This window comes from Lygodium microphyllum, chromosome 8 (genome assembly GCF_053477565.2).
Source record: "Lygodium microphyllum isolate KBCC chromosome 8, Lygodium_microphyllum_v1.1.10, whole genome shotgun sequence".
NCBI classification, from domain to species: Eukaryota; Viridiplantae; Streptophyta; class Polypodiopsida; order Schizaeales; family Lygodiaceae; genus Lygodium; species Lygodium microphyllum.
The window spans coordinates 59,692,245-59,980,602 of NC_141142.1; the positions used below are offsets into that span (position 1 = coordinate 59,692,245).

General features: G+C 41.1%; 2 protein-coding genes across 3 annotated transcripts; both read right to left on the minus strand.

Annotated features, from left to right (window-relative positions):
* Positions 1 to 53,529: 53,529 nt before the first annotated feature.
* On the minus strand, positions 53,530 to 172,313 carry LOC148032355 (shaggy-related protein kinase epsilon-like). The gene is made up of 5 exons (XM_087683921.1): positions 172,173 to 172,313; positions 118,462 to 118,492; positions 116,762 to 117,657; positions 53,824 to 53,913; positions 53,530 to 53,748 (listed from the first exon to the last, which is right to left on the minus strand). The coding sequence occupies exons 1-5, from the start codon at positions 172,311 to 172,313 to the stop codon at positions 53,530 to 53,532; spliced, it is 1,377 nt and encodes a 458-aa protein (XP_087540047.1).
* Positions 172,314 to 211,491: 39,178 nt separating this feature from the next.
* On the minus strand, positions 211,492 to 262,194 carry OTLD1 (OTU-like cysteine protease family protein). Of its 2 annotated transcripts, none has more exons than XM_087682993.1 (9): positions 261,585 to 262,194; positions 260,390 to 261,412; positions 231,345 to 231,509; positions 214,849 to 214,926; positions 214,456 to 214,534; positions 214,223 to 214,368; positions 213,510 to 213,575; positions 213,032 to 213,179; positions 211,492 to 212,219 (listed from the first exon to the last, which is right to left on the minus strand). In XM_087682993.1, exons 2-9 carry the CDS (start codon positions 261,356 to 261,358, stop codon positions 211,936 to 211,938), a joined length of 1,935 nt encoding a protein of 644 aa, XP_087539119.1. In that variant the 5' UTR covers positions 261,359 to 261,412; positions 261,585 to 262,194; the 3' UTR covers positions 211,492 to 211,935. The 2 variants fall into 2 exon arrangements, with proteins under 2 accessions (XP_087539119.1, XP_087539118.1); XM_087682992.1 differs by having other exon boundaries at positions 260,390 to 261,417.
* Between the last annotated feature and the right edge of the window lie 26,164 nt (positions 262,195 to 288,358).

Sequence of the window (288,358 nt, forward strand, 5' to 3'; positions counted from 1 at the left end):
CCAAAAATTCTGAAATGTGAGACAGATGGTTTCTTACCAGTGTAAGCCTCATGAGGTGTTTTTCCCTTGAGAGCCTTTGTATAGCTCCGATTTAGAATGTAGACTACAGTATTAATAGCTTCAGCCCAAAAATGGTTAGGCAATCCCTTCCCCTTTAGCATGCATCTTGCCATCTCCACAATGGTGCAATTCCTGCATTCCACAACACCGTTCTGGTGAGGTGTGTGAGGCATTGTCAATTGACGCTTGATCCCTTTGCTCTTGCAAAAGCCTTCAAACTCCTTTGAGTTGAACTCACCACCACCATCTGTTCTGAATTTCTTCACACTTTTCCTTGTTTCATTCTCAACAAGTTTTAGCCATTCTTTAAACTTACAAAAGCTTGAGCCTTATCACGAAGGAAGTACACCCACATCTTCCTACTGTAGTCGTCTACAATCAACATAAAATAAGAAGATCCCCCCAAGGCCTGTGTTGGCATCTTACCACACAAGTCAGCATGCACCAACTCTAGAGGAGCCTGTGCTCTATTATTGCTTTCTTGTAAAAATGCCTTTCTCTGTTGCTTGCCCATCATACAAGCTTCACATGGTTCCTTCAATTCAATTATTATAGGTAGGTGAGCAACCATACCTTGCTTTTGCATCTCCTTCAACACTACAAATCCGATGTGTCCAAACCTTTCATGCCAAAGCTTACTTGTGCCCACTCCAGTGGTGGCTGTAAGAGCACTTAGCTCATACAAGTTGTTCCTTCTTTCTCCTTTGCCAACAATTGTGCCAGCACTATCAAGAATTTCTGCACCTGTCTTCTTGAACCTCACTTCATGACCAAGATCAGTTATGGCAGCAAAACTGATAACGGATTTCTCCTGATTTCAGGAACATACAACATATTTGAAAGCTTTTTGACTTTACCATTTGCAGCAACAAAAGAAATAGTACCTATGCTCGCAGTAGGGCATTTAGCATCATTTCCAACCGTCACAGTGATGGATTCTTGTAGAGGCTGCATAGAATTGTATAGACCTTTCTTGTTGGTCATGTGATGGGAGGCCCCACTATCCAACACCCATGAGTCAGTGGTAGATTCTTCTTGCGCCAAGGAGCACACTTCCTCAATGGTCGCCATGAATAATTCCAGCTCTGCTTCAGTCGTATTGGCTGTCTCTTTCCCTTTACTTTTAAGGGTACCGTTCTTTTCATCTGCCTTTTTGACATGACAATCTGCAATTGCATGTCCTTTCTTCTTGCAGTAGAAGCACTCCCCTTGAAACTTCTTCTTTCCACCCTTTTTCTTTTTGTCACCATCATTTTTGGTGGAGGAACCACCTTTGCCTTTTGCATTGGCAGAGAATGCAGCATCTCCATTGTTGCTTCCTTCTCGGGCTTTCAGCCTCAACTCCTCCTCCATTAACAATGCACAAAAATCCTCAAAAGTCAAAGCTTGAGGTCTCACCTGAGTATTAAGGGCAGTTACTAGTCCATCAAACAAACTTTGTTGGACAAAATCGAAGACACCTCCGAGCTAGCTCTTCGCTAGTCTTTTGTATCCCAGCGCCAGCCATCTGGTCGCGCAGATTCTTAATTCGAGTTATGAATGCTTCAACCGTCTCTCCTTCAGCAAACTTATCCACTGCTAGTTGATTCTCCAAGTTTTGAATCCTTGTTTGGTTTCGTATTTCATACTGACTCCTTAGTACATTCCAAGCCTCTGATGCTTTGGTTGTATGCTGAATCAAAGTCAGAACACTGTCAGAACAGCTTGTAACTAAGGCACACAATGCATCTGCATTCCTTCATTTCCAAGCTCGTAGAAGATCTGCATTCGGAGGAATCATCACACTAGGATTTGATGGGTCGGGGGTAGGCTGTGGTTCTGGGTCAGTCCCCAGCACAGTCTCCAGAAGCTCATAAGAATCAAGGATAGTTGTAATTTTGAACTTCCACAAGGTGTAGTTTGTACCATCTAACTTGCCTTCGCTGAAGGTTGGTGGACGAATCCTCAGTGTTTGAATAGCCGGTACAGCAACACCACCTCCTGCACCGCTTCCTGATGTGCCCGAACCGCTTCTGGAAGTCGACATAGTTTCTCCTTGCTGTTGAAGCCTTTGCCTCTTGCACACTCTTCGATCTCTAGAGCCCCCTGGGCTCTGATACCATGTAAAATATTACACGGCGCAGTGAACAGAATCTGAGAAAGAGATAGAGAGTACACAACAGATAAGAGGAGAATCAGTAAATTCTTTAACTCCAAACAATTGATACAAAGATGGCTCTGTCCACCCGTGCGCTTCCACTGTGTGAAGCTTAGATGGCGATCTAGATAGAAGATAGGTGAAGAGGTTAAGGCTAGCTGGAACAACAACTCTGACTGGGTGAAAGATGAGTGATCGATGGCTGTGAAGGGGTTTACTTTTACAGCCTATGAAGGCCGTGAGGTAGCCTGACCAACCTACCATATAAGCCTCCGCTAGTCGGCCAGGGAATATTCTAGGGAATATTCCCTTTAAATGCGCCTCGAGTTGCTACCAGCTTAACCACTCTGTCTAACCCAAAGATTAGACCCACAACGGTCACCTTTTTGCCATCCGGTCACATAGACCTCATCTGATATACAAGTCAAGACTCAACCAATCCGGGCTCACATTTGGCTTCTCCTCATAATGGGGGCCTTACAACTTTGAGCACCATGGATCATTGGTAGCACCTAATGAGGGTCGGGGATTGATCATATCTAACACCTTACGCCCTCCTATGAACGAAAATCATTTCTAGCACTAGCCACTGACCTTGCCGAGGACACCGACGCGATGATGTGGTGGATTGCATCAAACTACTCGATGCCACCTTCGTGTCGCTCGCCCTCAACTATGACCGCTTGGACTTGGGTCTATTAATAGAACCCTTTGCAACGGAAGTGCACAATATGCCTTGCTCTTGGGAGACTTTTGAATTCGCCTTTGTAAAGGCTTCTCGCTCTACTGAGTTGCTCAGTAGCGAGGTCTCCAAAGAGCAAGCCATTAAGCAATGTCTCATCACATCATACGATCCACGGACCACTTCTGCCATCACTGACCAAGCGATCACAAGGTTATACCACCTTGCTGACACTGGATCACCTTTCTTGAGGAAGCGGTATGCTCTTAGGTTGCAATGGGAGGTTGACGGATGCCGCATAATGACCAACGTCGAGCCATCAAAACGGCAGAGTATGATCCACCTTACGTTGCGCCTACCTCGTATAGAGTGTTAACCACTCTTCGGGGCAGACCCATGGACGAGTATATCAAGGGGCATCCCTATCTTGACCACCTCTTAACAGAGGAAGAGCTCCACATCGCGAGTCAGGTCGACTCTGGTGACTTCCTCACAGATGTCCTCACATATGTCACACACGTAGGAATTCGACCTTATGATTTGGACCGTGGCGCTCAACTGGAAAACAATCCAAATTTCTACACTTGGCTCCTTCACAAGTAACTCCTACCCCAACAGGCCGGAAGCCCCTAACCTTTTGACCCCCAATCCTAGGAAGGATTCTTTTAAAGATGGAAGGGGAGGGGGTATGGTGAAGGTGAAAGGAAGGTATGGTGAAGGTGAAAGGAATCAGATGGGAAAGGAATCAAAAGGGACACAGTAAAGTAAAGGTAGTGAAAAGCATAAGCATATAGTATGAAAAAATGGCTTCCTAAGAAATTCATTCAAGAGTTTTTATTCTCACGCAACCAGCGAAGTGATATGTGGAAAATACTAATGAAAGTTACGAATTATGGCAGGAGCATAAAATGTCGCAGCAAGACCGCACCCACCGACTCCCGTTCACAGACGAGGAAAGGGAGCAGTATCGTATCCATTTAGAGAACCGCGCCTTCGGCCAGCTCAAGTTCCGAACCATCCACAACATAGAAGTCGTGGTGGCCAAGGAGGAAGCAGCCAGGAGGGTGGTGGAACAATGCAACCTCACAAAGTATATTGAAAAATTCTCGCAGGAGCCAGACCACCTAAAGTGTGTGGAATTCCTCAGAACATACAACCCAGACCAAGAAAGTGGTATTGTAACAGTGGGCAGAGGAGAAGGTGTAAAGCAGGTACAAGTCCAGTTGGATCCAGCCTTCGTGGAGAAGGCTTTGGGATTGGTACCAAAGACAGAAAGGAAACAAAAAAGGGATGTTTATGCCATGCTAAAAATGAGGAAGGAAGAGGTGCTCACAAATGACGGCATAAGCATCCAGGACATCCCTGACGCAGAAGCCAGGTTGCAGGCCAAGTTGGTACATGTGCTCTTCTCCAGCCAGCGTTACAATTCCTTGATGCATTGAATTAGTGTACTTGTGCTGGAGAATGTAGCAGCCCATACCCTAGACGAAGTAGATTGGAATGGGTACGTGCGAAAAACGATTGATCAAGGAGCCAAAGCGCTGGCCCTAGGAAGTGCACCAGCAGGAGGAGAATCTCCGGCTTCTAAAGTTACGGAAAGAAAGAAAGCCTCCTCTAAAGCCTCCTTCATTGGGTATGGAGGAGTCTTGACTGCACTCATCCAAGAGGCAGTAAAGGAAGCACATGAGGTGAAAGAGGGAGAAGGAGAAATGCCAGAGAGGTCGCCTCCTCACCAGGACAAAGATAGGTCCACCGATAGAACGGAAACAGAAGAAGAAGGGGAGGGACAAACTAGCAAAAAGACAATCAGGAAAACCAAGAAGAAGACGACGCAGAGGAAGAAGAAGGATGACGAAGGCAGAAAAAGGAGAGAGAAGACTTGGAAAGGGTGAATAAAGAATCCCTAAAAGAAGCAAAGGAGAGAGAGAGGACAAAGAGACAGGAGGAGAAGAAGGAAAAAGAGGAGTTACAGAAAGCAAAGGAGGCGTCGAAACAAGAAGCAGAAGAGAAGAAAAGGAGGGAAAAAGAACAAAAAGGAAAAAAGAAGGAATTGCAGAGAAAAGCGGATGAGGAAGAGGAAGAGCTAGAAGGAAGGAGGAAGAGGACCTAGCGGAAGCCACCTGCCGCGGTCCATTGAACAATAGAGCCGAGCAGATGAACTGTGGAGCCTAAGCCCGCGTAGAGAAGAGGGGCCAGGGTCTAGCACGCAGGTGCTAGAGTTTGTGCCACCGCTAGTCCCTGAGGGCAAGGGCAAGGCCCCACTCCATCCAATTCCTACCCTCCTAGTGCCTTCCACTGAACTCACCACCATCACCCCTAGCATCCCGACCAGTGCAGACGTGTCAAACTTCGTGGCGTGGATGCAGTATTTCATCAACAAAGAGATGGGCCAGGGACAGAGCACAGAGACCACAGCCACAGGACAGAAGAGGCCAGCTACGGATGCAGAGTCCAGGCAAGAGCCCAAAAGGCAGAAAGTCGAAGCCTCAACCTCGCCCATCCACACAACGATGATGCCATCGGCTAATTACGACGAATATGTCACCGAGCTGCTCTCCCAATTGGAGAAAGCTAAGGAGGAACGCAAGATAGTCGTGGCTGAGTTGGCAGCCGAGAAGGAATCAGTGGCCGCCTTCTAGCTGGATAAAACAAGAATGATAGCCTTGCAACAGAGGGAGATCACAGATATCAGACAAGAAATGAAGGCTAGGGATGAGAGGGAGGGGCACTGGAGGCAGCTGCTCAAAAACAAGACACAGGAGCTAGTAAAAATGCAAAGAGAGCACAAGCTCCTGATAGTGCAATACCAGGAGCTTGCTGCAAAATCTGCTCAGATTGATGCACTTGTGGCTGAGCTGAATGCCAGGGATGAAGAAAGAACACGAGGCATGGAGGAAGAGCAGGAGGAACTCGAGCGCCTGACAGACCAGCTGACCTCTGAAAGAGAAGAACAAGAGAGACTAATCAGGGAATCGGAAGACTCTGAGCAAAAACTTATGATGCTAACCCTAAAACAGGGAGAGGGCTTGGAAGTGATGAACAAAAGAGCAAAGGAGTGGGCTGCGCACAACGAAAAGAGAGTGAAGACACTGGCGTGGCGCCTTGCTCTGGCAGAAAAGGAGAAAATCATCGCAGAGAGCAAGGCAGAAGTAGCCCAAGTGGCCTTCAGCACTCAACAGAAGGCCTTCCTTGACACCATCCTAGACGCCACCCACGCAGCGCAGGGAGAGCCATTGGAGGTGATGCAAAGAAAGCTCGGCATGGCATGAAGAGCCCTACATGCTGGATTGCAGATGCCACCCTTACCTGCAGAGGTTAGGCTGAGCTTGGATGAGCAACGAAAATACCTAATGCTGGCCGGCCTAACCCCCCAGGAGATAGACGCCCTCGGATTCGAGGAAGAAGCAGCACACGCAGAATGGCAGGGGGAAGAAGCAAAACTGGAGATCGATATGAATCGATTCAGGGAGGATGTAGTCCCACAACCCCCCTCGTCACAGTCTCAAGAGCCGCCACAAGAGGACCCATCTGTGGAAAGAAAAGCCACCTCTAGGGAAAGACACAAAAAGTTGGTGGAGGAAGCTAGAAAAAAACTGAGAGCCAAGCACCTCTCCCACCGTGCCCTGATGATCTTCCCGCAGGATTCCACGCAGAACTGGTGTTGTGGGAGATACAGGAACTAGGAAAGGATTCATTACCCTTTAGTTTCCTCCTACCCAATAGTCTGCGGAGGGTCCTGCCGCTCAAGGTGATGGACGAGGTAATCATGGTCAGTGGCCGATTGGGGAAAAAATGACTGGAAGAGCGGGAAAAGACCCTGACCTCTTGGGGCACAAAAGCGGCCGACTACTGGCAAAATAAATTTTTTGAAGTCCCACATACTATATAGGGCTACAAAAGCCAACCCCTGTGGAGGAGGCGAGTATGTGACATCAGCATGCTCGCCTGGATGTCATTTTGTAACACCCTACCATTCGAGCGAAACAACCCTACCTACATGGCATACCCTCGAAGGGTAGGGGTAGATTTTGATGCCACCCTCCACGGGCGGTATGACTTCCCCATTATTTATAACTCGACTGTAGTATCCTTTGAGCATGCCATTCTTTTTACTGCCGAAAGCCTAGATGAGTCTATGATGCGCTTTTTGGCGGATTTCTCCTCATGTCTTGACCTCGCTTTTGTAACAACTTGTAATTATCTTAGGTTACTTAGGCTACTTCTTAAGCAGGACCTGACTCCACAAGAGCGCGGCCTACCTCCCCTATTCTTTGATCCTAATGCTATAGACAACTGCGCCATGGCTCGTCTCATGATGAGGGCTAGTCTCCTTCCCTCTTTTTGCCTAGCCCTCCTAGAAGATATGAACGACAGCCAATTCACTAGGTGCAATCAGCCATTCCTCTCCACCACTTCTCTTCATGTCCGCATGAATATGAAAGATTACATGCAAAGTCGACGGTTTTTGAGGAAATCTATCCGACCCCCTTCTCCTCCTCATTCTGATGAAGACAATTAGGCCTATTTATCATTTCCCAAAAAAAAAAGCACCACAGTCACCGCACCTAGGGTTTTCCCTAGCCCCCTCCCCACTTCACACTTAGGGCACATCAAGGGCAGGACTTTCAGACTTGTCACCCTAAGACTTGCACCGCACCTCCAACAACATGCGAACTCGGTCCTCAAGTGTGGGTGGGACATTACCAAGGGCTTGCCCAAGGTTAGACCCATCTCCCAGTTCCACTGCCACGGGCACCACACACTACACGGCGAGACAGACACACCCCTTAGGGAGTGCACAACTTTTCTTGCAGGTTATGTTCGAGTTCCAAGAAATGGCTACCCTGCAGAAGAGGATCACCCACGGCATCCTTTAATGACCTAAACTTCTTTCCATGTGCCGGCATCCAGCCATCTGCCTCTGCTGATGGCTACCATGATTGAACCAAGTCAAGATAGATCTGCCATTGGCATAGATCTTGGAACCTCACCTTCCAAAGATGCATGCCCAATGCCTCAAGATCTACGGATCGCTTATTGATTCCACCAGCCTGAAGAATTTCAATGCAGGGTTGAAGTTCTTCAATGCCGTATTGAAAACCTTCAACTCAAAGACAAAGACCTTCAACTCAAAGACAAAGACCTTCAAATCAACGTCACAGATTTTCAATATGAAGACAAACTATATCTTTGTCAAAACAGAGTTCGGGGGGGGGCTTCTCTAGAATAAATCCCTCCAATACCATCCTCCTAAGGGATTGCTTATTACTTCAAGAGTTTTTGATACTCAAGGGATGATCGGCTACATAACGGACGCCACAACTGTGTGAGAGATACTGAGCATCTTCATGGAGCCTAAAGCAAGTCGAAACCTCTCCTGGTCATCGTCACTATACTCCATCAACTCTCATTCACACAAGCACCTTGGAAGAGGTGTCATCCACCCACCAGTTCCGCCTCGCAGCAACCCTGACTAGCCACTACTTCCCATCGTAGTGCCATGGGACTGGTACTTGGCTAGGAGGGGGTAATGTTACCATGTTTCCCGCAGCACAGAGGAGCGGAAAATAAAGTTGGAAAGTGAATGAGAAGCTCATTCTTGGGTGTGTGGCAAAAAGAGTCTTCTTCTTCCTCTCTTCTTCTCTCCTTCTTGCTTGTGTGTGCTCTTGAGAGAGGGAGTGTGAGAGTGTGAGGGAGTGAGTGTGTGTGGGAGTGAGGGATCAAGAGGGTGAAGCTCTTCACCATCTCCTCTTCTCTTCTTCTCTTCTCTTCTCTTCTCTTCTCTTGCGCGGGCGGCTATGGAGGATGGAGCTTGGAGATGGAGGAGGCTTGAGGATGGTTGAGCTAGCATCAAGAATCGTGGAGCTACCAGAGTGCAAGAGAGAGGAGGGTACTCGATCAAGCATCAAGGTAAGCTCACTACACTCATAGGATCGATGGCGCATCGGCTAGGTGAGAGATAGCCATTAGAGCTTGCTTGGAACGCTTGAAACAATAAGCGGTCCGTGGGTCTTGGCGGCGAGCGTGAGCTCCCACAAGGTGAGCGATCACTTCATTGATGAAGTGTGTACCTTGATCACTATCCAGTTCAATAGGGTAGCTGAATCGTGAAATCACTTGCTCCCATAGGAACTTAACTATGGTTCTAGCATCATTTTTCCTCATAGATCATGCTTCCACCCATTTTGTGAGATAATCAGTGGCAACAATGATATACTTGGCCTGTGAGTACTGTGTTGTGGGACTAATAGACCCAATGAAGTCAATTCCCCACTTCTAGAATGGTTGTCTTGCAACAATTGGGGTTGACTCCATTTTGTCCTTGCTAATAAGTATCTTGTCTGTTGGCAATCATCAGAGTGCTTGACAAATCATGCTGCGTCTTGAAAAAGAGTAGGCTACCATAGTTGAGATTGTAGCACCTTGTGGGCTATCGTATCTCTGCATTAAAGTGTTCTTGTGCAAGTCCACCATGTGCCTCTACAAGTACATCATGTGTTTCATACTCACACAAGCATCTTTGTATCAACTCATCTTGCCCTAGCCTATAGAGTTGGCCTACTATTAATTGATAGGGTTGGATTTTAAGAATGAGTTGCGTAAGTCAGCCCTTTTCAATGGGTCATTCAGGTAGTCCATGTCCAAGCACTTGGACTATGTCATTTGACCAATATGGCGTCAAGTCAACTCTACACAAATCTCTCTCTCGTTAGACATGTTAAATAGATACACATTTGGCAATTTGTCTGTGATGCCCTGTCTAGGGGCTTCTCCAACATATGATCAACCACATAGTGTTGTTTTCCCTTACGCACAACAATGAAGAACTCAAATTCGAGAAGCTGAAGTAGCCATCGCACTATGCATCCTGTAGCACATGATTTGTTTACTAGATATAGCAAGGCTTGATGGTCAACGGAAAAAATAAAGGGCGTAGCCAGAAGATAATGCCAAAATGTTTTCACATCAAACACCATGGCTAAACCCTCTCTCTCTGTCATTGAGTAGTTAATTTTTGTATCTGTGAGTTGTCTACTAGCAAAGCTCACTGGATAGTCGAGATTGTATTCACCACGTTGGCACGACACAACTCCCACAACAAACTTCGAGGTGTCAATGTGAAAGTGGAAGGTTATGGTCTAGTTAGGGACTCATCGGATTGCTATTGTGGTTAGAGTCTTCTTCAATTTCTCATATGCGCATTGGCATTCCTTAGTCCATTCAAATATTGTTAGCAACTTGTATAGAGGTCTAGCAATCAATGTATAGTTTAGTACAAATCTCCAATAATACCCCATATGACCTAGGAAGCATTGAATTCTCTTGTAATGAGATAGTGGTGGCACATCAACAATATTTTTAGCAACTTGTATAGAGGTCTAGCAATCAATGCATAGTTTAATACAAATCTCCAATAATACCCCATATGACCTAGGAAGTATTGAATTCTCTTGTAATGAGAAAGTGGTGGCACATCAACAATAAACCTGACTTTCAAAAAGTCCATGGAAATGCTATTCTTTGATACTACATGCCCTAGGATGCATCCAAGTTTTACCTAGAACTAGCACTTCAAGGGGTTATACAATTGACATCGTTCAAAGACTGCTCAGATTTTGTCTAGGTGTTCCTTCTCATTAAAGCGAACATACAAATCATCAAAAAATACTTCTAATTATTTCCTAAGCATGTCTTTGAATATGGCACACATGAGGGTTTGAAATGTGGCTAGTGCATTTTTCAACCCAAAGGGCATGACTATGTAAGCAAAGACCCCCCCACACCTAGTGGCAAATGCGATCTTATGCCTATCGTCAGGATGCACTTCCACCTGATTGAACTTTGAGAAGCCATTTGGAGAACTGTAGGCCTCTTTACTAGCTACTCACTTGAGCATATGCTCAGTGTACAGAAATGGGCAATTCTCTCTCTTAATAGCGCCATTGACTTTCTTATAGTTGATGCACACTTTGGTCTTTCCATTTTTCTTCAATATGATCACTATGGGTGAGACCTAGTCTGTGTGCTCAATCTTGTAAATGAATTGTGCTCTTAACAATTTATCGATTTCTTCTTTAACAACGTGAGCATGCTTGGGATTCATAGGATATGGTCGCTACTTGACTGGCATTGCATCAGGAATCATGGGTATATCGTGAGTCACTACACTCAAATCTACCCCTTCTTACTCATCGAGGGACCAAGCAAAGACATCTATATACCCCTTCCGTAGCTAGATTAACCTCCTTGACTTTGGCTGGCCTTTCTATTTGTTCACTTACTTGCCCTTGTCATTTGGCTCCTAGCAAGATCACTACCCTATCACCTTTCTTAAACTTTGTGAATCATTTTGGTAGGTCTTGCAGCTTTCTTTGCTCCTCAACTTGCAGTTCCTTAGGCTGTTTCTTTCGTTCTTCCTTCAACCTTCGACATCTTAGGTGGACTGGTAAGTCTCCTTTGGTGCGTTTGCAGTCCCAAGGCATTTCAAGATCATTGTCTGAGCTTACTTCCAACTTAGAATCAAACTCTTCGCCTTCACTAGAAGAGGGAGTCTCTCCCTATGGTCGTAGATTAGATGGTGACTCTTTCTTGAATAATGAGACAACACTTGGTTGGGGCTAGGCCTGCTTGCTCATAGTCAATTGCACCTATGTGCTCCAACCATGTGCGATCCCAATCCATACGCATGACTCCTCTCTCTATTCTGAAGTTGTTCTTTTTTTGCAGTTTGGAGTATGCCCTTATTTGTTCACTCACATGTCCTTTCGTATCGTACTCTATCGTATCAATCTCTCCTTCACTCTTGTCACTAAAGGGAACATAAATCTTTGTATTTGTTGTCAGGATCTTCATCGTCTAATTGCTCATCCATCAGCTAGGTCTTGACATTGCGTTTCCTTTTCATTGGTGACTAAGGCCCAATTGTACATCAAGTTTAGGTTGTGAACCTCGATCCACTGCCACTTAGATTCATCCAAGAGATCCTTAAGCAGTTTGAGATTAGCAGCTAGGTTGCTAGCTAGCTTGTCCATCAAGTGCTCTAAGATTTCATGGAGCTCTTGTTTATTGCTCGAGATATGGAATGTAACAGGTTCCCTCTGCCATGTCTATGATCTCTTGCTCCACCCGGGTGTCGATGAGATTGATCAAGTCAGGTAGATTCACATCCCCAATGATGTCAGTCCTCGATGTATCTAACTCTTGTGTTGTGTCTTTTTGCTTGGTCCTACTCTTGGGGTTCTCGATCACCCAACTAAGTTTAAGGGTCTTCTCCTATTGGTGGGTTTGTTTGAATTGTTAAATGTGAGTGTATTCCTTATTATTTACAACTAGTTCTCAATTAACGTTCACTCAATGTGTGTGTGTGCTCTTTTCTGTGCACAGTGTTAAATCAGACTTCCAGCTTTTCTAGGTGCACTTCAAGTGTCAAAAACAATGTGGGTGCGAACATAGGATAATAAGTGCAGCTTTCGCACTCCCATCTGAGTTCTCGACCAAATAGGGCTTTACACTCAGTCACTGGTCTCTTTCTCTGGTCCCTAGCATTTGTGCTACATTGTTCAGCTCGTTCGTCGAAATGAGATAGGTTATGTTCGATTGGACAAGATGGGTTGGTCCTGTCAAGATTGTGGGAGAGAAGGAAGGAGTTTCACTTGAAGCTTTCTTGCTTGCACAATGGGGGAATACACACAGAGGTGGAGGCTGAAAACAGTTTTCCTCTTCTTAGTTGTGTAAGCCAAAAGAACTCAAGTACAAAGAAATAGAAGAACCCTATATATGGGTCTCAAACCAAACTCAACTAACTAAGGTGGCATACTAACTGAGCCACGAACTAGAGTAGATAAGGATAGCTATCATGTAGCTATTATTCATGGGCGGTGTACCAACCGCGTCTACTGACAAGTCGGTGACATAAATACACAACGGTCACCGTGGCGTATCACGAGTGGAGCTCAATATCTCAACACTCCCCCTCGAGCTCAATCCCAATTCCTGCACACCAAGCAGGTCTCTGAACTTGCGTAGCTTCTCTGCGCCCAATGCCTTCGTGAATATGTCAGCTACCTGATCCTCTGTGCTGACATAAACTAGATCAATAAGACCTAGTAAAACCCTCTCTCGCACATAGTGATAACGCACCTCAATGTGCTTTGTTCTAGCATGATAGACTGGGTTATTTGCCAAGTGTATACTACTCATGTTGTCACAATAAATGACAACTGGCCCATCTGTAGACTGACACATATCATAAAGTAGCTTATGCAACCAAGCTACCTCACATGCAGCCATTGCTGCACCCCTGTACTCAGCCTCTGTGCTCGACAAGGCAACTGTAGGCTGTTTCTTGCTGCTCCAAGTGACTGCAGCACTCCCAAAAGAGAACACATATCCACTGGTAGATCGTCTATCAGAAATACTACCAGCCCAATCAGCATCAGTGTATCCATGTAGCTGTATCTGAATCCCAGTCTCATAAAATAGTCCATACTGCAATGTGGACTTCACATACCTGAGTATGCGTCTAGCCGCATCCAAATGTGGTTTCCTTGGAGCCTGCATAAACTGACTTACTAGTCCAACAACATAGCTCAAATCTGGCATGGTAATAGTCATATAAATCAAACTTCCTACTATGCGTCTGTACATAGTAGGGTCTTTTAGAAGCTCACATGTATCTGTGCTCAGCTTCACATTCTGCTCCAAAGGAACTGAAATAGGCTTACAGCCTGTCATCCCATATTTGGACAGCATGTCCAATCCATACTGCCTCTGCAAGAGCTGTATCCCACTTGGTGATCTAATCACCTCAATGCCCAAGAAATAACGCAGCTCTCCCAAATCCTTCATCTCAAACTTCTGCTTCAATAGCATTTTCACATGAAGGATATCTTCATCACTGTCACCTGTCATAATCAAATCATCAACATAAATGACAAGTAGCATAATACCTTTCTCTATTTTTCTCACATAAAGTGAGAAATCTGCCTTGGAAATCTGAAAGCCAATAGTGACAAGATACTGTCCTATCTTGTCAGACCATGCTCTAGGTGCTTGCTTCAAACCATACAAGGCTTTCTTCAACCTGCAAACAAACTCAGGATGAACAACATGCACATAACCTGGTGGCTGCTCCATATAGACCTCTTCTTGCAAATCACCATGCAAGAAGGCATTCTTTACATCCATCTGATGTAAAGACCATCCCTTTGATGCAGCCATAGCAATGACTGCTCTTACGGTTGCCATCCTTGCAACCGGACTGAATGTTTCTTCATAGTCAATGCCATATGTTTGTGCATACCCCTTGACTACTAATCTTGCCTTGTATCTGTTCACAGAACCATCTGCATTGTGCTTCACCTTATAAACCCACTTACAGCCAATTGCATTCTTACCTTTAGGCAAAGGTACTAACTCCCATGTAGCATTTGCTTCCAAGGCATCCATTTCTTCATCCATGGCTTTCTCCCATTTTTCTTTCCCCATGGCTTCCTCAAAAGAAGTGGGTTCTGGTTCCTGTATCACTTTAACCATATATGCATAGTGAATGGCTGTAAATCCATCATATTTCAGCCTATCCACAGGATACCTAGCTCTGGTAGACCTGCGCAAAGTAGGTTCACTCCCAGGTGCTCTCAAAACATCCCTGGTCTTCCTTACTCCAGGTGTAACAATAGAAGGAATACCCAACTCATCATCAATGCTCTGTTCTGAGCCACTGGATTCACCATCCACATAAGAGTGACCTGCATTCACATCAAACATGGGCTGATCAACCTTCTCTTTTCCTTTTCGTGATACCTGCATACCACTATCTGTATTGCTTTGAGAAGATTCTCCTGATCTCAATCTGCCTGTCAGATTTTTGTAGGGAACTTGCCAATGTGTGAATCATAAAAGTAAGGACAAGATTACCTTCTTTGAATTCTTTCTATTTAATGAAGTTGTTATGGTAAATTTTGCATCGGGTCTGTGTGGCTTCCATCCATTGTAAGGCTATTCTATGAGTCTTGTCCAAACATTCCAAGTGTAGGAGATAGCATTGTAGGGAGTCTACATCTCCTAGTCTCTCTTTAATACCCACTTGCAAAGAGGGAAATTCTAGTTCTACTAGAAAGATGGATTTTATATCATAGACCAAGTGGAAAGGTTTCTAACCTGTTGTGTCCTTATGGGAGATTTTGTATGGCTAGACGGATTCTGTAAGTTTATCATCCTAATCATCGACAGTGTGCTGTAAGTATCCTTGTTGAGATCTAATAGAGGATACAATTGGTAAGTTCAACTTGGTTGTTGGCTTTGGGGTAATAAGGTGTGGACTTATGATGGTGGATCTTGTATATCTCTATTATTAGCTCTTCCTTGATCTTTATTTAGAAAGTGAGTTCCTTTGTCATTGATAAGCTCTAAGGGACTACCAAAGCGGGTGATAATGTTCACACATAGAAATAAAGCTATGCTATTACTATCATTGCGCTTGAGAGCTTTGGCTTCGCACTACTTTATCACTAATTAGTATATACCAGAATATATATTTTCTATTTCCTTTTGGTTTGAGGGTTGATGGGACCTAGATATTCATGCCCCACTTCTCAAATGACTTTAGGGAAAGGATGGGTTGTAGTGGCACGGCATTGGTTTTGGTAGGCTTTCCCATTGGTTGATAGGCATCACATTGTTTACAGTAAACATAGGCATCCTTGTGGAGATTTGGCCATCATTATCCTACAAGCGAGACTAAGCCGAAGATTCCTTGGCTCTCATGCAAAGCCTCAGAAGGTAGAGTCAATGTGGCTCCATGCCCACGAATCCACTGATATTCATTGAACTCCATCCGTGGACCTATTCTGTGCATGCCACGTTGTCAAGCTCGCTATGCCAGACGTATGAAACATGTGGTTTATGTGGGAGATGAGCGGAAAGTGTCTGAGAACTTTTTGAGGGATGGTTTGCCCTTGCAAGTCCTGTCGATACCTGTGAGCATCACACTTTGGACATGTCTTCAAAGTCTCGTATTCTCCTCGAAACAGACAGCAATCGTTGATACATGTATGGATGTTACTGTAGTTCATGCCAAGCTTCCGTAAAACATGTCGTGCATCATCACGAGACTCATGTATGGTATTTGCAGGTGGTAATATATGATATTTCAATAACCTGAAAAAAATCATAAAATACCTTGAAAAAGCACAAATGTTTGTAATAATAGTGTCAAAAAAAAAATCAATGAAGCCTATGTACAAGGTACCTCAATTTTGTGCATCTACATCATCAATCACATTTACTGGTTTATACCAGCTACTCATCTCATAAAAAACAACATCTCTGCTCATTGTAAACTTATGAGTAGAAGGGTTATAGCATCTATACCCTTTTTGCTGCAGAGAGTAACCAATAAAGATGCACTTCTCAGCTTTTGGATCCAGCTTGGATCTCAACTCATATGGCACATGTACATAGGCAATGCAACCAAAAATTTTCAAATGAGAAATATCTGGTTTCCTACCAGTATACCTCTCCTCTGGAGTCATTCTATGTATTGCTGCAGTGGGAGTCCTGTTCATTATGTAGACTGCGTAGCAACTGCTTCAGCCCAATAAAAATCTGGCAAGTCTTTTTCATTTAGCATGGCACGAGATACCTCTCCAATATGCCTGTTTTTCCTTTCTGCAATTCCATTTTGTTGTGGGGTATAACTGCATGAATATTGCTGCTTTATGCCATGCTCCTGCAGGAACCTTGCAAACTCATTTGAGAGGTACTCTCCCCCTCCATCTGACCTTAGGCATTTTATCTGCATGCTTGTTTCTTTTTCAACCATAGCTTTAAGAGTTTTGAAATGCCCAAAAACTTCACTTTTCTTTTTCATAAAATACACCCAAACTTTTCTACTATAGTCATCAATAAAAGTGACAAAATAATGACAGCCTCCAAGAGATGCAGCTTTAGTAGTCCACACATCACAGTGGATTAATTCCAATGGCTTCTCACTCTCTTAAACATGTCTAGGAAATGGTTTCCTTGCCTGTTTTCCAAATTGACAGGCTTCACATACCTTATGCATTTCTGCAACCTTGAATTTGGGCAATCCTGCAACAATGTTTTGGGCCTGCATTGATTTAAGTTGCTGTACATTAACATGACCAATGCGTTTATGCCAGATATCAATATCTGCAACTACACCGGTCCCATGTGCAAACATTGCTGCACTCAATTCAGACATGTCTGCATCCAACGTAATTATTCTGCCCTTCTTCTTTCCTTTTGCTATCAAGTGCCCTCTATTTTTCATATCCTCAACAAAGCATCCATGAGGATTAAATCTGACCTGCAAGCCCTGCTCAACCATTTGACCAACAGAAACCAGATTCTTGGTGATATTCGGGACATGAAATACATCGGATATGTATTTCTTTTTCCCATCCTGCATAGACAAATGAATTTTTCCAATCTGCACAATAGGATGTGCAGTATCATCATCAGTCTCCACAAATCCTGGTTTTTCCATTTTTCTTGCATCCTTCATCTATTCTGCATGACCTGTCATGTGGTTTGATGAACCTGAGTCAACATACCATACATCATTGCTTCCTTCTGCACTTGTCACAGAATTGTTCATGTGCTGTACCATAAACAAGTGCTCATTTTTGTCATCATCACCCTGTCTACTAGAAGATGCATAATTCCCTTGTTGCAGTTTTCCATTCATGATGTCATTCTGCTTTTTATAGCAGTCTTTAGCCATATGACCCATTTTACCACAGTAGTAGCATTCAACATTGTTGTTTGCATTTTGGCCTCTTTGCCATCCACCACGACCTATTTGGCTCCCCCTGCCTCTAGAGTTACCACGTCCTCCTCCATAGGACTGGTTTTCTTGAGTTTGCTGCATATTTTGATTTCTACCACGGCCTCCAGATCGGCCTCCTCTACCTCTGCCTCTACCTCTTCCAGCATTTGAGTAGAAGACAACTTATTTTGAAGTTCCTCCTGAAGAAGATGCACCACCATTTCTCTGCTCCTCAGAAATTAGAAGAGCAATCAACTCCTCAAAATCAGGAAATCTTTCACGAACGGAAATGGATGTTCGGAACTGTGCATAATCCTTTCCTAGACCATTCAAGGTCACAGAAACTAAATCATCATCTTCCACTGGTGACCCAATGGAAGCAAGTGCATCTGCAATCTTCTTCACCTTCATGTGGTAGTCGTTGATGCTCATATTTTCTCTTTGCACATTGTGCAACTCTTGCTTGAGCTGCATTTTCCTGGCTTGCGTATTTGTGCTATATATTTTTGACAAAGTATCCCATGCTTCCTTTGGCGTACTTGCATCTTGAATATGCACAATCATAGAGTCTGAAATGCTGATAGATAGCCAGTACATAACTTTCCTGGCTCTCTCATGCCATGCTTTAAATGCCTGTATTTGCTGTTGATTGGGAACATCAGGAAGAACTGGTTCTTCTTCATTTCCTGCAACAAATTCCCAATATCCTTTTCCCATAAGGAAATTCGTCATTCTAAACTTCCATGCTTGGAAGTTGTTCTTGTCAAGCTTTTCAGTGACAATCTGTGAGAGAGAATCAGACGCCATTACAGAACACTGCAAAAAATTATGTCACTGCAAAGAACACAGCTTCAGCCTCACAAAGGCAAATCTGCAAAACTGACGAAAGTGGTATTTGACCACACAGTCACTTCCTAGTGACGATTTTGCATCAACAGGCAATAGGGATGATTCTGTAACTCCCAATGTCTCTGCGCATAGGCATACAATGCAATTTCTACAGTAACTTTTCACCGACCTGTAGAATAGTGGTCGCACAGCATAAAACTGGGCCTTTTCCTGAGTGCGTGCAGAAAACTTCCGCCTCCAAAACAGGCCCCGAAATAGCCTCAAATAAAAAAAACAAGGTCGCGAAGGGCGTCTCAACCTGAGAAATGTACTCTTGCAATTTCCGGCTGTGCTACCTGCAGAGATCTGCTCCCAAAACAGAAAATGAAAGCAACACTGCTCCTCTTACCAGAACACCGCGAGCTTGGCTTGCTTTCTTGAGCTCCTTACCATGAACAAGGCTCTGATACCATGTCAAGATTGTGGGAGAGAAGGAAGGAGTCTCACTTGAAGCTTTCTTGCTTGCACAATGGGGGAATACACACAGAGGTGGAGGCTGAAAACAGTTTTCCTCTTCTTAGTTGTGTAAGCCAAAAGAACTCAAGTACAAAGAAATAGAAGAACCCTATATATGGGTCTCAAACCAAACTCAACTAACTAAGGTGGCATACTAACTGAGCCACGAACTAGAGTAGATAAGGATAGCTATCATGTAGCTATTATTCATGGGCGGTGTACCAACCACGTCTACTGACAAGTCGGTGACATAAATACACAACGGTCACCCTGGCGTATCACGAGTGGAGCTCGATATCTCAACAGGTCCGAGTGTCTGATTTTGGTTTGTCTGATTTTTGTGTGTCCAATTTTCGTGCGTTCGATTGGACAGGATGGCTTGGTCTAAGTGTCTAATTTTGGTTGGTTCGATTTTCGTACCTTCAATTCTCATGTAGTCTGATTATCAGAATCGGACATCCAATTTTGGGTTGGTTTGATCGAATGGTCTAAGATTGTTGAGTGGTTCGATTAAGGGTTGGTCCAATTCTAGTGGTCCGATTATGAGTTGGTCCAATTTTTGTGCATCCGAATTTCATGTGTCCGATTCCCAAGTAGTCTGATTTTGAGTGTTTGATTGTTTGATTAATTGAGCATTCAAATTGGACGGGTCTCATGTGTCCAATTAGATAGGTTTTTAGGGTATCCAAGTCCAAAAATCAGACCGTCCAATTCTGGGAATCGGACTGTTTGAGTCAAAATTTAGGAATTAGACCGTCTAGGAATTGAACTCTGGTAACAATGTATTTCTATGGATGAGTTTCCAGGGATGACAAAAGTCAACTTGATTCTAATGGTTTTGGTGATGAGGGGTCACACAGACTTCTAGAATGTAAGAATAGACCCTAATGAAGGATTGTATATACCTAGAATAGCAAATAAACTCCAAAATACAAATCGACAAACAAATCAAACCCTCTTGCCCTATTATGATAGCATAAACCCTAGTGCTTGTTTTTCTTTTTTTTTCTCTGTTTTTTCCTACCCTAGTGCATCCAAATCACAAAGCAAACACCTACACTACGCCAACTTGCTTTTCCAAATCCAAAAAACCAAAAACTTACTTGCTAAGGAGATCAAATATCTCTTCAAACTCCTCGCTTCCTACCTATCTACCTCAAGCATTCGTTCAGGGAAAACCCTACTTCAATGCTCAATTTGGAGCACACAAGCACTCAAGGCTTGAATCCATTGCTCCTAGCAATAGAACCAAAATGTAGAGGCGAGCTCATGCTCAAATACCAAGACCCATAGATCGCTTATTCTTTCAAGCATTTCAAGTCGAGTACTAATGGCTACCTCTCTCACATCACCGACGTGCTACCTCTCTCTACGGTGCTTACCTCCATGCCCGATCGAGTTGCCTCCTCTCATGAGCACTCCGGTAGCTCCATGATCCAAGTGCAAGCTTCAAGAGAGATTGATCCTCAAGCTCCACGCTCCAAGTTTCATTGACCTGAGCAAGAGAAGAGAAGTGACAAATGATTTTTGATGCCGAGAAGTGCTTAAAAATAGCAAAAAATTACGTATATCAGAGGAAAAATAGACTTCTTGAAGGCAGCGGTGGCAATCAGTAGGATTTTAAGCGGCAAGTTCCTAAATCACTAGTGCTTATTTTCATGGAAATCAAATGGTGGGGGATGGTCAAGCTGGAGTTTTCCTATATGCAAAATGACGTCAGGAATCCAATGCAAGTCTTAGATCTCCATTCCGAGGTCGTTTGATCCCCCATTTAATCCCCGCAAGGTTCGGGGTTGCAAAGCAGCTATTGGATTTGGAAGCCGGGAAGAGCGTGACAGGGCCTAGCTTTGTAGATTTCGATGCCATGAAACCACCCGTCCAGAACGGATCTCGAATCCGATGTTGTTTGCCCCTCCAAAAGCGAAAAAGCCACTTGCCGAAAGTGTGAAATAAAAATGCATGAACTAGATAACTTGATTAGGAGCTTAAAAGCTCTTAACAAAGAGCTTAGCAATCAAATAGCCATGAAATGAAATGATGGGGAGGGGGAGGGGGCGTCAGATTTTTCCACCCCATTTCCCCCCCCTTCATCATGATTTTCTGATCAGGAGAATAGAGAGGAGCCCTCTTGGCCCTGAGATGCTTCTATCCTTCGCCCTCCATCGCCACAAATGGATCAAGGAATGATGCACTGAGTCAAGAGATTAAAAACCAGTCATTCTCTCTCCTCCCTCCCTCTTCTCCATACAGGCCATTCATGTGCAAGAAATCAAGATGAAGAGGAGCTGAAGGATGCTTGTCTGGCTGTGATCGGATTGCTTCAAGATGAAGAGGAGGCTGAGGAAAGAGGTTCAGCATTGAAGAATGGTTGCTGGTCGGTCTGTGGGCTGCCCATAATAATTATTAAAAAACCTGCAACACGCAAGACATGCGGTATGCTCCAATTTTATGAAGAAATTTGCTTGTTTTTGTTGTTTCATGGTCCAAATGTTGTTCATATGCGATGAATTTTTGTTTGAACCTTGTTTGCATCATGTTTGAGGGCTATAACTACAAAAATGTAGAACCCGTAATGATTTAGAATCGTTATTAATTCTTTAAAACCCGTAAAATATCATTTTTAATGAAAATTAGTGGTTTTTGTGATTTTGAGTTGGGAAAAAGGAGTGAAAATGGAATAAACTCAAAGAAAATATTAAGTTTTAGTCAAAATAATAAGCCAATACAAATAAATCAGAAAATACCTATTTTCTATGAATAACAAATAGAAAAATAGTGAAAAATAAGAAAAATTGGGATTTTCACGCTCAAAAAATATGAAAAAATAAGATTTATGTGCATGAATGTTTGGCAAGGATAAAGTATGAGATCAAGCCTCAGTTTGGCCTTGTCCTTTGTGTTATAGTACGTGTTTATTACTTTTTACATACAAAAATGATATAAAACAACCATTTACACCTATGCACAGCAGCAACACCTAAACGGTGAGGGGGGAATGAAGTTTGTGTGACAATCTAATTGCTGAAAAGATATAAATTCTAATTTCCCTCTTTGTGCATAGCATTTAGGGATCGTTCCATAATTAAATATAGGTGACTAGTAGCACGGAAGTTCCGGTGCTAGTCCCTAAAGCAGCGCAGTACGTAACGCTTAGTTAAAATTCATAAAAGGGCTGTTTTTTGCACCTCACATGACTATTTTTTTAATCATAAAATGATTGTGCACAATTTTCATACACTTTGCATCAAGCATTGCCACGTGGTATCTCCTAGAATGCATTGCAATTGATTGATAAACATTGACCAACGCTGAGAGGACAGGAAACCTAAGCTGTAGGTTAGATGGGTGCTTCCATTGGGGAAAGTTTTGTGAGGAAAATTAAAATCTCCTGGAACGCTGAATTATGAAAGAGTGGAGTTTGTGGGAATGTTATATGTGTTAGTGATGCATCTTGGGGCTAATCCCTGAGATGTAGGAGAGTCGCAGTGGAGCCGCAGCAATCAGCCGAGAGGTGCTTCCCTATGTGTGTATTACAAGGCATTATGCCTGTATGTTATGGGATCTCCCTCTGAAGAGAAGGGAAGATGAATGTTGGACTACATCTTGGATATAAACACAAAATCGTCATAAGCATTTAGTGCAAAGTGAGTCTTAGATGCTCCTGGCCTGCGAGGCCGTGTGGTGGGATTGTTTGTCATATGCATGAGGTCCGGCTAGTGCCATAGCCAGTGCCGGCCCATTTTAGGTCCCATCAAGAAGAGAATAAGAGAGGAGAAGAAGGAGAGCTTCTCCACCATAGTCCCCCTCCCTCACACTCTTACACACTCTCTCTCAAGCACAAGCTCAAGCAAGTAAGCAAGAAGAAGAAGAAGAAGAAGAATAATAATAATAATAATAATAAGAGGAGGAGGAGAGCTACTTTTGGCCACACACAAGAATGAGCTCCTCATTCACTTTTCAACTTTATATACAAAACCCTAAATCCCTTTTGGGCGGTCATCCCCTTTCCCCTTTTTTACATGGCCTAGGCCCTTTTTCCCACTGTCCTCCTATCTTCCTAGCTTCCTTCCTACCACCCATCTACCTTTATAATTTGCACGGGTGAGAACTGAACGTTCTTTTACAAAATAAATCATGGTGCGCCTTGCACTCTTTAACAAAAGTATTGACTTGTGCTTTTTCTTATACGCCTCTCCCCTTGGTTTAGGATTTTTTTGCACTTCTTATGTTTTGAGATTTTTCTTGGCCCGCCTTCGTCTTCCATTCCACTTTTTCCTTGGCCTTATCTTCTACTTTATATTTTCTAGATTTTTCACCTTGTTTGTTTGAGAGTTAACATTGATGATGGTATCATCTTTATTTTTTTAATTACATACAACACATTTATTGAAACATATACAACCAACTTCCATAATTAGTCTATAAGTTTCTTTATGTAATTTATTTCATGGACATGCATACAATTCAAACAACCCTTGAAAAGAAAAATCCTTTATTATATTGGAAGTTTATTACAGTTTTCATCTTTCTGATCCTGCAAAAGATATATAGAATTCCACGAGGGTATTCTATCCACCAAGATTTCTCCCTTGTAACTAGTATTAGGGTTCCAGGATCCCATCCTGGGTCGTGAAGGGGCTTGTCAGATTCTAGGAGTAATGCAAAATTTATCACCATAGCCCCCCTTGGTAGCCACATTGTTGAGATATCGAGCTCCACTCGTGATATGCCAGGGTGACCGTTGTGCATTTATGTCACCGACTTGTCAGTTGTTGCAGATGCGGTTGGTACACCGCCCATGAATAATAGCTAGATGACAGCCATCCTTATCTACTCTAGTTCATGGCTCAATTAGTATGCCACCTTAGTTAGTTGAGTTTGGTTTGAGACCCATATATAGGGTTTTTCTATTTCTATGTAGGAGAGTTCTTTTTGGCTTACACAACTAAGAAGAGGAAAACTGTTTTCAGCCTCCACCTTTATGTGTATTCCCTCATTGTGTAAGCAAGAAAGCTACAAGTGAGACTCCTTCCTTCTCTCCCACAATCTTGACATGGTATCAGAGCCTTGTTCGTGGTAAGGAGCTCAAGAAAGCAAACCAAGTTCGCGGTGTTCTGGTAAGAGGACCAGTGTTGCTTTCATTTTTCTGTTTTGGGAGCAAGTCTCTGCAAGTAGCACAGCCGGGAAGTGCAAGAGTGCATTGTCTCAGATTGAGAGACCCTTCACGGTGTAGCAAGAGGGAAATATATGATGTGGGATAGGGCTTTAGCCCTTGGTTGCTCTATTTTTTTTATTTGAGGCCATTTTGGGGCCTGTTTTGGAGGCGGAAGTTTAGAAATTGCATCGTATGCCTGTGCGCAGAGACATTGGGAGTTACAGAATCATCCTTGTTGCATGTTGATGGAAAATTGTCACTAGGAAGTGACTGTGTGGTCAAATACCACTTTCGTCAGTTTTACAGATTTGCCCTTATGAGGCTGAAGCTGTGTTTTTTGCATTGACAGAAGTTTTTTGCAGTGTTCTGTAATGGCGTCTGATTCCCTTTCACAGATTGTCACTGAAAAGCTTGACAAGAACAACTTCCAAGCATCGAAGTTTAGAATGACGAATTTCCTTATGGGAAAATGATATTGGGAATTCGTTGTAGGAAATGAAGAAGAACCAGTTCTTCCTGATGTTCCCAATCAAGAGCAAATGCAAGCATTTAAAGGATGCCATGAGAGAGCCAGAAAAGTTATGTACTGGCTGTCTATCAATATTTCAGACTCTATGATTGTGCATATTCAGGATGCAAGTACGCCAAAGGAGGCATGGGATACTTTGTCAAAAATATATAGCACAAATACGCAAGCTAGGAAAATGCAGCTCAAGTAAGAGTTGCACAATGTGCAAAGAGAAAGTATGAGCATCAATGACTACCACATGAAGGTGAAGAAGATTGCAGATGCACTTGCTTCCATTGGGTCGCCAATGGAAGATGATGATTTAGTTTCCGTGACCTTGAATGGTCTAGGAAAGGATTATGCACAGTTTTGAACATCCATTTTCTTCCGTGAAAGATTTCTTGATTTTGAGGAGTTGATTGCTTTTCTAATTTCTGAGGAGCAGAGAAATGGTGGTGCATCTTCTTCAGGAGGAACTTCAAAAGAAGCTGTCTTCTACTCAAATGCTGGAAGAGGTAGAGGCAGAGGTAGAGGAGGCCGATCTGGAGGCCGTGGTAGAAATCAGAATGTGCAGCAAACTCAAGAAAACCAGTCTTATGGAGGAGGACGTGGTAACTCTAGAGGCAGGGGGAGCCAAAGAGGTCGTGGTGGATGGCAAAGAGGCCAAAATGCAAACAGCAATGTTGAATGCTACTACTGTGGTAAAATAGGTCATATGGCTAAAGACTGCTATAAAAAGCAGAATGACATCATGAATGGAAAATTGCAACAAGGGAATTATGCATCTTCTAGTAGACAGGGTGATGACAGAAATGAGCATTTGTTTATGGTGCAACACATGAACAATTCTGTGACAAGTGCAGAAGAAAGCAACGAAGTGTGGTATGTTGACTTAGGTGCGTCAAACCACATGACAGGTCATGCAGAATGGATGCAGGATGCAAGGAAAATGAAAAAACCAGGATTTGTGGAGACTGGTGATGATACTGCATATCCTATTGTGCAGATTGGAAAAATTCCTTTGTCTATGCAGGATGGGAAAAGAAAATACCTGTCGGATGTATTTCATGTCCCGAATATCACCACGAACCTGGTTTCTGTTGGTCAAATGGTTGAGCAGGGCTTGCAGGTCAGATTTAATTCTCATGGATGCTTTGTTGAGGATATGAAAAATAAAGGTCACTTGATAGCAAAAGGAAAGAAGAAGGGCAGAATGTTTACATTGGATGCAGACATGCCTGAATTGAGTGCATCAATGTTTGCACATGGGACCAGTGTAGTTGCATATATTGATATCTGGCATAAACGCATTGGTCATGTTAATGTACAACGACTTAAATCAATGCAGGCCCAAAATATTGTTGCAGGATTGCCTAAATTCAAGGTTGCAAAAATGCATAAGGTATGTGAAGCCTGTCAATTTGGAAAACAAGCAAGGAAACCATTTCCTAGACATGTTCAAGAGAGTAAGAAGCCATTGGAATTAATCCACTCTGATGTGTGGACTACTAAAGCTGCATCTATTGGAGGCTGTCATTATTTTATCACTTTTATTGATGACTATAGCAAAAAATTTTGGGTGCATTTTATGAAAAAGAAAAGTGAAGTTTTTGGGCATTTCAAAACTCTTAAAGCTATGGTTGAAAAAGAAATAGGCCTGCAAATAAAATGCCTAAGGTCAGATGGAGGGAGAGAGTACCTCTCAAATGAGTTTGCAAGGTTCCTACAAGAGCATGGCATAAAGCAGCAATATTCATGCAGTCATACCCCACAACAAAATGGAACTGCAGAAAGGAAAAATAGGCATATTGGAGAGGTATCTCGTGCCATGCTCAATGAAAAAGACTTGCCAGATTTTTACTGGACTGAGGCAGTTGCTACAGCAGTCTACATAATGAACAAGACTCCCACTACAGCAATACACGGCATGACTCCAGAGGAGAGGTATACTAGTAGGAAACTAGATATTTCTCATTTGAAAATTTTTGGTTGCATTGCCTATGTTCATGTGCAGATAGTGGTATGCAGGTATCACGAAAAGGAAAAGAGAAGGTAGATCAGCCCATGTTTGATGTGAATGCAGGTCACTCTTACGTGGATGGTGAATCCAGTGGCTCAGAACAGAGCATTGATGATGAGTTGGGTATTCCTTCTATTGTTACACCTGGAGTAAGGAAGACCAGGGATGGTTTGAGAGCACCTAGGAGTGAACCTACTTTGCGCAGGTCTACCAGAGCTAGGTATCCTATGGATAGGCTGAAATATGATGGATTTACAGCCATTCACTATGCATATATGGTCAAAGTGATAAAAGAACCAGAACCGACTTCTTTTGAGCAAGCCATGGGAAAAGAAAAATGGGAGAAAGCCATGGATGCCTTGGAAGCAAATGCTACATGGGAATTGGCACCTTTGCCTAAAGATAAGAATGCAATTGGTTGTAAGTGGGTTTATAAGGTGAAACACAATGCAAATGGTTCTGTGAATAGATACAAGGCAAGATTAGTAGTCAAGGGGTATGCACAAACATATGGCATTGATTATAAAGAAACATTCAATCCGGTTGCAAGGATGGAAACTGTAAGAGCAGTCATTGCTATGGCTGGATCAAAGGGATGGTCTTTACATTAGATGGATGTAAAGAATGCCTTCTTGCATGGTGATTTGCAAGAAGAGGTCTGTATGGAGCAGCCACCAGGTTATGTGCATGCTGTTCATACTGAGTTTGTTTGCAAGTTGAAGAAAGCCTTGTATGGCTTGAAGCAAGCACCTAGAGCATGGTCTGACAAGATAGGACAGTATCTTGTCACTATTGGCTTTCAGATTTCCAAGGCATATTTTTCACTTTATGTGAGAAAAACAGAGAAAGGTATAATGCTACTTGTCATTTATGTTGATGATTTGATTATGACAGGTGACAGTGATGAAGATATCCTTCATGTGAAAATGCTATTGAAGCAGAAGTTTGAGATGAAGGATTTGGGAGAGCTGCGTTATTTCTTGGGCATTGAGGTGATTAGATCACCAAGTGGGATACGGCTCTTGCAGAGGCAGTATGGATTGGACATGCTGTGCAAATATGGGATGACAGGCTGTAAGTCTATTTCAATTCCTTTGGAGCAGAATGTGAAGCTGAGTGCAGATGCAGGTGAGCTTCTGGAAGACCCTACTATGTACAGATGCATAGTAGGAAGTTTGATTTATATGACTATTACCAGGCCAGATTTGAGCTATGCTGTTGGATTGGTAAGTCAGTTTATGCAAGCTCCAAGGAAACCGCATTTGGATGCGGCTAGATGCATACTCAGGTATGTGAAGTCCACATTGCAGTATGGACTACTTTATGAGACTGGGGTTCAGATACAGTTGCATGGATACACTGATGATGCTGATTGGGCTGGTAGTATTTCTGATAGACGATCTACCAGTGGATATGTGTTCTCTTTTGGGAGTATTGCAGTCACTTGGAGCAGCAAGAAATAGCCTACAGTTGCCTTGTCGAGCACAGAGGCTGAGTACAGGGGCGCAGCAATGGCTGCATGTGAGGTAGCTTGGTTGCATAAGCTACTTTATGATATGCATCAGCCTACAGATGGGCCAATTGTCATTTATTGTGACAACATGAGTAGTATACACTTGGCAAATAACCCAGTCTATCATGCTAGAACAAAGCACATTGAGATGCATTATCACTATGTGCAGGAGAGGGTTTTACTAGGTCTTATTGATCTAGTTTATGTCAGCACAGAGGATCAGGTAGCTGACATATTTACGAAGGCATTGGGCGCAGAGAAGCTGCGCAAGTTTAGAGACCTGCTTGGTGTGCAGAAATTGGGATTGAGCTCGAGGGGGAGTGTTGAGATATCGAGCTCCACTCATGATATGCTAGGGTGACCGTTGTGCATTTATGTCACCGACTTGTCAGTTGTTGCAGATGCGGTTGGTACACCGCCCATGAATAATAGCTAGATGACAGCTATCCTTATCTACTCTAGTTCGTGGCTCAATAGTATGCCACCTTAGTTAGTTGAGTTTGGTTTGAGACCCATATATAGGGTTCTTCTATTTCTATGTACTAGAGTTTTTTTTGGCTTACACAACTAAGAAGAGGAAAACTGTTTTCAGCCTCCACCTTTGTGTGTTTTCCCCCATTGTGCAAGCAAGAAAGCTACAAGTGAGACTCCTTCCTTCTTTCCCACAATCTTGACACACATTTCCTACTCCTCGATACTATCCCTATGGACAAACCTTTCCGTTATGCAGTTGATCTAAGCTTCTCGAAGCGATAATCATGACCCCCTTGGAGTAGGGTCTCGCAGCTAGCTTGGGGGTATCCTAGCATGATCTTTCCTTTTATCTTGTTTGTCAATGTTTGTAATCACAGATCTAGATTCTAGCAAACACAAACAATCCTTTCAAAGAATGACAATCATACCATCATGCAGTTCACAACTTTACATGGCCAAGGTAGATCCTTAACCCAAGGTAACCTTACATTCTAACGAGGATTCTTCTTCCCATAAAGAAGTGTTGAGTACAAATCTTTCAACGCTGTTAAGCAAGACACAAATTTCCCATTTAGGGGTAACTTACCCAACATAAGCGAATTTCCTTTAGTTGATACTTAGAAAATATTGTGACAATAGTTTAACAAGAAGATTTACAAGATTCTTTAAATAGACTCTCACTTTTCAAGCATTAATGAACTTCTAACCATTATCATATTTGGCAATAATTATATCGAGTTATTTTACTAATCTCGAGTGCACATAACGTCCTTTACTCATTTTGTGCAATAACATCCTGTAACTATTTGCTTCATGATTCTATGAATTATAATATTGATTAATCTATCTACAAATCATAGGTAGCAGTTAACTGTTTGTGCGTCTATTAATACACTCTCTAGATGAAACTGACATCTCATGTAAGTGTAAATGCAAAAGCTAACATTTTATGCATTTAATTTTAGAAAAAACCTTATTATTCTATATGGTGATATGAAAACAATAGCCTATTTTTGAGTTGTGAACAATCTGGTGGTTTGGCACGACGTCATTGGGAATTTTGTCTTTGCTTGCACTTGCGTTTGCCACACTCGATGTTCTGTTTTGGTAGTAGTAATTCCAACAACCTCAGGCATTCTTGTATCTCTCACAATACTCATTCTTTGACCGGTTGTGGTGGATTTCATAGTCTTTCCACCTCGTTGCTTTATAGCCATCGTTCACGAAGAGCGGGTTCAAGAGATAGAGAAGGTGGAATGAATTTGGGATGGGAGAGCGTGAGAGCATCTTGCCAAGTTGAAGACCGAGATAGGGGGAGGTTGAGTTAATTCCTTTCCTCTCTAACCCCCTCTCTAATTCCCTCTCTCGGGACCTCTTGGGATCTTATTCCCTCTCTCTCTCTCTATCTTTCTAATTCTCCCCCTCTCTAGCTCCCTCTCGCAGCCTCTCAAGGGGGGGGGGGTATCCTTCTACCTCCCTCTCTTTTCCTCCCTCTTGCTCTATACTCTTGAGAAGGGCCTCTTCCCTCTTGCTCAAACCTCCCTCAACTGCTCCCCATGACTCTTATTTATAGCTAAATTAGAGAAGAAGGGATGTGGCTCTAAGAAGAAGAGCTCTTTATGAAGGGAATCTTGGAAGAATTAGCAATTTGAAGCTTCCAAAGATGCAATATGATGCTCAATTCACAAATTTGATGGTTCCATTACTTTGAAAGGGGGGTAAAGCCCTAAGATACCTACTCAAAAATCTTCCATGTCCCTCCTTCTTCTTCCCCCCATTCGGAGTGCTATTTGTTCTTGTAAACTGTGATCACGAGGTGCACAATTTTGCCAATCCTTCTTTTTGCATAAAATCTCTAAAAGTGGCTGAAAAAGTCACTTAATTTTTTTATGACACCCTATTTTTAGAAGTTTTCATAGTTTTTAAGGATATTTATAATAAATAATATCCAAAATATCAAAATATATGCTAGTTCTTAAAAAAAATCTAGTATTTACACTAACGCTAATGACTAATATGGCTCATAACTCTCGTCCACATGGTAACTTCCATGATAGGTGGCTACAATCCTTGTCAATTCGGAAAAAAATGTCAAGTTACGATCCTTGGGTTTTTGTTTTGCTCGAGATATTCTCTATTTAATGATTTAAGAGTTCTTCAAGTCCATTTTGCATGAAGTCAGGAAGATTTTAAATTAAAAGTCAGGATATCACATATTACCAATTTTTTTAGTTATGATCAAGACTAACTTTGCCCTCTTTGAGTGGAGTATAAAAATTCTATGTCAGAATCAAAATATTTAATTTTGAAATCATTTCTCTATGACTCTCCACACTATGACAATAACCCATTTGAACTTGTAATTGCCCTATTTTGTCAGATTTGATCATGGCTATGCATCATATATCTATGGCAACTAAAATACAACATGTGTACCCTGCAATACCATTTAGCCACTTGTATATGACTTATAAACCTATAAATCCCTAGAATTCTAAAGTATTCACTACCATGCTTCACCTTGTTTTAGTGCCCTATTTTCCCAAAACTTCAATCCTTTCCACTCTATCTCGAGTAGTCTTCCATGGTCCACCACTTGGGATGAGGGATAAAATGGCAAATGGGACATCTAAGTGGGCTCTAAAAGCCTAGAAGGTGTGCAAAGCTCCTTCTGGGCTAGGTTGTGCACCCCTACAAAGTCCTAAATAGAAAGGGAGAGTCACCTCTCTTTTGTCTTGCTATCTCATCTGACTTTGACCTCTTTCCTTAGTCGGTATGTATACATGGAAATGCTAGTGTGATAGACCAATGATATGCAAGAATTTGAAAGTTGAATGAATTGAAGAGGGCTAAGAAAGGTTTGCCTTTAATAATCAGTGACTCACTAATTTCCTAAACTCATCTTTTACAAATTTCTTAGGTATCTCAATGTATATGATCACAAGAAATCAAAATTTAGAGATTAGGAAATCACATAAGCAAGAATTCATTGAAATTTTAGATTGCAATGTACAATCATACATGTTTCAATCATAAAAGATATCAATGATGAAATCAAGCTAAAGGGCTAAATTATCAATCATACCATGATAGATATTCAATTAATAATGAGTGGAAAGTAGATTTTAGCATAAGTTAACTAAAATCTTCAATCAAACAAAGAGGACATACCCAATTCAACCTCTCCCTCAGCAATTGGCTATGCTTCAGCAATTTGAATTAGAGAGATTAGAAAAGAGTAGTTGATACCTTATTTAATGCTTGAGATTGTTGTAGTATGCTAAAATGGACCAAATACCTTCATAATAGTTGATGGAAACTCCCTATAAGCCTACATTGAATATGAATCCACTTAAAGTCCACAAATAGCTTCAAGAATTCCAATCTTGAACCAACATTGCTTGTAATGACTAAATAGTTAATCAAATCCCCATAAATCTAAACTAGTGCTTTCAATTAAGGTTGAAGATCAATCAAAACTTCAAGAGATACTTCAATCCTTGATTAGAAATAAGAATCCAAGAGATTTCAAATGTCCATAACTATCCAAGCATTCAAGAAGAAGAAGATGCTATGAACCATGGTCTATTGCTTCAATGTTGGATCAATCTTTACAGAATGGACTTGCCCTTACTTCTTTCGAGTAGAATACTTCATAATCCCCATGATTAGATGAGAGCAGGGTTTTGAAGTAGATTTCAAGCAAAAAAAGACCTCGAGAGACTTAAAAGAGCCAAATTTCATGGAAAATGAAACGGTTTTGGATCAAAGAGCTAGAGTTTTCCTAGATGCATTTCACTACCAAGAACCCAACACAAGTCTCCATTCATAAATTGGAGGTCGTTTGACCCCCCATTTAATCCTTGCAAGGTTTAGTGTTATGAAGTAGCTGTTATAAGCTCCAAGATACACGCTCGACCTTCTTATATACTTAAAAGATATATGGTGAATATTATGCTGGCGCAGAGAGAGAACAGATGAGAGAAGAGAAAGATGTAGAGAGAAAGAGAGAGAGATAGAGGGATTGACAACACACCAAGGACTGGAAGATGGGCCAGTCCCCCCCTTGTGGAGTTATATTATTGACAAGGAGCAAGCTTCTCCGTTACACACAAGCTAGTTCTTAGCTTGTAGATCTTGGGAACAAGATCATAGTTCCTTGCACAGTATACAACCGGCTAACACTTGCACAGCTTGGAAGTTGGCACCTTTTGATCCTTCTTGAGTTTCTCCTTCTCTCCTACACAATATGTGTAGGGATCTCCTCTTGGAGATTGATTTTAGTAGAACTTCCATAGCACTTGCACAACTTGAGGGTTGGCGAGCTTGAACTTACACATATCCTTGCACGGTATACAATCGATAAGCACTTGCACAACTCAAAAGTTGGCTTCTTTGATCTTCTTGATTTCTCTTCTTCTCTCCTACACAATATGTGTAGGGCTCTCTTCTTGGTGCTTGATTTTAGTAGAGCTTCCGTAGCAATTTGTGAGACTCAAACCACCTTCTCTCCTCCTCTTGCATGCATGCAGTGATGCTTTCTTCACCTCCTCCACACCCAAGGAGAGAGACTTGAGTGCCAAGATTGAAAAGGTTGATCTTCATGCAAGATGTGGATGTTCCAAGACATACTCTACAACACCAGCTTTAGAATATCTTACTGTGTGTTGCTTGGATATGAAAAAACGTCCAACAAGAAAGTTGTAGATCTCGCCGTTTCTAATACCTTCGCGGGCCATTTTTAGAGGTCGGCTTTCTATTGCGAGATATTTTAAAAATGGATTCACCATGTCTATGTTAAGAAAAATAGCTTTTTAAACTCTATTCTTAACTTATGGTCCATGCAACCACCCCGAGCCATAGATAAGGAGAGTTCACTAGATTGCTTTGGGTCTCAACCTTAAGATTGACTTCCGCACAAAATCTTGTGTCATCTTAGACCTTAGCAAGAGAAAATCACTTCTCTCCTCACTTCTAGAGGATCACGTCTCTAGTCTTTCTTAGTGAGAGAATTACATCTCTAGTCTTTCTGAGTGAGAGAATTACATCTCTAGTCTTTCTTAGTGAAATAATTACTTCTCTCCTTAATTCATTAAGAGAGAAAAGACCTTAAACCTTATCTTGTAAGGGAGAGGATGACCCCAAATGAATGCAATGCTCATTACACAAAAGTAAACGTTCCCATGCGTCCCTAGATGTACACGTAAATACATATACACAATGCTAATGTACTTCCTCTTCTTATAACTCAATCCATCTTCATTTATGTGTAACTCCTTGGTTCTTGTGTACAATCTTACACTTGGCAGACACTTCTTTCCCCCTTCATAACTTGTAAAACTTGTACCATATATCCCCGTTCAGTGCTCTGATCACCCCATTAAGTGATGGACTAGGAATATTGGTCTCTAAATGGTCTCATGGCCATGCTAGATCATCATCAACAGTTAAAGAAAAGTGAGTCATTAATTTATTGACATAAATTTACTAAATAGAGAATGCGTAATAAAGCAATCAATTTGGTAACAGTAGCTACCGGATCCAAGAGCAAAAAGTACATGATGGAGACCAAGTTGATAGATTTTGATGCCATGAAGCTAACTGTCCAATTTGTTTATGATTCCGAGCTCATTTGGCAATCCATCTAGGCTAGAACCACTTTTGAGAAGTGTGAACATGCAAAAATTGAACCGGTTGACTTCTAAAATTAATGATTAAGCTAGGGCTTAATTAAAAAACTTTTTTTTAACGTGAAGGGGGGAGGGGTGCAAATTTTTTTGCGCCTTCTTAAATCCATCGATTCATGGATTTTCTAACAAGGGGAGATGAGAGGAATGCTTCGAGGGTAGAGATAGATAATTTATTTGCTCTGCATCACCATAGACCATGTGAAAAACAATGGAATGAATCAAAATATATTATTTCAATATTTCTCTCTCCTCTTTGTCTCTCCTCTCTGCACCTTGTTTCCATGACTCAATCTATGTGAGAGAGGGGGATGCATTGAAGCGATAGATTTTGGATGTGTGATAATACTAAAGCATTATGGAGTGTAAATGGAAGGTTGAGGATGCATTAGCCACATCAAAGAGTGTTAGTGACTTTCTGACTTTAAAATACATGCAAATGCGTATTAACTTAAAGCGTAAGTGCTTGTTTTTTAACGTTTTATGATGAATCTTTCATGCATAATTTGGAAAATGGTTTCAAGTGATTGAATATAAATTCTAATGCTTGAAAATTTAGAATTCTTAGTTGATTCTTGATGTCGTATAATTGAAAATAAAAATCGAGAAAACCCACAATAACACAATATTAGTGAGTTTGGGAATCTCCCAATTTCCATTTTTTGAATACTAAAAAGGTGGCACCCATATAACATACCCATAAGTTTCTCAAAACCCTATGATGTGACCTATCATTGGAAAGAGCTTGAAAAATGGAATTTATTGAGCTATAGAGCGCTCAATTTGGAGTTATAGTGTTCAAGTTATGACAAATCCAAAAATTTGACCACGTGTCCCAAACTTATGGGAAATTCCTATATTCCCCAATATGGTGTTCAATGCGAGAATTATGAGATTTTGGAAAAATTGAGAGTATTATGAGGTTTCATAGTTCTTTTGGTGTTCATATGGGGTCATATGGAATAAAAAATTGTTTCTTGTTTCATGCAAGCTTTGAATGTCTGGAAATTAAAAAAACAATAATAAATAATAAGATAAATCATAAAAAATAGAAAAAATTAGGTTTTACGCATGTAAATATTACAAAAATTTATGAATGTGTTTGTGAATGTATATTGGGGCTAGGGCATGAGGTTTAGACTCGGCTTACCCATTCTTTATGTTAAAGTGTATATTTATTGCTTTTTATATATGAAAAACACATAAAAATACTCTTTACACCTACCAACAAATGCAAAACCATAAATGGTAGGGGGGATGCTCAATGCTTCAGGTGGAGCCAATTCCAAAGGTGTGATGGACAGTGTGCATGAGGCTCGGATACATATTCACTATGGCATGTTGATCCATGATTACTGGCAATTCCAACTTCATGTCCTTGAGTTGCAAAGAACAATCCGAACTTAGAAAATCTTTACAAATTCGCTCCACCTTCTTATAGCCTTGCTTCCCATTGTAATTACCATTGTAGCAGGTGTGTAGCCTAGCTCATAAGGGCCATGTAGACTTGATGTTATCCCCATCTTCCTCTAAAGTAAAACTACAGGCAGTTTTTCATGAGTGCAACACCAAAAAAAAAGAATAATGTCGATCTCAAGAAACCATTGAGTTGTACAAGTGCTAATGAAAGATGGCATGGATCCTTTGTAAACAACATGGGTTGTGGGAAGTTGAATATTAGTGAAATGCTGATTTTATGCATATCTTAATATATAGGATTCATTCATTTTAAGTCTTTAAGGAAAGGTAGTAGCACGAATTACTTCGGTGTTGCCTTCGTGAATGACGTATTGCATTAAGTTGAAGTCATGAAAAGAATTGTTTGTGTACAATCACACTGTCTAATTTATAAGTTTATCTATTTGGACACTCTATGGCATTCACTTTGCATCTGCATTTTATATGTGGTATCATGAGAATTATCTCTTAGATGCATGCCACTTGTTTGTGAATATTTGTCCTACATTGAATGTGAGGCTTCCCAAGCCGTAGGTCTAGATGATATTTTCATTTAGGACATGATTTGGTAAGGATTGAATTGTATCCTGGAACAAATATTAAAAGAGAGAATTATATTTTGCATGTGCTTTATGTTGAAATGGTGTATCCTAGGGATAATCCTTGGGATGTAGGAGACCCATAGTAGTGGAACCACAATAATCAGCTGGGGGGTGCGGTGCTCTCTATGTATGTGATACGAGGTGTATATCATAGTTATCTTTGGTCACTCCAATTGCTTGGGGTCGAGAAGGGCAACACGTTGGACTATGCTTTATAAACAATATCTACAAATGCATTCTTTGGTTCAATCATTTCATAATGTTTGTACACTCCTAACAACGAGGCCATGGGTGTATAGGTGCCCTAGAGCCAATGCTCGTCAAGCCAAGATCCAAAAATAAGAAAGAGTGGAAAGGACTAGATGGCAGGCTGAAATAATTAGAAGGTATTCCCTCAACCTAGCGAGGTCTTAGAGACCCTAGTAGCAAAAATAGTTCGTTAGGAGGAGGAGGAAGCTCTAGTGCTCCCCTTTTCCTAGTAAGTCATCCCACTTCAAGTGGAGTTATAGTCGCATCGTCACAAACCCCAATAACAAATTCGATCATTGTTATGGTACAACCTATTACCATTCCTACAAGAAATAGCGGATTTGCGAGCCTTAGGATTTCCCCTACCCATCTTCAGGTTACCAGAGGAGGATGCAAAGCTTCATATTAGTGAGTTTTAAAAACTCATGTTCAACTATCAAATTCAAGATGAGGGACATCTAATGATGTTCTTTAATATGACCCTGAAGGCTGAAGGGGAGGGCTGAAATGTGGTATCACAGCTTAGAAGTGGATACCATAACTATGATCAATCTATTCTTTACAACCTTTCATAGGGAATTCACCCCTAAGAGAGGTGGACAATATTGGTTACATGTTTTAAATGTGACACGTCAAGAGCCCCATGAAAATGCCCGAGCATATGCCAATAAGATGAAAGAGATCTTTTGCAAGTTGCAAACCTCTATTCCTATTACACCTCCTGCCACATTGCAATACTTTTTGCATGGATTGGACTTTAATATCCAAGTGTAGTTGAGTAGCATTCCTCTAGCAAAATAGATAATGCTATAACTCGAGCAGAGGAAGTAGAGTCCCCTTACAAGCGGCCTATGCATCAAGGGAAAATTTAAACTCAAATATTAGTCTTGAAAATAATTTGGGAGTAGTTGGTGGAGATCAAGGTGCGATGAGTACTTCTATGGCCAGCCCAAATGGTAGGGGAAGCGTGATGCAAAATGTGTCTTTGTTGCCAGCTCCTCTAAATGTCATTAAGCCATCAATGAACCAAAGAGCTCCTTTTGCAAACCAAGGGTCCATGCAGTTAGCAACTTCTTTACAAGTTGTGCAACCTAGTGAGAGGGTAACTACTAAAGCCACTGGTTATGAGTACTCTACATTGAATATTGTAGAGGAAGTAAAGGATATGATGAAACATTATATGGATATGATCACTAATGAGAAATAGCTCCAAATCGCCATAGAGGTTAATTTCTTAAAGCATCAACAGAACCTGATGGGTACTAGGAAGCCTAATGATGGGGGGCCATCATGATTTAGCTATAAGTGGTGTGGTGGGTAGCATTTTCCTCGTAATTTTCCTAGTTTCAAATGTGATATATGTGGGAAGTCTAGTCATTTAGCCATCACTTGTTGGATTAGGGTTTGTTCTCTCTAGCAAAGTAGCTAGCAACCTGGGCCTATGAACCATCGTGTGAATAACAAGAATACTAAAGGAGAGCGCCCTAAGTAAATTTTGCGAAGGGATAAAGCCAGACTTGAGGAGATTCCCATTAGGGTCAATTTAGTTGAAACCTTTCCAATTAATAAGAGCTTATCTCCTAACAATATTAGGGTAGTAACTAGGGGTTAAAAAACTAAAAGACGCTTAGAAAGATGACCCTAGCATAAGCAAAGTTAGGCCTAAACCTAATAAAGATGATAAGAATTTATTGGACGCCTAGGTGGGTCCCTTAAAAATAATGTTTTTTTAGAGGAGCATGTGGTCAAGAGAACACAAAAATTGAAAGAAAAGGAGGGTACTAAGACCATCAAGAAGCGAAAAGAGTGGTTTGGTGTGGAAAGAAAAGAGAGTAGTTGCAAATGTCCGTGAGTTTGACCTAGCAAACATGCTTTGTGAAGTTAAACTGGGTGTGAATCTACTACAATTGATTCAATTGTCACTGAACATTCATAAGGAGTTCAAGAAAGTCCTACGTATAGATTAATCAAAGAACCTTTTGGTGTCCATTGAGTGGGTAGTGAATGGTAGGATCTTGTAGAGAAGCACTACCCTAGGGTGCATACATATGTCGATGGAATCATGATAGACAATACAATGGGGGCTCATCCAAAAACATTATAATTATGGATTTATTGGAGAGGCTGGGTTTACCAATTCAAAAAGATGTCACTACAAATTTAAAAATGGCTAATGGCTAATGGCTAGTGACGATTGCTAATTTCAAGGGCATCCTTGACTTTCTTGTTATTTGATTTTCTGGAAGTCCAAGCTATCAGTTGTTGCTTGGACATCCATGGATACTACATTCCGATTGTTTGGTGGATATCTTAGCTGGTCAATTAATTTTTGGGTGTTGATTAAAGATAATATTTTTGGATACATACCCTGAGTGCCCATTAGATGAAAGGGCATTATCTCCCACAATAGAATGGGAGAAACCTGAGGAAACCTCAGTTATTGGAACCAAGAGTTCTAGAGATTTTGAAGAGGGTTCTACCACTAAGGAGGTTTTCAAGTGTGTCTAAATGAGCCAATAGGGGCAAAGGATAGAACTCACCATGCTGATGTGATAGAGCTAAATCTTGGGATTCCCAATGATCCTCACCCCATTAAACTCGCTACAATGTTATCTATTTATGAGTGTGTAGATTATGTAGCACTCCAATTGGAGTTTATGGATATATTTGCATGGATTTATTGTAAATTGAAGGGGATTCCCCTCTTTGTTATGCTATGTACATGATCCCATTGAAGGAAGGTAGTAATCCAGTGAGGCAGAATGTTAGATGTATGCCTTTTGAGACGAGAGAACCTCCTTTTGAGGAATTCATGCATTTAAGGAAGGTTGATCTGATCATTCCCATTGAACATACAGAATGGTGCTCATTGGTAGTAATAAGAAAGAATTTTTTTTTTCTTGTGTGTTGACATTAAGGAATTGAATAAGCAAATGGTGAAGGATTATTATCATATGCCCTTTATTGATCAAATTTTAGATTAGTTGGCAAGGTGAGAGATATACTCTTTCATGGATTATTTTGCAAGTTATAACCAGATGGCCATTGCTGAAGATGATAAGTTAAAAATGATGCTCATTACAATATTTGGTACTTTTGCATACCATGTGATGGCTTTTGACCTGTGTAATGCTCCTGGATCTTGACAAAGAATGATGGATGAGACCTTTGCCAATATATCCCCTGAGTGTTGTAAATCAGAGTTGAAAGCATGAGAGAGTGTGCATAAGAGGGAGAGAGAGAGCTCAAGTACAAGAACAAGATCTTGTTTAGTCAGTTAGGTTGTTTAAATAGCCTTTGGAGGAGTTAGGGTTAGGGTTCCCCCTATCCTCCAATCCATTTACACCTAGCTACCCTTATCCTCTACAATGTAAAGAGTGTTCCTATGCTTTATCTTTCAACACCCCCCTCAATGCCAAGTGGCATTGGATAAAACATAATAGAATGTCTCCCCTTAATTCTTAATGAGCTGCCTTTATAAATCTGGCTACAAGAAAAGGTTATAGGTAGAGAGTGTTACAAGACTCAAAAAAGTTGATTACCTATGGATTGGGAGGTAAAGTTGGCCTCTAGTTCCTTAGGTACTTTTGGAACACTGGGACACTTACTGGTGATATGCCTGATCTTTTTGCATTTATTTCACTTCATGTTGTCAGGATATTACTTCCAGTAGTTGCTCATAATATGCCCCTTTTTCTGACAAAAGGCGCACTTAGTAGAAGTTGTATGGACTAACACTTGCTCACGGGAAGTAAATGCTGAAGACCCTTTAGTATGATTTCTCTTCCCTTCATCCAGGCATGACTGGATGGTACTTGCTAAAGTTGGATTCGGGATATTAGTTAGGGTAGTCACAAGGGTTGGAAATACCTTCTTCATAGAATTTAGCAGGATGGCAATGGCATCTTCATCATGGATGGGTGCTTGAACGGAGGCAAGTTGTGCCACAGGCCCCTTCATATGTGAAATGAACTTGCTTAGATATTCTCCCTATTTGTATTCCAAGCTAAAAAACTCAATCTTGAGAAATATGTTGGAGTTCTTCCCTATAGCACCGTAGAGCCTTTGAAGCTCATCCCACTTTTCTTTTGCAGTTGAGAGTTGGTTAATGTGATGAATTAAAGATTCATCTAAATGAAGCATGATGATGGCCTGAGCCCGTTCATCATCTTCTACATCAAGGGGATTGGATGGGTCAATTACTTTGGTCCCTTTTATGAAGGGCTAGTATCCTCTTTCCATAATTTTGTATTTGACCAAGATGTGCCAAGGATGGAAATATTTTCCATTAAATTTCCAAATTTGAGGATGGACATCAGCATATGTTGTGGCCATTGGGAAGGTATTACCACTTGTTAGAACAAGGGCAGTGTCTAGTCCCTTACAACCTAGCCACTGAATGCAGAAGTAAATCAAGGACACCCTTACAAACAATTGATATCAAATTTGTAATGAGGAGAAAGGCTGAAAATCATACATATGTAATATTTCAAAAAATGACTTTGGTGGTCCTTTCTTATGTGTAATTTTCTTTTGAGGTTTAATGGTCTTTTTAGGCTTCAATGATGTGAGCCTAGACTGGACTTCGGGCTCCTCCTTGTGGTATGGCTTAGTAGATGAACCTTGTGTTGGACAAGGACGGTCTATGATTTCAATGCTCATTGCTGATGACTCTGAGGAGAGTACAATGACACTCATCCTTCTGATTTCATTGACCAAGGTACTTGAAAAAACTATACATGATATGCAATAAAAGTTTAGGATAGGATGGTCTATGTGTTTATAGTTGTATAAATAGCCTTACAAAATGAAGTGAAGCACTTAATTGTTTTAATTTTCTGATGAAAAAACTCAAATTGTGCAAGTACTAGCAGCAATAATGATTGAGAAATGTGCCTTAGTGCTTACAAGCACTCATCTCTAGTTTACGTTGCTAGAGATGGTCGATGTAGTTCTTGATGAGCTTGATGATGACCTTCCAAGTAAAAGAACCTTTGAAATGAAGTTCCCAGATCAGTAACTAAATTTGGAAGAGATGACTCGGTGATTAAAATCATTGTTAGTGACCAAACATTGAAAATTTTGAAGGTTGAAAAAGCTTGAAACTTCTTGGCTATGGCTACTAGAGACCCACAGTTAGGGTTTGGCTCATAGCAGCCAGTAGAGAGAAAGACTGTAGGAACAGAGTGATGAGGAGAGAAAAATACTAGAAAAGGAGAGAGAAAGACAGAAAGAGAGAGGAAGAAGCCATGAAAGCTTGGAGAGAGAGGTGAAGATGGAAGGAGACTTGTATTATAATCTGATGGTCAAAAATCAAGTTCCTAACACCTTATATACTAGCTAGTATAGCTAGTATTTCCCATTATTAAATCTCCCTCTCTTACATTCCATCCCCACCCGAAGGTTTTTTCCCTCAAAAACAATTTGGGCACTTATGATAACCAGGTAGGAGAAAATCAGAGTACTAATATGCTACATTATTACAGGGGTATACTAATGAATGAAAATGTATTATTGCGTATGATGGGTCATTGGGGTATGTAAGATACATGGACCTTATTGGGGAATTATAAAGATAAATTTTGACCCAAATATCTTGAGTAAATGCGAGCTGTAGATAGTGGACAGCAAGTTGTTTACTACAAGGCCCTGATGTAGTAAATATGTCATACCTTTCTGTAGGAGACTCCGATCGGGGTGTGCCATATGTCAAAATGGAGCTCTTGAGGAGTAATTTCAGCCCATGTTTGATGTCCATTGTTGTCCATAGTATAGAATAAAATCTACTTTGAAACAGAGAGCTGTCTGCAGTCAATCTGAGAGAAAACAAGGCCATAGTTAGCTAGATTTTAGCCAAATCTGCTTCTAGTAGGTATGGAAACTCTTCCAAAGCTGAAGCTGGCCTCCAAGAAGCTTCCTCAAGTGGTAAACCTCGCCATTAATCAAGTATTCCATGATGGAGCGAGAGCGAAGCTTCTTTTCCCTTTGTCCTATGACTTGCTCAAGTATGTATAGAATGATGCCTTCTTCATCTATCGGTGGTAGCTCCTCAACATAATCCACTGATGATCCAATGAAGGGCTTCAATTGACTCACATGGAAGACATTTTGAATCTTCATGGATGGGGACAATGCCAACTGATATGCAAAGTCTCCCACTCTTTTGACAATCCGATATGGCCCATAGAACCTGTGAGCTAACTTATTGCTAGACCCATCCTTAAGGGTGGCATGTTTGGACTTGGGCACCTTCAAAAGCACCAAATCCCCTTCTTGGAACTCAACATCCCTTCTTTTTTCATCAGCATAAAGCTTCATTTGATCCTGATCTTTCTTCAAGTTGACTTTACACTGCTGAAGTAAAGGGTTGCATTCTATCCATTGCTTTGTGGATTTATTTTATCATTGAAGATAACCATGGGGATGAGCACCTTATAGCCGTACAATGCCTCAAAAGGTGAAACTCCAATGCTAGAGTGTGTAGAGTTATTATAGGTAAACTTAGCCAAATGCAACCATGAGTCCCAAGCATGCTGCACATCATGACAAAAATTGCCTCAAGTAAGTTTCTAGCCACTTGTTAACCCTCTCTGTCTGGCAATCGCTGTGTGGATGGTAAGTAGTGGAAGGGGCTAACTGAGTGGCCATAGAGTTGAAAACTGCATGCCAAAAGTTACTTATGAACTTAGCATCCTGGTCATGCATAATGACCTGTGGTAAGCCATGTAATTTGAAAACATATTCCATGAATTGGTTGGCTACTTGAGAAGCATTATATTGAGTCTTTGTAGGAATGAAATGGGCTTCCTTGGTGAGTTTGTCCACAACTACATAGATGTTGTTCCATCCTTTTTTGGTCACCGGTAGGTCAGTAATGAAGTCCATATTAATGTGCACCCATTTTCCTTCGGGCATAAGCAATGGCTGAAGTAAACTAGTTGGTTTTAAGGTGTTGTCCTTGTTTTGCTGACATGGCATGTAGCTCAAGATGAAATATTTTACATCCTTCCATAGGCCCTCCCAGTGAAAGCTTTTAGTAATCTTGTCATAGGTTTTAAATACGTCCAAGTGACTAGTTGTAGGTGAGGAATGCATCTCTTGAATGATCTTTTGATTGAATGGAGAAGTGTATGGGATGGCAATCCTGCCTTGAAACCATAAGAGACAGTTCTTAAGTTGATATGGAGAGTTTTCTTCCACATGCCCTTGCTGTAATTTTTGGAAAATGTTCCTGAAATCAACATCTAACAAATAGGCCTCCTGAAGCTCTTCTATACAATCATTATGAAGTTCCATGATGACCGAAACTTTACATGCCCACATTCTAGATAATGAATCAGCAACTACATTGTCTTTTCCCCGGGTATGTGTAATGTTAAAGTCATAGTTCAACAATGTAGCTACCCATTGGTGTTGTTTGGGGTTAAGATTAGATTGAGAGAGGAAATACTTGAGGACCCTATGGTCACTCTTGACCCTAAATCTACTGCCATACAAGTAGTGGTGCCATTTCTTAATGACATGAAGGATGTTGTCATATACATTTATGGTCATCTCATTTTCAGCAAGTTTGCGGATCTCAAATGCTATAACCCCATGCTCCTGTAACAATACAACCCCCATGCCTCTGCCACTGGTATCACACTGAATGGTGAATTCTTTCAAAAAATCCAGGAAAACCAAGATGGGAGTTGAGTTAAGCAATTCCTTGAGCTGATTAAAGCCCTTATCAGTTCTGGCATCCCAGAAAAAGGTTTCTTTCTTAAGCCTATCAGTCAAGGGAGCTGCAATAGTGGCATAATGTTTAATGAATTTGCGATAGAATGATGAGAGACAAAGAAATCCTCTAAGTGAAGAGGTATTTGTAGGTGTGGGACAGTCTTTTATAGGTACACTGCGCTTTCTTAGGGTTAGCCCTAATTCCCATCTTCACTAACAATATGCCCCAAGTATTCCACTTCTGTCTGCATGAAAGAACATTTTGTCTCCTTGGCAAAGAGTCTATGCTGCCTCAATACATCAAACACATGCCTCATATGCCAAAGGTGATCCTTCAATAATCTACTATAGATGAGGACGTCATCAAAGAAAACCAACACAAATCTAAAAAGAAAGGACTGAAGTATTTTGTTCATTAAGCTGTGAAGGTGGCCTGTGCATTAGTTAACCCAAAAGGCATAACCAAGAAATGATAAAGCCCTCGATTAGTGTGAAATGCTGTTTTAACCTCATCCCCTTCCCTCATGTGGATCTAGTGACAGCTTGACCTCAAATCTATCTTTGTTAAGTACTTAGCCCCCTTGAGCTCATCTAGCAAGTCATTTATGTGTGGAATGGGGTATCTGTTCTTCACGGTGATCTTATTAAGATCCCTATAGTCTATGTGCATCTTGAAAGATCCACCCTTCTTTTTGACCAATAACACAGGGGAAGCATATGGTGAAGAACTAGGCTCAATAAATCCCATGTCTAGTAATTCTTTGACTTGTTTGGCAACTTCTTCTCTTTCACACCTAGACAATCTGTAAGGTGGCTTACTCACAAGCTTTGACTGAGGATCCAGATCTATGGGATGATCAACCGCCCTATTAGGGGGTAGTGCTGTAGGTACTTGGAAGAGGTCCTTGTGCTCTTCTAAAAGAGCTCTCAATGTTGAATTCTTTATTGTTTTAGTGGACTAAATTGAATTTTCTTTATTTAACTGCAATCCAAAGATTTGGGACCATCTCTTGAACTCTTCTTGAGTTGTTTGCTGGTAATGAGCTGAAATTAAATGTTATTTTGAATTCCCTGCAAAAGTGAATGAGCTGTCCCACACTAAAAAACTCCATATACAACAAGGTAAAATCCATGGTTATAGTGCCCAAAGTTTTCAGTCAATCACAACCCAAGACAACATCTATAGGCCCCATTTTCAATGCAATTAAATCCATTTGCTAATGGTATGCTACCACCACCATAACTTTCCCCAAAATGTCCCCACCTTACAACACCTCTTTGTTGCCCAAAATGTGACTGCATAGGTTCTCTTTGTTGCCCAAACATTGGCTGAGGTGCCCCTCTTTGTTGTCCATGCTAAAATGAAGCATCCCAGTGATACTTACGAGAGTACCTCTCAGCCAACTCAATAGCTTTGAAAAAATCCGATGAATTTTGAGCTAAAACATCAGCCAAGAGTTGGGGATCCAGCCCATTAACATATTTGTGTAACTTGGCATCATCACTAATCGACTCAACATACATGGTAAGGTTGAGGAACTTATTTGTGTATTCTCTAACAACAAGACCATGCTATTCAAGGCCATAGCATTGGTAGGCAAGCTTTTATTTCTCCACCGGCGAGACAAATACTTGCATCATGAGTGCCTTTAATGCTTCCCACGATTCTACTTGTTGATTTTCTCTTTTAATGTACCTCCATCATGTATGTGCAAATCCTTCCAAGTGGATGGTTGCAAAATGGATCTTTTGGTAATCACTATGAGGCAAGATGTCAAAATAATCCTCAAGCTTTGAAAGCCACTCTTCGAGTTCAGCTGGAGATGACGATTGATCATTGAATTTTGAGAAAATAATCTTGTCTCTTAGTTCTCTTTCATGATTAGGTGGTTGTCCCATATATCCAAACTGATCCATGTGGCTGCCCAAAAATGAACCATTGTTAGAGTAATTTTTTCCAAAAGATGGTTGAACTTGCATAGATGGCATGTGCCCTTGAGATGGCTGGAAATTACCCCTCATTTGCATTGTTCATGGGCTCCTCTTGCCTATGTGAAGGCTCTCGCTGTTCAAAAGTGCTGTTAGGGATGCCCATTCTCCCTAAATTGCCTTGGGAGTTCATATTTGTTGCATTCACTGATGAGCCAGTCACTCTTTCAGCATGCATACCCAATCTATCCTCATGTTCCTTCCCTTTCATTTGGAATTCCATCCACTTAGTGAGCTAAACAACAAGGGTATCCATAGTGGTCTTCATTTGACCAATGCCTTCCATCAATTCTCTATGCCTCTCACCATGCCTTGTCTCATGCAAATTGAGGGTGTTAGTCATGAGAGTAATATTCATCTTTGCATGCACCCCTTATTTGTTGTTGGAGGTCATCATTTGCCTTAGTTTTTCCCTTATTCCCTGCCATGGTTAGGTGCAGTCCCATTAGACCACCTGTCGCTATTTTGCCCGTAACTTGAGCTAGGAAGCTCTGATTGACCTAATTTTTTTGTTCAAGTTGGAGCCAAAGATTCCCTCTTTCAAGTAAGCATAAGCATGCTACAGGTTTAGTACAAAAATTTTTGTAGTAGCAAATCTGTAGTTGTTTTATGCAGTCTTGCACCCTGTTTGAGAGTAGTAGGGGACTGTTTTGGCCTGTAAGGGATGGGTAGTGCCCAAATAAAGGGCCAAACTGATAGGGGGGTTATTGAGGTCTTCAAACACTCTTTGGGGCCTGCTCTTTAGTGCTGGTACTCACTCTGTACCTCTGTAAACTGACTGAAAATCTCTATAGCACCATGTAGGAATTCAAGAGAGCTGAAATATGGTCCCCCGTCTATTGTATGTTTGCAACCACTTCTCCCATGGCACCATACATTGCTTCAGCATACATACACATGGTCTACACCATAACATCACTGTTGAGCATGAAAATGAGCATTACCATGACCGTGTCACTCACATATAAGCATCATACATGCACTGTTTGTTGCATTCACTGTCATAACTGCATACATGACTGCATGTGTATCTAAAGCTATATTCTGGCATTGGTTCTTAGTCATACATCATTGCAAGTACATCAATGGTACATAATATGCCATCATAATCAGTGACGACCAGTACATGTTGCCATTGCAATTCCTTGGATTTTTGTAGCTTAAGTCTTTGTTAAGATTTATTAAGCTTGTAAGATAAAACTTAATGAAACTTTCTTATCTGTTTCTCTGAGAAGAAAATGACTTGAAAAGGAGCTTGGGAAGTGGTCCTTTGCCACATGGGAGTAGTCCTTCACAATCTGATAGCACACAGTAGGGGGTTCTTCATCGCCAGGAATGCATTGGTATTGACGGTTGCCTGTAGAGCCCATTCGTTCTAGGAGCTTCGTCTTCACGCAAGATGGTAATCATTTGGAAGGCCTTGATCTTAACTTTGCTCTAATACCACTGGTGCGCAAATCAGATGTTGTATGTGCATGTAGTGAACTCCGGAGAGTCCCTAAGAACAAATAACTTTATAAAAGCTCATAAAGCAAGAAGAAGGTTTTGCACAACATGAGACAAAAAAACAAATTGGGTACAATCTCCCCCCATGCCTTGTGTGAGCACTCCATAAGGTATGTATTTATAAATTTATTAATCTCCAAGCTTAAAAATAGCCCAATTTACAATTAGCATGCTTTGGCTTTTGTGTTTGCTTTTGTCCAAATAAAGAATAAAGTAGTTGGGCATCCCAAAAATGAGGTTGTGTCCAAATACAATATCCAATAATGAAATACTTAAACTGAGTGTCTATGTGCATACAAAATAATAAATATTTATCAAGCGGTTCAATAAATAAGCATGCCTAAATAAATATTAGCACCACACCTTTAATAACAAGGCGCACACCCATAAAAAATGATAATTTCTTTTAGGTAATGTGAACATATGCCATCGCCTGGTGCTTTCCAACGCTACCACTTCCTGCTCTACACATCAACTAAAGCATTCACAATTGTTAGAAAATAATAAAATTAAACCGACAAAAGTGAATACCTAACAGTCTTCAGCTACAAAATAAATAAATAGGTTGGAACTCTGTCCTAACCTTAATTTAATATGAGTGCACTCTAAACTCATAAACGTTCATTAATTTAAATATGTATTTTGCAGAATCACCTGCTGTGGAATCACCCACATGCACATTAAATTAATCCGATGCTCGAAAAGGACAGGTGTCCCCGTCAACTTCTCGCACATGGAATCCACCTTGTGTATGAGCCCCGGAAAATACATATAGTTTTATGAAATCTATCGAAAAACCTCACGGAATCCACCGTGGAATAAAAACCTCACGGAATCCATCGTGGTCTCACAAAATCCATCGTGGTCTCACGGAATCCACTGTGAAAAATGCAACTTGGCATCAGTCTCAACCTCCCACCATCTAAGAGGGTGAATACTCTTCGCCACCATAGCTTGGGGGCCATACCATGCTGCAGCCTCTCATCATTTGATTCTCAGCCAACATTGGTAATATCATTTCATGCCTAGCCACCTTGGCTATGGTTTCTTGGTTAAATATTACTTGTATTTTCAGTTTAATGGATTCTTGTGGGAACTAGCTTCTTTACATTGGTATCAAAGCACATCTTTGATCCAATGGGAAGGTCATTTTCATGGTAAATCTAGTTATAGTTTAAAGAAGACATGTAGAGTTTGATAAAGGTGAATGGTGATAGGCAAGTGTGATAAACTTGCCTATCAACTTCATTTACCTTCAACTGCACACATCCACAATTTCTTTCATGTATCTCAGCTCAAGAAGTATGTTGACCCTGAAATCCAAGTTCTTGAAGAACTACCTCCCCTTGATGAATGGGAAAAAATGAAAGAAGAGACTTGACTTAAATATGAAACTTTTAAACTTATTATATTATAAATAAACTTTAAAATTACTTTAGTATAAATGAAATTTAAAAGTATTTTAATATAAATGAAGTTTCCAACTTACTGTAACATAAATGAACTTCTCTCTCTCTCTCTCTCTCTTTGTGTCTCTCCTTCTCCACCCCATCCCTTCCTCTCTCTATCTCCAGCCACCCCCCTCATGCCCCTCTCTCTTTAGGCTAGTGAAACTTATAAGGTTTGTAATTTTCAAATCTTTGTGTTAGGATTTCAAATTCGACTTTTCATAATTTAAATTCAATTTTTTGAAAGTTCCAACAATATCTTGTATTTATAGTCAAATAAAGGACTCAAGTAGAGATAACCTTAAACTTCACTCTCTAAGATAGGCATTTTCACATTGTTCCTTCTCCCAAAAGTATGGTTTAAGATTAATAGACCCAAAAGATAGAGCAATCGATATCAAAACTATGAAAAACATAGTTTAAACCTTTGAAATTTAAAAAAAAATCTACAAAATGATCTTTTAGCCAAATTCAAATAGAAAAACTATCTAAAGCTTAAGATAGGCGAGTGTTAAAGACATCTCATGTTTAAAATAGAAGTATTGATGAGTCATATCCTTAGTACATGGACTCTCTCTTTGACTCTAAATGCATCAAAACTGTACTCTTTATCCAAGTCTCCATTTCTTGCCATCTCTCTCTTGGTGGGTCGCCAACCATTCTACATGGTGTTGTCTAGTTGTGTCATTTTCATATCTTTCTTTCCTTACTTCATGTATTGCCCTACTTATAGATTTTTCTTGAGAGGTATTGGACTTCTTCTTTTTTTCCTCGTATCATACCTCTAATCTCCTATACAACCATTGGCATAATTGCCTCATAGAATTGGAATCATTGATGCCACCTCTATGATCCATTGCCTTTTGAAAAGCACAAGGAGCTTGCCAGTGAGATCGTTCCATACCTTGAGTTGACCATACTACTAAACTCCCTTGATCCGCAAAGTATAGACCATGTGCCTCAAGTATATGCTGCATAAGAAAGAGAGATTAGAAACACAAACTAATTTGCAATGATGATATATTTTTGTAATGGTGACAATACTCACCATGTAATGTGTTATGCTATTTGAAGTCAATGCCTCCACTATAGAGTTGTGAAATTTAGCAACTGTCTCTTTAAATCTATTGGCATTACCATCCCTAAACCTCAACCTTTATAAGAGAGCTACTAATCTATCTAGGTGTATCCACACTTCTACCTTTGCAATCCTCGTTCTTTCCCCATTGCTCCAATATGGAACAACAAGATGCAACTTTTTCAATGCTTCATACTTCTCTTGTTGTTTCACAAGTATATTTCCTTCATCATATCGAGGTGGAGATACAAGCTTCCTAGCCTTGGGTTTGCCAAAGCATGGTTCTACTCTTGCCCGATTTTTTCTCATCCTTTTTTATTTCTACATGGACCTCATGCAATCCAACTTCAAAGAGGACTTGTTCTACCTTTCTATATGTAGCATCATCTTCTAACACATGCTACATCTTGTATGCAAAGAATACATATTCATATACTAGCTTCTCAATTATTCTAACCAAACAATGCAATGTGCAAAAGTGAACCCTTGTTAGTGGTATTTCCAAAATAGGGCTACAATATTAGGTATATTAGTGAGGTCTAAAAGAACTTTAAGTACTTCACGATCCTCCTTTGGTACATCAAATGCTACAAGCCACCATATTTCATTCTCTGATTGCACAGTAAAGTATAAATGATGGTTTTATTGATGTCGAGATCCAATGCTCCATTGATAAGTATTATACTCACACGTTTAAGTTTTTACCCCTTGATAATCTCACTCTCATCACGTTTGAGGAAAAACTTAAGCTTGCCTCTACATTCTTCAAAAGACATATTATAGAACTTGACCATAGCTACCTACACCATACATATATCCAATACAAAGTTATTGAATGCATTCAATACAAAGGTAACTTCTTTGGAACCATACTTCAATATGTGTGTGTGTTCCAAATGTGTAGGCTCACCAATCAGTTCTAAAACTTTTTCATTTACTTGTGTTCGAGCCTTTTTCATGTGAAATGGTTTTGGTAGAGGCACTACTTGCTTAAATTTGAAGACATGCTTAAAACATGTATCCAATTGTTGATAGAGCATACTGTATGACTCAGAACTTAGTCCCACCTTGTCACATAATCTTGAGCATATGTAGTAGTAAACAAGTTGCTTACATCCCTAAGATGTTCACTTGCGATACCATCCACAATATCCTTGAATTTACAAATTTCCAATGCATTTTTAACCATATCATTGCTAAGGAATTTAGCAATAGTGTCATTCTCTACATGAGAAAACATATTTCTCATTGTAGCAGATTGAGCATATATCCATCTATGATATTGTCCACTTCCTTTGGTTAATTGGTAAATTGTTTTAACTAATTGGATGTGCAGATGTGTTTCTTTGGTTTTCAAAGTGGGCCCAATCTCCAAAGTTTTTATGAGCTTTCTCTTTAAGTTTCTATTCTCCTTCTCCAACTCCAAAATTTTAGATTGTAACTCATTATATCTATACATGTATAGCATGCATAGCATCTTTAATGGCAAACATTGCTTGTTGTAGATTCTGATTCTCCCTATCATTCTCAGCCAAAAGTCTATATTTTTCCATCTACACACACCCTTATAATCTTATCTACATATTTGTTAAGGCTAGATGAACCCTTGTTGATCCTTTATCTAATTGGATCTTGAATCTTTCACTTGATTTCAGTCATGATATCCTTCTTTGGTCGTGGATGCCCCTTCCAAAAGGTGTGTTTGATATGAAAGGTCACCAGAGCGACTACAATGACTCTTCATAGCTCATTACTATCACTTCACTCCAGTCTTCTCTTGAGTCTTCAGCAACTACTTCTTTCACTTTCTTGAACTCTTTTGAACTTACATTCACCTCTTTCCAAGGCTAGAAAATTTTCCCAAAGTCACACATACATCCCACAAAACACTTATAGAGCCATATAGAATAGAACAAAACAAAAATAGAGGCTCTATAGAAGCTCATCAGAAGGCCAATAGAAAGCATCATAACCACATATTTCATACTAAAACCATTCCAAACTAGAAAAAACCATTCAATGAGCTTTCAAACATTCTAAACGTCCATTGATCTTTGATCCATTTTTCATACAAAAGAAAAATAGAACACAACAAAAGCTAAATAGAAGCTATCAGAACCAATCAAAACCTCAACATAACCTATCAAAACATAACAAAGCCTCATATCTCTACTGAAAATCATCATGAGAAGTTATTGGGAATCAATGTTCACACTGACATTCATACATAACTTTGGAATGGCCTTTTGATCATTATGTGAATGCCTATGCATATATGCTAGGTACCAAGAAAAGTGGGTTGTCAATATCACTGAAGGATTTGGAGATTGTGGATATTGTTGAGAAAAATGGAGATAATTTTGGTACTCTTGACTAGCAATTGTCCACTCCCCTGGCATTAATAGCCAATAAATTTGTGGTCACATAAGAGAATCACTTGAGCTCCATTCTCTGCGTCTTGGAATCTACTGATCAAATCCTTTATACCCACTAACCAACTGATAGGGATGAGAAATAGAAATAGGAGATGGAAGAGGAACAAGTAAAAGAGGATGAAGAGATGGGTAGGAAAAATCATAAAATGAGGAATAAGCTAAAGAAGGATTATTTGACAATTTAGGCGAATTGATTAAGAAAGGTGTTAACTAATAAGCATGAAAAGTGAAAGGAATATGCATGGATGGGAAAGGACAAGACAGAGAAGGGGAAAGTACTTGATTTTCTATGAAAGAACAATAGGTAAAAATTGGAATTTGAGGAGCACCTTGAGGTTGGAAAAGGAGAGGTAAAATGATTGTTGAGTTGGATTGATTAAGGGAAAAATAAGCATCATATCGATGGGCCATTTTTTGATAATAGGATAAGCTAGGAACAGATGGACCTAAAGCAGGGACCTAAAGAATATCCTCGATGGTAAGCATCAAAGAAGGATGAATCAAATGGATGGTGCTTGGAGATATAAGCTAAAAGATCAACCCTTAGTTGATTAGTGTTCTGCACATGAGTAGAGGCTTTATTCTATCTTTGGTTAAGGACTACAGAATCAATCATTGTATGCCATAAAGTGTCAGGACAAGCGGCCACTTTGGAAGAATAGCATTGGAACATTTCATCGATCCTCAACTCCAAATGTTTGACATACAAGGCGGATGAGTGGCAATGATAGTGCAATGAACTTGGCTAAGCCTGCTTTGCCAATAAGTTCAAACTCTAGTAATAAAGAATAGTCGTGAGACACCAATGGGACGTACTGGACTAGAGAAGGAGCTTGAGGCACCATTTGATAGATTAGACACACACCACACACAAAGACATCCACAGTGAATGCCTGCAAAACAATAGGATAACCATAAATAAGATATCGACTAGAATAGACACACACAAATGTAGCTAACCGACTGACCATCCCAAGCATCTCACATTCTAGCATTGCCTCTACACATATGCGACCAAAAGCTTCATGTAATGCAAGACAAACAAACACCCTCAATACCTGTATCAAGCAAAAAAGAAAACTTCAGACATACCCATAATCGTGTCATAGCAACCAAACCATAATACAACAATCCACTCAAGACATGATCAAAACTTTTGCAATCAAATTGGACAATAGAAACAACCTGAAAGAATGCACGTGCCCATTCTACGAAATATATTTATTGAAAAGGGAAAAAAGTGCAATGAGGGGAATTAGTTTAATGAATGGTTCGTTTTAGGAAATTATTAAAAAATGGGTACAATTTCATTAGGTGTTAAACCTTAAATTAAAAACGACAGTTTCTTCTTAAAATGTTAAATACAAATTATTAGGGTGAAGCGGTGCATTAAATGAAACCCGTACTCCGTTTCCCAGACTGAGGTATCTAAATGCAGATTTATTCATTAGAAAATAATGGTGTGTATAGCACTTTTTTTTACCAATGCGTGCTTTTTGTGACAGTTGGTTTATTTTTAATTAAAATTACACGTGTCTGTAGCACACAAAATATATGCTATGTGAACAGTGGGTTTATTTTAATTTATTAGAAAAATATGTGTTTGGTGTGAGTGTGCGTGGAAAAGTGGGTGATTAAAGTTTATTTTAATAATTAACCATGGTTGTGGGATAACCAAAATAAATAAGGTAAGAAATATAAAAAGAAATACATGGCATGGGTGTGTATGCAAGAAACTGAATGTGTACGTATCAGTCCCAAGATGCAATGAGTTTAAAAAGGCAAAAGCCACTAACTGGAAAAAAATGTGACACCTCATTTAAAAAAAAGAGTAAATATCAAGGCAAGGTTAGTGTGGTCCTATTTGGTTTGTTTGGTTGTTATTAGTGCTTGTGTGTTTTTCTTGTTTGTTTTTTAAAAAATAATTAGTTTTATTATTATTATTATTATTATTGGTCAAATTGTGATTGAAACAGCTTCAAAGATGGAAATATTTAAAAAAATATTACTGAATTTTTTTTGGAATTCACCAACTATTTTCAAATACCAATGTTAGTATGACGTGGCATAATATCAATATTATTTACACTAAATCCTTATTCCTAGCTTCTTACAATCCATCCCTTCCCAAAAGTTTTTGTCCTAAAAAACAAACCTGGAAGACTAGAAAAGGATAGATAGAACAGAGAACTACTTTGTTTTTACAACTTTATAAATGGAAAAAAGGAATGAAGTATAACCAACTATATGGAATGAAATTGAAGAACGAGAGTAGGCCTTAGCTATATACATGATCTGGAGTACTTCAAAAGTATATGGAGCCATAAAGTCTTCAATAAATAATCTCAAAATAAAGTAGACAGCTTGCTGTGTAAAGAGACCCTACTGGACCAAATCTGCCATAACTTCTATTAGAAGTGTCCAAATGAGGCGTACCATATATCAAAACAAAGCTCTTGAAGAGTACTTTAAACCCATGTAGATAGCTTAATTCCAAAAATTAGGAACGATAAAAATTGTTCTAAAATAACATGCTGTCCTAATCTTGTCTACATCATCACTAGCTCCATAATCAATAGGCTTCAGCCCACCAATGTATCTCTTAAGAAAGGAAACTCATCCAATATAGAATTAGGCCTCCAAGAAGCTTCCTCAGGTGGCAAACCTCTCCATTTGATCAGATATTCCATGATAGAACGAGATCGAAGATTCTTCTCACGCTAACCTATAACAGCCTCTAGGATGTACTGAATGAGACCTTCTTCGTCAATAGGTGGCAGCTCATCAACTGTATCCACTGGATCACCATAAAAGGGCTTGAGCTGACTAACATGGAAGACATTATGAATCTTTGTAGAAGAGGGAAGCTCTAATCTGTAGGCCAAGTCTCCAATTCGCTTAAGGATCTGGTAAGGGCCATAAAACCTGTGGGCAAGCTTAGTACTAGATCCATCTTTTAATGTAGAGTACCTGGACTTGGGCACCTTCAGTAAGACCAACTCTCCTTCTTGGAATTCTAAAGGCTGCCTCTTCTCATCAGCATACATCTTCATTTGGTCTTGAGCTTTCCTAAGATTCATCTTGCATTGCTGAAGAAGGGTCTGCGTTCTTTCTAACTCTTCCTTCCCATGAGGATTGATCCTTTCATTAAAGATGACTGTGGGTAAGGGCACCTTGTAACCATACAAAATCTCAAAGGATGAAACTCCAATACTAGCATGGATAGAATTATTATAAGCAAACTCATCCAAGTGTAACCAAGAATCCCATGAAGTTTGGACATCATAGTAGAAATGGTGAAGATAAGTCTCCAACCATTTATTGACTTTTTCTATCTGTCCATCAGTTTGGGGATGATAGGCCGTAGATGGAGCCAATTTAGTGCCCATAGATGTAAATACCTATTCCTATAGGTAATGGACTCATATTACTATGGATTTCATTACTGGCTTACCTACTACCAAGAAGGGATGGAATAGTATATATGTGGTGGTAGACAGACTCACCAAGGCAGAACATTTTATTCCAACCAAGATTCAATTTACTGCTTCTCAAGTGGCTAGCTAGTTTGTGGAGCAGATTTTTTAGACTACATCGATTACCGCAGATGATTATTCATGATAGAGACTCAAAGTTTATGAGTAATTTTTGGCAGACGGTATTTACATCTATGGGCACTAAATTGGCTCCATCTATGGCCTATCATCCCCAAACTGATGGACAGACAAAAAGAGTCAATAAATGATTGGAGACTTATCTTTGCCATTTCTGCTATGATGTCCAAAGTTCATGGGATTCTTGGGTACACTTGGCTGAGATTGCTTATAACAATTCTATCCACGCTAGTATTGGAGTTTCATCCTTTGAGGTTTTGTATGGTTACAAAGTGCCCTTGCCCACAGTCATCTTTAATGAAAGGATAAATCCTCATGGGAAGCAAGAGTTAGAAAGAATGCAGACCCTTCTTCAGCAATGCAAGATGAATCTTAGGAAAGCTAAAGGCCAAATAAAGATGTATGTTGATGAGAAGAGGCGGCCTTTAGAATTCCAAGAAGGAGAGTTGGTCTTACTAAAGGTGCCCAAGTCCAGGTACTCTACATTAAAAGATGGATCTAGTACTAAGCTTGCCCATAGGTTTTATGGCCCTTACCAGATCCTTAAGCGAATTGGAGACTTGGCCTATAGATTAGAGCTTCCCTCTTCTACAAAGATTCATAATGTCTTCCATGTTAGTTAGCTCAAGCCCTTTTATGGTGATCTAGTGGATATAGTTGATGAGCTGCCACCTATTGATGAAGGTCTTATTCACTACATCCTAGAGGCTGTTATAGGTTAGCGTGAGAAGAAGCTTCGATCTCATTCTATCGTGGAATATATGATCAAATGGAGAGGTTTGCCACTTGAGGAAGCTTCTTGGAGGCCTAATTATATATTGGATGAGTTTCCTTTCTTAAGAGATACATTAGTGGCTGAAGCTTATTGATTATGAAGCTAGTGATGATGCAGACAGGGTCAAGACAGCACACTATTTTAGAATAGTTTTTATTGTGCCTAATTTTCAGAATTAAGCTATCTACATGGGTTTAAAGTACTCTTCAAGAGCTTCTTTTTGATATATGGTACGCCTCATTTGGACACTTCTATTAGAAGATATGGCAGATTTGGTCCAGTAGGGTCTGTTTACATAGCAAGCTGTCTACTTTATTTTGAGATTATTTTTTAAAGGCTTTATGGCTCCATATACTTTTGAAGTACTCCAAAACATGTATATAGCTGAGGCCTACTCTCGTTCTTCAATTTCAGTCCATATAGTTGGTCATAGTTCATTCACTTTTCCCATTTATAAAGCTGTAAAAATAGATTAGTACTCTGTTCTATCCATCCTTTTCTAGTCTTCTAGGTTTGTTTTTTAGGACAAAAAAATTTCGGAAGGGATGGATTGTAAGAAGCTGGGAATAAGGATTTAGTGTAAATAATATTGATATTATGCCATGTCACATTGACATTGGTATAAAAGGAGAGGACATGTAATTTTTTATATCTTTTTGACACATTAATACATTACTGTCCTTCTCTCCCATCTTGCTCATAGCTTCTATGGCTTCTCCCTCTTTCATGTATCTCTCTCTCCAAATCTAGTCTTTCTCTCTCCTCATCACTCTTCTCTCTCTTCCTACAGTCTTCTCTCTCCTCTTTCTCTCTCTCCCTAGTTCACTCTCTGACAAGAGGTATCAATTGTAAGAAGCTAGGAATAAGGATTTAGTGTAAATAATATTGAAATTATGCCATGTCACATTGACATTGGTATAAAAGGAGAGGACATGTAATTTTTCATATCTTTTTGACGCATTAATACAATTACTGTCCCTCTCTCCCATCTTGCTTATAGCTTCTATGGCTTCTCCCTCTTTCCTGTCTTTCTCTCTCCAAATCTAGTATTTATCTCTCCTCGTCACTCTTCTTCTCTCTCTTAGCAAAAAGCCTGTGATGTCTCAATATATCAAAAACCCTCCTCATATGTGCCAAGTGATCCTATAAAGTCTTGCTGTCGATCAAAATGTCATCAAAGAACACCAAGACAAACTGAAGGAGGAAAGGCGTAAAATCTTATTCATCAGGCTTTGGAAGGCTGAAAGCAGTCTTGACTTCATCACCCTCTCGCATGTGAATTTGATATTACCCTAATCTCAAATCAATCTTCATAAAGAATCGAGCCCCCTTAAGCTCATCAAGAAAATCATCAATCCTGGGTATCGAATACTTGTTCTTCACTGTGATCTTATTAAGATCCCTATAGTCAATGCACATTCTGAAAGATCCATATTTCTTTTTGACTAACAGGACTGGAGATGCATAAGGTGAAGAACTTGGTTCAATGAATCCCATCTCAAGAAGTTTCTTGATTTGCTTGGCTACTTCCTCTCGTTCACACTTTGATAATATGTAAGGTGGCTTATTGATTGTCTTTGAGTTGGGCTCCAAATCAATGGGGTGATCTACTGATCTCTTGGGAGGCAATAAGTAGGTACCTCAAACAAATCTCTATACTCCTCAAGAAGAGCTGTCAAGGCTGGATGGTTTGTTGAATTATTGGGCTGATCTTGCATCTCTTTATTCAAATTCAAAACAAATATTTGTGAGCTCCTCTTATACTCCCTTTTGAGTTGTTGAATGGTAATAAGTTGAAAATATGATCTACTAGAAATTTCCTATAAATGGATAAGCTGTCAATTGAAGATAAACTCCATATACAACTGTGAGAAATCCATAGTGATCCTACCTAATGTCATCAACCAATCACAACCGAGTACAATGTCTATAGGCCCCATTTCCAAAGTGATCAGGTTTACTTTTGCTTCAAAATTTTCAGCCAACTGTAAAGAAACCTGTGGGCATATTTGTGTGCCGATTTTCTCTTCACCATTGGCCACTTGAACTCTAATGGGTTGCTGTAAATCTGTGGGAATACAATTCAGCTTGTCTATGATGGACTTATTCACAAAACTATGAATACTGCCACTATCTATCAAAATGAACACTGGCTTTCCACAAATGTTTCCCTTCATACGGAGTGTATTAGGGCTCTTAGATCCTGTCCAAGCATCCATAGAAATAGAATAATTAGTAGCAGCATGTTGCTCATAACAAGTCCCACCTGGATCAAACGGAACACTTCCACCTAGATCAAAAGGAAAAGAGTCAGTTGGATCATAGAAATACTCTTGCCCAACTTCTTCCTCAAGATCTTCATTTTTAGCATTAAGTGTAATTGCATTAGCTTCATCCATGCCATCTTCAAAATCCTCAAAAACTAACATACTCTAAAGCTTAGGATTGACATTTTTGTATACACACTTTGAGGCATGATCAGGTGTATACTTTTGCCCACACTTGAAACATAAGCCTTTCTCTTTTCTTTCTTTGTAAAGATCCATAGGAATAGATTTAGGATTCATGTCGGCTGAAATGGATATAGGCTTCCTGTCCCCTTGTTTGAAGTCAACTCTTAGACTGTTTGTTGTCCTGAAATTACTTTGAGGTCTAGAAGCATTGAATGGAGGATAAGTTGGTACCCGTAAGCTCCCATTTGGCACATGATTGCTACCATAAGTGTTACCAACTTGCCCATGCTTAAAAACAATCCTTGGCTGTCCAAAACTGGGCTGAAATGAAGATTCTCTTCTATATTTTCTTCCATAGCGCTCTACAAGCTCAATAGCCTTAAAGAGGGAAGTAGGATTTTGTGTCATGACATTAGCTGATAAAGATGGCTCTAAACCATACATATACTTGTGGAGCTTAGCCTGATCACCAATGTTTTCCACATACATGGTTAGGTTGAGGAATTGGTTAGTGTACTCTCTTACACTTAGGCCTCTTTGTTCCAAACCATACCATTTCCGTGCCAATTTCTTTTTTTCAAGAGGGGAGACAAATACTTTAGCCATAAGTGCCTTGAAAGCTTTCCAATTCTCTACAAGTATATTTTCTTTTTTAATATACCTCTACCAAGTATGGGAAAATCCCTCCAAATGCAAGGAAGCAAAATGAATTTTCATATCATCATTTTTAGGGAATATGTCAAAGTAGGATTCCATCCTAGAGGTCCACTCCTCTAAATCAGATGGTGAAGATGACTGACTATTAAATTTAGCTAGAAAAATATTCTCTTTTAGCTCTCTTTCATGGAATGGTTACTATCCCAAAATAGGCTGATCATGAATACAATATATGGAAACCCCAAATTGAGACAAAAATCTCCCAACAGGTGGCTGAGAGCCCCCAAATTGAGACAAAAATTTCCCAACAGGTAGCTAAGAACCACTATGCAATCTTCCTGTTGGTAGAGAACCCCTAGGAATTTGAGTATTCAGCCCAAAGGCTTGAGAATTAGCTCCCTTCAAGCTGCCCAAATAGTCATCATGCCATTGTGAGGCCTCTTCTACTTCATACTGGCTATTTGGGATGCCTCTTCTTCCAATGATCCCATGTCCATGGCCATTTTGGTTAGATGGCTGAAGTGGGACTGAAGGCTCACTATTTGAATAAGCTTTCTCCTTAGCTTCTTTTGATCCCATTTGCATTTGCATCCATTGGGAGAATTGTGCCATAATTTGAGCATTAGATTTCACCAACTTATCAATAGAAGCCTTTTTTTGAGTTGTTGAATCCACTAACTTCTCAATGGGAGACTTTGTTTGATCAGTAGACAAAACCATTTGCTCCATTCTTGATAATATGGCCTTATGTCGTTCCCTATGTCTTTGTTCATGGACACACAAGGTATTATTGAGTATGCTAACTTTCCCTTGTTGTTGAGGCTCTTTAGGGCTCTCTTGAGGTGTATTATTCAACATGGAATCCCTGATTTGCTGAGCATAATCTTCCTGGACCTTATTTTTACCCTTATGTTCTGCCATAATAGTGCAATCCTGCAGTACCCCCTATCAGAGAAATGGCTATAACTTTTGCTAGGGAACTCCAATTTTAAATTTTTTTAGTTCAAATCGAAGCCAAGAACACCCTCTTTGAGATGAGCTATAGGACACTATAACAAATTTAGGACAGAAAATTCTGCAACTCGATTTTTGAGTCTAAATTGTCTAGGCCTACACCCTATCTAAACTTGTAAGTGCCCTGTTTTGACCCTGTAATGCAAGATAGTAACCCCAAATGGTTACCAAACCCTATAAAAGTCTGAATAGGACCTATGGGTACCCTGTAGTACCTGCACCTATCTTTCAGTAATGAAGGGTGTACCTGTAACCACCTGTAAATGCCATGTAGTGCCTTGTAAAATCCCTGTTTTGAACCTATAGATACTTGAGTCTTTGGAAAATCTTCAATCTTCAATTCTCCACTCGTTGTACCTGTGTGAGGGATAAAACGGCATGTCAAGCTCTCTACGTGGGCTCCGAATCACCGGGAGGTGGGCAAAGTTTCCCCCAGGTCAGTTGGTTGCACCCCTTCGGGATCTTTGATAGTGAGGGAGGGCCACCTCTCTTTTGTCCCACTATCTCCCCCGGCATCCACCTTTTTCCTCGGTGGGTATATCAACATGGCAGTAGCTTGTTAATCTAATCAATCAGCATGAGATGCATTTCTGAAATATTTATTCAGTCTTTCATGAGATGCAATTGAATGGAATCTTGAAAGTTTGGATAGGGGAAGGGTCTTACCAATGCAATTCAATGACTCACTGATTACAGGTACTTACCCTTTTACAATATTTCAGCTTGGGTAAAAGAATTCAACCAATCACATCACATGTGCCGCAAGGAGGGTTGCAATATCTTAAGTGTATCTCCCCCTTTCGCCAACTGCTTCTCTAACAATGAGGCTAGGGCACCATCATCATTGTACTATTCATTTTCGGAGCCTTCGAAGCTTGACATTTTCCAAACCATTGAAAGGCTGATAGCCTCAACATATTGTAATGGTTGTACTCAGGCAAAAAAGAAAAAGAAAAAGAAAAGAAACGAAAAGAAATGAAATGAAAAGGAAAAGAAATGAATGGAAAAATAAGAAGCACCCACGATCACATCACAGCACCTAGGGGTTCTCAAATTAGGTACGGCGGGTGACCTTGGTCGACCGGCTTCGTCCCTAGTCCCCTAGCCCCTTACACTCACCCACAATTGTTCAGGGCACATCAAGGGTAGGACATACCTGGGGAGCTTGTCTTGCCTAAGGTTAGACCTGTCCCCCTGACCCACTTGCACAATTTTCTTTTGCACTCTGCCTTCGTACCCTTGCAATCAGTGGTGATAAGCACCGCACGATTGGCCATGAAAAGTACACCGTACTCATCACGCAAGTCCAATAGTTTCCAGTGACTGAAAGTGCGGTGTCCTTGAATTCCATTATGCTACATCGTGCAGTCATAATGCAACGAATGTCTCATATGCCTTCACGCGTGCTCCTTCTCCACATGGACAACTTTGCTTCATCCACGAATTGTTATGAGAAACTAGCCCACGGTCTTCTAACTATGTAATATCTAAGTATGCACGAGCACTCACATAATATTTGCACCGAAGTATATCCACAGTTTGGGTCCTCAAGTGCAGGACAATACTCTTAGCTTGCTTAGAGTTCGACCTATCTCCCAAACTCATCAAATATGTCTTGTGCACGATAAGAAGACTAGCACTACCCCTTAGGGAGAGATCACACGAGAGGTTTTCAAATTGCAGGAAAAGAAACCTCCAACAAAATTCCAATCACTCCTTATCAACACTCAACTTTGAATGCTTGTCCCTTACCATCCGACAAGCCCCCAAAAAAATCGTCATGCACAGAATCCCCAACAAACCAACACTTGTGCTGGCCATCAATGCAATCCCCAACACAGCATAATCCTACCACCAACTCCAACAACCTTCCACTAGCCACCTTGGCCACCAAAAGGCCCCCAGGACCTTCTGCCACACCACCACCAACATTCCTCCATGAAAACCACAGGCGCCCTTGTTACCCACATCTTCGGTGCATGCTCCAGCCTGCTACCTACGACGGTGAGTGCCATGGGACTGGCACTCGTCTAGGAGGGGGGTAATGTTAACCCCAACACGAAGAAAGAAAAAGGAAGTGGAAAAGACGCAGGGCAAAGGCGGAAAAAAGGTAGCCCGATTGAAGAAAGAAAAGGAGAAAAGGCCAAAAGCGCAAGGGCAACCTTAAAAGTCCAAGGCAAAGGCAAAAGGGGAAAGGCGCATTTTAAAATAAAAAGGCGCACCCTGAAATCTTGTAAAAGAGCACCGGGCTCTCACCCGTGCAATTTGTAAATGAAGATGGGCGGTGGAAAGGAAGCTAGGAAGATAGAAGGACAATGGGAAAAAGGGCATGGGCTACGGCCGGCCATGTAAAAAGGGGAAAAGGAGATGACCGCCCAAAAGGGATTTAGGGTTTTGTATATAAAGTTAAAAAGTGAATGAGAAGCTCATTCTTGTGTGTGGCCAAAAGTAGCTCTCCTCTTCTTCTTCTTCTTCTTCTTCTTGTTTGCTTGAGCTTGTGCTTGAGAGAGGGAGTGTGAGAGTGTGAGGGAGTGAGTGTGTGAGGGTGAGGGACCGAGGAGGAGAAGCTCTCCATCTTCTCCTCTCTTCTTCTCTTCTCTTCTCTTCTCTTGTCTTGCTCGCGGCAATGGAGCTTGGAGCGTGGAGCTTGAGGATGGAGCTTGCTTGAAGCTTGCACTTGGATCGTGGAGCTACCGGAGTGTGCAGGAGAGGAGGTAACTCGAACGGCATCAACGTAAGCTCACTACACCCGTAGATATGGATGGCGCGTCGGCTATGTGAGAGGTAGCCATTAGTGCTCGGCTTGGAACGCTTGAATCAATAAGCGGTCCGTGGGTCTTGGTGGTTGAGTGAAAGCTCCCACAAGCACCTAGAGCATGGTCTGACAAGATCAGAGAGTATCTTGTCAATATTGGCTTTTATGTTTCTGATGCTGATCACTCACTTTATGTGAGAAAGGGAGATGCAGGTTCGGTCATCATAGTCATCTATGTGGATGACTTGATTATTATAGGTGATAGTGATAGTGGGATTGCTGAAGTCAAGGACTTCTTGAAGAAGAAGTTTGAGATGAAGGATTTATGTGAGCTAAGATACTTCCTTGGCATTGAAGTGATCAGATGTGATGATGGTATATGGCTCTCCCAAAGACAGTATGGCTTGGATATGTTGTCCAAGTATGGTATGATAGCATGCAAACCACTTTCAGTCCCGTTGGAGCAGAATGTAAAGTTGAGTGCTGATGTTGGGGATGAGATAGAAGACCCTATTATGTTCAGGAGGATAGTGGGGAGTTTGATCTACATGACCATTACAAGGCCAGACTTGAGCTACGCTGCTGGTCTTGTGAGTCAGTTTATGCAAGTACCTAGAAAGCCACATTTGGATGCAGTCAAACGCATATTGAGATATGTGAAGTTCACATTACATTATGGACTTTTCTATGAGGCAAGTATAGATGTACAGGTGTTTGGATACACAGATGCAGATTGGGCTGGTAGTATGTCTGATAGAAGATCTACCAGCGGATACATGTTCTCTCTTGGTAGTGCAGCAGTTGCTTGGAGCAGCAAAAAGCAATCTACAGTTGCTTTGTTGATGGGACCTAAAATGGGCCGGCACTGGCTCATGCACTAGCCGGACCTCTATCATACGCTCAAAAACCCCACGGCCTCGCGGCCAGGAGCGTGGATGACACATACATCATCTTCCTAAACATCTTGCGTTTGTATCACGTCTCGTAGTCCAACTCTAACCCAATTAACATTCCTCAGAGGGATTCCTTGGCACATTGCCAAATGGCATGAATCACAAACATAGGAGGTCCTCCCACGGCTGACTGCCGCTACCTCACTGCGACTCTCCTACATCTTGGGGATTGGCCCCTCGATGCGTGGCTAAACATAAAACACAATATCGCACATATTTCCACTCAAGGTACCAATTGATTGTATCCAGGAATGTACCATACCTCACTTTCTTTCCCCTTAGACCCAACGCCTAGCCTACCGCTTAGGATATCCTGTCTCTCACTCAACGTTGGACATGTTTCTCTAGAAAGCAATTGCTATGCATCCAGGAGGTATTGTCTGATACCTTTTATCATTTTATGCTTCATGCAAATTGTGAATGTCCATGTCCTCAAACAATTAGGAAAATCAGCATTTGTGCACATGTGGAAAATATTTATTTCAATGAATTTTTAATATCGCTCGTATGCAGCGTTGCATGAACCTAGCACCGAGAAACCCTCGTGCTACTAGATCCTTAATTTTTAATTAACGACCAACCTAAATGGTATGCATAAAAACCAACAAGCTTTTCATCATTTCATTCAGCATTTATACACCTTTTATACACTCTACCCCCTCACCCGTTTAGGTTGTGCATTATTGATCAGTTTAGGGTTCATTTTCCATGTTTTTATTGTATAAAAAGCAATAAAAACTCACTAAAACATAAAGGTAGGGCTGAACTGAGGTTAAACCTCATACTTCAGAACCCCCAAACATACACAAACATGGTTCTTATTTTTCCTTAATTTTCGGCACTCAAAATCTATTTTTCCCTTATTTTTTTCCATTTTTTCCTATTTTTCTTGTATTTTTTTTCCACAATATTAAATGACTGAAAATACAAAATGAGTTGTGGGCTGTGGCCCTTAGGTTCATTTGCAGCAAAAACACAAATTTAGTTGGTGTGTCTTATTATATTTTTCATTTATATATAAAAAATGCCCAATTTTTCCATATTTCGCGTGTTTTACGGGTTTTACACCATTAATTTCAATCACAACACTTATGATTTTCTGAGCATAAACTAATCAAACTCATAGCAAAAAACAAGATGATGCATAATCATCCCATGGGAACAAATACTCATGAAGCAAATTGCATAAAATATCAATTTCCTTTGTAAAAATGAAATTACCATTCTTTGAGGGTTGCGGGTTTTTATTTGCCATGTCTCGGGACTGATTTCGAGTAGCCATTAATGCTCATGACAGCCCACAATCAGCAATCTTCATTCCTCTTGAACCACGGAGCAATCTGGTTTTCATTGGACAAGCATTCGTCATCCATTCTTCTTCTTCTTCTTCACCACATGAATCTGCCCTTAGAAGAGAGAGAGGGAGGAGAGAGAAAGACTAAAATCAGAGATCTTCATAGAGACCACCATTGGAGGAGCGAAGCATGGCGATATGACCAGCAGGTAGAGGGGAATGAGGGGCAATGATCATTTGCAGGGGTTGTATTGAGGTTGCATGATGTATCTTCATGCATCAAGCGTGAAAATCGGCGCCTTCCTGCTCATGCCCTCCTCCACGTTTTTTGCTCATCTCCCTCATCAAAAGTTTCATGCTACATTTAAATTTTGGGCTCCCAAGGGTCACTTGCCCATTTTGGCCAAATTTTATCCACCCCTTCGTATCTTGCCCGGTTTCTTGGCCATTTTCCCGTCCGGACTCCAAATTGAGCTCTGAAAAATCATGGGCATCCGGATCGGCATCCCACATTGGCCGGTAACTCTTGAAAACCCGCATGAAAGTCTAAAAAATTATCAAAAATCAACAAGTGTTGCTCGGGAGCCTTTAAAGCACTTTGCCGCTTAAAATCGTCCTAGATCGAGCCGCCGCCTTCGACGTTGAATATTTTTCCCTTGATATTCGTCATTTTTAGCTATTTTTAAGCATTTTTCGGCATCAAAATTCCGCTCTCATTTGTCGAGTACAGAGGCTGAGTATAGAGGTGCTGCTGTTGCAGCATGTGAGGTAGTATGGCTACAAAAGTTAATGGCTGATTTGGATGTGCAGGTGGAAGGTCCAGTTGTCATTTATTGTGACAACATGAGCAGTATACAATTGGCTAGGAACCCTGTGTTCCATGCCACGACAAAACATATCGAGGTACACTACCACTTTGTGAGAGAGAAGGTACTAGTAGGTGAGATTGACTTGGTGTATGTTAGCACACATGATCAGATAGCTGACATCTTCACGAAGTCATTGGGTACAAAGAAACTTGAAAAGTTTCGAAGCTTACTTGGAGTTGTAGAGATGCAGTTGAGCTTGAGGGGGAGTGTTGAGATAACAAGCTCAACACATGTGGACATTGATGATGGATCGCCTGGTTAGATGGGTCCACATGTCTACACTTAGCACGTCGGTGGTCATTATGACTCTCACATGGCCACTGACTCATTACTTATTATATTCAGGTTGTTACACCTATTTACAGCTGGCATAGTTATAGCGCCAGTCGACTAGTGTAGTCGGTTATGCATTGTTTGACTTAGTAGGCCACTTTCCTTTATGTTGTATCTTATCTATACTTTGTGTACATTGTAAAGAGTGTGGAAGAAGAAGAAGAAATCAGCAAGAAAACGTTTTGGCCTCCATCTCTCTTCTTGTCTCTTGAGTGAGCTTCTCCTTGTGCATTCTGTGTGTGTTCGGCGGAGCATCTTGAGCAAGTCCCCCCACCACGTGATTCTTGACATGTAGTATATTCCTGAGTCTCCCGTCTATCTCCGCTCCTCATATAGGAGCAAAGGATTATAGATGCGGTCCAGAATATTCATCATGCCAAGCCTCTGACGATAATTTGAAGCATCCATTGCAGTCATGAACATGACCTGGAACACCAAGAACTTACTCCATGCTTCGTGACTCTGCAACCCAGCATCTATAAGTGAGTAAAGAAAAATTTTCAATAGAAAACACTGCTCTATTCCACTCACCCTCCCCTGTTTACCCCCTTATTCCCTTTATTTTCCTCCATTAAGTTTCCTTATAATCTTTAGATCTCGTTGGTTTGCTCTGATACCAACTGTAATGTGTCCACTTGTCCACTTCTGGGACACGTCTTAGCAGCCCATCGGGAGGGGAGTCTAGAAAGCGCCACCTGGCACTTGCAAGGAATGTCATAGGGTTTGCGATCTAGGTCTTCCCAAATCTGCCCCGAAGCGGAAGTATCCAGCCGTTCCCACTTAGGACCAACCTGAAGTCAGGGTTTCTTTCCTATTAGCCAAGTCTCTAGGAAGTAGCTAGCGTCGAGCTCTAGATGAGCCACTTTGAGTAGGAACAATAGAGTCGAAGTAGATTTATGCTGCACTTGGTTCATGGAGAATGGGAAACGAGAGGGATGCAAAGCTCAACCTCTCTGCCCATAAGGCATAGTCCCATTCCGCTCCCCTAAAACAACATAAATCGGGATTCTAACTCAACTGACTCTAGGTCTTCATAGTATCGTTATCACGTCTTTTGAGAAAAGTTCTCAGCTAACCGGGACCACCCTTCCGTAGGACGGACCCAAGTCACGTCCACCGCACTTTCCTCGGGTTGCTTAGTTATCTAATTACCTACCACATTATGTTTGACACACAAAAGCAGCTTTCTTAATTACCCAATTTAAACACAGGTTCCTTCATGCAACTTAGGCACTGACAAAAAAAACAATGTCAGGTAAGTTCCTTTTCCAAATATTTAACCTTTATTTATAATGGTCTTGAAATACATCAAGTATCATGCCCGAAGACTATCCCAGCAATCAACAGGATTACTGCTCTAAGTTTAACCCATAGACTAGTACACGGGCCTTGAGATCCCATCTCGAGTCACGTCAGTCTCTTGTGCGGGATCTAGAGGCAAGGAATTTATGGCCAGAGCCTCTCCTGGCACCCAAGCATCCTCTCGCTCCAAGCAGCACCCACGGAGAGACCTCTCACGACAGGTTCGGTCCATGTACTCGGCGCGGCTTACAACCCCCTTGGATAGGGCGAGGCAGGTAGTCGGAGGTAACTGAACTTGCCTCTCCCTCCAGGCTTTTAACTTGAATCATTAAGTGTTTTTCCTTGAATTAGTTTCTTGAGCAAAGAAGTTCAAACAATGTACTTAAGTGTATAATCACGATCATTTCAGTGGTCGTTTGTACGACCAACTACTAAGGTGTGATTCCTTCTTCCCGAATGCTCCCAGCATTCGATCCTGGATCGTTCACGAATTGGCCAGATTCCAAGGGCTTGGTGAGCTAGGTTGCTTGTTTCCCCTTTTTCGTTGGGTTAGGGTTTGTAACCTACCGACCCTAATTATCCTTACCTTAGGTCTCCTTGTAAAATAGAACTTGGACAACCCCGTCGCCCTCGGTTGGTCAATTTGCTTCTTGGCAATTCACAATTTCCCTAAGTTTGAAAAATCGGTCCCCAAGAGAGAGAGTTGTAGTAGGGTGACTACTCAACTTCTAACTTGTAATTAGATCTCACCTCCCTTGGCCTAAGATGTAGTAGTAGCATCTTATGGTTTAGTTGCAATAGCATCTGACCTTGCAACTAGTTGCTCGAGATAGGTAGTAGTGCCTATCTTGAGGAATTACATCCCTTTTGTCGATATTACTAGTATTTGTGTCCTAAGACCTAGTACCCTCTCATTACTTGCAACATAGAATGATCTAAGTTGGAGATCGTTGGATTAACTCTGCAAGAGCCTATCTTTTCATATTGATTGTAACTATCACTTCATGTGTATTGCATCCTATATGCTTTTTATCAAATGCAATATAACTCTTTTCCTTTTAATACATTTACTTATGCATGCAAGTTGCTTATGCATGCAGGTTATGCTATGTACAATTACAATGATATTGAAAATAAAACATAATATTTTCCTTTCCCATGCAAGTCTCGCACAATAGAATGCAGTTGCTTATGCAAAAATATAATCCTTTTATTCCCCTACCTATTCTTTAATTAAACATCCTTCTACGAATCAACCTATTTATGGTCATCACAAGGGATTTTTTTTAATTGCACAAATGCATTGTGTACAACATAACCCATTCTTGCCAACGTAAGTTACCCAATGCAAACCTTCCAATGCACATGAGCATTGCAATATAAATTTAACCTATGTGGGCGACGCAACTAGGACATTATTGCATAAGTGCATCTTTTAACACATGAACCATATATTCAAAAATGCGACAACCTTTCATCATGATGATGCAAGGAATATAAATACCTTGTCATGCAATTTAAAACTCTTCCAAACATTCCTATGATCTTTTCAAAACAAAGCATTCTAGTAATGTAATTAGGTTTTCCCTATGCGAATTTATACCTAATGCACCCATATCATGCGGAAACGAAAGGGTGAATTTGATGGAACCTGAACTTCCGCAGGAGGGATATTAATGGCTCTCGCGGGGGACTCCTACATGTGCCCCTCTTACTCCCATATGTGCTCCTCTCGTGTGGCGCTTTGGGGCTATCGCAATCCAGGCTAGGGCAGGTGGAGGGTGTGCTGAAATTCCTTACAACTGGCAATACTTCCCTCCTGCAAGGGAACTTGCTTCGCGGACGAATTGCGTCCTCTCGTGGTCTGCGGGGGTGAAACACCCCCTAGGAAGCTTTTTTTTTGGAAGCTTCTTAAAAAAAAAAATTCTGACAAGGGGGGCCTGACACGTCAAAATGATGATGATGGTGGTGGCGACGGTCTTGGCAGCCTAGCGGAGGTGTTGGCGGAGCAAGGGGGCATGGCACGTTGGCGGAGCAGGGGGCGGCGCCTGCTACCACGAGGGGGGGCTCCCCTTTTATAGTGGGGAGGGGGGTGGTTTATGGGTGGGGAGATGGCTGTTCAACGGCCGCCACCCCTCCACCTGGGGGGTGCATGCCCCCCTCTCCCTCTCTTAACTCCCTCTCTCTCTCTCTCTCTCCCCAACATGCTCTCGATAGGGAGAGAGAGAGGGAGGTTAAAAAAATTTGAATTAAATTTAATTTTTTTTAAAAGGGGGGGTGTTCTTATGCACAGGTGGGGGGGATGCTACATCTAAACTAAAATCAGAATAGAGGACCCTCTGTATCAACCCAACCAATCTATGTGATGATTATAAAGACTCCCCAGAATCCTATTCCAAGTGCTCCAAGAGAAGAAAATTTGAAGGACTAGTCCAATTCAATTGCAAATATAAAAAAAGAGCTAATGGATCACAGAGTAACTGTAGACACTAAAAGTAAATATTTCTAGCATATCCAACACTGCAAGAGCAAGGAGAGATGTGATTTGATTGAATAGATGCTATAAAAATTGCCACATCAACCAAGATATTTAGCCACTCAATGTACCCAAAAACCAACTATCCCTGGAGCTTTTTGTCCTTACTACCTAAGAAAGAACCATATAGAAGACATTGTTCTCTGAAGAAGATGCATGAGAGAAAGAAAAACAAGGAAGCAAGGTTAAACTTGCTAGAATATAAGATGACAACTTAGGACATTGTCTAAATCATAGAGAATCTAGCCCTAATTCTGGTCTAAGGTTGTTCCCCACCCAAAGTTATAGAGAAACACAATTTGGTGGTAGTCAAAGATCAAAGATGGAATGCTACAGATGTAAAAAAAGTGTTATATCTCCCAAATTGTCCAAACCCTAAAAAGTCCATGGACTACAAGCCCTTATGCATTCAATACAAAGGAGAAGTCCATTATGCTAAAGACTATTCCAGTCCAGATCTTGCAAAGACTTATATTGTTGATAGCTAGCATAAAACTTAGGAGCTAGTGTCCAACTTGGTGGAATTGGAGGTAGTTGCAGATATGCATGCCAAGAAAAGAGAACCAATAATTCCAAAAGATAATGGCTCACCTATAAAAGCTATTAATTTTAGCTTCCAATAGAGCCACAAAGTTGCATAGTATAGGATTGTACAGTACTAGTGAATAGTCAAGTGCCATAGAAGAATACAAAGACAATTTAGGATGATATGTCACACGGCGCAGATCTAGAGCATGGCAGATGCTATGGCGGGTGGAAGATGAAGACCAAACTCGTGATGACAAAGACAAGTAGAGACAAACTGTTACACAAGTGAATTAGGTTCCAAGATGGCAGCTTGGACTCATAAACACAATCTTGTGTACGATTGACGAAGATAATATGCTTAACTGAAAGTACAAAGCATCATGACATTGTATTCATTCCATATGAAAGTGATAGTCAAGTACAATGATTTATAGAAATTGGGTTACTTCACTCTCCTCACTGTGTGCATATGGGATTCAAGACAGCTCTTCCTAGAGCATACATCATTTGTCATTTCTCAACACCCCCCCCTCAAATGATGAGTCTCTACACTTGCTGGATTTTGCCCCCCCTATAGATAACATGGCTCGGGAAACTAGCTCATAGGCAACAGGCTAGTCAAGTTAAAGCTTGAGACTTTACATCTTTGGCAAGGGTTTTTACAAAGCAAATCCAGTATGGGAAAATTTTTCCTTAGGACAATCTGTGTTCTATGCTCAACTATGGGAAAATTTTTCCTTAGGACAATTTATGGAAGATCTCCCTTCTATGCTCAACTATGCAAGCTGTGAGCTATTGAGAGCTCAATCCTTCCATTCCAATTAAAGAACTTTGCTTTTTCAAGCTCAAAGATTCCTCTCTTGGTTGAGTATTGCAAACATGGAGTTTATTGGAGTATAATGGAGCATCTTGGAAAGCTCAAGAAGGGCTGAATCATTGCTTGATTGCCATCTTCATAAAGCATCATAAGGTACTTGGTTCTTGAACTCTTTTTCTCTCAAATTCATTCTCTTGCTGAGCCATAACCAATTGCTTGAGAGAATGCAAGAGCTCAAGTAGGAATTAGGAGATAGATTTCATGCTTGTCTGCTATCCAATTCTTCACAGTGATTTTGCTTTACTCTCATTGCATTGGAATGGGTAAACTCATGTTGAAACTCATTGATGATTATTTCTTTTGCTTACCTTAACCAATTGAGTTGTTGTCTCTTGGCTAAGCCACTTAAATCATGAAAAATTCATTGTATAAGGGTAAGTCAACAGTGAGTCACTGCTTGGTAAGCCCCTTCCCTTGATCCCAATTTTCCATTCCATGCATTTTATGAAAAAGTTCAACTCCTACTTCCAAATTTATCTCATGCTGGGTGTTTAATTAATAAATATTTTTCATGTGTATTATGGGTGAGGAAAATCCCGATGCCATGCAAGGTGGCAAGACAAAAGAGGGGTATTAATTGTCAGATGAACAAGGTGAAAAATCTGGAAAGGCTAAAGCAGAAGACAAAGGCCAACGCAAAGTGAAATGGAAGACGAAGGTGCGCCAAGAAAAATCTAGAAACACAAGAAGCGCAGAAAAGTCCTAAATAAGGGAAAAAGGCACACAAGGAAAAGCGCAGGTCAATACTTTTGTAAAAGAGCGCAAGCGCATCATGATTTAATTTAAGGAGAACCGGGCTCTCACCCATGCAATTTGTAAAGGTAGACGGGCGGTGGTAAGGAAGCTAGGAAGATAGAAGGACAATGGGAAAAAGAACCTAAGCCACGACCGGCCATGTAAAAAAGGGGATAAGGGGATGACCGCCCAAAAGGGATTTAGGGTTTTGTATATAAAGTTGAAAAGTGAATGAGAAGCTCATTCTTGTATGTGGCCAAAAGTGGCTCTCCTCTTCTTCTTCTTCTTCCTCTTCTTCTTGCTTGCTTGAGCTTGTGTTTGAGAGAGGGAGTGTGAGAGTGTGAGGAAGTGAGTGTGTGAGGGTGAGGGACCGAGGAGGAGAAGCTCCCCATCTTCTCTTCTCTTCTTTTTCTTCTCTTCTCTTCTCTTGTCTTGCTCGTGGCTATGGAGCTTGGAGTGTGGAGCTTGATGATGGAGCTCGCTTGAAGCTTGCACTTGGATTATGGAGCTACTGGAGTGTGCGGGAGAGGAGGGAACTCGATCTGCTTAGAGGTAAGCTCACTACACCCGTAGATATGGATGGTGTGTCGGCTATGTGAGAGGTAGCCATTAGTGCTCGGCTTGGAACGCTTGATACAATAAGTGGTCCGTGGGTCTTGGTGGTTGAGCAAAAGCTCCCACATTTTGGTTCCATTTCGGGACCAACAGATTCAATCCTTGAGCGCTTGCATGCTTTGAATCGAGCATTGAAGTAAGGGTTTTTCCCAAACCGGTGCTTGAGGTAGATAGGTAGGAATCGAGGGAGTTTGAAGAGGTATTCGATATCCTTAGCAAGTAGGTTTTTGGTTTTTTGGATTTGAAAAAGCATGTTAGAGTAGTGTAGTTATTTGCTTTGTGATTTGGGTAATGGGTAGGAAAAAACAAAGAAAAAGAAGAAAAACAAGCATTAGGGTTTATGCTGTCATAACAGGGCATGAGGGTTTGATTTGGTTGTCGATTTGCATTTTGGAGTTTATTGGCTATTCCAGGTATATACAACTCTTCCCCTCCATCCATAGCTTTGATATGGAGGTGCGTACGATAGGCCGTGACTTGAATCGTGTAATTCGAGCGATTTATCATTGCCTCGACAAAAATCGCGTTGCACTCAGCCCATCCGAGTGATGCTGATTTTGGGCCAAGTCCCTGAATCGGCCCTTAGCCCACTACCACTCGGACTACTGACTCGGCCCACCTGACTCGGCCATCGGCCCTCGGCCCACTCGGCCGCTCGGCCCTTTGACCATTCGGCCATTCCATCCTCTACACTTGAATGCCTTTCACTCGACCCGTCCGAGTAAAGCATTTGGACCAACTTTGAAATTTGACCCTCGGCCCTGCCGACTCGGCCCAACCCCACTCGGACAAGTTGACATTCGGCCCGGCCGAATTCACCACTCTACCACTCTACCACTCAGTCCTCGGACAACCACACTCGGTCCTCGGACTAGCTGAATTTGACATTCGGACCAGTTACATTCGGCCCTCGGAAGGGCCGAATAGAGCATTTGGCCCCTGCAATTCGAACTGACTGAGAGACCATATAGAGCCAAGACCATATCATAGGTCGATCACCACTAGGCTGAAATCTAGAGTAAGTAGTTCAAAATTTGGCTGAGAACCTCCCCCAAGTAGGTTGGAGAGAAAACACACGCCGTGACAGGTCCTCCAAATTGGACCCTAGTGTAGTAATGGCTCTACACGAGCATGGATTCTCACTTGCAAAAGAGCAACCAAAATCCCATACCCGAACAGAGACAAACATAGACCCTAGAACCTCAATGGGCCAATCTAGCTAACAAGGGAAAAAAGGCCACAGTGCAAAAACACATACAGGTTGCATTCGGACTGCATCTGGTCAAAGCTGAAAGAAACAACATCAAGCTACAACAGCGAGGATGACTAAATATGATAGTTGTAATAATAGATGCACCTTGAATAGCACTGCATAGGATATCCAAGACATCAGTGGAGAATCCACATTTGGTCGTGCACTTGGGGACTCAAGGGCATTTGTTAGAAGGCTTAAATTGATGAGCCAAGACCCGAAAGATGAAGACATAGTACCGCCTGCTTATCTTAGGGTCAAACTCACCGCGAAAAGAGAGTACACTATCGATGCTCTAATTGATGAAGGAGCAAATTTTAATATCTTGACCTCTGAAGCATGGACCCTACTAGGCTAACCAGATCTCACAGTGGCTAATGCAACTCTTAGCCCTTATAGGGTACACCCACAAGCACTCATAGGGAAGTCCAAAATCCTTGCGACAATTGAAATTGAAAGCTTGCCTATCCTATTTCATGTTCCTCCAAATAGTGCTAGTTTTGGGAAGGAAACCCTTCTAGGAAGACCCTTCAAAAGGGCGACCAAGTGTGAGGCCGACTATGTAGCACAGAGGATACACCTGACACTACCGGGTGTGAGGATAGTCACAACCTTTAGCAAGGGTGACCTCATCGATCCTCAAGGGAAAGGCAAGGAAGGTGCTGACATAACAATCAAGCCTACTAACAAGAGCAAGGACTTGTTGGAAGAGTTGATGCAAGCACAGGTTCAACAACGAGAACCAGTGAGTGAGGCCATGCCTGAAACAAGAAGCTCAAGAGCCAATGCCAAGGGTAGGCTTTGGACTTATAAATATTGTAGAAGACCCCAAAAGAAGCCCAAGCCTTATAGACGAATGCATCAATGGAGAGTGAGCACAACACCGCGATGGATATCCAAACCGTTACTATGTGCTCAAGGGTATTACACAGGTAACTAATGGATTTGGGTGCCAAAAACCCCTGCTAAACCTCCTCTGTCGACTGAAGGCTAGATTGTATTGATCCGGTTTTTTTACAAACTAGATTTCTACCACAAATTTTGGCCAAAACCCCTATCAAGAGCCTTGCCATATCACTTTGGGTTTACTCTTCAAGCAGTAGGTATGCTATAGTGCTTCTCGATTATGATAACTCTAGCAAATGGAAAGAACAAGTTCTTAGGAGGGATGCCAATGTAAAAAGTAAAAGGGATGGTTATCTTAGTAAAGATGGAAATGGATTACGCCTAGGAGTTGAGTGAGTGCATAGATTTTTCAAAGGACTAGCCTCCAACTACACGTGGGTTCTGCCTGCATCACTAAGATTTGAAATCTATCACCATCATTAGAGGATATCTCACCCTAGTACACAAGTCAATATCCACATCATGTTGTCATTTGGATCTTACACAAAAGCTTACAACCCCTTCTGTCACATGCTTATATGTATTTATATATATGGGGGACTAAAGTCAAAGCAGCTTTTGGAAGCTATTTTTTATAATCTCAATAACTCCCAAGGAAAAGCAAATTTCAAGAAAATTCTTGCATTGCCCAATGGGTTTTGACCTTGTCTACAAAGTTGGAGAAGAAACTTTTTCCAGATTCGTCACCGATTTGAAGCTACAAAGGCGCAGACTGCTGGCTACATGCAATTTTCTTCTCTATTTCACCACGTCAACTTTCCATTCTATCCTTCTTTTAATATATTATAATAATGTGCTTTGGGCACCCACCTCTTGTAATTTAGCTCCCTTTCTCTATTTTGTCTACCACCATCCTTGGCTTCTTGCATGATGACCAAGGTGGAGACTTGTCCCATCCACTATTCTCCATATTTTCAAAGATGCCATACATAATCTAGGATTATGTTAATCAAGAAGATTAGCTTAATCTAATCTCTCATGGAGGCTATATAAGGAGCCCATGGAGATGTAAAGATGGACAATGACAATGACAATGACAATGACAAGCACATGACAACACTCTAGAATACCCTCATACTAGTCCATCTCTTTGAGGTAAGCTATGAGTAAGTTATTTTATTATGTAGTATAATGGCAAGCTTCCTCTACCTCTTTTCCTCTTGTCTCCCTCTCTTCTCATCTTCTCATTCCATGAATACATAATGGCAAGCTTCCTCTACCTCTTCCCCTCTTGTCTCCCTCTCCTCTCATCTCTCTCTCTCATATTCTAATATGGTGTCTAGTACATATATTCTCTCTTGTAAATTTGTGTCTTGGTTCTTTTGTCCTAGCCCATCCTCCCTTTGGCTAGGTGGTGCCCCTCTTTATTTCTCTTAGTGAGGATTGAAGGTTGGATGGCTAAGAGGCAACCCATTCATCATTTCAGCCCTCAGTATCAAGAGCAAAGAAGCGTAGGAGATCTAAACGAAAAACCAAGTCTCGAGTCAAAAACATTGGAGTGACCGAGCCCCTCATGGTCAAAATCAAGAAACTAAATGGGACTAATCAGAGGGTAGATCCTTAGCCTAGCGTGCTTGGCAAGCAGATATCAGATGTAATCGTTGAGAATAAGCAAAAGCCACTAGTGCGCAAGGAGCCTTTGATTCCCCAAGAGGATAACATGCATCATAGGCACAACATTGCTCATGGCAAGGTTAAATACTCAACAAAGCAAATGGTAAAATCACCTAACAGCCAAGAGCAAATCTTCCAACTAGTGTCGGAGCCACTTAGGAGTCCCAAGTCTCCTACACCCTCTTTCCCTAATTGGATACAGGAAGCACAACAACACTCATCAAGTGCAGCTGCTCAATCCCAATATCTATCTCCATCTAAGCTTCCAAATGTCCAAGAAGTGGGACATGACACCATCCATAGCTCTCGGCCCAAGGATATGCATGTACAATCTATTGTGACTAGAAGAACTGAGGCTCAATCTATACAGGTGAATACTCAAAGGGCAACAAAAGACACGGCCACTTCCGATCGTCCTAGGGACTTGACACCGCAATCCACAAAGAATAGCTAGCCCACTGGACTAGCTACTACTACTTCCAATAAGGGATCACAACAATCATAGCCCTTGGCCGTGATAATGACCCTTGTGGAACGTGTCCTTAGCAATTCACATGTGGAGGAGGTGCCACAACTAGCATCCTTGACAACTCCAGCACTTCCAAAGCATCTAAAGCCTAGGCTTGAGGAGAAACCTCTCAAAGATGTGGCCGAGGAGATGGTGCATCTGACCAATCAACCTAGCAAAGCTGTCCATCAGGTCGCAGCTACATCCCATGAGGACACACTAGAGAAAGAGAATGTTGAGGCCCAGCCAAGGACATCGACACTGACCTAGTTCAAGGTCCTAAGTCTTCAAGGGATACACCTTGATTGCCTAAGAAAAAGAAGAGAAAAAAAACGAAAACAACAATAGTAGTTGCAAGTGGTTGTAGACCCCTAGAAGATTGAAACCAAGAGTGCCGAAGAGCTGAGGAATAAAGCATCGAGACCATCCACCAATGAACCCATTGATGTCTCTCCTAATAGCGGTGAAACCTCAGACACATCCATGTGGTGGATACAACACTATCACAACAGGGTGACAAATCTATACCAGTCACATCTGAGGAGAACCATGACAAAATAGCAGCAAAACCTTAGGAAAAATGCACAAACCCCGAGAGCATAAGAAATCCTAGCATTGACCAATCTTGCTCATCTAGGCCTGAGCCCCCAGCTATGCTAAAGCCTAGGAAAACTCCTAGAACCTTGCATGAGATAGCAACTGAGCAAGCCCTCGTTGAACATAGAAGTGTCACAGAATGCTTAACTGAGTTGGATGCTAAGCTCAAAGTGTTCGCACATGTCTACGTCCTTGCGGACATCGGTGCATTCACCAAGAAGCAGCTCGGGGAATACTTGCCATTTTCCCTATCCTAGGAAGAGCAAGAACATCTTGACAAGCACTATGATAGGCTCATGCATGAATGCATGAGACTCATCTCTGATGAGGAAGCCGATGAACTACGCTTAATTGTGACATTCAACAACGTGCTCTGCCAACCAAATCTCTTAGAGAAAGAGCAACTAAAGCGACAATTAGAGAGTCAAATTTACTTTGAAAAATGTTGGTTTGAAAACCGAGTTGCAATGGCCAAACTAGGAGCCCAAATTATGACAGTCTTAGAGGAGAGATTGGCCAAGTCTCAAATAGACCCAACCTATGTGGCACCAACTTCCTTTCGAGTGCTAACTGCCATTCGGGGTATGGACTTAGTTGAAACTAGGCAAGAGAACTCTCTGTCTGATAAGGTTCTCACTGAGGAGGAGTTACATGTTGCCAGTAGACTTGGATAAGGTTCCACGCTACTCGATGTTGCAAAATATCTATCGTTATTGAGTAAGCTGCCACGAGTACTAGATGCATGTGCCACACTCAAGTACAATCCAGAGTTCTACAATTGGCTTTTATCCTTGTAAAGTGACATGGATTTGTAAATATGTACATGAATAAACAATGAATTTTGTGACCCTGTATAGATAGTATCAACACACACAAGCAATGATAGTCAAGTGCAGGGAGAAGAGTTGGGTTTGACAGGCTAAGCTCCTTAGGTCCTCCTCTCAACACACATTTAGAAGTTGTGTGACCATTCCCACCTCCAGGTGGAGGGCATGCAACCCTCATTACCACCATAGGAAGCCATGACCAACATCTCTGATGGTGTAGATAGGGTACCATCCCTTTCTATAAACCCTTCCCCCTTTCCAGTCTATCCTTCCGAGGATGAGCCTTGCTCCACTCCATGACGAGTCCATGCAACTTAGCATAAGCCAATATCTGCTAATGGCTGGAGGCAAAATGAACATCATCGTGGGGGCCATCCCTCTACAATAAACACTGCATGCCTCACCTCTCCCCTCCTTGTCATATGCGCTTGATAATCCAGTATATAGTCCCTTCCATGCGAATAGTTTTATCCTGCCTCAGGGCCTAATCCTTAGTTTGCATTTTGCAGGTCCCCCTACGGTAGCAGTCATGGACCACATAGTGCAGCTGGCATGCAAGGAAGCTCTTTGCCATCGGAAAGAGCATAAGGCACTAGTGTCCCCACTAGAACACTACGTGCCTGCGTGCCTGTTCTAAAGAAGTACGCGCTGAAAAGAGGCTCCAAATGACACCACTTAGGATGCACGCTGAAAACCCCCCAAGCCAAGAGAACGAGGGCTCAAGGGAGTACATAGGGTGTGGCAACACTAGCCATGCAGACTCCCATCAGACACTCAAGCACCAGGTGCTCCAAAGAGGAGAGGGAAGCTCGAGACAAGCAAAAATTTGATGCATTCTTTAAAAGCATTCTGGAAACAATTTTGGCCAGGGACTACATCATCCGGGTCTCCCGACCGACATTTTCCCTACCCAGTCTCACAGGAGCCCCTCACCGGCACAGCCTCAGTCGCCTGATCACCCGGACTTGCCTCGCCTCGTACAAATAGAGTAGCCCCTATGATATATAAGCTACTTAACAAAGGCTATCCTGCCATAACTTTTTGTCTTTAAATGGTTAAAGGGGTAGGCTCCCCACCTTTGTATACTTTCCTTACCTACTGCTAATATATGTCACATCTTTAACAAGCACCAGAATATGCATCGCAGTCAGCATCATAGGATTTTGATAAAGTAATATCTTGATGTGATTGTATTTGTTCATTGTACTTGATGCATATGACTTGCATATACTCTCATGAAGTGACAATTGGATGCAGGACGACGTAGATCTTCATGCGAACGTGTTCAATGCCCAAGACACCATAAGACCGCCAACCCCACGAAGAGCCGTGACAAAGACACGTTGTCGAAAGAAAAAAATCACCCTGGCCGATCGCCCACGTTGCATGGCCCAAAGCATGATCTTAACCTCTTCCTCTTTCTTAGTTACACTCTATGCTAGGGCACTCACGATAGTTGTTACCTCAATTGTATCAACATCACACATTCCAAAGAGGGTTGCAATATCTCAAGTGTATCTCCCCATCTCAACAACTACTTCTCTAACAATGAGGCTAGGGTACAATCATCACTGTAATATCCATTTCCTAAGCCTTCAAAGCTTGACATTTCCCAACCCATTGAAAGGATGATAGCCTCAACATATTGCAATGGTTGTACTCAAGCAAGTCCAAAAAAAAAAAGAACAAGAAAAAGAAACGAAAAAGAAAACGGAAAAGGAAAAAAGAAAAGAAAAGAAAAGAAAAGAACGAAAAAATAAGAAACACCCACAATCACAGCACAGCGCCTAGGGGTCCTCAAATTAGGTACGTCTAGTGATCTTGGTTGACTGGCTCCGTCCCTAGTCCCCTAGCCCTTTAACATCACCCACAATTGTTCAGGGCACATCAAGGGCAAGACATACCTAGGGAGCTTGTCTCGCCTATGGTTAGACATGTCACCCTGACCCATTTGCACGATTCTCTCTTGCACTCTTCCTTAATACCATTGCAATCAATCATGGTAAGAACCGCACGAATGGCCATGAAAAGTATACTATCCTCATCACGCAGGTCCAATAGCTACCAGCTACCAAAAGTGTAGTGTCCCTAAGTTCAAATATGCTACGTCGTATAGTCACAACACAAAGAATGTCTCATACACCTTCACGTGTACTTCTTCTCAACATAGACAACTTTGCTTCACCCACACGTTGTTATGAGAAACCAGCCCGCAGTCTTCTAACTACGTAATATCTAAGTATGCACGAGCACTCACATAATATCTGCACCGAAATATATACACATTTTGGGTCCTCAAGTGTAGGACAATACTCTCAGCTTACTTAGAGTTTGATCTGTCTCCCAAACTAATTGAACTACATCTTGTGCAGGATAAAGAAGACTAGCACTACCCCTAGGGAGAGACCACATAGGAGAGGTTTTCAATTGCAGGTATTGAAGACTCCAACGAAAGTGTTGTTCGCTCTTCATCGACACTCACCTTTGAATTCTTATCCTTTATCATCCTGCAAGCCCACCAAGAATCATCATGTGTTGAATCCCCAACAAACCAACACTTGTGCTGGCCATTAGTGTAATCCCAAACAAAGAATAGCCCTACCACCAGCCACCAACATGCCCAAAATGACCTTCCTCCACACCACCACCAACACTTCTCCATGGCAACCACAGATGTTCCTTCCACCCACGTCTTCAGTGCATGCCAAAGCATGCTACCTACAATGGTGAGTGCCATGGGACTGGCATTTGTCTAGGAGGGGGGTAATGTTAACCGTCAAACGAATAAGGTGGAAATTTAGAAAAAGCTAAAGTAGAATAAAAAGGCCAAGGTAAAGTGAAACGGAAGACGAAGGCGTGCCAAGAAAAATCTAGAAACACAAGAAGTGCAGAAAAGTCCTAAATAAGAGAAAAAGGCGCACAAGGAAAAGTGCAAGTCAATACTTTTGTAAAAGAGCACAAGCACATCATGATTTAATTTAAGGAGCGTCGGGCTCTCACCCATGCAATTTGTAAAGGTAGACGGGCGGTGGAAAGGAAGATAGGAAGATAGAAGGACAATGGAAAAAAGGGCCTAGGCCACGGCCGGCCATGTAAAAAAGGGGATAAGGGGATGACTGCCCAAAAGGGATTTAGTGTTTTGTATATAAAGTTGAAAAGTGAATGAGAAGCTCATTCTTGTGTGTGGCCAAAAGTGACTCTCCTATGATTGCTTGAGCTTGTGCTTAAGAGAGGGAGTGTGAGAGTGTGAGGAAGTGAGTGTGTGAGGGTGAGGGACCGAGGAGGAGAAGCTCTTCATCTTCTCCTCCCTTTTTCTTCTTCTCTTCTCTTCTCTTGTCTTGCTCGTGGCTATGGAGCTTGAAGCGTGGAGCTTGAGAATGGAGCTTGCTTGAAGCTTGCACTTGGATCATGGATCTACCTGAGTGTGCGGGAGAGGAGGTAACTCGATCAGCATGGAAGTAAGCTCACTACACCCGTAGATATAGATGGTGTGTTGGCTATGTGAGAGGTAGCCATTAGTGCTCGGCTTGGAACACTTGAAACAATAAGCGGTCCATGGGTCTTGGTGGTTGAGAGAAAGCTCCCACAAGGGGTAACCCCCCCTTGCCATCAAAGACCCTAAAGAGGTACACAACCTGGCCTGGGGGGAACTTTGTCTGCCTTCCAATGATCTAGAGCCCGAAGTTTACTTCCAGGTGTAGGTACCCTCTTGAAGAACTAAGATATTGACTTGGCACTGATGTATGAGATGTATTTACTGATGTATGTATGTACTTACTAATGTGCACATGTATGGGATGTATTCACATGTATGGATGTATTCTTGGCAAAAAATGCATGGAAAATACTATTGAGGATGTATTTGCAGACATGATAAGGCATTTGCAATCAATGGCAATGAAAACAATGCTTGGAATGTATGAGAGATGCTTATGCATGGGGAATTATGCTAAGAGATGCTTATGACATGCTTAGTTCTAGAATAAGGCTAAAAACAGTGAACTCAAATGATTGGGCAATGTATTATGCCATGTGGGATGAGCCTTCAATCATGCATTGACAAGTTGATCCATTATGATCCCTTTCTTGATCCCCATAAGGTGTTGTAAGCAATTTGCTTGCATTTATAGAAGTATACCTACTCCCAATAACTAAGGTGCAGGTCTCAAAGAATGGCCACAAGTCTTACCAAGGGCCTTGATTAGTTTGGGAGCTCTATTTGGATTCTACAAGATACTTATAGGTCACAACAAGCCTCCTACAGGTGTAGACAAGGTGTTGGATTGCACAATACAACATTACTTTTCCTATTAGATAATTTTTTGTATAAAACTTGAGAGTGCATCCTTATTCTCACTTTGAAGAGGGCATCCATGGCTTCAATTTGAATAAAAAAGTAGGTCAACAAAAGCTTCCTAGCTTAAGTTATGACCAAAATAGTGACAGGTGGTCTAATGGGACTGCATCTAACCATGACAGGGAATAGGGAGAAAACCAAGGCCAATGAAGATGTTCAGCAATAAATCAAAGATGCATGAGAACCAAGGACTAATAACAACTTTGAAATAGATTACAATGAGTATCCTCATGACATTGGAAGCCTAACTACTCTTAATAACACTTTATGCAGGCATGAGACAAGGCATAATCAAAGAGATGAGGCTATACTTGTAGGCATAGTAGCAAACATAGAAAATCATGCTGAGATGATGAAGGAAATGTGTCAAATGAGAACCACCATGGACACACTTAATGCCAATTTCTCTAAGTGGTTGGAGATTCAATTTAAGGGAATGGAGCTAGAAGATCGATCACATCTACATGCTGAAAGAACCACCTTCCTATTAGTTAATGCAAATTCTCATGGCATTTTAGGAAGCATGGGCATTCCCCATAGTATCTTTGATCTTGGAAAGCCTTTTTAGAGGCAAGAGGAACCATTGGGGAATGCATCATGGGAAAATTCTCAACTTCTATTAGCCCCCATGCCTTTAGCAAGGTTTCAACAGTATTTTGGCAGGAATCGCTCTCATAATAATACCATTTTTGGCACTCAAAATGATCAATTTCAGTTGGGACAGTTTGGACAGGCCACTCCTCATGAACGAGAGCTGAGAGACAAGATTATCTTCTCCAAATTTAATGGCCAATCCTCTTTTCTAGCTGAATTGGAAGAATGGCTTTCAAAGCTTGAAGACTACTTTGATATTTTGCTAAGAAATGATGACCAAAAGATCCACTTTGCCATGATCCACTTGGAAGGATTTGTTCATACATGGTGGTGGTATATTAAGAGGGAAAATCAGCAAGTTGATACTTGGGATGTATTTAAAGCACTTATGGTTCAAGTTTTGTGTCTCCCATAGAGAACGAGAAGCTTGCCTAGTAGTGGTATAGCTTAGAACATTGTGGCTTGATAGTTCGAGCCTACAGTGTAATGTGTTGCCTATCACTTGTATAGGCATGTTTTTAGTGGTCCAAATCTAAGCGATGCTTCTCGACACTCCCATGGAATGTTACATGGTTTATCACCTAGGGTTTCTCGAGTTGCAACGGAACATTCGCGGCCAGACCCACTAGGATCGATCTGAATCCTTCTGGGTTTCTAACGGTCAAGTCATACTACAACCTTCTAGCACCAATCTTCAAATGATCTACTTTGCACAGATCATCCAAGCCAAGGTGAGCTCATATTGTACTTGGTTCAAGGAGAATGGAAAATGAGAGGGATGCATCACTTGACCTCTCTACCTGAAGGTAAAGTCCCATTCTGGTCCCCTAAAACGATATGAGCCACGGTTCTACCCTACATTAACTAAGGTCAATATGTCATTGCGATTTGAATGTTGAGAAGCTTTCCAATTCTCTAGGACCACCTTGAAGGACCCGGTGGGGGTTTTGCCCGCCCCTTCCCTTGATATCTTTAGTTTTCTACTTACCTAAGACACATTAGTGGTAACATATACAAGCAGCTTTCTTAATTAACCCGTTAGCCACATGTTCCTTTACGTAATTTTATGCACTAACATGAAAACAGTTTAGACAATTTCCTTGGAAGTAAAATTTATATTAACATTTTAGTTGAGATACAAGTCTCGTCCAAAAATGACGATTTCAATCCATGGGGATGCATCTTATTTCCTCCAAGTTTCAGCCTTGCACTAGTAACAGGGCCTCGAGAGTCCATCTCGAGTCATGTAGATAATTTGAGTAGGACCCGGGGTAGGGAATTTAGAGCCAGACCCCCCTAGCATCCAAGCGTCCTCCTACATTCAAACTAATCCATAGAGAGACCTCTTGTGGCGGGTTCAGTCCATATTCCCATCAAAGTTATTTAGAACCCCCTTGGATAGGGTTGGCAGCCAGCTGGAGGTGGTTTGGTGTGCCCTCCATGAATTTAGCCCATGTCATTATGTCAGTTTCTTATGGGAGTTGGTTCAATAAATCCTTTCACAGACAGTGCTCCTATAGCTACAAGAACAACCAATAATGTGGTGAGTGCTCAAGACACCTACTAAGGTGAGTTCTTTTTTTGAACGGTTAGCATTCAATCGTCGAATTTTTCTTGCCTTGGAGAGATTAGCCATGATGCATTTGCATTGAATCCTCGGTGTTATCATCCATATCTCTCATGAATCAGTGGTATTCTAAGTACAAGTCCTCCTACTCATGGATGATTACTCTATGCTTCATCCCTTGATTACCCTTGCAATAGGAATTGCAATTTTTCTTTAATAGGCTCTACCCTCCCATTATTATCCCCACAAAACCCTACCCCAATCCTCTAGGATTTAGAGTTTTTGCGTAAGTTGAGTTTTGTCAACCTAGATTACTCTAGGCTCTATTTAGGGTTCCACCTATCCTCATTATCCTACTCCTTTGATTTTCCTTTTCAGAAATCATTATCAACTACCTTATGTGTGATAAAATAACCCTACCATGGTTTGATGACCACCATTTTCCTGGGGTTTTATTTCTCCATGATAGCAACCCTAGTTTGCTATCAATATTTGCATGTTTGTGGGAAACTATGCTCCCGCCAACGAGTGTGGAAAGAGAACTCAATAGACAATGTTTCCACCACTTTAATGGTTGGGACCCAAATATCACTCTAAGGTTTATCTATTGATTGGGGATCCTAGGGAATAACCTAAGTGATTTTCCCTTCTTACCTCGATAATTCTAAATATTCGTATCTTTACCTCAAGCATATTGGACTTGCTTGAATGTCCTCCAAGTATTCTCTAATGTAGATACATTTAAATGCCTCAATGGATGCAATTATTCTAATTTATGCACATTGCAATCATGGGGTAAAGCGCAGTTTTATGGAAATAGAGAAACCTTTTATCCCCTTCAATTCCTTTTACCTCTCAACATGCCAATGGTAGTGCATAAATTTAACGTTCTACGAATAAAAGTAAAAAAATCCTTAATTTCTATGCGCACTAATGCAAAATCTATTATGCAAATTGTTCATTCTATAACATGCCTTAGTGCAATAAAACACAATTTCCAACATGATTCTAATGCAACATAATTTGGTGGTTTGCTACCATAATTTTTTTGCATGAATACTTCTTCCTACCTAATGTAGTTGCTCTATCTTTATTGTCCCTTCAGATGTTTCCTACTAGAGTAAAATTTATGGAGTGTACCTAGTTACTAAGTGCCATGGTTCCTTGACTCGTAGCTCCATCAGTTGACATGGGATTCATGTTCGATTGGACCTTACTTTGCTTTGGAGGCATTGCCAAGCTCAGGCTTCCTTCATAGATATACGCTTGGATTACTAAGGAAGATGGCTCCTTGCGAGAGAACGGCATGGGCTTGCAAGTGTTGGCCCCTTGTGAGAACATCCATGGGAACCCCTTTCAAAGGGAGGAAAAATTGGGAGTTCCTTGGAAGATTCCTCCTCTCTCTCTCTCTCTCACCCTCTCTCTCCTTCTCTCTCTCATTCACACACACACACACACACACACACACTCTCTCTCTCTCTCTCTCTCTCTCTCTCTCTCTCTCTCTCTCTCTCTCTCTCTCTCTCTCTCTCTCTCTCTCTCTCTCTCTCTCTCTCTCTCTCTCTCTCTCTCTCTCTCTCTCTCTCTCGCAGTAGTAGGGGGTGGAAAAGGAGGTGCCATATACTCGCTTAGGGGGGATATTTATAGGAAGGAGGGTAGTATTGGGGGGGTGTGATAGGGCCCCAATCATCCATTTGGGTGGCCAAAGTTGAGGGCCACCACCATGCAGTTTTTGTGTGGGAAAAGAGATAGTGGGGGGGGGGGGGGGGAGGGGGGGGGGAGGGGGGGAGAGGTGGCACACATGTGCCCCTCCCCCCATCGATTTCGTCGTCAACTTTGTGATGATCATTGTCATCTTCTGTCATCCCGCCGTCGTCTTGTAATTCAGCTCCATGATCCCCCAATGCCATTTCCAGCTTGTCGTTGACATCACGTTGTCTCCCACTCATCCATGGACTACTAGCCATCGTCACTCCTACTCCCCCTCCTGCCGCCCCTGCTCCCTTTGCTAGCTAGCGGCATCGACATGGGGGGGAGAGTATTTTTTTTTTGATTACTTTTAGTAATTTAAAAGGGGGGATCCTATGGGCTATGGGAATATTACATACACAAATCAATTTCTTAATCTCACGATGCATGTTGAGTCCATAAGTGATGATGCAAAGCTGCCTAAGTATATACATGGCTTGGATCCTAAGTTATTAGCTGATTTTTTTGGCACAGCCACCTTTAGATTTGTTTAAGGCTATTGAATTGGCTTAAAGATACTCTCGTAAGTATCATAGGGATCCTTCAGTTAAGTCATGGTATGGACAACAAAGAGACTTGTCTCAACTATCTTTTAGGCAACCTAGAGGGCCTACACAATCCAATTTTGGATAGCAAAGAGCTGCTTTAAAGTAGCTCTAGATTGGGGGTAGTTATGGTGGTGGAAATATTCCATTTAGCACCCCTAGAGTTGCCATGTATCCCACCTTCAATGCCTCAAGGAAAATTAGTAATTTCAGGGAAGTAAACAATGGCACGGTTGAGAATAAATAATGGGACAGCAAGAAAAGAATGTCTCAGCCTTTGGTGGTCAATGATCCATTCCCATGGATTTGTACAAAGTAAGGAAAGAAAAATGACTTTGTTTCAAGTGTGGGGAAAAGTACATAGCTAAACATGCTTCCAAATGTGCTTATACAAATGCAAGGCAAGAGTCCAAAATATGTTGGTCTTTGAAGACTTAACAGATGACCATGAGGATGCAAATGCCTTTGTAATCATTGCTGAAAATGATGAGGTTGATGAAAAAATTGGGCATGAAGAGTTCTTTGACTCTGCAGACACGTTTCCTTTTGTCCCCAGTGGTCATGTACATGTAGATACGGGTGGCAAGAATGACTCACATGTTGCTGCTACTATTTGTACTATCTCCTTGGATTCTTGGATAGGAATAAAGAGTCCTAATACTCTTCGTCTTCAAGGCAAGTTTCATGGAAAAGATGTGTTTATCTTGCTAGATAGTGGTAGCACACACAATTTCATAAATAGAACAGTCATGGATAGGTTGAAATGTTTTGCCACACTGATTTACAACAACCATTGAGGGTGCAAGTTACCAATGGGAGTGAAGAAATTATTACTCAAATATCCCCAGTTGTACATATTCAGCTTGTTGAAAATTGTGGGCAGAATGTAGACTTAAATGCACTTGAGATGGGGCCAATAGACATTGTGTTGGGTTGTGATTGGCTAAAGACTTTGGGGGACCATTTCTATAGATTTCTCTTTGATGTATATGCAAATTTTCAATGTTGGAGAGCTTGTTCATTTGCAAAGAATCCAAAATAGTAATGAATTTCAGCTCATTACAAGTCAAACAACTTAAGAAAGAGTTCAAGAAATGCTCTCAAATTTCTGTATTGCAGTTAAATAAGGATAATATAGATTAATTCAGTAATGTGCAAGATAATTCATCTTTAAAGGCTCTTCTTGACAAGTACAGTGATTTTTTTAAGCTACCTATAGCACTACCTCCCAAGAGAGCAGTTGACCCATCCCACTGATGTGGAACCACATTCAAAGCGGTGAATAAGCCTCCTTACAGGTTGTCCAAATGTGAAAGAGAAGAATTGGCCAAGAAGGTCAAGGATTTATTGGATATGGGTTTCATAGAGCCCAACTCATCTCCCTATGCACCACCTATCTTGCTAATAAAAAAGATAGATGGCTCATTTAGAATGTTCACAGACTATAGAGATTTGAATAAGATCACAGTGAAGAACAAACACCCTATCCCTAGGGTGGATGACTTGTTAAATGAGTTGAAAGGGGCTAAATATCTCACAAATATTGATTTGGGTTCTAGCTACCGTCAGATACACATGCATGAAGGGGATGAGATTAAGACAGCATTCACAACTGATTGTGGGCTTTATGACTTCTTGGTTATGCCCTTTGGTTTGACAAATGCACCCGCCATTTTTCATAGCCTAATGAATAAAATACTTTCGCCATTTTTATTTAGATTTGTGTTGGTATTTTTATGACATTATCATCTATAGTTGTTTGTTGGAAGCTCATCTATTGCACATGAGGCAGGTATTTGATGTACTTAAACAGCATAGACTCTTTACTAAGGAGTCAAAAATTTCCTTCATTAGAATGAGGTAGAGTATTTGGGCCACATTGTTAGTGGGGCATGCATTAGACCTGAACCAAAGAAAGTGCAGTATGTTAAAGATTGGCATACACTTGCAAATACCGCCTCTTTGATAGGATTCTTGGGTCTCTCTTCATTCTACTGTAGATTTATTCGACATTACACTACTATTGCAGCTCCTCTCACTGATAGGTTGAAGAAAGAAGCATTTTTATGGGATGCCATTGCAAATAGAAGCTTTAATCAGCTCAAAGGTTTGCTTACTTCAGCCCCAATCGGCCTGATTTCTCTAAGGCATTTACCATTCAGTGTGATGCTAGTGGGAAAGATATTGGTACAATATTGCTATAAGAACATGGGGTAATAGCTTTTGAAAGTTGAAAACTTGCTGAAAATGAGATGGTAATGAATGTTTATTATTAGGAAATGCTGGTTATTCTTCATGCCATAAAGAAATGGTACCATTACTTGTATGGTAGCATGTTTAGAGTCAAGAGTGACCATAGGGTCCTCAATGTAATATTCCCATGCTTTCCTCCCCCCCCCCCCCCCCCCCCCGTGCCTTGCCCCATAGGAACTCCCCCCCCCCTTAATGAAAAAAATTTATAATTAGTGCAAATTTTTTTAACTCCCTCTCTCTCTCCCCGCCAACAAGACGTCGGGGAAGAGAGAGAGGGAGTGAAGTGGAGGATAGGGGGGCATGCAGCCCCCAGGTGGGAGGGGTGGCGGCCATGCCACCCTCCTCCCCCTCCTATAAAGCGTAGCCCTTCCCCCCTCCCTGGTACACACAGACCCCCCCCCCCCCCCCTCGGTGCTTTGTTACCTTCCCCCCTCCTTTCCATCAGTAATTTTTCCCCCTATCTGTGATGGCAGCGGCCCGCTGGGCTCCGTCAGAAGACTCCCCCACCCTCATGATCTGTGTAAAGGAGAGAAGGAGAAAGGAGGAGAAAAAGAAGAGGGAGAAGAGAAGGAGAAGAATAAGGAGAAGAAGAGGGAGAGAGAGAAGGAGAAAGAAGCAGAAGAAGAGGGAGAGAGAAAAGAAGAAGAAGGAGAAGAAGAGGGAGAGAGAAGGAGAAGGAGAAGAAGAAGAAGAATAAGAATAAGAAGAAGAAGAGGAAGGGAGAGAAATAAGGAGAAAAGAGAGGGAGAGGGAGAGAAGAGAGAGAGGGAGAAGAAGAGAAGAAGAAGAAGGAGAAGAAGAGAGAGAGAGAGAGAGAAGAGGGAGAGAGAAGAGGAGAAGGAGAAGAAGAGGGAGAGAGAGGAGAAGAAGAAGGAGAAGAAGAGGGGGAGAGAGGAGAAGAAGAAGGAGAAGAAGAAGAAGAAGAAGAAGAAGAAGAAGAGGGAGAGAGAGGAGAGAGAAAGAAGAGAACTCGAAGAGAAATCAGAAGGCCAAACATGAAGACTTGTTCGCAGCCATCAAGAAATCCCCTCAAAAATGGTGTCCTCTAACCCTCCCGCTATTCTTATTGCTTATTGTTCATGGTTTCCTTCCATACTTAAAGTTCATGGTTATGAAAAGTCAAGTGCATGAGTTGGATGAAATATTGACTAGCCTAGAACATGAAATATTGTTGCACGAAATATTGCAAATACGAGATGATTGCATGGGAGTCAAGTGGACAAATAGAATGGATTCTGCATGGATTGACATACATGAAATGATACAGTTTTCATAAATTTTTACATAAAATGACAGACCTTTGCATAGAGCAATGCTTAAATTAACCAATAAAAATCACAATTTCATCCATGATTAAACTAAACACATGAAATGATAGTTTCTATTCATAGGATGCATTTGCATTGATGCAGGGAAACTTAGACCATACAAGTACCTGCACATTAGGGTTAATTAATCATTGACTAAATGTGAAAAGAGTTAAAGATTGCGGATTGTATTGATGCATTAAGAATCCCAAGTGTGAGTAAGATGAGTTTGATCGGAAAATTCTGCATAGTACAGCTTTAAGAGAGATGGAAGGAACGCATGCATCTAGACTATATCCTGAAGGACTAGATGAAAAGTCTTGCGTTGCCAAGTGTGTTAACTAAACTTGGTTAGAGGGAGATGATGTAAAGAACTAGAAGAATAAAAGACCCTTGGTTGGGTTGCGAATAAGGCTTGTCCGTTGCCTTGGTTGACTAGTTAATGCTTTGAGTTAGGGTTAAGATACCATAAGGTAAAACCCAAGGGAAAGAGCAAGTTAAAATAAGTTAACCTACCAAGAAAATTTTCTTGCATGATCTTGTTTGAGATTATTGGGACCTTGCCAAGTTGCGAACAATCTAGGATTGAATGCTGGGAGCATTCGAGAAAAGGGAACCACACCTTAGTAGTTGGTTATACAAACGACCTTTGAGATGATCGTGATTGTACACTTAGGTATATTGTTTGAACTTCTTTGCTCAAGGAACTAATTCAAGGCAAAACACTTAATGCTTCAGGTTAAAATCTTGGAGGGAGAGGCAGGATCAGTTACCTTCGACTGTCTGCCTGGCCCTATCCAAGGGGGTTGTTAGCCGCGCCGGGTATATGGACCTAACCCACCGTGAGAGGTCTCTCAGTGGGTGCTGCTTGGAGCGGGAGAACGCTTGGGTGCCAGGGGAGGCTCTGGCTATAAATTCCTTGCCTTTGGATCCCGCACAAGAGGCCGACGTGACTCGAGATGGGATCTCCAGGCCCATGTACTAGTCTACGGGAGGGAGGCTCTGGCCGTAAATTCCTTGCCTTCGAATCCCGCACAAGAGGCCGATGTGACTCGAGATGGGATCTCAAGGCCCATGTACTAGTCTACGGGAGGAACTTGGAGCAGCAATCCTGTAGATTGCTGGGACAACCTTCGGGCATGATACTTGATGTATTCCGGGATACAGAAGGATTATTTCTGAGGAGGAAGAAAGAGACACTTAATGCTCTTGTATGGGTGGGAGACAAACATTAATCTGAAGATAAGTTAAGATCTTGTTATCTTGTCTTCGTGTCTGTGCCCTAAGTTACGTAAAGGAACCTGTGATTAACGGGTTAATTAAGGAAGTTGCTTTTATGTGTCAAACATAATGTGTTAGGTAATTAGATAACTAAAACAATCCCCGAGGGAAGCATGGTGGATGTGACCAATGGGTCTATCCTACGGAAGGGTGGTCTCGGTTAGCCGAGAGCTTTCCTCAAAGGAAGTGTTAACGAGGAATGTTAGGAAAAGTCGGACGATGACCTTAGACAATGTTGGTTAGAACCATGGTTCATACCATTTTAGGGGGCCAAAATGGGACTATGCCCTACGAGCAGATAGGTCAAGCGATGCATCCCTCTTGTTTCCCATTCTCTTTGAAGCTAGTGCGGTATGAGTCTGCTTTGGTCCAGTTATATCTACGTAAAGGGGAGCAGTTTTGCAGACCGATGCTAGAAGGCTGTTAGGAAGACCCGATTACAAGGAACCCAGACTTCAAGTCGATCCTAGTGGGAATGGCCAGATAAGTTCCGTTGCGGGGCAGACTCGAGAGACCCTAGTTGGAAAACCCCCTGTCATTCCTTGGGAGTGCCAGGCGGCATCTTCTAGATATATCTGTTGATGGACTGCTAAGACGTGTCCTGCGATTTGAGGAGCGGGCACGTTACACTCAAATATTTCTTATCTCAGTCTAACCTTACTCCTAAGCAACATAGATGGGTGGCCACCTTGCAAAATCATGACTTTGATATTACCCATACTCGTGGGAAAGACAATGTAGTGGTTGATTCCTTGTCTAGAATGTGGGCATGTAAAGTCTTTGCCATCATGGAATTGCATAATGATTGGATACATGAGATTTAGGAGGCTTACCTATTGGATGCTAATTTCAGCAATATATTTCAGAAATTACAAGGTCAATGTGTAGAAAACTCTCCATTTCAGCTGAAAAATGGGCTTTTATGGCTTAATGGCAAGATTGCTATCCCTCACACTTCCCCATTCAAGCAGAAGATCATGCAGGAAATGCATTCAACACCTACAGCTGGTCAATTGGGAGTGTTCAAAACCTATGACAAAATTTCCAATAGTTTTTATTGGAAGGGCCTTTGGAGAGATGTTAAATAATTTGTCTTGAGCTACGTGCCTTGTTAGCAAGACAAGGATAGCACATTAAAGTTGGGTGGGTTGCTACAGCCATTGCCTATTCTCAAGGGCAAGTGGACTCATATAACCATGTATTTTATTAGACGCCAGTCTCACACTAAGAAAGGGTGGAATAGCATCTATGTGGTGGTGGATAGGCTCACAAACTAGCTCATTTTATCCCCACTAAAGCCCAATTTACTGCATCATAGGTAGCCAACCAGTTCATGGAACAAGTGTTCAAATTGCATGGTTTATCGCAGGTCATTGTGCATGATCCGGATACAAAATTTATGAGAAATTTTTGGCAAGCAGTATTCAGTTCTATGGGCATTAAGTTGGCTCCCTCTACAACTTATCACCCCCAAATTGATGGTCAAATAGAAAGGTCAACAAATGGTTGGAAATTTATTTGAGACACTTTTGTCATGATATTTAGCATGCTTGGAATGCATGGTTACATTTGATTGAGTTTACCTATAATAACTCCGTCCATGCTAGCATTGGAGTTTCACCTTTCAAGGCTTTATATAGGTATAAGGTCCCTTTCCCCATGATCATCTTCAACAACAAGATCAATCCTCAAAGCAAGGAAGAATTGGATAGGATGTAGGCCCTACTTTAGCAATGTAAGTTGAACTTAGAGAGATATCAAGATCAAAAGAAGCTTTTATGAGAAAAGACGTGACATTGAGTTCCAAGAAGGGGATTTGGTTTTGTTAAAAGTGCCTAAGTCTAGGTATGCCATTCTTAAGGATGGTGCCAACAACAAGTTAGCTCACAGGTTCTATGGGCCCTATCAGATTATCAAGCGAGTGGGTAACTTGGCTTATCAATTGGAATTTCCCCCTTCCACCAAGATTCACAAATTTTTTCATGTGAGTCAACTCAAACCTTTCATTGGATCATCCGTGAATTATTTAGAAGAGCTGCCTCCTATGGATGAAGAGGGTGTCATCCAATACATTCTAGAGGCACTCATAGGTCAAAGGAAGAAGAAGTTGTGCTCAATATCAATAATGGAATACTTGATCAAATGGCAAAGATTGCCCCTTGAAGAGCCTCTTGGTGATAAGCTTCAATCATAGAAGAGTTCCCTTATCTTATGGATGCTAACTTGGTTGAAATGCAGTCAGCAGGTAGCCTATCCCAGTTCAGACAGCTTTTGTAGACAGCTCTCTTTTTTCAACCAGATTTGATTTTGAATTATTGACATCATTTAATGCCATACATGGGTTGAAAGTACTCAAAGTAAGCTCCGTTTCTATGTGTCAAATAACCCAATCGGAGTTACCTGTCAAAAGTTATTGCTAATTTACTATAGCAGGGTCCTTTAGTAGACACATGTTGTCCATGATCTGCAACACTTAATTCTTCATTGAATATTGTATCCATACATCAGCACATGATTTATTGAATAACCCCTTGTAATCATGTAGCAGAGTAGTACTCTAGACCACCTTGCCCTGTTTTGTAATAAGTGCCCATTTTGTTTTTGAGAGCAAAAACCATTGGGTGGGGTTGGAATGTAAGAGACAAGGAATACAAGAATAAAATAATGGATAAAAATACATGCTACACTATCAGGTATATAAGTTGTCATGAACTTGATATTTTTTATCATCAAATTATAATAACAAGTCTCCTTCATATTCTCTCTCTCTCTAGCTGTCATGGCTTCCTTCCTTCCTTTTCTATCTATCTCTCTCTTCTTCTAGTCTTTCTATCTCCTCATTCTATTTCTCTCTCTTCCGCTTCTCTTCTCTACATTCTTCTCTCTCCCATGTCCTCTCCTCAACATTATACTTCAAGACCTTTTTTATAAAGAGAATTAGTGTTCGTGTTTATCCATCAAAGGTTCCTTTAATTTAATACAAATTAGAATTTTTAAGTCTTTTTAGGAAACACAGTATCTTCCTTGTACTTCTCCTTGGTATATCTCATATAAACCCAAATTATGCATTGGAATTTGCAGTTATGAATCTCTCTAAAATAATTTATGTATGAGATTTTTTTAAAAAAACTCATATTTACGAATGCAGCTTTTTGTTACTAACTCATAGAATGATGATCTGCTAGCTATCTTTAATATCAAAATATCGTGTCCGAGGATCTAGGAAGACGAGTGCTTGGTTTATGGTATTCGCAACTTCATTTGTAATCCCAGTACTCACCATTCTATTTGTAGTGGTCGCGCCCGCAGTGTTATTGGTAGCTCCTGCCTCCGCGACCTCCATCATTTTCTTCTTCGGGGCCATGGTCTTTAATCAGAGATTGTAGAGGTGATTTTTGGCAATAGAGCTTGGGGTTGTCACAATTGGATTGATGGGGATGGCGATCACTAGAAATTGAGAAAAATCAAGTAGAGTCTTGATTCTATAGGGAAGTGAAGGTAGAAGGGATGGGAGATTCGATTCCAAGAGCCAACGGAGTATCCTTCTTGTCTTCATGAAAAAAATTACCATCCTTGCTCTCCTATTGCTCTATACTCTTGGTTTGAGAAGAGCCTCTTCTCTTCAGTCAGGCTGCCCCCCCCCCCCCCCCCCCCCAAATGGCTCCTCATGCTCCATATTTATAGTTAAATGAAGAAGAAGGGGTTTATGGGTTATGGCCAAGAAGAGGAGATCTTTGTGGAGGGTATCTTGGCAATCCAACAAGATGCAATTTGATGATGGCGATCTAATCTTTGAGGTCCAAAGAGGCTGCTAGAGATGCCATGACTAATTTTTCTAGCTCTTGGATAATCTTGCTCCAATCTAGGTCTTTTGTTAAACTGAGAAAAGGGGGATCAACAATGAGTTTTGCAAAAAACAGTAAAATATTCCATTGTGATTCTTACACATTGATGTTTTTGGCCAATATGTATGAGTTATCAATTAAGACTTTCAATATGTGTTAAACTAGCTAAAGTATAGTGCATTCAATCTTTCAATAAAACATTTAAGACTTTAACTTTATTCAATTAGAAAATTTCCAAGAAAGATATAGATAATGAGCACATGGGAAGTGCAAGGAGTAATGTTTCAAGGACTCAAATCGTGATTCATCAAGTTGTTGTTGATATGGGTCTAGCTTGGGTATCTTCCAAAAAAATGACCTACTAGAGCTCTCACTCAAGTTGACTATTGAGAAGGTGATGTGTATCTTGATAGAGGCTATGTGGACTTTTAAAGGAGAAGGGCCATGTCTCCAAAATTAGGGTATGTACCTCGATAAAGGTCATATCTAGCATGACTCGATAAAACTCCCGATAGAGGTCATACTTACATGACTCAATAGAGATCATATCTAATATGACTTGATAGAACTCTCAATACAACATTTACATGGCCATATCAATTGCTCAATGATGTGTCAAAGAACCTTGACATACATCACAAAATCTAATGTATGGCACCACATTTCATGCATACCTTGATTAATGTTCAGTTTGACATAGAACTGAACCTCAATTGAGGTCATTTAGCTATAATGGATAGTCTTATATGGTATAATATCTTGAAAAGGTCATAATAATCCAATGAATGGTGCCCACTCAAACCTCACCTTGATAGATGTCATGACCATCCAATGTATAGCAAAAGCATGGAAGCTCATCTCAATAAAGGTCATGACCATCTAATATATGGCATACACATGGCATGTCACCTCAATTAAGGTCATGATAGTCCGTGTTCACATGGGGCCACATGGCGGTATACCTCAATTGAGATCAACATATGTGTACCTTGACATGAGACCTCTATGCATGATATGTAGGATAATATCTCAATTGAGGTCAATGCATGCATGAACATAGACCTTTATTGAGGTCAAGGCATGTACAACCATAGAGATCAACCAAGGTTGATACATTCATGACCACGGACCTTAATCTAGGTCTTTGAAGCATGATGATGATGGCTCAATTAGATGCATATATGTGGCAATTGTGGCTAGACTTTTACACATCACCTATGTGATGTGGCATATGTGGCCAGTCTTTAAACATAATCTATTTGATGTAGTAGTCAAAATAACTTGATCAAGGTATCTAAGGTGGCACTTGAAAGTTTTGGCATGTGTGGCACTTGCGAGTTTTGACATGCCCTCCATGTACTCGTTAAGAAGGGAACTAGAGTGGAAAGAGAGGAGACAAAGATTGCATCAGGAAGAGGGAGAGAGAGAGAATAGAAGAAGAAAGAGGGAGATAGAAGAGAGAATGTGAGAGTAGCCATGGAAGTTGAGCAAAAAGGTTAAGATGAAAAAGATTTTGATAATTTCATAATGATGAAAAAAATAAGTCTCTTGTACCTTATTTCTTCCCAAAATTACTATTGTTTCTCCACCTCATTACATTCCATTCCCACCCAAAGGTTTTTTCCCCTCAAAAACAAAAGAAGGGACTTATTATAAATGGCTTGAATTGTGGAGATGGCAAAGTACTACTTTGAGGGGCACATGCATGCCACCTCGCTCCCCCCCTCTACCTCATTCCCCCCCAATAATAACCATCTTCCACCCCTATAACCCCCCCATCGCAAGGGGATAGGGGGCCTTGAAGGGGCTCGACATGTTGAGCAGCATGCTTGAGAGAGAGAGAGAGAGAGAGAGAGAGAGAGAGAGAGAGAGAGAGAGAGAGAGAGAGAGAGAGAGAGAGAGAGAGAGAGAGAGAGAGAGAGAGAGAGAGAGAGAGAGAGAGAGAAGAAGAAGAAGAAGAAGAAGAAGAGAGAGGGAGAGGGAGAGTGTGTGTGTGTGAGTGAGAGAGAGAAAGAGAGTGAGAGGGTGAAGGACTCCTTGAAGGTTCTCCCCTTCTCCTCCTAAGAGCATGGCCACATGCATCTTTCTTCCCCTTTGCTCGTGAATCTACTCCCCATACCTCTCGCGAGATTTTCCTCCATCCCGCAAGCTTAACTTTCCCCAATCGGCCCTCTTCTCGAGTAAGTGGCTGAAGTATTGTGCGAGTTGTGTCTAAAAGAGGAGAAGACCAAGGATGGCCCCCAAGTGGAAAGTGTCACGCATAGATGGCAACCCCACAATGAGCAACGAAGCTTCGAGCAAGGGCATCATTGCCTATCCAACTCTGGCACCGGTCATAAGTAATGTATTCCCAATTTGATAGATGCTTGCTTAATTTTTTGCATGTGATATGCTAGGTTCCAAACTTTATCACGTGTGAGAATAGTTTGTTGAAAAATGTAAACTTCATCTCGACTATTCGAAGGATCAATTTTCCCAAATTCTTGTTTCAAGAGAAGTTAATTGCATTTACATGCTATGGGATAAATTCATAAGCCCTTATGATCGCTATTTTAGCCCTTATGATTCAAAGGCAACTACTACCTTCATCAACCCAACTCAGGGATTGGGCTAGGTACAAACTACAATTCCAAGATTCAAAGGCAAGTGGAGAGCTCTAGGAATTAGGAAACCCTAAGTCAGAGGAAAGACTGATGCTTTTGTACTTGTTGGGAAGAAGGCTAGGTTATCTATCAATGTAAGTGATTAATATAACGTATGTCTTGTACAGTGTTTGAAACCTTCACATATGCCTTAGCAGAAATAAGGGTGTGTTAAGTAAAATCTAAATAGAACCACTCCTGATCCCAAGGGGGAGAGAAAATATGCGATGGGAATGTTATCACTACTATTCTTGCAATGTTGGAAAAGGATATATTTGTTTTGTTGATTGATCTAACATCATGCTTTTTACATTAAATTGATTGTTGGGATGTGATTTAGATGATTATTCCAAGGGCTTGTGTTTGATGGTAAATGCATGGCAGGGGTCTGTGATGATAGGTTGCTATGGGAATAAAGGAATGTTTTCTTAGACAATGATATTAGGGTTAAATGCCTTGTTGTGCTTGATTCCTAAATGGATTAATTAAGGAAAGGATATTTTGCATTGACCATCTTCAAGTTCGCACCGCAAATTAACCCGAGAGGGCACTGCTTGCAAGACTCATGGGCTGAAGGTCGAGTGGTGAAAAGGTCAATCACAGAAATGGTGGTTCACTCCTAGGCCTCTTGGGGTCAGGTGGAGCTTTGGACACCCCTTGCATAGTCTAGAACGAAGTTGAAGATTGCCGTGAGCCCAACGTCTATGGCATTGGAAGATCCTATTCTAGATAATGGATGGAAATTATGGTGCCATGTGATTTGGACTAGGTACTTCTGTTGGATAGAAGGGATACATAATTTATATTGTATGGGTAGGAGTCAAAGATTAACGTGAAAGTAAGTTAAGGAATTTGTTTGAACTTGTTTGTCAAAGGATTGCTTGCTCTGTATTCGTGTTTGTGCCGTAAATTACACAAACAAACCACGTTCCGTAAAAAGGCTTAGTTAAGAAAGATGATTTTAAAAGTTACACATAAATGTGGTAGGACCTAATTAAATAACAAAAGAACACCCATTGAGGAAAGTGGGTGAGTGGAATCCTTGATGGGTCTGTCCTATGATAGGGTGGTCCCAGAGAAGTGGGAGGCTTCTCACAAGGTTCTACAGTCGTACGACCTTTAGATATTGTTAGATTAGAACCCGAGTCATGCCATTTTAGGGGACCAAAATGGGACTATACCCTACGAGTAGAGAGGTTGAGTAGCGCATCCCTCTCATTTCCCATTCTCTTTGAAGCAAGTGTGGCATGGATCAGCTTTGGCTTGGGTATCGCTGTGTAAAGTAGGATATCCAAGACTCAATGCTAGAATATTGTCAGGAGACCTTGACCACCAGGGACCCAAGTTTTAGGTTGATCCTAGTGGGTTCAGTTGCAAACGTTCCGTTGCGAGGTGGACTTGAGAAACCCTAGGCAACAAACCCCATAACATTCCATGGGAGTGTCGAGTGTCGTCATTTAGATTTGTCTCTTGAGGACCACTAAAAATGTGCCTGGATAGGCATGTTACATCTTTGCTCGACAAAGATTCACAATATCTTTCATATGACCTAGCTTAAGTCTTTTATTGGGACTCAAGTAGATTATGTGGAAGAGCTATCATCCATGGATGAAGAGGGTATTATTCAGTATACTTATAAGATAGTCATAGGATAATGTGAAAATAATCTTATATCCCAATCAATCTTGGAGTATTTTTATCAAATGGTTTCTTGAAGAAGCTTATTGAAGGCTAGCATACATTGTGAAGGAGTTCCTTATCTTTGAGATGTTATTTTGGTTAAAGATTACTCAAATTCAATCCAATTTTGCTGCAGACAGCCCACATACATCACTGTATTTTATAATAAATGTTAACTTGTACTAATGATAATAAAGGAATGTTATATGAGTTGAAAGTATGAACCAAGATTTTTTTTAATATATCCCATGCTTAATTTAGACTATTTGTAAGAGTATTTTCATGAAGATTTGGTGGCCAAGCTTCAAAGTTAAGGATTTCTAGATTATGTATTTGTGAGAGTCTTACTCTTAGGCTTTGAATCCAATCAAATACTTTTAGATTCCCTTATAATTCTTATACCCTTGTAATATTGATAGGTTCCTTGGAAGTAAACTTTATATTAGTATTTTAACTAAAATAAAGTCTTGTCCAAAAAGTACGATTTCCACAATCCGTGAGGATGCATCTTATTTCCTCCAAGCTTCACCCTTGCACTAGTAATAGAGCCTCAAGAATCCATCTCGAGTCGCGTAGATCATTTGAGTAGGACCCGAAGGAAGGGAATTTACAACCAGAGCCCCCCTTGGCATCCAAGCATCCTCCTACGTTCAAACTAACCCACTGAGAGACCTCTCGTGGCAAGTTCGGTCCACGTTCCCATCACGGTTATTTAGAACCCCCTTGGATAGGGTTAGTGGCTAGCTAGGGGTGGTTTGGTGCGCCCTCCGTGAATTCAACCTTATTCATTATTCCCATTTCTTTTGTGAGTTTAGGGTCATACAATCCTTTCACATAGACAAACCTGGCATAGCACATCAGAGGGCATCATAAGGCGTCATGGAGGGCAGCATTGCACAAATCGCGAAAACGGTGCAAATCTACAATAAACATCTCCTAGAGCTCAACGCGGCCTATAGATGGAGCAATCCTCCCAGCCACCATAGGGCTTTCATAGCCCCCTTAGTGGGCCATCTCCCTCTAAGAGGGTTTGAACAAATTCTCCCTCTATTGTTTGCTATGAGCCAAACCCTAACTGTGGGTTTCTGGTAACCATAGCCGAAAATCTTCAAGCTTTTCCATTTTTAAAATTTTTCAATTTCTAAGCACTAATAGTGATTTTGATCACTAAAGCATATGCTCTGAAGTGTATTTCTAGTTTGTGAGTAGCTTCAACACTTGGGGGGCATCATAAGTTCCGTGAGAAGCGTAACTTCAATACTAGAAATAAGTCAAGTGTCTCACCAAGCTTAACAAGGTAATACCTAAATATCTCAATCTTGTGATGAGTGCATCTAAGCACTAAAAAGGCATTTAATAACATCAGTACTATTGCCCTATGAATATTGATGTGATGGAAATCTCCTTGGACTCTTCATCAAGTGTCGAGGTCATTAATCAACCCTACTCAACCAAATGCTTGTATACTAAACCCCAAGGAAGGGAAGAGCCTGAAGTCGAGTCAAAGCTCACCTCATTGAAACCTAGGAAAATAGTAAAGCTGAAATCAAGGGTTTCTCGAAGAAAAGGACCTCCTAAATCCTATCTTGAGATATTGCATATGTATGATTTCCAACCGCTTTCAACTCTACAACTTTTAAAGTTGGTTATAATTTGTAAGGCTATCAATTCTGCTATTTGGTTTGTACTTGGCCACCTGTAAAGGACCAGACACTGCCATTGCTTAAGGCAATAGGTAAGACCTTCCTATAATGGCCATGGCCTATGCAGATGTAATGCCTCAAATTCGCAAGTTTAATGGAAAAGATTTCCATCCTTGGCAAGTCCTAGTAAAATACAAAATGATGGAAAGAGGCTACTTGCCCTTCATAAAAGGGACCAAATTTATTGACCCATCCAATCCCCTTGATGTAGAACATGATGAAAGGGCTCATGCCATCATCATGCTTCATTTAGATGAATCTTTAATTCATTATATTGACCAACTCTCCACTGCCAAGGAGAAGTGGGATGAGCTTGAAAGGCTCTACGGTGCTACAGGGAAAAACTCCAAGATATTTCTCAAGATTGAGTTTTTTAGCCTAGGGTACAAACATGGAGAAGATCTAACCAAGTTTATTTCACATATGAAGGGGCTTATGGCACAGCTTGCCTCCGTTCAAGCACCCATTCATGATGAAGGTGCCATTGCCATCCTTCTGAAGTCTGTGAATAAGGTTTTTCCAACCCTTATAACTACCCTGATTAATATCCCAAACCCAACCTTGGAAAGTACCATCCAGTCCTACCTGGATGAAGAGAAGAGAAACCATATTGAAGGGACTTCAACTTTTACTTCCTGTGAGCAAGTGTTAGTGCATACTGCTTCTACTAAGTGCTCCTTCTGTCACAAAAAAGGGCATATTCTAAGCAATTGCTGCAAGAAATATCTTGACAAAATGAAGTGTAATAAATGCAAAAAGACCGGGCATATCACTAGTAAGGGACCTAGTGTTCCAGAAAAGTAACAAAGGAGTTGGAGGGCAACTTTGCCCCCCAATCCACAGATGACCGACTCTTTTGAGTCTTGTAACATCCTCTACCTATGAATATCCTTGTAGCCTGATTTATAAAGGCATCCCATTTGATTGAGGGGGTAACTTTAACATGTCTTGTGATGCAATCCCACCCTGGCATTGAGGGGGGGTATTAGAATATAGGCATGGGAATCCACACTAAGCAAGGGTCTATGAGGATAGATGTATTTGAATGACCTTAAGGGGTAGGGAAAACCCTAACCCTAGCTTGGCAAAGGCTGTATAAATAGCCTATGGATCACTATCAAGGGTGTGAGAGAGTGTATCCAAGTTGTAGTCTAAGCAACTTAGTAAGTAAGATTTTGGTCTTGCACTTTGAGCTCTCTTCTCACTCTTGTGCACATTTTTCATGCTGCAAACTCTGATTTCTCATAGAGTTGATATTAGGAGGAAATTGTAAGAGCAGCCTAGGACCACAATTGAAAAAGATATCCTCAACAAAAGTGTAATTGGCTAGGGAATCCGCAAAGTGATTCCACTATCATGGAATAAGCTGGCAAGTCACTTCCTCAAAAAGATACATCATATCCAAGGCTCTGCAGCATAGTGGTACATCTCTGCAGAATAAGATCCCTCACACTATAGGTTCCATTCAATTTATTGATCACTAGTTGTGAATCACCTTTTACCAATAACAGATGGATACCACCATGTCGATTAGTCCCATGATTAAGGCCATGTATTTTTCCATGTTATTTGTAAAAGTAGTGCCAAGATATGCTCCCATTTTTAGAACAACTCTATGCCAAGGATCTTTAATTACCACATCAACACTCGCATGCTTAGTAGGTCCTCTCTAGAAGCTCCATCAAAATACAAAGTATAGACCTAGTCTTCATTGATAGGACACACCATACTAATCAACTCACTCGTACTTATGATAATCAAAGTCGAGCCAAAAGAAAGGATGTATAATAGGTACAATCCCTCCTCCCTTACTAAACTCAATGGAAATACTCGTAAGAATCCTTTGACAATGGTGGGAGTAGACTTTAATATCCCATGTGAAATATCCATCTTTCCACTCAATAACTTGATAACCTTTATTCTACCAGATTACTTGACCTTGGTGGTAACATTGCTCTAAATACGGATAGCTAAGAGAAGGAATAATTCTTCTCATCCGATTGTCGTGGTACCTACTGCAAGGTAAAGTTGAATCCTGAAGGACCCCCACAAGCACCAAGCCCAACATCAGCCCTTACACATAACAAGGCTTCAACTTATTATACATAGTAAGTCTACTAAAAGCGTTGTAGAGCCATTCTTTCCTATATTAATAATTTTATATGGCCCATCCCATTTGGGTTCTAGTTTACCGGGAAATAGCTCATGATGAGCATCATAATACAACACCAACTGACCCTTTATAAATTTATATTTCTTAGCCTAAAGGTGGTGAAGCACTTTCATTTCTTCTTCCCTACCTCTTGATGTAATAGAGCCTGCAAACAAATTTCATCAAGATGTGTAAGAGAAACAAATCTTTCCTACAATTCTTCTACCTCACCCAATGAATGATTGAGATTAAATCGCATAGTGGGCAGCTCTATTTCCAATGGTAAGACACACTCTTCCCCATATATACCAACTTGAACGTGGTGTGGCCCCTGTAGCTCTCTTAAATGTCATATTGTAAGCCCAAACTTCCATATACAATTTCTTATCCCAATCTTGCTTACTTTCAAACACTGTCTTGAATAAAATCCCTACAAGCTATTTATTCATACTCTCAACTTGACCATTTACTTGTGGATTATATGGGGTGGTTTTATTTTGTTTAATCTTCAAAGCTTCTATTAAGGCTACTATAACCTTGTTCAAAAAGTATGTCCCTTAATCAAACACTATCTCCTTAAGTGGACAAAAATAACAAAAAATTTGCTGCATAATAAAATTGGTCATCTCCTAGCATTATCCTTCATTGTTGCTTGAGCTTCAGACCACTTTGAAAAGTAGCCCGTTGCTGTAATGATATAATTCTTCTGTGTAGTCGATGAAGGGTATATTGGTCCAAAAAAATCAATATCCCATTTTTCAAAGGGTTGATGTAACTAAAATAGGATTCAGCAGTTGCTTACGATTCTCCTTGGCATCATGTCTTTGACAGACATCACAACACTTAATGTAATTGAAAGCATTCTAGAAAATCGATGGCTACCAATATCTAGCACATAGAGCTTTTTGGGCCGTAACCCATCCAAAAAAATGTCCCCTACATGCTGAATCATGGCATTCCTTAAGAATAAATGGTATCTCATTAGATACTATGCATCGATGATAAATCTCATCCATACCTTTCTGATACAATACACCTGCTATAATCAAAAAGTGTAGTGCTTATTGTTTAATCTTTCTCTTCTCCAACTTTGATAGAGCAGCCCCAATCTCTCCTATAGATAGATAGTTTGTTATAGTTGCTATCACTAGGAAGGGATGGTAGCTATATCAATTTTGAATAAACCTTCAATGTCACTTCCTTTGGCCAAAATTTCCTTTGGCTCCTCGAAATTCATAAGACATTCCATTATGCCCCTGTAGCTTTGGTAGCTTACTCCTAATCTCATAATCAAACTCGTGCAAAGTGATTAAGCACTTTGCTAAATGGTCACGTAGTTGCAACTTGTCATCAACAGTCTAAGTCCTTCCGCCTTCGTAAAAAATATCACCTTCTCATAGAGTATATTGCCTAAATTTCTTTGTCGCGAAAACCATTCCAAGGCACAATTTCTCCATATAAGTATAATTAATTTCAAATATCCCCAGTTTACGGCTAGGAAGGCAATTGGATAATACCATTTCTCTTCCCAAATTTGGGCTAAACAATAGATGATACTATGCATTGTTGTTGCGAAAAATATATAGAAGATTTCACCTCTTTTCGATGCTTTTAGGATTGGTGCTTTTTTTCAATAGTTCCTACTTCACATCCTCAAAAGATACATGACATGCTTTACTCCATTTTAATAGACAATTAAAAGATAATAGGTTCATCAATGGCAATGTTCTTTCTACCAATGCATTGATAAATCTCTAGTAGTATCCCATTGACAGAAAGCTGTGTATCTCTTTTGGAGTGTGTGGCAGGCTCATAGCGATTATGACATTTATCTTTTTAGGGTCACTCCCAATCCTTGCTGAGGTAACCACATGGCCTAGTAACAACCCATAGGGCACCCCAAAGATACACTTTCCTAGATTAAGAGCAATGCAAAACTATTTGCAATGCTTAAAACATTTCCTTAAAATTACCAAGTGTCTATCCCTTATGGTGACTACCCCTAGATCATCGATGAAAACTTTTAACTCCTTTGGGAAGATGCCACCAAAAGTCTTATCAGCAGTTTGTTGCCAAGAACCAACCACATTGCATAACTCAAAGGCCATAACATGATATGCAAATGTACCAAAGATACTGATAAATGTCTTTTTCAACTTATCTTCCTCTACAATAGCCATTTGGTTGTATCTGGTAAAGCAATCCATAAATGAAAAGATTTCCCTACTAGCTAATTGATCTAAAATGTGATCAATAAATTATAACAATTAGTAATCCTTAACCATAATATTAAGCTCTTTGAAATCTATGCAAATTTGAGTTTGATTATTGTTATTCTTCTCCTAATAATGATTAGTGAACACCACTTCATGTATTGTACCGAAAATATCAGGCCAACTTTCTGTAATTTTGTCAATTCCTTGAACATTGCATCTCTTAGTTCATAATTTTGTCAATTCCCTGAATATTGCATCTCTTATTTTGAAAGGCATATGTCTTACTTTTTTATGCACAAGGCGGCTACCTTTATTTAGGAGAATAGTATGAACAACTAGGCTAGGAGGAATACCTCTCAACTCATCATAACTCCAAATAAAAATGTCATAGAATTCTTGAATCAAGGGCACATAGTCCTCCCTTTCTTCCAAATTGAGAATGGACCCTAATTTAATTGGCCATGAATCATTCATCGTCCTAAGGTCCAACTCAATTATGTCAATGTCTCTTATCTTTTACTGAGCCTCTATCAGTTCATTCAAAGTTACCTTATAGATATCCTCTATAGTGGACCCCTCTTTGGATTCGTCACTTGATGATGTCTCACTAGCAATTGGATCATCTAATGTATCTAACTCAAAAAAAGATCAAGGAACTCTCTCACTTTGAAAAGATTAATGCATTGGGAGAAATATAGACTCTCTTTTTTCCCCCTTAAGGGGTTTCTCTCACCTCTCTCTCTCTCTCTAAAAAGAGATTCCAAAATAATGTTATAATAAGATATCTACAGCCAAGAAAATCTCGTATTTGTATTTTTAGTAGAATTCACCTATTATTTTATCCCCAAATTGTAGGATAAGCTCACTTTTTCTAAAAATCTTCACAACTAAAAAAATACAATTCCATTTTTTCCAAAAACAAATCAAATCATTGACAAATGACTCTTTAATACCCTCATGACTTTTCAAAATTAAAATATATTAGAATCATTATCATTCCCGCTTCTTAAAAGGAAAAAATTTAAAAAATGTATAAGTTGACATACACATCATATTTTAAGATTATTGACCAAGGACAACTTTTTGGCTTGAGAGTTTCCTTGTAAATTTTTTTCTCTTTTGGACAAGTATATGCCCATTTCTGGGCATTTTTTCCTTCCCTCTAAAAGCTCTAGATTTATCCCAAATTTTGTGTACTCTTCTCTTTCCCTCCAGAATATGGTTTTTTGCGTACAAAATCTTCTGAAGCAGAATTGAGGAGTGGTTTTGATGCCATTTGCTAAAATCAAATAATCTCTATATACAACACTCTTTACACTACTACAAGCAATCTCCCTCTTCAACACTATACTATAAGAATTATCCCTCTTCAACAATCTATAATATAAGTAATCAAGTGATAATGGAGGTATCTTTATTTTTAAATCTCTGTGATGTTATTATTCTTCAAAATTGTTGTTTAATCCTTAAGCAACAATTTATGTAGATAGAGAGAGAGAGAGAGAGAGAGAGAGAGAGAGAGAGAGAGAGAGAGAGAGAGAGAGAGAGAGAGAGAGAGAGTATCTAACTATGTGAGATGAACTAAGAAAATAAGTGATAGAGTGATAAAGAGTACCTTTGGGCAGAAGATAAGATGATGTTATTATTCTGCACTATCCAAGCCTTTGTATAAATGTATTTAATAATCTTTGAACAATTCTTATTGAGAGAGAGAGAGAGAGAGTATATTTTGGATAGAACAATGAAAGGTGAGAAGGATCGAAGCTTGCTTCGAGGAGCTATGGTGGGAGAGCAAGAGCAAGAAAGTGAGAGAGACCAAATGGGAACTCAAACAGTCACAATGTGTGATCGAGCCTTCCTTTACTCAAACTGTCACTAAAAGAATAAAGAAAAAAGTGATGGTGATGGGCGCTCACCACTTGCAATGTGTAGTGGCGGGTAGTGTCAGTGTAGTAATATAGGGGTGGCTAGGAAGAGGTGCCTTTATCCCCAACAACCTCCCACTTAAAGGAAAATCTGCCATGGTGCCGAGTGAAAAGAAAAAGAAAAGATAGTACAATGTACACATGCAACAGGATGAGAAAAAACATCATCTCATCCAATGCCCATCAATCTCCTTAAGAAGGCAAAGCACTCAGTAGTGAGGCTTTTCGTGAGCAGATCTACAGGATTTTCGTCACTGGAGATCTTGACAAGGTCAACAAACTTGTCCTTCATGACCCCACGTATGAAGTGATACCTCACCTCAATGTGTTTCATCTTCGCATGGAAGACTGGATTCTTGGCTAGTTGAATAGCACTCATAGAATCCGAATGTAGCGTAGGTATAGAATCAATCCCAAGGTCATGAACCAAATAGCCCAACCATATGCCTCCTTGCAAGCCTCACTAGCTACAACATACTTGGCCTCGCTGGTAGAGAGAGCTGTACACTTCTGAACCCTAGATATCCAAGAGACAGCACCTCCAGCATAGGTGAATATAGAGCCAAAATTGGACTTCCTACTATCTACATGTCCTGCATAATCAGAGTCTGTGTACCCCACGACTCTTGTATCCTGGATGCCATAGAAAATACACATATCTGATGCACCCTTTGGGTATCTCATGATACCCTTCACGGCATCCCAATTTTTCTTGCTAGGTGTAGCCATATAGCATGCCACAACACCAACTGCAAAGGCAATATCTGGACGAGTGGCTATCATGGCATACATCAAACTGCCCATGGCTGATGGATAAGGGATCTTGGCCATCTTAGCCCTATGCTCATTTGTCTGCTGACATGCAAACAATCAGCTTGTGAAACCTTCACATAAGAAGGTAATGGACAGCCAATAGGCTTGACGTTCCGCATGTGGAAACACTCAAGGACTTTATGAATGTACTCCCTTTGTGAGAGGTAGAGTAGTCCCTCATACATGTCGCACTTAATGAACATACCAAGAATATGAGAGGCCTATCATCCCAAATCCTTCATCTCAAAGATCTTCTTGAGCTGAGATTTAAGAGCATCTAGCTCATCATGAGCTTTCCTTGCTATCAGCATATCATCCATATATGCAATTAGCCATCACGCGCTGTCTTTATGTAAAGACAAGGATCCATAGCACTCCTTGCAATGCAACCAAATCCCAAGTCATATTCTTATGCAAGGAGTCCATCTTAGATTGCATAGCCCTCTCCCAAGAGTGACTGTCACCCCTACGCATAGCCGCATCATAGGTGAGCGGCTCTCCAACATCTGTAACCAAGTCAATGCATTGAGGGCTCAAATTGATTAGGTGGATGTCTAGCTCTAGTATTTCATCTCACTGCACACTTTTTTCCATATCTAGTATCATGTCCAACACCCTGGCCATGTGTACCAAACTGTTATTGCAGGCTGACCATTTGGCTATGCAGGCTATAGTTGAGCATGTGGCTCTTCCTAAAATATAACCCTACGTATCTCGACTACCTTCTCAGGTTGCATATGCATCTTGTCTTCATGGAAGACTACATCATGGCTGCAAATGACTTTGCATGCCTACGGATCCCAGAGGCAATAACCCATTTCACCTGCATCTCCATAGCCAAGGAAAATGCATTTGACACTCTTAGGATCCAACTTACTACGCTTGTCCCCCTCGGGCACATGGCAGAATGCCTCACATCCAAAGACATGTAGATGCACATAAGACGAAGGTTTCCCAGTTCATATCTCCTCTACAACCTAAAAATCCAAACTACTAAAAGGTGATCTATTTATAATATGCACAGCTTTACTGACTGCCTTAGCCCAAAAGGTGCTATGTAGTAGGCCTGCATGGCTAAGCATACTGCGGACAAGCTCTTTGATGGTTCTATTCATCCACTCAACCAAACCATTCTGGGGTGGGGTATATGGGGCAGTCAACTGACGCTTAATACCTCTCTCCTCACATAGCTGCTGAAAGGCATGTGACACATATTCTCCACCATTGTTAGTCCTAAGGTATTTCAGCCTATGCCTAGTCTGGTTCTCAACCAATGCAAGCCAACTCTGAAACACAGCCAAGACATCTTACTTAAGCTTAATGAGGTAAGCCCAGACTTTACACAACAAATTGTCAATGAATGTCACAAAATACTTTGCACCACCCATAGACTAACAGGGCATGGGCCCATAGAGATCCAAATGTACCAATGCCAGGGGCTCACTCATGTGTGTCCTACCAGACTTCTTATGCATATTCCTAGTTTACCTGCCATAAAGACAATGCTCACATGAATCAAAACATGCATAGTCAAGGGTGTCGAAATGAGCGGGATCTAGAGCATGGCTATGGCATCTTGTAGGCATAAAGTGAACTCATGATGATAGAAACAAAGACATTGTTTGTTACACAAGTGAATTAGGTTCCAAGATGGAAGCTTGGACTCATAAACACAATCTTGTGTATGACTGTAACGTGTCCCTCTGTCCACTTGTAGGACACGTCTTAGCAGCCCATCGGGAAGAGAGTCTAGAAAGCGTCGCATGGCACTCACAAGGAATGTCATGGGGTTTGCGATCTAGGTCTCCCCGATTCTGCCATAAAGAGGAAGCACCTAGTCGTTCCCACTTAGGACGGACCTGAATCAGGGTTTTCCTAATAGTCAAGTTCCTAGGAGGTAGCTAGCATCAAGCCCTAGATGAACTACACTGTAACGTGTCCCCTTGTCCACTTGTAGGACACGTCTTAGCAGCCCATCGAGAAGAGAGTCTAGAAAGCACCGCCCGGCACTCACAAGGAATGTCATGGGGTTTGCAATCTAGGTCTCCCCGACCGACCTGAATCAGGGTTTTCCTAATAGTCAAGTTCCTAGGAGGTAGCTAGTGTCGATCCCCAGACGAACTACTTTGCGTAGAAACATCAGGGTCGAAGCGAGTTTATACTGCACTTGGTTCAAGGAGAATGGGAAATGAGAGGGATGTGAAGCTCGACCTCTCTGCCCGTAAGGCATAGTCCCATTCAGTTCCCCTAAAACAGCATAAATCGGGACTCTAGCTCTATAGTTTCTAGGTCATTGTTACCTCGTTGTCAATTTCCTTTGAGAAAAATTTTCGGCCAACCGGGACTACCCTTCCGTAGGACAGACCCAGAGTCATGTCCACCGCACTTTCCTCGGGTTGCTTTAGTTATCTAATTACCTACCACATTTAGTTTGACAAGCAAAAAACAGCTTCCTTAATTAACCAAATTAATCACTGGTTCCTTCACGTAACTTAAGCACTAACATAGAAAAACAATGTCAAGCAAGTTCCTTTTTCCAACATTTGATCTTTATTTATCAGTCTTTGGAATACATCAAATAAACCTGCCCGAAGGCTATCCTAGCAATCCTCAAGGATTGCTATTCCAAGTTCCACCCCGTTGACTAGTATGCGGGCCTCGAGATCCCATCTCGAGTCACGTCAACCTCTTGTGCAGGATCCAGAGGCAAGGAATTTATGGCCAGAGCCTCCCCTGGCACCCAAGCGTCCTCCTGCTCCAAGTAGCACCCACGGAGAGACCTCTCACGGCGGGTTTGGTCCACGTACCCAGCACGGCTAACAACCCCCTTGGATAGGGTCAAGCAAACAATCGGAGGTAACTGATACTACCTCTCCCTCCAAGCTTTTAACCTGAAGCATTAGTTGTTTTTCCTGAATTAGTTCCTTGAGCAAAGAGTATAAACAGTGCACCTAAGTGTACAATCACGAGCATTCCAGTGGTCGTTTGTACGGCCAACTGCCAAGGTATAATTCCTTCTCCACAAATACTTCCAGCATTCGATCCTGGATTATTTGTGACTTGGCAAGATCCCAAGGGTTTCGTAAGTTGAGTTGCTTGTTTACCCTTTTTCCTTGGGTTAGGGTTTATACTCTATTGACCCAAGTTGGGTTAGGGTTTATACCCTGTTGTTTACCCTTTTTCCTTGGGTTAGGGTTTATACCCTATTGACCCAAGTTAGGTTAGGGTTTATACCCTGTTGTTTACCCTTTTTCCTTGGGTTAGGGTTTATACCCTGTTGACCTAAGTTGTCTTGTGGTCAATAAATCCTGGACAACCTCATCACCCTAACTTGGTTGGTCAATTGCTTTCTTCGCAATTTGTAACTACCCTAGCTTGTCAAATCAATCCCAAGGAAGAGTGTTGTAGCAGGATGTCTACTCAACTTCTAGAAAATCGGACTTGTAATTAGAACTCGCCAAACTTGGTCTAAAGTGTAGTAGTACTATTTTGTGATTTAGACACAAGAGCATATGACGAGATAGGTGTCGGTATCTAACTTGTGGGATTATGTTTCTCATCGTGTGGTATTTCTTGATCAAGATAAGGGCTTGGGAGTCCTATTGACCCAATCCAAACACTAAACCTACTAGGCCGATAAATGTTTTGGCCCTAGGGTCCCTAAATTCTTGCGCAGGTCTAGTATTTGGTCAACTGATCCTTAGGGTGAAAACCCTAGATCATTCTTGCACAGGTGATTAGATAGTCCTAACATTTCGAGATTGTGGGTAGGACCTTTGAGATCGAAAATATTAGATCGGCATCCTAAGTGCGATACTAGGCAAAATTTTAACATAACTTAACCTAACCCAGCACATCGAGGTGTTTGGCGTATGCCAACTATTCACGCCTTTATTAATCCCATGTGAGTTACTTAATTACATGTGATTTACCTAGTTGATCTAATTGTCTTACGATTAAAGGTGATCTTTCCTTTAGAGATGCAAATACTTTCCCTAAAAGATGTAAGTAACTGCAAGATGTATGAGATATATCATTCCATACGAATATGCAATTTCAAGACCATAGACCTTTTTACCTTTATGCAACTATAGGATCTATAGTGATCTTTCTTTTCCTTGCCTTATGCGACGTTGATTGACATTCAGAGCTATTCTTATAAACCCTATGTTTTATGCATCAAATTCAAGCTTTTAGTATTTTAATGAAGATGCATCCCTTCGCAATTTCGAACTTTAATAAAAGAACTCTATGCATGGATGCACCATTTTCATGATCAGATGCCAATGAATACATCATTGATTTAATCCTTCTTTTATTGCTTATCTCAACCTAAAATGAAGCTATCATTGCATGCGAATTGCATAATATATATGTTTTATTGTCAAAGTTCATAAATCTTTTTCCTTTCAATGCAACTATTTAGACATCATTTAATGTTCATCTATGATTATCTTCTACATGAGTCACAACCAGGAATTTATTTCATAAGTGCAATATGTGTCATAAGCCCTATCCTTTGCGAGATGCAAGAAGGACGCCTTCGCACAATTTCATCTTTTAACTTATGCAACATTTGTTCAAAAATGTGACTACCCTCGACCATGGAAATGCAAGCAAATGCAAGTACTCGTCATGCAACTAAACTTGTAAATCGAGCAAGTATATAAACTTTCCAATGCACTTATGTTTCCCTACATGAATTAAAACATGCTTTATGCATCTTTTGCATGCGAAACTATTTTCGAAACATGGGCATTCATTATCAGGGCGTTGTCCACTCTCATACTTTGGGTGGAAGCTCCCGCGTGCGCTCCTCTCGATTTTTGCTTAGGAGCCATTGACGCAGTAGATTTCGACTCAACGAACTCCCCCTTGGCACCCCTTACAAGTTTCGGAGTTGCTATTTCCCGAGACCTCCTTCTCTGCGTAGGAACATGCCTTGCAAGACACGGTTTTAAAAAAATCGGGAGGCACTGGTGAACTTGGCCTAGAGAAGCTTCAATAGAAGCTTCTCAAGCTTCTGGAAACACAGGGAGATGACGTGGAGTGATGAGGATGATGAGGATGACGATGATGATGATGATGATGATGATGATGATGATGATGATGATGATGATGGTGGTGGTGGTGGTGGTGGTGGTGGTGGTGATGATGGGGGCGGCAACAGCCAGGCGGCGTGGCGTAGATGACAGCGGCAGGCAGATAGGTGGCAGGCAGCTCCACGATGCCCCTCGCAAGCTTGGGAGGGGGTTTATATGGGGTGAAGGTATGGGGGGGGGGGGGGGGGAAGGGGGGGGGGGGTTGGCCACACAAGTGGCAGGTTGCATGCCCTCCTCCCCATGCCCCTCTACACTCCAACACCTACTCCCCCTCCCCGCCATGCAACGGGTGAAGGGGAGGGAGTTATTAAAAAAAATTTGCAAATAATTCATTATCCTTTATCCGGTGAAGGGGTGTTCCTGTGGTGGACTACGGTTTCAAGCCACAGTTTCCTATGCACAATGCGGGGGTGGGTGTTTGTTAGTACACGAGGATGGAGCACTTAGCACAATGTTTTTCTATTGCGGGAGGTTACTTTGAATCATTTTTGTGCGAGATCTAGGGTCTTTAATATTTCGTAGTAGAAATATTACAATGACTGACAATGACAAGACACTTAACTAAAAGTACAAAGCATCATGACATTGTATTCATTCTGTATGAAAAGTGACAGTCAAGTACAATGCTTTATAGTTGTTGGATGGGTAGCAATCTTCCATCTCTATGCATATGGGATTACTATAGCATGCATGTCCTAAGCCCAGACTACCTAATACAAAGAGGCTACATTAGGTGTGATTGCAAATATCTCAACACCCCTCCTCAATCACAACCAGAAAGTACAAAGTGTGTAGAGGCTTTTAGTGAAAGTAACACCTGCAAAGTGTGGGCACACCATAAACATGGCAAAACACCAGAGGCTGTCGCAGAAAAGGCTAAGTGTGGGTACCACAAACATGATGGTCATCCAGAGGCTGTAACAGGGGCCTTACAAAGGCTGTAGTACAAGGCTACATGAGGAGTTTTACAAGCTTATGATAAAGATATTTGGGCTAGACATTACAAGGCTAAAGAAGTCAGTAAAAAATTGGGTCAAGGACTGGCAGGCCCTTGCAGTTTTCAACATTACTTTTGACATAGATATTCAATTCATTGTAGGTCTTCTTGTTGTAGTCCAACTTGCCCTTTTTGATCATGTACTTGCTATTCACTTTGCTTGCCGCTTCAGAGTCTTCATGATTTTTCTGCTTCTTCTTCTTATTCTTATTCTCTTTGATCTTTCCTTCATGGTAATCATTTGGAAACTTGAAATTTGTGTAGTTTGGATTCATGCATTTAATTTCCTCACGTGTTGGAGTGCCTAAAACCTTGATTATCTCTACTAGCTGATCAACACCACTCTCCACAGGAAAAAGAGGCTGTCCCAACATAAGTTCTGCCATGACACACCCAGTAGACCAAATATCAATTGCAATCGTATATTCAACTGCACCAAAGATAAGTTCAGGAGCTCGGTAGTAGCAAGAGCATATGTAGGCAATATTTGTTTCCCCTTTCACCATAACTTTGGCACTCCCAAAATCACACAGCTTCAACTGATGGGTGTGTGGATTCACCAATAGATTTTGTGGTTTGATATCTCGATGGCAGATACCAACAACCCCATGGATGTAAACCAAGGCCCTACATATCTGATAAGTATATAATTTCACAAACAAGAGAGGCATCCTTTGGCTCATCCAGTTGTAATGTTTTGTGATGCAATAAACAGTCTCTGTCACATACTCAAGGAACAAATTAAGATACACTTCATCCCTACCAGTTGATGAATAAAAGCAATGCTTCAAGGAGACAATGTTGGTGTGATTGAGAATGCGCATTATTTGCAACTCCCTGTTTTTATATCTTTTTTCTTGAAGAACCTTTTTTATGGCAACAATCTCTTCAGACTCCAAACATTTAGCCTGAAAAACCACACCAAATAAACCAGTGCCAACAATACATTCAGCCACGTAAGTGATGGTTTGCTTGGGATGGCCATTTTTACCACCAATGGTAGTCACAATTATATGGCCTATTTCAGCCCCATTTCCATTGACAACAACAGCTTCTATGTGTCGTATGATGAATCGTATGTTTTTGAAGTATCAACATTGTGTAATTGTTTTCTTTGATGATATATTGGTTTTCAGTAAGAATGAGAATGAGCATTATGAACATCTATCTTTGGTGTTCAAATTGTTGAAAGAGAATCGATTATATGCTAACCCTAACAAGAGTGAATTTTTCCAAACCCAAATTGAATACTTAGGTCATATTGTTTCTTCTTATGGTGTTCAAGTTAATACCAAAAAGATAGAAGTAATTTTGAATCGGTCAATCCCTAAAAATGTGCATGAGTTACATTCTTTCTTAGGTCTTGCTAGCTTTTATAAAAAATTTGTGAGAAATTTTTCATTGCTTGCATTACCTTTAACGAAATTATTAAAGAAATGTGTTGTATATAATTGGTCTAATAACCAACAAAAGTCTTTTGATTTATTGAAACATGCTTTAACACATGCATGTGTTTTGCAATTATTTGAGTTTAATTGACAATCCTTTCTAGTAGTCACCGATGCTAGCGGATCAAGTATAGGAGCTGAACTGAAGTATTCAACCTATGATAAAGAATTGTTAGATGTAGTACAAGCCTTATGTAAATGGAAAGACTATCTAATGGGATCCGAATTTATGATCAAAATTGACCAACAAAATATCAAACATCTTCTTAGTCAGCCACAAATCTCTGACCGTTATATCAAATGGGCTGCTTTCATTCAAAGTTTCCATCCACTTATCCAATATCAACCTGGAAGAGAGAACGTTGTTGCCAATGCATTGAGTAGAAAACCAAGTATCCATAATATTTCCATTTTATCTTTTGACTCCCTTATTCTTATGAAGGATAACTATGACTATGACCCCAGTTTTCAAGCTGATTTGGAACAAGTTAGTTGCTAATACCTAGATTCCAATTGATTCTTTTTCTTATTTTGATGGATTTATGTTTTATGAGAAAAGATTGTGTATCACTATTCCATTTAGATCATTTGTGTTTCACAAAATTCATTGTCCCCCATACCAAGGCCATAGAGGTATTATTTCTACTTTAAGAACATTGGTTGAAGATTTTTACTGGCCACAAATGGAATCCGATGTTTCTAACTTTATTTATGAGTGTTTAATTTATCAAAGATTCAAGTGACACCATGGTAAGCAATATTATTTGTTAATGCCTTTACCAATTCTTGAATGTCCATGGGAACATATTTCAATGGATTTTATAACTGGTTTGTCTAACACACAAGATAATCATGATATGATTTGGACTATAGTAGATCGATTTAGCAAAGAAGCATATTTTCTACACTACAAGAAAACATTAACTGTATCTCAGACCTGTTTCACTAACCATGGTTTGCCAAAAGTTATTCTTTCTTATCGTGATTCTAGATTCTGTAACAAATTTTGGACTAATTTGTTTGCTAATTTAGGTATTAAGATTGATTTCTCATCTACATTCCATCCTGAAACCAATGGGCAAACAAAAGCTACTAATAGTACAATTCTAGATCTTTTGCATACATACATAATTTCAAAACCACAAACATGAGATGTACACTTGCATCTACTTCAATTTGCATACAATAATACACCACACAGAGCTACACATAAAGCATCTTTTGAAATCATTTATGGACATAGATTTCCTACACCGGTACAACATTCTCGACCAAAGTTAAAGCTGCTGATGATATTACCAATATGCATGCTACTATTTTTGCTGAAGTTAAAGATATGATTGCAAAAGCCCAATAATCATACACTAAACAAGCTAATAAGAAAAGAAAACCCATGAGTTTCAATGTTGATGACTATGTTTGGTTACACATTGAAAAGAGAAGATTGCAAAGTGTTTAGAAACACCCTGTTGTTAAATTAGCACCTAGATTTTATGGACCCTTCAAAATAATTCACAAGATCAATAACAATGCATTTAAATTGGAACTACCTCCACATTGGAAAATCCACAATACTTTTCATATTAGTTTATTACGACCTTTTAGAGGCCAATTACCTATCTACCCTGTCTATAAAAACCCTCCGTTGTTAGAAGAAGAAACTCAAATACTTGAACCTGAAACTATTCTAGAAAGTTGACTTTATGACCACTAGAACTGGCTGTAGATATTCTAGATATTTGGTTAAGTTTAAAAATTATCATATTGAAGAGGCCCCAATGGATGCATGTCCGCGACTTAACTACTTACCCCTCACTGCTCGCTCCACATTGAGCTAATAGCGATTGAGGACAATTGATATCCCACCCCCGGGATATGATGCCAGGAGGCATATTCCACGGTGGATTCTGTGAGGTTTTTATTCCAGGGTGGATTTTGTGAGGTTTTTTTGTGGATTTTGTAAAACTATATGCATTTTTCGGGACTCGTACACAAGGTGGATTCCTTGACGAGAAGTTGACAGGGACACATTTCCTTTTTGGGCATCAGATTAATTTAATGTTCACGTGGGTGATTCCACAAAGGGTGATTCCGCAAAATACATATTTAAAATAATGGACGTTTATGAGTTTAGAGTGTACTCGTATTAAATTAAGGTTAGGACAGAGTTCCAACCTATTTATTTATTTTGTAGCTGAAGACTGCTATGTATTCACTTTTGTCAATTTAATTTTATTAGTTTCTAACAATTGTGAATACTTATGTTGATGTGTAGAGCAGGAAGTGGTGGCGTTGGGAAGCACCGTCCAATGGCGTGTATTTACATTACCTAGAAGATTTTATCGTTTTTTATATGGGCGCGCGCCTTATCATTAAAGGCATGGCACTAATATTTATTTAGACATGCTTATTTATTGAAGTGCTTGACAAACATGTATTATTTTGTATGCGCATAGGTACTCGGTTTAAATATTTCATTATTGGACATTGTATTTGGGCACAACCCGATTTCTGGGATGCCCAATTGCTTTATTCTTTATTTGGAAAAAAGCAAACACAAAAGCCAAAGCATGCTAATTGTAAATTGGACTATTTTTTAGCTTTGAAATTAATAAATTTATAAATACATGCCTTGTGGAGCACTCACACAAGGCATGGGGGGAGATTGTATCCAATTTGTCTTTTTATTTCATGACGTGCAAAACCTTCTTCTTGCTTTATGAGCTTTTGTAGAGTTCTTTGTTCTTGGGGTCCTTCAGGAGTTCATTACGTGTGCATACAGCATCCGATTTGCACATGAGTAGTATCAGAGCGAAGCTGAGATCAAGGGCTTCTAATTGATTACCATCTCGTGCGAAGGCAAAGCTCATGGAACAAATAGGCTCTACAGGCACGAACCGTCAATACCAACGCGTTCCTAGCGGTGAAGAACCCCCTACTATGTTATCAGATTGCGAAGGACCACTCCCAGGCAGCAAAGAACCACTTCCCAATCTCCTTTTCAAGTCCTTTTCTTCTCAGAGAAACAAATAAGAAAGTTTCATTAAGTTTTATCTTACAAGATCAATAAATCTTAACAAAGGCTTAAGCTACAATAATCCAACGAATTGTGACGGCAACATGTACTGGTCACATCACCGATTATGATGACAATATGCCACTGTCCTGGTCGATTAGCTAAAACCCATTAAGCTTTCATAAAGCTTAACGAAAGACATATTCGCTTGGAAGAAGACCGTCATCAACTACCATGCCCGCAAAAGAAGCAAGATAGCCGTTTTTTTTTTTAAGCAAGCCTTGTAAACCCAAATTTGAGCTATGCTCATCCCTCTAACAAGATTTTGGTGTGTGAGGTTGTTTCAGATATTGCAAGATGTCTTATTAAAACATGGAAGATTTTATGGCCGAAGATGATTTATAGGAACCAATCATGGAGCAAAAATTGGACCTAATTATGATGCAACTTCAAGAAGAGTGAAGAGCACATCAAAATTTGCAAGTACAATTGGCTACTCTTCAACAATCCACCATTGATCAAGATGGAGCGCAACCCGAAGATGTTATTCAACGTACGATTAATGCGACACTCGTAGCACAGTCTCTCAGGAAAGAAGCCAAGATAAGTAAAAGAAATTTCAAATTTCATACATTTAATGGGCAACCTGACAAAAAATTGTTCTCGCTTTTATCAGTTGATCTAATTATTTTTTCCATGAAGAGTAGTATGCTGAGAAAGATAAACTCAAATGCGTCACTAACCACCTAGTGGACAGAGCATCGTTATGGTGGACTGTTGTCCGCAAAAGTGTTGATTGTCCCTCTACTTGGGAGGCCTTTCAAAAGAAACTTTTGCAGAATTTTCTTCCACCTCAATTCCATGAAAATGTAATCAAACAATGGAATCTTCTGCAACAAATAGATCGTGAACCTATCCCACAATACACTGAGCATTTTTGGAGTGTCTTACTGCAACTTAGAATGCTTGAAGATGTTTCTAAGGCGATCCATAAGCGCAAGTATATGTCTGGTTTACTTGGTCACTTTTGGAGCCCCAAGAGAGACACGAAGGAAAAAGGGTTTCTATTGCAAAAAAATCTATCTTGTAACATCAACAAGCTTTCTTTTCATTCTTTTGAGAATCACAACAAGGAAAAGAACAAATCTTCACGCAGCATCATAGTAGATATCTCCCACGGATTTGTTAGAATTAACCATAATCTTCAACATCTTCATAAAATCCATCAATATAACAAGAAACACAAAAGAATACACCATTTTTTAATGAAAATAATCACATAGTATTCATCTTCATTGTCTTCATAGTTCTCTCTCTCAATCTCTCATAAATAGATACATTGTTTTGATAGAATTGGCAATCTTTAACTCTCTCTTTCTCTCTCTATCAATAGTACATCATCTCCTCACTACAATACTCAATAATCACTCACAATAATCCTTCTTAGGTCGTGGATGCACCTCCCAAGAGGCATGGGAGGTATAAAAGGACACTAGAGCCACTACAATGTCTCTTCATAGCTCATCACTATTACTTCGCTTCAGTCTTCTCTTCAGTCTTCAACAGCTACTTCTTCCATTTGTTTTAGCTCTTTTGAACTTAGATTCATTCTTTTCAAAGTTAGAAAATTTTTCCAAAGTCTCACCCTCATATCACATAACACACAGAATATCTATAGAACAAAACAGAACAAGAACAAAGCAGGAATAGAATCTCTACAGAAGGTCTATAGAGGGTTAACAGAAGGTCATCAGAGAACATTAAAACCTTATAACCCATACTAAAACCATCCCAAAATATAAAAAACTATTCAATAAGCTTTCAAAAGATTTCAACCTTCATCAATCATCAATCCATGCTTCATGCAGAACAAAACAGAACCTAAACAGAAGGGAGCAAAACCAATCAGAATCTTAATAGAACCTATTAAAACATCACAGAACCTCATATTTCTACCAATGATCATCATGAGATTCCAAAAAATAATCACTCAAAATTCAAAAAAAAACCATTCAAGCCTCAAAAATAACAAAAATCAACCAAAAAATCTAATCATTTTAGAATTCAACATATCCCCGCACTTAGAAAGGAAGCATCCTCGCAACCTAAGGAAAAGAAGAATATAAGTTCAATAAAGAGCTCAATTTGATATTCTTTAGCATCTTCAATAATCACTCAGCCAACGACTCCAACATATTACCTGTGTCTAAGAAAGAATACAACTAAAGGAAAATACCATTATCCAGTAACACATCTTCAATAGAAAGTCATGACAAATTTGTAAATGATATAAGAGGTTCTTTAGCTTTGCATCGTAGGCTTTCCGTCCACCATCACCATCAGTGTCAATTGTCGAAAATAGAGCTCTTGAACAAATCCAATATTCAATCATCACGAACTCATCACATAAAAATTAATACATCACAAACACAAAACAACCATCTAAATGGCACCCCCAAAAGAGAGATATATCATTAAGAATCATAAAAGATACATCCAAGGGTATCAGTGAAGATGATCCCTCTTGAAAGCTTGATGATTAGGAAAACAATCCATGGATAAGAATTTATCTACAAAAAATTTTGGAGGATTCTGAAAGAATTGAAGGCAGCACATCCTTTCTAGCAAAACAAGGTATCTGCTAGGTAGATAAAGGGCATGAAAATATAGGACATCCAGTTGTTGGGAATCAATGTTCACATTGATATTCATACATAACTTTGGAATGGCCTTTTGATCATTATGGGAATGCCTATGCATATATGCTAGGTACCAAGCAAAATGGGTTGTTAATCCCACCGAAGGATTTGGAGATTGTGAATATTGTTGGGCAAAATGGAGATAAATTTGGTACGCTTGACTAGTAGTTGTCTTGTCCCCTGGAATTAATGGCCAATTAATATGTGGTCTTGTAAGAGAATCAATTGAGCTCCATCATCTTCTTCTTGAAATATACTAATCAAATCCTTCATACCCACTAACCGACTGAGGGGGTTGAGAAATAGAAGTGGTAGGAGATGGAAGAGGAATGGGAAAAAGAGGATGAAGATATGGGTAGGAAAAATCATAAAATGAAAAATAAGCTAAAGAAGGATTAGCTAAAACTTTAAGTGAATCAGTTAAGAAAGGTGTTAATTGATAAGCATGAAAAGTGGAAGGAATATGGATAGATGGGAAAGGACAAGGCGGAGAAGGGGAAAAGACTCGATCTTCTATGAAAGAACAATAGGTAAAGATTGGAATTTGAGGAGCACCCTGAGGTTGGAAAAGGAGACGTAAGATGACTACCAAAGGGAAAAATAAGCATCATAGCAATGGGCCATTTGTTGATAATAAAATAAGCTAGGAATGGAGGGACATACAATAGATCATCGATGGTAGGCATCAAAGAAGAATGAATCAAATGGATGGTTCTTGGAAAGATAAGCTAAAAGATCCACCCTCAGTTGGTTAGTGTTTTGCACATGAGTAGAGGCTTTATTTGGTCGTTGTTTCAGGACTACAGAATCAATCACTGAATGCCATAAAGTGTCAAAGCAAGTAGCCACTTTAGAAGAATAGCACTGGAACATTTCATCTATCCTCAACTCGAAATGGTTGACATATATTAGGCAGCTTGTAAGACCACATCTCCTACATACCAAGCCAGAACTACATCATTTGGAATTAACAAATCACCTTGTAGATACATATAAGACATCAACATTGTATCCAAAGTCACAGAATCTTCAAAGACCATACGGACAACTTCTGTCAGCAAATCAAAAGACCACGCTCCACTCCAACCATCATCTCTGGGAGAGGTAGATCCATCATTGAGAGCTTAATATAGAAGGCCAACTTTTGCACTGATAGTGGACAAAAAAGGAATGGTCAGGAGGAACATAATCCTGAAATTGCTCAAATGTAGACCATAATAAATCCATCCTAGACTGCAATCTTTCCACTTTAGCTTGAAACAACAGACATAATGTGGCCTGCTATCTTTGGAAAACTGCCAAGTTCGCAAGGGTCAAATAAAGAATTGGATGTACAATAGGGCTATGTGAAGAAGAACATGACTGGACCAGTTGCTCCTTAAGCTGCAAGGGTCAATGGATGTACAATAGGGCTATGTGAAGAAGAACATGACTGGACCAGTTGCTCCTTAAGCTGTTGAATTTGGACTCGGCTCTAGTCTAAGGTGGTATGGCTATCTTAAGCTCCTTTGTTACGGCGGCTAGCAAAGCCTAAAGCTCATGAGATTCCTTCAACAATCTATCTCATTCCTCAATTACATTAACCACTTGGGCGTTAGTGTCAACCAACTGAGTGTGCAAACTAGAAATTTTCATTTTTTGAGCATCAATGATCTTAGTCTATTGCTCCATTTGGGTATAAAGATTAGAAAAGTGTTCATGAGCAAAAGATAGCTTTGCAATTGCTTTTGTAAGCTCTTCTTTGGTCTGTTGGACTTCATCATTGCAAGAGGAATAAAGCTGCTGGATACATGCAATCACTAAGAGCTCAATAGAATGCTGAACATCTTAACATATGAAGGGAATCGCATCTCTAGCTACCAAGTGTTGTACTGAAGGGATGGAAATCTCTAGAGCACCCTCATGATGTGCTCTAAAAAGATTTGGCATTGTGAGGAAAGCTGGTAGGTGAGTGCTAGACTGATCAAGAACAAAGACTGGAGGAGGAGCTGGGATTGATTTAGTCACTCGTTTTAAGCGTTTCCACTGAACTACCACATGAGGGATATGATCAAGATACTCAATGACAACATCATAGTGCTGAGTAGGGGGAGGAGCATTTGGTGGATCAACTATCAAGGTAGGAACTTCCTTCGAAGGGGTGGCATATGCCAAAAAGACAGAAAGGTAGGAACCAAAGGTAACATTAGTTACATTATCTCTAGTGGCTCTGATAAAGTGTTGATCCATTTTGGACAGAAGGTAGGAACTCCAATCAATTGTTATGCCTGTCAACACCATTCTGAAAACTGTAAACAACTCCTTTGAAAGGTAATTAGAGGGTGTCTTGGCAGGCATAAACTTGTCTTGAAGGAATTTGAACTTGGGATCCAACACATCTTGGGTCTACTTCTGCAACAATTTAAGGATATCCTCATTTGAGAACAGTTGTCTAGCAATAGGAAAAGAGTCACATCGATAGGGTAAAGACAGAGCCTTGCCCAAACTTTTAGGCGTCAATTGGACAACTTTTCCTCTAGAAGGATCAAACCTCTTACTATAAGAGGCTAGAAACTGATCACAAGTATTAGTATCCTCTGGGATGAGTGGTAATGAGAGTGCGATGAACTTGGCTAAGCCAACTTTGGCAATAAGTTTGGAATCCAGCAATAAAGAATAATCGTGAGATACCAATGGGAACGTACTGGACTGGAGGAGGAGCTGAAGGCGCCATTTAGATAGATTACACACACCACACACACAGACAATCACAGTGAATGCCTACTAAACAACAAAATATCCATAAAAAAGAGATCGATCAGAATAAGCACACACAGATGTGATTGACCGACTAACCACCCCAAACAATCCACATCCTAGAAAAAATTTGGCATGACCTCTACACATATGTGACTGAAAGCTTCATGCTATGCAAGACATACAAATACCCTGAATCCCTGTATCAGGAAAAAAAGAAAACTACAGGCCGCACCCATAATCTTATCATACAATCGAACCATAATACATCAATAACCCACTCAAGACATAGCCAGAATTTTTGTAAGCAATGACAACTCGAAAGACTACACGTACCCATCCCACGAAGTGCATTTATTGAAAAGGGAAAAAAGTGTAGTGAGAAAAATTAGGTTAATATATGGTTTGTTTTAAGAAATTATTTAAAAATGGGTGAATTTTTATTAGGTTGTAAACCTTAATAAGAAAACGGTGGTTCCTTCTTAAAATGTTAATTACAAATTATTAGGGAGAAACGGTGCTTTAAATGAAACTTGGACTTCGATACCCAGACTCATGTCTCTAAATGCATATTCATTGATTAAAAATTAAGTGTGTGTTTAGCACTTTTTATGTATTGTATGCACTTGTGACAATGGGTTCATTTTATTTAAAATTAAGGTGCCTCTGAAATGCACATAGGGCATGTAAAGTGAACGATTGCTTCATTTTATTTGTTTAGAAAAATGTGTGTTTGGCGGCGTAAGTGCGCATGGAAAAGTGGGTGATTAAAGTTTATTTGAACAATTAATCATGGTTAAGGGGTGACCAAAATAAATAAAGCAGAAAATATAAATACTGACAGGGATGTGTACTGAGGACGCACAAATGGGTCCCAAGATGTAATGAATCCAACAAAAAAAACAAAAGTCATTACTGAAAAAAATAAAACACTTATTAAAAAAAGAAATATCAAGGTGAGATAAGTGGGGTCATATTTGGTTTAATTAATTTTGATTAGTGTTGGGATATTGTTATTATTTTTTTGTTATTTATGTATTTTTTTTGTTATTTGTTTGTTTTTTTAATGGATTTAATAATAATAATAATAATAACTAGCTTTCTGCAATCAACCCTGAGAGAGAATTGAACCAACAGGCTTGAACAATTAATTTAAAATGAAATTTCTATGAATTTAAGTAAAAGTTTAACATTTTGGCCTTAAAATAATAGGGTGATCATGCGTCAAGAATTTTTCAGCTTATAAAATATTCAAAAATTAGTAAAATACATTGATTGAATTTTTTGTGATTTTTTTGAATTTAATTCTGATTTTTAGGGAATTTTTCTCAATTTTCAATAAATTTTGAAGGATTTTAAAGGTTGTTAATTTTTTACAATTAATTATCTGCATGGTAATCCAAAAAATAAACAAGAAAAATTTCCAATTTAGCAAGGAAAATTTCAGCTATTTTTTGTTTTGTAATTAATTTCTTATGAAATTTTTAATGAGTTTTCAAGGTTTTAGGTGTTTTTCTAGGTTTTAATAGGTTTCTAATAAATAAAAAGAAGGTACCCTAGCTATGTGTGAATAAAGATCTGTGGATTACAAGCCCATATGGAGTTGATGCAAAGGAGAAGGCCATACTGCAAAAGATTGTCCAAGTCCAGCCCCTGTGAAATCTACTTCTGATACCCAACAGAAGACCCAAGAACCTACTTTCAATTTAGTGGAATTGGAAGTGGGCGCAATAATGTGAGCAAAAAAAGGAGAACCTGTATTTACAAAAGAGAACGTTCATTTTGCCAAGACTGTGAAGTTCAACCTCCCTCGGGAAAAACAAAACAATGCAATCCAAAATAAGGAAGTACAGAGCACTACAGATCCACAAAGAGCTACAAAGTCAGTTGTGCAGAGACTGGACTAGAGGTCTAGGAAATAGATGATGAGGAAGTATCTCCTCATGAAGAAGAAGCACATGTGTTGCCACTCCTAGAAGAAAAAGGGAAGATAAAAGTGGGCATGGCCCCATTTCCCAAACGATTGCAAAAATCTATGGATCCTATCAAAGAGTATGATCTGGTCAAAGACCTAAACACCTTTAAACCAAACCTAACATTTTGATAATTGTTGATGTTGTCTTCCAGTTGTCGAAAAAGATTCAAAAGCATCTTGACAAGAAGACGCGGCCTAAGAATTGTGACCCCAACAACAACAAAGTCCAACAAAGCCTCAGAACCTATGAAGGAAGTGGATGTGGCTAACACCTTCCTAGATCCTGGAACCCCAGAGATTAGTGTATGGATAGAAGGATGCTTTATTTCAGATGCATTGATTGATGGAGGCTCATCAGTAAACATAATGACGGATGTGGCAATGAAGGATCTAGGTTTGCAAGGAATTCAACCTACACAATGGCTTATTAGATTGGCAGACCAAAGCAAAATCAAACCTTTGGGCATCCTCCCATACGTAAAAGCAATCCTTGTAGGAAGAGACTATTGGTTGACATATTTGGTGGTCAAACCAAATTCTTACAAGACCTCATACCCTCTGCTCTTGGGAAGACCTTGGCTTTTTGAAGCAAGAGCCAAGACGGACTGGTTCAAAGGAACCCTAACCCTAGGCAGAGGACCCAATAAAGTGGTATTGAAATTGTATGGGTCGCAAAAAGGCAATGGATCTACGCCCATCGAAGTCATAACAAACTCCTCCAATAAAGTAACAGATGGTACATCAAGAGACAAAGAGGCTGTCAAACAGATCTTTCCCAAGAAAACAGAGGCACAGTCCCTAACAGTGGGCACTGTAAGCCAACTACCGAAGGAAGCAAAGTCTTTGTCCATGGGAGAATACCTCCTGCCTCAACCCGAATTGACTTTTGAAATCACCTTTGATAGCGAAATAGAAGCATGGATGTAATGTTATCCCTATTACATGGCAGTCGTAGAGAGAGAATCAGAGTCAAGAGCAGAGATAGAGCCAAAGACAAAGGTAGAAGTAGAAGCAGACACAGAGACGAAGGACATGTTCTTCTCCTACAGAGCCTCCAGAGGAAGAGGATGAAAATGATGAGGAAGAAAAAGAAGTAGGTTATAAAAGTGTAGTTGAAGAAGTTTCTCTGATAGTGGAGGATCTTGTTGATATGTCCCTACAGAGACCTTAGAGGCTGAGGATCTCGGGGTGTTGGATGGAATGACCACGGTTCCATTTGGGTTGACTAATGGATCACAAAGCATGCGGAATTTGCATAAGAAATGGATCAAAAGTATAAAAATTAAGTTCACCAGTGGGTCCTGTCGCCCTGAACATTCATTCTAGAAAAAAAGATGATGATGATGCCCCTTGTAAACAGAAGCCAGAGCCATCAAAGCCACGACTTATAGAAGGTCCATGCTATGTGACATTCCTGGACGCATCCTCTGAAGATGAATCCCTAAGTCTAGAAGAAATCACCACTCACAAAGAAGCAAACAAAGCTCTGATATCCTTCCAACAATCCCAACAAACAAATGAGTCCTTTGTTCAAAAGGAGGACACTGGTTCTAGTGGAACATCAGAAAAGATGAGACCACTCCCTTGGAGTAGTCGAATCTTTACCCATAAGCAATCAGTGGGACTTTTATTCGTGAAGTGGAAGGTGAAAGGCAATTAACGTTTCTGGATGCTGATGGTACTGAACGTCACCTAAAAGTGGGTCTAAATCTTCCAGAAGAAGAACTAATGGTCATGATCGACCTACTAAAGGAGAACTTAGACGTGTTTTCTTGGTCATATAAAGATCTAAAGGGGATTCATCCCACAGCATGCCAATACCACATCGATCTAGAACCTAATGCCAAACTTGTGAGGCAAAGACTGAGGCGTATGAATCCCAATTATTCTACTCTAGTAAAGGTTGAATTATTGAAGCTTCTTGCAGCTGAGTTCATTTATCCCGTGGCTAACAGTGAATGGGTTTCACCCATTTTGATTGTACCCAAGAAGAACGAGCAACTTTGAATATGTGTGGACTTTCGAAAACTGAACTCCAAGACAAAGAATGATCATTTCCCTATCTCATTCACAGACCAATTGTTGGACACAATGGCATGCCATGAGCTCTATTCTCTCTTGGATGGATTGAGTGGATACAACCAAGTCCAAATCACAGAAGAGGACCAATCCAAAACCAGCTTCACAACAGAATGGGGAACCTATGCTTACAGAGTAATGCCATTTGGTCTTTTGTTGAATGCTGAAATGACTAGATTTTTTGATTGATTTTTGTTGTTTTTTAGGTCTGAATGGTTGATTCTGATGGATTTTAGTGATGAATAGTTGTTTTGGAAATGTTTGAGAGTGTTTTTAGATGATATTGATCATGTTTTGGAATCTCATGATGATTTTTAGTAGAAATATGACGCTTTGTGATGTTCTGATAGGTTTTGATTGGTTCTGATACCTTCAGTTTAGCTTCTATTTTGTTCTAATTTTCTTCTGTATGAAGTATGGATTGATTATTGATGAAGTTTTAGGTCTTTTGAAAGCTTATTGAATAGTTTTTGATAGTTTGGAATGGTTTTAGTATGAGTTATGAGGATATACTGTTCTTTGTTGACCTTCTGTAACCCTCTGATGAATTTTTGTAGAGCCTCTGTCTCTGTTTTGTTCCTGTTCTCTTCTGTTCTGTAGATCTTCTGTAAGCATTCTGTGGAATGTATGTGTGACTTTGGAAAAGTTTTCTAACTTTTGGAAAGGATGAATCTAAGTTCAAAATAGCTAAAACAAATGGAAGAAATAGATGTTGAAGACTCAAGAGCAAACTAAAGTGAAGTAATAGTAGTGAGCTATGAAGAGACACTATAGTGGCTCTGGTGCCCTTTCATACCTCCCATACATCTTGGGAGGTGCATCCACAATCTAAGAAGGATTATTTGAGAGTCAGTATTGAGTATTGTAGTGAAGAGATGATGTACTATTGATAGAGAGAGAGAGAGTTAGAGATAGCCAATTCTATCAAAACAATGTGTCTGTCTATGAGAGATTGAGAGAGAGAACTATGAAGACAATGAAGATGAATACTATGTGATTATTTCCATTAGAAAATGGTGTTTTTTTTTTTTAATTCTATTGATGGATTCTATGAAGATATTGAAGATTATGGTCGATTCTATCAAATCTGTGAGAAATATCTACCATAATGATGCGTGAATATTTGTTCTTTTTCTTGTTGTGTTCTCTAAAGAATAAAACAAAAGCTTGTTGATGTTACAAGATAGATTTTCTTACAGTAGAGACCCCTTTTCCTTGGTGTCTTTCTTGGGGCTCCATGTTTTTGGTGCGCAGCCAGGGAAACTTGCCATCAACAAGCATTAGAAGAGGGTGAAAATGAAGAAAATGGCATTGCCAAGAAGAGGAGAATTCAATGGATGTTTTTAAAGTTCCTTCTTCCACTGAAGAGTTGGAGGTTCTCATTACCAAAGCCACTTTTCGCAAGAATTTCATCCCACAATGGCGGAAACATATTACCATCATGATGCAAGCTCTGTGTGATGGATTATTTCCTCTTGCAGTTGAAGCAACAGATACGTGCATCTTGGTGGCAAATTGTTTGGGAACAAACTGAAGAGTAGAAACAGAGAGAATGACCATCCATGGAAGATTTGGCATTCATTGAGAAGTTTCCAAACATCATCAAGTGGGAGATTGTGAAGAAAATTCAGGAGTCATAGTCTGTGGAGGTTCATAAAAACAAAAAAGAAAAGAGTTGGAATTTGTTCGTGGACACTCAACAGCAAGACACGGGATGCTTGGTGTTCTAACAATGTCCAATTAGCAACTCACTGAAAGTTGGTAGATAGAGTGTTTTTCACAACATACACTGTTGAAACCCTCAGAAGCTGGCATTATTATGATGATGGCATGGATCAACCCAATCAATGTATGTAGTAATAACAGAAGCTTCTCAAAACCCTACTACAAGTACTCTAGGAGGTGAAAATTTGAAGGACTACTTATCCAACTCAATTGTAAGTATCAAGAAAGAGCTTATGGATGTGATTATTACAGAGCAGCTACAGACGTTGAAGGTGAATACCACCAATATATCCACTCCTGCGAGAGGTGGGAGAGATGTGATGCGTTCTAATACGTGGTGCAAAAAGTTCCATCAAGCGAGACATTTAGCCACTAAATGTACCTGAAAACCAACCATTCATGGAGCCTTTTGTTCATACTGTTTGAGGAAGAACCATACAGAGGATATCTCCTCTTTGAAAGAGATGCACGAACGAAGAAAAAAAGATGAAAATATAAGATTCAACTTATTAGAATCCAAAATGACAACGCAAGAAATTGGACCAAAGTATAGGGAGTTTGGTCCTAATTTTGGTTCAATGAGGTTTCCCTCTCAAAGTTACAGAGGACAATAGTCTGGCGGTGGTCAAAGATCCGAGGTGGAATGTTACAAATGTGGAGAAAAGGGTCATATCTCCCCGAATCGTCCAAACCCTAGAAGATCTATGGATTATAACCCCTTATGCAGTCGATGCAAAGGAGAAGGCCACATTGCAAAAGATTGTCCAAGTCCAGTCCCTATCAAATGTGCTTCTGATACCCAATAGAAGAACCAAGAATTTTCTTCCAATTTGGTGGAATTGGAAGTGGCCGCAATAACGTGAGCAAAGAAGGGAGAACCCATAGTTCCAAAAGAGAACGTTCCTTCTGCCAAGGCGGTGAAGTTCACGGGAAAAACAGAACAATGCAATCCAAAATAAGGAAGTATAGAGCATCACAGACCCAAGAGAGCTAGAGAGACAGTTGTAGAGGTAGGATACCGAGTCAAAGAAGCAGAGACACGGCAATCGTAGAGTCAGACACCAAGTTATAGAAGCAAAGATAGAGCCAGAGACAGAGGAAGAAGCAGAAGCACACACAGAGGCGGAGGACATTTTCTTCTCCTACAGAGCCTCTATAAAAGCAAAGACAGAGCCTCCAGAGGAAGAGGATGAAAATGATGAGGAAGAAAACGAAGCAGGTTATGAAAGTGTAGATGAAGAAGTTCCTCTAATAGCGAACGATCTTGTTGATGTTCCTACAAAGACCTTAGAGGCCAAAGTTCTCGGGGTGTTGGATGGAATGACCATGGTTCCATGTGGGTTGACCAATAGACCACAAAGTATGCAGAATCTACATAAGCAATGGATCAAATGTATAAAAATTAGGTTCACCAGTGGCTCCTGTCACCCTGACCATTCATTCTAGAGAAAAGATGATGATGATGCTCCTTGTCAACAGAAGCCAGAGCCATCAGAGCCACGGCTTATAGAAGTCCATGCTATGTAACATTAATAGACGCATCCTCCGAAGATGAATCCCTAAGTCCAGAAGAAATCACCACTAACACAGAAACAAACAATTCTCTGATACCCTTCAAGCAATCTCACCAGATAAATGAGGTAATTGTTCAGAAGGAGAACACTGATTCTAGTGGAACATCAGACGATAACACTATTCTCTTGAAGGAGTTAGACCTCTATCTAGAAGCAATTCATGGGACATTTATCTGTGAAGTGGAAGGTGAAAGGAAAGTGACGTTCTTGGATACTAATAGTACTGAACATCACCTAAAAGTGAGTCTCAATCTTCCAGAAGAAGAACTAGTGGTTCTATGAGACCTACTAAAGGAAAACACCGACGTGTTTTCTTGGTCATATAAAGATCTAAAGGGGATTGATCCCAAGTATGCCAACATCACATTGACCTAAAGCCTATTGCCAAACCTGTAAGACAAAGAAGACAACGTATGAATTCTAATTATTCTGCTCTGGTGAAGGCTGAATTATTGAAGCTCCTTGAAGCCGAGTTCATTTATCCCATGGCTAATAGTGAATGGGTTTCGCCCATTGTGGTTGTACCCAAGAAAAACGGGAAACTTTGAATATGTGTGGACTTTCGAAAGCTGAACTCCAAGATGAACAAGGATCATTTCCCTATCCCTTTCACAGACCAACTGTTGGACACAATGGCAGGCCATGAGCTCTATTCCCTCTTGGCTGGATTCAATGGATATAACCAAGTCCATATCGCATAAGAGGACCAATCCAAAACAACCTTCACAATAGAATGGGGAATCCATGCTTACAGAGTGATGTCGTTTGGGCTCTGTAATGCTTCTGTCACCTTCCAACGAGTAATGATGGCTGCCTTCCACCATCTGCATGATTTCATTGAGGTGTATCTTGATGACTTCTGTGTCTATAGCTTAATCCATGAGCATTGGGGACACCTAGAGCAATGTTTTGACAAATGCCGAGAGTATAGGATTTCTCTCAACCCTGACAAATGTGTCTTTGGCATCTCATTAGGAGTTCTTTTGGGCCATATTGTCTCTGCACAAGGGATTGCAACAGACCCACAATGAATATTGAGAAGATTGCCGCCTTGACAGCACCAAGAAACCTCAAGCAATTAAGAGGATTTCTTGGCAATGTGGACTACTACAGAAGATTTATTACACATTTTGCAACCAAGGCAGCCCCTCTGCATAAGATCCTAAGGAAAGATGCAGATTTCCTTCAGACTGATGATTGCGAAGAAGCCTTTAATACCCTAAAACAATGCCTCATCAGAGTACCCATCCTGTAGCCTCTTGATTGGATAAACGAGTTCCATGTGCACACAGATGCATCTGTTGAAGGGCTAGGTGATGTCTTATGTCAAAAGTGCCCCTCTAAATTAGATCAACCAATCTATTATGCAAGTCAGAAAGTAACTAATTGAGAGTGGAACTACACAATGATAGAGCTTGAGTGCTTAGCAATGGTGCTTGCACTTGAGAAGTTTTGACACTATCTACTGTCAACGCATTTCAAGTTCTACATGGTTCATGAAGCCCTGTCCTTCCTAGTGAACAAAAAAGATGTCAAAGGATGACTGATGAGATGGTTGCTCCTATTCCAAGAGTTTGATTTTGAAGTGGTCACTAAGCCCCAGCCTTTCCCATGTCCTAGCCGATCATCTATCACAGATCTCTCAAACTGCAAAAGAGGAATAGGATGATCGAGACCTTTTTGATGCTTCCTTGCTTCTAGTTGAAACAATTACTCCCTAGTATTCAAACATAGCCAACCTCCTGGCAATTCAATAGTATCCTCTTGGCATCTCAAGCTGTGAGAAGAAGAAGTTTCTATTAGAATCAGCCCCCTACAGCTTGTTGGGTGGTGCACTGTACAAGAAAGGCAAAGATGAAGTGTTGCAAGAGACGAGATCGGGATTATTTTTAAGGCTTGTCATGACAAACCATGTGGTGGACACTTTGCAGGAGAAGCGACAGCCAGAAAGGCTCTGCTCTCGCAGGATACTGGTAACTGACCCTCCACAAGGATGCCTATGACCCCCTGTGACCCCCGTGCTCCCCATGGGCCTCCCCCATGAGAACCCCTCCCCCTTTTAAAAATTTTTCAAAATTTTTTGAAACTTTTTTCCTCTCTCTCTCTCCCCCTGCCGTCTGCATGGCGGGGAGAGAGAGAGAGAGAGGGTGAGTAATGGGGAAAAGGGGCCATGCAGCCCCAGGTAGGTGGCGGCGGACAGCCATCCCCCCAACCTTACAAAGGGGAGCCTTCCTCCCCCTCCCTCGACTATAGGCAGCCCCCCTCCATCATTGTCCCATCACCTACATCGGCGCCACCTCCCCCTCTCCGTTGCATCCCTCCCCGCATCGAACGGAGAAACCCCCCCCATCGCATCTTGATCGATAGCTGCCAAACGCCCCCCCTGTGGATCATCGTGAAGGAGAAGAAGAGGGAGAGGAGTTAGAGAAGGAGAAGAAGAAGAGAAGCAGAAGAAGAAGCGGAAGAAGAAGGGAGAGAGGGAAGGAGAAGAAGAGAGAGAGAGAGAAGAGGAGAAGAAGGGAGAGAAAGAAGAAGAGGAAGAGGGAGAGGAAGAGGAGAGAGAGAGAGAAGAAGGAGAGGAGGAAGAGGAAGAGGAGAGAGAGAGAAGAAGAGAAGGAGAGGGAGAGAGAGTAGGAGAAGAAGAAGAAGACAAGAAGAAGAAGAAGAGGGAGAGAGAGTAGGAGAAGGAGAGAAGAAAGGAAGAAGAAGAGGGAGAGAGAGAAGGAGAAGAGAGAAGAAGAAGAGGAAGTAAAGAAGAAGAAGAGGGAGAGAAAGAAGGAGAAGAGACAAGAAGATGGATAGAAACCTAGACCTTCATGAGATCCGGTGCATTAGGAAATAAGTATAATTTCCTGCGAATTGTTTTATCGATCTTGATGTAGACTATCGCAAATGGATATGCTCCTAGCTTAATTGAAGCTGGTGACCTATCCCTAAATGGATTGTTGACCCAAGTTATGCTTGGTCATTTGAAAAGGTTGTAAATCCCTTGAGCAAGTGTTTTGATACATCCAAGTTAAATTTTGGTTGTGCATGCAATGGGATTGCGATGCCTTGAAGCAAGAGGTTCTGCATTCAACTGTTTGTTAATGTGGTTTTGGATGTTAACCCAAGTGGGGTGTGGTAGATGATTTCATGGCCGGGTCTGTGATGATTGATTGCCATGGGGACAAAAGGATGTTTTTCCTAGTTAAAGGATGTTAGGCTGGTTGTTTCAGCTTCATTGTTCCTTAAAGGATACTTAAGGATTGGTTGTGGTTTGTACCAAGTGATTATATTTTCATGGCAGAAACTGTAAAGATAAATTGCCATGGGAACAAAAGGGATGTTTTCCCTAGTAAATGTTATTAGGCTAGTTGCTTCAGCTCTGGTTGATTTCCTAAAGGGTTAATTTAATGAAGGATGGCGCTAGCTACCCCCCGCGAACCGCCAAACCCTAACCAAGGGGGTTATGAATCCGCGTCATGAATGTGGACCGAATGCGCCGCGAGAGGTCTCCTTGTGGAAATCTACTTGGCGTAGGAGGACGCTTGGGTGCCATTGGGGGCTCTGGCTCTGTAAATCCCAATGCCTCCGGACCCTAAACAAGTGTTCTACATGACTCAAGATGGGATCTTGAGGCCTTGATACTAGTTACAAGGCGGAATCTTGGTAGGATAAACCTTCGGGTTTTGTTGCCGAGAGACGGAAGGATTTTTCTATGGAGGCAGAAAGGAACACTTAATTCTCCTGTATGGGCGGGAGACAAACATTAATCTGAAGATAAGTTAAGGAAGTGTTTGATCTTCTTTTATCTTGTCTTCGTGTGAGTGCCCTAAATCACGTAAAGGAACCTGTGATTAACTGGTTAATTAAGGAAGTTGCTTTTATGTGTCAAACATAATGTGATAGGTGATTAGATAACTAAAACAACCCCCGAGGGAAGCATGGTGGATGTGACCAATGGGTCTATCAAACGAAATGGGTATCTCGGTTAGCCGAGAGCTTTCCTCAAAGGAAATGTTAACAAGAAACGTTAGGAAAAGTTGGACGATGACCTTAGACAATGTTGGCTAGAATCCTGATTCATACCATTTTAGGGGACCGGAATGGAAATATGCTCTACGGGCGGAGAGGTCGAGCAATGCATCCCTCTCATTTCCAATTCTCTTTGAACCAAGTGTGGTGTGAGCGTGCTTGGGTCCAGTTGTATCTACGCAAAGTAGAGCAGCTATAGACCAATGCTAGAAGGCTCCTAGAAAGACCAGATTACAAGGAACCCGGACTTTAGGTCGATCCTAGTGGGAACAGTTGGATAAGTTCCATTGCGGGGAAAACTCAAGAGACCCTAGTTGGCAAACCCTGTGTCATTCCTTGGGAGTTCCGGGCGGCGTCTTCTAGATATATCTCTCGATGGACTGCTAAGACATGTCCCGCAATTTGAGGAGCAGGCACGATACAATTGGTATCAGAGGGAAAACGTTAAAGGACTGAGTGCTGCATGATTAGAGTTGTGCAGCGGATGCATGGTGGGTCCTAACCCATAGGTCATAAGCCCCACTAGTGCTTGTCTCCCCCACTTTCTTCTCGAGATAAGGACATCTCGATTCCTCTAAGGGGGAGAGGATGTAATGTCCTCCCCCCCCCCCCCCCCCCCCGTGACCCCCATGCTCCCCCCTGGGCCTCCCCCATGAGAAACCTCCCCTTTTAAAAGTTTTTTCAGAGTTTTTTAAAATTTTGTTTTCTCCCTCTCTCTCCCCCTGTCATCTACATGGCGGGGAGAGAGAGAGAGAGAGAGAGAGAGAGGGTGAGTAATGGGGAAAAGGGGCCATGCAACCCAAAGTGGGTGGTAGAGGACAGCCCTCCCCTCCCCCCCAACCTTATAAAGGGGAGGCTTCCTCCCCCTCCCTCGACTATAGGCGCCCCCCCCTCGATCACCGTCCCGTCACCTGCATCAGCGCCCCCTCCCCCCTCCATTGCAAACACAACGCCCCTCCCCGCATCAAACGGAGATACCCCCTAGCATCCTGATCGACACCCCCCCTCCCCCCCATGGATCATCGTGAAGGAGAAGAAGAGGGAAGAGAGAGAAGAGGGAGAGGAGAGAGGGAAGGAGAAGAAGAAGATAAGAAGAAGAAGAAGGGAAAGAAGAAGGGAGAGAGGGAAGGAGAAGAAGAGAGAGAGAGAGAGAGAGAAGAAGAGAAGAAGGGAGAGAAAGAAGAAGAGGGAGAGGGAGAGGAAGAGAGAGAGAGAGAAGGAGAGGAGGAAGAGGAAGAGGAGAGAGAGAGAAAAGAAGAGAAGGAGAGGGAGAGAGAGTAAGAGAAGAAGAAGACAAGAAGAAGAAGAAGAAAAGGAAGAGAGAGAGTAGGAGGAGGAGAAAAGAAAAGAAGAAGAAGAGGGAGAGAGAGAGAAGGAGAAGAGAGAAGAAGAAGAGGAAGAAAAGAAGAAGAAGAGGGAGAGAGAGAAGGAGAAGAGAAGAAGAAGAGGAGGAGAGAAATAGAAGGAGAAGAAGGGTAGAAGAAGAAGAAGAAGAAGAAGAAGAGGAAGGGAGAGAGAGAAGGAGAAGAAGAAGGAGAAGAAGAGGGAGAGGGAGGAGGAGAAGAGAAGGTGAGAAAGAAGAGAACTTGAAGGGAAATCAGAAGATGACATTGACCACCCCCCATCGAAAATGGTGTCCTCTAACCCTCCCACTATTCTTGTTGCTTATTGTTCATAGTTTCTCTTCTATACTTAAAGTGCATGATTATGAAAACTCAAGTGCGTGAGTTGCATGAAATATTGACTAGCCTAGTACATGAAATATTGTTACACAAAATCTTACAAATACGGGATGATTGCATGGGAGTCAAGGGGACAAATAGAATGGGATCTGCATGGATTGATGCACATGAAATGATAAGGTTTTCATAAATTTTTGCATAAAATGATAGACCTTCATGTAGAGCAATGCCTAAATTAACCAATAAAAATCACGATTTGCATCTGCATAAAAATTAAACACACGGAATGTTAGTTTCCATCCATAGGATGCAATTGCACCGATGGATAGAAACCTAGACCTTCATGAGATCCGGTGCATTAGGAAATAAGTATAATTACCTGCGAATTGTTTTATAGATCTTGTTGTAGACTATCGCAAATGGATACGCTCCTAGCTTAATTGAAGCTGGTGACCTAACCATAAATGGATTGTTGACCCAAGTTATGCTTGGTCATTTGGAAAGGTTATAAATCCCTTGAGCAAGTGTTTTTATACATCCAAGTTAAATTATGGTTGTGTATGCAATGGCATTGCAATGTCTTGAAGCAAGAGGTTGTGCATTCAACTATTTGTTAATGTGGTTTTGGATGCTAACCCAAGTGGGGTGTGGTAGATGATTTCATGGCCAGGTCTATGATGATTGATTGCCATGCGAACAAAAGGATGTTTTCCTAGTTAAAGGATGTTAGGCTGGTTGTTTCAGCTTCATTGTTCCCGAAAGGATACTTAAGGATTGGTTGTGGTTTTGGATGAATATCCAAGTGATTATATTTTCATGGCGGGAACTGTAAGGATAAATTGCCATGGGAACAAAAGGGATGTTTTTCCTAGTAAATGTTATTAGGCTGGTTGCTTCAGTTGTGGTTGATTTCCTGAAGGGTCAATTTAGGAAAGGATAGTGCTAGCTACCCCCCGCGAACCGCCAAACCCTAACCAAGGCAGTTATGAATCCACGCCGGGAATGTGGACCAAAGCCGCCGCAAGAGGTCTCTTCGTGGAAATTACTTAGCGTAGGACGACGCTTGGGTGCCAGTGGGGGCTCTGGCCATAAATCCCAATGCCTCGAGACCCTACACAAGTGTTCTACTTGACTCGAGATGGGATCTCAAGGCCTTGATACTAGTTACAAGGTGGAATCTTGGTAGGATAAACCTTCGTGTTTTGTTGTTGGGAGACTGAAGGATTTTTCTACGGAGGCAGAAAGGAACACTTAATTCTCCTGTATGGGCGGGAGACAAACATTAATCTGAAGATAAGTTAAGGAAGTGTTTGATCTTGTTTTATCTTATCTTCATGTTAGTGCCCTAAATTATGTAAAAGAACTTGTGATTAACGAGTTAATTAAGGAAGCTGCTTTTATGTGTCAAACATAATGTGGTAGGTAATTAGATAACTAAAACAACCCCTTGAGGGAAGCATGGTGGATGTGACCAATGGGTCTATCCTACGGAAGGGTGGTCTCGGTTAGTGGAGATCTTTCCTCAAAGGAAATGTTAACGAGAAACGTTAGGAAAAGTCGGACGATGACCTTAGACAATGTTGGCTAGAACCCTGATTCATACCATTTTAGGGGACCGAAATGGGACTATGCCCTATGGGCAGAGAAGTCGAGCAATGCATCCCTCTCGTTTTCCATTCTCTTTGAACCAAGTGCGGCATGAGTCTGCTTGGGTCTAGTTGTATCTATGCAAAGTGGAGTGGGTGTAGACCGATGCTAGAAGGCTGCTAGGAAGACCTGATTACAAGAAACTCGGACTTCAAGTCGATCCTAGTGGGAACAACCAGATAAGTTCCATTGCAGGGAAGACTCGAGAAACCCTAGTTGGCAAACCCTGTGTCTTTCCTTAGGAGTGCCGGGTGACATCTTCTAGATATATCTCTCGATGGAATGCTAAGACGTATCCCGCAATTTGAGGAGAGGGCACGTTACAATTGGTATCAGAGCAAAAACATTAAAGGACTGAGTGTTGCATGATTAGAGTTGTGCAACGAATGCATGGTGGGTCCTAACCCATAGGTCATAAGCCCCACTAGTGCTTGTCTTCCCCAGTTTCTTCTCGAGATGAGGATATCTCAATTCCTCTAAGGGGGAAAGGATGTAATGTCCTCCCCCTCGGTGACCCGCGTGCTCCCCCCGAGCCTCCCCCATGAGAACCCCCCCTTTTAAAAAAATTTCAAAATTTTTTGAAATTTTTTTTCCTCCCTCTCTCTCCCCCTGCCGTCTGCATGGCGGGGAGAGAGAGAGAGGGTGAGTAATGGGGAAAAGGGGCCATGTAGCCCTAGGTGGGTGGCAGCGGATAGCCGTCCCCTCCCCCCCAACCTTATAAAGGGGAGCCTTCCTCCCACTCCCTCGACTACATGCGGCCCCCCCTCCATCACCGTCCCGTCACCTGCATCAGCGCCCCCTCCCCCCCTCCGTTGCAGACACAGTGCCCCTCCCCGCATCAAACAAAGATCCCCCCTAGCATCTTGATCGACACCCCCCTCCCCCCCCCCCCCTCCCCCCCCCGTGGATCATTGTGAAGGAGAAGAAGAGGGAAGAGAGAGAAGAGGGAGAGGAGAGAGGGAAGGAGAAGAAGAAGAGAAGAAGAAGAAGAAGAAGAAGAAGAAGGGGAAGAAGAAGGGAGAGAGGGAAGGAGAAGAAGAGAGAGAGAGAAGAAGAGAAGAAGGGAGAGAAAGAAGAAGAGGAAGAGGGAGAGGAAGAGGAGAGAGAGAGAAGGAGAGGAGGAAGAGAAAGAGGAGAGAGAGAGAAGAAAAGAAGAAGAGGGAGAGAGAGTAGGAGAAGGAGAGAAGAAAAGAACAAGAAGAGGGAGAGAGAGAAGGAGAAGAGAGAAGAAGAAGAAGAAAAAAAGAAGAAGAAGAGGGAGAGAGAGAGAAGGAGAAGAGAGAAGAAGAAGAGGAAGAAGAAGAAGAGGAGGAGAGAAAGAGAAGGAGAAGAAGGGTAGAAGAAGAAGAAGAAGAGGTAGGGAGAGAGATAAGGAGAAGAAGAAGGAGAAGAAGAGGGAGAGGGAGGAGAAGAAGAGAAGGTGAGAAAGAAGAAAACTTGAAGGAAAATCAAAAGACAACATTGACCACCCCCCTCGAAAATGGTGTCCTCTAACCCTCCCGTTATTCTTGTTGCTTATTGTTCATGGTTTCTCTTCTATACTTAAAGTGCATGATTATGAAAACTCAAGTGCGTGAGTTACATGAAATATTGACTAGCCTAGTACATGAAATATTATTACACGAAATCTTGCAAATATGGGATGATTGCATGGGAGTCAAGGGGACAAATAGAATGGAATCTGCATGGATTGACGCACATAAAATGATAAGGTTTTCATAATTATTTACATAACATGATAGACCTTCGCATAGATCAATGCCTTAATTAACCAATAAAAATCACGATTTGCATCTGCATAAAAATTAAACACACGGAATGTTAGTTTCCGTTCATAGGATACAATTGCACTGATGGATAGAGACCTAGACCTTCATGAGATCCGGTGCATTAGGAATAAGTATAATTGCATGCGAATTGTTTTATTCATCTTGATATGGAATATCGCAAATGGATAGGCTCCTAGCTTAATTGAAGCTGGTGACCTAACCCTAAATGGATTGTTGACCCAAGTTATGCTTGGTCGTTTGAAAAGGTTGTGAATCCCTTGAGCAAGTGTTTTGATATATCCAAGTTTAACTCTGGTTGTGCATGCAATGGGATTGCGATGCTTTGAAGCAAGAGGTTCTGCATTCAACTATTTGTTAATGTGGTTTTGGATGTTAACCCAAGTGGGGTGTGGTAGATGATTTCATGACCGGGTCTGTGATGATTGATTGCCATGGGAACAAAAGGATGTTTTCCTAGTTAAAGGATGTTAGGCTAGTTGTTTCAGCTTGATTGTTCCCGAAAGGATACTTAAGGATTGGTTGTGGTTTTGGATGAATATCCAAGTGATTATATATTCATGGCGGGAACTCTAAGGATAAATTGCCATGGGAACAAAAGGGATGTTTTCCCTAGTAAATATTATTAGGCTGGTTGGTTCAGCTGTGGTTGATTTTCTAAAGGGTTAATTTAAGGAAGAATAGCACTAGCTACCCCCCACGAACTGCCAAACCCTAACCAAGGGGGTTATGAATCCGCGCCAGGAATGTGGACCGAAGCCGCCCGCGAGAGGTCTCTTCGTGGAAATTACCTGGCGTTAGAGGACGCTTGGGTGCCAGTGGGGGCTCTGGCCGTAAATCCCAATGCCTCCGAACCCTACACAAGTGTTCTACGTGACTCGAGATGGGATCTCGAGGCCTTGATACTAGTTACAAGGTGAAATCTTGGTGGGATAAACCTTCACATTTTGTTACGGGGAGACGGAAGGATTTTTTTGTGGAGGTAGAAAGGAACACTTAATTCTCCTGTATGGGCTGGAGACAAACATTAATCTGAAGATAAGTTAAGGAAGTGCTTGATCTTGTTTTATCTTGTCTTCGTGTTAGTGCCCTAAATTACATAAAGGAACCTATGATTAACGGGTTAATTAAGGAAGCTGCTTTTATGTGTCAAACATAATGTGGTAGGTAATTAAATAACTAAAACAACCCCTGGGGGAAGCGTGGTGGATGTGACCAATGGGTCTATCCTACGGAAGGGTGTCTCGGTTAGCCGAGAGCTTTCCTCAAAGGAAATGTTAACGAGAAACATTAGGAAAAGGTAGACGATGACCTTAGACAATGTTGGCTAGAACCTTGATTCATACCATTTTAGGGGACCGAAATGGGACTATGCCCTACGGGCAGAGAGGTCGAGCGATGCATCCCTCTCATTTTCCATTCTCTTTGAACCAAGTGCAGTGTGAGTCAGCTTGGGTCCAGTTGTATCTATGCAAAGTGGAGCGTTGTAGACAGATGCTAGAGGGCTGCTAGGAAGACCCGATTACAAGGAACTTGGACTTCAGGTCGATCATAGTGGGAACGGCTGGATAAGTTCCATTGCGGGGCAAACTCGAGAGACCCTAGTTGGAAAACCCCGTGTCATTCCTTGGCAGTGTCAGGTGGCGTCTTCTAGATATATCTCTCAATGGACTACTAAGATGTGTCCCGCAATTTGAGGAGCGGGCACGTTACAGGATTATGTCACCAAGTGGTGTGAAGCTAAATCTCTAACGAGGGACGATGGTAACAACATAGCCATGTTTATGTATGAAAACATCATCACCCATTTTGGCAGTCCCCTAGAGCTCTCAAGTGACTGAGGTACTCATTTTCTTAATAAGATCATGGAAGAGTTGACAAAACTGTATAAGATCCTCCATCGCAAGTCCACCCCCTATTACCCTATAGCCAATGGCCAAGTTGAAGTCACTAATCGCATCCTTTGCTCAATCCTAACAAGGACGATTTTTGCACATCCTCACAATTGGGATGATCAACTTACAGACACCCTCTGGGAATAAGAACCTCTTATAAGGCAGCTACAAGACAAACTCATTTCCAGTTGGTGTATAGCACAAAAGCCATCTTCCCTGTTGAGCTGGAGTTGCCCCCTTTGTCAGTGGCAGTTAAAGAATGCCTCAGAGATGATGAGTCTCTCCAGCACCACTTGTTACATTTGGAATGTTAGGATGAGATTCGGCGGATGGCCCTACAGTGCATGGAAACCACTCAAGTGCGACGCAAGGCCTATCATGGCAGCTTCATCAAGCATAAGGAGTTCAAAGAAGGTTATCTTGTCTTGGCCTATGATTCACGATTTGGAAAGTTTCCTGGAAAGCATTAAACAAAGTTGGATGGGTCCCTATAAGGTACTTGTTGTCAATCCTAATGGCTCTGTCCAAGTGCAAGCCGTTGACGCCTCTGATGATCCTAATGGCTCTGTCCAAGTTTCCTGGAAAGCATTAAACAAAGTTGGATGGGTCCCTATAAGGTACTTGTTGTCAATCCTAATGGCTTTGTCCAAGTGCAAGCCGTTGACGCCTCTGATGATCCCTTTCTGATCAATGGCTATCGCCTGAAGAAGTACTTCCCTCCCTGGGGATCCTAACAATCACAATCGATGCACCCTTTCCCTTGTGGGCATCGCACTATCCTTCTCCTTGTGCTTTTGATAGCCCTTGTGATCTTCCTCATGAGGTGGTCTTGTTCTGCTAGCCCCTCCCAGACACCTCCCATCCTTTCTATGTTCTCCTCTCGTCTAATCTAGTAGTGGTAATGTGGATGGTCCTGCCACATGGTATTTCTACCATACTCTTTATTAAAAGATAAAAAAACAAACAAACAAACTATTATGGGAGAAAAGGAAGTGATTCCCTATCATAGTAGGCCTCGTTCGAAGCAAAGGTGGTAAACACCCTTGGGCGGGAAGCTGGCTGTGGAAAAGGTGGTAACACCCAGCAGTCCAGAAAGTTTATCCATCAATTGACATCTCTAGGACCCAGTTCCAAAGTCACCTCCCTTGGTATGTTGTGTCATGTGCCTCTCTGTAGAGTGTCTAATGGTCTTCTAGCAGACGACATGTTCTATATCCGATACACAGTTCCGATCTATTGGCTACCTCCCTGGGTCTTGGGGGGGGTTCACTCATGAATATATGTATATATAACGTGAGTTCAAAATAAGGGGTTTTTAAAACACCAATTTTATATATTTTTTACATACAGAAGGGTGTCATATAAAGGGGTTACTTATAGATTGAATAGAAAAGGGTTGTGTTTTATTCAAGAAAAATTCACAGATTAGGATATTTATAAATAGTCTATGAACGCACGTTATATAGAGAATATATATATAGTGAACCCCCCGAGCCCGGGGTATGCCCCTTCATTAATAGACGAAGAGATGTTCATCGACAACCCCCTGAGTGATGAGTTTTCATCCTAACTGGATGGGGATATGAGTATGGTCTGCCCTTTGTATCTATCAGTGAGTGTGAGATAGAGGGTGGGGTGAGTGACCAATCCTTTCCCTTCAATTCAATTGAGAGGTGCAATGTGTGAATGGAGTGTTGCATGCACGGGTTGGGCCTCTCAATGCACAAATCACGATTCGTTCATGTGCACTGCATTATAAGGCTCCCTGGACTTCCTTCTCGCACCGTTTGCCGGCACAGGTTGGGATGCACAATTGCACCATCAAATGCGCACGAGGCATACAACCTTTGCACAAGTGAATGTGAGGATTACATCAATGGGTGTAAGGAATGGGCTTCCCTCTGTATCTTTCAACAGAGTGTGAGACAAAGGGTGGGCTAAGTATGACTGGTGTTTCTCCTCAATCAATTTCGAGAGGTGAGGTTGAGGGACGCTATGACAATTGGAGTCAGGTACATTTCCCTTTCCCTATGCACACATGGGACGGGTCTCTGCCATCCTCACAAGACATATCACCATGTTCTGTGCATTGCACTACAAGGCTCCCTAGCCTTCCTCCTTGCACCTATGACAGACGGAAGGGATTCACAACTACACCAGTAATTGTGAACACTGGCGTACTTTCCCCTACACCATTCCCCTTACGGATTTCTAAATCGGGTGTGAGATCTGGGTTTCTATAAATATTACCCCGAGTGATATAAGTCATGGGGTGAGCGATTGTTCTATCATCCTCTTGAGTGCCCGTGAGCTGAGAGTTCTATTCTTTATCATCGACACTTGAATCGACAAAGCTACCTCCCTAGGTGTTGTTGCATGGTCCTTGCCATACTAGACGTGTTCTGTGGTGCGCCCTAGTCCCTCTTGTCGCTGGACAATGGCTTTGATCTTTCTGCATCAACAACGACGGTTCCCTTCAATCATCTACGAAATGGGCCAAGTGTTTCTAACACTACCTTTCTGTTGCAAGTGCATGTTATGTCTTAAGTGTGGGGATATCAGCATCCAGTCGGTGGAAAGGTCCGCAGCCGTGTCGATCAATCTATCCTAACCGGTAAGGTCTTAAGTGTGGGAACGCATCCCTACACGTTTAATGTGCATACCCCTGTATATGTCATTACCTAATCATACATGTCTACCACGTACTAGTTCTACCATGATGGGGTCCGTTCCTCACCCACCTACCCTCGTACCCCCTGTCGTCGAGGCTGTTTCCCTTGTGGTTGCTTTTTTCGTGCAATTTTTTCCTTTTCTATGTGAATATACCCTAAGTTCACCAAACTTCTGATCCAACCTTATAGCCATATTCATCTATTTTAATGACATACTTTTCCTTTTTACATCCCCCTATTCTGGCTTATCGTTTTTGTGTCATTAATTTTTGAAGTTTTCCCTCCCAATTGGATGTATTTCCATGCAAACTTACCCTTATCGCTTCAAAACAGTGATCTAACATACTAGCCCTCTCGTAAACCTTCAAGCCCTGGACATTTTTCTTCTACCCATTCGAGATGTCCTCATCTCAAAATGAATTGGGGGTATTATTGGTTGAGAGTACTCTCGTCAATCCATGTGGCATCTTCTTTTGGAAAGTCCTTCCACTGGATGAGGTACTCCTTGAGGATTCTACTCAATCTCTTATCTCCAATGTCTAGGATTCTAGTTGGCCAGATCTCAAGGACTCCTTGGCTTGGCATTACAACTTGTTAATCATTGAATACATGGCTAGGATTGGATACATATTTCTTTAGTAGGCTAACATGAAATACGTTGTGAACTTTTACATTCTCAGGGAGTTGGAGTTTGTAGGCATTGGGCCCTAGGCATTTGAGGATCCTATATGGTCCACAATACCTTGGACTCATATTTTTAAATTCTCCCAATGATAGGGAAATCCTCTTAGACCATACACGAATAAAAACCATGTCTCCCTCATTGAAGAGTCGCTCTTGTCTATTTAGATTTGCATAGGCTTTCTGCCTATCCTTGGCAGCTCTAATGTCTTGTTTGATGGCCTTAGCCTGCTCATCCATTTCCTCGGGCATTTCCTTAGAAGCTTATACCTAATTTGAAAATTTCAATGGAGTACGACAATCATACCCACACAATGCTTGAAAAGGTGTCATTTGAATGCTTTCTTTGTAGGAAGCATTGTAGGCAAACTCAACTAATTGTAGATATTGGATCCATTTCTTGGGTTCGCGACAACAATAAGCTCTAAGGATATCTTCAATGACTTGGTTGACCATCTCTTTTTGGCCATTAGTTTGAGGGTGATAGCCTGTATTGAAGCAGAGTTGAGTCCCAATGGCCCCAAATATCCCTCTCCATAAGTGAGATGTAAAGAGGGAGTCACAGTCACTAATGATCCTTCTAGGCAACCCATGGAATCTGAATATCTCCTTGATGAACAGTCTGGAAATATTTGAAGCCTTGTAGTTTGTCTTCACTGGAATGAGATGTGCAACCTTGGTGAGAATGTCTACTATAACCATAATTGCATTGTAGCCTCCTTGCGTTGAAGGTAACCCAACAACAAAGTCCATGCTCATGAATTCCCACTTCATTTGGGGGATGTCGAGAGGTTGCAATTTCCCAGGCATTATGACATGTTCTGCCTTAATGCGTTGGCAAGACAAACATTCCGTGATGTATTTGAGCACTTCTCCCTTAAGCCTTCCCCAATGGTAGCTCTTTCTAACTGTGTTGAGATTCTTGACATATCCGGGATGGCCTGAAAAGGGGGAGTCATGTGCTTCCCAAAGTATTCTCTGTTTGAGTTTCTTGCTTGAGGGTATGCACAATCTCGTCCTAAAATAGATAATTCCCTCATTGATGGAGAATTCTTGATATTTGACCTTAAGTCTGGGGTTTTGTTTTTTTTCCAAAATTTCCTTTATCATCTCCAGATATTCTGAGTCATGGCTAGCTTCTTCCTTAGCTAGTTCAAGGATAGGGTTGCTAGGTATTAACACCATAGTTGCCAATGATTTGGCCATTGAGGGTTCCTCCATGATAAGAGAGTTGAGGAACGCCTTGCAACTTAGGGCATTAGCAACCACATTCTCTTTGCCGAGTCGATACTTGATCTTAAAATCACACTCCTGTAGAACTTCTATCCAATGACGTTGCCTCATGTTGAGGTCGGTTTGGGTGAAGATCCATTTAAGGCTCTTATGGTCCATGACCAAAGAAAACTTGTTACCAAGCAAGTAATGTTGCCAAAGTTTGAGGGCATGAATCACTGCTAGCATTTCCAAGTCATGGGTGGCATAATTCCTTTCATGGGTTTTTAGCTTTTGCAAGGAATAGCTATGGGATGACCTTTTTGCATTAGTACACAGCCCAGTGCAAGTGAGCTAGCATCTGTGACAACTTCAAATTCCTTGCTTAAGTTAGGGAGTTTTAGAATTGGTGTTGTCACCAAGCTATGCTTGAGTTGATCAAAACTTGCTTGTTAAGAGGGAATCCATACTATGGCAACTTGCTTTTTCAACAAATTTGTGAGGGGTGCTGCGATTAAACCATAGTCCTTAATGAATATCATGTACCAACCTATTAGTCCAAGAAAGCTACGCGCTTCTTTAATAGTAGCCGGTGGAGACCCTACAAGGAGAAGCAGATAAATTCAAGATATTCAATCTGCCCTTTGAGAAAGGCACACTTTTTCTTCTTAGCATAGAGCTTATGAGTCCTCATGGTCTCAAGGACGATGCAAACTTGGGATTCACGATCCCCCTCTTCCTTAGAATAAACCAAGGTGTCATCGAAGAATATGAGTATGAAATCATCAAGGTATGGTCTAAAAATGTCCTGCATTAGCCTGTTAAAGGTGGCAAGGGCATTAGTCAATCCAAAACACATTACTATGAATTCAAAATGACCATATTTGGTATTGAATGCTGTCTTCAAAATATCCTCATCCTTGACACGGATCTGATAATACCCTGACCTCAAATCAATCTTCGAGAATATTTTTGCTCCTTGCAGTCGATCGAGTAACTCATCTATCCTTGGAATGGGATATTTATTTTTTATGGTTACTTGGTTCAGGCCTCTATAATCTAGGCAAAGGCGAAGTGTATCATCCTTCTTCTTTTGGAACAAGACTGGAGCTCCCCAAGGAGAACTGCTAGGGTGTATGTACCCTTGGTCCAGTAGCTATTTGAGTTGTTCCTTTAACTCAATGGCTTCACGAATGGACATCTTGTAGGGCCTTTTCACAATTGATGCAGCTCCTGGCATTAGCTTAATCTCATGATCCACTTCCCTAAGCAGTGGTAATTCAATAAATTCTTCTGGGAACACATCCACATATTCCTTTAACCATGATGGTTCTTCATTGATGTCCTCTACCCGATCTAGCTTATTTAGCTTGATCAGGTAGACGAGTAACCCCTTTCTTATTCCTTGAGCTATTTGCATTGCCTTAGGTAGCTGGATCTTTGGTTTATCTACTTCTCCTTGTGTTGTAACTAGCTCACCCTTAGGATTCTAAAAGAAGACTTGACCCTTTCCACAATGAATGTGAGCATCATTGGGGATTAGCCAGTCCATCCCGAGTACGCATTCATGGACTCCTAGATTCATTACCCTGAACTTAACAGTTGTGGGCTCGTTTTCGAGTAGGAATTCCACCTTAGCAATTTATCTAGTGCAAGTGATTTCTCGCCCATTTGCTAGTTCGACAAGCAAAGTGGGTGCAGCTACAATGTTTATCCCTAACCTTCTTGCATAGGTTGGTGAAATGAAAGAATGAGTACTGCCACAGGTCAATCAGGGTTTTGAATTTCTTACCTTAGTGATCTGATGGTGTTTGAATCACCGAGAATTAGCAGTTCGGCCCCTTTTTATGGAGAGCGGCATGAATGGTTGCCCTCTCAATCTCGGCTTCCATGCACGAATCTTCTTCTTCCTCTAATCCCTTAATGATAATATTGGAAGTTTTTGCCCTTCCCAATGCTGCATGATCACGGCCATGGGTAGCCCTGGCTTGGCCTCCAAATTTCCCTTGACGACGGTCCCCGCCAAGCTTGGGACATTCCCTTTTGAAGTGCCCAGTTTCATTGCAGTGGAAACAACAAAAGCTTTGATCACTTCTTTGAGTGGGGACAAAGTCACTGATTGCATTTTTTATCGGCTTCTTCCACTGCCCTTGACTATGTCCTTGTGCCCTTTTAATTTGAACTTTCGACATCCCTAGATTCTGGTCTCTGTAAGCCCAAGGTCTGGACTTCGACTGTAATTCTTGGGCAATAGGTCCTGCTCTTATCAATGCATCTTGCAAATCCGAAGGATGCATTGATTCCAGCCAAGTGTTTATTGGTGGGTTAAGCCCATCACAAAACTTTGAGACTTGTTGGGGGATGCTCATTATCGGGGCGTATTTCAGCAAGGAAACAAATTTCAAATAGTATGCCTCCAGAGACAGACCCAACTGTCTCAACTTAAAGAACTCATTCATCTTCTGAGTTCTATATGCAAGTGGCATATACCTTCCTTGCACTGCTTCCTTCAATTTTTCCCAAGTTAATGTGATGTGAGTAACTACTTGGTCTTTACACCATTGCTTCCACCACAGCCTAGCTTCGTCGGTGAGCTTGAGCTTGGCAATCATGGCTTGGTTCACCAGTGATGTTCTAACCGCACTGAAATAATCCTCCATGGATTCAATCCATATTTTGGCATCAACTTCAATAGTCTTTCCTTTTCCATCAAATTTTGGTTGCTTAATTTGTTTGAGAAGAAACTTCTTCTCTTGGGCCTCTTCCGGGCTTAGTGTGGAAACAGGATTCTGGATCTATGCTTGGGGTTGTCTCTAGTTACCAATTTAAATGTCCCATATTAGGATTGCATTAACACTTCCTTATACAACTCAAATCAATGCGCACATATTTTCCATCTCTACTATGCAACAATTCGAATGAACGTAAAAAATTTAACCATAGGGAAGCGTAAGCCTCAAGTATAATTATTCGGGAATAGATAGGGATTTGCTGAGATTGTTTTCTTTTCAAGGGTTACATCAATGCCAGGTCTATAATTCCCTATTGGATTCAACTACAAGGACATCATAGTAGTATGGATTGGGGGAATGGATTCTCAGGAAGTGATAAGTCATGGGCAATTCAGGAAACCCCTATTTTTGATAGCCATGATGTTCATTTTGCCCCATTACTTTAATTATGTCTGTTGGTAATATTTTAACCACCTCTTTATAGATGTAGCTGTTTTGATCTACTTGCCGGCATCCGATGTGTAGGATCAAGTTCACATGAGCCTCGTGGAAAATGAATAACTTGATAATCTTCAAGTTCTCCAACCACTTTAGCCTCTTCATGTTGTTTTGAAGATAGGCAAGTCAGTTGGCATCTACGTAGCAGTACCCTGCACTCCAAGTCTAATGCCTTTCCACATACAGGGGTGAGGGGTTGTAGAGCCAATCTAGGATCCCCATCATGTCAGACTGTCTGCGATAGCTTGAAGAGTTCATAGCTGTCCTGAACATGATATGAAATACAAGGAACCTGCTATATGCCTCATAAGTCCTGAAGCGGCATCAATCCACAAGTGAGTAAAAAGAAAAACATTTTCTAATGAAAACATCACTTCACACTTCCTGATCTACCCTAATTGTTTTAGTCGTTGGTTGGCTCTGATACCAACTGTGACGTGTCTGCCTATTGGCTGTCCAACATGAGTTAGCAGTCCATCTAGAAACGAATCTAAGTGTCAGCGTCGGCACTCCCTTGGAATGTCACGAGATTTGTCACCTAGGGTTTTCTGAGTCCACTTCATAATGGAACGTCCACGAACGAACCCACTAGGATCGACCTGAAACTTGAGTCCCTATTGGTCAAGGTCTCCTAATAGCATTCTTGCGTCGGGACTTGGGCAGAGAGCTACCCAATCCGAAGCAGATCCATATACTGCACTTAGTTCAAGGAAAATGAGAGACGAGAGGGATGCGTTGTACAACCACTCTGCCCATAGCGTGTAGTCCCATTCTAGTCCCCTAAAACTGTATATAAAAGTGCTAACCCGCACTACCTAAAGGTCGAACGATGATAAATCTTTTGAGAAGGTTCCCAATGAAGTCGATCCATGTTTTTAAGAGTTCCCATCAAAGTAGGATTTATGGGCGCACCTGGTTACCAAGTGACACGGTTCCTTGACCCGCAGCTCCATCGATTGAATCGGGATTTGCACTTGATTGGACCTTGCTTTCTTGGGAGGCATTGTATAATTTTCACTTTTTCTTCATGGCTATGCACCTAGGCTACAGGAGAGTTGATTCCTTGTGGAAGAAAATTGTCCGTGGCGTTCCTCCTAGATGGGGGAAAAAAGGGAGGGTAAGCTTGGAAACCTTCAAAGGGGAAAAATCTCTCTCTCTCTCTCTCTCTCTCTCTCTCTCTCTCTCTCTCTCTCTCTCTCTCTCTCTCTCTCTCTCTCTCTCTCTCTCTCTCTCTCTCTCTCCCTCTCTCCCTCTCTCCCTCTCTCTCTCTCTCTCTCTCTCTCTCTCTCTCTCTCTCTCTCTCTCTCTCTCTCTCTCTCTCTCTCTCTCTCTCTCTCTCTCTCTCTCTCTCTCTCTCTCTCTCTCTCTCTCTCTCTCTCTCTCTCTCTATAGTTAGAAAGCATGGAGAAATCACGATCATGATCCCCCTCCTTTTGTTAGTCCTAAGGGCCTTTTTATAGTGTATTGTTCAGGGGGGAGGGGGGGGGGGGGGGGGGGGAATTGGTAAGGTATGGAGCCCCTCCCCTTATTCCCATCAGGGCGGCGACTAGGTGGATGGCCACCGCAATGCAGAGTATGCACAAGGGGAAGTGGAGTAATCGTTACCCCCTGCCCATGTTGTCCTGTCCTCCACTAGCTAGAGCTCCCCCCATGCCTGCTCGTCATCCACGGCAGCCCCCCCTCCATCAACACACGATAGCAGCCCCCCCCCCTCGATTCTTTTTTTTTTTAAATTGTTAATTAAGGGGGGTCATACGGCAAAAGGGAGGGAAATATTGCATCGATATCCCTCTCTCTGGCTCTCTTGTTAGCTAAAACATCTACATTTTTCCCATCATCATACATGCAGGTTTTGATTAGATTCATACTCGATGTGCCTTTATGAGGTCCTCTTTTTAGTTGTTGCCTAGTGGGTTCAAGTGACCTTTGTTCCTGTTGAGGTCTAGCATCTTTCCTAGCGTTCCGTTGTGGCATGGGATACATCTCCCCTCCTATTCTTCTTGGATAAGGACAATCAAGAGCAATATGACCTCTCTCCCTGCAATTAAAGCATTCAAAGTTTTCCCATCTATTTCTATCCATTTTGCTTCAGATCTAGCAATAAATTTAGACACTTCCTCATTTTCCCCCTGAAACATCCTTTCCAGATATTTCCATAAACTCTCGGGAGTTTTCTTAGCTACAAACATTGTAAGGAATTCATTTTTCACTTCATTCGAATTTGCCCTTGTCACTTCATTCAGTGAGTTCCACCACAATCTTGCAGAACCTTCAAGTAGCATGCTGATCATTCGAAGCTTATCTATATCAGTGTCCCTTCGATCTTGGTAAACCATCCACTCCAATCTCTTGAAAATTTGATTAGCATCCTCATTTTCAGTGCCAAAGAAGGGTTCATATCCAAAAGCTGCCATGCTTGGGTTTGTGTATGTTTGTTTCCAAACCTTACACTTCCCAATTGATGAGATTAGCAAGAGATCTTCAACACGGGAGATCCTTAGTGGGGGCATGAATCTATGATAGGTGAATTGGGTAGTCGGCCTCTAACAACCCCCAAGACAACACCATAGGATAAAGACCGAGGATCTTCCCTCAACAAAACCCATGAGATAGCACCACTGAACACATGATCAAATATTTATGATCACTCACTTCTCATTGAGACTTCAACTTAGCAATTAAGTAGTTTAAACCTTCAAGCTTAAAATTTACCATTTTTAGAGAGAATCTGATGTGGAAACAACCATGGCTGAGACTCTAACAACACAAGCTTTCAGATTCACGTAACTCCTATTTTTTAGGGTTAGCAACCCCATGCAGTAACTGTCCCACAAAGCATGATTGCCTCAAGCATTGCAAAATTAGTTGTAGAACCTTTCTGTTCTTCTTTTCTCATAGCACACATAAATACAGACGAAAAACACGAGTAACCAAAGCTTTATACGGTGAATTTTCATGCCAATTCAGTTGCTACAAGCATTTCATTGCTATAGGCATTCCATTAATGCATCAAAATAGAGTTTACATTGATATAGCAATGGATAATCATGATGAATTTCATGGGAAACCAAGTTGGTGGTGTAGATGCTATTGAATTCACTTGTTGCCTCATACAGCATAGAGATTGCCTCATAGAGCACTACACAGAACATATCATAACTTTCTAACCAAGTCATCTCGGATTGCCAAGCTTTAAAAAGAAAATTTGTAGCTCTGTTTCCAATCTAGAACTCTTTAGAACAACTCAGAGCCAAATTCTTTGAACTGCTCTCTCTCTCTCTCTCTCTCTCTCTCTCTCTCTCTCTCTCTCTCTCTCTCTCTCTCTCTCTCTCTCTCTCTCTCTCTCTCTCTCTCTCTCTCTCTCTCTCTCTCTCTCTCTCTAACATGATGATTGTCTTGTCTAGAATCCCTCTCCCTCTCTCTTCTTTAAAAACAACTCCTCACGTTTTTGTGTTTTCCCCTATTTTACTAAGCTTCCCCTTAGTTGCTAGATGGCAAACATGCCCCTTGCCACATAAAATTCCACTTGGGGACTTGAAATCAAAAGAAAGATCACATTTTCTGTATGAGGATATCTCTTCCTACATGAGGTGTGTGTCACAAAACTGAAATATCACAACCACAAGTCGAACATGCAGTGGTACCACTTGGGATTTCCATCTTTCAACCCGACTCCTGCTACAAGTGTTAAAATACAAAAAAAATGATATTTGCATGTGTTACCCCACTTAATCCCATGCAATATCATGTCCCCAGTTACTCATTTGCACCCACCAATGTGCTCGCCCGAGCCGATTCCTCAGTGGCATGTTCTTAGTAGCCCATTTAGAGATATCCTAAAAAATGCCATTTGGGATTGCATGAAATACCTCCAAGTTTGTTATCTAGGCTTGTTGGATTCTACTTACATTGGAAGTTCCAACCATCCACGAGGATTGATCTGAGTTTTAAGTTCTTATCATGGATCAAATCACCTACTAATGGTTGGTTAATGTAAGCAATTCAGGTTTCCACTTCTTATAGAATTACTTGAATTGAAGTGGACTTGCATTGCACTTGGTTCAAAGAGAACAGGAGACGAAGGGGAGTGTAGCACCTCGACCCTTCTTCCCACGAGGCAAAATCCCATTCTAGTCCCCTAAGACAATGCAAGTTGGGTTTCCTAATATCTAGTGGTCATATGTTTACCTATTTATAAATGCAAATTTTTCCTTTTAAGAAAAACTCTCAGCTTACCGAGTCCATCCAACCGTAGGTCTAGACCCGTCGAGGATCCATCATCCCACTTCTCTCAATATAGTATTTTCAATTACCTAATAATTACCTACCTCTTTAGGTTCGATATATAAAAACAACTTTTTTTGTTATCTCCTAGCACAAATTCGTTACGCCTTTATTTCACGACACAAAAACAGTGTAAAGTAGTTTCTTGTCATTCAATAGTTCCTTTAAGAAAAATATATTTTTATAATGCTTTTTGTCTTGGTTGGATATGATGTCAACCTGAAGGTATTATTCTCACCAGGTTCAGTTCCTAGTATTGAAACTTCCAAAATACTATCTGGATTTGAAGGGTAATTGATAGTTCGTAAGAGTCTAAGGAGTTTGTGACCAGAGCCCCTTGGTATCCTCACCTCCTCCTGCCAACTAGAGTTCCCTATGATAAGATCTTTCACGCCATGATTGGTTTATACTCACTAATTCAAAAACAAAAACCCCTTGGAGTAGGTTTTATCCACGTTGGCCTTGGGGAGATCTAGCATCATTAGAGAACATTGCCTCAACCAACGTGTCCTATGCTCATCGGAATACTACCTCAATCGACAATATGTACCCGATTATCTATCTTTTAGCTTGATGATTTTAGGAAAGATTAGTACCTAACTTACAATCACAAACATCTTACTTATAATGCATTATACACAAACTTTTAACAAATTTATTTCCAAGATAAACTTTTTTTTCTAAAATAACAATACTAGGGAACAATTTAGCATAAATGGCAATATGTTTCAATAATCCTCTTGGATTACCCTCCCCTTGGGATCTAGCCTGGGTTAAATCTAAACAGGATAATTCAAAAATTCTTGGTTAGTTTTATTATGAAAAGTATTTTTTAACAATTTCATCTCATGACTTTTTTTCCAGAGAATTAGCATCTGTGTTTATCAATCAGAGTTTCCATTAGTTCAATACAAATCAAAATTTTAACTCTTTTAAGAAGCGCAGTACCTTCCTTGCACTTATTCCTGGTACATCTCGTACAAACCCAAATTATTCCTTGGAATTTGCGGCTAGGAGTTTTCTAGGATTGCTTTCTTTTTATTTTATACAGGAGATTTAAAAAAGTTCTATTCTATGAATGTAGCTTTTTGTTACCAACCCATAGGATGATGATTTATTTGTTGCCTTTAATATTTTAATTAATAGTAAAATATGGTACCTAGGGATTTATCATGAGTGCTTAGTTAATGGTGTTCACAGCTTCATTTGTAATCCCAATACTTGCCATTCCATTTGTAGTGGTTGCACCCACAACACTACTGGCAACTCCTGCCTTTGCAACCTTCATAATTTTCTTCTTTAAGGCCATGGTATTTAATCATGAGTTTGTAGAGGAGATTTTGGCAATAGAGATTTGGGTTGTTACAATTGGATTGATGGGGTGGTGATTACTAGAAATTGAGAGAAAATCGAGTAGAGTCTCGATTCTACACAGAAGTGAAGGTAGAAGAGATGGGATTCGATTCCAAGAGCAAGGTATCATCCTTGTCTTTGCGCGTGACAATAATTTCCTTCCTCGTGCTCCTCTTACCTCACTCCCTCTTGCTCTTCTCTCTTGGTTTGAGAAGAGTCTCTTCTCTTAGTTTAGGCTACTTCTCCAACGGCTCCTCATGCTCCATATTTATTGTTAAATTAAAGAAAAGAGGTTTTATGGGTTGTGGCCAAGAAGAGGAGTTCTTTGTGGGTGGCATCTTAGCAATCTAGTAATCTAGAAGCTTTCAAGATGCAATCTAATACTAGTGATTTGATCTTTGAGGTCTAGAGAGGCTACCAGAGACGCCATGACTAATTCGCCTTGCTCTCAGATGATCATGCTCCAATCTAGGTCTCTTATCAAACTGCGAAAAGGGGGAGATTGTTGGAGTCTTATACTGAGATTGAGGAGGAGAATTCGGGATTTTTTTCTTATTTTTAGCATCATGCAATTTTAGAAAGGGAGAGAGAGAGAGATATGCGCCGTTTTTTTTCCACGAAAAAAGGGGGGTGGCACATAGTTGAGCCCTTGAGTCTTGTTCATTTAGATGTTTGTGGTCCAATGCCCTATTAGGCTTTGGGTGGTGTTGAGTATTTTTCCATGTTCATTGATGACTTTTCCCATAAATTCTTGGCCTATCTTATAAACTAGAAGTTAGAGGTTTTAGCCACTTTTGAATGGTTTATTGCTTTGGTTGAAAACCAATCTAGGCATAGGATGAGATACCTACAATTAGATAATGTGACTAACTACATTTTGCATGCTTTTGAGCAGTTTTATGATTATTAGGGCATTAAGCATCAAATCATCACCCCCTATACCCCACCCTAGGATGGTTTTGTAGAGCGCATGAATAGGATCATTCAAAAGATGGTCCATAGTATGCTTAGTCATGTAGGTGTATCTTATATATTTTGGGTTGAGCTAATTACTACTATAGTTGAATTAATTAATACATATGCTACTCTTGGTGGTAGAGTTGCAAAGGAGGTATGGTCTAGTAAACCTCCATCATATGCCACTTGAGATTCTTCGAATGTGAGGCATTGTGCCATATTCCCAAAGACAAGTGCAACAAGTTGGATCCAAAGTTTTTTAAATGCATCTTTCTTAGATATGGTGATGTAGGTGAGATGAGCTATCATCTTTGGGATCCATAGGCTAGGAAAGTTATCAGCAGCCATGTTGTTATATATCATGAGGATAAGATGCATAAGAAACCTAAGCATATGATTGAGGTGTGTAGGATGATCTTTTAAGAGGATTATCATGTTACTATATAACCAGTCCTAGCTAGATAGGCTATAGTTCGTATTGATGCTCTATAGTCAAGGATCTACCTATTGTGCAAGATCATACTGATGATGGATAGAGAGAATAGGATCTACCAACTCCACATTTAGTTTTGGGATGCTCTACTAGAGTCTCATGTCCCTTTATGCATTATTTCATGGTGATAGATTTTGATGAGCCCCTTACTTATGTGGAGGCCATGCATAGATGTAACAATTCCTCTTGGGAGAGACCTATACATTTTGAGTTTGACTCAATGCAGAAAAACCATTTCATTTCCTTGCCTAATGGAAAATATACATTTTCATGTAAATGGGTGTATAAGCTAAAGAGGACCCCTGGTTTCCTTAAGCCAATATATAAGGTTTGATTTATTTGTACAGGATTGTAAACTAGAAAAGGGAGTTGACTTTGTGTAGAGACCTAAAATAGGCCCAACACTAGCTATAGGCACTAGTCAAGCCTCTATAGCACTCACAAGGCAACCCCACACATCCTCGTAGCCAGGAGCGTTTGAGGGTACACTACCCTAATTGCTACTAGAGATATTGCATTTGTAATGGAATGCAGTCCAACAATTTCCCTTCCTCACTCAAAGGGAGATCCCATACATCTTGGTATAATATACTACATAACACAAACATAAAGGAGGCACCCCCTCCGGCTGAATGTCGTGGCCCCACTGCAGCTCTCCTACACTGAGAGGATTGGCCCCTCGATGCATTGCTCTAGCATAAAGGACATACGAACAATCTCCATTCCTTGATTTTGAATGATCCATGAGACTTCAATATTTCCTCACCAAGCACTTTCCCCAAGAAATGATGGTCTAGCCCATAGCAAGGGTATCCTTACACACTCCACGTTGGTCATTTATTAGGCAATCAAGTGTTATGCATCCAGGTTTTATACCATGTGGCATGCAAAATTAAAAAGTGTACGACCATTGTGCAAAAGCATTTTATGATTAGAAATCAGTCACATGGTGTGCAAAACAATCCTTTAATGATTTTCAACCTACGCATTATTGCAACGTTGCTAGAGACTAGCACCGAGTTCTCTCGTGCTACTAGTCTCCTTAAAATCAAATTATTATTGCAGCGTTGCTAGAGACTAGCACCGAGTTTTCTCATGCTACTAGTCTCCTTAAAATCAAATTATTATCAGCCTATATACTATGCATAAACCAAAGGAATCAGATTTTTATGTATTTCCAGCAACCTCTCACTTTTACAATCCCTCTTTCACCTAATCGTTTGGGTTTTGCAATGTTGTATAGGTGTAGGATTCATTTTTATGTCATTTTTCATGTAAAAAGCAATAAAAATGTACTCTAACATAAAAATAAGGCTGAACTAAGGCTTAATCCTCATGCTTTAGTCATGTTACACATTCACAAACATGAATCATATTTTTTCCTAATTATTGAGTGAAAACCCCCTATTTTTTCTCCCATTTTCTCTATTTGTCATTTATTTATTTACCCAAAAATTGTGATATTTCCGATTTATTTATTTTCCCTAATGAATTATTCTCAACATTATTTCCCTATCAATTTTCATCTTTTATGATCCCAAAGAACTTAATAAAACCCCCAATCTCCATCATTTTCATAAAAATTGCAACTTGTGAGTTTTGCATGTTTATCATTAAATTTTCTAGTTTCTTCTACATTTCAGAGAGAATGCAACATAGGAAATCAAGAACAATCATTATCAAACACTTTCTTCAAACATTTTTTCATAAAACAAAAAGAAGGATCACTTACACATAAGAACCGCAGGTTTCGAGGCATGTATCTCGAAATCGAGAGACTAATGATGCACTCTCCTACCCAATCTATGTCCTCTACCACTTCAACATCATCATTTGAACCAAATTCATCATCACAACCCACCCCCTTCTCTCTTGAATTGATCCATATGAATGGGCAGCATGAGGAGAGAGGAGAGAGAAAGATTAAAAATCAAAATTCCATTCCCTTTATCATATTACACATGGTTACCATCAAAATCTTGCTGTGTGTACATAGATAAGGGATCTCCCTCTCTCTCTACATCATTGAGCATCCAAGAGGCACACAAATCCCAAAAAAATGGGTTAATTGGAGGGGAGAATACCTCTCTAATGAGTTCAGCGACTTCTTGAGATCTTGAGAGCAGAGTTTTGAGCCCGAGATGTGCCTAAAATTTGCCAAAAAATCTAGAATTTAGGGAAAAAATCTTCAACATCAAAGGCAGCGGCTGTAGCTAGGACGATTTTAGGCACCAAGTGAAAGATGGCTTTTAAAAGGTGCCCAAGCGACACTTGCAGATTTTTGATAATTTTTTCGACTGCCGTGCGGGATGCCGGGAGTTGCTAGTCAATGTGGGATGTCGAGACGAACGCGCAGGATTTTTCATCATTCTTGGTGTGTGGCAAAAGTGGCTCTTCTTCTTCTTTTTGCTTGCTTATGCTTGTGCATGCTTGAGAGAGGAAGTGTGAAAGCGTGAGAGGGAGTGAGTGTGTGAGGGTGAGGGACCATGGTGGAAAAGCTCTCCATCTTCTCCTCTCTTCTTCTCTTTCCTTGTTTCGTGCACACAGCTATGGAGCACGAATCTTGGAGGTAAAGGATTGAGCTTGCCTGAGCTTGCATCTTGGATCATGGAGCTATTGGTGTGCTTGAGAGAGGAGGGTACTTGATCGGGCATTGAGGTAAGCTCGCTACACTCATAGGCTTGAGAGCGTGTATGGCTATGTGAGAGGTAGCCATTAGTATTTAGCTTGAAACTCTTGAGCAATAAATGGTAAGTGGGTCTTGGAAATCAAGCAAAAGCTCCCATCTTGATGTGATCTCTATATTGTATTCAGTCTATGAGTGTTATTCAAATAAAGTGACAATGATGGATGTCCACCACCTGTAGTATACAGATATGTAGGTATTGTCAATGTAGTGAGTTCACAAATAGTATAGACACAGATGCATTTACCCCCAATAGCCTCCCACTTAAAGGTGAATGTGCTCCTACAGTGAGGAGAGAACAAGAAAAAAAGTGACAAAGTATAAATACACATAAAGTACAATAGAATGAGGAAAAACATCATCTCATCCAATACCCATCTTCCTAAGAAAGGGAAAATGCTTTGCTAAGAGATTTCTCATGAGAAAATTTGCAAGTTTTTGATTAGTTGGGATGCTCAATGGACTTATTCTCAACAACGTCTTTGATAAAGTGGTGATACACCTCAATGTGCTTTGTCTTCACATGGAATATCATATTTATTATTTTGGTAACTAATATAATAAATGAGACTAGTCACACATTGTGATTGTTGGAGTTCTGACATCTTGAGTCTCTCCCTCTTTCTCTCTTACTCTATTCACCATAGCTCACACCTCCAAGGTGCTTCTACTTGCTTGTGCTCTTACTCGGGCTTATTCGTTCAAGGATAAATGCAATAAGATGGATACTAAGTCGATGAAATGCATCTTTCTTGGTTATGGAAATGTAGGTGAGATGGAGCTGTCATGTATGAGGTCAACAACCTCAAAAGCTGGAAAGCATTCTTCTCTTTGCGGGATGTGAGCTTTTGGGATGGCTAGTGGTCGTGCCCTAGTCTTCCTCGTGCTTGCTCCAACAACCTCTTCCTTCTTTTCTTGGCCTCCTCTTTTCTTTTAGCCCTTCCATCCTCCTCAAGTGCCACTTCGTGCTAGGCTTCCGATTGAGATGGTGGTCGGGTATCAACCCCGATGCGAGATTAAAAAAATATAAAAATAAAAAATGAATAATGTGGTAAAAGGCAGCCTGGCAAATGAATAAGAGAGGAAAGGTCAAAAGTGCAAAAGGTCAAGTTGAAGGTGAAGGCGTATTTTAAAATGGAAGGGCGTCACCAAAATTTTGTAAAAGAGCACTAGGCTCCCTCCTGTGCAAATTGTAAAATCTAGACGGGCATAGGTGAAGGGATAAGGTAACTAGAAGGGAATAGGGAAAGAGGACCTTGGCAAGATGACCGGTAATGTAAAAAAGAGATGGGTGCCCAAAAGATTTAGAGCTTGTATATAAACTCAAAAAGTAAATGAGAAGCTCATTCTTTAGTGTGGAGAAAAACTGGCTTCTTCTTCCTCTCTTATTCTCTCCTTGCTATCAAGAATCGCGTGGTGGGGGACTTGCTCAAGATGATGTGCCGAACACACACAGAATGCACAAGGAGAAGCTCACTCAAGAGACAAGAAGAGAGATGGAGGCCAAAACGTTTTCTTGATGGTTTCTTCTTCTTCTTCCACACACTTTACAATGTACACAAAGAATAGATAAGATACAACATAAAGGAAAGTGGCCTACTAAGTCAAACAATGCATAACCAACTACACTAGTCGACTGACACTATAACTATGCCAGCTGTAAATAGGTGTAACAACATGAATATAATAAGTAATGAGTCAGTGGCCATGTGAGAGTCATAATGACCACTGATGTGCTAAGTGTAGACCTGTGGACCCATCTAACCAGGCAGTCCATCATTAATGTCTGCATGTGTTGAGCTTGTCATCTCAACACTCCCTCTCAAGCTCAACTGCATCTCTGCAACTCCAAGTAAGCTTCGAAACTTTTGAAGCTTCTCTGTACCCAATGCCTTCATGAAGATGTCAACTATCTGATTCTGTGTGCTAACATACACCAAGTCAATCTCACCTACTAGTACCTTCTCTCTCACAAAGTGGTAGTGTACCTCAATATGTTTTGTCCTGGCATGGAACACAAGGTTCCTAGCCAACTGTATACTGCTCATATTGTCACAATAAATGACAACTAGACCTTCCACCTGCATATCTAAATCAACCAATAACTTTTTTAGCCATGCTACCTCACATGCTGCAACAGCAGCACCTCTATACTCAGCCTCTGTACTCGACAAAGCAACTGTAGATTGCTTTTTGCTGCTCCAAGCAACTGTTGCACTACCAAGAGAGAACATGTATCCACTGGTAGATCTTCTATCAAACATACTACCAGCCCAATTTGCATCTGTGTATCCAAACACCTGTACATCTGTGCCTGCCTCATAGAAAAGTCCATAATATAATGTGGACTTCACATATCTCAATATGCGTCTGATTGCATCCAAATGTGGCTTTCTAGGTACTTGCATAAACTCACTCACAAGACCAACAGCGTAGCTCAAGTCTGGCCTTGTAATGATCATGCAGATCAAACTCCCCACTATCCTCCTAAACATAGTAGGTTCTTCTATCTCATCCCCAACATCAGCATTCAGCTTTACATTCTGCTCCAACGGGACTGAAAGTGGTTTGCATGCTGTCATACCATACCTGGACAACATATCCAAGCCATAGTGTCTTTGGGACAGCCATATACCATCATCACATCTTATCACCTCAATGCCAAGGAAGTACCTTAGCTCACCTAAATCCTTCATCTCAAACTTCTTCTTCAAAAAGTCATTGACTTCAGCAATCCCACTATCACTATCACCTGTAATAATCAAGTCATCCACATAGATGACTATGATGACCAAACTTGCATCTCCCTTTCTCACATAAAGTGAGTGATCAGCATCAGAAACATAAAAGCCAATATTGACAAGATACTCTCTTATCTTGGCAGACCATGCTTTAGGTGCTTGCTTGAGCCCATAGAGTGCCTTCTTCAACCTGCACACATACGTGGGATGCTCTAAATCTTCATAACCTGCTAGCTGATCCATATACACTTCTTCCTGCAAATCACCATGCAAGAAGGCATTCTTCAAATCCATTTGCTGCAACCTCCAACCTTTGGTTGCTGCCAAAGCAATCACACATCTGACAATTGCCATCCTAGCAATTGGACTAAAGGTTTCATCATAATCTATGCCATATGTCTGGGCATAGCCTTTTGCAACCAGCCTAGCTTTGTACCTACTAATAGAACCATCTGCATTGTGCTTTATCTTATAAACCCACTTACATCTAATAGCTTTCTTGCCCTTCAACAATGATACTAGATCCCAAGTCTTATTGGCCTCTAATGCAGCCATCTCCTCATCCATTGCTACATCCCAATGAGTATGACCAACAGCATCCTCAAAACAAGTGGGCTCAACATCCTCAACTAGTTTCACCATATAAGCATAATGGTGAGCTGCATAACCTTCAAATCAAATCTTTTAACAAGGTATTTGACCCTGCTAGATCTGCGTACCACCGGATCACTCAATGGAGCCTTTACATTACTATGAACTCTCTGTACACCTGGTGTCCTGACAGAAGGAATACCAAGCTCATCATCCAAGCTCTCTGAGCCACTGGAGTCTCCATCAAGAACTACATCAATGCCATCTGACACTTTATTCTTTCCTTTGTCTTTACCTGTAGTGCTACTAGATGCACCTAAAGATATAGAGCTACTCCTTAGTCTCCCAGACCAAGGACTACCAGATGATATCTCTGGTCCACTAAGAGTTCGTGATTCTTGCTTTTCAGCCTGCACATGAGTGTCATGATCATCATCATCATCCAATGCATCACCATTAAATGCATACCAACTGCTCATTTCATCAAAGGTCACATCCTTACTCACTCTAAACTTACATGTGACAAGGTTATAACAGCGATATCCTTTCTGCTTTAAAGAGTATCCAATAAAAACACATTTTTATGCCTTTGGATCAAGCTTCTTCCGTAGCTCATCTGGCACATGAACGTATGCAACACAGCCAAATACTTTCAAGTGTGATACATCAGGCTTCTTGCCAGTAAAAAATTCTTCAAGAGTCATACCATGAACTGCAGCTGTGGGAGTTCTGTTCATAATATAAACAGCAGTATGAACAGCGTCAGACCAAAAATGCTTAGGCATATTCTTTTCAGCCACCATCAAGGCGCGTGCCACTTCTGCAATATGCATGTTTTTCCTTTCTGCAACCCCATTTTGCTATGGGGTATATTTGCATGTGAACTGTCTCTTTATCCCATGAGACCTTAGAAAATCACTGAACTCATTCGAGAGGTACTCTCCCCCTCCATCTGACCTCAAGCACTTTACTTTCAAGCCCGTTTCTCTTTAAACTGTAGCCTTGAAAGTTCTAAAGTGCTCAAACACTTCACTCTTTTCCTTCATAAAATATACCTACATCTTTCTAGAATAATCATCAATGAATGTGACAAAGTATGAACTGCCTCCAAGAGATACATTTTATGTAGGGCCCCAAATTTCTGTATGCACAACATCAAGGATATTTCTGCTTACATCTCTGTCATGTGAAAAGGGTTGTCTTGCCTGCTTACCAAACTGACATGCTTCGCATACCTTATGAAATTCTGCAACTCTAAATGTAGGCAAACCTGTAACCAACCCTTTGGACTACATTAATTTCAGCCTTTGTACATTTTCATGTCCAATGCGTTTGTGCCAAAATTCAATATCTGCAACAACACCTTTTCCTTTAGCATGCATAGCAGTATTCATAGTAGGAATTCCAGCATCTAGAGTAAACATACGTCCAACTCTACTTCCCTTTGCTACCAACCTGCATTTGTCATTGAAGTCTTCTACAAAGCATCCCTTTGCATTAAATCTGACTTGCAGCTTTTGCTCTACCATTTGACCGACTGACACCAAGTTCTTTGTAATAGATGGCACATGTAATACATCTGAAAGACTCTTTGTCTTACCATCATGCAAGGACAAGGGAACTTTTCCAAAGTGTGAAATTGGGTGGCATGAATCATCACCCGTCTGCACATAACCTGCATTTTGTAAAACCTGCATCTCTCCAAACCATTCTGCATGGCTGGTCATATGATTGGATGCACCTGAATCAACATACCAAACATCATCATGTGTTTCCTTTCCTATAACAGCATTCAGCATATGCTGCATAACAAACAAACGTTCATTTTTGTCTTCATTCTGTCGTGAAGACGATGCATAGCTTCCTTGTTGCAACTTACCACTGCAAATATCAACTTTCTTAGCATAACATTGGGCTGCAATATGACCTGTTTTGCCATGGTAGTAGCACACAATACCAGAGTTGTTAGAGCCTCTGTTCTGCCATCCACCTCTTCCTCTAAAGCTCCCTCTGCCTCTAAAGTTACCACGACCTCCTGAAACCTGCATATCGCCAAATTGTTGATTCAATCTGTTTTGCTGGTTGTCACTATCACGTCCTGTACCACGGCCTCTTGAAGAGAACCTGCCACATCCCCTTCTTGAATTGGAGTAGAAAGCTTGGACCTGTTCACCACTTCTTTCAGATGTCTCACTCTGCATGTTGATCTCTTCAATGATCATAAGGGAGACCAACTCATCGAAATCTGAAAATGGCTTTCTGACATATACGGAAGTTACAAAAGACTTCCAAGCCTTTTCATTGTTAAGTCCACCCAAGGTAGACGACACCAAATCATCATCATCGGGCATTGCATCAATCACTGCCAATGCATCTGTAATGCTCCTTACCTTCAGTGCATACACATTGATAGACATCTTCCCTTTCTTCAATGTATTCAACTCTTGTTTGAGTTGAATCTTTTGTGCCTTTGTATTTATAGAAAACATACTTTCAAGTATGGTCCAAGCTGCATATGAATTCTCTGCATTTCTAATATGTCCCAGCATATTATTCTCATTTTTTAGCAAACAGCCAATACATGACCTTCTTGTCTTTTGCATTCCATTCCTTCTGTGCCTTTGTCTCTTCTGCAGTTGGAGGATCACTCACCTCCGGCTCCTTTTCTTCACCGAAAACAAACTCGTAGAGGCCTTTTCCAATAAGGAAGTTCGTGACACGGAACTTCCATGAAGGGTAGTTTTTCTTATCAAGCTTCTCAATGATGGGGCTTCTAGTATTCTCTACCATTATCACAAAACTAATACCAAATAGCAAGCAAATCTTCTGCAACCCTCGACCTGTAGTACACAGCAATACACCAGACAGTCTTTTTCACTGTCTGCTCAATAATACATGCAATCTGCAACCTGTTTGCAGATAAACCTTATGTTTACTTCCTGCAAACACCTCAAGAATTACAGATTCGCAATCTGTAACCTATACACCCACTTTTGGTCAAAACAGCCGAAATCATAGTGTACCCCTGAAACTGTTGTCTGCAACCTTGTGGCTCTAAAACAGGGCCTGAAACGGCCTCAAATGCCCAAAATAACTGCGAGAAAGCCCTAAAGGGCCAATTTGCAAAATACACAGCGCTCTTCACGCACACCAAATCTCACTGCAATATGAGATTTTTGCTCTGCCCTGCTTCTAGTGCCTTCACAGGCACTGTCCAAGAGAAAGAGTGGAAGAATGGGAGAGCTTCTTACCCGTGGCTTGCTTGCTCGAACCTTGCTTCTTCTCCTTCACTTCAACCTTTGAAATCAGCCTTCCTCAGTGGCGCGGCTTTAATACCATGTCAAGAATCGCATGGTGGGGGGACTTGCTCAAGATGCTGCCCCGAACACACACAGAATGCACAAGGAGAAGCTCACTCAAGAGACAAGAAGAGAGATGGAGGTCAAAACGTTTTCTTGTTGGTTTCTTCTTCTTCTTCCACACACTTTACAATGTACACAAATTATAGATAAGATACAACATAAAGAAAAGTGACCTACTAAGTCAAACAATGCATAACCAACTACACTAATCGACTGGCGCTATAACTATGCCAGTTGTAAATAGGTGTAACAACCTGAAAATAATAAGTAATGAGTCAGTGGCCATGTGAGAGTCATAATGACCACCGACGTGCTAAGTGTAGATGTGTAGACCCATCTAACCAGGCGGTCCATCATTAATGTCCACATGTGTTGAGCTTGTCATCTCAACACTTGCTTGTGTGTGCTTGTGCTTGAGAGAGGAAGTGTGAGAGTGTGAGGAAGTGACTATATGAGGATAAGGGACTGTGGTGGAGAAGCTCTCCATCTTCTCCTCTCTTCTCTTCTCTTGAACTGTGCACGACTATGAAGGATGGAGCTCAAAGGAGGAGGCATGAGGTTGCTTGAGCTTGCAAAACTAGGATCATGGAGCTACTGAAGTGCTTGTGAGAGGAGGCCACTCATTTGGGCATCAAGGTAAGCTCACTACACTCATGGGATCAGTGGCACGTTGGCTAGGTGAGAGATAGCCATTAGAGCTTGCTTGAAATGCTTGAACAATAAGCGGTCCGTGGGTCTTTGTAATGTCCCCATTACTTAGTTTATTTTAATATGCATATACATTCCAAAGAAAAGTGATTTGTGTTACATATTTTTAAAACTAACTCTAATTATGAAACTAGCTCTAATTATGAAGATAATTGTTATTATTAATCAGGTATTATATTCCAGTTCATGGAAGAAAGACTTGGGAAATCCTCCCAAGATTAGCTTATTAAGCCTATGTTTATAGTATAGAACAACAAAAAGAACTAGCCTAGTAGATAGTCACTTGGTAGTTAAGTGCACTTGGTTGATGAGAGTGCCAGGATGGGTGACCTCCTAGGAAGATTTTCCTACAAGCTAGTGGGAGCTTCTCAGGTGCAGCCAATGGCCCCAATGAAGCCTTCATATTCTATTGCCAAGTATGCCAAGGCCAAGATGCCAAGGTCTATGCCTTGATCACTGCCTTTGTCGTGAGCCTTGGAGTGACGCACCCGACGATAAGACATGCACTGCTCACCCATATATTTGTTAAATTGGTATCCTCGTGCTACAAAAATGGAGCCCCTCCTTGACGTCACCAATGATGTCATCAAAAAATGCTAAAAGAAAGTTCTCTCTTTATCAGCAATGATGTCATCAAAAATGATAAAAAGCAAACATCATCTTTTTACCCCTGGTTACTATATAAATAGGGGTAGAGCATCACGTCAAGAACACACACAGACACACAACAATCAATGCAGAAGTCTCTCTGTTGTTATTGATGCGATGAATCTCTACTGCAATCAGCTGAACCTCTCTTTCTCTCTCTCTCTCCACCTCTATGCAGAAGCACTGCATGAACCCATCAAGCTTCTTCTATGGATCCCAAGAGACATCGAGATGCTGAGCGAGGTCATGCTCAAAGAGCTCCCCAACATGAGGAAATGGTCACCGGTGCTGTTGAGGGAACTCAACACGATGCTGAAGCACAAGCAAAATTTAACCTCGAACCCATTCAAACTGAAGAATTAGCCATCCCACAACAAATTGAGGTTGCAGCTGTAACCCCTAATCATGATGGATGGCCAAACAGAGATAATCAAGTTAGTACATAAGAAAAGGATCACGATTAGTTAGAACTTAGACTTGTAAAAGCATGTTAGTATTATCAAATGTTTTTTAGGAAGGAACACAGAAATTGATGAAGGGGATAGATTCTATGCATTGCATTGACAACTATGTTAAAATGTCTTATGGTTATGATTGTTTTTGGATTTGTGAATGATGAGTTATGGCTCTTATGATTCCGGGCTTGCACAACTGGATGAGTTGTGGATTGTGGTGGTTTGGGACATTGGGGTCCCCAACCTAATGCTCCCTTACACTCTATGAAGTGTGGAAAATCTCACCTGCTAGTGGGGGCTCTATGCTCCCGAGGGAGGTAGGTGTTTTTTGGTTTTTGATCACTCAAGCACCTGAGAGGGCAAAGGGCTGAGTGATAAGTGCCCCTGTTATGTAGGACGGCTCTTGAGGCTCATGCAAGCTTAGAGAGGCTCTGAGCCAGTAGATTCCCTATTGACCGTGAATGGAGTCACATACAGCAAAATTTTGAGGGATTGGAAGGTCCTTGACGGTGTCTTTTTACTGAAAGATGGCTTTGTATCACTCTGCAGAGTGACTGTCAAATAAAGTGTCTAATTTCCAAATTACTTGTTATGTGCTAAAGATCGAGTTTAACAAACTCAGTTTAACAAAGCAATAAAAGGAAGTTGATTTTATATGTCCAAACAGTGTGATAGTATGCTTTGCTAATTAGAAAACTAAGCAAACCCCATCAAGGAAAGTGGAAGGCTTCGATCCTGACGATTGGACCCCTATGGCTGGGTGGACCCAATGAGTTGGGTAGCTTTCCAACATTAGATAGAGCTGATTAAATCGTGACCCTTCCAAATATCGATAAGATTAGTTACCAAGTTTAACACCGTTTTAGGGGGACCAGAGCGGAGATTTAATCTTATGGGTGTTGAGATTCAAGCTCGTAGTCTTTTGTTAGTGTTCTACCTTAGTTGAATAAGGTTAAGTCATACTAACTTAACCATGGTCAGTACTACATTACTTACTTTGTGTATGTTTGTTGTTGTACATATGGTTGACTTTAGACAGTGTTGAAGAAAATGGAATGACAGGGAGCATGTTTGCTACCCTTTCTGCATGTGCCTTTGTCCATCTTTTTCTCTTAGAACTCTAATATGGTATTAGAACGATTGAGTTTGGGTCAGTCCAAGAAGCTCCCATTACAGCCACCGCTATGTGTGCCAATGGCATGTCATCATCCCTGATACGCACCTCTGAGCCTGTGAAAATAGCTGCGTCTTTTTCAATCAAATGTGTAGTTGTAGTAGGGTTAGTAGGAAGATCCTTGAACATCTTGGAGGCAAGCTCCACCACATCCTTGTGCTCAACTCCACCGACAGCAGCTAGAACCATCCGAGGTGTTGTATAATGGGTAGATATGTATTGGGCCAAGTGATCCTTTGTAATTGATTTTATATTGTTTGGAGGGCCAATGATTTTTTGTCCCAAAGGATTGTGCTGGAAGGATGTGGCATATAAATGATCAAAGATCATTTCTTTCAAGGCTGACCTTCCACATCTTCCATTTCATGGAGGATGACACTTTGCTTACACTCAATCTGCAACAAAGGGGACATCTGCTATCACATCTGCAGCAAAGGGGACATTGTTCCTATTAGAAAATCAAAACACAAGCTTGTTATCAACTGTTGTAGCAGTAATAGGATTGATGCTTGCATAATCGACATCACAAGCATCAACAAAATATTTCATTGGCTGTAACAACTTAAATGACAGCATCATCAACAATAATAGCATCAACAGTACATGGCGAATTTCTAGTTGACTGCGTGGAGGCTCTGATTAATGTCACTTATTAGCTACTATCGAGTAGCGTTTTTGCATGACACCAAATTTACAGGTTGAGTTAGCGTTGTTGCCAAGCCAAGTTGATATGCTTTGTCAACAGCTACAGCTATGTATGCCGATATCCTTCTGATGTTTTGGAAGGGTGGATATAATCATGCGTACGAATTGATCTAGAAATAATGACTCCATGTTCCACTCTAGGAAATATGTGACAATTATTTCCTTGGTTAGGAATAAAAGTTCGTCCCTCGTAGTTCACTTGATCAAAGGGGCTCCCACTGGCAAAAATGGCTTTACCCTGGCTCCATGTATAAGCTTCCTCCGTTGTACATTCAAACGTGATGTTGGATTGGAGAGAGTAAAAAAACAGGATTCTCATTGAGGGCTACTGGAGCATCTAAATTACCAGTTGCATTTCAAGGTTAAGGTTGTCTAGTGCACAATAATCTACTGATCAGCAAAAGTTGCATGCTTTATAGCTATTTGAGCATGTATAATCGTGTACTTTGGAGAATAACCATCAGTATTCAATATGGATAACAAGAAAGAAATGCACTAGTTTTTCTGTGGACTATGAAAACAATTCAACAAGTCATGTTTACCTTGTACAACAGATCCTGAGCAGTAAATTCAAGGGTACAATTGGTATAAGTGAACACTATTTGAATCTTGTGTTTGGCTCATGTTTGCAGCAGCATTGAATGTATCAAGAAAACTTGAAGCTCACTTAGTCTAGCTTGAAATGTACTTGATTCTTTCTTATGCACTGGCAGTGATTAATGACAGCCCATTGCTGATGAATGGCATACTTGTGGAGAGTATGACGATTGAGTAAAGCTCTCATGAATAGGTCAAAAATGCTATGACAAATGTATCTAAGCAGTTAGTTGAAGGAATACTGAGTATCTATTTCCTACATACATTGGATCTTATGCAGTCATCATATCAGATTGGAATGCAAAGTTGTTGATGCATTGTAACTGCAGTTGAATGGAAACAGTAGCACATGTACTATCTGAAAATGCAATAGTGGTTATTGCTGAAGTTTTACAGTAAAAACTGGTTGCACTACACAGGTCACTGAATTATATTGCCTATTAGCATTTTGAGAAATTGACTGGTTTTGCAAAGCTTAAGACTTTGAAATGGCAAACACAGGAGAGAAGGATACTATCACTCAGATAGTTGGACTACATCAATTTTGTTCTATGGAAATTCAAGATGTCTACTTTCTTAATTGGAAGATGCTATTGGGACCTTATCATAGGTCTTGAAGATGAGCCCAAACTACTAGAGGATAGACCTCCAACACAGGATCAATTAAAGGCACACAAGACTTGGTTGGAAAAGGCCAGCAAGGTTTTGCATTGGATGTCATTATGTGTGTCAGACACAAAGGCTATGCAAATTGCAAACTGTACTTTCCCAAAAGCTGCTTGGGACTTATTGATGAAGAATTATGGGCATGTCACTCATGTGAGAAAGACACAACTGAAGAAAAAATTCAACCACATATCCAGGAATGGATGGTCTATTGAAGACTATGTCAATGAGATTAGATCCATTACAGAACAACTAGGCTCAATTGGAGCTGAAGTTGAGGATGATGATTTGGTGGCTACTACCCTCCATGGACTTGGACAGGAATATAAGAAGTTTGACACTTCCATTTTAGTGTGTCAGAAGTAGCCTGACTTTGATGAACTTGTGGCACTTCTATTGCATGAAGAAGTGAAACTTGGACTCAATACAAGTTCCAGTGGGTCTAAAAACAACAGGGACAATGTTTTCTACTTCAATCAAAGGGGTAGATTTGGAAGAGGAAGATCAAACTTTAGAGGAAGAGGTGTTGGAAATGCATATGCAGCCCAAGGACAGTAAGCTACTAGATGGAAAAATAGGTAGCCTTGAGCAAATAGAGGCGCCTCAAATGCTCATGGAAGAGGGGGTTATTCACTTAGAGGAAGAGGCACTTGGTAGCAGCCTCCAATGAGAATGGATAGCAATCAAATGCAAATAAGGATTGTCATTATTATGGCAAATACGGGCATGTAGCTAAGGATTGCTACAAGAAGCAGAATGATCAAAGAGCAAGAGGGAAGCAACATGGTAATTGTGCTTCTTCTAGTGGTATGCAGGAGGATGACAAGTTGTTTGCTATGCAACATGCGACGAAAGGGTTGCCTACACAAGGCAAAGCAGATGATGTATGGTATATAGACTCAGGGGCATCTAACCACATGACTCCTTATGGAGAGTGGTTTGACACATTGGTAGAAGGTGCTCATGGATATGTTTTCATAGGGGATGATACGCAGCATGACATTATGCATACAAGTATTGTTCCCTTGAAGATGCATGGTGACAGGAAAAAGAGTCTCTATGATGTGTTACATGTACCCTCCATAACCAAAAGCTTACTTTCTATGGGACAAATGGTTGAATAGAATCTACAAGTTAGATTCAATAGAGATGGATGCTACATTGAAGAGTATGGTCAAGGATGCAAATTCATTGGTAAAGGCAAAAGAAATGGCAGGATGTTTACATTGGATACAAAAATTCCAGCATTGAATGATCCCATGTACTCACATGACAATGCTGCAATAAGGGACATTGAGATATGGCATAAAAGGATTGGTCATGTAAATGTTCAAAAGTTGAGGAATATGCAGCATAAGCAAGTTGTACTTGGACTCCCTAAGTTCAAGCATGTGGAATTGGGACATGTATGTCAGTCGTGTCAATTTGGGAAGCAATCAAGGCTCCCATTTATAAGGCATGTAAGAAGCACTACTACTAGACCATTACATCTTGTACATTCTGATATATGGGGACCCTCACAGAATGCATCTCTTGGGGGATCACGGTGCTATATGTCATTCATAGATGACTATAGTAGGTACACATGGTTGTATGTGTTGAAGCACAAGAGTGATGCCATGGATACTTTTCAAGACTTCAAGAGACATGTGGAGAAAGAATTGGCTTGCTACATCTTATGCTTGAGATCTGATAGTGGTAGAGAATATGTTTCTAAAGACTTTGATCACTTCTTGGTATCTCATGGGATTAAAAGGAAATTGACATGCAGGTACACATCACAACAAAATGGTGTGGCAAAAAGGAAAAACAAGGTGATCATGGAATCGGCAAGAGCCATGTTGAATGAGAAAAGCCTACCAAATGCATATTGGGTAGAGGTTGTAAATGACTACAGTGTATGTCATGAATTGTACACCAACAGCAAGGATACATCACGTGACTCCTCATGAGAGGCTTTATGGGATAAAGTTGAACATTAGCCATCTTAAGGTTTTTGGATGCTTGGCATATGTACATGTTCTAGATGAAAAACAGGAAGAAGCTTGATCCAAAGGCAGAAAAGGCCACCTTTATTGGGTATGCACAAGATAGGAAAGCGTACAAATGCTACAATCCTTCTACTCATGAGACATTGGTCTCAAGAGATGTGGTATTTGGTGAGTTGAAATCATGGCATGAGAAGAATATCACCTTACTGAATGATGATGATGTTTGTTAGGAGACTTATGTGCATGCAGGTAAAAATAAAAGTGCAAAAATTTCTAGGCCTTCTAAAGATACTACTACATCAGTTAATCCTTGGACAGGTAGATTGAGGACTTCAGCATCTTTTTCCACTGACACGGGTATGTCCATGAGGGGGAGAAATGTGGATAAAGGCAAAGGAAAACTTGATGATGTTACGAGGCCACTCACTTGTGGTTATGATTCACATGGCACTGAAAGCTTGGATAGTGAGTTTGGTATTCCATCAGTTGTGACTCTTGGTGTGAGACATAGATACGTACCACCTCATGAGAGAGGAGAGTCTCATATTGCACCTCAATTGATGAGATTAGAAAGAGTCGAGAAGCCTGTGGATAGGCTTACAGATACTAGTTATACAATGAGGCACTATGCATATATGGAAAAAGTCACTAGCTTCAAGGAACCCACAAAGTTTTCTGAAGCTATCTTGAATGATCATTGGTGAAAGGCAATGGATGAGGAATATTCAGCATTGGTTGAAAATGACACTTGGTATTTGGTTGATTTGCCTAAAGGAAAAATGGCTAGGTTTCAAATGGGTATACAAAGTGAATTGCAAATTAGATGGCACATTGGAAAGATACAAGGCAAGACTTGTGGCAAAAGGGTATGCACAACAATATGGTCTTGATTACGAGGAGACATTCAACCTTGTTGCTAAAACGGCAACCGTAAGAACAATGATTGCATTGGGAGCATCTAAAGGATGGATTATGTATCACATGGATGTGAAGTGGTGATTTGGTTGAGGAAGTATAGATGGATCAGCCTGATGGCTATGTACATCCAAATTTTCCTACATATGTGTATAGATTGAAGAAAGCATTATATGGGCTGAAGCAAGCACCTAGATCTTGGAATGCTAAGATAAGTGCATGCTTACAGAAACTTAGTTTCACTATGGGCAAGGCGGATCATAGCCTATTTATTACAAAGAAGACAAGGACTGGTTATGTGATATTAGTCATCTATGTGGATGACTTGATCATTAGAGGTGATGATGTCACATGAATTGGAGAGATTAAGGAAATGTTGCATGCTGAATTTCAGGTCAAAGATTTGGGAGAACTAAAATATTTCATTGGGATTGAGGTTGTCTCTACACCTCATGGTACTCGATTGTTGCAAAAGCAATATGCACAAGACATGTTGAGCAAGTATGGTATGTTGGATTGCAAAACATTGAGCATGCCATTGGAGCAAAATGTTAAGCTACTTGCAAATGTTGGACATGAGATTGAGAATGTCACTATGCATAGACAAATGGTGGGTAGCTTGAGTAGTATTACCACTACTAGACCGGATCTTAGCGATTTAGTTGGACTGATTAGTCGATTCATGCATAATCCTATGAAGCCGCACTTGGATGCATTGAGGAGGATCTTGAGATATGTGAAGGCTACATCAAATTATAGTCTATTTTATGAGCATGGTAAGCCTTTGGAGCTTATAGGATATACAGATGATGATTGGGTAGGAAGTGCCTATGATAGGAGATCTACCAGTGGGTATGCATTTTCCCTTGGTAGAAGTATGATCAGCTAGAGAAATAAGAAGCAACCTACAGTTTCACTCTCTAGTACTGAGGTAGAGTATAGAGGTGCTACATTAGCTGCATGGGAGGTAGCATGGCTCATGAAGCTTCTTGATGATTTGGGCATGCAGGAAGTCAATCTTGTCACACTCTATTTTGACATGAGTAGTGTACTCCTAGCCAGTAATCCTAACTATCATTCTAGGACTAAGCACATTGAGATACACTATCACTTTATACAAAGAAAAAGTGATTGCAGGTGACATTGATTTGGTCCATGTGAGGACAGAAGACCAAGTTGCAAATATCTTTACCAAGCCATCTGGTAAAGATAAGTTTGTGCATTTCAAAGAGCTACTTGGAGCGAAGTACCATGCTTGAGCTTGAGGGGGAGTGTTGAGATTCAAGCTCGTAGTCTTCTGTTAGTGTTCTACCTTAGTTGAATAAGGTTAAGTCATACTGACTTAACCATGGCCAGTACTAGGTTTCTTGCTTTGTATATGTGTGTTGTACATACAGTTGACTTTAGACAGTGTTGAAGAAAATGGAATGACAGGGAGCATGTCTGCTACCCTTTCTCCCTATGCCTTTGTCCATCTCTTTCTCTCAGAACTCTAATAATGGGTAGGGGGATCGAGTTACACTCTTGCCCATCTCTTACTCTCTTTAAACCAAGTGTGGTGTTAACCTCACTACTACCTTTAATTGATTACAAAGTGGTCTTTCTTAGGTGGGCATTAGATTGCTGTTAGGGGTGACTTGTCCATGCTTCCCCTATGAAGTAGAGCTGAGATTCCCATGCTCAACTAAGTCCAAGATTTCCCATGGGGAGATGGGATTGTCAACAATCACGTGGTGGGGGGACTTGCTCAAGATGCTGCACCAAACACACATAGAATGCACAAGGAGAAGCTCACTCAAGAGACAAGAAGAGAGATGGAGGCCAAAACGTTTTCTTGCTGGTTTCGTCTTCTTCTTCCACACACTTTACAATATGCACAAAGTATAGATAAGATACAACATAAAGGAAAGTGGCCTACTAAGTCAAACAATGCATAACCGACTACACTAGTCGACTGACGCTATAACTATGCCAGCTGTAAATAGGTGTAACAACCTGAAAATAATAAGTAATGAGTCAGTGGCCATGTGAGAGTCATAATGACCACCGACGTGCTAAGTGTAGACATGTGGACCCATCTAACCAAGCAGTCCATCATCAATGTCCGCATGTGTTGAGCTTGTCATCTCAACAGGGATGGTGATGTCCATGGATATGAATTTTAGTCGACTACTAGAGGACTCCTCCGGGTTTGTTGGAGGAGGCATCTCACACGTGGTATTAGAGCCTAGGTTTCAAATAAGCTTTTAGTGTAAGGCTAAGTAGTCAACGTATAAAAGGAATTAATAAAATGATCACACGTTTACATGATATTTTTCCCATTATGTATCAATTAGCCTTACAGTCGAATAAATTCTCATAACGCAAGGCTATATTTGAGATAATGTAGATTATCTTTTACCTCCAATTGTATTGCAACCTTATCATAACACATGGTACATGAGAGATTTATGGCCAAGGAATGGGTCTCGTATGGAGATATATTGCGAGCATAACATTTTTCTTCATTATGAACTATAGAGGATTTGATGGGCTCTAAACAACTAAGGATAGTTAAGATATACCTTTTGTTGAGTGCCTTTGTTGAATGGTTACTAGAAATTGGGGATGAGCCTATATCTGAAACCTTGTGGGTATATCAGAAAGTTCTACAAATAATACCACCCGAGAGAGTTGTTGTAGTGCCAAGACGGCCTTATTTTGGTACGGGATGTTTTGGTTATCCCCAAGAGCCACCACATTATGTTGTTTGCCATGTACATGAGAATCCCCCAAGATATGAGAATATAGACCCTGATAGTTTTCATGAGGAAAGAATCCATGAGATGGTGTATTGGTAGATCATAGTATAATTAATACATCTTTGTAAATATTTTTCATAAATACAAAGTCTCATTATTATTTTTGAAGAGTGTGAGTTATGAGCTTATGAGATGATAGTTGAGCTACTTTGACAAGTTAATGATGAAGTACACTTTATGTGAGTGATTTTTGAGATCATGTACTCCGCTACTTGCCAATCAAACATGTTGGAATTAAGAGAAAGTGTAATGGTTATCTTAGATAAGACTCGTCTATGGAGTTGTTTAAGCTTATGAAGGGGCTAAAACTGGAGCCCAAAACCTAGGGAAGGGACAACCCTTACTTTTACTTAGACTCAACTCTGTACAAAGATGTGAAAGTCCATCTCAAGTTGTTGAAATGGCTTGAGGACCTCAACTTGATAAGACTTTATAAAAGTATGATACTCTTTGAAATGATAAGGCAAAATATATGGATGGAAAAATTGTAATGAAAAATAAATGGGTGTATGACCAATATACAAAGGTTATTTCTCCTGATAGGTCCCTTACTGGGAGTGTAAAGTCTATGAGCTTCCAAAGTATCCCAATCTCCCAAAATCTTATCGATTCATAGAAATGAAGGCCAAACCACCTCGTTTTTATGAAAAAGAAGTTACAGAGAATCAAAATCACCAATTGGTGCAAATTGTTGAAACATACAAGGAATTCCAAGAGAATAAGTTTCTTCTCAAGCTGACACCAACACCTAGGTTTAGTGGTGAAGGACCCAAGGTGGAGCAAGATGCAGAAGAGTGGATTGAGGCTTTGAACAACTATTTACTAGTTGCCTGAAACTACTGGTGCAATGACTATGCTCGTCTTTGTCTTAATGGCAAAGCTAAGCTTTGGTGAAAATAGTTTTGCCGAGATAAAGGGGTAAAAAAATCTTCCCAAACTTGGGAGCAAATCAAAGAAGCTGTGAAAGGACGTTATCTTACCCCATCTTTTGAATCAATCAAGATGGATGAATTCTACAACTTACAACAATTAAGCCTAACCTTGGAAGGATACTATTCCAAGTTTGTGAGCTTGTGCAAATATGCACCCCAAATGACATCTCAATAGATTGTAAGGTTCTGCCAATGACTAAATCCACCTTTGGACACTCGCCTTGAATCAATTAGACCAACGACTCTCCAAGATACTCTTATGCGAGCAAAACCTATGGCCAAGGAAATCGCTCAAAATGGTCAAAGGAACCATCCAATAAACAACTATGGAAGGAGCTACCCAAACCGTAGTATCAACATGACCAATGCAAGAGGAAATGGTAGAGCTAATGCAATCACCCAAGAAGCAAATGCGATAGGAATCAGGCAATGCTACGAATGCGGAAGGACTGGACACCTAAGGGCAAATTGTCCTAACTGTCCTCAAAATCCTAGCCCAAACCCAGTTGGTGGAAGCGGCTGAGGGAATGGCAACAACAACCCAAGCCGTCGTGGACGTGGAAGAATAGCTTATGCTCAAGTAAATACTATGATTGGATAGCCCAAGGAATGCACAATAGGTGAAGAATTTGAAAGAGGATCCATTCATGCTACCATAGAAAAGAAAGGAGCGGACCACCAATGTTTAGTAATTCAATCTCCAACTACTTACAAGGGTACATCATTTATGATCTTAATTTATTGTGGTAGCACGCATTCCTTTCTTGCACCCAAGACAGTTAAAATATTGCATCTAGGATCCAGGGGGATAAGGAAAATGATAGTAGAATCGGCTAGTGGGAAGGAAGTCACCTAAACCGAAACTGGAGGGAAACTTCAATTTGAGTTAGACTGCCATATAACTAAAACAGAATTTTGAATCCTACCACTAGGATGCTACAATTGCATTCTAGGAATGGATTAGATCAAGAAAAACAAAGCCCAAATTCTATGTGTTGAAGAGGAAATAATATTGCAAGACTTGGAAGGAGAAACCGTAAAGGCATATGGGAAAGCTCGAAGAACTGGAGTCCAACTAGCCAAGGCAAGTCAACTCAGGAAGGGATTGAAGAAAGGTCAACCAATCTACATGATCCAGTTGAATAAGGTCAAAAAGACTAATGAAGGCACTCTACATTCCTGGATCAACGACTTCAAGCATGTCTTCCTAGAAGAATTGACTCAACTGCCTCCAAAGCGTGAGGTTGATCATGAAATAAAATTGATTCCTGGAGCTGAGCCACTATCAAAACGGCCGTACAAACTGTCTATTCCTGAAGCTATTGAGCTTAAGGAACAACTAAGGCAACTAATAGAGCAAGGATTTATTCGCCCAAGTAATTCACCTTGGGGAGTGCCTGTCCTCTTCCAGAAAAAGAAGGACGGAATGCTTAGACTCTGCATTGACTTCAAAGGACTAAATCACGTTACAATAAAAAACAAATACCCCATACCCAGGATAGATGAACTTTTAGATTGCCTACATGGAGTCAATGTTTTTTCCAAGATTGATCTAAGGTCCGGATACTATCAAATTCGAATCAAGGAACAAGATATCCCAAAGACTACCTTCAGCACTAGGTATGGTCATTATGAATTTTTAGTCATGCCATTTGGATTTACTAATGCCCCAGCTACATCCAATCGTCTAATGCAAGACATCTTTTGACCATATCTAGATGATTTTGTGCTAGTATTCTTTGATGATATACTAGTATACTCCAAATCAATAGAAGAACATGAAGGTCACTTAAAGATCACCCTAGTAACACTCCGTGAAAATTAGCTCTATGCCAAGATGAGTAAATGTGTATTTCTCACTAATAGGATTGGATATCTTAGATACATTGTTTCTGCTAATGGAATTTCTGTTGATCCTACCAAAGTGAAAGATATCCTAGAATGGCCAATACCTAAGAAAGTAAAAGAAATTTGAGGATTTTTGGGACTGACAAGATGGTACCAAATCTTCATCAAGGATTGTTTCCTCATTGCTGCACCCTTGACAAATCTTTTGAAGAAAAATACAGTAATCATTTGGACCAATGAGTATCAAGAAAGCTTTTATAAGGTTAAAGAAGTTGTAACCACTACACATGTATTAAAACTCCCTGACTTCAGTCAACCATTTGAGGTGATCACTGATGGAAATGGACTTGCGATCGATGGGGTGCTAGTATAAGAAGAAAGACAGTGGCCTATACTTCCAGAAAATTGAAACCCTATGAGTCCAACTATGCCACTCATGACCTTGAGTTACTCACAGTAATTCATGCCTTGAAGCTATGGAGACACTATTTATTGGGAGGGGAATTCACTTTAGTGATAGATCATAAAAGTCTTAAGTGGATTTTCACCCAAGTTGACCTAAACATGAGGCAAAGAATATGGATAGAGATACTACAAGAATTTGATTTTAAAATCAAATATCGTTCAGGGAAGGACAATGTTGTTGTAGATGCCTTAAGCCAAAAGGCCTTTCTTAATAGCGTTGTAGAAGTTCAAAGTTTAAGAACCGTATCCATACTTGATAACCCTACACTTGAGCTTGTACGCCAAGCTATTTCTAGGGATAAGGAATATGAAAGACTCTACTTCAAGGAGAAAGCTCTGAAAAAGAAAGGTCTAAGATTAAGGATTATCATGCTAGCAATGGTTGTCTATATTACCATGATTGCCTTTGTGTCCCAAAAGGACTAGAAGTGAAGACCGAGATCTTATGGGAAGCACATGAAAGCCCCATTACAGGACATTCGGGGTATGCCAAGACAATCAATGTAGTTCATAAGAGCTATCATTGGCCAGGATTAAAAAGGGATGTATTAAAGTACATAACTCAATGCTTGACTTGTCAAAGAGTCAAGGCAGAAAGGATCAAGATGCCTGGAGAGTTACAATCCTTGGACATTCCACAAATGAAATGGGAGTCAATAAGTATGGACTTTGTTGTTGGATTACCTACTGTTGCTGGTGGATATGATTCCATCATGGTAGTGGCTGATAGATAAACAAAAGTCGCATACTTGATCCTAGTAAAAACAACCTATGAGTCATCTGACATTGCTCGAGTCTTTATCAAATAAGTATTTAGGTTACATGGATTACCAAAGAGCATAATCAGTGACCAGACTCCAGATTCACCTCTAAGTTTTGGACTTGCCTATTCCAAGAAATTGGAACGAAGCTATGCTTCAATACTGCTTATCATCCTCAAACTAATGGCCAAACTGAGAGGGTGAACCAGACCATTGAAGATATTCTAAGGTCTTATTGTGGCAAAGAATCGAAACGGTGGATTGAACATTTACCTTTGGTGGAGTTTTCTTATAACATTGCCTTTCAACAAGCAATCAAGATGTCACCATTTCAAGCCTTGTATGGGCAAGAATGTCGTACACCTCTAAACTTCTCAAATCCCACTCTTAAAGTAGAGGCTTCTAAGGCTATGCTTGAAGAGATGGACCAACAAATCCAATTGATCCGGCATGACATCCAAGCTGCTCAAGATTGGCAAAAATCCTATGCAGATCTTAAAATATCCATAAGAACATTCAAGGAAGGTGACATGGTGTTTCTAAGGGTAAGACCCAAAAAGAGCTAATTATCCTTGGGGAAATACAAAAATCTTAGTCCAAGGTATTGTGGACCATATGAAGTAATCAAAGTAATGGGAGGGCAAGCCTACAAGCTTACATTGCCACCCCATCTCAAGATTCACAATGTATTTCATGTAAGCCTACTGAAACCTTATATACCAAAACCCGATCATGTGCTTAATGACGAACAAATAGTCATGCCTGCCCAAGGAATTTTGGAAATGCAACCCAAGAAGATTCTTGATACAAGGGAGAAACCTCTAAGAAGTTGAATTCTAAGAGAGCACCCAGTACAATGGAAGGATTTTCCAAAAGAAGATGCCACTTGGATCGATGAGGTAACCCTTATAAAAGAATACCCCCAGTTTCTCTTGAGATGAGGACATCTCAATTTCTCTAAGGAGGGAATAATGTAATGTCCCCATTACTTAGTTTATTTTAATGTGCGTATATATTCCAAAGAAAAGTGATTTATGTTGCACATTTTTAAAACTAGCTCTAAGTATGAAACTAGCTATAATTATGAAGATAATTGTTATTATTAATGAGATATTATATGCTAGTTCATGGAAGAAAGACTTGGGAAACCGTCCCAAGACTAGCTTATTAAGACTATGTTTGTAGTATAGAACAACAAAAAGAACTAGCCTAGTGGATAGTCACGTCACAGTTAAGTGCACTTGGGTCATGACACTGCTAAGATGGGTGACCTCTCAGTAAGATTTTCCTACAAGCTATTGGGAGCTTCTCATGCCCAGCCAACGGTGCCAACGAAGCCTTCATAGCCCGTTGCCAAGTATGCCAAGGCCAAGATGCCAAGGTCTATGCCTTGGTCACCGCCTTAGTCGTGAGCATTGGAGTGACGCTGCCCACGATGAGACGTGCAGTGCTCGCCCATATATTTGTTAAATTGGTATCTTCGCACTATGAAAATGGATCCCCTCTCCCTGACGTCACCAGTGACATCGTAAAAAAACACTAGAAGAAAGCATTCTCTCTTTATTAGTATTGACGTCATCAAAAATTCTAAAAAGAAAACGTCCTCACCCCCCGGTTACTATATAAACAGGGGTAAAGCGTCATGTCAAGAACACATACATACACACAACGATCCATGCAAAAGTTTCTCTATTGCTATTGACACAAAGAAGGTCTACTACAATCAGTCGAGCCTCTCTTTCTCTCTCTCTCTCTCCACCCCTACGTGGAAGCACTGCTCGAACCTATCAAGCTTCTTCCATGGCTCCCAAGAGAAGTCAAGATACTGAGCTAGGTCACACTCAGAGAGCTCCCCAACACGAGGAAATGGTCGCCACCCACTGCTACTGAGGAGGGAACTCAACACGATGCTAAAGCACAAGCAAAAGTTAACCTTGAGCCCATTCAAACCAAAGAACTAGCCATCCCACAACAAATCGAGGTTGCAGCTATAACCCGTAATCATGATGGATGGCCAAACAGAGATAATTAGGCTGGTACATAAGAAAAGGATCATGATTAGTTAGAACTTACTTAGACTTGTAAAAGCATGCTAGTATTATCAAATGCTTTTTAGGAAGGAACACGGAAATTGATGAAGGGGATAGATTCTATGTATCACATTGACAACTGTGTTAAAATGCCTTATGGTTATGACTTCTTTTGGGTTTGTGAATGATGAGTTATGGCTCTTATGATTCCAGAATTGCATAACCGGACAAGTTGTGGATTGTGGTGGTTCGGGACGTTGGGGTCCCCAACCAATGCTCCTTTACACTCTGTGGAGTGTGGAAAAACTCACCTGTGGGTGGGGATCCTACGCTCCTGAGGGAGGTAGGTGTTTTTTGGTTTTTGATCACTCGAGCACCTGAGAGGGCAAAGGGCCGAGTGGTAAGTGCCCCTATTATGTAGGAAAGCTCCTGAGGCTCAAGGAAGCTTAGAGGGGCTTTAAGCTAGTAAATTCCCTATTGACTACAGATGGAGTGCAATCACATACAGCCCAATCCCGAGGGATTGGAAGGTCCTATCCTAGGCTAGACGATGTCTTTCTGCGGAAAGACAATTTTGTATCACTCTGTAGAGTGACGGTCAAATAAAGCATCTGATTTTTGAATTGTTTGTTATGTGCTAAAGATCGTGTTTAACGAACCCAATTTAACATAATAATAAAAGGAAGATGATTTTATATGTCCAAACAGTGTGGTAGCATGCTTTGCTAATTAGAAAACTAAGCAAACCCCATCGAGGAAAGTGGGAGGCTTCGATCTTGATGATTGGACGCCTATGGTTGGGTGGACATGATGAGTTAGGTAGCTTTCCAACATTAGATAGAGCTTATTAAAGCGTGACTCTTCCAAATATCGATAGGATTAGTTACCAGATTTAACACTATTTTAGCAGGCTGGAGCTGAGATCTTACCTTATGGATAGGGGGATCAGTTATACTCTCCCCCGTCTCTCACTCTCTTTGAACCAAGTGTGGTGTTAACCTCACTCTTGCCTTTGATTGATTACAAAGTAGTCTTTCTTAGGTGGGCATTAGATTGTTGTTAGGGGTGGCTTGTCCATGCTTCCCCTACGAAGTAGAACTGAGATTCCCATGCTGAACTAAGTCCAAGGTTTCCCATGGGGAGACGGGATGGTGATGTCCATGGATATGAATTTCAGTCGACTACTACAGGACTCCTCTAGGTTTGTTGGAGGAGGCACCTCACAATGTGGGTGGCAATTGAGTGTGAGCTCCCACTACATTTTGGTTCTGTTGGCCGGGACCAACGAATTCAAGCTTGAGCACTTGCGCGCTTCAAATTGAGTGTCAAAGTAGGGCTTCATCCCCAAATCAGTCCTTGATGTAGGCAAGAGATTTCAAATTTTAATCTTCAATGCAAGCAAGTATTATGGGGTTTTGTTGATAAGGCAAGTAGGATAAATCATTTTCATACTTGAGTTGTGATTTTTGTTGCATTTAGAGTAGGATAGGATCGAGAGATCGAAGTCAAATTCTTTAGGATTGTTGATGTAAATAGGTCCAAAGCAAGGCAAAAACAAGGAAAATTTTGGGTTCAAATCCATTGACAAGGCATGACCACTAATGGGGCAATGATCAGGAATTAGAACAAAGGTCTAAGACCCAATGAAGGAGGGTTGAAGGCTCATTTTTAGCTTCTACAGTGAGAGAGAGAGAGAGAGAGAGAGAGAGAGAGAGAGAGAAGAGAGTCTAGGGCTAAAGCACAAATCAATCATCATGTGCGGGTGTTTTCTAGCCGCACCAAGTATATACAAACCTTGCCCCTTGTCTATTCTTGCATTCTAGAAGTTTGTGTGGCCTGGCATGCCTAAAATTGTTGCTATCGATTCGATTTCCACCTCGAATATAACCATGGCCATCGGAATTGGATGCGGCTGACAGAGTCCAATTCCCAGAATCAAATTCGAACGTCCGATTTCAGATAATCAGATAGTCTAATTTTGGAAACTGAACCACTCAGACACCACCCAACCCATCCAATCAAACATGTGGCTCGTTTGATTCAGACAATTAGACAATTGGACTCACGAAAATCTTACACCCAAAAGCGACATCCTGAAAATTGAACATGTCATAATTGGACAAACAAAAAATTGAACCATTTGTGCGTGAACGTCCAATTCTGGGAATTGGACACTAAGAATCGAACAAATGAGACCAAAGGTTGATGGTAAAAATTGACTAGTGTATCCTGGGCAAAGAAAAGCACATTCCATAGCAAGAAAACTTTCCGATAGCCTTCCAAATGCATTGGATGGCTTGTGGAGTCTCCAAACTGCATGCAATGAGACCTACAGACCTAGAAGCAGTGCTAACCAACTCGCTAAGCTATCTAACCTACTTAGAGCCACAAATTGACCCGTAGACCTTGATTAAAATTTGATCGAGTTGAAAGATGCAATATAGACTCTAGAGACCCTTGAGAGTGGCCAACACAATTGAGCCTAGAAGCATACCTAGAACATACAAGGGAGGGAGAGACCTGCATCTGTCATCCTGCTTTTGCACCCAACAACCATTTTTGACACTTCAAGTGCACTTAGCAAAACTGAAAGTTTGATTTTGAGCTTCTTACAAAGCAACTCATTGATAATACATCAGCAGAGCAGAGCATGAAAACCTTAGCAAGCTCATTGCTTTACAGGATTAGGAGTCACCTAGGGCTCCGAGTGCCAATCAAAGATTCCTACAATTGCAAAGTAGCTAGACAAATATCAATCAAGGAATGACCAGTATAGTTTTGTAGAGCAGTTCGAGTAGGTCTATGAGGCTGACAGCCTCACCAATCTTGCTTAGCACTTGCAAGCTTTCGGCCTATGCCTAGGCGATAAGGGTAGGACATGGTACATGAGCTTGAATGTGGCAGATGTCAAGATTGTGGGAGAGAAGGAAGGAGTCTCGCTTGAAGCTTTCTTGCTTGCACAATGGGGGAAGACACACAAGGGTGGAGGCTGAAAACAGTTTTCCTCTTCTTAGTTGTGTAAGCCAAAAGAACTCTAGTACAAAGAAATAGAAGAACCCTATATATGGGTCTCAAACCAAACTCAACTAACTAAGGTGGCATACTAACTGAGCCACGAACTAGAGTAGATAAGGATAGCTATCATGTAGCTATTATTCATAGGCGGTGTACCAACCGCGTCTGCAACTGACAAGTCGGTGACATAAATACACAACGGTCACCCTGGCATATCACGAGTGGAGCTCGATATCTCAAGACTCCCCCTCGAGCTCAATCCCAATTCCTGCACACCAAGCAGGTCTCTGAACTTACACAGCTTCTCTGCGCCCAATGCCTTCGTGAATATGTCAGCTACCTGATCCTCTGTGCTGACATAAACTAGATCAATAAGACCTAGTAAAACCCTCTCTCGCACATAGTGATAATGCACCTCAATGTGCTTTGTTCTAGCATGATAGACTGGGTTATTTGCCAAGTGTATACTACTCATGTTGTCACAATAAATGACAACTGGTCCATCTGTAGACTGATGCATATCATAAAGTAGCTTATGCAACCAAGCTACCTCACATGCAGCCATTGCTGCACCCCTGTACTCAACCTCTGTGCTCGACAAGGCAACTGTAGGCTGTTTCTTGCTGCTCCAAGTGACTGCAGCACTCCCAAAAGAGAACACATATCCACTGGTAGATCGTCTATCAGAAATACTACCAGCCCAATCAGCATCAGTGTATCCATGCAACTGTATCTGAACCCCAGTCTCATAAAATAGTCCATACTGCAATGTGGACTTCACATACCTGAGTATGCGTCTAGCCACATCCAAATGTGGTTTCCTTGGAGCCTGCATAAACTGACTTACCAATCCAACAGCATAGCTCAAATCTGGCCTGGTAATAGTCATATAAATCAAACTTCCTACTATGCGTCTGTACATAGTAGGGTCTTCTAGAAGCTCACCTGCATCTGTGCTCAGTTTCGCATTCTGCTCCAAAGGAGCTGAAATAGGCTTACAGCCTGTCATCCCATATTTGGACAGCATGTCCAATCCATACTGTCTCTGCAAGAGCTGTATCCCACTTGGTGATCTAATCACCTCAATGCCCAAGAAATAACGCAGCTCTCCCAAATCCTTCATCTCAAACTTCTGCTTCAATAGCATTTTCACATGACGGATATCTTCATCACTGTCACCAGTCATAATCAAATCATCAACATAAATGACAAGTAGCATAATACCTTTCTCTGTTTTTCTCACATAAAGTGAGAAATCTGCCTTGGAAATCTGAAAGCCAATAGTGACAAGATACTGTCCTATCTTGTCAGACCATGCTCTAGGTGCTTGCTTCAAGCCATACAAGGCTTTCTTCAACCTGCAAACAAACTCAAGATGAACAGCATGCACATAACCTGGTGGCTGCTCCATATAGACCTCTTCTTGCAAATCACCATGCAAGAAGGCATTCTTTACATCCATCTGATGTAAAGACCATCCCTTTGATGCAACCATAGCAATGACTGCTCTTACGGTTGCCATCCTTGCAACCGGACTGAATGTTTCTTCATAGTCAATGCCATATGTTTGTGCATACCCCTTGACTACTAATCTTGCCTTGTATCTATTCACAGAACCATCTGCATTGTGCTTCACCTTATAAACCCACTTACAGCTAATTGAATTTTTACCTTTAGGCAAAGGTACCAATTCCCATGTAGCATTTGCTGCCAAGGCATCCATTTCTTCATCCATGGCTTTCTCCCATTTTTCTTTTCCCATGGCTTCCTCAAAAGACGTGGGTTCTTGTTCCTGTATCACTTTAACCATATATGCATAATGAATGGCTGTAAATCCATCATATTTCAGCCTATCCACAGGATACCTAGCTCTCGTAGACCTGCGCAAAGTAGGTTCACTCCCAGGTGCTCTCAAAACATCCCTGGTCTTCCTTACTCCAGGTGTAACAATAGAAGGAATACCCAACTCATCATCAATGCTCTGTTCTGAGCCACTGGATTCACCATCCACATAAGAGTGACCTGCATTCACATCAAACATGGGCTGATCAACCTTCTCTTTTCCTTTTCGTGATACCTGCATACCACTATCTGCATTACTTTGAGAAGATTCTCCTGATCTCAATCTGCCTGTCCGTGGCGAAGAATGTGAACCACTACTAGAGGACGCTCTAGGTCCACTAATATTTTGTGACTGCTGTTGTGAATTTTGTGCAGCATTACCATTTTGTGCATCTACATCATCAATCACATTTACTGGTTTATACCAGCTACTCATCTCATCAAAAACAACATCTCTGCTCACTGTAAACTTACGAGTAGAAGGGTTATAGCATCTATACCCTTTTTGCTGCAGAGAGTAACCAATAAAGATGCACTTCTCAGCTTTTGGATCCAACTTGGATCTCAACTCATCTGGCACATGTACATAGGCAATGCAACCAAAAATTTTCAAATGAGAAATATCTGGTTTCCTACCAGTATACCTCTCCTCTAGAGTCATTCCATGTATTGCTGCAGTGGGAGTCCTGTTCATTATGTAGACTGCTGTAGCAACTGCTTCAGCCCAATAAAAATCTGGCAAGTCTTTTTCATTGAGCATGGCACGAGATACCTCTCCAATATGCCTGTTTTTTCTTTCTGCAATTCCATTTTGTTGTGGGGTATGACTGCATGAATATTGCTGCTTTATGCCATGCTCCTGCAGGAACCTTGCAAACTCATTTGAGAGGTACTCTCCCCCTCCATCTGACCTTAGGCATTTTATCTGCAGGCGTGTTTCTTTTTCAACCATAGCTTTAAGAGTTTTGAAATGCCCAAAAACTTCACTTTTCTTTTTCATAAAATAGACCCAAACTTTTCTGCTATAGTCATCAATAAAACTGACAAAATAATGACAGCCTCCAAGAGATGCAGCTTTAGTTGTCCACACATCAGAGTGGATTAATTCCAATGGCTTCTTACTCTCTTGAACATGTCTAGGAAATGGTTTCCTTGCCTGTTTTCCAAACTGACATGCTTCACATACCTTATGCATTTCTGCAACCTTGAATTTCGGCAAACCTGCAACAATATTTTGGGCCTGCATTGATTTAAGTCGCTGTACATTAACATGACCAATGCGTTTATGCCAGATATCAATATCTGCAACTACACCGGTCCCATGTGCAAACATTGCTACACTCAATTCAGACATGTCTGCATCCAATGTAAACATTCTGCCCTTCTTCTTTCCTTTTGCTATCAAGCGACCTTTATTTTTCATATCCTCAACAAAGCATCCATGAGGATTAAATCTGACCTGCAAGCCCTGCTCAACCATTTGACCAACAGAAACCAGATTCTTGGTGATATTCGGGACATGAAATACATGGGACAGATATTTCTTTTTCCCATCCTGCATAGACAAAGGAATTTTTCCAATCTGCACAATAGGATGTGCAGTATCATCACCAGTCTCCACAAATCCTGGTTTTTCCATTTTCCTTGCATCCTCCATCCATTCTGCATGACCTGTCATATGGTTTGATGCACCTGAGTCAACATACCATACATCGTTGCTTTCTTCTGCACTTGTCACAGAATTGTTCATGTGCTGCACCATAAACAAATGCTCATTTCTGTCATCACCCTGTCTACTAGAGGATGCATAATTTCCTTGTTGCAGTTTTCCATTCATGATGTCATTCTGCTTTTTATAGCAGTCTTTAGCCATATGACCCATTTTACCACAATAGTAGCATTCAACATTACTGTTTGCATTTTGGCCTCTTTGCCATCCACCACGACCTCTTTGGCTCCCCCTACCTCTAGAGTTACCACGTCCTCCTCCATAGGACTGGTTTTCTTGAGTTTGCTGCATATTCTGATTTCTACCACGGCCTCCATATCGGCCTCCTCTACCTCTGCCTCTACCTCTTCCAGCATTTGAGTAGAAGACAGCTTCTTTTGAAGTTCCTCCTGAAGAAGATGCACCACCATTTCTTTGCTCCTCAGAAATTAGAAGAGCAATCAGCTCCTCAAAATCAAGAAATCTTTCACGAACTGAAATGGATGTCCGAAACTGTGCATAATCCTTTCCTAGACCATTCAAGGTCACAGAAACTAAATCATCATCTTCCACTGGTGACCCAATGGAAGCAAGTGCATCTGCAATCTTCTTCACCTTCATGTGGTAGTCGTTGATGCTCATATTTTCTCTTTGCACATTGTGCAACTCTTGCTTGAGCTGCATTTTCCTGGCTTGCGTATTTGTGCTATACATTTTTGACAAAGTATCCCATGCCTCCTTTGGCGTACTTGCATCCTGAATATGCACAATCATAGAGTCTGAAATGCTGATAGACAGCCAATACATAACTTTCCTGTCTCTCTCATGCCATGCTTTAAATGCCTGCATTTGCTGTTGATTGGGAACATCAGAAAGAACTGGTTCTTCTTCATTTCCTGCAACAAATTCCCAATATCCTTTTCCCATAAGGAAATTCGTCATTCTAAACTTCCATGCTTGGAAGTTGTTCTTGTCAAGCTTTTCAGTGACAATCTGTGAAAGAGAATCAGATGCCATTACAGAAGACTGCAAAAATTTCTGTCACTGCAAAAACCACAGCTTCACCCCCACAAGGAAAAATCTGCAAAACTGGCGAAAGTGGTATTTGACCACACAGTCACTTCCTAGTGACGATTTTGCATCAACAGGCAACAGGGATGATTCTGTACCTCCCAATGTCTCTGCGCACAAGCATACAATGCAATTTTTACAGTAACTATTCACCGACTTGTAGAACAGTGGCTGCACAGCATAAAACTGGGCCTTTTCCTGAGTGCGTGCAGAAAACTTCTGCCTCAAAACAGGCCCCGAAATGGCCTCAAATCAAAAAAACAAGGTCCCCAAGAGCTAAAGCCCTCTCCCGCAGCATATACTGCCCTCTTGCTTCACCGCGAAGGGCGTCTCAACCTGAGACAATGCACTCTTGCAATTTTTGGCTGTGCTACCTGCAGAGATCTGCTCCCAAAACAGAAAATGAAAGCAACACTGCTCCTCTTACCAGAACACCGCGAGCTTGGCTTGCTTTCTTGAGCTCCTTACCACAAACAAGGCGCTGATACCATGTCAAGATTGTGGGAGAGAAGGAAGGAGTCTCGCTTGAAGCTTTCTTGCTTGCACAATGGGGGAAGACACACAAGGGTGGAGGCCGAAAACAGTTTTCCTCTTCTTAGTTGTGTAAGCCAAAAGAACTCTAGTACAAAGAAATAGAAGAACCCTATATATGGGTCTCAAACCAAACTCAACTAACTAAGGTGGCATACTAACTAAGCCACGAACTAGAGTAGATAAGGATAGCTATCATGTAGCTATTATTCATAGGCGGTGTACCAACCGCGTCTGCAACTGACAAGTCGGTGACATAAATACACAACGGTCACCCTGTCGTATCACGAGTGGAGCTCGATATCTCAACAGCAGAATGCAACAACTTCAACAACATCAAGAATCTCTTCATTAAGAGATTCTCTAAGGCTAGGCACTCTAATAATCTCATAGTTTGTCGTCTAATGAATGCCAAGAAGAAGGGCAAAGAGGACATTAGGGACTACATGGTACTCATGCACAGTCTCTATAAGAGAATCCCAACTCACAAACGACCCACCAAGAGTAGTCTCCATAATATTTATTAGCAGAATATGCAATTGAGGAACTCTACAAGGCCTTGGCAGGGATCTCAAGCTTGCAGAGAGATGCACTAGCTAGGGTCTTTGAAGAGGCCATACAAGTGAACGACCAACTCAAGGATAGAAGCTCCTGGAGCTCTAATCAAGACAAAGCTAATTATAGATCCTCAGAAAGGGTCACAACATCTAGTAAAAAATCAGCTCCAAGTGCCCAAGATAAAGGAAAAAGCATCGAATAGAGTCAAGAGCTAGTATAATGAAGGTGGAGCTAGCTCGACTACAAGAGATGGTAGGGAGACCCACATGCCCACATTACGGACTATGCTTTAATCACAGCACCCCTCACATTTGCTGAAAAAGCAAGTTGCCATAGTGTGGACGCCCTCTGAATAAGCAAGTTTTGATCAACTCAAGCATAGCTTGGTGACAGCACCAATTCTGAAGCTCCCTAACTTAAGCAAGGAATGTGAAGTTGTCACGGATGCTAGCACATTTGCACTGGGCTGTGTACTAATGCAAGAAGGACATCCCGTAGTTTATTCCTCGCGGAAGCTAAAAACCCATGAGAGGAATTATGCAACCCATGACCTGGAACTGCTAGCAGTGATCCACGCCCTCAAATTTTGGCAACATTACTTGCTTGGTAACAAGTTTTCTTTGATCACGAACCATAAGAGCCTTAAATGGATCTTCACCCAGACCGACCTCAACATCAGGCAACATCGTTGGGGATAGAATTTCTATAGGAGTATGACTTTGAGATAAGGTATCGACCCAACAAAGAGAATGTGGTCGTTGATGCTCTAAGTTGCAAGGCATTCCTCAACACTCTTATCATGGAAGAACCCTCAATAGCCGAATCTTTGGCAACTATGGTGTCAATGCCTACCTCATCCACAGTAGAGGGATTTCCCAGAAGAAGATGCCACATGGATGGACGAGAGTACTCTCAACCAACAATACCCCCAATTCCTTTCGAGACAAGGACATCTCGATTCAACACCATATTGGGGAATATGGGAATTTCCCATAAGTTTGGGACACGTGGTCAAATCTTTGGATTTTTCATAACTTGAACACTATAACTCCAAATCGAGTGCTCTATAGCTCAATAAATTCCATTTTTCAAACACTTTCAAATGATAGATCACACCATATGGTTTTGAGAAACTTATGGGTATGTTATCTGGGTGCCACCTTTTTAGTATTCAAAAAATGGAAATTGGTAGATTCCCAAACTCACTAATATTGTGTTATTCCTTAAGGGGGAAAGAATGTAACATTTTTCCCTCCCTCCTGCTGTATGACCTCCCCCCCTTTTAATGTTTTTTTTTTTGAAAAAAAAAGTATTAACCCCCCCTACTTACACCGCCAACTGCCCCGGCGGGGGGGAGGCCAGGGGGCTGCCGTGGTCGACGGGGCAGGGGGTGTTGCGTGCCCTAGAGGGGCAAGGGGAGGTGTTCCATGTGCCGTGGAGGAGGCCAAGGGGCTGCCACGTACCGAGAGAGGGAGGCAAGGGGACTACCGTGTGCCGTGGCAGGAGGGGGAGGGGGAGGACCCCCATACCTTACTAAATCCCCCCCCCCCCCCCAAGACCCTATAAAAATGACTTTAGCGTGGAGAAGAAAAAGAAAAAAAGGGGGAGATTGTGACCCTTCATGCTAGTAAAAACTAGAGAGAGAGAGAGAGAGAGGAAGGGAGAGTAAGAGAAAAGAGAGAGAGAGAGAGAGAGAGAGAGAGAGAGAGAGAGAGAGAGAGAGAGAAGAGAGGGAAAGGGAGAGTAAGAGAAGAGGTAGAGAGACACAGAGAGAGAGAAGGAAAAAAAAATTCCTCTTTGAAGAACTCCGAGTTTGCCATCTTTCTTTCTCCCCCCTCTTGGAGAGGGTCCTCTTGGACGAGTCCCTTCCACGAGGAGTCATCTCTCTCATAACCTGGGTGCGTAGCCACAAAGCAAAAGCCAAATCATACGATGCCTCCCAAGCGAAGTAAGGTCCAATCGAACACGAATCGTACTTCAACCAATGGAGCTATGGGTCAAGGAAGTGCATCACTTGGTAATCAGGTGCATCCCATAAATCCTACCCTGATTGGAGGCCTTAAGGACATAAGCCGACTTCATTGGGAAGGGAAAGGTATTCGGCAAAAGTCTATGATAACTAACCACCATTTATTTTACATCATTTTATCATATTGGAAATTGTGTTTACTGGCACTTTGACATGTTTTGAATGAGTAAATTGCACGAAAGATTTTGCATCCATGCATGCAAAAAAACAAATCAATGACCTTATTGATTGTGCTCGTAATGCTTTAGATTATGCACTAACATTAGCATGCTTGAAGGTACTGAAAAATGGGTTGTTAGGAAACTTATGCATATTCGTCATTAAGCGAAAATCGTACTTTTTGCATCACGAAATTGGTTAAACTGAAAAGGTAGGGGTAAAAGTTTGAATCAAGTCCATAAGAGTCGTGAATGCTACAATAATTGGGTTAAGTATGTTTAGGTCATTGCAACAATGGGCCGGGTTTTGGGCTCTTATAATCCTTTAGAGAGATGTAGCTTGCACATGCATTAGCCCGATGACTTTGTGTTCCTGGCACAATAGAAAAACGCAAGCCTCTGTTTATAATTTGCGTAAGTGCATTGGAAGGAAATTCCCAATAGTAGAACTCCATATTACATCATCGTCCTAGGAAAGATCCACATTTAGATTACATGGTACTACGGACGGGTTCAATGGTACTACTAGCGAGCCATCTTAAAGACAATTATAAGACACGCATTTGAAGCATTAACCTTAATTTCTCAGGTAGTTCAATGGAATAAATCCTATATGGGGCTTAACTCGACTTATTTAGGATCAAAGGTAATTGAGCCAATCTATTGTTACTTCATAAGTGGACCATGAGACAAGTAAAACACTCATTGGTCTCTATTCCAAATCGGGCCTTGATAAAGTTGAAACAACCTTGAAGATATCACCTTCAACCATGACACAATCTATTGTTAATAGAAGAGGTTTGAGTGTCATTTCTCCCAATGACAAGAAACCTGGATTAAAGACTAGCAAGCTAGGATAGCTTCCATCCCGAGAACTATCGGATATAGATCCAATTGTATAATTGCTCACTCCTATCATGCGGGAGTGGGGTCAGGAAGAAAGTATTCCCTAACCCTCTAAGGATATTGAAATTGCCACCAAGGCTAGAAGGTCAAATGCTAAGTGTCAAGTTAAGGGACCCCCACCTTAGCAGATGTCTCAAGCACTCACCTGCACCTTTTTTTGTGCTTGTAAATTTAGGAACATTGCTTCTATTAAAAAAAAATTTAAGAGAGAGAGATTGTGTAACCCCAAACTCATAAATGAGCATAGTAAATCAGGTTGAACTTTTGGAGGGCGTACCAAACCACCCCCAGCTGGCCGCCAACCCTTGCCAAGGGGGTTCTAAATAGCCGTGATGGGAACGTGGACCAAACCCGCCACGAGAGGTCTCTCTACAGATTGGTTTGAATGTAAGAGTGCACTTGGATGCCAAGGGGGCTCTAGCTATAAGTTCCTTGCCTCCGGGTCCTACTCAAATGATCAGCATGACTCGGGATAGATTCTCGAGGGGCCCTTGTTACTAGTGCAAGGTGAAAACTTGGTGGAAATAAAGTGCATCCTTACAAATTGCAAATATTGTCCCTTTTGAATAAGATTTGTATCTCTGATAAATTGCTAATAATAAGTATTTCCAGGAAACCTGTTTGAATCTATTTTCATGTCAATGCCATAAGATTACGTGAACGAACCCTTCCTCTAAAAAGGCTAATTAAGGAAGTTATTTTTACATGTCACACTTAAAAGTGATAAGGCTAATTAGACAACTAAAGTACATCAAGTGAGGGAAGGGGGAGGGCGGAACCCGCGACGGGTCTGTCCTACGGCAAGGTGGTCCCAGAGAACTAGGAGGCTTATCACAAGGTTTTACTCACAACCGATGCTTAGAAATCGTTAGGTTATAACCCCGACTCATGCCGTTCTAGGGGACCGGAATGGGACTATGCCCTATGGGCAGAGAGGTGGAGCATTGGATCCCTCTCGTTTCCCATTCTCTTTGAACCAAGTGCGGCATGGGTCTCCTTCGGCTTGGTTATCTCTGTGTAAAGTAGGATGTCCAAAACCGACGCTAGAATGTTGTCAAGAGACCTTGACTACTAAGGACTCAAGTTTCAGGTTGATCCTAGTGGGTTTGGCCGCCAACATTCCGTTGCGAGGCGGACTCAAGAAACCCTAGGCAACAAACCCCGTGACATTCCATGGGAGTGCCGGGTGGCATTGCTTAGACTCGTTTCTCGATGAACAGCTAAAAATGTACTTGGATAGCTAATAAGCAGGCATGTTACATTTGCCTTGGCCTTCTCTTTAGCTTCAGATGTTTCAAATTGTCCACCTTGTTCGTCTGAGGGTTAACAAAATGTAGAGGTGGGAGCTCAAGCTCAACCACCAAGACCCACAAACCACTTATTGTTTCAATTGTTTCAAGTTGAGCAATAATGGCTACCTCTCACATACCTGATGTGCTATCTATGTCTACGGGTGTAGTGAGCTTACCTCCATGCCCGATCGAGTTACCTCCTCTCCCAAGTACTTCGGTAGTATAACGTGATGCCTGTCTATCGGCTGTCTCGGGATGCTTTTGGCAATCCATCGTGAGACGAATCTAAGCATCCCTCGCAATGGAACATTCGAGGTCGGAACCCACTAGCATCACCGCCCAGCACTCCCATGAAATGTTCCCTAGGTTTGTTGCCTAGGGTTTCCCGAGTCCGCCTCGCAACGGGACATTCGAGGTCGGAACCCACTAGGATCGACTTGAAATCTGGGTTCCTAGTTGTCAAGGTCTCCTTATAGCATTCTAGCATTGGGTTTTGGGCATCCTACTTTATGCAGAGATACCCAATCCGAAGCAGATCAATACCACACTTTGTTCAAAGAGAATGGGAAACAAGAGGGATGCACACTCAACCTCTCTGCCTGTAGAGCATAGTCCTATTCTGGTCCCCTAAAATGGAATGAATCCGATTCTAACTTAACAACACCTAAAGTTGAATGGTGATAAATCCTTGTGAGAAGCCTCCCAGTTCTCTGGGACCACCCTGGTGTAGGACGGACCCGTTGAGGATTCCGTCCACCTGCTTCCCTTGATAGCTTTAGTTTATTAATTAGGTCCTACCACATTTATGTGCGACATTTAAAATCAGCTTCATTAATTAAGCCTTTTAGGAAACATGGTTCGTTCGCGTAATTTACAGCACAAACACGAAAACAAAACAAGCAGTATCTTCAAGTTGGTCTTTGTCTCCTACCCATACATGAGAATTATGTATCCCTTCTATCCAACAGAAATACTACAATTGTTAGCTTGATGTATGCCATAGTTTCTACACATCATGAGGTACTTGAATGACACTAGTGTTTACTTCAAAGTGCGAAAAAGATTACTTGCATATTTGTCACACTATATTCTACTCGAGCAAGCCTCTCATGGCCAAAAATGTAGTCAAGAGAAATCCCAATAACTTTTATATTGACAAGATTTTACCCCAAAATAGCAAAATGCTTCAATAGTTGGTTGACAGTTGATAATCAAACAATATTGATTTTGAATTATAAATCCATGAAGTAAGATTTCACATGTTTGGATAACAAATCACACATATGACTAATAATCCATCATAAATCTTTGAAAGTTGTTGTGTAGTTTAAGGGGATGCTCGGTTGTTTGTAAGATCCCAAACATAATTTCATTGCTAAGATGCTTAATGTCTTTCTAATCTATCAATATAAAAATTTGAGCTACCACTAGGATGGAAACATATATCCTAACATATGAAACACAAACTGGGCACTATGCATGAGAGAGAGCTATTCCGTTTTTTCATTTCATACATCAAAAATTTTCAAAGAAAAATCGAACATTTTAGATAAAAATTTAGAGAAAATTTATTAACAATTTCAAAATTTTCATCACTATTGAGCATCTATGTGATGAAATCTTACCTTGTATGCTAGGTGCTCAAAATTTTCAAAGAAAATAAGAGGCCCAAGACTTTAGCATCTATGTGATGAAATCTTGAGCTATAGTGAAGTTGCATTGTGCTGAAAATTTTTGAGATGAGGTGAAGTTGTTTGCGCGGGTGAATCGGAGCAAGAAAAGAGCTTAGTGTTCAAAATTTTGCTTTTTTGGTTCAAAAATTCATTTTAAAAGGACCTTTCCTCGAAGTATGATGCGTAATTTACTTCACATGTGTGGCAAGTATACCGTTGTTGCCTTGAAACTTGTGGCACATGTCACTAACATTTTGAACGTTATGGGATTATTTTCGAGTGAAAGGAAAGATTTCTAGCCCTTTCTTTTTTAATTTAAATATAGCCTTTTTGAATTAGTGTTGGTGACCATTGATAAATAAATACATGAACTCATGTTGGTGTTTACGTAAACTTTTCTTCTATGCATTTTTTTCTCTTCCACAACCACATCCTTTGTGCATTGCAAGCCGAGAGGGCATGTACTACTGACAAAACATGTTCATTCTTAGAAAGCAATACATTTCTTAGGTAACAAACTTCTATGTGTCTTTTTCTTGTGCAAGTATTGAAAAATGATTGAATGAGCTATTTCAAGGCATTGAGAATGATTAAATTAGTTATTTTCATTATGAAATGATTCAATCAATCAATTTTTTTGGAAGATACACAATAAAAACAATCCACAACAAAGCCCCTCTTTCCTCCATTATTGTGTTTCATAAGTTTGGTTTGTTGACTAATTCACTGGTTCGTTGCCCAATTAAATACAAAATGTGATGCCTAGTTCGCTACCTAAAAACTCAACTCGCATTTCATAAGGCAATCCTCTTTTGATTTCACCCTTAGCATAGGTAAGGTTATCCTATTACAAGTTAAAACTAAGTTTTTTTTTAACATGTATGATATGTTATGCAAGCATTTGCAAAATTGATGATATATGAATTTAGACAGAAGAAATAAGTAGAATGAAGTTTTATTTTGGCCCATAGTTTCATGTTTGTAGTCCAAGAGGAGGAAGAGGACATTGAAGCTTTGCTCAAGTTCCCTTGATGAGCATGCTTCACATCAAAGTTCCCTTTGATTTGCAAGAGCTCTTCAAGGAACTTGAAGACAAACTAAAGGATTATAGGAAGTGTTATGATAGACATGTGCAGGGCCTAAAGATTGAGGGATTTGTCCATTACAGTGATGTGTAGTGAAAGCTACCAATCCTGCTAGAACAACTTTGCAAACAATATTTAGCCTCATTGATGAGGAATTCAATAAGTGGAAAGCAAATTGCCTTTTTCATCAAAATCAACATCAATGTCTTCTTGTCCACAAGGATGTTGGACTTCTCAGTATATCTACAGTATATATGGATAGTTGTTCTTTCAATACAATACAATACAAGAGAAGAAGACATAGGATATTGCAAGTAAAGATAAAGAGGTTGAAGAGAAGGGGAAAATGTTTCAGGAGGATGTTGAGAACCAACTAGTGCAAGGATTTTATGTTGCTTTGTTTAAAAGTGAGAACATTACAAAAGTGGAAAAAAAGGAGATAGAGTTGAGTGCAAAGATTGAAGGATGCCCTCTTGATTGTGTCCTAGCATTTTCCACTTAACTCATCAACAAAAAGAGATATGTATTGCTAAATGATATCCAACACCTTTTTTATCTCAAAGAATATTATTGCTTAGCAATCCTTGCAGGATGGGGCCAAAATGATAACAATTTTATAGGTTATGAACAGGAATTGCTAGCAAGTCTTGATGTTGAGGGAGAGAATTTTCAAGATAGCTCTGTAGCCTTGCATTCATATATTAATCAAATCATGGAATATGAAAAGGAGGAGCTACCTCTAGAGAAAGACTTCTCACAAATTCAGTAGAGACTTGGTATTGATGACATGGGGTATGAAGAGAAATTAAAGTCTCCAAAAATTTCAATAAATCTTTGTGGATAGTCTTCTTGAAGAATATCAAAATCCTAAAGTATGAAAGATAATTTTAAGATATCCATTGTGGTTTATATTATAGTTTGTTATGCATTATAAATAAATATTATTGGATATGTATATATTGGCATCTTACACTATTGTGATTTATTGTGTAGATAGAAATTGAAGATCCAAACAACTTTCTTGGAAGAGCCAAGGGATCAAGGCCATTGAAGCTTGTCAAAAATCAACAATGCCTTGGTCATTATATTGGAAGCTTAAATAATAAAACATTTGCAATTTATCATAGCAAGTTGTCAAGCTCTCCAAGCATGTCAATGATGGCTTTAAAAGCTATCTATTGGATACCAAGTTTCCAATAGAGAATCAAATGAAATAATTTTTGTAGAGAAGGAAGAAGCTATAAGATTTTTTGGCTTCATGCCTAGATATAGTGGATTTCGAGCAGGAACTTTGGAGTTCTTAGCTCTTATTTGCTCTCCCATGAAAGTTGCCAAGAATTTGAAGCTCCCTCCAAGCTATAAGAAATAAGAATTCTTGAAATGTAGAGGCCTTATTGAGTAGGATGAAACAAAAGATTCCTCTAGAGGCACTATGAGTTGCTTGAAACTAGAGACTCTTCTATAATAAACTCAAACTGAAAATATATCAAGGGTTTCTTGAAACCCATCTTTTTCCATCTCTTTGTCCAATTTGTAACCATTCTGAAAATCTTTGTTGTGCACAAGTTTAAATATCCCTCTTTTCTTCTTTGGGTGACAATTTGTATAGTCCTTTGGCAAAAATAATGTATTATATGATGTGATTGTATCTTTGAGCTTGAATTTGTGCCAAATTTGTCTATAGAACCATTGGAAGACCTTTAATAAAAAAATTTATTTGTATCTTCCACATCCATGTCTTGTGTGTCTAAAGTATTTTGTTATTGCTTAATAATGTGTTTTTTCCATACCCTGGGTTGATCAAATAGATAGAGATCCATATTTCTTGATAAAATATAGAGCATGGTTGTATAAAATATAGTACATAGTTAAAAAATAAAGAAAGTTAATTTAAAAAATATTATATGAGTCAAACAATCAAGAGACATACATATGCAAACTTCTCACTATATAGTGAGTGAAGTATTGATCGCCCTAAGCTTCTCTCGCATTGTCTTTTTAAAAAGATTCAATTGGTTTTTGAAGCCTTTGAGATCATCATCATTCCATTCAGTTTTATCACAATAAAACAATACTTTGTCTAGTATTTCCCAAACATTGGCTTTTCTATTCCGAGCTTGTCCATTATCAGCATGATCCTTAACTGCATTATGTAGGGACTTCCACTGATTGTATCTACTAATAGTTGAGCCATCATTTCTAGAGTTTATCTTACCAAGTCTCCCATAAAAGACTAGGAACCTTCTAGCCTTCACTCCACCAATAGATGGCTTTTTGGAGACACAATTTCTATCCTTAAACTTTGGAAGATCTGGTTCAATAACAACATTACCACCATGTAAACCAATTGTAGATAAGACTCTTTCAATATTTGTTACAACATCTGTTCTAGCTGATAATGGCTTTAACTTCCATCCAAACCCTATATAAAGATGAACAAGCTTTTCAATTATCCTGCAAAGTGCATGAAGTGTATAGATATGGGCATCTCTCTCTCTATCTCTCTCTCTCTCATGTTTCTATATCTCAACATTATATTAGAGATATCATGATTGACTACAAGAAATATCTAGGATTGGCTTAAACTACTGTGGATCCTTGTTCTTGTTGTGCTTAGAGGGAGCTCTATTCCAATTGCTTGAGTTTAACTCTATGGCTAGGGACATACAATATAGGCAAGGAGATTTGGAATTGGCTTCCTTTGACACATTCTACATATATTTGAGTGTCTTTAAGTCACTAACTATGTGCCACTCAATCTTATGGTTCCCAAATCCTTCAACAAATATCTCTTCTCCTAATAACATCAACTATTGGTGTTTAATAAAAAACCCAATACAATATATCAAAATCCTCTATATCTACTTCAAGTGCTCTTAGCCACTAGATATCGTGTTCTAATTGAACACTAAATGATATTGAGTGATTGCAATGACCTGATGAAAGTGCTCTATTCATCAAGGTTATAAAGACCCTCTCTAATTTTGTGCATTTCAAAATCTCACTTTCATCAATTTTAACCATAAATCTAGCCACTCCTTATACCTCTTCTAGTGATAAGTCATAAAATCTGATCATTATACATTGTAGGGTAGGCAAGTCAAGGAAAATATTGTTAAATTCATTGAATATAACTTTCTTTTCTTGCCCTTGAAGCTAGCCTTGATATGGAAAGGCTCACCCAAAATCTCCATCACTTTGTTATTCACTCTCTGTCTAATAGTTCTAACCACAAATGGCCTTGGAAGTGTGCAATTGCATACTTATCCTTGCTTCATATTTGATTGTAAAAGCTAGAAAAGTTGCATATAGGCATCTCAACTAATACCAACACTATCTAGTGTCTTCTGCACTAACTCGATATCCTAAGAATGATCCTTTATAAATTACTCCAAGCATTGTTTCTTTGCCTTTTTAAATTTCTTCTTCTCCAAAATATCTTTTGAAACTACTGAAGGAAGAAGATGATAATAAAGCTAAGATTCTTTTAAAAATCACTTTCGCTTGCATTTGGTTAAAGAAGAGACCTAAAAAATATCAATATCATAAATTAATACAACTAATTATTAATAAAATCATATTTAATATTTTTAAAGTGAAAAAAATGTATTTTACAGCTTGGATTCTTTTAGTACAATCACTTCCTCCTCGTTTGAGACTCTCAATATTTTTAAGGGCCCTTTGTCAATTTCGAAGGCCTAAAATAGTTTGCTTTCATTGACAAGATTTGATGCATTTCTCCAACAAATGAATCCTATGTTGTGATAGCCCTCTAACTTCTACAATAACTCATTGTCGTGTTTGATAAAGGATGATTCTCCAATCAAAGCACATCCTTTTCTACAACCAAGATAAGTGTATGACCTAGAAACCCATTATAACCATTACTAATGAACCTCATTAATGAAGAGCTATTATAGAAAGGTGGAGTGCTATTTTTACTAGGAACTTTAGGATATAGCCTACCATCTAACCAAAGGTCAAGATTCTTCTTTCCTTCAAACTTGAGTATATGTTTTATAGACTCTGTGATAGTTATGGGTTTTCTTCTCTTCCTTATTGGTTTTCATACTCACTATCCAACTCAATATGAAGATGATAGAGAGGTCTTTTACTAGAGCTACAGAAATAATTGGATGGCTGATCCATAGGTAAGGATGTAATTAGAAGATTGGATTGAAAAATTATGTGAATTAGAAACAATAAGAATAACGAAAAAGAAACTAGTAAGAAGGGGAAAGAACGAAGAGAGTGAGAATGGAGGGAAGTAATCAGACATCGAACAAAATTCAAATTAAATATTATTTTTCAATTTAATGAGGACTTTGTATATGTCAGCATACGGGATAAAATAGCTGACATTTTCACAAAGGCAATGGATGTAGAGTAACTTTGAAAATTTCAAAGCTTACTTGGAGTTGAAAGGATGCGGTTGAGCTTGAGGGGGAGCTCAACATACGCAAATATTGATTGATTGGCGGCCTAGATAGATAGGTATACACATCTACACTTAGCATGTGGGTGGTCATTATGATCCTCTTATGGCCTTTGACTTATCACTTATTATATTTGGTTAGTTACACCTACCTACAACTAGCATAGATATACCACCATTCAATCAATGTAGTCAGTTATGTATTGTTTGACTTAGTATGCCACTTTTCTTTATGTTGTATCTTATCTATACTTTGTGTATAGTGTATTGTGAGAATGAGGAAGAAAAACCAACAAGAAAATGTTTTGGCCCCATCTCTCTTCTTGTATTCTTAAGTGAGCTTCCTCTTGTGTGTATTGTGTGTGTTTGGCCTAGTAGCTTAAGCAAGTTCCCCCACCACACAATTCATGATAGCACCTCAATCTCCCCCTCCTAATTGAGGATAGGAAAGAAATTGCTATTCACAAAGTGGCTTCTTGGCCAATTTTTTGAGTGATATCTTCTTCTTTCCCTTCATAGTCTTGCTTCCATGTGGTCACATATTCTCTTTGTTCAAACCTTTGGCTTTAGGTACATTCTTATTGGCATAATCAAATTGCCTCCATCTTGCTTTTCTCTTACATTGGAGCTTGATCCTTCATTGCATCCTTCTTTTTCAAATTATCTACTTTTGGCATGCTATTTTTTCTCCTTCAACCTTCTTAGGGCAATCTTTTGCATTGTGGTCATAGTCTTTACACATAAAGAATGAATCTAGAAATATAGAAAAGTGAAATTAATAAATAGATTGATTCTCGATCCTTCATTGACATCCTTCTTCGGACTATCTACTTTTGGCATGCTATTTTTCTCTCCTTCAACCTTCTTGTGGCAATCTTTTACATAGTTGCCATGCTCTTTATACATAAAGAATGTATCTCGAAATATAGAAAATTGAAATTAATAAATAGATCAATGCCATTGGGTTCAAATAACTCTAGCATGCCACGGATCTTCCCCTATCTTACTTTGAATCAATTTAAGCACCCCAATGCGACTGCAGTGTAGTGTAGATGGAACATAGATTACCTTTCCAAAAGCCTCTAGGAGAATTGATACCTCCTCATCAATCCAGGTAAGAAGCCTAGGGAGGCTAACCCGAGTATTGTGCATGTGGGATTGGGATATGTGGAGGTAGAGTAGTGGGAGAGGGTGTAGTGTGAGAGTACAAAGTTCTATCTATTAAAACTAAGATTGTAGCTTGTAGGTCAAAAAAGAGGACCATGATACACTTCATTAGAGTTCTTACAAAAACATACATACCACATATGATTAGAGATTTGATTCTAAGGGGAGCATATCTTAAATTTTGGGGAAGAGCTGAGAGAACATAAGAAAATGTGAAAATTGAAGGTCCCCATGTCTATATTGTTAGGAGGAAGCACATGTCTTCTAAGTGAGGTGGTGGAAGCACATGTCTTATAACTAAGGTGGTGGAAGAGAGCAAACACACACAAGGTGGAGAAAGAGTTCAAAGCAATGCTTGATATACCATTATGCACTGTCACATATGTACATCCATATATTAAGTAGAATTATTGAGAATTTGATATTTCTATACATCACATTTGGCTAGAAGCTTGACGAGATGAAAATAGAAGGCATGCTATTTATCAATCACAGAAAGTGTTTTCTAGCATTACACTTCCTAAAGGGCCTTAGTACATAACCAAGGATAATAAGAAATCTTTGAATCGAAAGGAGGGAGGAAGAAAGCCCATATTAAGCCATCAATTGGTGGAATGTAGGTGAGAAGGTTCTTATATCAAGGCCACAAAGAATGTTAATAGGTAGATAATTAGGATATGTTTCTACAATGCAATATGTTTTCCAAAGGCTACTTCACAATGCAATTAAAGACCATGAAGCAAAAAGTTTCACAAGAAATGTGAAGGTGTAGCATGTGAGTCTTTGGATAAATTGTTTATGTTTTATGACAAGCACATTTGGGTAAAGGATGACCACTGGGAATTTGAGGAAGAGCGAAGGAAATTTTAAATTTCTATGAAACAATCATGGATAGATTATAACATTACACATTATATGGTAATAACTTCACTCCAAGTAGCTATTATTTTAATTAAGTTACATGAAGGTGCTACATTAAGAGAATTCAAAACTCATAATGGGGCTTGTAAGAAATTCTCATTTTCTATATTTTTCTCATCTTTAAACATAAATAAAATACAACTAAAATATTCAAATATATAGTGTGATTACAATAAAAATTTTGGGAGGAGAATAATAGAATCTCAATGCAATAAAGAAAGGAACTATCTAGCTTCCCATTCAATATCCCCTGTCCTAGCACAAATTCTACAATTCATTTTTATAATCCAACACAAATATTAAAATTCATAAGTATTTGATTGCAAACATGATGTTCTTGGATTTATTTATTTATTTATATTTATATCCAATGAGTTTGCAAGTTCTCACATCTACAAGCATCTTTACCAATGTGAGGCAAAAGAGAAAGTAAAGAAGATCAATGAGATCACACAACTCAAAGAACAACTTCAAGAAAAGAGTGAAGAGCATAACAAGATACAATAAAAGTTGAAGAAAACGAGTAAGGTATCCCATTGGAAGAAAGTTAAAGAAAGAAGAAGATTCAAAACTTAGTTGGATTTACATAAAGTAGCATAGGGTGCAAATATAGAGTATAATAAGCAAAGTAAGATTATTTATCATTCATAAAGAAATTGAAGTACCAACAAGGTAATATGATTTATTGATTCATATAAAAATTCAACTATGACCCGGTTGACAAAATCATTCTTATTTCATAACTTCTCCAGAGCCTAACAAGGAGAATATTTCACCTACTATCCTTTGGATTAAACAAATCAAAGGTTTGTTTTCAAGGACTATTGTGGAAAACATGATGAAACAAAGAATGTATTAGAAGGTTCAATGATAAGTGATCCAAGACTATTTATACTCAAATAACTTTGACAAAAATTGTATACAAAAAAGTGTGGACACATTGCATATTATTTGCCTTGACACATATTTTGGTGACTATAATACATGTGGCATTGCTTGCATAAGTGCACCTTGATTTTGGAAAGGAAGAAAGCCTAATTTTCCACAACAATCTTACTTTGGTAATAATCTCTCACCTTATCTTCTCAACACTCCACTCTAACTAACCATGCATCCTTCTTTCCAACCTAAGAAAGCAAGAACACAAGTCTAACTTTAAGATGCATTGAACTCACCTTACCTTCCCACGGTGTAATCCAAAATCTTAAAGGCTTAAAGATGGTTCCATAACCTAAGCAGCATAATCTGATGTCGTCGCTCCATATCCACCACTAAGCATGCCAACAAGAGAAGAAGATGGAGAATAAGAAGGAGAGGAAGAAGATAGAGAAGAGTTTCACCTCATCGGATCCCTCACTCTCTCGCAATCTCACAACCCCACACACGACCACAAACTCAACCCTCCTACCATGAATGTAAAGAAGAAGAAGAAGAAAAACAAGAAAAACATGTGGAGCTTTACCCTCCCTCAATCCCTCACACAACACACCTCTCACTCTAACAAAGCTTCTGCAACATGGATGCACCAAAAGAGTAAATATAACTAAGGCCTCCCACACTTATATAGACCAAGATTAGGGTTAGGGATATGTCACTTCTCTAGGATAGTGTCCTGTTCGCATTTTAATGTTTGCACCCCACTTTGCATTTGAGGATTGTTACCTCTTTTGCATTTTAGGGTTTCCACAATTGTGGATCAAGTTTGTAACACTCACACCATCACTTGTTGTACTACCACAGGCTGTCACTGTAGATCTTCTATTGTTGCAAGAAGCCATTCAACTTGCATATATGTTATTAATCAAAGCATTGCATGCTCTAAGACCATGAAAGGAAACACATCACCACAGAAGATAACAACAAATGGCAAGATGGAAGAGAACAGAGCAAGAATTATGGCGCTTTTGACCCTACAAACCTTTTGACCTCACACACCTAAAGATAGATGCTTTATGTCAATGCATGGTATTGCATGCATAGGTAATGCATGTTGCACATATAATCACTTTTCCTACTACATGGATAGTGATTTATACTATGACATAAATACATTTTCAATTGCACTTCTCAATATGGGTGTTTGCCGTTGATGTTTAATAGTGCATATGTGAGTATGTTTCCAACATCACATTAGACATGAATTGAAATATATATATATATATAAATATATATATATATATATATATATATATATATATATATATATATATATTAGATGGATTGGTCATATAGTAACAACTAAGATGATCTCATGTTTAGACCTAAATTGGGAAAAAAACTTATTAGATGGACTAGTCAAATAGTAACATCTAAATTGGGAAAAAAAAATTATTAGATGGATTGGTCATACAGTAACATCTAAAATGATCTCATGTTTAGATCCAAATTAGAAAAAGAAAATATTCGATGGATTGGTTGTATAGTAACATCTAAATTGGAGAAAAAAATTTATTAGATGGATTGGTCATATAGTAACATCTAAATTGGAAAAAAAAATTATTAGATGGATTGGTCATATAGTAACATCTAAGATGATCTCATGTTTAGCATTTATCCTTTGCTAACTTGGAAAAAGGCTTCATTACAGCCTCCTGAACACTTCTGCAGCTAATTGCCTTCTTTAATTCTCCTAAACAGACTTGCATTTAATAGCCTTCTTTCCAAGTGGACGTGACTTGCCTTTCCAAGTGGATGTACAAGTCACATTTTATCACCCACAACAGCTTTGCCCTTTGACTGATTTTTTAATCAATTTCTTCATTGGAAGCAAAGTTCTTGATATATTGATTTGAACGTGTAAATTATGTATTTGAAAGTTACTTAAAAGTGGACATGATATGGTGCTGCTACCTAACAACTGCGTGGCCCTACTAAAGTAAAATTTAAAATGCACACAAGTTTTGTGGATGTCTCTCTCTCTCTCTGCATGGAGAGAACCCCAAAACCCAAAGGGAAGGCATAATATTTTTGCTTGGGAAACTCTGGGCACCCTCTAAGATTGTATGTCTGAGCTGCCTTCATAAGGATAAGACCCAACAACAAAGATCCATTTAGCCATTGGTAAAGAAATGGAAGTCTAGAACGTAATTACTTTTGACTCCAGGAATTTATGCAAGTGCAAAACACTGAACAAAGCCTAACATGTAGGAATAGAACTTGATATTAGAGTGAAGATTGAAAACCTGCAATACTTACAGGGATGTATGCTCTTAAAAAAAAGTTACCTGAAAACACGTGATACTATGACCATTCAGATAACACAAGAGACTTCAGCCATTGGTCCAAAATTCCCTCAACATGCTGAAGAACTGTAGATTATGGACAGCAAACCCTTCCTTATGACTAAAGAACTTGATCTAACAAGAGATTTTGACATTATGCCAACAGTTACATGATCAGTTATCCATGCTGTACAGTATGTCCAGGGTTTGGGAGTCTACCCAAAGAAGGCCATGGCAAGTGGACTGACCCAAGCATATATTAGCCTACCTGGGCCTTCCCCTGTTCTTGTCAACGAGAAGCATTGTATAGCATACATGAAATTTAAGATGAGTAAAGAGTCTTCCTCTCCACCACCTGAAGCATATACAAGCTCAGAGCATTGCCCAATTTCATGATGCCTACTTCGAAACTAGCTACCAGTTTTGATAGAGGTGCTGAACCTTGCAATGCCTTAAAAGAGCCCTTGCAGCCCATGCTTTATATCATATTACCGTTCAGCAGCTTTCCCTTTCATTCTGTACAGCGATTCTTCAAATAAACCACCAGTTTCAGCTTCTAACAGGTAACAAAGCATATCATTTATGTCATCACCAAATATACTGCATGCCTCAACCACCCTGAAATAGCTGAAACCCATAGATAACAGTGTACGCATATTGCTCGTCAGTGTGGTATTAGCAGGAGAAGGGGCATAAATACTTGTAGTAGAATTTCCTTGTCTGTCTGACAGTAACCGATCAGGGACGTCACCATGACTGTTTGACGTGCCAGCTGAACACAGAGCATGTCAGAGGAAAAGAGGTTCAGTACTTAGTGATTCATACTGGAGGATGCATTCACTTGAAGCCTTCTAGGCAAAAAAGAATTACGAGTATGTGCATGCACATGTATGCACCCATCCACACAAACACATTACCAGGTGCACATAAACACCATTGCACAGACATGTTAATGTTGTGAAGGCAAGACTATGGTCCGCTGCTGAAGCATTACACAAACTGTGATAAGCCAATGCTAAGGCTATACTTTCAACTTCTGTGGGCATTTCATAGTTCCAACTATCCAGATGGCAGGTCCATCCAAGAACTCACTACAGCACATGCCAGCTATTGGGTGACTGTCTACGTAAGTGTGACTTCTTGCAAATGAAACTTGAAGCTCTAGGGCCATGAAATGAAAAATGAACTGAATCTTTTGAAGCAACTGATTTTTGCATGTTTCCAATGTTTCTTGCCTTATCCAGATGAACTGCTCAAATTTTGTGGGTCTTCCAATTTGGTCACAATTTAAGAATTTTGGTCAATACTCTGGCGTGGATCCAAGTCTTGGGGATAATTCTAATCTCACCAGTATCCCTGATTCCATATTTTAGAGACATCAGGGTAGGAGCCCCAGATCATATCTAGTAGGTGTAATCCAAAAGTAGCTCTTCAGTTACATTTAGACTCAAAGATTTGGGGAATACACAAAAGACAAATTTGTCATGAAGTTCCGAAGGGCAAAAAAAATCAAACACTATGGATAGATAAGAACAAGCACTCCAATTCATGAAAGTATTTTCACCATTTGTAATCCATTATTACCTGCTGATGTGGATGACTCTATACACCCAATTTGCTGTCCATATTCCTCTGCAAGGAATTCAGCCCTTGACGCTTCAATAACCATCCGTTCCATCTCTTGCTCAGTTAGCTCCAAGTCAGAGTAGTAACGCCCCTCTGCAAGTAGTGCCTAAGAGGGCATGCCATGGCAATTCAACAGTTTTATTTAAACAAACCATGACCACCCATAAAAAATTATAAACTAGAAGTGTCTGTAACAAATAGTAAAGCCCATGGAAAGAGCCAAGATCAAGGTGAATCTTTTCACTTCCTTGCAAGTTTAAGCAATAATCCCCAGAATATTTACAAAAACCCTTGAAATCATAACATAACCCAGATAATTCCATGTGAGAATGTTAAAGCAAGTCAAGATCCCAAGAAGCCATGAGGACACCAAATGAGACTTCAGGAGAGAAGAAGGGAGATAACAAATCACAAATAATCACATAAAGGGACCAACCTTATCTATTTGGGAATCTTGCTGAGCTTTGATCGCTGCCTTCACCTGGTCTCTGTCAATATTAGCCTGCAGAGAAAATCAACACACTCAAAGCTTATTTTGGCTTCAAACACATTTTATTACATGATTTATTTCAAAATAATGCAAGCAGCTTTCTTCACATGTTGGGACCTTAGGCCTTAAAAATCCATACCAGTTACATGTCATACTTGAAATTACTTATCAATGTACATTCACATGTTAAAATCTCATCAATGAACTATCAAACCTCAGGAGAACAATGGGAATGGTCAACAAACAGACACGAGTGAAGACATCTCCACCCCCACTTCATCAATCAGGAAAAACATTGTCATTGAACTAACCATTATCATTCACCATCTCTTTGACAAGACATGATCTATTTTGACAGCCAAAGCCTTTTCCACATTATTTTGTTGAACATTTCTTTGAGCAATACTTAATTCTGTATAAACTTGTAGATGGCCATTCAACTGAAGGAAAAGTGCTTCTTTTCCATGTTTCACAAGAGCAGCATTATAAAAAGGATACTAGAATCCAGTTCAGAAGATGTCTATAAAAACCACAAAAGGAACTGCTTAGGGACCAAATGACTGAGACAACAGAAACTTGGAAGTCTTCAACTCTGCTATGCCTTGGACAAAATCTGTATAACACAATAAAACAAGAATAAAGCCAGCTTGTAGACTCACCCCATGCAGGCTCCCAAAACCAAGACCTGCGCCAACAGTGGACCTGTTAGGATCCACCAAGGAGTTGTAATGATTATCTCTATGGTAACTGAGACGAATAGGTGGCAAATCTGTCTGATAGCTCCCTTGAAAAATATTTTTTGGCTCTGTTTAGAAAGAAAAAGTTCATTCAGCACACCAAGCCCTTTGCTAAACGGCCATGTGCAGAGCATGTCCACCAGTAAGCTCAGTACCTATACTGTAGCAGAAGATATGAATAGGACGGTTGTACATTTCTGCCATTGCTTGAATTTCCAGGTTGTTACCATAAACCTATATCAATAACATATATACAAATAATAAGTCACCAAAAGCACTGTGACTTAGCGGTAGAAACAACCGAGTGCCAAAACATAGAGGTTTATGTTTTTGTGCACACGTGCATTTGGAATACTGAAACCAATCAGCTTCAGATTCTTTTAGTATATGTCACAGTTGAGTTGAAAAGCATGCCATGTGTTCAGTCAAAAAATAAAAGCCATTTTCCATACGAAAAACATCCTCAGTTGTTTTCAAAGGCTCATTACAACAGCAGCAGCAACAACAAGAACAACCACACACACAGAGGCAACAGGAATAAGACCTACTTTATCTCTCCGCTTCCTTTTACAGTATGCTGAAAAGCTCTCCGTCACAAATTGGGAAAAATGATCCCTTTCCTTCTCCTGTTTGAAGAAAAAATGAAATAACTGATTGGAAATTCAAGCACCCATATAACCTTGCTCCCTTACATCAAAGTTCAAAATAAACACAGATAACATAACCACACTTCAATACTCCAGCACACTAACACTTGTCAATTCAGTGTTACTGCTGCTTAGCGATAAATGTGTAGGCAGCTCTTAATTCTCGATTCAGCAGAGCCATTGAAACTTTTTGAAAGAGATTAAACAGTATATTGTGCACCCTACTGTAACTTATAGCTTTCAAAATAGCATCTGTGTAAAACTGAAAACTGTCTTCAGCCTTTTTGCTGTTTCTTTAGATTATAGTTTTTATAATATGCAAAGCAACTGCAAACACATGAGATATGAATTATGTTTCAAGTATGTTTGAACTCCTTGAGCTGAAACAAGTATGACCCTAAATCCTAATCAAGATATATAAAACATGTATGACACATAAGCAAAAACGTGCTTTTCTTAATGGATCAAGCAACTTGTTTAAATGAGCCAAAAGCATTCATCAAACTGGCTTCCAAGCTTACAATTACAAATTTACAAGTTACAACAAATGGAAACCAAATTGTGTGCACGCACGTGAGAATTCGTGCATGTGTGTTTCTTGGGATCTTGGGCACCCTGGACCATCTGGAAGACAAGAAATCATATAGTCTTTGGTGACTTTGCAGTTGATCCTTTTACTTCTTTCATAAGCTCTCTTCGGCAATCATTGTATGATAATTGATTGGTTACACCTTCATGATATTGGACCTGACCAGTACTCTCTTCTTGCATAGTGATCTGATATGGTTTATGTTCTTCCAGATATACTCCCATAGTACATTGTGTGTTTTTCCTAATGTTTCTAGTGCATTCTTCCTGATGCTTAACTTCTTCGTAGCATCACATCTTGTAAATTAGATTAATCAGAACATTTGTTTCACAAAAATGTGCACCTGTGCACGCATGTGTGCATGTGTACGCATGTGCATGCAGTTTCAAGAGATAATGGTGAAGTGATGGAGATAATGGTGAAGTGATGGCTGCAGACAACCTCAAAGCTTGGAACACATAACAAAATGAAAAACTGAATTTTTTAAATGGATCAAACAACTTGTTTTAAAGAGTCAAAACGACAAGTATATTTGATTTGAATATTCTTCACACAGCCAAAATCATGTTTTTCAAGGCCCAACAAGTTTTTAATAAAACGAATCAAGAATGTTTTGACCAAATATACATCCAAAATCACATGGGTTCGCAAACATTTTGCATACTCAAGCAAATGCATAATAAAATAACTATGTTTTAAACAAGATGCCTTTATAACAACCATTTCTACTTTGTCACCTGTTTGAGGCCATAGCTACTCACCAGCCCAATACTAGAAACTACTTAATTTCAATAAAGCACACTGACTGTACTTGAAAACTTTTGAAATGTTCCATATACACGCTTCATCAACTTATTTTCTAGTCAAGTGCAGACTCTATTTGATTGACTCTCTTCAGCCTATTTAACATTTGTATCAAGCCTTTTGTTTGTTTGGTAATTCTAACGTGGGCTCTCATATGTTCATATTTGTGAAGTGAAGCAACATTGATTGGAAAGCCCACATAGGGGATCGAAGAGTATCACGAAGGATAGCAGCCATGATAGTGAATCAAGATTATGATCTCCCCTCTCTTATTAAAACCTTGTTGTCCGCTACCTTGCCGCTCTAAATAGCTTCCATTTGGACCCACATTATTAGAGAAACCATGATCTAGAGCAAGGCCTCAATCACACATGCCAATGGACACAAGGAGTTGGAACCCTCATCTATTGTGACCAAGGCCTTGTTGAAGACTCTATGCTTTATACAGAGGACACCCCTAGGGACAATATTCTAGACTCACCTTTGAGTCCTCATAAACAGCTAGCAGCAAACACAAACTTAAGGTGCTGGTATTCACACATTGCTGTCTAGTTTGGGCTACACAAGCTTAGACCCCATGAGCTGCCACCTTTCCAACATAGATTGGAGGCACACATGTAAGCCACTACCAACAGAATTGGGTAGTCAAGCAGGACACAGCCAAGCAACTATACTCCAGTGCCATCGGTCAGAGTTCTCCACATCTAGAGGCCCACACTCATCCTAAAGAGATATCTAGGATAGAGCCACAGCCCGATGCCCACATCCTGCAAGGCAAGATGGAGGCCACTACCATGGACGGCGGATCCAGGCCAGCACTATCATGAATGACAACATTGAAAAGGACATGTTCACCAGCTTCAATGCTGAAGATGAAGGTGACACAAACTTGGACTGATGATGAACAAAGTTGGTGTGAGGGAAGCCCCTGCATGTGCTATAGTGCATACCCTTAGTGGCATGGCTGAAAATGTTGCAAAATACGTGGCATCAGCTCTCCATCTCTGTTGCAATGTATGGCTCAGATACCATCTTCAAGCTTGATGCCATGGCTATAATTCCATGCCAGAAGAAGGGAACACTATCATAGGGACATGAAATTTTGAAATGCTTTAATCTTGCTAGAAACATTTAAGTTAATAATCAAATGTGCAAGGTTATTAAGCACGTGTTGCACATGCAGTTATTTCATAGTAACAGGCCAAGGACCTCGAGGATGCAATGGGTGTCAAAGGCAAAAGTTGCCGACTAGGTTTTGGTTGTCAATAGGTATTAGTTTTGACCCTAGGATAGTCGTTTGGCCATTAAGTGTTGGTGGTGACACTAGGAACTATGCATCAATTAATTAATTAATGCCAATCTAAGGGTCAATAGAGGTTGGGGACTACTCTAGGTTGCAAATGGCCTAGTCAATTTAATTATGGATAGGCACATTTAATTTTGGGAAGGGTCAGAAGGGCTGAAATTAATTTTTAGAATTAATCAATTCTAAAAATTAATTTAATAGTAAGATAATGCTGAAAAATGAATGCAAAAGGCTACCACTTGGTACAAATACCCATGCAAACTTAGGAAAACGTTTTTTGGGCTATCGGAGGCTATTTTTCATTCATCCAGCTTGTGAGAGAGAGAGAGAGAGAGAGAGAGAGAGAAGAGACTATTGGTCAGAATTTGCTGCTGTGGAGACATTCAAGAGGCTGCCAACTGCTATAGACAGCAAGAAAAATTCTGCTATAAACCATAATCTACAGCACTAATCAGGGTTTAGCAGAGACACCTCAGGACCCATGTCATCAGTCAAAGGCATCGTACACTGAAATCAGCATCTGCTAGTTGGGGTCCCATTGGAACAACTCTTGGGTGAAATTCAAGGGGCGATTGGCCCACAAACAACATCCCTTTTAGGAAGGCATTTTCTGTGACCAGAACAGCACTAAATCAGAGCTGAAAAACCCTATTCCTGTGTGGCATGGTCATTACTTCCTTTAGTTCCTGCATTGGAGAAGCCAACAGCTGCTCCTGAACCCGGACAATGAGGCTCTTGCCTCAGCAGAAGTGCAAAGAAAACACAGAACTGTACCTTCAATGGAATCAACCCATCATGCAAAGCATTTCCTTTGAGAATAGAGAGAGAGTTGATTAGAGGGAGCAAGCTCTACCTCCGTATACGAGTCAGAGATGAAGAGGTACTCTCCATGGCTGATGAAACTGCAGCAATCTGCCCTCGTCTCCTCCAAAACTTCAGTCTGAGCTCTGCTCCTTATGCCTATTACGTTTTTTTTTAATGCTCACTCTCTCTCTTTTGGGAATTTGTGCCACATGGCATACATGAAACAATTTTCCCGTTTAAACCTTCCGGTCTAAAATTCTCCATCATCAGTGCAAATTTTGACCTTGGCACAGGCCAAAGAATTAATCCTCGTGCAAAAACGAAAATAATGACACGAACAGATTTTAGGGTCCAAAAATAGTAACTTCCTAAATTTTAGGGATGCAACTTTTATCATTGCAATCACATCAAAAAGTGTAATGTGGCTCAATTACAGTGACTTTCATTCCGTGATCATTCTTACATGTGCATCTTCTATCTTGGCCATGCTCATTGTCCTACACCATCTCCAGTGGCTAAGCACACAGCCCCAAACCACTGGCATTCTATTCTTCAGTGCCTATTCAATATGGAACCAGTCCTAAGGCTCAGACAAACCATTAGTCCAATTTGTCCCAATGGATGCCTCTTCTGGCCATGCACAGATCCCAGCTTATTCCAAGAAAACTTTGGGGGTAAAAAGCAACAGCAACTAAAGAAAAGAAAAATAAAATATTTATATAAGTAAATAAGAAAAGCAACTGCAAAAAGTATCACCACCTAGTGACACAATTTCAGCCATTTCTTGCATGAAAAATCAAGAATTTCTCTCTTCTACATTTTCTCACCTTCTCCATCCCATTCTTAGGTTATCTCAACAATTCCCAACCATTTGGAGAAGATCACAGCCAGATTTTGTGGATAGCAAGAAAAATTCTGTTGTAAACCCTTATCTACAACAATAATTAGGATTTAGCAACCACCTCGGGACTTGTGCTATCCGTCAAAGGCATCATACACTAAAATCAGCACCTAAAATTCGTGGAATTTGTCAAGAATTTCAAATGCCAACCCATCCATTATGAATTTGGGGCAGCATTTGGCCAATTGCAATCCCATTAGAGCAAGTCCTTGGTGAAATTCAAGGGGCAATTGGCTTGAATTGCATATTTATTGGTTAGCCAAGGAAATTGTGGAATCTCAACTTGTACTCAATCCATTGGCAAATAAAGTTAAATAAATAACGAAAGGGGCGTTAGTTTTGGGGCCAACTGGGTGTCTACTATCCAAGATTATTAAGGTAGGATGACATGGCCGTATAAAGCTCGTGCATATAATGATAAAGTAAGCTCATGGTACATCCCTCATGATCAAAGAGCCCCAATTTTGGTCCCAAACTAAGCTTAAAAAGGTTAGCTGAGTAAAAACAAGGGCTTGCTGGAAAGTAAGAGAATGACATTTTTATTAAAAACAACTTTATTTTGATGTCACGCCTGAGACAGCAAGATGCCACATTCACATGGCTATCAGCTGATGTTCGTGACATGGATGTGATATGATGCACTACGAACTATGTCGGCTGATCATTGGAAGGGACAAGCAATGCTTCAAGCATGTGGCAATAGGTCCACAACATGTGAGGAATTCAGCATGTTGACATGACTAACGTAGCAGGGTTTAACATGACAAAAGCAACTGCACATCCATTGGCGTGGCAGTCTGGCATGATGAACAAGGTGAACGAAACAAACAGGTCACCACTTGAGTCGGCTGATTGGCAACCAGCAAGGCAATGTCACGCAGCAACTGGAAGATGATGGGTGTGACACGACGAACTTCAAGTCACAAACAGGGGCTATCAATAATGCTGCAGGTCATCTTTGGTACAATGTTTACATAGGAGATGCAGGGCAAAGCCTCAAGCAACGATCGGAGGAGAAAACGTGAAGATGGCCACATAGAGTGCAATAGCCAATGAGAGAATTAGAGTTGGCGTGACGGCAATGACTCAAGCACTCAAACGGGCGGAAGAAGCTCAATGGCAATGGCTAGTAGCAAATGATTGTGAGTGATGGCAAGGTGATAAAAGAAAGTTGCTCTAAAACCATTGTTGGCCAAGCGTGTGGCAATCGTGCAATTAATTTAATGGAAAATGAATGAGAATGAAAGAATTAATCAATGCACAACAATACTCAATTACAAATGAAAAGAAGTGTATTAATGAGTGAGAGAGAGTACAGCACTCACGGCAGTCACACTAAATAATGCCACACTTTCATGTTAATAAGGAAAAATGTGTCTTTTTATAATAAATAAAAACCCTATCGACTTAATCATCATAGGAAACCCTAAAATAAACCTAGCTCTAATGTTACTTAATGCCCAGGACACTAGGGGCAACAACTACATTTAATGACCATTTGAATGCCTAGCAAGCCCGAATCATGGATCGAAGGGCATCAATACCTAGCCCATGAGATGACCTACAAGACCAACATTAATAATTAATTAAATAATTAATGCCTAGTCTCTAATGTCACCAATAACATTAGTGGCCAATAAATTGGTCTAAGCCAAAATCTAATACTAGGTGCTACCCAATACCTATCAGAATAACTTATTACAACTTTTGCCTTTCGCATCAATTGATATTTCGGGGTCCTAGGTCCCACACTATAAAATAATTAACTTATATCTCACATGTGCAAGTATCATTTGCATATTTGATTAACTTTAAATCAAATGCTAAGCAAAGCAATAAAATTTCATGTCCTCATGATAAGTCAAAAAGTCAACTACCGCAATAGCAACTCATCAATCGTCTTCGAAGTTGCATAAGAAGAAAGACAGTAAGCGCACAGTCACTCACAACAAGGATTACTTGAAGGGCGATTGCTTCGCTTGCCATCAAATGGATCATCAGATAAGTCACTCTTGCAATGATCGTGAGTATCCCCAAAACAAGAAGCGAAGTCTACTTCTAAGACTTCAATAAATACTCTTGAGACTCCACATAAATCTTTCAAAATTTTATTTAAAGATGGTTTTGTTAATGCTAGCAATAGCAATAGTAGTTTCATTCATGAAACCATTTATTATCCATATAACCTTTTAAAGATCACTTATTATATAAATGGCGAAGAAATTACAATTTTGTTCAATAATGATTCTACTCGTACTTTTAAACTCTAGGACACCTATGGTTCCCACTCGCTATTTCACTTACTCGTATTGCTTTTTTATATATAAAATTTTAAATTACAAGTTGCACAAGAGTGAGCTTGACGCTTGAAATTGTTTGAACAATAAATGTTGAGAGGTCCTAAACATTAGATTTAGTTCCTTATACAATCCTGAGGTGCCTAATGCCTTAAAGCTACTTTTAGCTTTTTCAATTTAGAGTGCATTTTTGCTTTGGAATTCTTGGTTGCATCCTTCTATTGTGCTAAGAATTGCTCTTAGCCAATTAAACAACCCCAAAATAGGCTTATTTTAGCCAAAACCCTAAAACGGGGAGAAAATCGAGAGAGTTAAGTGGGAGAGGATCTAGAACCCTAATTTTCTATAAATTGGCAACTAGCCCTCCACTCTTCCTCTAATCTCGTTTTTGCAAGCTTCAGGTGTTATCAGCTTGCTGCCCACACCCCGTTCGCGGAGGACATCTCAGCCCTTGCTGTCCATCATTGTTCCCTACAGTCTAGCGCTTGTTTCTAGCCCTCCACACGCTGATTGCTGCTATTTCTGCCTAGCGACTGACTGCTGATCATCTGCACTGCTGTCGTACAGCCTGCCACGTCAGCAAACTACTGCGTTTGTAGGCCCCAGCTGCCGCCCTAATAGTTTTCTCTCTCCTACTTTCTACAGTCGCTGCAGTTTTTCTCTCCTACAAGCTATCCTGCCTACATTTTTAGTCTTTCTCTCTCCTACAGGCTGTCCTGCCTGCGTTTTTAGTCTTTCTCTCTTCTCACTGCTGTCCGCATCAGATCCAACTTCTCACTGCTGCGTTTGCTAGTGTTCGACATCTGGAGGCTACCTTGCTGCGATTAGGGATCCGTTCGGAGTACGACACACTCTCTAGCTCATTACCCCTGCCCTGATCCTTGAGATACACGAGTTTGAGATTCAGTATTCATTCACTGCATAGTGTGTTTGCTGCATGAGCATTGTATTATTAGTAGTCATATCATTTCATTTATTCACTGTGTTCATTGTCTCTAAATTATCCTAACCCTAACCCTAACTGTGTTCTTTTATCAGTCTGTGCTTTGTCGTACGGTTTTTGTTTATGCTTCTGTGTTAGGGTATTTTCTTTACATGGTATCAGAGCCTGGTACTCTCTGGCAAACTTAGGCCTTTGATATGAGAGCTCTTCGCAAGAAGCAAAAACAACAGTAGGTTCAAATGACTTCGAACACATCAACACCGATTCTGTCTCTAGAACACCCTATGCCGAGAACCGAGCAAGAGTGGGCCGATCAACTTAATCCACAAAGTTCCGATGTGGTGGAAGACACATCTGAGTACATGGAAGAAAAGATAGGTAAGCTAACCTCTAAAAAATATAAACTGATCATAGCCTATCGACGAAATAAGATTGAGGAGCTTGACCGAAGGATTGCCCTTTAAGAAAAGCTTTTGAATGAAGGTATGTATGATTTTCGCTCTTCAGATGTTGCACATAAGTCTGATGATGTTGCAGGGCTGTCGAGACCTCCATCAAGGATGGGCCCTCCTCTTGGAGAGTAAGATCCGGAGTATTTTCCATTTTTTCATACTCTTCCGTTCTCTCCGGTGCAAGGTACTTTTGATTCGTTTTTTGTGCCTTCTTCTTTTACCTCTTCTGTTTTGCAATATACTGGTAGAGATCATGTGGAAGAAAGAGTCAAGTCTCTTGACTACGGAAATTTTTCTCTTGAGGACCAATTCTTGTATATTAACACACATCGAGGGGATTATAAGAAAAAGCCAGGTAACTCTTCTTTTGCCCTTCCTTCTTTTCCGTCTACTTCACATAATCAGAATGAATTTGGTGTTCCTTTCACTTCATTACATCGTGGATTATCATCTTCACAGTTTCATTTTCAGTCTTTAAATGATAAAAATAAACAAAAAGAATCTGCACCTCATACACCTCACTTTCAAAACCTACCCATCCCACCACATTCTTTCGTTGCTTCACCACTTCCATTTACACCATTTACATTTCCATTTAAGACACCTAATGTTACACCGCACATCACACCGGGGGTTTATGAAAACATAGACACATCCTTTAGCACCTCATCCTTCCCTCAACCGAGTGGTGTTCCACCTATCTTATACACACTTTTGGGATCATTGCAACCTAGATATCCCACTCAGTCTCTCCCGAGTGTGGATCACTTGCCTCCACAGTTTGCCTCCATGGCATTGCCTAGTGGACCTTCTGGTCATACTGCTATGTCCCAGCCTCACTTTGGACAAGGCTACCGTGTCCCAATGCCTCCACCTACACCGGCACCTTATGGAAACATTCATGTTCCAGTGCCTCCGCATCAATCAGCACTCATTGGACACTCACAGCCTACTTCTGCCTACCCACCTCTTCCCCCTCCCTCTTTCTCTTATCAGACACCCCCCCTCCATCATCTTTCTCACCATCATCTTACACCACCTACCCGACGCCTCATGGTTCTAGCTCATCTTCTGCCAAGAATACATTTAATGATAAGACTCGTTTTAACGGGTCAAATTTTACTACTTGGTCGAATTTGATGAGACATGTGCTTGACTCACAGAACCTATGGGATCTTGTGCAGGGGTTGGAACCCCAACTTGATCCTACATTTGTTCCATACAAGGGTGTTCGCTCATGGAAGGCTAGGGAATGCCTCCGCTATTGTCAAGCTGATGCAGGGCTTATTGCCTAAGTTTCATTCTCAGCTTCAGCATTTTGACTTAGCGTCAGAGCGATAGGTACACTTGACTGACCGCTATATGGCTCGAGATAGGACCCGCCGTATTAATCTTGACCATGAGCTTCAGCTTTTCAAAATCACTGATCGGGATGACTTGAAAGTCAACTTGGCTAAGTATCAGCGTCTCCTCGTTGAATTCTCCACTACGAGGACTCCCAAGTCCTCTGACGATCAGGTCACATTGTTCCTAAATAAACTCCCCAAGAAATACTTCAATTTTTTGGAAGGAATAGTTTCAAAGCCTACCATGCCTACATTCTATGAATTTGAGTGTCAGCTGTTGTGTTACGCACAGTTGTTTGATCAATTTCATATGAATTCCTCTTCAGAGAGGGCTTTTCTTGCTCATTCTCAAAAAGGGCAACAAGGGAAGGGCAAACCAAACCAAACCTCCACTCAAAATCAAAATCAAACTCAAAAGCTAAATCAATCTGGGGATTCTCAAGAAAACTCCCAGTCACAACTTAAGAAGGGTGGCAGAATGTACCTAAAAAGAATAGGTATTGTCAACATTGTCAAAAGGCTGGCCATTTTGACAACGAGTGTCGATCAAAGGCACGAGACATAGCACCAAAACCTATGTCTCAGACCCCCGCCCCTCAATCGGGCAACCCCCAGCAGGGGAGGCAAAGTGATGCCAAGGGGCAGTTTAAAGGTCAGACTCACACTGCCACCGCACAGCCATCTCAGTTGACAACGTTCTCAACTCCAGAGGGCTTGTCTGACTAGTCTGCAGAGTCCCACATCGTCTCCGTAGAGACATCTGATACGAGCCTCGTTCACATCTGTGAGTACTACAAAGGCCCACTCGTCACAGCCGAGCACTTCAGCTCCAGTTTGGATTGTGGATAGTGAAGCTACACATCACATGACTCCTATAGAGGACATTTTCCATACCCGAGCCCCTGCAGCCGAGCAGGTCCGTATAGGAAATAACTCCTCGATCAAGATTCAGGCTTAAGGTTGTGTCACTTTTGCCACTGACAAGGGTCCGGATCTGGCTTCACTCGAGAATGTATATCATGTCCCTCAACTGGGGTGAACTTGTTATCTATTCAGCAACTTTGTCGGTTGGGGCGAGCAGTTTTCTTTACAGCGACCACAGTCGAGGTCCTTGACTCTCAGACTAGTTTAGTAATTGCTCGCAGTGAGGCATAGCTTAATGGCCTATACCAAATGACTCATTTTCTCACCGAGCCGACTGCCGAGGGCTCCGTGTTTCATAGCTTCCACGCCTTAGCCACATCTCGGGAGCCTATGTACAATGAGCGTCTTTGGCATTTTCGCTTAGGGCATCTTGGTTATGACTCACTTTATGAGTTGTCACGTTGTGAGCTAGTTGAGGATCTTCCATGCCTGAAGCTAGCTCGAGATGTCTGTAAAGCATGTCAACTCGGGAAGCAACACCGTATCCCATTTCCTCAGCAGTCTACAAATAGAGCTGAGGAGCCCCTTAGATTGATTCACGTTGATCTTTGCGGGCCAACATCCACTGCCACTTTGAACGGCACGTACTTCTTTTTGATAGTGGATGATCATTCTCGATACATGTGGATGTACTTCCTCAAGCATAAGTTAGATGCTTTCACATATTTTTCTGCTTGGGTGCTGCTGGTTCATAACTAGACCGGTCGTCGTGTCGGATACATGAGGAGTGATAGCGGTGGTGAGTTTATCTCCCACGAGTTCTCCGAGTTTCTATAGAAGCATGGCATTTCTCGCCAGCTCACCTCTACTAACACCCCCTCTCAGAATGGAGTCATAGAGCGTACGAACCGCACAATCATGGAAATGGCACGCTCTATGATGTTCGCAACAGAGCTTCCTGAGCGCCTTTGGGTCAAGGCTGTTAACACTTCAGTGTACATCCTCAACCGGTGCCCGATTGCGGCTCTTTCTCAGAAGACCCTATATGAGGCATTTTTTGGCTCTCGGCTTGTTATTTCCTACTTCAGAGTCTTCGAGTGTCATGAGTACACACACACGCCTGATGACAAGATAGGTAAGCTTACCACTTTTGATCAGACACAGCCAGTGACCACGCCTCTTGATCCTACTGTCCACTTGTCGAAGGATACCCTAGGACAGCCCTTCGATGCACACAACTATCGTTCTATTGTAGGAAAACTTCTTTGGTTAATTCACACTAGGCCAGATTTAGCTTGCTCAGTTAGCACACTCAGTCAGTATTTCACAACACCTAGGATGTCACATTGGATTGCATGTCTTCGTGTGTTGCGTTATTTGCGGTGTACTTTTTCTTATGCCTTGACATATGGTTTTGGTTCATGTTTGCAAGGGTACACTGATTCTGATCAGGCAAAAGATCCTGACACCCGGCATTCCCATGGCAGCTACCTCTTTACCTTGGACACGGCTCCCATTTCTTAGTCCAGTTGTAAGCAAGAGACGGTAGCGGCTTCCACGACGGAGGCTAAGTATCGAGCTCTCTTCGATAGCACCACCAAGGCCATCTATCTGAGGAGTTTATTGTCGGCGCTTCATTTTCCATATGACTCTCTCACAGTTATCTACTACGACAACCAAAGTAACATTGCCCTTGCGGGCAATCAGATCATCACACCACGGACACGACATGTGGGAGTTCACTTCCACTTTTCCAGAGAGCAGGTTGAGCTAGACACTATTCGCCTAGAGTTTGTGCCTTCATCAGATAATTTTGCAGATATCTTGACCAAAGTGGTTAACCGGCCGGTTTTTCAGTACCTGCTACCTAAGATCGGCTTGGGCACACCCTCCCCTACTTCTTCAGCTTGACGAGGAGAGGGTACTTCCCTCTCGCTTTCCCTTCCAGTTTGAGAGGGGGCGGCTTCTACTCTTGATCCTGACAGTGATGATGCTTACAGTTTTTAGACATTACATTCACTTATTCTTTTGTATTGTATTATGGGCATTTGTAACTTCATCCGCACTGTCAGGATGACCTGATTGTAAAAGGGCACTTGGACAAGTGAACAATTCCCTTGCAAGGGCACTGTCCGAGTGCCACCATTGCATAGCATATTGCATGAGCATGACATCTTGCATCTCCCTTTGCATTACCCCATGCATTGACATTCTCTTCATATAAACATGCATCTGTACGCATTTATCCCTTTTTAGTCTTTTGAAGTGGTCGACTCTAGGATCCACCATATTCGTAGCATAACACATGGCAGGTCTCCTAACAGCAGTTTCCCTACCCTTGCTTGCTTACTTGTTTTGCTTGTCTTGCTAAGCCCACCATTTTTTTTTTGTCTCTCCACATATTCACCACATGATTGGCACACACACACACACACTTCTTATCATCCTTAGGCACTTATCCTAGTCAATACGAGGGATTGGTTTGCTAGTTTTGTGCTTGACTTGGGTTTAAAACTCTCTTTATCTTTTTCTATCTGTCACTTAATCGACCGCTGCCCCTATATTACTTATGTATTTTCAACAAAAAAAACAAGTCCATTGATTCCATTCGCCTTTGTAGGACTTGGTAGGCCCTTGGGCAGCTACCGAGCACCCTTGGTCCGATGCCCTAGCCTCTGTGGGGTCATCACTTGGGCTCCCTTGGTAAGATAACCATCGTCTCTGTAGTCTTGGTAGGCCACTGGGCAACCGACGTGCACCCTTTGTCCGATGCCCTGGCTACTTTGGGGTGGGACGCCTTGGGGTAAATCAAAATTTAGGCTGGCCTACTTTTCTCACCCTATTAGGGCCTAAGAGAGGGTGTTGTACTAAGAATTGCTCTTAGCCACTTAAACAGCCCCAAAACATGCTTATTTTAGCCAAAACCCTAAAACGGGGGACAGATCAAGAGAGTTAAGTGGAAGAGGATCTAGAACCCTAATTTTCTACAAATTGGCAGGCAGCCCTCACACTCTTCCTCTAATCTCGTTTTTGCAGGTTTCAAGTGTTATCAGCTTGCTGTCCACACCCCATTCGTGGAGGACATCTCAGCCCTTGTTGTCCATCACTGTTCCCTACAGTCTTGCGCTTGTTTCCAGCCCTCCACACACTGATCGCTGCTGTTTCTGCCTGGCGATTGACTACTGATCATCTGCACTACTGTCGTACAGCCTGCCACGTCAGCAAACTACTGCGTTTGCAGGCCCTAGCTGCAGCCTTGACAGTTTTCCCTCTCCTGCTTTCTACAATCGCTATAGTTTTTCTCTCCTACAGGCTATCCTACCTGGGTTTTTAGTCTTTCTCTCTCTTGCAAGCTGTCCTGCCTACGTTTTTAGTCTTTCTCTCACCTACTGCCTACGTTTTTAGTCTTTCTCTCTCCTTACTGTTGTCCGTATCAAATCCAGCTTCTCACTGCTGTGTTTTCTGGTGTTCAATATCCGAAGGCTGCCTTACTGCGATTCAGGATCTGTTCGGAGTACAACACACTCTCCAGCTCATTACCCCTACCTTGATCCTTGAGATACAGGAGTTCGAGGTTCAATATTCATTCATTGCATAGTATGTTTGTTGCATGAGCATCATATTATTAGTAGCCATATCATTTCATTTATTTACTGTGTTCATTATCTCTGAGTTATCCTAACCCTAACCCTAACTGTATTCTTTTATCAGTCTGTGCTTTGTCGTACGGTTTTTGTTTATGCTTCTGTGTTAGGGTATTTTCTTTACACCTTCTTGATGTCTCAATCCCTATTGAACCTTTGCTTTTTTATTTTTGGGATATCCATCATTTTTTGGCTTTTTGCTCTTATTATGGTAGTTGAGCTTAGATAGGGTTAACAATAGGGTCCAGATATAGAATGTTTCGTATCTTGTGAGGTGAATTTGCCTTCAAAAATCCAAGTTCACCCTGTGTTTCACGTGAGTCGTTTACACTAAGGAAACTTCAAGGTTAGGGCAGCAGAGTCCTATTTATAAGACTCAAGGCCCTTTTGTGCATATCTATTGTGTGATCACCACTCTTGGATTCTTGGCATGTTGGTCAACGCATCTGCACAAAGGGATGGTGTGGATTGGTGGTATGGGACACCAACCCCTGTGATACAACCATGACTCAAAATGTTGCTAGCTCCCAAGCTTGAGGTGAGCCCGTTTGGCTCTATGGCTAGGGTGTGAGTCTAATGTCCATTTCCTTTTATTGTGAGTTTGGCTTGCGTCATGCCTCATGTGGAAGTTGGATCCTAGGGGGATGTTTCAAATCTTGTAGTGCAAACCAACCCTAAAGCTAGAGCAATTAAGGAGTTGTGTAAAAAGGATTAGACTCGGGGCTTCTTTGTGTGGCACCTCTCAAGAGATTCCCTTTTGCATTCCAGACTCTTGGTGCTCTCATCTACCTTTTTATAAGACTTCTAGACTCCTAGCCTTCGAGTCCTTTTTACAGGACTCAACTACTATCCTAACATTAGGTCACATTCACAGTACTAGGCTCTAACCATCTGACTTTTCAAACTCAATCAAATGGAGTGACCAAATGATCAGTGATCAATGGCCAATGCTGCAGATGCCCATCCTGGAAGTCCAAGGATGCAACATCTAGCACCAAAATAACTTTGTTAGTAAAAAACTATTCCTTGGTAAGTTTTCCAGCCATTGATACAAGAAGGCATCCTACCTAGGAAGAAGAGAATGACACTTGTCCCTAATGTCTCCGTTTCAGTAATAGAGTCAACACTATTACTGTATACTTTAAATTAGCTGCTCTTAATATCTTTGCTTTCAGTAAGATATTTGGTGCTGCTCTCATATACTTAAGATTTCATTTTCCTTCTTCGATACGGCCTGGCTGTGATTAAATGGGAATACTTGATACAGATAGTAAGCATCATGAAAGATCTTCTATTCCTTTATCCTCAAACCAGGTTATCTAAAACCACTGGAAGGGGAAAAGAGGAAAAGAGAGATTAGATAACCAGAGCAGTATTTGTAGCTATGACTAATGAAAGGAGAACGTGTACCAATTTCAGACAAGGTAGTGTAGCAACAGCAGTCAAAGAAGCTTAGGGCCTGAATCATTGACTCAATAGACTGCCAAGGAAGTGACAAGTAGCAGAGACTGTGCTGTTGGTGTTCACGACCAGGAACTACTACAAAACAAAGGAGTTAAAGAGATGATGGGCAACGCCAGTACACAATCAAAGAGGAGCTGTTCAGGATCGAAGCTAGCTGGGGTGCAGATTGTGAGTGGGGCAATTACCATATTCACCTCAAACATCACATAATTGAGCACAGTATCGATATGAAATGTGAACTATGGCATACATGTATATGTCTTTGATTTGGGAAGTCCTGGCATACTTACAACTCTCATTTATGCACTTTACACCTACAAAAGAGGTATCATACATCTCCATCCATCTCGTCTTTCCTTCTTGTAATTTAATCTCGACAAACTCCATCATGGCAAAAACGTTGAAACTACAAGTTGAGAGATATTGGCCCTCTCTACTTCAAACATTGTTTTCTTGCAAGAGTGACAAGAGAGATTGTACTTGGTAAAACTCAACAGTGAGAATAATATGTGAACAACTCTAGAAAGGATGGAAGAGATTGCTTAAAGCCTAAATTAACTTACTTAACATTTGTTTTTTTTTAATCTAGCATAATCTCATTCCCCCTGAAAACATACATTCACCAATACTTGATAGTAAATCCGGAACGTACCGTCCACATCGGCTCGTGCTACAGTAGTGGATTGCTACATTGCATGCAATATAATAATAAACATAACACAAAGACATGATATCATTCTGTTCTTCTTTTCTTTTAAAAGCAAACTTAAATGTATTGACTGTTCTCAGTTATGGAAGATGAACGGTTCAGTCCCCTCACAATATTCACTGACAAATAAACAATAGGACTATATCAAGTCTAGCACTGCTCCAATTTTTAATCAAACTAAAATAAGTGCAGTCAGAGAAACACTTAGTCAAACTTTGTGAGCTAGAAGCAAAGCAAGAAAAAGAAGAAAATGACACATTCACCAAACTCATACCATGTAATCAATGCACATTTGTCGTGTCTCGCTGTGCATTTCAGGATCTCCATAAACCTGGTCAGCCACTGCACGAAAAAGACAATTACCATCTTCAGCCATCCTTCGAACTTCTAAGCCCCTTGAACGCCTTATTTCAATTTCAAATTGTCGTTCTCTATCATCCTGCAGCAGAAAAGTCATTGATAGTGAACCACTTTAACCATCTAGAAGCACCACAAAGTAAGCATCAACATAAGTTAAGAACACATTTCGTGTTATAAATCAATGTCAGCTCCCTAAAAAGACCCTTACATTTATGATTTACACAGCTTTAGAAAGTCCAGATCAAAAAGTATTCTAAAAGAGAGGTTAGTTCATAGGATCAGTCATGCCACTAATTGAAAAAACTTTTCAAGCCAGCATATGCAAGTGTCATCCAATCACAATGATCATGACTCAATTATCCCTGCAAAGCCATGAGATAGATTCTCTTTGCATCTGCTCTAGATAAAAGCAATATAAGAACCAGGCCAGAAGAACATAAACAATAGTTGCTTTCTACAGAAGAAAAAGTTAATAAAATTTGGACTTTCTAATTGGAAAGTCACCACTTTCCAAGGTAAAATATCTCAATTAGAAAGTCCTTATAGAAAATTCATCTTTCCAAACTAAAACAGCTTCCTATCGCCCAATCCCACACATGACAGCAAGAGCAGAAATCATGGCCTATCCTGTCAACGCCTACCAGACGTGTTGCTTGTTTCTCCCATCACTTAGAGATCTTTGCCACCGGCCCTAAGTATTGTCCACCAATATTGTGTGTTGTCCACAAGCCTGTTTTGTAATGGTACATAGTCTCCTGTCCCTGCTTGTCGACTCCCTCTGTGCCACGCATAACTTGCTGATTGTGCACTAACTGTCCCGCAATTTGATCGACGACTCCATATGTGGTCACGTTGACCAATCGCCTTTGTCACATCATCCAGCACCACCCCATCATGCTTCCAACCCATTCTCATCTTGAGATTGGGTCTTGGGCATCCTCCTCCTCTTTGCAACCATCTTTCTTTCCTTTCAGTTGAGGTGTTTTTATCATTTAACCATCATTTTCTACACTTCTAGTTTATTTTTTCATGATAGGTGGACTACTACTTTGGTGTTTGTGGCTTTGCATTCTTGATTGGGATCAAAGCCATCTCTTGAGGTCAAGTTTCAGGCATCCCTATGACACTTGGTCAACATTGGACTACTATCTTGGCACTTCTCGACTATCATAGATCCCTCTCCTGAGATTGAGATTCAAGCTTCCCTACACCACTTGATCAACATTGAGGCTCTCTCCCCAAATCGAGTACAAGCATGTTCTGCATACCCAAATTGTTGATTCTCCTTTGGCTATTCCATCTAAGGGCTATCAAGTCTATCTTCATCTTCATCATCCAATTCATCATGATTCTAGACACCATGTGAGGACTAACATCAGGTTCCTCTTCCTCCTTTGGCATTAACATCCATGGTTGAGAGGGGGTTCCAAACCTTTCTTGGTATTTTACAAGTTTCAACATTTGTCCCCACATTGGCCTCCCTTCCCAATTGTACCTCCCCTTTGCATTGCATGATCATCATCATCTTTGTAAAAGAGCCCTTGGGCAAGTGAACAATTTTCCCACAAGGGACAATGTCCAAGTGGCACCTGTTACATGTGCATTCTCATCATGTAGCATTACTCTATGCAACTCATTGTGTAGAGCATCCCTTAGCAGATCCTAAGCCGTTTTCCACTAGCGGTTCTTCTATCACTTTACCACCATACCTTCCATACTTCTTCATGTTTTTCCTCATCATCAACACCCTTGAGTAGTATGAATAGCTTGTTTGTTTTATGATATATTAGATCTAACCATTCGTTTTCATTCTCCCCACATGGCACAATTAGTTGATAGGCTACAAACCATATCTTCTCATCAAAAAACCCAAAACAAGAAAAAAAAAGTCCAATGTGGTTTCATCCGCCTTTGCACGCTTGGTAGGCCATTGTGCAGTGATAGGCTACAAACCATATCTTCTCATCAAAAAACCCAAAACAAGAAAAAAAAAGTCCAATGTGGTTTCATCCGCCTTTGCACGCTTGGTAGGCCATTGTGCAGTCGATGAGCACCCTTTATTCGATGCCTTGACCTCTCTAGAGTGATCAATTGGGTTCCCTTCATAAGAAAGCCATTGTCTCCATTAGTCTTGGTAGGCCACTAAGTAGCCGACATGTACCCTTTGTGACTTGTCCGATGCCTTGGCTACTTCAAGGTGGAATACCTTGGGGTGAAAATGGGCTTGAGCTTTACTTCCAGTCCCTTCTTGGTTCCAATTTTGGGTGAGAGAAAGAGGGAGGGGGAGAGGCGTTGAGCTAAAAATGCATTAGCTTGCCTTAAACAGCCCCAAAACATGCTTAATTAATAAAGCAAACCTTTTATTTTAAAAAGAAGCGCGATCCTACACAGTTATTGTGTCCTACATGCAAAACCCTAATTTGGGTGCCTCAAACTTTCTATAAATAGGCATGCAACCCACCACTCTTCCTAATCTAGTTTTTGCAAAATTCAAGATTTTCAACTTGCTACCCACACCCCGAACACGAAGGATATCATGATCCAAGCTGGTCATTGTTGTCTACAACACTCTAGCGCCGGTTTTCAGCCTACCACACACTATTCAAAGCTTATTTCAGCCTATTGACTGCTATTGTTGGTCTCCTCACTTGCGTTTTTAGCCTTTTTCTCTCCTACACTACCATCCGCATTAGATCCAACCTTCCTTGGTTGCGTTTGCTGGTGTTCAACATCCAAAGGCTTCCTGCTACATTTCAAAATCCATTCGGAGTACGACACACTTTCGAGCTCATTACCCTTGCCCTAATCCTCGTGATACAGGAGTTTGTGGTACAATATTCACTCTCTGCACAATGTGTTTGCTGCATGAGCATTGTATATTCAACAATCATTCATTTTATTATTATCTGTGTTCATTGTTTCTGAGTTTACCTAACCCTAACTATCTTCGGTATTATCTATTTGTGGTTTGTCATATGATTGGTATTGTGTTTTGGTGTTTAGAGCATCTCATCACAAGGGGGGCGGGGGGGTGGGGGGGGGGGGGGAGATTGTTGAGCTAAAAATGCATTACAAACTGACTAGCTCTTTAAAACAGCCCTAAAACATGTAAATTACCAAAAGTTTCATTAAAGGGTGCACGGTCCTAGAGAGTTTCTAAGTCTCATAAGCAAAACCCTAATTTGAGAGGATCTTTCTACATCTATAAATAGATAGGCTGGCAAACATTCTATGAGAGTGCGCAAAGAAAGAGAATCATGAACTAGAGAGAGAGAGAGAGATGAAGGAAAGAAACCTGCACTGACTGAAGAAGAATGCTGAATACAAAGGAGAGGACTAATCAATCCTTACATGCAACCCAGACATCACTGAGAGCACCGGATCAGGCTGAAATGATGACAGCAGCACTAACGGTGACAGTGATGGAGACGTAGAGTATGCAGCCTGTTGTCCATGTCGGAGACAAGGGAAACTACAACCACCAATGGACCGCTTGGAAAGCAAAGGAAGAAGTGATCTGCCCCAACCCAAGGACTTAGCTATAAATAGCTGAAAATCAGCTAAACTAGCAGATTACAACCTGAATATAGCTGACTATGCAGTCCGGCAGCATGTTGGCATGGCAGATAACATGGCACTAGCGTGGCAGATGACTGCCACTAATGTGGCAATGATAATGCTGACAAGGCCATCCGGAGGCTAGAAAATGTCATGAAAAGGCGGCACAAACTCTACATTGCTTGAAAAACCTAGAAAAAAGCACAGCCAGAGCTCCTATGTCTCCATCAAACTCTGACGGAGCTCACAACTAGGGGATGACAGACTGATAGACTAAAGAAGGCAAGCTAACTACCCCTCTCAAATCCTAGAAGAGTCTAAAGACCCAACAATCACGTATGATGAAGCACAGAAGCCTTAAGCAAAGGCTTCGTGAAGAGGTCCGTTGCATTGTCCACCATAGAATAATAGACCATTGCTGACTTGGAATCCACGATCCGCTCCCGTACTAATGATACTAAACCTCTATGTGCTTTGTGTGAGCATGAAAAATGGAGCTCTTAGCCAAAGATAGGGTGCACTAGTTATCCACACGCAACTAAGTGGGACTTGTCTATGGAAAGCCAATCTCGGCCAACATTCAGCAGAGCCTAACTACCTCCATAGCTATGAAACAAAGGGGGCAATACTTGGTCTCTGTAGAAGAAAGCGCCACAATAGGCTGCTTCTTACTGCTCCACAAGATAGTGCCTAATCCAAGGGAGAAAGCATAACTTGTAGTGGATCATCTCGAATCCACATCAGCTTTCCAATCTGAGTCACTCCATCCAAAAAGAATAGCCTCCTCTCCATACATTATCCCATAGGATCAAGTCCCCTATAAATCACGTAGAGCATGCAGAGCAACTCTCCACTGAGCTTGAGTAGGAGCCTTCATGAAAGAAGGCAACAATGCCACCACAAAGGAAATATCCGGCAAAGTGTGAATAAGTCAAATCAAGGAGCCAACAAGTGTAAGAAGTGGTGCAGCAATGGAAGCATAGATAAGTGCTAAAATAAACTATTGAACACAAGACAAAAGAGAGAGAAAGCAGAAGAACATTGCAAAAGAAGAGAACTCAAAGTTGTACTCAAGACATGGAATCCATATACCAAACAGAGGAATGACACGTACAACAGTGAGTCTCTGGCTCCAAGGCATTGGCACCAGCTCTCTCTCCATAGAACCTGTAGGTGATGATGTGACTGAATGAGAAGGGAGCCAAGTATATAAAGAAGAAAATAATGCCAAAATAGGGGCCAAATATGCATCATAATAACCATACTAAAATGCCTAAATAACCTAGCCATGCCCAGCCAGACTCAACCACGAGCTATCTAGACTGCTAACACCCTCTCTCAAATCATGGATGATCTAATACAACACAATGATAAAATGATAAAGGCTAATCATAGTCCATACAACAAAGAACCAATGGGGTAGAGCCATGGATACCCAAGCAATGGGTGATCAAGCCACCATCAAGGTGCCTCAAAGAGAACCTGATGTTAATGTCGATCATACCAGCTCCTGAAAATAGAATAGAGTCATAATAGATCTCAATGTCTATCAACAATGTCTCATAGTAGCATACAAGGCCATCCTAGAAGAGAAGATAGAGGATAGAGGGTACAAAGAGGGGATACAGCCAAACCAACAGCAAAGACTTTACAAAATGAGAGTTCACATCCAATGGAACAAAAATCTCATCAAAAATGAAGGGCAGTTGTTGCAAAATGAAAAAAACTCGATCAATAACTACCAGAAACAACAAAAATAGCCTGTACAAACAATCGCCCAATCAGTGTTAGGGGTAGAAACCCAAAAACGCAAGCTGAGTAAGCATTTAATGCAGCAAACTGACAATTGCAAGATGGAATCCAGGCGAAGGCTGAAAACGCAAGTTGTTGGGCTAAAAAATAGAGACATCAACTAAGTACACACAAGCAGAAAACCACTAACAGCAAGTCACTTGATCAACAAAGGGAAGAAAGACAGGTAATCAGCAGAAAAATTGCAGCAAGAACCTAGATCTTGCAATCTAATACCATGTTAGAAGTGGCACGGCAATGGAAGCATAGACAAGTGTTGAAATAAATTGTTGGACACAAGACAAAAGAGAAAGAAAATAGAAGAACATTGCAAAAGAAGAGAACTCATAAATGTGCTTGGGAAATGGAATCCATATACCAAACACAAGAATGACGTGTACAACAGTGAGTCTCTGGCTCCAAGGCACTAGCACCGGCTCCCTCTCTCAATAGAGCCTGTAGGTAATGATGTGACTGAATGAGGAGGGAGACGAGTATATAAAGAAGAAAATAATGCCAAAATAGGGGCAAGTCTGCTAGCATTTAATGATGGTCGGCACCCTCTAAGAAAATCCATTGGCAACAAGCCTAGCCTTATGTTTGTCTAAGGATCTATTTGCAAGATACTAGGTCTTATAGACCCACTTTACACTAATCACCTTTCACTTTTATGCACGAGGAACCAACTCCCAAGTCCAGTTCTGCTCAATAGAATCGAGCTCATATTGAATAGCACTATGCCAAACAAATCAACTATAGTAGGCTCATGGTCCTGAAGAGCCTATGATATAAGGTGTTACGAGGACGTGAAATTTTGTTTGCTTTACTTAACATTTGGATTAATTTTTAATAAAATGTTTAAGTATGTGTTGGACATGTGAAGTGCAGCTAAGATTATTTCATATTTACGAGCCAGGGACCCAAGGAAACCAGCGGATGTCAAAGGCAAATGTTGCACAGATACTAGGTGGTATCTGGTGCCAGAAATTGGCCTAAGACATTTTATTAGCCATAAGTATTAGTTGGTGACATTAGGGATTTTCCATTTAATGATACTTAATGCCAATACGAGGGCTAAAGAAGACTCGAGAATACTTCAGAGATGAATTGGCCAAGCCAATTTAATTGTTGGCTGGTCAAACTAATTTTATGGGCACTAAAATAATTATTAAAATAATTTTCAAAATTTTAAAACTGAAATTTAATTTAATAATGTGGATACTGCCGGTAAATGGGATTCAAAGGCTGCCAGTCGACAAAACTTACCCATGCAAGTGGGAAAGACGTTTTTGAGGTGAGGAGGAGAGAGAGAGAGAGAGAGAGAGAGAGAGAGAGAGAGAGAGGATCATTTCCAACCTTGTGCAAGCTGAGAGGGACGGAGAGAAGGCTGCCATAACCACTACAATAGTTACCAAGCAATTTCCAGCCAACAAGAGACCCTCCAAGAGCTGGTGGCATGCCCTGAAGAGACTACAATAATAGGTGGCAGCTATTTGAGAGTTGTTTCTGTTAGCAATCATGTGTCTTGTATGGTCATCTCCTATCTGTGAGCCTCAATCTAAGTCAAACAAGAACATTAGGAACTCTAACATTGTATTTGTCGATCATTTTTATGTGTTTTAGACACTTTAGATGGAGGGCACATTAGTGCATTTCTTTTTGGACACTTTTGGCTATTTTTAGGAATTTGACCATATTTAGGGTTTTGCCACTTTTTGCCTATATATAGGTGGCCTACCCTCCCACTTTCATTATCCATCATTGATCCTTTATGATCAGCCAACCGTCCTAATTCTCACATCCCCTTGCTACTCTCTTTCCCCCACATTGACACAGAGCTGCATGTTGGGGTTGACTATTGCAGCCTTGTACCTTCAACCATTGCAGTCACATTGTTCCTTCTTTCTCTTATGTTCTCTCTTTGTCTCCTCTCCGTGTTCACTTTCCTCTTTCTGTTGCACACTTTCACATGGTATCAAAGCCACACGTGAGAGCCAGAGATCTTGAAGAGGAGCATGTTATCCGCAACGAAACTTGCCGGGCATCATCCTCACGTGCTACAGACCTTGCAGCAGTGTTTGGAGTCAAACAAGGCAGGGTGGCCTATTTCCAGCCCTTTACTACTGTGTTTACAACGGAAGATTTTTATTTTTAACCTCGAGCAACTTCTAACAAGCTGGGTTGCATTATTCTTGCACCCAGGTGGCTTCTCACAAACTGGGTGGCCATTATATTGGTTGGGCCACACCAAACAGACCTGCATTTTTTGCAAGCAGCCCCCGGCGCACGTGCTGCAGAACCAGGCCCTGTATTACCTGCGTTTTCTGCAGGGAGCCCTCCTGCTTGCTGCATTTCATGCACACAAGATTGCTACAAGTTACAAGAGGCTGTTTTCTCCTACAGCAGACCTGCATTTCAGCAGAAGTCCCCAGATCAGCTCTCTTCCTCTGCACTTTACAGCAGGGCAGTTCTCAGCACTGGGCAGCTTCACACAGTCCTGAGCGTCAGCATTTACTGCATCCAGGCGGCCTCTTCCAAGCTAGGTGACACCTTTGTGTGCTGGCCCACCTCTTTTTTAGGTGGACAAACTTTCTTTTGCTAAGTTTTCTACTGAGCAGCCACTTTCTTTACTAGGTGGACCCTTTTCCTAGCTGGTGTTGGGAATAAAAGCTCATCGTGCCTTTTATTGTGTTCAGGTATGAAGGCACCCTTACACTTTGTACTTTATATATATTCAAAACCTAAAAATGTGGTACATTCATTCTTGTACCAAATACCCATTGTGTCGTGCTCAATCTCTCACTCTCTACTACTCTCAACTCCCCGCATCTTCACTCTCAACTCAGCTCACGCACGGACTCCTCGATTACAAAGTGGTATCAGAGTGGGTGATGGGCATGAGGTAACTAGCGTGAGGTGACACGCCTGAGATGGCGAGTGACAGTCAAGGCATGCAAACATGACGACGGGCTACCAGACGTGACTGCCAAGACGCGATGACTAGATGGGCCAACGGTCGTTGGGTGGCAGACGTGGAATGTGCAGTCAATGTTTTTTTTTTAAATCTGATTTGTTTTTCAGTTTCCTCTCTCTTCCCTACCGGCACGTACAAACACAAAATACAAATCTGTGCACATCTGCTCCTCGAAAATTGGGGCTTTTCTTGGATTTGGGGACTTAAATGCAAAAGTGGACAATCTCGCTCAAAAATTGCAAAATTGGTGCACATTAGCCCGTGAAAATTTGGGGCTTTTTCACATTTCAATGAAATTTGTGCACACCGGACCTGAGAAATTTGGGGCTTTTGCAGAATTTCATCAATTTGTGCAAGAATTGCTTGGTATATGCACTTGGGCACTTGAATTGATGCAACTTTGAACAGATTATCCTCAAAAAATTTTGGGGCTTTTGACCCACATTGTCAAATTTGAGCTCGGGAATGCTTTTGGAGCAGAAATTGCAATGACATTTTGGGGATTTCACATGCAACTATTGGCTTGGTCTCTAATTGTATCAGAAATTGCTTGAGGAGTGCAGCAAACGACATTTTTTAATTCTGAAAATTCATTTGCAGATCTGAAAATTTCTGCAATCTTAGGATTTTCATTGTTGGTTAATACTCTTATGCATTGTGGTCACTTGTGTCATATTTGGGCTTGCCTTTGGTGACTGGTTTGGGACTGCAAATTATGGCTGGAAACAGTGACAGCAGTAATCTTTTGCACATTAAGAAGCTTGAGGGTACCCATAATTTTGCAATCTGGCAAAAACAATGCTATAATGTCTTGGTGCAAAAGAAACATGTAAAGCTCATCAAAACAAAGGAAATGAGCAGGATCTAGGACATGGTAGTTGGTTATGGTGGATGGAAAGAGAAGAGTGGACTCATAATGGAGAAGACAAAGACACTGTTTGTTACACAAGTTAATTAGGTTCCAAGATTGAGACTTGGACTCATAAACACAATCTTGTGTATGTGGACAATGACACTGACACTTTACTGAAAAGAAAAGAGTACTATCATTGCATTAAGAAAAAGGACGCAAGTACAATGCTTTATAGGAAAGTAGGGAATTGCAGTAGGCACCACTGTGCATATGGGATAAGTAAGCCTCCATGTCCTTGGCCCTGAAGCTCCATACAAAGAGGCTGTCAATGAGTGTGATTGCTGAATCTCAACACCCCTCCTCAATCACAACTAGAAAGGCACAAAGTGTGTAGAGGCTGTAATAAGAACCACCTACAAAGTGTGGGCACACCACAAACATGGTAGACACCAGAGGCTATCACAGAAAAGGCTAAGTGTGGGCACCAAAACATGATGGATATCCAGAGGCTGTAACAGGGGCCTCACAAAGTGTACAGGGACTGTAGTGCCAAGTTACATAAGGAGTTTACAAAGCTTATGGCAGGAAGCATTAGGGCAAGGAAATACAAGGCTTTTAAAACAGTCTGTCAGAGTAATGAGAGTAGAAGGACTGATGAGTCTTGTCCTTCCGATCCTGGTGGTCTTCATCTTCATCTTTTGGTCCATGGTCTTCTTCTTCTTTCACAGCTGCAAGGTAGGCCTTTTGGGACCTCTTTCTAGCATGACAGAACTTCTCAGTGTGTCCGGTCCTTTTGCAGAAGTCACATAAGAGCGGTTCTGTGACATTAAAGTGACATTTAATGTGACATTAAGGTCACAAACATTAATATGACATTAAAGTGACATTTAATGTGACATTAAGGTAAATCAAGGGGAACACGTACGAGGATGACCGTCCGGGGTCTTGGGCACCCGAACAGGGTTTAGGGGAGCCTAGAACCAAAGAGGGTCCAAGAATAGTAGGACTCACCAAGGTTTGACGGCTGGCAATCGGATCACGATAGGTCTGGCCAGCAATAAACTAGGCAAGGCTGGGAGGTGAAAGGATCACTCGTGCTCATTCATCCCGACTGCTTTTCCTCTGGCTTTTATGGTCTTCTTCAGAATCATCTGTCATTGGTATCAGAGCCGACGGGTCTCGTTTTGTGGATCCGTGAAGCTATTCGAAGAGAAGACGGAGCGGACGGGTTTTGCTCAGTTGACCCGTGAAGCCGTTCGTTTTCGACGCCCTGGTAACAAGTCGACGGGTCTCGTCTCGTCGACCCGTGAAGTTGTTTGTCTAAGGGGCCTTGGTAACAAGGAATACTAATTTGACGTAAGGTTTATCTTCGCCACGTCACGAATCATCTGGCAAAAAAGAGACTGTCCTTTTTATCGAACGCCGTATGCTGAATTGCGCGCCGAATTTTGGCTCGAGCCCGTCTTAAAGCACATCAACGGACCACCTTGTTCCCTTTTCCGCAAGCTAGCCCTCCAGTCCCGTGAGACGCAAACAGGGAAAAAAAAAAAAAAAACTGACGCCACTTTTTGGTCTCCCTGTGACCAGCCGACTGCACGCTAGCTTTTATTGTCTGGAATTTCTCTCGCCAGCTCCGACTGCACTTGTATAACAAGTACAGGCTAAGTAGAGAACAAGTTCAGGAAAGGTGCATTGATGGCCTACGTGATCATTAAGAAGGGGGCTGAATACTAGTTGTTTCTGTAAAGAAGCTCCATTTCTTGCGTGACCGGTTTGGTTCGGAAGATAAAATTTGTTCCTTACTCTTCGGGTTTATTTACAAACCAGCAACAGCTGCCTGCCATTAAAACCAGGGAAGTACTTTACTTTGTCTGCAAATTTCTTATCTTTGCTTTCCAATTCCAGTGTATTAATGGCAGAAAAAGGGAAAGAGAGAGTAATGGAAGGTTCTAGTTCTGGGGACCACCCTATGGTAGATCCCCATGAACCAGAGATGCAAGAAGAACAGTGGGAAGAATTTTTTGCTACACGAGAACAATTTGATGATCTTACTGCTCGTGTACAGGCTCAGGGGGTTCAAATGGAATTTTTAACCCAAACACTCACTGAAATAAAATCTCAATTAACTTTATTGTTCGAAAGAGATAAAAATAAGATAGAAACCTCGGATGTCCCATCTTCATCGAAAGATTTAGATGTGACTATGCGAGATCCTAAGGAACCCCACCACAAATTGAGGGATAATCCAGTTCTAAAGGATATGAAACCCCCTCAGTTTCACAGGGAGGAAAAAGATAGAAATAAAGATACAATCTTTAATTTCCTCCAAAAATGGGAAGATTTACATAAACTTAAAAATACCCCGCCACATCTCCAAGCACTGGAGGCTAGTTTAACTTTGGGGCCCAAAGCATATAAGTGGTGGCGAACTTTAAAGGAGGCAAATAAAATACCTGAAACTTGGGCTCGATTTGAATCCGTCTTTTTGAAAGAATTCCTTCCTGAAAATGAAATGGAAAGAAATTGGGAAGATTGGGATTATGTCAGACAAAAGGGAAGACCCCTACTGACATATCTGGAGGAATATCGTGAGATAATTCTCAAATTGGAAGGAATAGATGAATTTCAAAAGACAAGAGGATTCATTAGGGGACTAGATAAAGCCTGTAAAAAGGAAGTAAAAAGGAGTTCACCTAAGACGCTGGAAGAGGCAATTAAATTTGCATTAATCAATGAAGATAGTGTGCATCCAGGTACACTTACTAGTCTCACTGATACGGAGCCCAAGTCTAAGGAATTGGAAACCTCAAAATTTGTGGGCAAATTTAAAAGGAAAATGCCATTTTTTAAGGGTAAAAAACAACCTTTTGAAAAGAAACCATATGTGAGGCCAAAGTTAAGTCCTGATGACTTTGATAAGGCCAAAAAAGAAAAGTTGTGTTTCAACTGCCTATCCCCTAACCATGCTGCTTGGAATTGCCCTCAAAAGAAAAAGGGGGAAGACAAAGGAAGGGATAAGGACAAGGGCAAGGGAAAAGAAAAACAAATCCATGTAGTGCAGACCTTAGAATTAAAGGGGCACAAATCTTTAGAGGTCTTACACATGGATGTACAACATAAGTGTTGTATGTCAACTTCTATGTGGCAGCCTACTTTTGGGCCACATGATTTAGTTAGAGTACATGGATTGATAGCTGGAAAGAGGGTTAGAGTCATGATTGATGACTCTGCTACACATAATTTTATAACTTGTACACTTGTCAAAAAATTGAAACTTCCCCAACAAAAGAGTGGGCATCAATATGTTGTTCGTATGATGCAAGGCCAAGACAATAAAATATGGGATACAATGGTATCCAATTTGGAAATTGAGATTCAAGGATATAAAGATAAACTTGATTTCCAAATTATGAACATGGAAAGAGCTGATATTACTCTAGGGAGGGAGTGGCTATGGGGATTGGAACCATCCTTAAAACGTAGTTACCATCATAATACACTGGAATTTGAAAGGGATGGTAAGACTTTTGTCATTCAAGGTGAATATGAAGTATCTGATAATCCTTTGCTGTGTTCTACTGAAGTTCAGAAGCTGATAAAGAAGGAAGTTTGTGAGGTATACATGTTATGGTCTCTTCCTATACAAAACACTTTTACTTTTTGTAATATAAAGCAACAATTTTTTTATGTTTGTGAGTTGAATGTAAATAATGAATTAAGTAGTTTGTTAGATGATTTTAAAGATGTGTTTTCTTCTGATTTACCTAGTGGCCTTCCACCAGATAGGGGTGATATAAATCACCCAATTGACACAAATAAGGATACACACTCTATTTCTAAACCACCGTATAGATTAAGTGAAACACAACATCAAGAAGTTGAAAGACAAATTAAGGATTACCTTGATAAAGGGTTTATACAACCCAGTAATTCACCTTGGGCTTCACCAATTTTATTAGTAAAGAAAAAAGATGGTTCTATGCGACTTTGTATTGACTATAGAGCACTTAATAAAATAACGGTGAAGAATAAATTTCCTATGCCCAGAATGGAAGATCTTTTTGATCAATTACAGGGGGCAAAATTCTTCACAAAGATAGATTTAAGATCAAGCTATCATCAAGTAAGAATTAAGGCACAAGATGTTCCCAAGACAGCATTTCGTACTAGATACGGGTATTATGATTTTTTGGTGATGCCTTTTGGCCTCACTAATGCACCAGCTACCTTTATGAAGCTGATGAATAGTGTTTTACGGCCCTATCTAGGACATTTTGTAGTAGTCTTCTTGGATGATATCTTGATCTTTAGTAAATCAAGAGAAGAACATTTGGAACACTTACAATTAGTATTCCAACTATTAAGAACACATTCCCTTTATGCGAAGAAAACTAAATGCGAATTCTTTGCACAAGAGGTCAAATATTTGGGGCATATTATCTCGAAAGAGGGAATCAACATGGATCCAGAAAAAGTAAGGGCAATTATTGAATGGCCATCTCCAAGGAACCTGGAAGAGCTGCAAATCTTCCTAGGTTTATCTGGATTTTATCGTAGATTCATTCAAGATTATGCCAAAATAGCTGTTCCAATGACTGACCAACTTAAAGGGAAAGGAAAGAGCTTTAATTGGAAAACAAACCAAAATGAAAGTTTTCAAAAACTTAAGGTAGCTATTGCTACAGCTCCAGTATTATTAATTGTGGATCCTAATAAACCATTTGTGGTTGAAGCTGATGCCAGTGATAAGGCGATAGGCGCGGTCTTATTACAAGAAGGTCGACCAGTTGCTTTTGAAAGCAAGAAATTAGACCGTGCAAAACAGAATTATTCTGTTTATGAGAGGGAGCTGTATGCAATAGTACATGCAATGAAGAAATGGAGGCACTATCTGTACGGCGCCAAACTTTTAATTTTATCGGATCATGAAAGCATTAAGTGGCTTAATGATCAACCAGATTTACATGGGCGTAAAGCCAGATGGGCCGAACTCCTCCAAGAGTTCGACTATGAGATAAGATATAGAAAAGGAAAGTATAATATAGTAGCTGATGCACTCAGCAAAATGCCCATCATTAATGAATTGAGTTTTACTCAGTTCACTTCCAACTTGCTTGAATCTTTAAAAGGGAAATGCCAGGTTGACCCGGCATATTCCAACATACGGGAAGCAATAAAAAATGGGGATCCAAATGAAAGTGCTTCTACTGACGAAGGAATATCTAAGGATGTTCAACAAGGAAATGGAGCATCAGGGGTTGCTAAAACCGGATTCAAGTGGAAGAATTTTATCATTGATAATGGTTATTTACTCTACAAGGGTAGGGTATATGTCCCGAAAGATACAGAAATAAGGCGCCAGATACTCTTTCAGTGTCATGATACCCCTAGTGCGGGACATCCAGGAATTAATAAGACTTATAGTCTTATTAAAAGGCAGTTCTATTGGCTTGGAATGAATAAGGACATCCTTGACTATGTGGTCAAATGTAATAAATGCCAGGTTAATAAAGCTGAAAGATTGAAAATGGGAGGACTTCTCCATCCACTAGAGATTCCTTCGGGAAAATGGAAGAGAATCTCCATGGATTTTATTGCTGCTTTACCCAGAACACAGAGGGGGCACGACTCTGTGTGGGTGATTGTGGATAGGTTAACCAAAATGGCTAGGTTCATTCCAACTTCAATTGATGTTAAAACACCAGAATTGGCTAGATTGTTCGTAGAGAACATATACCGATTGTATGGCCTTCCGACAAATATAGTTTCTAATCGGGATAGAAAATTTGATAGCCAATTTTGGCGTGCGGTATTTAGGAAATTGGATACTAAACTTAGCATGAGTACGGCGGATCACCCGCAAACAGATGGGCAAACTGAAAGGGTTAACCAAATCCTTGAAGATATGCTTAGGGCATACGTAAGTAAAAGGCAAACTAATTGGGAAGAGTATTTACCAATAGCAGAGTTTGCATATAATAGTACCAAGCACTCTTCCACTGGATATAGTCCATTTATGTTAATGTATGGGTTTCAGCCCAGAGCTCCTTTTGCAGTAGGACTGCATAAGGAAAAGGTTCAGGCAGCCAAAGATTTTTTGGAGGATATGAATAGTATGTTAAAATTTGCTCAATAAAATATTACAAAAGCTCAAAATCGAGCTAGAGCATATGCAAATCCTCACTGAAGGGACATCTTCTTTAAAGAAGGAGAATTGGTCTATCTTAAGGTGCCTGAACAAACTAAAACTATGAAAAAGGGACAATGTCCAAAGCTTTCACCAAGGTATTGTGGTCCTTTCATAATACTTAAAAAGGTGGGAGAATTGGCTTACAAGCTCCAACTACCTGCTGGTAGTAAAATACATCCAGTTTTTCATGTAAGTAAATTAAGGAAGAAGCTCGGTGATTTGGATAATCTAATCTTAAATGATGATATTGAGGAGCTATTAAATGACCAATCTAATCCACATGAACCAGAAAGAATATTAAATGTTCGTAATAGACGAACAAGGAATACTATTTATCAAGAATGTTTGGTTAAGTGGAGAGATTGTTCAGAAGAAAGCTCAACATGGGAGCGAGTAAGTACTTTAAAGAAAAGGTTTCCCAATTTACAGTTAGACCTTCCAAGTATCGTTTTCGAGGACGAAACAAATTCTTAAGGGGAAGGAAATGTGACATTAATGTGACATTAAAGTGACATTTAATGTGACATTAAGGTCACAAACATTAATGTGACATTAAAGTGACATTTAATGTGACATTAAGGTAAATCAAGGGGAACACGCACGAGGATGACCGTCCGGGGTCTTGGGCGCCCGAACGGGGTTTAGGGGAGCCTAGAACCAAAGAGAGTCCAAGAATAGTAGGACTCGCCAAGGTTTGACGGCTGGCAATCGAATCACGATGGGTCTGGCCAGCAAATAAACTAGGCAAGACTGGGAGGTGAAAGGATCACTCGTGCTCATTCATCCCGACTGCTTTTCCTCTGGCTTTTATGGTCTTCTTCAGAGTCATCTGTCAGGTTCCTTTTTACCTTTGTATCTGTTGTTTACATATAACATTTATTCATCCTTTGAAGTGCCAGGTTCTTCTTTGCTTTTAAGTTTCTTTTCTTCCTCTAGCAGAGAGGCTTTAATATCAACAAGTTGAGGATCAGGCATATTGGTTAGAGTAGTTGATACATTATCATAAGCAGGAGGTAGACTTTTTAACAAGACACCAATGCAAACATCTTCATCCATTTTTAGCTTTATCCCTGCAAGTTGAGTAAGCAGGCTTTCCATGTAGTTCAGATGGGATGCCAGGGATGTATGAGGCTTCATATCAAGTCAGAAAAATTCAATTAATAGACCATACTTAGACGACTTTGACTGTGCACCAAATAAGGTATCCAATTTATCCCAAGTATCATGGGACGTGTCACAGGCATCCACATGATGGATGTAGCTGTCATCCAATTCCAATTTAATGATGGCTTGTGCCTTGCCATCATTCTTCTGCCAAGTAACTGCAAGGTCCGCATCCCGAGGTTTCTTCTCTTTGCCATTGGTAATGGCCCAAAGACCCTTCTTCATCAGAATGAGCTTGATACGGGTTTGCCAAGTGTGAAACCCGACTTCTTTGAATCGAGCATTTGGAGAGTCTTTTCCCATGTTGAGGTTGCAAGATCAGCAACAAATCAACTTCCAAAATTCTCAGTTTGCAGCAGAGTTGGTTATGTCACAAGATACAAGTGCTAAGAGCACTAGATGAGTGTCACTGGACACTATGTTTGTATCTTCTTCCTTGAGTCTTCAAATCTTCAATGGTTCTTCAAATGCTTCACAAGTCTCCCCTCCTTGATTTGATGCTTGTCTTGTTGAGAAATTTAGTAGCTTAGTGAGATCTCCCCTCCTTGATTTAAGTGGCAGGAGAGAGAAAGTGAAGTGAGAGATGAGCTTGAGCTCAAAAAGCTATGGTGGTCTTTTTTAGGGTTTCTGCACGACTGGTTTTTCTGAGATTCCAGCTCATAGCCTGAACCATATGCCTCAAGATTCAAGCTGGAGATAGCCTAAGTGATAGGCTTCAAAAGGCCTAAAGACCCAGGACGAATCGCGCTGCACAGATGGACATCGGGCTGTACGAACAAAAGGCGCTGTTTCTGGACTGCAACTGACGAATCACGTAATGCTGGAGCTATAGGTTACCAATGTTGGTGTTTGAAGTGACAGGAGGCAGCGCCCTGAGCCAAGGAACATTTCTCCAGAAGAAAGCGTGTTGAAATATTGACAGTGGAGGGAGATCAAGAAGCTCCAAGGAGGCAGGGTGCAGGTTTGGCTATGGCTGCCACAGGTCAAGTGGAGATAGAGTTCAGAAATGAGCTCATTAGCTGGGACTGAGCTGGACTTGAGCTGACTTGAGTGAAGAGGAGCTGAGAGAGGAGTGAAATGAGATAGGCCATGCCCGACTGCGCTCTGATACCATGTAAAAATGAGCAGGATCTAGGACATGGCAGTTGGTTATGGTGGATGGAAAGAGAAAAGTGGACTCATTATGGAGAAGACAAAGACACTGTTTGTTACACAAGTGAATTAGGTTCCAAGATTAAGACTTGGACTCATAAACACAATCTTGTGTATGTGGACAATGACACTGACACTTTACTGAAAAGAAAAGAGTATTATCATTGCATTAAGAAAAAGGAAGCAAGTACAATGCTTTATAGGAAAGTAGGGAACTGCAGTAGGCACCACTGTGCATATGGGATAAGTAAGCATGCATGTCCTTGGCCCTGAAGCTCCATACAAAGAGGCTGTCAATGAGTGTGATTGCTGAATCTCAACAACCAGCACACATGGAACACAATGAGTGGGATAACTTGGACGAGCTTGCTCACTCTACCATTGAGCTCTCAATGTCAAACAACTTGCTCTTCAACATTGAGAAGCTGAATTCAACATATGCAATGTGGCAAAGGCTTGAAGAATTGTATGCTCAAAAAAGTGCAGCCAGCAAGGTTTATTGGCTGAAAAATTTGATGGACTTTTGCATGAAAAAGGGTACAACCATGTCTGTACATTTGAATGAGTTTAACTCAATTTTCAGTCAATTGATTGCTTTGGATTTTCATATTGATGAAGAGTTCAAAGCTACCTTCTTGCTATACACTTTGCCTGAAAGTTGGGATACTTTCAAGACATCTTTGAGTAATTCAAATGCTCAGCTGTTATACTCTGATGTGGAAAGTTCTTTGCTGATGGAAGAACTCAACAGGCAGAATAACTCAGCAAACAAGTCTTCAAATGCATTACACACTAGAGGCAGATTTCAGCATAAGAGCAGTTCTGAAAACAAAGCATGCAACAAATCTCGTGGAAAGAATGTGGAGTGCCATCATTGTGGCAAAAAGGGGCACTACAAAAGGGATTGTTTTCAGTTGAAGAAAGAGAAGGGCAAAAACAAAAACAATGAAGCCAACAAGGTTGAAAACAAGGACAGCCAGCATGCCAAAAAGAGCAATGTGAAAATAGAAGAGGTTAATGTAGTCACTCGTGATAATGGCAGTGACAGTGCTGTACTTCTAGCTTCTTCTTTGGATGCACATGCATTGATTGCAGATTCTAAGGATCATATTCACACTTGGATACTTGATTCAGGTGTGTCTTTTCATGTCACACCACATCATGAGTGGTTCTTTGACTACAATGGTGCAATACGTGGTGTTGTTCACTTGGGGGATAACTACGCATGTAAAATTGCAGACATTGGCAATGTGAAACTGGAATTTCAGCATGGCTATGTGTTTGTTTTGCATAATGTGAGACAAATACCTCAGCTCAAGAAGAGCTTGATAAGCACAAGGCAACTAGATGATGAAGGGTATCACACCACCTTTGGGGATAGCAAATGGAAAATATGTAAGGGCTCCCGCATTGTTGCTAAGGGGTCCAAAAGCGATACTTTGTATCCTCAACATATATCTAGTGTGCGTGACCATGTTGTCGCCATAATTGAGCAGCCAAGTATTTCTTTGTGGCATAGCCGATTGGGACACATGAGTCAATCTAGAAGGAAAGTGCTCTCTCGTTTGGGTTATTTACCATCCTTGAGGTACGCTGATTTTGAACAGTGCGATCATTGTATTTATGGTAAACATGCTCAAATGTCACACAAAAAATCTTTCTCTAAAGCCTTCACCCTTAGAGTTAGTACATTCAGATATATGTCAAATGCCAGGATTATCTCTAGGGGGGAAGAAGTATTTTATTACATTTGTTAATGATGCCAAACGCAAAGTTTGGGTTTATCCAATCTATCGCAAAGACAAGCCTTGGATAAATTTTAAAATTCCTAGCACTTGCTGAAAATCGGACCAACAAAACGTTAAAATGCCTTCACTCTGACAATGGTGAGGAATATATGTCCAAAGCCTTTCAAGACTTTTGTGACAACAAAGAGATTAAGAGAGAGCTTACTACTCCTCATAATCTGGCCCAAAATGGTATTGCAAAGCATATGAATTGGACCATTCAAGACAAGGTCCGTACAATGCTATCACACGCTGCTTTACCCCATGGTTTTTGGGCAGAGGCTGTTATAGCAGCCGTACACTTGATTAATCGGTTACTTTGTGCACATACGCAAGGAAAAATGTTGCAAACTTGAGTCAATGTCCTGTAAATGTATTTTCCTAGGATATGGTGATAAAGGTGAAATGGGATATAGATTATGGGATCCCAAGAAAAGAAAAGTAGTACGCAACAATGATGTCATCTTCCGGGAAGATCGCATGCACAAACAGCCCGAAAGAACTGAGGAGGTCCGAAAGGTTGTATTCCGGGAGGATGTACCAATAAGATAGCAAAGAATGCCTGTTAGACAACAGCAAATACCTGCCAAAAATGTCCTTGAAAATGCAGGGAATGAGATGCTGTAAATGATCAGCAAGATCTTGCCCATGATGTCCCACAAATTCAGTAAGAACATATGCACTTGGAACAACCTGAACCAGTTATACAACAAGCTGTACCTGCAGAACAACAAGCTGTTAATACAAATTTACAAACTGAACAGCCAAAAAATATTGATCATTGGGTCCGTAGGTCGACCAGAGTGCAAAAACAGCTAAACAAATTTGTCCCTGAAGTAAACTATGTGGCTGATTATGTCATGTTAACACATTGTGGTGAACTATCATGCTTCCAAGAAGCAATGGACAGACAAGATAGTAAGAAATGGCAAAAAACAATGCTATCAGAGATGGAATCTCTCATGATGAATGGTACTTGGGATTTCGTACTTTTGCCAAAAGAACAAAAAGTGCTACCCTACAAATGGGTTTACAAAATGAAAGTCACTTCTGGTTCTTTGCCCAAGTACAAGGCACGCTTGGTTGCTAAAGGGTACAAGCAAGAAAATGAAATTGATTTTGATGAAATCTTTTATCCTGTAGTCAAAATGACTACTTTGCGAACCATCTTGGGCTTGGTTGCATCTGAGGACATGGAACTCATACAGATGGATGTAAAAACAGTCTTCTTACATGGTGATATGCATGAGGAAATCTATATGCCGCAGCCTGACGGTTTTGTTGCAAAAGGAAAAGAGCACATGGTATGTAAACTCAACAAAAGTCTATATGGGCTAAAGCAGGCACCCCGCAAATGGTATCACAAATTTGATACATTCATGCAATCTCAGGGATTTCATTGTTCTCAAGTTTATCACTGCTTATATAACAAGAAGGCAATAGATGGCAGCCTTATTCTCCTGGTTTTATATGTGGATGACATGCTAACTGCAGGCAAGGATGTTCATGCCTTGGACTCCTTAAAACAGAGTCTACACAATAGCTTTGATATGAAAGATCTTGGTGAAGCAAATCACATTCCTGGCATGCACGTACTCACAGACAGATCAAAGGGTCTTCTTTATTTGTCACACCAAGAGTATATTACGAAAGTTCTACAACGTCTCAATATGGAAGGTGGGGGGAAGCTATTAGTGTACCATTACCTCCATATGGGAAACTTAGTGTAGAAACGACAGCCCTATATCAGTTGATGGTAAGGTTGAAATGGCCAAGATACCTTATGCTTCATTCGTTGGTAGCTTGATGTATGCTATGGTTACTACATGTTCTAACATTGCATTTGTGGTGGGAGTTGTTAGCAAATACATGGCATATCCTAGCAAAAAGCATTGGGAGGTAGTGAAGGGTATCATGAGATACCTTAAGGGCATAAAGGATTTTTGTGTATCTACTTTGGTAAGCAGAAGTCATCTGTTGTTGGTTTCACAGATGCAAACTATGCTGGCCATCTTGACTGCAGGAAATCTACTTCAGGATATGTGTTTATGTTCACAAGAGGAGCAATCTCTTGGATATCTAGACTGCAAGAGTATGTTGCACTGTCTACTACAAAGGCAGAATATGTAGCTGCCACAAAGGCATGCAAAGAGGCTTTATGGCTTTCACGTCTAGTAAGAGAGCTTGGGATTACAAATGTTCCTATCCTCCACTGTGACAGTCAAAGTGCTATCATGCTAGCACGGAATCATGTCTTTCATGCAAAGACAAAGCACATACAGGTGAAGCATCACTTCATCAAGGATGTACTTGACAACAAAGGCATTGAGCTTGTGAAGGTACATACAAATGATAACCCTACAGACCTTCTCATGAAAGGTCACCCAATAGAGCGGTTTACTCATTGCCGCCAAATGATGGGGGTTGGATAGTATATGTGTCTTTCAGCTTTGTACATACATACACTTAGTTGATTCTTTCCTCTACCTTCAAGCACGTTGCCTTTAGGTGGGAGGTTGTTGGGAATAAAGGCTCGCTGTGCCTTTTATTGTGTTCGGGTATAAACACACCCTTATACTTTGTACTTTATATATATTCAAAACCTAAAAATGCGGTACATTCGTCCTTGGACAGAATACCCATTGTGTCGTACTCACTCTCTCACTCTCTACTGCTCTCAACTCTCTGCATCTTTACTCTCAGCTCAGCTCGCGCACAGACGACTCCACTACAGCTGGGTGACAGGCTTTTGACCTATTTTGATTGCATTTATTGCAGCCATATCTGAGTTTTGCAAATCTACCCCTCTCTACTCGGCATCGAGTCATCTCTCAGCTCGGATACTCCCTATCTACATTGCTCTCATCAACATAACGACACGCCCCATACAGGTGAAGGATATCCCAATGGTAGCATCTTCTTTGTTTTCTTACAAGTACTTATTGAGGGACATCTATGGCCAACGTGTATGCTATGGGGGATGGTGTGATTCGAGACCATTTAGACCGACCAACGTCCTATCACTCTTTCCCAATATATTCTTTCAAGACTTCTAGTCCCTCATTGGCATTGATGGCATCTCCTAAGCAAGTGCCAATCCTACCCTCTCTATCCGCATCCAACAAGTTGGATGGCACACACTACCCTCTATGGTTATGTCGCATGGAGTGTCTCGCAACTTTATGGGATAGGTTGAATCCCAAAGCCTGCTCTTTTTAGAGATTTGGAGGAGATTGGCATCTCTCTTCTGAATCCAAACTTTTGGGCATCGATTATCTCTTGAGTTGAAGCTACAACAACTTTCTATCACAGATTCCCCTACGATAAGGGATCACATCCATAGGATGGAAGAGATTTAAGATGAGCTTTCATTCCCTGGTACAAATATTTCTTCGGAGGACCTAGCTATGACACTTCTCTCACATCTTTCGTCACTGATATATGATGTGTTCTACACTAGTCTTCACACTTCTCATAGCTAGGAGACTCACACTTGGGAGATGTCATGAGGACATGTATTTTTGAAACCTCACTTAACATGTGGATTAATTTTTAATCACATGGTTAAGTAAATGTTGCGCATGTGAGATGTAATTGGGGTTAGAGTAAATTTACGAGCCCGAGACCCAAGGAAATCACGAGATGTCAAAGACAAACATTGCTATAAGTTATGCTGCACAAATACTTGGTGGTATCTCGTGCAAGTTGTTGGCCTAGGTCATTCATTTGGCCATAAGTGCCAATTGGTGACACTAGGAAAGTGGTGTTTAATGGTACCTAACGCCAATTTGATGGTCAAAGATGGTGCAGCGACACTCGAGAATAAAAGTTTCCTAGCTAATTTAATTATTGCCAATCAGATTATTTTTCAAGGCACCAAAATAATTATTAGATTAATTTTCAGTATTTAAAGACTCAAAATTAATTAATATTTAATTATAGATAATATTGGAAAAATCATTTGGGAAGGCTGCCACTTGTCAAAAATGCCCATGCAAGACTGAAAAACGTCTTTAGAGACTGAAGAGAGGCATTTTTAGTGTATTCAGCCTGCAAGCGAGAGGGAGAAGATGCTGCTTTTAGATTTCTAGAGAATCTTTTATTCCTTTGCCTTGTTTGCTTTGATGATGGCCTTTTTGACATTATTTGTATTTTACTGGTCTGATTAGCACCCTTTGGCAGACCTTCTAAGACAACTGCGAGCAGGAGAAGACCAATCAACATCAGGTGGCAGCATCTACAAGCTGTTGAGACAGGGCAACAGCAGTAAATGACTAATTTTTTTGAGTTCTTTGTAACTACAAGCCATTGAGACAGGGAAGCAACAGTAAATGACAAATTTTCTTCAGTTCTTCGCGAAGAAAGTCTGAATTTTCTCTCTCCTCAGCATTCTCTCTCATCTTCCAGCCTTTCTATAGCCTTGCTCTAAAGATTGCAGCATTGAGATCACGAGAGGCTGCGAAATTTCAGATTTCTCTATTGTAAACCCTAATCTACAGCAAAAATTAGGGTTTAGCAGCAACCTCAAGAAGCGTGCCAAAAATTGAAAGCTCCAAGACTTGGATTTAATAGGGCTGAAGTTGTTTTTTAGCCTATTCAAGTGGAGGGACCAGCAAATAATTAAATTTGAGGCATTTTCCTTCTACATCAAAGTGGGTGAAGGCTGATTGCCCAAATTAAGGGGCAAATCAGATTAAAGACTTGCTAGTCATTTTGAAAAGCAAGGGGAGTTGGAATACCAAAAGGAATTGGAAGAATCCCATTGTACATCAACTTCTTATTCAATTAAGTTAAATAAATACCGAAAGGGACGCCAGTTTTGGGGCCAATAGGGTGTCCAATGTCCAAGATTATATGGTAAAGTGTACTTTTTAGTTTTGTGAATTTGTTAATTGCTGTAAATAGTGTTTAATGATTTAATCAAGTTATTTACCGCCCTTTCTGAGGAGAAAGGCTGGTTACATGAGGAGCTAGTCCCATTGGTGCTTGAGCAGGATGCGCGTCACAATGAGCTAGATTCTTGCAGAGCCTGTGCACATGGCCGTGCTTCTATGGCTTTATCTTCACATATAGGACCAGCCAAGCAAAAGAAAGGAAAGAGGAAGAAGTTGGAGTCATCTTCTGACTCTGATATAGATTTTGCGGGGAAGAGTCCAGGATATCCCACATGTCCTCATTACGTGAAGATCTCACACCCTACGGAGAAGTGCTGGAGGAAATACCCTCCTCTTTGTCCAGGAGCAAAGGGTGGATCTACATCGAAGCCTTGTTCTACCTCTCCTTGATTACTCGCTATTACCGCTAAGTCAGTGTTTCTAGACATTTATCAAGTAAGGAACCTTCTTCGACTGTGTCGCCTTCTGAGCAACCTTGGCTCATTGACAGCGGTGCATCGAGTCATATGACTCCACATGGTGATTTGTTGCAAGATCTCCGTCCATCTAAGGGTATCATCACAGCTAGTAACATTTCTTCGGTGCCTCCTCATGGTGTTGGCACCTTGCCTCTCATGTCTGACCGCCGATTGAGCTCCATTTGTGAGGCCCTACATGTTTCTAACTTGGGCTTCCATCTTCTCTCAGTTTATGGCCTTTCTAAACTTAGGACCAATGTTGTCTTCACTAAGCCAGCCGTCTTTGTTGAGGATTTTTCTACAATAGCCACTTTTGTGACAGGTTGGTAGAAGAGAGCTATCTATGCTCCATTCCCCTTCCATTGTACAAGGCCCTCCGAGGCAACTTTCTATTGCCACACATGTTTCCAATTGTGCACCATTTATCCCATAGGTTCCATCACATCCCCCACAATCTCCTATGGTGGTTCTCTCATAGCTCCCATCCCTTTCAAAGGGAAACGATATTGGTGATGCGGCTGTGGATTTCCTGGCCCTTTCATGTTTTAAAGGGGGCTTCCCATGAACGTGAGCAGTTTCTTCAAGATTTCCAATCTACTTTGGGCCTTTTCTTTATGCGGCAACCTCGTCTTTGTCATCGAGCCACCATCCCTTGCCGCTTGGCCCTTGGTCCTTGTTGTTTCTATGCACCTTATGCCGCCTTTGATAGTTCCTCACTACCGTCTCACAATTGGGTTAGAGACTTGGCTCACCCATCGTCAACTAGAGTCTTCAAGAGTGATGCATTTGAGGCCTCTCTGTTTCCATTCCCCTTTATTGGCCTTCCGTTTGATCGGATTTTTATATAGAGAGGGGGTCTTGCTCTTCGGTTGGCACTCTTCATTAACCAACTTCATCAGCACTCGCACTCTTCTTTCCACCCTCAAATCTGCATCTCCTTTGGCCTTCTGCCACATCCAAGATCTGAGAGGGGGGTGTTAGCAACCATGTGTAGTCTTGTGTGGTCATCTCTTGCCTGTGAGCCTCAGTTTGAATCAAACAAGGACATTAAGAGCTCTAACATTGTATTTTCTATCATTTTTATGTGTTTTAGACGCTTTAGAGATGGAGGGCACATTAGTGCATTTCCTTTTGGGCACTTTTGGCTATTTTTAGACATTTGACCATATTTAGGGTTTTGCCACGATTTCCATATATATAGATGGTATGCCCTCCCACTTTCATTATCCATCATTGATCCTTTGTGATCAACCAGCCCTCCTCATTCTCTCATCCCCTTGCTACCATCTCCACCCACACTAATGCATAGAGCTACGTGTTCGGGCTGTCTGTTGCAACCTTGTACCTTCAACCATTGCAGCCACACTGTTCCTTCTTTCTTGTATCTTCTCTCCCTGTCTCCTTCTCTTCATGTTCACTTTCCTCTTTCCGTTGCACACTCTCATAGTTTCAGCTAAACAAATATCATATTCAATGTGTTCCATCAATGGAGATAGCTTTCATGGCTATCTAGATAGGGCAACAACTAATTTCTTCCATTTTCTCCCAATGAGAGTCTAAATTTTCTCTCTATTCAGCATTCTCTCTCATTCTCCAACCATTTCCTAGCCTTGCTCCAAAGATCTCAACATTCTGACCTCTAGAGGCTGAGAAATTGTATTTCTCTGCTATAAACCCTAATCTACAACAAAAATTAGGGTTTGACAGCAATCTCAAGAAGTATGCCAAGAGATTGAAGCCTCAAGACTTGAATTTTCAGTGCTAAGAATTAATTCTCAGCAAGATTCGATTGAGGAACTTGCCAACATTCAAATTTGGGGCAAATTTCATCTTCCAAGGAGTCAATGAAGACCAATCACCAGTTTTGGGGCCAGCAAGGTATCCAATGTCCAAGATTAATCCGCAAATGTTCATGTTTCAGCATTTCATTAATTATTAGTTGTTGTATCTAAGTTATAATCAGGTTATTGCCACCCCTCCAAGAAAGGAAGGCTCGTTTCATAAGGGTAGAGTTCACACAAATTGAACTATCCCACTATGTGGGCCAAGAGGTGTCTCAAGGAAATGAGTAATCCCTAACTCCTCCATGAGCTTTTGATACCACCTAGGAATGGTGATTGGCTAATCCTACTCCAAAGGAGACCAAGTAGCCTCTAGTACTTGCAATGCACCTATCTAGGGAAGGCACTCCCCCTCACTAAGAAAAGGGAGAAAGCTCCCTCTCTCACCACTCAATCCCCCTAGAAGAAACCTCAGGAGATAGGGAAGGAGTAGAAATACTCAATGATGAGGTAGAAGAAGAAGCCAAAGGGAAGAAGAAGAGGGAGATGGCGTAGCTCTAATGCTCCAACATTGATCGAGCCATTTCGAGCATGGTGCGATTGGTACACTCCACCACACCATTCTTAAATGGCGTGTTCGGATGGAAGTACTCCACCTAAATACTGTGATCCCTGCAAAACTAAGAAAACACATTGGGATAAAACTCACCACCATGGTCTAGTCGTACACCTTGAACCTTGAAAGACGTTTGCGTTTCCACAAGCACCTTCCACTCATCACACAAATGGAAGTACCTCTCCCTCTTGTACTCCAAGAAGTAGGGCTCAAGTTCATGTGAACCAACTTGAGCCATATAGAAGCTCTCATAGAAGCAACCTATGGATAGGGCTATCTATGTTACTTGGCACTAAAGTAGTTGGGGCAAAGAGAGTAAACAAGAGAGAAATCTAGAAGTCCCTCCACCGTCTTCTTCCGTGAAGCCCACCTAATAGCATCAAAGTTGAGGTGCCCATATTGTATGCCAAAGCAATCCAAGCTCATGGAAAGTCCTTGTGGCAAGGGCTATGAGCATATAAAGCCCACCCTCCTATGTACCTATCCAAAGAATCATGCCTGAAGAAGCATCCTCCACAACCACTACATCCTATGTGAATACAACAAGGATCTTCTACTACTCGATTTTTCTTCTTCTTCTTGCAACTTCTTTCTCTTCTCTACTCTTAATCACTAGGTCACCAAGAGAGATGCAGAACAGAAGGTACTTAGCTACTCTTTACAAAGTTCCTTGTACTTTGTCCTTTACCCCCACTAAGTTGCCAAACATAGAGATTTCTTTGATAAAAATAGTAGAGGAAGCTTTTAAGTTGGATACAAAACTTGTAAATTAGCGAGAGTAGTGGCATTATATAGCCTTGTCACATACATGTGGAACCAACCAAATTTTTGTAGAAAGCCCTCTAAAAAGGACTCATGGGGCTCATTTGTGCCACATCTCATGTGACCACAAAAGCCCTTTGGCAATCTCATCCACACACTGAACGGAGTGGATTGGTATAAGAAACTAGTCCTTGCAACAAGAGCTTGGCTTGACATGTTGTTGGTTTTAAGACTCAACCTGGCTCTACGGCAGCTGCGAAGTAACCTTGAAACCCACCCTCCTATGTTTTTATATTATGCTTGTATAGCTCACTATGTCATGTCATGTGTGGATGTTGGATCTATGTGTGGACGTTTCATCCATCCTCAAACTTGGAGATCAAGAGTACGAATAAGAGAATGACCGCAAATGCTGAGATACTTCTGCCAAGTTTACAACGTGTGTAGGAGGGGTGTGCAATACTAGTGGAGTATGCCATCAATGACATAATCAGGCCTTGACCAGGTCATGTTTCACAAGACCTAGTGGGTGACCGGTCTATCCAGTTCAAGGGTATGTACCACTTCAATACAACTGTTGGTTGGGTTCATCTTTTGTGTTTAGCACAGTTCTCTTCCCTTCATTTATCTTCCACTTTTTTTTTGGATTTTTTAATGGCGTGTGTGTGTGTTGGGTGGGGGGGCATCTTCGACAAGGATTTGGACCTTCCCACCCAGACCTCTTGTGACGAGAGCTGGGGTATTGCATCTTGAAATAAATCAGGAATAAATCATTATCACAAATTCAAGGGGGGTGCATGCGTGCATGTGTGTGTAAGTGTGCGTGTGACAGTTTGTTCAGGGGTTAAACCCTACTGAAAAACCCGTTATAAAGAACAGCTTTTAAAGTTAAGCAAATTACACTAGTCCTATTGAACTTTCTGTGATGCAAACTGTTTGAAGCATTACTACTAAGGGTTTGAAGGTGAAGACACTTACATTATCCTCATACATGGTTTGTCCCACTGCCCAAGGACTCTGTTCATCTGCACTGTTATAGCCATCTCCTTCTGCATAAGATCTTGGAGATGAAGACCGAGAATTCTGAGGGGGGCTTCTGGAAGACCTAATGCTCCTTGGAGTTCTGCGAGAAGAAGCAACTGTTCTTAATCCACCTGAAAAAGAGGAACCTGACCAGCCACCTCTCCTTGATGCTGGTGGGATTGATACAGCAGAGGGGGTTGACATAGAAGAACTAACAGAAGGGCTTGTCGTGGGTCCAATCTCCACTGCACTCAGAGGTGCAGACAAGGCACATGCTCCGGATGACTGTGAAGAAGGCTCAGAGAGATGCAGGTCATCAAATTTGCTATGAACTACCTGTAATGGGCATTCATCTGCTTTCTCAATGATCCCCTCGTTCTGAATATCTACTGAGATTTTCTGTGATCCTATGTCCTCATCATGCTTTCTCAACAGCTCGCCTTCCAACTCTGAGGGGCCAATCCCACCACCTAGAGAAGCCAAAGGTCCGATGTTGACTGCATCTGCATCCTCCTGTTGTTGCACCGTAATGCAGCCTTCTTCTCCCTCGTTTAAGGATGCAATACTGTGCCTACTTTTGGAGTACAACTGTCTGCCATCCTTGTCAAATGAAGCAGGATGCCCAACACACTCCTCGGCTTCTGCTTGTTTACCTACCTCGCTCGAATTAGCATCTAAGCACGATGGTTCACCACAAGATAAAGTATCCACATCCTTTGATTCTTTGGGCTCCTCTTCTGAAACAACAGATGGGGGTGAGGAGGATGACCGATGAAGAGCTGGAGCAGATGGGACTGGCGAAACAGGAAGATGAGGAGGGAGGGGAGGAGGGATGGGAGCAGCTGAAGCTGAGGAAGTAGTAGATGTCCTTGACTGAGCAGAACTTGCAGCACCTTGTCCTCTTTGCACAACAACACGTGTCATACTGTCCGGTCGCACAGGAGACAATGGAAGGCAATGCTGTATATTGCTCTTAAACTGCACTAGAATTGCCAACAAAAACCCTCTCTCAGCTGTCGTGCTGTGTGTTCACGTTTCTGAACAAACCACCTTGACACATCTCTCTCCATGATGAAAATGCACGGCAAAGTGCACCCAACCTACAATGCCAAACAAAAAAGACACAGTGTGATATGGTGAGGATGCTTACCTTCTCCGCGACAGGAGGACGTCAGGAATGCTGAAGTGATAGATGTTTCTGTGCAAAAGAGATGGATTTTTCTCTGCAGGCCTACAACAGACAAACACAATGATGGAGACTTTGCACCTTTACCACGAGACCTCTGTTACAGCCAACAGGACCTGCCATAAAATGTTCGATAACATCCAAACACCGACACGCCCTCTCCTGGGTATAATCAGAAATCATCCACGGTCAAATTTCAAGCTAGGAGAACTTCCCTCTCGCATGAAGGAGGGCTGCGGACGAGATGGGACACAAGAAAGGGCCGGAACGTGCCCTTCAAAATCCCAAGCTTCAAGCTTGCGCGGAGAATCCTGTGATCCAGCAGCAACTCTTGCGCAATTTTGCAGGAAAATCCGAACCGCCCCAATTTGGATTGTCGCAGGAACAGAGCACTGTGTGCCAAGCTTCGGGCGTCTGCTTCCGAGCAACGAAAACTGGATGCTCTCTGTGTGCGTGCGTTGGGTTTCTTCGTCAGGATTTCGCCATGGATCATTCGATGATGTTGTTGTTGCCGGGGACAAGAAAATGAAAATGGCTTATTACCCAAGGAACTCAAAAGGTCCCCTTTTGATGATGATTGTTGTGACACACGGTCAAGGAGTACAAGGTTAATCTCCCTCATCATCATGTCTTGGGAAAATTAATCGACCAACTTTTTGCCATAAACTAAGGTAGGAAGTATCACACTTTTCACAAAAAGCTTCCTTTTTTCTTAATGCTACACATCTTTTTTAAGATGCCAAGAACCCCCATAAAGGTGAGACAATCGACGATTCGTCAAGCCAAACCCAATCGAAATGCGCATGCGCATACTTCTAGCATTGACCAGCTCGCCCTTCAAGTTATAAGCACAATAAGCAATTTTGGTAACACATACACCAGCCTTTCCCTCAAAATTTTGGAGGGATATCTTAGTCAAATCACAAGTTTTTGCCATTTTTATAACCAAAAATTTCATCATGTTCAAGGTTTTAAACCTTCCTTTTAAATTTCGAAGGTATTCTCGATTTTTTTACAATTCATTTTACACTAAGCCTCATTTATTGTGAGAATTGGGAAGTATTACACCTTTACTATATATAGAGAGAAAAACACAAAGGCAAGGTCACAAACATGGAGCCACTTTGACTATTTGTGTTTTTCTTCGCCATGACAAAACTATAATAAACTAGATTTTGAAATTAGATAACCTTCTCTACAAACATTTTTACGCTATTTTCTCATAATTAAGAGGTCTGAATAGTCTAGCTCATGTGCCTAAGAAGGAACTTCAAAAGCTTCAAATTTCAAGGACAACAAGCACAAGAAATGGAAATCAAATTCCAAATATTGAATGTGTGCAATCTCCTACACCTCGTACTAGCAATTACAAAATGAATAGGAATGTTGTTTTTCATTGGCAAAAAGAGAGAGATGAATGCCAAAGTTTAGCCTTGTTAGGACAAAACCCAATAGGTTTGTTGGGCGAGGAACTTATAAAAAGCATAAGAATTAACCTAAAGGTTAACCAACAATAGAGCAACAATTTATTGATAAATGTTTTGGGAATCGTTATAGAAGGTTAAGCTAATTACATCGATCTTCAAAGAAAATAACTATACTGTAAAATATGTCAATAAAGAAACACAACAAATTTGTCATTTCTCACATTTGGATTGATTAGGATTATCTTCCATTAAATGACCAAAAATATACCAATAATAACTATCATTTGAATGCTTTGGTTTGGATTAAACACTACAATGACATTTTCCTTAAAAAGAGAGCTTCTAGAATTGTCTACTAAATATATATGTGAAAACCCCAAACAAATCCACAACATTCAACACGTATTATGTATCTTAGAGGCTAAATTGCATTTGGTTAGCTCCTCTAGTCCCCATTCATTCCATTAGCACTTGTATTGGTATATCCAAAGATGGTCAATATTGAGAAACCCCATACCCTAAACCTCTAAATTATGGAACAAGGAGAAAGAAAGAATAGACATGACCGATGGCATTGGAGAGCTTCCCATTATTGTAGCATGCATAATCCTTATTGCTCACAAGCAAGAAACATAAGAGCAAAAGACTATAAGGAGACATAAGTAGTTCACATAGTTAAGCAGTCAAACTCTAGTAATTTGTGAAGTTCTAGATGAAAACTTTGCAACAAGGGATAAGGGCTATGATGTTGGAACCAATAGATAGATTTGGGTGTTAAAGCATAGACTTGTCTATCCTTTGTTAGCCTAAACCCCTTGCCAAAACAAAGTAGAAAGTGATCAAATCCCTAATCGAAGACCTCATCCTTGTGTAATCCCTCCTCTGCCCAATACTGCAACAAGAAACATACATAGATTGTAGGAAACCTTAAATAGAACATAAAATCCAAGCATGCTAGTATATAACAAATTATTCTCTCTCTCTCCTCCTTGTGCTTGTAGCCTCTCTATAAGTGGGATAATCTCGCGGTACACCAAATACCTCTTCTTTCCAACTTGCTTACCAAATGACCAATGTACCCTTACGACAATAGACCCACAATAAATATTAGAGGAAATAAATAGAATATTAAAATGAACTTTAAAATCCAAACCTAGAACTAAAACAAGTTGGAGAATAACACTTAGAATGTTTATCTTGAAGGAGTCCCAACCACCTCTCCCAACATGCAATGACATGCGCGTTGCAACTCAATTACATCTCCCTTTGCTACCTCCACTTGTGAGGATTTTCACATATTTCCTTTTTATCTTCTTTTACTACCCTTGATCAAGCTAGTTATGCCTTTGTAGCCCATTGTAGGCATTACATGCCTCTAAATGAAGGTGACAAGAGTGTTTCAAAACACACATCTGCATCATGTAATCATTAAAAAATCAACCTATGGCTATTGGCAGATGGTGTTGTGTTAACTCCAAGTCGAGATGGCGGAAAAATGGAGAAAAAAGCAAAAGAAAGATGGAAAAAGAGCAAAGACACGCAGGCGGCCTCTAAAGATGAACTGGGGCAAAAATCGCAACCTTAAATGAAAAAGCGCCTCTAAAAACTCGGGAAACTCTTGTAAAAGAGCGCCAAGCTCCCTCCTGTGCCAATTGTAAAATATTAGATGGGTGTAGGCTAGAGGCACAAAGCCAGAAGAGGGAAATGAAAAAAGGACCTTGCCACAATGGCCGGTCATGTAAAAAAGGGATGGGTGCCCATGGGATTTTAGGGTTTGTATATATAAAGTCCAAAAAGTGAATAAGAGATCATTCTTTGGTGTGTGGCAAAAGGAGTCTTTTTCTTCTTCTCTCCTTCTCACCTTCTTGCTTGTGTGTGCTCTTGAGAGTGGGAGCGTGAGAGTGTGAGGGAGTGAGTGTGTGAGAGTGAGGGATCAAGAGGGTGAAGCTCTCCATCTTCTCCTCTTCTCTTCTTCTCTTCCATTCCCTCTTCTTGCGCGTACGGCTATGGAGGATGGAGCTTGGAGGTGGAGGAGGCTTGAGGATGCTTGAGCTAGCATCTAGGATCGTGGAGCTACCGGTGTGTGTGGGAGAGGAGGCAACTCATATCGGCACTAAGGTAAGCTCACTACACTCGTAGGATCGACGGCGCATCGGCTAGGTGAGAGATAGCCATTAGAGCTCTCTTGGAACGCTTGAAACAATAAGCGGTCCGTGGGTCTTAGCGGTTGAGCAAAAGCTCCCGCATTTTGGTTCCATTGCCAGGACCGACAGATTCAAGCTTGAGCACTTGCGTGCCTCATATCGAGCATCGAAGTAAGGGATTCATCCCCGAAATGAAGCTTGAGATAGGTAGGAAGTTTAGGTGTTTTTTTATCTTCAAAACAAGTAAGTATTTTGGGTTATTTTGTTTGTTTGATGATTAGGAAACATGGAGAAATCATTTCAGTATTTTGATTTCGATTCTTGTTGCATTTAGAATAGGATAGGATTAGGAAATCGCACCGGAGAAGGGTAGGGTTTATTGTTGCAAAACAGGGCGAAACAGGGTAAAAATTGTGCAAAAATGGCAAAAAGCTTGCTTATGATGCCTAAGATCGGCAAGTGAGTGATTGGGGACATCAATGCCATACCCGGGAAGGGGTATAAGAGCCAAGAGGCCAAGGGAGGACTCATTTGCAATCATTTTAGTGTGAAAGAGAGAGAATGAGAGAGAGAGAGAGAGAGAGAGAGCTACCGCCCAATTCGATTTGATCACACCAACGACGAGCCCACCACTCTATCCAGGTATATGAATCCCTTCTCTTACCCCCTTAGGTAGGATCTGGAGGTTTGTGCCTGGTATGATTGAGTGAAGCACGAGAAATGATCGAAATCAAACTCACTTGTTTACGTGCACCGCGCTCGGCCCATCCGAACGATCACTTTTGGGGCGAGTCCCAGAATCGGCCCTCGGCCCCTTGCCATTTGGCCCATCTGACCAAAACCCTAATCGGCCCACTCGGCCCAAACCTACTCGGCTCGTCTGAGTCTACAATTCGGACCGTGGACAAATTCGGCCCTCCGACACGTGTCAAACTTGACCCTTGGCCCACTCACCTCGGCCCAATTGCCTCGGCCGTCCAAGCAACCTTGTCCGAATCAACCACTCGCCCCGTCTGAGCCAATCTGTCCGAGTGACCTCGTCCGAGTCGGCTCCTCGGCCCGTCCGAGTCCACCCTGCCCAAGTCCCAAATTCTGGTGCACAGATCAGTCACCGTATGTGCGTGTAATGAGTGTCAGAAGGTCCCCAAGAACAAAAGAACTCTACTTTTTGCACACAAATCAATGTAGAAAACTTGCATGACATGAACAAGAGACCAATTGTGTGCAATCTCCCCCCATACCTTGTGTGAGTGCTCCACAAAGCATGTATTTCATATATTAATCATCTTCAAGCTCAAATAATAGCCCAAATTACAAAATAGCACGCTTTAGCTTTTGAGTTTACTTTTGTGCCAATAAAGAATTAAAGCTAATGGGCGCCCAAGAAGTCAGGCATACCCAAATACAATGTCCAATACAAATATCTAAATCATGCACCCATGCGCATACAAAAATAATAAATAAATATCAAGTGCTTTGATAAATAAGCGCGACAAAATATAGGTGCCATGCCTAATATATGCGCCCATCAAAATATTGACAATAACTTGAATACACACTATCCTCCAATGCTTTCCACTGCCACCGCTGCTATCTCTACACATCAATTGAAGCATTCACAATTGTTAGTAAAATAATACAACTAAACCAACAAAAGTGAATACCTAGTAGTCTTCAGCTACATAATTAAATTGGTTAGAAATCAATCCTAACCTTATTTTATCACGAGTGCACACTCTAAACTCATTAACGTTTATTAATTTAAATATGCATTTTGCGGAATCACCCGCTATGGAATCACCCATGTACACATAAAATTAACAAAACACCCGAAAAGAATAGGCGTCCCCATTAACTTCTCGCACAAAGAATCCACTTTGTGTATGAGCCCCGGTAATAAAATCTTACGGAATCCACCGTAAAACCTCACGGAATCCATCGTGGAATATTCCTCCTGGCATTATACCCCCGGGGTGGGATAGCAATTGACCTCAATTGCTATTAGCTCAATGTGGAGCTAACAGAGTGGGGAAAACATTTAAGTCTCTAGCGTGCATCCATTGGGCCTCTTCAACAGGATGGTTTTAAAACTTGACCAAATATCTAGAATATCTACGGCCAGTTCTAGTGGTCATAAAGTCAGTATCTATAATAGTTTCAAGCTCAAGGATTTCAGTTTCATCATCTAGTAAAGGAGGGTTTTCATATACAGGGTGTACATGTAATTGGCCTCTAAAGGGTTGTAGTAAATTGATATGGAAGATGTTGTGTATTTTCCAATGTTGTGGTAGTTCTAGTTTAAATGCATTGTCATTGATTTTGTGTATGATCTTGAATGGTCCATAGAATCTAGGTACTAATTTCACAACTGGGTGTTTATCTACACTTTGTAATCTACGTTTTTCTATGCGTAACCAAACATAATCATCAACTTTAAAATTCATAGCTTGTTTTTTCTTATTTTCTTGTTTTGTATATGATTGCTGGGCTTTGGCAATCATATCTTTAACTTCATATGCATGTTAGCAATATCATCAGCAGTTTGAATTTTGTTTGATAATGATGCAACAGGTGTAGGCAATCTATATCCATAAATAAATTCCAATGGTGCTTTCTTTGTAGCTGTGTGTGGTGTATTGTTATATGCAAACTGAAGTAAATGTAGATATGTATCCCATGTGTGTGGTTTTGAAATAGTGTAAGCACACAAAAGATCTAAAATAGTACTGTTAGTAGCTTCTGTTTGACCGTTTGTTTCAGGATGAAATGCAGATGAAAATCAATCTTTGTTCCTAAGTTAGCAAACAAAGTAATCCAAAAATTATTACAGAATCTAGAATCATGATAAATAATAATAACTTTTGGTAAACCATGATTAGTAAAAACAGTTTTCAAAAACAATTGAGCAGCTTGAGATGCAGTTAAAGTTTTCTTGCATGGAATGAAATATGCTTGTTTGCTAAACCTATCTACAACAGTCCAAATCATATCATGGTTAGCTTTAGTGTTAGGTAAACCAGTAATAAAGTCCATTGAAATCTATTCCCATGGTGGTCATGATGGAATAGATAGTGGCATTAGTAAACCATATTGTTTACCATGGTGTCTTTTAACTCGTTGACAAACTAAACATTCAGATACAAAGTTAGATATATCATTGTCCATATGTGGCCAATAAAAATCTTTAGTCAATGTACGCAAAGTAGATATAATACCTCTATGACCTTGATATGGAGGACAATGAATCTCATGCAAAACAAATGATCCAAATAGAACTGTCACACATAATCTCTTTTCATAAAACATGAATCCATTATTGTAAGACAATGAATCAATAGGAATCCAATTATTTGTAACTAATTTATTCCAATCAGTTTGAAAAGTAAGATCCTGATGATAAGTATCTTTCATAGGCATAAGAGAATCAAATGATATGACATAAATATTATGAATTGTCGGTCTTCTACTCAAAGCGCCAGCTACAACATTCTCTTTTCCTAGTTGATATTGTATAAGAGGATGAAAACTTTGAATGAAAGCTGCCCATTTAATGTGTCTGTCAGATATTTGGGGTTGACTAAGGAGATGTCTAATGCTTTGTTGGTCAGTTTTAATCATAAATTCAGAACCCATTAAATAATGTTTCCATTGACGTAAGGTTTGTACTACAGCTAGCAATTCTTTATCATAGGTGGAATATTTAAGTTCGGATGGTTTCAGTTTACAGCTAGAGTAGGCTATGGGATGATTATCTTGCATAAGGACGGCTCCTATTCCAAATCCACTAGCATCAGTAACTACTAAGAAGAATAGTCTATTGAAATCAGGTAGTTGTAATACAGGAGCATGGGTTAATGCATGTTTCAATAAATCAAAAGATTCTTGTTGATTGTCAATCCAGTTATAAACAATACCTTTCTTTAAAAGTTTAGTCAAAGGTAATGCAAGTAATGAGAAATTTCGCACAAACTTTCTGTAAAAACTAGCAAGATCTAGAAAAGAACGTAACTCATGCACATTTTTGGGTATGGGCCAATTTAAAATTGCTTCTATCTTTTTAGGATCGACTTTAATACCTTCTGACGAAACAATATGCCCTAGATATTCAATTTTTGTTTGGAAGAATTTACTCTTTTCTGGATTAGCATACAATTGATTGTCTTTTAACAACTTGAAAACTAAAGACAAATGTTCATAACGCTCATTCTCATTTTTACTGAATACTAATACATCATCAAAGAATACTATAACACAATGTTGATATTTTAGAAATATGTGATTCATCATGCCACTAAATGTAGCTGGTGCATTAGTTAGACCGAAAGGCATCACTAGAAATTCATAGTGTCCAAATTGTGTTCTAAATGCAGTTTTAAATATATCAGATTTATCCAATCTTACTTGATGATAACCAGATTTAAGATCTATCTTACTGAATATGGCAGATCCTTGTAGCTTATCCATAAGATCATCTACCCTAGGAATTGGATATATATTCTTAATAGTAATTTTATTTAGGGCACGATAATCAATGCACATGCGATAAGTATTATTATTCTTTTTCACCAATAAAACAGGTGCACCAAATGGAGAACTACTAGGTCTAATTAATCCTTTGTTAAGCAATTCTTCTATTTGATTTTGAATTTCTTTCTGTTCAGTTTGGTTATGTCTATATGGTGCTTTACATGGTGGTTGTGTTCCAGGAATTAAATCTATTTTGTGATCTTCAGGACGTGAAGGTGGTAGTCCAGGTGGTAAATCATCAGCAAAACAATCTTGAAATTGAGCAAGAAATTGTGTATGCCTAGGATGCATTTGTTTTTCTTTAGCTTGAAGTTCATTCACCCATATTAAATAAGATTTGCTACTTTTACGTAATGCACGTTTAGCCTGAGTATGAGTAAGTAATGGAAAATTATTGGAGGCATGTATACCATGCAATGTGATTTGTTTTTCTTGAAAAGAAATTTTAATTGAATGCGTAGAATAATCTATGTCAAGATTATATTGATGACGCCAAGGCATTCCTAAGATAATGTCACTAGACTGCAAAGGTACAACTAGAAAATTTCTTCGTTCAGTATATTCACCAATTTTAATTTCTAAATTATGCACTTCTTGTGTTCCATTATATCTTATGCCTAGGAATGTAGCTTTAATGCGATAATGTGTAGAAACAGTTTGTAAATTCAATTCTTTAACTAACTTTGCAGAAATAAAATCATGTGTGCTACCATCGTCATGTAAAATAGTCTTTTCTTTACCATGCACAAACCATTTCATTGTCAACAAAGAATGTGGAGTTGGCATACCTGGCAAAGTATCCAAAGTAGTACCGATGTCATCATCTTCCGTAAAGTCAGGCATTTCCTCACGTTCTTCTTCTTCGATTGCTCCAAGATAATTGATATGGATAGGTGGCTTTTTCGATTGACAATTGGCTGCTAGATGTCCAGGTTGATGGCATTTGTAATAAACTATGGGTTTGGCTTTAGATACATTGTTGGTAATGGCAGGAAGTTTAGGAATGTTGGGATTTGGCTGTGAGGATGGCTTAGGGTTTGGATTGGTGTTTGATGGCAAAGCAGGTGGTCGTGTCCAAGACTTACGGGATGAAGATGGAAGAAAACGATTTTGATTGAATCTTCGAAATTTTGAATTGAATTGTTTGGAACCATAGTTACCATTAGTTGGAAATTGTTGTGGTCGCTTGTCTCTTCTGCGAATCTTGTCTTCAGTGTCATGGGCCAAGGAAATTGCATCTTCAAGGGTTGTTGGCTTGAACATATTGACTTCAGCATAGTAATGTCCAAGTAGACCAGACATAAACTTGCGTTTGTGAGTCGCTTCAAGTACATCTTTGAGCATTCGGAGTTGCAATAGGGCATTCCAAAAACGTTCAGTGTATTGGAAAACAGGTTCGCGATCTCTTTGCTGTAGAAGATCCCATTGCTTGATGGCTTTTTCATGCAACCGAGAAGGAAGGAAATTCTGCAAAAATTTCTTTTGGAAAGTCTCCCAGGTAGTGGGACAATCAATGCTCTTGCGGACCACAGTCCACCATAAAGATGCTCGATTGACTAAATGGTTAGTGACACATTTAATTTTGTCTTTCTCAGCATATGCCTCTTCATGGAAGTAATCATCAAATTGATTAATAAATACAAGTACAGTCTTTCCATCTCGAGATCCATTGAAAGTACGAAATTTGAAGTTTCTTTTACTTATCTTTGTTTCTTTGCAGATGGATTGGGCTTCAAGTGTCGCATCGATGGTACGTCGTATAAGATCTTTGAGTTGCGGTCCATCTTGGTCGGTGGTAGACCATTGCAGATTGGCCAATTGAACTTGCAAAGCTTGTCGGGCTCTTCGTTTCTTCGAGCTGCATCATAATCAAATCCAACTTTTGCTCCATCGTTGATTCAGGTAAATCACCTTCAGCCATAAAATCGTCCATGTTTTGTTCAGTCATCTTGTAAAATCCAAAAGACCTCACACTCTCGAAATTTGATTAGCGGGATGAGCGTAGCTCAAAGGCGGGTTTACAAGGCTTGTATATTTTGTTTGGCTTTTGTAGTCTTTGTCCTTTGCGATTGCGGTATTCGTTGTCACAACCGTCTTCGTAGAAACGACATATAATCTTCGTATGACCTTTTGTGTTTGCTGAAATTGGTTCAGCAAGTCTGTAAGTATGAACAGGGTCTACCAGAGAGCAATACAGTGATTCTGTGCTTCTGTGTGTGAACTGCCTTTATGAAAGTGGTTGAATAAGTCTTTTATGGACCTCTGTGACTTAGGTGACTTGCAGGAATAAGGAGGCTTAGTGGACTTGGGGGACTTAAGAGCTTAAAGCTCTTTTTAATCAAGCGTGGATTTCGTGGACCAGAAGACGTCCTTGATGGATTCGACGCCGTTTTGAACATACTCTTGCCGCCAATTGTCAAATTCGTTAATTGAAGCTTTTATAAGCTTTTTATAAAGCTTGCCAAGCTTTAATTCAAAGCTTTAAAGCTTTTTGGATATGGAGCTTACTGTTTCTCCGTTTGAAGACGACTTGAAGAAGGAGCTATCCACGTGGTCCTCCACCTCCACAGACTGGTCCTTCGCGATCAGAGAGTGCAGAAGGGGGTTCTTGACTGCCAGGAACATGCTGGTATCGACCTTTCACGATGAAACTGACTGTAGAGCTCGATCGTTCCAGGAGCTATGCCTTCGCGCAAGATGGTAAGCGATTGGAAGCTCTCGATCTCAGCTTCGCTTTGATACCACTGGTGCACGGATCAGTTGCCGTATGCATGCGTAATGAGCGTCAAAAGGTCCCCAAGAACAAAAGAACTCTACTTTTTGCAAACAAACCAATGTAGAAAACTTGCACGACATGAACAAGCGACCAATTGGGTGCAATCTCCCCCCATGCCTTGTGTGAGCGCTCCACAAAGAATGTATTTCATATATTAATAATCTTCAAGCTCAAATAATAGCCCAAATTACAAAATAGCACGCTTTAGCTTTTGAGTTTGCTTTTGTGCCAATAAAGAATTAAAGCTAATGGGTGCCCAAGAAGTCAGGCATACCCAAATACAATGTTCAATACAAATATCTAAATCGTGCGCCCATGCGCATACAAAAATAATAAATAAATATCAAGCACTTTGATAAATAAGCGCGACAAAATATAGGCGCTATGCCTAAGATATGTGCCCATCAAAATATTGACAATAACTTGAATACACGCTATCCTCCAATGCTTTCCACTGCCATCGCTGCTATCTCTACACATCAATTGAAGCATTCACAATTGTTAGTAAAATAATACAATTAAACCAACAAAAGTGACTACCTAGCAGTCTTCAGCTACATAAATAAATTGGTTAGAAATCAATCCTAACCTTAATTTATCACGAGTGCGCACTCTAAACTCATAAACATTTATTAATTTAAATATAAATTTTGCGAAATCACCTGCTATGGAATCACCCATATACACATAAAATTAACAAAATGCGCGAAAAGGATAGGCATCCCCATCGACTTCTCACACAAAGAATCCACTATGTATGAGTCGCGGTAATAAAATCTTACGGAATCCACCGTAAAATCTCACGGAATCCACTGTGGCACGAAATCCACAGTGGAATATGCCTTCTGGCATCAAATTCGGCCCTCGGCTAGAGCTCAACAGCGCAAACTGTCGAAAGCCCTTAGGACGCTCAGAACTTGATTCTGGCATACGGAATAGGCAAAATCGTAGGGCGCCGCCACTTAGCATCTAGAAGTGGGCGGTTGCGAGACCCAGGGGCTTAGATGCAAACCGCTGAGTTGTAAAGCCTAATTGGACCAAAATGAACGAGGCAACATATTAGAGAAACCCTAAACCCTGCCAAGACGGCCAGAAAATTGACCAACAAGCCTGTTCGGCCCAAAACAACGTGAGAGTGCGTAAGACGTCTAGAAATTGGTTGCTGCACTCACCCTGAATTTCCGCACTTGAAGTACAGTTAAGGAAATTGAAAGCCTGATTGAGCACAAGTGCACAGGGAAAGACACATTGAGTGGCCATAAATTGAGGGCTGTATTAAATAACTGAAGGAACTCACCCAAATAAACCATTCAAGGAACCCACCAGTAGGAAAGAATCCAATACATAGACAAACCATCAACGCGCAAAAGTAGGACCAAGCGAGGAACGCTGACAAAGCGGATTTGACAAGTCTACTGAACCTGATCAATAGCTTGGTGGAGCGCGATAACTCGACAATGGTAGAAGAAAGTTCAGACCGTAGATCTAACGAGGAATTCGACTTAGAAGCCTTTCCATACACTATTCAGCCAAACAACTGGTTAGCAGTTACAATACTCATGCTCGGTCTGAGCACCACGGTAGGATAGTAGATGCTATCATCACAAATCTAGAAGAGGAGAGAAAGCTGGCCCGCAAAGCATTGCAAAGCATGGCTGAGTACAATAGGGATCAGCAGGCTAGGAGCCAAAGGCAAGGCATGGAATTGCGAGAGGTGCAGTGGGTACTGAACTTGGCTGGCAGAAATCAAACGGACCATGAGAGAGCACTAGAAGGAGACTTAATGCCGAGTGAGCTTCTCATGAAGCGGCTGCTCGATAACATGGCTGCACAGCAAAGTGCCACGGCTCTAGCGACATCGTTGCTCACAAGATTAGGAGCAAACCAGGGCTCAAAGAGCCAGGCTAAAATCCCTATTGTTGCCAAGCAACTTGATAAGTACCAACCCCATGACGATCCATACATCTTTGTTGAGCAGTTCGAGCAAGTCTGCGAAGCCAACAGCCTCAACGACCTGACTCAATGCTCTCAAGCGTTCGGGCTTTGCTTAGGCAACAAGGGAAGGACGTGGTATATGAGCTTAGATAACGCAGAGCGAGCCAACTTCGATAACCTCAAGGATCTATTCATTAAGAGATTTGCGGAGCTTGGATACTCCAATAATCTACTAGTATGCTTGATGAACGTCAAGTAGAAAGAGAGGGAGGACATTTGCGATTACATGACCCATGTGTGGAGTCTCTTCAAGAGAAGCCCTGCTGGAGAGCGACCAACTTAAAGAGCAGTATCAACTGTATTCACAGCGGTATTTAGAGTGAGAAACTATACAAGGCTTTGGCAGGCAACTTGAGCTTGCAGCGAGACGCGCTAGTCAGGGTCTTTGAGAAAGCCATCCGAGTTGACGATTAGCTGAAGGAGCGGAGCTCCAGAAGCACAAACCTAGAAGAGACCAACTCGCAAAGCTCAGAGAGAGCATCAGCCTCCTCGAGTGAGCAATCAGCCCCGCCATCCCAAGATAAGGGGAAAACCACCGAAACGAACCACGACTTGGCTGATGTTAAGATGGAACTAGCCAAGTTGCAAGATATGTTGAGACGACCAACGCGCCCACACATCCAATGCGTGTACTGTGGCAGAAACCACTTGCCAGCCGAGTGTCAAGACCCTAGGTCAAGACCACGTACTAATTGCGGTAGGTTTGGTCATGACGTTGCGCATTGTAGACTGCCAAGGAGACTTCCATACTCACAACCATACGGCCAACCTTACCTAGTGAACAGGCCGTATCCATTTTTCGGAAGGGGAGCCCCATTGGCCCTCCTTGCACCTAATGACATTAAGCCGGCTATTCCTAGGATGGAAATAAATCCTACGAACATTTCTAGACCACTTAGTCCTTACGTAACCCATCCATTGAGTGACGCTCCTGTCCACTATGTGGAAGAACCAAACGAGGAAGAAGCTTACATATGCCCTTACGTCTCGCATGACGATGAGGGAAACGTTGTCCTCATGGATTATTGCCCCGTACCGGTGATGGCGTTAGGAAGAGGACGAGGTAAAGGCCTAGGAGGGCAGACACAAGATCCAATCACCTGTTGGACTTGTGGCCACCTAGGTCATGTCTCATCACGCTGCCCTGAAAGGGAGTAGCAAAACAGAGACAAGGCGGACCAAAGGTGTGCTGAGTGCGGAATCACCGATCTCTTCGTCGATTGCCCAAGGCGAAGGCCGTCATCTAGCTCAACCAACGAGCCATCTGTCCCATTGGGGTTGTTTGGTGTCGAGAACCACAATGGGGAGGCCACGCCTATTCCATTGAGAGTCATGACCCGTGCCCAAACGAAGCAGGCATACATCTCTGTGCAAGGATCTAGCAATCTTGATGCAGCCTCGATAGGGAAGAAGAGCCGTAGACAGTGGAGGAAGAAGTCGAAAGCTAAAATCGCACTAAAAACGGAGAGTGCTACAACTCTGCTTGCTGGAAAGAAGGTCTCTGATGCAGAAGCAGAGACGTCAACCCCTAAGACGGTCGAAAAGGGAAGCGCTAAGGTAGGGGAATACTTGCATTCGAAGCGACAATTAGAGGCCATAGAAAAGGTGAAGGAAGCCCAAGAGCATCTAAAAGATGCTGAGCCCATCATAGAGGACGGGATCGATGATCTCTCCAGCTTAAGTACGCCAACCTCGCCTCCACAACCAAAGTCAAGAGAAGCAATTGCACCACAAATGCTGCCACTAAGGCCAAGCCTCGGCGCTGCTACAGGACCACGGTTCAGTCACGGCCACTGGTCAGGACAATCCAGGTTAGGGGAGAGACGAACACCTAACAACCTCCTAACCACGTTGGTGACTATCCCTGTAACACTTAGTCTGGGAGATCTGCTTAGGCAGCATCCCACCCTATGGCAAGATCTTAAGCAGTGGGTTGAAGGGTCACAAGGGCAGGTCACGGCAGACCCTCATGACCATGATGCAGAGATGCAAATACCAAGTTTGATGCTACACTCTATGCCTAAATCCTTGCACGTCAATGCCTTCTAGGAAGGTTTCGAGATGTATGCGGTCTTATCGGTTTTAGCCCTAGGCAATACAACAAGGAAGGGAATCATGGATACGGGGGCTGGGGTTAGTGTGCTTAGCCACGCAATGCTTCAGACTTGGGGAAACCCACCTATTGAGACTGCTAGGTTTAATGTCACACTAGCAAACAATATGAGAGTCAAGCCATTCACGGTGCTTAAGAATTGGCCGGTGAAGATTGCAGGTGTCCAATTCTCCATTGACTTTATAGTCATGAAGGGAGTGGACTACGACATCCTATTAGGCCGCCCCTAGATACGCAACGCTAGAGTCATCGAAGATTGGGGTAACGGCTTGATCTTCCTTAGCAATAGGACAGATGCTATGAGAGTAGAGATGGACACCTGAAAGACCGCACCAGTCGACTTAGATGCCATCTCTGCTATGCTCAAGGGTAATGCCCAGGTCAAGAAGTCCTATGGGCCCTTGACCAAGTATATCCCATGCCCAGAGGACGAGCAGGATTGGATGCATGTCCTTGCTACAATCGACCTACCGTTCTCTGATCATGAGGCGTATGAGCAAGCCATCAAAACAACAAGCTAACAACACACCCTCCGTACTAGTCTACATGATGACAGGAAACCTTCAGGGGAAACTGAAGCCCGTTAGCTCCCAAGTCCCAACCAACAAAAGGGAATTCCAGGAGATACTGGAATACCTAACGGACAAACTAGCTGGCAATCCAGCTGCAAATTTCAAACCACTCTAGGATCTCTTGGATGAATCCAAATGGCAATGGACCAGAGTGCATGACTTGAACCTCATGTATAATTGGGCCCTGGTTTCTGACCAACGACCAGAGAGATACCAAGTCCTAGGAGACAACGAGCAGTCTGATGACGAGGATTCCAACAACGAATACGAAGACTGCCAATGCTTCAGTGATGAAAGTGAGGGTGAGGTAGATACCATGGAATACGACACTGAAGGACAAGAAATAGAGCAAATACGAGCAGACTCCAAGCCGCAGAAAAGGAGTATCTTCAGGATGGAGCGAGGAGTCATGCGCGTGGAATGTGATCACGCCTAGTTGGAACATGTAGGAGCCATAGACCTTGAGCAAGCAGGACTTACCCAGCCAAGAATGACATCAGTGTTTAGGACTGAATCACCATTTGAACTGCGCTCACCAGGGGAGACCACCTCTTCTAGCGAAGACGGAGGGTTTGACTCTGAATCGGAGGTTAGTTCAGACAGTGATCTAGAGATCCCTAGGCCGCCCACAACCAGACGCACCAAGGGGGACTTACTTGTCCACCTGAGGCGTAGACGATTAAGACAAGAAAAGGTAAAACAACCCATGAATACTCAAACGGAAGAACAGCAGAAACCGCAGGATCTCCCTAAACGATTTATGAAATTCAAAAAAGGGGATAGGGTGGTAGTTCTGTTAGGTGCCAAACGTCAAGCACAGACAAGCCAACCAATCGAGGGACCAGCCAAGGTCAAGGAGATGGATCTAGCCCAAGAAGGGGAAACACCCCGACCAGTCTTCATTGCCGATGACTTGACTAATGAAGAAGAAACGAGTCTTGTTGCTCTCTTGCGAGAGTACATAGACGCGTTCACCTGGTCCTAAGAAGAGCTTAAGGGGGTAGATTCGAGTTTCGTGACTCACAACATACCCATGATGCCAGACGCAACGCCAGTCAAGCAGCGACCATACCCTATGAATCCAAAACATGCTCATGCTGTCAAAGAAGAGATTGATAAGTTGATGAGAGCAGGATTCGTTTATGAAATTGAGCACACAGACTGGGTATTGCCCATAGTCATCGTGATGAAGAAGAATGGAAAAATCTGAGTGTGCGTCAATTACAAGAAGGTAAACGCTGCTACCAGGAGGGACAACTATCCGTTGCCGTACACCGAGCACATGCTTGAGAGAGTGGCAGGGAAGGAAGCCTACACTTTTTTGGACGGCTTCTCAAGGTACAACCAGGTGCAAGCGCATCCTACTGATAGGCATAAGACTGCCTTTGCCACTGAGTGGGGCGTCTTTGCTTACATAGTCATGCCCTTCGGGTTGACTAATGCCCCTGCCACTTTCCAACGCCTTATGTGCACCATCTTTAAGGACATGCTTCGCAAGGAGTTAGAAGTCTTTGTCGACAACCTCTGTGTCTACTCGACCTGGATCGAACACTTAGACAAACTCCGAGTAGTCTTCGAGCAGTGTCACTTATATCGTCTCTCCTTGAACCCCTTAAAGTGCCAGTTTTGGGTGAAGCACGGATGCATCCTAGGGCATGTAGTGTCGAAGAACGACATTGCCACTGACTTCTTGAAGGTCAGGGTCATCGTTAACCTTCCACCCCCAACCAACTACAAGGGAGTTCAATGCTTTCTAGGCCATACTGGATACTATCGACGGTTTGTACTGAATTATGCGTTGATCGCCAGACCCTTGTACAAGCTACTTATTATATTCGAATGGACTGAAGCATGCCAGCGGGCATATGAAGAATTGAAGAAGACTCTAACCACTGCACCAATCCTACGAGCCCTAGATTGGACCACTACCTTTCATGTGCACATCGATGCTTCTAAGTTTGCCATGGGGGCAGTGTTGTGCAAAACTAGCGAACACAATTTAGACTATCCAGTGAGCTTTGCTAGCAGGCAACTCACTGAGACGAAAATGAATTACTCAACGATGGAAAGAGAGGGATTAGCCATGGTATTCACAGTGAAGAAATTCTGGCATTACCTTTTGGCCACGCCCTTTACCTTCTTTGTGGACAATCAAGCCTTGCTCTATCTAGTAAACAAACCTTGTGCTACAGGACACATAGCTTGATGGCTCCTTCTGCTTTTAGAGTTTGACTTATCCGTAGTGGTATGGAAGGAAAAACAACATTACATGGCTGATCACATATCGCGCATTCCCACCGAAGAAGCCGTTGAACAAGGTGTTATTGATGAACTGCCGACGCCCATCTGTTTAACCTTTTCAGCGAGAGAGATCTATTTAAGACTGATCTAACGCCGTATTGGGCAGATGACATAGTCCAAGTGCTTGAGTACGAACTGCCTGATCGACCAATAGAAAAAGCTCAACTTAGGCGATTAATCCTTAAGATCCAGCCCTATCAGCTGATTGTAGGCCAACTCTATAGGCTAGGGCAAGACGGATTGTTGCGTAGATATGTGTGTGAATATGAGATGCACGATGTGCTCTCAGAAGCGCACGGCGGCATTGCTAGAGGGCACTTTAGTGGAGACACGACAGCACGAAAAGTGTTGCAGTCTCAACTGTGGTGGCCCACTCTTTTCCGCGACGCAGCATGATTCGTCATGCACTGTGACGAGTGCTAGTAGCGAATGAAGGTCCCAATTCACAAAGATAAAATGGAATTAACCCCAGTTATTGCTCGACAACCCTTCGAAAAATGGAAAATTGATTTCATTGGACCCATTAGTCCTGTAGCATAGTATTCGCAGGCCAAGTACATCATTGTGGCCACGGATTACCTCACTAAAAAGGCAGAAGCACGAGCGATACGAAAAAACAACACTAGAACGATGGCTAAGTTCTTATGGGAGCAAGTGATTTCATGATTCGGCTGCCCCATCAAACTGGTCAGTGACCAAGGCACGCACTTCATCAATGAAGTGATCGCGCATCTCCTGTCCACCTTCCTCATCATCCATCACAAATCCTTGCCATACTATCCTCAGGCAAACGGCTAGGCCAAATCAACGAATAAGATTCTTGTCAATGTCCTAACCAAGGTTGTCTCTGCTTCATGCAGTGACTGGGACAACAAGTTGATGGCAGCTCTATGGGCTTACCGAACAGCTTATAAAACGGCTGTCGGCAGTCAAACCCCCTTTAGACTGATATATGGAACAGAAGCGATTCTAGCATTAGAGTTCTTCATTCCTAGCCTGAGAATAGCGCTTCAAAAACGATGGGAAGGGAAGGAGGCATGGACGCAATGACTAGTTGAGCTTGAACGCCTCTCGGAGACTCGTCTTCTCGCCACCCATGCACTGATTTATGAGAAAGCCCGACGCAAGAGCTGGTTTGACCAGCATGTCAAGCAGCGCGAGTTCAAGCAGGGTGACTTAGTGCTCCTCTACTCAGTTAAGGGGCATAAGTAAAAAATGAAATTTAGAGGTCTTGGACCCTTCAATGTTCATGCGATCAGCCAAACAAGCAATGTCGAACTTGAGACCCTAGACGGTAAAGGAATAGGCTTCTTCAATGGCAGTCGCGTCAAGAAGTACTACCCCCCTACGTATCCTTTGCATGAGCCACTAATGTTAGAACCACCTGTCAAAGTACGAGTAGCCACAATAAATGAAATCGACGATGAGGATGAGGAGGCCGTAGAACCCGCATACCTCCGTATCACGGTCACGGCAAAACAAACATGTGCTTTCAACACCTTGATCGATGAGGGAGAAGACTTTAATGTCTTAACCCATGATCATTGGACTCAACTTGGCAAACCATAACTTCAACCCACCACTGCCAAATTAAGCCCATATAGGGCCCATTCCTACGCAATACTCGACAAGCGCAAAGCAACCGTTTCTATCGAGTCTAAGACTGTTCTAATGATTTTTTACGTATTGCCAAATGCTAAAAACGCAAGCACAGAGTCACTGCTGGGGCGCACCTTCAAAAAGTAGACCCACTACAATGTTGACTACGCGTCGCAATGCATCCACCTCACAATAGGCAATGTTCACATTGTTACAACTTTCAGCAAGGGCTGCGCAACCTCATCATGGGCCACAAAGCCACCGATAGAAACATTTGTGGGCAAGTCTAAGGAGGGGGTCGTGCGCGGCCGCCACTCCGCAAGCTTCATAGACCGCAACCCATAGTAGCCAAAGCTAAGGACCCACAGCCTTGCCTTCAATGGACGCCTAAACAACCGCAATAGCCACCTAGGAGTTGATGCTCTTACCCTCATAAGACCAGAAACTCTAAACCTAGGAAGCCCAAATGCAGTTACAGGAATATACATGTAATCAGTCAAAGATGGGTCCCCAAGGCCCTCTTGCACACACAGGGCTACTATGAGGGCAATGCTTGGCTATGGATACCTAAGGCCCACACGGCCAGAGGCACCACTCATACGCTAGCCTCAAGCTTGATCATTCCAAAAATCGTAGAACCTTGAAACCACAAGCCGCAGAGCTTCCCCGACACGCAACCATCAAGTTCATCCACGCGCGAACCCATGCGAGTCGCCCAAGCCTGTCGACTCAAGTGACAACCGCCATCTCAAGAGTCACCACTCGCTGGAGTCAATCTGACTTTCCAAATCCATCCTGAAAGCAACAGGCTGTCACTCGAGGCTGCTGCTAACACAACCTTTGTCCCAGCGACCCAATCACAAGCTCAAGAACACTCATCACCGCAACTTTTTGTCGCCAAAGGCTCAAGTCCTACCAAACCCCAACCACCCCAGGCCTTAGGCCCTCTTACGAGAGGAAATCCTTTCTCTCACTAGCAGCTGATTTAGCTAAAGAAATAGGGGATGATGTGGTGGATTTCATTAAGCGACTGGTCGCCACTTTTGTGTCGCTAGCTCTGAGCTACGATAGCCTCAACTTAGGCCTATTGGACGAATCCTTCGCAACTGAAGTTCAAATGATGCCTTGTTCTTGGGAAACGTTTGAATTCGCATTTGCAAAAGCCGCTACCTCCACTGCTAAGTTGCTCAACCAGTGGGATCTCAAAAGAGTAAGCAATCAAACAACACCTCATCACGTCATATGATCAGCAAACCACTTCTGCCATCACTGACCAAGAAGTGACAAAGCTACCAAGACTTGCTGAGACGAAATCCCAGTTCCTAAGGCATTGGTACGCTCTTAGGTTGCAATGGGAAGTTGAAGGACGCTGAATAATGACTAACGTTGAGTAGCGCCGCGCTATCAAAACAGTAGAGTACGACCCCACATACGTCGTGCCAACCTCATATCGAGTGTTAACCACTCTGCAGGGCCGTCCTATAGAAGAACACATCAAAGGACACCCTTACCTCGACCGCTTGTTGATCGAGGAGGAGTTACACATTGCTAGCCGAGTCAACTCGAGTGACTTCCTAACTGATGTTCTCACATACATCACCCAAGTGGGGATTAAACCCTCTGACCTGGACCGTGAAGCCCATTTGGAATATAACCCCAATTTCTATACTTGGCTCCTTCACAAGTAGCCTCTACACCTCCATGCCGAAAGCTCTTCACCTTCTAACCCTAAATCCTAGGAAGGATTCTTCTCAAACTGGAGGGGGAGGGGGTAAGGTGAATCAGATCAGAATTAGTAAATCAAATCAAAGTCAGTGAACCACGTAGACATACATTGTGAAAAATGGATGGGGTAGGAAAAGGGCATGAAAACTTTGAATTAAAGGGCAAAAAGTCAAAGTCTGAAAAATGAAATCTGCATTAGATCTTAATGAATTCATTCAAAAGCATAGAGTTTTTTCTTTTTCAGCAATTATTATATCACAAGCACTAATGAAAATTAGATTTATGACAGGAATAAAAAATGTCGCAACAGGATCGAGCCCACTGACTCCCCTTCACGGAGGAGGAGAGAACGCGGTACAGCATCAACCTAGAGAGTTGTGCCTACAATCAATTGAAATTTTGAAATATTCACAATTTAGAAGAATTAGTGACCAAGGAAGAGGCGGCTAGGATAGTCATGGAAAGCTCGAACTTCAAGAAGTACCTGGGAAGTTTCGCACAAGAACCCAACCGCATGAGATGTGTGGAATTTCTCAGATCTTACAACCCTGACAGCCAATGCGGCACCGTCACAGTGGGAAGAGGACATAATGCTAAGCGAGTATTGGTTCATCTAACCCCGGCCTTGGTGGAGAAGGCACTGTAACTTGAACCAAAGGTGGAAAAGAAGCAGAAGAGGGATGTATACGCCATGCTGGGGATGAGAAAGGAGGACGTGTTGACGAATGACAGCATTAGTATCCAGGACAGCCCCAATGCAGAGACCAGGTTACAGGCGAAATTCATACATGTGCTCTTCTCCAGTCAGTGCTACAACGCGTTGATGCATCGAATCGGTGTACCAATACTAGAAAATGTGGCGGCCCAAACCCTGTATGAAGTCGACTAGAATGGCTACTTGCACAAGACCATCGACCAGGCAGCTTGAGCGCTGGCCTTAGGAAGCATACCGGCAGGAGGAGAATCCCTAGTGTCGAAGGCTGCAGAAAGAAAGAGGGCCTACTCCAAAGCCTCGTTCATCGCCTACGAGGGCATCTTAACGGTGCTTATCCAGGAGGTCGTGAAGGAAGCAGAAGAGGGGGAGGGGGAAACACCCGACAGATCACCTCCTCATCAACACCACCAGGAGAGGTCCAGTGATAGGACGGAGACCGAGGAAGAAGGGGAAGAACAGAAAAGCAAAAAGCAGGTCAAGGAGACCAAGAAAAAAGCAGCGCAAAAGAAAAAGAAATAGGATGAAGGCCGTAGAAAGGAGAAGGAAGACTTGGAGAAAGCGAAAAGACAATCCCTCAGGGAGACATAGGAGAGAGAAAGGAAGAGGAAGCAGGAAGAAGAAGAAACAATAGAGCAAGTCAGGCAAGCTAAAAAGGCATCAAAGCAAGAGGCTAAAAGGAGAAGAAGAGAAGAGCAGGAGGAAAAAGAAAAACTAGAGGAAGAATACAAAAAGGCTGAAGAGGAAAGGAAAAGAAGAGTCGCGAAGGAGGAAAATGAGTTAAGAAGAAAGGAGGAGGAGGACTTGGCCGAGGCTACACGCCGATCCAGCGAGCAGCAGTGCAGGGCGGATGACCTAGAAAGCCTGGACTCAGCCAAGGGAAGAAGGGCCAAGCTCCAGCATGCAGGCACCAGAACCCAAGCCCCCCGCAGTTCTGGAAGGAAAAGGCAAAGCACCTCTCCATCCTATCCCCACCCTCATGGCACCCCCCGCGCTGAACCCACTATGCTCACCCCTAGCATCTCGACCAGCTTGGAACTGTCCAACCTGGTGACCTAGATGCAATACTTCATCAGTAAGGAAATGGCCCAAGGGAAGAGCACAGAAACCATGACCACGGGACCAAAAAGGCCAACTGCAGATGCAGAATCGAGGCAAGACTAGAAGCGTCCGCATATGGAGGCCTCGACCACCCCCACCCACACAATAATGACACCACCAGCCAGTTATGACGAATACGTTGCTGAGGTGCTCTCCCAACTGGAGAGAGCGAAGGAGGAAAAAAGAAGGATGGTGGGGGCTGAGTTGGTGATAGAAAAAGAGTCAGTGGGCGACCTTCCAACTGGAGAAAACCCACATCATCTCCATGCAGCAATGCCAAATATTTGAACTCAAGCAGGAATTGAAATCAAAAGAGGACAGGGAAAAAAGCTACAAACAGTAGCTGGAGGATGAGAATCAAGAACTTGTGCAGATACAGAGGGAATACAAGCTCCTCCTGATGTAATATAAGGAACTGGAGTCAAAGATCGCAACCATTGAGCAGATGATGGAGGAACTGAACACCAAAGAAGAGGAGAGAAGACAAGAGAGGGAGCAACAACGAAAGGAGATCGAGTCGATCAATTACGCCTCGGGAAGAAAGAGCAAGACAGCATGAGCAAAGAGCTCAGGGCCCAGGAGTAGAAGCTCGTAACCCTAGCACAAAAGCAAGCGGAGAGCATGGAAGGAATGAGCAAAAGGGCCGAGGAATGGGCCACTTAGAACGAGAAACAGGTGAAGGAAATGGCACGGTGCCTCGCCTTGGTGGAGAAAGAAAAAAATCTTGGCAGAAAGCAAAGCGGACGCCGCCCAGACAACCTTCACTGCCCAGCAACATGCCTTCCTTAACACACTATTGGACATAACTCAACCAGAGAGAAAGGAGCCATTGGAGGTGGTGCAAAAGAAACTGGGCATCGCACGCAGAGCCCTGCATGCAGGGCTACAGATGCCACCCCAACCTGCGGAGGTTAGGTTGGGCTTAGAAGAGCAACGAAAGTATCTACTACTAGCCAGCCTAACCCCCCAGGAGGTAGATGCCCTCGGCTTTGAAGAAAGAGCACCACAAGAAAACCGGCAGGGGGAGGAAGCTGAACTCGAAGTCGACATGAACAAATTCAAAGAAGATGGAATCCCACAGTCCCCCTCGCCGCACGATCAGGAACAACAACAACTGGACTTGCCCTTGGACAGATAAGCCACCCTCAAGGAGCGATGGAAAAAGCTAGTGGAAGAAGCCAGAAAAAGGCTATAGGCCAAGCCAGTCGTCGTGCGGCCATCCGCATCCCTCCCACCATGCGCAGATGACCTCCCAACGCAATTCCACGCAGAGCTAATGGTTTGGGAACGGCAGGAAATCAAAAAGGACCCTTTTTGTTTCAGCTTCCTTATGCCTGACAGCCTGAGAAGGGTCCTATCGATCAAAGTAATGGAGGAGGTGATCGCGGCTGGCAGCCGACTAGGCCAAAAATGGCTGGATGACAGGGCAAGGACCCCCACTCTGTGGGGCACAGGGAAAGCCGAATTTTGGCAAGACAAGGTGTACGAAGTGCCACACACAGTAAGGGGCTACGACTGCCAACCCTTTTGGAGAAGGCGAATATGTAATACCAACATGCTCGCTTGGATGGCATTTTGTAACACCCTACCCTACGAGCGGAACGACCCCACGTTCATGGCATATCCCCGTAGGGTAGGCGTGGATTTTGTCGCCACCCTCCATGGGAGGCATGACTTCCCCGTCATCTACAAGTCTAACGCCACCTCCTTCGAGGACGCTCTACTTTTTGATTTAGGAAGCCTAACAGCCTCCATGACGCGCTTCCTCTCGCTGAATTCTCATCCTATCCAGATCCTGCTTTCATAACCACGTGTAATTACCTTAGGCTCCTTAAGCTCCTACTTAAGCAAGATCCGGCACCCGCAAGAAAACGGCTTGCCTCCCCTTTTTTTTGATCCTAATGCTATTGATAGCTGTGCTATGACCCGCTTAATGATGAGAGCTAGCCTACTACCTTCCTTTTGCCTAGCTCTCTTAGAGGATATGAGCGACAACCAATTCACTAAATGTAATCATCCCTTTCTATCCACCACCTCTCTCCATGTTCGCACGAACATGAAAGGGTACATGCAAAGCCACCAATTTTTACTCAAGTCCATCCGCCCTTCCTCCCCCCTCCCTCTGATGATGAGAATTAGACTTGGTTGTCATACTCTTGTTGTAATACTACCCCTAAATGTATTCAAAAAAAAAGAGAGAAAAAAAGAAAAAAAAGAAAATAAAAGAATAGAACCGCAGCAAAGAAAAGCACGATCACTGCACCTAGGGGTCCTTAAGTTAGAAGTGTCTGGTGACTTCGGTCGGCTGGCTCCGCTCCTAACCCCCTAGCCGTTTTTGCTCCCCCACGTCACGCTTAGGGCACATCAAGGGCAAGACACAACTAGGGAGGTAACACTCACCTATGGTTAGACTGTCACCCTAAGCCACTGGCACCGCAACCTCATAGCACAAATGGGGTCCTCAAGTGTGGGACATCATCCGGGCTCCCACCTCCCCATTCCACTAGCACGAGTACACTGCACCAACATGCTGAGGAAAGCACTCTCCTTAGGTAGAGCACCGCACCTTCTTCTTCACGTATACCAAAAGTGCCAAACCACTAACTTCGGAGGCCCTCGTCCACCCATAACATCCAGTGAGCTACTGCGAAGAACATCATTCTTGAGCTTCCACAAGCACCTGAGTCTATCTGTGGCCCCCACCCTTACACCAACGCCGAAGTGCCATGGGACTAGCACCCATCTAGGAGGGGGGTAATGTTAACCCCAAGTTGAGATGGTGGAAAAATGGAGGAAAAAGCAAAAGGAAGATGGAAAAAGAGCAAAGACACGCAGGCGGCCTCTAAAGATGAACCGGGGCAAAAATCGCAACCTTAAATGAAAAAGTGCCTCTAAAAACTCGAGAAACTCTTGTAAAAGAGCGCCAGGCTCCCTCCTGTGCCAATTGTAAAATATTAGATGGGTGTAGGCTAGAGGCACAAAGCCAGAAGAGGGAAATGGAAAAATGACATTGCCACAATGGCCGATCATGTAAAAAAGGGATGGGTGCCCATGGGATTTTAGGGTTTGTATATATAAAGTTCAAAAAGTGAATAAGAGATCATTCTTTGGTGTGTGGCAAAAGGAGTCATTTTCTTCTTCTCTCCTTCTCACCTTCTTGCTTGTGTGTGCTCTTGAGAGAGGGAGTGTGAGAGTGTGAGGGAGTGAGTGTGTGAGAGTGAGGGATCAAGAGGGTGAAGCTCTCCATCTTCTCCTGTTCTATTCTTCTCTTCCCTTCCCTCTTCTTGCGCGTACGGCTATGGAGGATGGAGCTTGGAGGTGGAGGAGGCTTGAGGATGCTTGAGCTAGCATCTAGGATCGTGGAGCTATCGGCATGTGTGGGAGAGGAGGCAACTCATATCGGCACTAAGGTAAGCTCATTACACTCGTAGGATCGACGGCGCGTCAGCTAGGTGAGAGATAGCCACTAGAGCTCGCTTGGAATGCTTGAAACAATAAGCGGTCCGTGGGTCTTGGCAGTTGAGCGAAAGCTCCCACATTGTGGAAACTCATTATGAGAGTGCTTATGATACAATCCTTTTTGTTGGGATTGTGGCCTCTCCATCTCTCTCTTATACTAATACACCTCTACATCGAGCTTATGTAGCCTAGCGATGTCTCTCCTTCATTTATTGTTCACAATGAGTTGACATATATGATCAATGACCATGTACAATGTGCCAAGAGGAGTCATGGGCACTCTAAGC

What these genes read in the sequence shown, in the direction of transcription:
- LOC148032355 (XM_087683921.1), bottom strand. Translation starts at nt 172,313, where the DNA reads ATGGTTCTAGCTGCTGTCGGTGGAGTTGAGCACAAGGATGTGGTGGAG. An exon ending in CTATTTTCACAGGCTCAGAG is followed by an intron (nt 118,493 to 172,172) that starts GTGCGTATCAGG and finishes TCATAGTCATAG; the next exon opens with TTATCCTTCATAAGAATAAG. An exon ending in ATCATGAAGACTCTGAAGCG is followed by an intron (nt 53,914 to 116,761) that starts GCAAGCAAAGTG and finishes TGCTTGATACAG; the next exon opens with GTATTGAGGGTGTTTGTTTG.
- OTLD1 (XM_087682993.1), bottom strand. Translation starts at nt 261,358, where the DNA reads ATGACACGTGTTGTTGTGCAAAGAGGACAAGGTGCTGCAAGTTCTGCT. An exon ending in TATCTTCTGCTACAGTATAG is followed by an intron (nt 214,369 to 214,455) that starts GTACTGAGCTTA and finishes CTTTCTAAACAG; the next exon opens with AGCCAAAAAATATTTTTCAA. An exon ending in GTTTTGGGAGCCTGCATGGG is followed by an intron (nt 213,576 to 214,222) that starts GTGAGTCTACAA and finishes TTTTCTCTGCAG; the next exon opens with GCTAATATTGACAGAGACCA.